General features: G+C 44.1%; 7 protein-coding genes across 15 annotated transcripts; 4 read left to right on the top strand and 3 right to left on the bottom strand.

Moving 5' to 3' along the window:
- Window positions 1–10967: 10967 nt before the first annotated feature.
- Window positions 10968–19017, top strand: LOC131937407 (uncharacterized). The gene is made up of 4 exons (XM_059294804.1): window positions 10968–11353; window positions 17205–17438; window positions 17670–17825; window positions 18648–19017. The coding sequence occupies exons 1-4, from the start codon at window positions 11260–11262 to the stop codon at window positions 18890–18892; spliced, it is 729 nt and encodes a 242-aa protein (XP_059150787.1). The 5' UTR covers window positions 10968–11259; the 3' UTR covers window positions 18893–19017.
- A 3468-nt stretch (window positions 19018–22485) lies between these two features.
- LOC131937406 (uncharacterized) lies at window positions 22486–31981 on the top strand. Its single transcript, XM_059294803.1, has 5 exons — window positions 22486–22666; window positions 26965–27077; window positions 28873–29109; window positions 30302–30457; window positions 31644–31981. The coding sequence occupies exons 1-5, from the start codon at window positions 22659–22661 to the stop codon at window positions 31880–31882; spliced, it is 753 nt and encodes a 250-aa protein (XP_059150786.1). The 5' UTR covers window positions 22486–22658; the 3' UTR covers window positions 31883–31981.
- Window positions 31982–32207: 226 nt separating this feature from the next.
- Window positions 32208–44000, top strand: LOC131937409 (uncharacterized). 2 transcript variants are annotated; one of them, XM_059294808.1, is made up of 5 exons: window positions 32208–33020; window positions 36591–36918; window positions 37866–38105; window positions 40646–40792; window positions 41635–44000. In XM_059294808.1, exons 2-5 carry the CDS (start codon window positions 36840–36842, stop codon window positions 41877–41879), a joined length of 711 nt encoding a protein of 236 aa, XP_059150791.1. In that variant the 5' UTR covers window positions 32208–33020; window positions 36591–36839; the 3' UTR covers window positions 41880–44000. The 2 variants fall into 2 exon arrangements, with proteins under 2 accessions (XP_059150791.1, XP_059150790.1); XM_059294807.1 differs by having other exon boundaries at window positions 40643–40792.
- A 2466-nt stretch (window positions 44001–46466) lies between these two features.
- On the top strand, window positions 46467–251137 carry LOC131937417 (histone deacetylase 6). 2 transcript variants are annotated; one of them, XM_059294820.1, is made up of 37 exons: window positions 46467–46612; window positions 49517–49623; window positions 51280–51504; window positions 52531–52565; window positions 52677–52818; window positions 53947–54084; window positions 55461–55558; window positions 55817–55918; window positions 58283–58351; window positions 59717–59843; window positions 67584–67649; window positions 68857–68916; window positions 72549–72638; window positions 73175–73281; window positions 75135–75260; window positions 75848–76000; window positions 77191–77244; window positions 77659–77746; window positions 78754–78794; window positions 78941–79043; window positions 79694–79765; window positions 79875–79900; window positions 80020–80124; window positions 80770–80838; window positions 83045–83171; window positions 83713–83778; window positions 85494–85553; window positions 86267–86356; window positions 86855–86958; window positions 158534–158601; window positions 167002–167065; window positions 217949–217989; window positions 218727–219209; window positions 219611–219786; window positions 247781–247936; window positions 249901–250029; window positions 250222–251137. In XM_059294820.1, exons 2-37 carry the CDS (start codon window positions 49579–49581, stop codon window positions 250288–250290), a joined length of 3774 nt encoding a protein of 1257 aa, XP_059150803.1. In that variant the 5' UTR covers window positions 46467–46612; window positions 49517–49578; the 3' UTR covers window positions 250291–251137. The 2 variants fall into 2 exon arrangements, with proteins under 2 accessions (XP_059150803.1, XP_059150802.1); XM_059294819.1 differs by having other exon boundaries at window positions 51277–51504.
- Window positions 168523–202945, bottom strand: LOC131937420 (protein trapped in endoderm-1). Of its 5 annotated transcripts, XM_059294828.1 has the most exons (4): window positions 202642–202945; window positions 175836–176376; window positions 170136–170806; window positions 168523–170033 (listed from the first exon to the last, which is right to left on the bottom strand). In XM_059294828.1, exons 2-3 carry the CDS (start codon window positions 176207–176209, stop codon window positions 170158–170160), a joined length of 1023 nt encoding a protein of 340 aa, XP_059150811.1. In that variant the 5' UTR covers window positions 176210–176376; window positions 202642–202945; the 3' UTR covers window positions 168523–170033; window positions 170136–170157. The 5 variants fall into 5 exon arrangements, with proteins under 5 accessions (XP_059150811.1, XP_059150806.1, XP_059150808.1 ...); XM_059294823.1 differs by having other exon boundaries at window positions 168523–170806; XM_059294825.1 differs by lacking the exon at window positions 202642–202945 and adding an exon at window positions 200314–200574 and having other exon boundaries at window positions 168523–170806.
- LOC131937419 (hatching enzyme 1.2) lies at window positions 229553–236951 on the bottom strand. Of its 2 annotated transcripts, none has more exons than XM_059294821.1 (4): window positions 236514–236951; window positions 236058–236217; window positions 235593–235786; window positions 229553–230618 (listed from the first exon to the last, which is right to left on the bottom strand). In XM_059294821.1, exons 1-4 carry the CDS (start codon window positions 236776–236778, stop codon window positions 229858–229860), a joined length of 1380 nt encoding a protein of 459 aa, XP_059150804.1. In that variant the 5' UTR covers window positions 236779–236951; the 3' UTR covers window positions 229553–229857. The 2 variants fall into 2 exon arrangements, with proteins under 2 accessions (XP_059150804.1, XP_059150805.1); XM_059294822.1 differs by lacking the exon at window positions 229553–230618 and adding an exon at window positions 233094–233821 and having other exon boundaries at window positions 236514–236901.
- Window positions 251138–257337: 6200 nt separating the features above from the next.
- Window positions 257338–271183, bottom strand: LOC131937399 (uncharacterized). Of its 2 annotated transcripts, none has more exons than XM_059294798.1 (10): window positions 270982–271183; window positions 265181–265352; window positions 264727–264875; window positions 263496–263613; window positions 263277–263335; window positions 262504–262620; window positions 261801–261887; window positions 261350–261416; window positions 260724–260810; window positions 257338–260629 (listed from the first exon to the last, which is right to left on the bottom strand). In XM_059294798.1, the coding sequence occupies exons 1-10, from the start codon at window positions 271105–271107 to the stop codon at window positions 260547–260549; spliced, it is 1065 nt and encodes a 354-aa protein (XP_059150781.1). In that variant the 5' UTR covers window positions 271108–271183; the 3' UTR covers window positions 257338–260546. The 2 variants fall into 2 exon arrangements, 1 of the variants encoding a protein (XP_059150781.1); XR_009386220.1 differs by having other exon boundaries at window positions 260579–260629; window positions 260724–260836.
- Window positions 271184–273535: the final 2352 nt, after the last annotated feature.

The raw sequence follows: 273535 nt of genomic DNA, 5'->3' as shown, positions 1-273535 counted from the left end.
TTAGAAGCATGGGACGAACAAAATGAACAACCCAAACGAGCTCATGGAAATGTATTGAGAGAACTAGATGATGTGATAGAAATAGTGTGTAATAAATCAAGAGGTATCACAGAAATGCAAGAAGAAAAAAAAATGTCAGATGGAGATAAAGTAGAGGAGACTGTACAACAAAAAGGGAAGAGAAAAAAAAGAAACAGAAAACAGAGAGCAGATAAAAGGGCTGAAACTTTGGAAAAACAAGTTGGCCTACATGAACTAGAATATAAACAAGAACTATTAGAAATGAAAGCTATAACAGACACAAATGAACCAAAATTAGAAAGTGAACAGACAGAATTTAAAGCAGAACTTGAAGAAGTAAATATTGGCAACCTTTGGAATGAAGAACAGAGTAACATAGTCCAGGAAGAATTGAAACCCAAGGATAAAACAGAGGTTGAACTTAATAATGATTTAAAGGTGACAGATACATTAGTATGTCTTAAGATTGACTCTTTTTTGAATGATACGCAGGTACACGAGAATATTATTGAAAGTTGTATCGTAAGTCCATCAGAGAATGGCAGTCAACAAGAAACAAGTCCATCAGAGAATGGCAGTCAACAAGAAACAAGTTCATCAGAGAATGGTAGTCAAAATGATTTAATAAGCCCATCAGTCAATGGCAGTGATGATTTAATAAGTCCATCGGAGAATGGCAGGAATCATGATAAACTAATGATGATTAATGAATCAGTGAACTTAATAAGCCACAATAAAGAGAACGTACCTATTGAGGAGTTACTTAGAAATCTGGAGTCAAACTTTAAAGAAGATATCCTAGAACTCAAGAATAAATTTAACAAAGAAATGGAGAAATTAACACAGAAATTTATGTGTGAATTAGAATCAATAAAGAAGCACAAGGAAGTTAAGAAAGATGAAACAGTAACTAGAAACTACAATGTCATTAATGCACAGAATGAAAGTAAAAGAAATTTAGCAAATTATGAATACAGTCAACATGTTAATAAGAATGTCATTAATGTCATTAATGCACAGAATGAAAGAAAAAGAAATTTAGCAAACTATGAATACAGTCACCATGTTTATAAGAAGCCAAAATCTAGATGTTTTTACTGCGGAAAAACAGGTCATTACCAAAATCAATGTTGGCATAGGTTGGCAAATCAGAGAAGAAACAATTATGTACACAGAAAGTCATGTGAGAAATACAGTAATTTAAGAAATGTATCAACTTCAAATCAGAATAACAAAAGTGTGAATAGGTATACTAATGGAAGTTACCGACGCAACACATATTATGAGAGGCCAAAGCAATGCCATAATATTTATATTGAGTTGGTTGATGAACCAAACCAACATACACAAAGCAAGATAACCACTGACGTTGTTCAGAAACCAGAGGAGAATATTAAAACAAATGAAGTAACACAAGTTACACGAAATCTAGGAAATGATTATGGTAGCACAGCTAAAAGCTACAATTTGAGGGAGAGATGGCATACAGGTCATCGTCAACTGCACGAGAACGATTACTCATGCTATAGAGGGTGCTAAGATTAAATTATCAATTTACAGTTTATTAATATTATACAGTCTGTAACTGTAATATATAAATATCAAACAATTTGTATCAGTAATATAAATTGTGTACTATTTCAAAAGATTGTAAACTGTATTATGTTAAACCTATTCTATACTATTAATTAACAGTGAATAAAGTAAATCAAGTAAAAGTTAGAGACTATTATTCCGCATAACAATAAGACGGAAGTCTCAATGATGAATTGTGTGTTAGCCATACCTGTGAAAGGCAATGTTGTTGTGTTGTGACCTAGATTTGTCTGAAATGGGTCAACTAGGGGAGACAACAAAGTATATTAATCATGCGTCGTAATAACATGCCTTGATGCTAAGGAAGTTTTTTACTACATAGGATATAATTATTTAATTCATGAGTTGAATTAAGTCTTTGATAATTTCAACTATGTATTATAGTTTGGTAATTCACTAAACTCATTTGTCTTGTTTATACAATTACTTGGTAATTGAAATGTTTTTCTTTCTCATATTTGAATACATTACACATAATGCTTGTGCATTAGTCTACAAAGAATGTATTTTTCCATGTTTTTTGAGATGTATAAAAATTTTGTTGTCTGGCACATGATCCTGCCCTACCAATATTGTATTTATAAATTTTGTTACACAAAATTTTAATTGAAGGGGGGACGTGTCACAGACTGTATAATTATGTATCCTTATTATATTGTGTTTTGCATGAATGAAGAGTACCTGGCTAGCGGAAGGACTGTCTGAGCGATCGTCATGTGTTGTTTCATGCTTTTGGGTGAGATCGCTCATGTACGTAAGGGGAGAGAAAGTGGTGAATAAAAGGGAGAGCAAAAAGGTGAACGGGTGTTGTGTGCTAGAACTTGAACCTGAGGACTGTGGCTGTGAATGTAGGATGTTACTACGACACTTTGTTTCTTGACTGTGATTGTACTTATACCAGTTGTGACCATGGATTTACTATGGGTCTATTAATTCTCTGTACAAAGTGTAAATAAAGTTATTGTTTCACAACTACTGTTGCTCGTATGAGTATATTGAAGAACCCACAATAACAACAAAGAATTCATGTTGTTACAAACGTCTTTAAATAAATTTGTGATTAACAGTCTGTCTTAAAACAAAAAAATTTCTCTACCTACATACTATTTTACAGCTTTCCACGATGAGTGCAACCATGAGCAATAGTCAATCAGGCAAACAAACAAACAAATAAATATTCAAACATGTAAACAAACTTGACTTTTAGTAGTATAATAGATATTCGTACTTTACATGTTTTATTTTCACAAGAGTTGCATGACTAAAATCAAAGACACAGTTGCATGAATTTTTCTTAAAACATCGATATTATTCCAAAATCTTGTCTGAACTCTATCGACATAGAGTATTTTAATCAATTCTAATACAATTTATTAAAACAATTTCCTAAAACGCGAATTAACGGCTAAAACTCGTTTCCTAACATTGCTTTTTTAATAATTCAAAAGTGTGATGTCACACCATCTGAACCCCCCCCCCCCCCCCCCTCCCACTTATCACATATCGTCAAAAAATTACGGACCCCCTCCCTCATATGGCCGGAAATAAAGACAAACTGACCTATACGGTGTGTAAAAAGCCCGAGTTACAGTGAAGGGTGACCTTACATGAAGATTCCATTATGAAAGACGTTTAGCAATCTTGTTAAATCTAGCACTGATCTAGATTCCAGACAAAGGTCGTTTCTAAGACGGCAGAAAATGTGTGAAGGAAATAACAAGTCAGCTGCTAAGTCATTTGGGTGTAAGGACAATGGTGTTAGGACAATGGCGTTAGGACAATGGATTTTAGGACAATGGGTGTTAGGACATTGGGTATTAGGACAATGGTGTCAGGACAATGGGTGAGGGGAAACAAAGTCACAGGAAAAGACACCGAAAAATGTCACCGTTTTTCTAGAAAAAAAGTCACCAATAAAAGTCACAAAGAAAAAAAAATTACAGAAATAAAGTCATAGAAAAAAAGTCCCACAAATCTTCTAAGAAATATTTTGATTAAATTGTTGAGAATTATAAAATTGTATTAACGTGGCAATTTTTTTAGTAACACGTCAGTAACTTTAACAATAACGTTAACAATAACTTTAACAATAACAATTATAAGTTAAAATAAACCGGGAGTGATCTCCCCTAAACTTTCTCGAATATTCTTATATAAAACAACAGGGAATGGGAACTCGGGCTATAGACATGATTTTTTAATCCATTTTAAATACTTAAAGTTTTAAAAATAGAATAAAATCTCGTAGACAAAAGAATTGCACACCAAGTGAACGCCAAATAAAAAGTGCATAATAGTGCGCAATATAATTATTACTTTAAAAATTTAAATTAGTTTATTGAGAAATGGGAAGTAGCGTAAATTACTACTTCCGGTCAACGGAAATTACTCAAAATTTAACAGAAGGTAGAGAATTAGATCTTATACTTACATGTGAAATTTCATTTTTCTATCTGAAATAGTACTCAAGTTATAGGCTTTTGAAAAATTCAAAGTAGAAAAAGTACCACTTCCGGTTATCGGAAATCGTTCAAAAGTTGATACGGATCTACGATTTTGATAAAATACTTATATATGAAATTTCATCAACCTAGCTGTAACGGTACTCAAGTTATCGTGTTTACACACGGAGAGACACACACACACACACACAGACACACAGACATACGGACTGAATTGCAAAGCCCAGTTTTTCAGACTGGATTACGCATAAAACCTCTTAATTTTGATAAATCTGGATTGATAATTTTTGCCCAATTAAAATAAGTCCTCTATACTTTGGATGTGATGAAGGACTGAGGTGTAATACGGTGAAAATCGTTAAAATTTCAAGTGATTTTTGTGCACGATTACAATACTTTCTCTATACTTCGTATATACGAGAAAGTAAAAATAGTTAATATTTTACACAGCAACCTCAACTTTTGTTCGGCATTTATTTAAATACACGGTAGAAAAAATAATTTAAAAGAAATTCAGGCACGTTTTTGTGTTTTCCTCCTTCTTTATTTCTTTATTTTTTATTTTTTTTTGCAGTAGGCCTTTCCTTGGTCGGATTCTTTTTACTTTCTCGTATATACGAAGTATAGAGAAAGTATTGTAATCGTGCACAAAAATCACTTGAAATTTTAACAATTTTCACCGTATTACACCTCAGTCTTTCTTCACATCCGAAGTATAGAGGACTTATTTTAATCGGGCAAAAATTATCAATCCAGATGTATTAAAATTAAAAGGTTTTATGCGTAATCCAATCTGAAAAACTGGGCTTTGCAGTTCTGTCCGTATGTCTGTGTGTCTGTGTGTGTGTGTGTCTGTGTGTGTGTCTGTGTGTAAACACGATTACTTGAGTACCGTTACAGCTAGGTTGATGAAATTTCATATATAAGTATTTTATCAAAATCGTAGATCCGTATCAACTTTTTAGCGATTTCCGATAACCGGAAGTGGTACTTTTTCTACTTTGAATTTTTCAAAAGCCTATAACTTGAGTACTATTTCAGATAGAAAAATGAAATTTCACATGTAGGTATAAGATCTAATTCTCTACCTTCTGTTAAATTTTGAGTAATTTCCGTTGACCGGAAGTAGTAATTTACGCTACTTCCGATTTCTCAAAAAACTAATGTAAATTTTTAAAGTACTAATAATATTGCGCACTAATATGCACTTTTTTATTTGGCGTTCACTTGGTGTGCAATTCTTTTGTCTACGAGATTTTATTCTATTTTTAAAACTTTAAGTATTTAAAATGCATAAAAATCATGTCTATAGCCCGAGTTCCCATTCCCTGTTGTTTTATATAAGAATATTCGAGAAAGTTTAGGGGAGATCACTCCCGGTTTATTTACTTTATTTTACATACAAAGAAGCCTACAGCCTCAATTACATATAAATATCAGCCTCATGTACATACAGATATGTGTAGAAGTAAGCACATATTTATCACGCGTGAGACCACTGTGTACAGGAAAACATTTGTTTAAAAACAACTTTATTTTTGAGAGTTTGAAGTTCAGTGAAAAATATTTTGAATTATGCTTGTCATGGCGGACTGAACTCTTGACAAAAACAAATAACATTGGTCTAGCCAGTTTTTACAGTGCTGGTAGACTCGTCCAACAAACTTTAGTGCTGGTAGACCCGTCCAACAAACTTTAGTGCTGGTAGACTCGTCCAACAAACTTTAGTGCTGGTAGACTCGTCCAACAAACTTTAGTGCTGGTAGACCCGTCCAACATACTTTAGTGCTGGTAGACCCGTCCAACAAACTTTAGTGCTGGTAGACCCGTCCAACAAACTTTAGTGCTGGTAGACCCGTCCAACAAACTTTAGTGCTGGTAGACCCGTCCAACAAACTTTATCTAATGCTGGTAGACCCGTCCAACAAACTTTAGTGCTGGTAGACCCGTCCAACAAACTTTAGTGCTGGTAGACCCGTCCAACAAACTTTAGTGCTGGTAGACCCGTCCAACAAACTTTATCTAGTGCTGGTAGACCCGTCCAACAAACTTTAGTGCTGGTAGACCCGTCCAACAAACTTTAGTGCTGGTAGACCCGTCCAACAAACTTTAGTGCTGGTAGATCCGTCCAACAAACTTTAGTGCTGGTAGACCCGTCCAACAAACTTTATCTAGTGCTGGTAGACCCGTCCAACAAACTTTATCTAGTGCTGGTAGACCCGTCCAACAAACTTTATCTAGTGCTGGTAGACCCGTCCAACAAACTTTAGTGCTGGTAGACCCGTCCAACAAACTTTAGTGCTGGTAGACCCGTCCAACAAACTTTAGTGCTGGTAGACCCGTCCAACAAAGTTTAGTGCTGGTAGACCCGTCCAACAAACTTTAGTGCTGGTAGACCCGTCCAACAAACTTTAGTGCTGGTAGACCCGTCCAACAAACTTTAGTGCTGGTAGACCCGTCCAACAAACTTTATCTAATGCTGGTAGACCCGTCCAACAAACTTTAGTGCTGGTAGACCCGTCCAACAAACTTTAGTGCTGGTAGACCCGTCCAACAAACTTTATCTAGTGCTGGTAGACCCGTCCAACAAACTTTAGTGCTGGTAGACCCGTCCAACAAACTTTAGTGCTGGTAGACCCGTCCAACAAACTTTATCTAATGCTGGTAGACCCGTCCAACAAACTTTAGTGCTGGTAGACCCGTCCAACAAACTTTATCTAGTGCTGGTAGACCCGTCCAACAAACTTTATCTAGTGCTGGTAGACCCGTCCAACAAACTTTAGTGCTGGTAGACCCGTCCAACAAACTTTATCTAGTGCTGGTAGACCCGTCCAACAAACTTTATCTAGTGCTGGTAGACCCGTCCAACAAACTTTATCTAGTGCTGGTAGACCGGTCCAACAAACTTTAGTGCTGGTAGACCCTTCCAACAAACTTTAGTGCTGGTAGACCCGTCCAACAAACTTTAGTGCTGGTAGACCCGTCCAACAAACTTTAGTGCTGGTAGACTCGTCCAACAAACTTTATCTAATGCTGGTAGACCCGTCCAACAAACTTTAGTGCTGGTAGACCCGTCCAACAAACTTTAGTGCTGGTAGACCCGTCCAACAAACTTTAGTGCTGGTAGACCCGTCCAACAAACTTTAGTGCTGGTAGACCCGTCCAACAAACTTTAGTGCTGGTAGACCCGTCCAACAAACTTTATCTAGTGCTGGTAGACCCGTCCAACAAACTTTAGTGCTGGTAGACCCGTCCAACAAACTTTAGTGCTGGTAGACCCGTCCAACAAACTTTAGTGCTGGTAGACCCGTCCAACAAACTTTAGTGCTGGTAGACCCGTCCAACAAACTTTAGTGCTGGTAGACCCGTCCAACAAACTTTATCTAGTGCTGGTAGACCCGTCCAACAAACTTTAGTGCTGGTAGACCCGTCCAACAAACTTTAGTGCTGGTAGACCCGTCCAACAAACTTTAGTGCTGGTAGACCCGTCCAACAAACTTTATCTAGTGCTGGTAGACCCGTCCAACAAACTTTAGTGCTGGTAGACCCGTCCAACAAACTTTAGTGCTGGTAGACCCGTCCAACAAACTTTATCTAATGCTGGTAGACCCGTCCAACAAACTTTAGTGCTGGTAGACCCGTCCAACAAACTTTAGTGCTGGTAGACCCGTCCAACAAACTTTAGTGCTGGTAGACCCGTCCAACAAACTTTAGTGCTGGTAGACCCGTCCAACAAACTTTATCTAATGCTGGTAGACCCGTCCAACAAACTTTAGTGCTGGTAGACCCGTCCAACAAACTTTAGTGCTGGTAGACCCGTCCAACAAACTTTATCTAGTGCTGGTAGACCCGTCCAACAAACTTTAGTGCTGGTAGACCCGTCCAACAAACTTTAGTGCTGGTAGACCCGTCCAACAAACTTTATCTAATACTGGTAGACCCGTCCAACAAACTTTAGTGCTGGTAGACCCGTCCAACAAACTTTATCTAATGCTGGTAGACCCGTCCAACAAACTTTAGTGCTGGTAGACCCGTCCAACAAACTTTAGTGCTGGTAGACCCGTCCAACAAACTTTAGTGCTGGTAGACCCGTCCAACAAACTTTAGTGCTGGTAGACCCGTCCAACAAACTTTATCTAGTGTTGGTAGACCCGTCCAACAAACTTTAGTGCTGGTAGACCCGTCCAACAAACTTTAGTGCTGGTAGACCCGTCCAACAAACTTTATCTAATGCTGGTAGACCCGTCCAACAAACTTTAGTGCTGGTAGACCCGTCCAACAAACTTTAGTGCTGGTAGACCCGTCCAACAAACTTTATCTAGTGTTGGTAGACCCGTCCAACAAACTTTAGTGCTGGTAGACCCGTCCAACAAACTTTATCTAGTGCTGGTAGACCCGTCCAACAAACTTTAGTGCTGGTAGACCCGTCCAACAAACTTTAGTGCTGGTAGACCCGTCCAACAAACTTTAGTGCTGGTAGACCCGTCCAACAAACTTTAGTGCTGGTAGACCCGTCCAACAAACTTTAGTGCTGGTAGACCCGTCCAACAAACTTTAGTGCTGGTAGACCCGTCCAACAAACTTTAGTGCTGGTAGACCCGTCCAACAAACTTTAGTGCTGGTAGACCCGTCCAACAAACTTTAGTGCTGGTAGACCCATCCAACAAACTTTAGTGCTGGTAGACCCGTCCAACAAACTTTAGTGCTGGTAGACCCGTCCAACAAACTTTAGTGCTGGTAGACCCGTCCAACAAACTTTAGTGCTGGTAGACCCGTCCAACAAACTTTAGTGCTGGTAGACCCATCCAACAAACTTTAGTGCTGGTAGACCCGTCCAACAAACTTTATCTAGTGCTGGTAGACCCGTCCAACAAACTTTAGTGCTGGTAGACCCATCCAACAAACTTTAGTGCTGGTAGACCCGTCCAACAAACTTTAGTGCTGGTAGACCCGTCCAACAAACTTTAGTGCTGGTAGACCCGTCCAACAAACTTTAGTGCTGGTAGACCCATCCAACAAACTTTAGTGCTGGTAGACCCGTCCAACCCCCCCCCCCCCCCTATCATTGTGTACCAACAGTTTCAAAAATAGTTATCTTTAGAGAGTCTCTCAACTGCAGAATTTCCTAAAATAACTTTTGATGACGTCTGGCCATGTACTTGTGGGTCGTAAAAAAACAGAGTCTGGCCACGCATGACTGACTCGACAGTGCTGAAACACTGACATACAGAAGTCAGGGTCGGGACTAACTCGATCAAGCGTGACGCAGGTTGTCACATGACGCGGCTAAATTATTCGGGACTTTCTGGCTGCACATTACATACCATACATCTTAGATACCGGCCACACAACTTCACTGCCGGCACAAAATCTAATTTTCCGGCCACACATCTAATTTTCCGGTTACACACAAAACAACCGACATGCTTACAAAGACCATCAGGCTGACTAAATACGACAACCACAGAAAACAAATAACCGGAGGAGAAAATCCTAGGCTGCGATTGACAAATGGAGAAACACACCTACGGTAGTTTTAAGTCCTTAGGGGTCATCCATAAATGACGTCACACTCGTAGGGGGGAGGGGGGGTCCGTAATTTTGTGATGAGTTGGAAGGGGGGGGGGGAGGGTTCAGATGTTGCGACATCACATTTTTGCATTATAAAAAAGCAATGTTAGAAAATGAATTTGAGACGTTATTTCGCGTTTTAGATAACTGTTTTAATAAATTGTAATAGTTTAGACAAGATTTTGGAAAAATATCGATGTTTAAAAAAAATTCAACTGCAATTTTGAGGGGGGTTGTAGGTTGAGGTGTGACGTCTGGGAGGGGGGGGGGGGTCTGGCTTTTTGTGACGACGTGTGACGGAGGGGAGGGGGGAGGTAAAAATCGTCAAAAAAGCGTGACATCATTTATGGATGACCCCTTACAGCCTTGGTGACGTACGGAGGCTTCGGACCTTACGGACCCTACTAAAGGGAAGTGTGGGTTTGGCTGTTACCTACAGATTTTGTTACCTACAGATTTTGTTACCTACAGATTTTGTTACCTACAGATTTTGTTACCTACAGATTTTGTTACCTACAGATTTTGTTACTTACAGATTTTGTTACCTACAGATTTTGTTACCTACAGATTTTGTTACCTACAGATTTTGTTACCTACAGATTTTGTTACCTACAGATTTTGTTACCTACAGATTTTGTTACCTACAGATTTTGTTACCTACAGATTTTGTTACCTACAATGTAACGTCAGTTGACTGAACTCACGAAAGGCCAGAACAATTTTTTGTTGTCGTACAGAGTCGCCCAGCTTCATCAACATACGGCACGGTCAAGGTCACTCTCCCACGTCCGTGAGTAACGGTGCGTGAAATAGACCTGCAGACAAACAACCTGAGTCTGTCTGTACCTGACACAAACAGGTGTGTCACTGACACAAACAGGTGTGCCACTGACACAAACAGGTGTGTCACTGACACAAACAGGTGTGTCACTGACACAAACAGGTGTGTCACTGACACAAACAGGTGTGTCACTGACACAAACAGGTGTGTCACTGACACAAACAGGTGTGTCACTGACACAAACATAATTTCTCTGCCTTCAAGAGTTTTCTGGTGTGGATAATTCAGGCTTAAAAACTTGACCTTGAATTTTGGAACAAATGATGTCTGCTAACTTATTCCATCTGGTGGGTGGGTTGCATGGCGTCCTAAAACGGGTTCAATGTCAGTCGAGCATGCGCAGTAGTCGCAACAGTAACGTCTGCTTGTTTGTGGGTCTGTCGGTTTCGGTTGACTGATTTTCACTTTTGGCACTCGTAGGGCTCCAGATATTTGCGTGAGATTCAAGGTCGCGGCACATTTTCTCAGCCCGCCTGCCGGGAGTCACGTGGGTCTAGTGACCGGATTACCGCGCCGCTGGTGTCTGGTATAAAGAGATTAGTCGGGGAGATACACGTTAATCAAGTGATAACAGGCTCGGCTGTCTGTCCGAAGGTTGTCTGACCAAAGCTTGTCTGTACGTCTGCTACACTTTTGTCTGTCCATCACTGGCGACCCGTGTTTGACCCATCACTGGCGACCCGTGTTTCTGAGCGCTGAAAGACCGGCCATAAGGACCAGATCTCTGACCCGTGCTTGTGTGACCCTTGTTAGTGCAACCCAGCGTCCATGCGTAAACTCACAAGGGCAACCTTGACCTTTATGTCAGCTGTTGCAGCGTACCTCACGTGCGTGTGTCATGGCACTAGTTACCCAAAGTTATGTGAGTACCTCATTCACTTTTTTTGTGAGTACCTCATTCACTTTTTTGTTATGTGAGTACTTCATTCACTTTTTTACTTTCTCGTATATACGAAGTATAGAGAAAGTCTTGTAATCGTGCAAAAAAAAAGAAGTTTTTTACAAATCTCGACGTTTTACACCTCACTGATACGAAAAAACATAATTTTGTAATCTTGTTTGTATGTCTGTGTGTCTGTGTGTCTGTGTGTAAACACGATAACTTGAGTACCGTTACAGCTAGGTTGATGAAATTTCATAAATAAGTATTTTATCAAAATCGTAGATCCTGATCAACTTTTGAGCGATTTCCGATAACCGTAAGTGGTATTTTTTACTTTGAATTTTTCAAAAGCCTATAACTTGAGTACTATTTCAGATAGATAAATGAAATTTCACATGTAAGTAAAATATCTAATTCTCTACCTTCTGTCAAATTTTGAGTAATTTCCGTTGACAATTTCTCAAAAAAACGCTTGTAAATTTATAAAGTACTAATAATATTCCGCACTATTATGCATATTTTGTTTTGGCGTTCGCTTGGTGCGCAATTCTTTTCTACGAGACTCTATTCTATTTTTAAAAGTTTAAGTAATTAAAAATCATGTCTATATTCCGAGTTGCCATCCCAGGTAGTGTTATATAAGAATATTTGAGAAAGTTTAGGGGAGATCACTCCCGGTTTATTTTGTTATGTGAGTACTTCATTCACTTTTATTGTTATGTGAGTACTTCATTCACTTATTTTTTTATGTGAGTACTTCATTCAATTTTTACAAGCTTTTATTTAACTTGCTTCCTGTGTCTGTCTTTCGTCATAGATCAAAACAGGGGAGAGAAATTTCGGGCACTTCAAACCGACCGATTTCTGTGAAATTTGGCACGTAGGTCAAAATTATAAAAAAAAAATTCAATAGGACATTAAATTTGATTTCATTGAAGGCCTTTTTTTATGATTAAGTTAACATTTTCCGAAATTAGTAGGCTGTCCTACTACTCTTTCCGCACCATTACACGCGAATTATTATGTTCATTTGGTGCGCACGCTTTTTACTTGCATCGCAGTGTCTTATTATAAGTAATAGAGCAGGGTTTGTTTATATAACGACTTACATTTATTTTATAGTTGCCACTGTTTTTACTCTTTTGCGTAAGGTAAAGAAAATATTAAATACACAAAAATTGCTAAAACATATGAACGGATCAATGTCAAATATCCTTTTCGTTTAGATTCCTAGAAAAAGTGGATACATTTTAATAATAATAGGTTTGAAAAAACTCATTAACTAAGCTGTTTTGTAATTTTGCGAAGGTAGGTAATTTTAAAAATAAATTCAACTCACGCTAATACAAAAATGTGAATGCAAAATCTCTAAGAGGGAATTATTGTTGGAATAATATAATTAGCAACACGTGAATGCAAATTCTGCAAACGTGTGAGAGGACTTTATTGTTGGACTATTATAATTAGCATGGATTGATAAAAGGCCATCTTTTATTTATTTTATTCACTGGACGTACTGTTTACTAATTATAATTTTTAATCAACTATTCTGCACTATTATACACACGTCATCAAGTTCATTAGGTGCGCAATGATTTTAGGCATGAAATTCTATTGTAAATAAATTTTTAAAATTTAAAGTACTGAAAAAAATGCACGAATTGATAAAGTGCAATATGGTAGGTAAAACAAGGATATTTTAAATACTGCCTTTTATTTATTTTATACACTGAACGTACTGTTTACTAACTATTATTCTATCTCTCCGTTTGCGGACAAGCTAGGGGTTTTATAGTCACTGAATCAGGCGCGTCCACCGGCGCTCGGACAGTGTGCGATTTGGCGCCACGGGCTAAACTGTGAACACTATGTGTTTATGTTTGCATTTAAGTTGTGTTTATGTAATGAGTGTTGTGTTTGTTTTTTCATTTGTGTTTTTTTGCGTTTGCATTTGTGTTTTTACTGTGTTTGTGTTTCCATTTGTGTTTTATTTGCGTTTGTTTTTTCTTTTGTGTTTGTGTTGCGTTTGTTTTTTCTTTTGTGTTTGTGTTGCGTTTGTTTTTTCTTTTGTGTTTGTGTTGTGATTGTGTTTTTTTTGTTTGTGTTTTTTGTGTGTTTGTGTTTTGTTTGTGTTGTGTTTGCGTTGTATTTGTATTGAGTTTTTTCTGTTCCCAAATAGGTACATTTAAAAAAAGCTTTACCTTGGTGGAGCACGGGTATGCAGCTAGTCAAATTTTAATGAAATAGTTCCTTTATTCATATTCTAAAATTGGAAGATGACGTCATTAGTTTCGAGTACTTTCCGCAGTTTAAACATGTGGCACGTGATGTCATTGTTTATTGCGTTCTTGTCACAACCATTGTGTTCCTACATTCAAATATGCTCTCTTTTGTTTTCCTTCTTAAAATAAAAATTTAGTTTATACATTTAAAACATCCAACATATTGTTTTCAACAAAGTCCGTATCATTAAGTTGTTATATATTTCACTAAACATACTGATCACATAACCTAAAAAAAAATGGTGCGGGCAGAGAGAGAGAGAGAGAGAGAGAGAATATATATATATATATATATATATATATATATATATATATATATATATATATATATATATATATATATATATATATATATATATATATATATATATATATATATAGTTACAAAATGACTAATTTAGCCAATTGTTGCAGGGGAAATTGAGATGAGGAAGAAAAAAATAAGTTCAGAATGTACACAAGGTTATAACTAGTTACAGATAGTAAGGCCTGAGAATTAACATGGTTATTTCAGCACATAGGTAAACCCTACAGTGAGACTGTGAACCCCCCAGTAAACCCTACAGTGAGAGTGTGAACCCCGCAGTAAACCTTACAGTGAGATTGTGAACCCTCTGGCTAATAGAGTGGGGCTGTTGTGTGGGCCTGTTGTGTGGGCCTGTTGTGTGGGGCTGTTGTGTGGGCCTGTTGTGTGGGTCTGTTGTGTGGGACTGTTGTGTGGGACTGTTGTGTGGGACTGTTGTGTGGGCCTGTTGTGTGGGTCTGTTGTGTGGGCCTGTTGTGTGGGACTGTTGTGTGGGACTGTTGTGTGGGCCTGTTGTGTGGGGCTGTTGTGTGGGACTGTTGTGTGGGACTGTTGTGTGGGCCTGTTGTGTGGGCCTGTTGTGTGGGTCTGTTGTGTGGGTCTGTTGTGTGGGCCTGTTGTGTGGGTCTGTTGTGTGGGTCTGTTGTGTGGGTCTGTTGTGTGGGTCTGTTGTGTGGGTCTGTTGTGTGGGTCTGTTGTGTGGGACTGTTGTGTGGGCCTGTTGTGTGGGCTCGCTGTGTGGGCCTGTTGTGTGGGCCTGTTGTGTGGGGCTGTTGTGTGGGCCTGTTGTGTGGGCTGTTGTGTGGGCTTGCTGTGTGGGCTCGCTGTGTGGGCTCGCTGTGTGGGCCTGTTGTGTGGGCCTGTTGTGTGGGGCTGTTGTGTGGGTCTGTTGTGTGGGCTGTTGTGTGGGCTTGCTGTGTGGGCTCGCTGTGTGGGCTCGCTGTGTGGGCCTGTTGTGTGGGGCTGTTGTGTGGGCCTGTTGTGTGGGGCTGTTGTGTGGGTCTGTTGTGTGGGCTGTTGTGTGGGCTTGCTGTGTGGGCTCGCTGTGTGGGCTCGCTGTGTGGGCCTGTTGTGTGGGGCTGTTGTGTGGGCCTGTTGTGTGGGGCTGTTGTGTGGGTCTGTTGTGTGGGCCTGTTGTGTGGGCCTGTTGTGTGGGGCTGTTGTGTGGGGCTGTTGTGTGGGGCTGTTGTGTGGGCCTGTTGTGTGGGTCTGTTGTGTGGGTCTGTTGTGTGGGCTTGCTGTGTGGGCTCGCTGTGTGGGCTTGCTGTGTGGGCCTGTTGTGTGGGTCTGTTGTGTGGGGCTGTTGTGTGGGGCTGTTGTGTGGGTCTATTGTGTGGGTCTGTTGTGTGGGCCTGTTGTGTGGGTCTGTTGTTGTGTGGGTCAGTGGTGTGGGTCAGTTGTGTGGGCCTGTTGTGAGGGCCTGTTGTGTGGGTCTGTTGTTGTGTGGGTCAGTGGTGTGGGTCTGTTGTGTGGGTCAGTTGTGTGGGTCTGTTGTGTGGGTCTGTTGTGTGGGTCTGTTGTGTGGGGCTGTTGTGTGGGTCTATTGTGTGGGTCTGTTGTGTGGGCCTGTTGTGTGGGTCTGTTGTTGTGTGGGTCAGTGGTGTGGGTCAGTGGTGTGGGTCTGTTGTGTGGGTCTGTTGTGAGGGTCTGTTGTGTGGGTCAGTTGTGTGGGTCTGTTGTGTGGGGCTGTTGTGTGGGTCTGTTGTGAGGGTCTGTTGTGTGGGTCTGTTGTTGTGTGGGGCTGTTGTTGTGTGGGCCTGTTGTGTGGGTCTGTTGTGTGGGTCTGTTGTGTGGGTCTGTTGTGTGGGCCTGTTGTGTGGGGCTGTTGTGTGGGGTTGTTGTGTGGGTCAGTTGTGTGGGTCTGTTGTGTGGGGTCTGTTGTGTGGGGCTGTTGTGTGGGGCTGTTGTGTGGGCTCGCTGTGTGGGGCTGTTGTGTGGGTCTGTTGTTGTGTGGGGCTGTTGTGTGGGTCTGTTGTGTGGGGCTGTTGTGTGGACTCGCTGTGTGGGCCTGTTGTGTGGGCTCGCGTGTGTGGGGCTGTTGTGTGGGGCTGTTGTGTGGGCCTGTTGTGTGGGCCTGTTGTGTGGGCCTGTTGTGTGGGCCTGTTGTGTGGGGCTGTTGTGTGGGTCTGTTGTGTGGGGCTGTTGTGTGGGCTCGCTGTGTGGGCTCGCTGTGTGGGCCTGTTGTGTGGGGCTGTTGTGTGGGCTTGCTGTGTGGGCTCGCTGTGTGGGCCTGTTGTGTGGGGCTGTTGTGTGGGGCTGTTGTGTGGGGCTGTTGTGTGGGCCTGTTGTGTGGGCCTGTTGTGTGGGTCTGTTGTGTGGGGCTGTTGTGTGGGTCTGTTGTGTGGGCTGTCTCGAGTGTTAAAAACAAGTCATCAAAGTCAAGGTCAAGGTAAACAAGCGCCCTTGTCACACGTGACAGTGAAGGGCGTCAATACCTCACTAACGCCATGGGGCGCCACAGTCCGCAGACACCTTGTGGCGCCTCAAGCGTTCATTAATGGCGACATCGATAGCTAATGGTGGTGGATCTCAGGTGACACCCCACACGACATCCCAGGCGGTACCCCAGGTGATACTCCATCCGATACCCCAACCGATACCCCAACCGATACAGCAACGGATACCCTATCCGATACCTTATCCGACACCCTATCCGATACCCCATCCGATACCCCATCCGATACCCCAACCGATACCCCATCCGATACCCCATCCGATACCCTGGCGACACCCCATACAAAGGGAAGATTTGAGCTGACATTACACTTGTATCCCAGCTAGACGCGGCATAAAGAAAAAACAAATTATCGTGTCCTTACCAAATGTGTCGGCTGGTGGTGAAGTGTCGGTATGTGTCCGCTCGTGCAGTTTTGTGAAACCCGAGACACTGTGATGTCATAAAAATCTGGTAGATCTGCTCGCGAGATAAAACAACCCTTGTGATCAAACACATTAACATTTCCACTTGAAAGATTATCTGAACACGTTTGGGTTGAATAAGATCTCAGTGGCTGCCATAAAAGTCTCAAGACTTGTTTGACGTACATTCAGCAATAAACTGTGGGCACATGCTCCTGTAACAATGGGCTTAATAGCTCGGCGTACGTACGAGAGGATGCTATAAAATGTGGGGACACAATGGACTTTATGAGAAACAAATGTTTCTGGTGCATGTCGATAACTTTGACATTCTGGGGGAGATTTCCTTTTGTCGGCTAAAACTTGTCTAACCTTGACCTTGCAGATACCCTTGACAACAGCTGCGGGTCCAGCATCCTGGTGGAGGGTGAGGCTCGGATCGTGTTGACCAACGACAGCCACCTGCACACCCAGGTGTGTGCCGTGTCACTGTGGCCCAGCCACGGCAGCCGTCTGATAGCCAGCGTCAGCAGCTACCACCTGAGTCACGCCTACACCACCCCGTCCTGTCTGCACACGTCCATCCAGCTGGGGTCCCAGCACGACCCCCAGCTCTGGGGTACGTCCGGCTAGTCACGTGTTGCATGGGGGTGGGGGGGGGGGGGTGATGTGCAATAAGGGGTGGGAGGGTGAAAGGTGGGACGTAGCACTTTTAACACGAATCACATACATGTCTTAAACATTATGCCCATACTAAACCATACACGAGTTAACACCCATGTTAAACCATAAAGAGTTTAACACCCATGTTGAACCCCTTACGATTCTAAACCTGTGTTTCCCCTACCAGGACCGTTCGGCTACTGTAAACACGACGGACCCTCGGGGAAATACAGCCTGGGTACCCGGGGCGCCTTCAGCTACAAGACCGACCCTAGTGAGGACATTGTCGTGGGGGACATTGAGCTGTTGGTAACGGAGGTCTTTGAGAGGGACCAAACGGGACGTAAGACGTGGTCTCATGGTCTCATGGTCTCATGTTATCGTCTCATGTCATGGTCTCATGTCATGGTCTCATGTCATGGTCTCATGTCATGGTCTCATGTCATGGTCTCATGTCATGGTCTCATGTCATGGTCTTATGTCATGTCATGGTCTCATGTCATGGTCTTATGTCATGTCATGGTCTCATGTCATAGTCTCATGTCATGGTCCCATGTCATAGTCTCATGTCATAGTCTCATGTCATGTTCTCATGTCATAGTCTCATGTCATGGTCCCATGTCATAGTCTCATGTCATAGTCTCATGTCATGTTCTCATGTCATGGTCTCATGTCATGGTCTCATGTCATGGTCTCATGTCATGTCATGGTCTCATGTCATGGTCTCATGTCATGTCATGGTCTCATGTCATGGTCTCATGTCATGGTCTCATGCCATGTCATGGTCTCATGTCATGGTCTCATCTCATGTCATGGTCTCATGTCATGGTCTCATGTCATGTCATGGTCTCATGTCATGGTCTCATGTCATGGTCTCATGTCATGATCTCATGTTATGGTCCCATGTCATAGTCTCATGTCATAGTCTCATGTCATGTTCTCATGTCATAGTCTCATGCCATGTCATGGTCTCATGCCATGTCATGGTCTCATGTCATGGTCTCATCTCATGTCATGTTCTCATGTCATGTTCTCATGTCATGTTTTCATGTCATAGTCTCATGCCATAGTCTCATGTCATGGTCCCATGTCATGGTCCCATGTCATCTTATGTAGTTGTCTAATGTCATCGTCACTCCCCCACCCCTCACCCACCCTCCCACAGACTGTCAGAGTCACCAATTTGACTGCCAGCGTGACTCCATCTGTATCGACGAGTCACTGACCTGTAACGGGTTCGATGACTGCGGTAACGAGCGGGACGAGCAGCTCAGCTGTAACAAGTCCCTGGCATTCATTGGTGGCATCGTCGTAGCTGCGGTGGTCGGCGTCGTGCTTGTGGTCGTGTTGGTGCTGGTCATCTGCAGGCAGAGGTTAAAAAACAGATACGTCCACCTGACGGAACTTTAACGGAACAATCTCGTGTTTATGACAGCCATTGATTGGCTGATATTTACAGTTGTACAGTGTATAGAAGTAATTGTGTGAATAAAATGTGATTCCAATTGAAAATATGTCGGCTAGATTTGTTTGAGTTTTGTCAGGCAATCAAAGAACCCAGTGTTTGTGTTCTTACCCTAGCTTGCTCGGTTAGAACTGTATATGTGGTGGGGGTGGGGATTGGGTTGTGGATGGCGGGTTGGGGTGGGCGCATCACAGACGTGTGGGATGTGGGGTGGTAGAAATAAGCGTGGGATTGTGTGAAGGGACATGTGTGGGAGTAAGATTGTGTGAAGGGGATGGAGGTTGATGGAGAATGATTGGGTAAGAGTGGGGTTGGTGGGGGAGGTTTCGGAGGTTGTGGATGGGGGTTGTCGGAGGATGGGTGTGGGGTTGTGGGAATGAGGTTGTTCGTATGGCTGGATGTTGAACCATTCTTCGTTTAATTTTGTGTCTACAGGACAAACAGTTCCATTAGCAATGCCACGGCTCTGCAAAGTAAGTCCTATAAACACTCAGCCCTCTCGCAGCTCCGCGAAGTAAACCCAACAAAACATTCAATCGGCCCTCATCAACAACAACTTATCACATCTTCCTATCACAGCTGATAACACCAACACAATGGCTTGATGACAATGGAAATCTTTTGTTACGGTATCTGATACATATCAGAACTGATAAATTAAACTTAGCAACCTACCAATGAGTCACGTGACTGAAGTGATTGACTTTGGGGCGTGGAGTGTGCGCCAGATTTTACAAACACCGTGTACAGAAAAAACATTTTGCACCTTAGAGGAATATTGTCAGCAAGGTTGATACAATTTCATATATAAGTTTTATATCAAATTTGTAGTTATGTAACAACTTTCCAGCGATTTCCGGTGACCGGAAGTGGAACTTATTTTACTTCCAATTTCTCAAAAGCCTATAACATGAGTACTGTTTCTGATAGATAAATGAAATTTCACATACAAGTAAAAGATCCAATTCTCTGAATGTGTATAAAAAAATATATACTTTTACCAGTGTCCGCCCCTAACCCCGGAAAATTGAGTCCGTCCCCACCGAAAATTTCAAGTGAACCCCCCCCCCCACACACACACCCGGAGAAAAAAGTCGGAAAGAAACACTGATTATTGCTTAACCAGTATCCTCGGGCGTAATCTCCCCACAAACATTTCGTATATTCGTAGGTAAATATAAGGGGGATGGGGGAGGGGTGGCACTTTGAGTGCAACCTGACTATAGAAATATTTGTATTCATATTTTTACTACTTACATTTTAATCGGGCAAACATTATAAATCCAGGTATATCAAAATTTTGGCGTTTTATGCGTAATGGAGTCGGAAAGACTGGATTATCCAATTCTATCCGTATGTCTGTGTGTGTGTGTGTGTAAACACGATAACTTGAGTACCGTTACAGCTAGATTGATGAAATTTCATATATAAGTATTATATCAAAATCGTAGATCCGTATCAACTTTAGATCGATTTCCGATAACCGGAAGTGGAATTTTTCTACTTTGAATTTTTCAAAATCCTATAACTTGAGCACTATTTCAGATGGATAAATGAAATTTCACATGTAAGTAAAAGATCTACTTTTCTGCCTTCTTTCAAATTTTGAGTTATTTCCATTGACCGGAAGTAATACTTTTTGCTATTTCCGATTTCTCAAAAAACGCATGTGAATTTATAAAGTACTAATAATATTCCGCACTATTTTGCACATTTTATATGACGTTCACTTGGTGTGCAATTCTTTTTTCTACGAGATTTTATTCTATTTTAAAAAGTTTAATTATTTAAAATGGATTAAAAGTCATGTCTATATCCCGAGTTCCCATTCCCTGTTGTTTCATATAAGAATATTCGAGAAAGTTTAGAGAGATCACTCCCGGTTTATTTAAATAGAGCAGAACAGATTAGAAAAAAGAATTGCGCACCAAATAAGAGTAAAAAAATGTGTGTATAATAGAGTGGAAAATGAGTACTTTATTACAAGCTGTTATTTAACTCGCTTCCTCTGTCGTCAGTCTCTCGTCAGTCTGTCTGTCTAGATCGAAACGCCGGAGTGAAAATTCGGACACTTCTACTTGACCGATAAGATTCACATTTGGCACGTGGGTCAAGGCATGAAGACAATGCAATCTGAAATTAAATTTGACTTAATTGGATGCCTAATTAATTTTGTATGGATTAATTAAAATTTGGGCCGAATTAGTAGGCATGTCTATCCAACCACACCACACGCGTCATCACGTTCAATAGCTGCGCCATCACGTTCCATGCCTGCGCCATCACGTTTAGTAGGTGCGCAATGGTTTTTAGTCATGTAACTCTATTGTAAATAAAACATGTAAAGTACTGAAAAAAATTCATAAAAAACGTTTTAATATCAAACTTTTATGTAATAATGCACTAAAAAGTAGAAAATAAATTATATACTACTATTTAAATAACTATAAAGAAAAGCGTGGGTGTCTTCCTTAACATTAGTAAAGGTATCCAATAGTGACCCACGCTTTTCTTTATAGTTATTTAAATAGTTATCTATAATTTATTTTCTACTTTTAAGTGCATTATTACATAAAAGCTTGTTATTAAAACGTTTTTTTATGAATTTTTTAAACGAAACATTGATTTATTTTATAAAAGGTAAATTATTCTGATAAAGTCATATTTTAGGTCACAGTGCATTGTCGTTTTGTCTTGACCTAATTGAAAACTTTGAAAGATATCGGTCCAGTGGAAGTGATACATTTTGAGAAATCGGATATACCGTAAAGTAGTACTACCGGCATTGGAAATCACATAAAATTTGAAAAAATAAAGATAACATGAACTTCTAACTACGTATAAAATTTCGACCACCTAAATAAAACGGTAGCTACGTTATCGGTATTTTAGAAACCGGAAATAGATTCAAGTAACATTTACGGATATTGGAGTTAATTCAAAATTTGTGAGCGAACCAACCATAACATTTAAAACTTATAAATGAATTTCGACTACCTAACTGAAACTCAAGCAATCGTGTTGACGCTGAAGTTGAGTAAAGTACCATTTCCGGTTACCGTAAATCGTTTAAAAGTTGACAGAAATCTTCGCATTTTATCCAAAACTTATGTTTTAAATCTCGCCCACTACAGCAACATCTAAGGTATGCTGGGAGTTTAATGGAGGGGCTGAGCTCATGGCAGAAGTCGTCATTTACATTGGCCAATTAGACTTGGTTAATTAGATAGGGCTAATTAGACGGGGCAAATTAGATGGGGGTTAATTAGGCGGGGCCAATTAGATGGGACCAATTAGACTGGGCTAATTAGATGGGGGACAATTAGGCGGGGCTAATTAGATGGGGGTTAATTAGGCGGGGCTAATTAGATGGGACCAATTAGACGGGGCTAATTAGATGGGGGACAATTAGGCGGGGCTAATTAGATGGAGGCCAATTAGACGGGGCCAAATAGAAGGAGCCAATTAGCTGGTGCCAATTAGATGGGTCCAATTAGACGTGACCAATTACTCAGGGCCCTGTAGATAGACTGGGCCCTTTATACGGGTCATTTTATTGCGGGCCGTTTTGTCACGGGTTGTTGACACAGATTCTTACTTTCAGACTAGAAAGACAAGCCGAGTTTTATCTATAAGGGCTTCGGTTCAAGGGGTTCAGATAAAAATAACTGATCATTCGAAAATTCGATCACTCACTACGTCGTTCCATTAATGTTAAGGTAGGTTGTAAGCTAATTGGTAATTAATAAAGTCATTCTTAGCCTGGCAAAACGGAGGTTTTTTTCAACATGACTGATGTGTTTGTAAAATTGATGTGCGATTATTACACCAGTGATGTGTTTGTAAAATTGATGTGCGATTATTACACGAATGATTTGTTTGTAAAATTGATGTGCGATTATTACACGAATGATATGTTTGTAAAATTGATGTGCGATTATTACACCAGTGATGTGTTTGTAAAATTGATGTGCGATTATTACACGAATGATGTGTTTGTAACATTAATGATGTATGTTTTACATGGTTGAAGTCATGGGATGTAGACAACGAAACATTCCTCAATGCTGGCTAATTGTAAAATAAACCGGGAGTGATCTCCCCTAAACTTTCTCGAATATTCTTATATAACATTACGTCGGATGGCAACTCGGAATATAGACATGATTTTTAATTACTTAAACTTTTAAAAATAGAATAGAATCTCGTAGAAAAAAGAATTGCGCACCAAGCGAACGCAAAAACAAAATGTGCATAATAGTGCGGGATATTATTAGTACTTTATACATTTACATGCGTTTTTTGAGAAATCGGAAATAGCGTAAATTACTACTTCCGGTCAACGGAAATTACTCAAAATTTGATAGAAGGTAGAGGATTAGATCTGTTACTTACGTGTGAAATTTCATTTATCTATCTGAAATAGTACTCAAGTTATAGACTATTGAAAAATTCAAAGTAGAAAAAGTACCACTTTCGTTTATCGGAAAACGCTCAAAAGTTAATACGAATCTACGATTTTGATAAAATACTTATATATGAAATTTCATCAACCTAGCTTTAACGGTACTCAAGTTATCGTGTTCACAGACACACATACACGTACACATACACACAGACATACGGACTAGATTGCAAAAATATGTTTGTACGACTCAGAAAGGTGTAAACCGTCGAGATTTGTAAAAATCTCCATTTTTTGTTTGTTTGCACGATTACAAGAGCTTCTCTATACCTTCGTATAAACCTGAAATAAAAGTATAGCTAAGTGGTCAAACTTGGACAAAGACTAGATCTAACTAGGACACAGACTAGATCAAACTAGGACACAGACTAAATCAAACTAGGACACAGACTAAATCAAACTAGGACAAAAGCTAGGACGAGCTAGGACACACATGTTTACAAACTAAGCAGGAAGTTTTGATATTTTTTGTCATGTTGGCCGTCGTCTGATCCTGGGATGTATGCTGTGCTGCTGGGTTGTGCAATGTTCGTCTAGCACATTTTCTGTGGAATGTGTTCCTAGGTTCATTGTTCTCTGTTATGTGCTCATAGACAAGTTGTTCTGTGGAAATATAAAAGGCGAATTGTCAACACATTTTTAACTAGAATCTGGTTAAAACCGTAAGACACACTTAAATTAAACTCACCTTTTAAAATTCTGTATCTGGGTCATCTAAAAGGGTTTATATTGGTCAACTATTGTGTAAAATATTGTATGTAGCCTATCTAACAACTATTGTCATAATGTTGTATGTGGCCCATCCAACAACTATTGTCATAATTTTGTATGTGGCCCATCCAACAACTATTGTCATAATGTTGTATGTGTATTGACGTGTTAGCCTGCTCACTAACAAGGTCAAGGCTGCAAACACATTGTCTGACACATGGGGTCAACACAGGTCTAAACTATAAGTAGATGTATGCCCACTTATGTGGACTATACGTGTATATATATATATATATATATATATATATATACATATATATATATATATATATATATATATATATATATATATATATATGTATATATATATATATAAATATATATATATATATATATATATATATATATATATATATATATATATATATGCCTATATATATATATATATGCCTATATATAAATATATATATATATATATATATATATATATATATATATATATATATATATATATATATATATATATATATATATATATATATATATATACGTCTGTGTGTGTTTGATGTATGTATATGTATGCAGGTTGGATATGTGTGTGTGTGTTGGATATGTGTGTGGGTTGGATATTGTGTAGGTTGGATATGTGTGTGTGGTTGGATATGTGTGTGTGTTGGATATGTGTGTGGGTTGGATATGTGTGTGGGTTGGATATGTGTGTGGGTTGGATATGTGTGTGGGTTGGATATGTGTGTGGGTTGGATATGTGTGTGTGTTGGATATGTGTGTGGGTTGGATATGTGTGTGGGTTGGATATGTGTGTGGGTTGGATATGTGTGTGGGTTGGATATGTGTGTGGGTTGGATATGTGTGTGTGTTGGATATGTGTGTGTGTTGGATATGTGTGTGTGTTGGGTATGTGTGTGGGTTGGATATGTGTGTGGGTTGGATATGTGTGTGGGTTGGATATGTGTGTGTGTTGGATGTGTGTGTGTGTTGGATATGTGTGTGTGTTGGGTATGTGTGTGGGTTGGATATGTGTGTGGGTTGGATATGTGTGTGGGTTGGATATGTGTGTGTGTTGGATATGTGTGTGTGTTGGGTATGTGTGTGGGTTGGATATGTGTGTGGGTTGGATATGTGTGTGGGTTGGATATGTGTGTGTGTTGGATGTGTGTGTTGGATATGTGTGTGGGTTGGATATGTGTGTGGGTTGGATATGTGTGTGTGTTGGATGTGTGGGTTGGATATGTGTGTGTGTGGTTGGATATGTGTGTGGGTTGGATATGTGTGTGTGTTGGATATGTGTGTGTGTTGGGTATGTGTGTGTGTTGGATATGTGTGTGGGTTGGATATGTGTGTGTGTTGGGTATGTGTGTGTGTTGGATATGTGTGTAGGTTGGATATGTGTGTGGGTTGGGTATGTGTGTGTGTTGGATATGTGTGTGGGTTGGATATTGTGTAGGTTGGATATGTGTGTGTGTTGGGTATGTGTGTGTGTTGGATATGTGTGTGGGTTGGATATTGTGTAGGTTGGATATGTGTGTGTGTGGTTGGATATGTGTGTGGGTTGGATATGTGTGTGGGTTGGATATGTGTGTGTGTTGGGTATGTGTGTGTGTTGGATATGTGTGTGGGTTGGATATTGTGTGGGTTGGATATTGTGTAGGTTGGATATGTGTGTGTGTGGTTGGATATGTGTGTGTGTTGGATATGTGTGGGTTGTATATGTGTGTGGGTTGGATATGTGTGTGTGTTGGATATGTGTGTGTGTTGGATATGTGTGTGGGTTGGATATGTGTGTGTGTTGGATGTGTGTGTTGGATATGTGTGTGGGTTGGATATGTGTGTGGGTTGGATATGTGTGTGTGTTGGATATGTGTGTGGGTTGGATATGTGTGTGTGTTGGATATGTGTGTGGGTTGGATATGTGTGTGTGTTGGATATGTGTGTGGGTTGGATATGTGTGTGGGTTGGATATGTGTGTGGGTTGGATATGTGTGTGTGTTGGATGTGTGTGTGGGTTGGATATGTGTGTGTGTGGTTGGATATGTGTGTGTGTTGGATATGTGTGTGTGTTGGATATGTGTGTGTGTTGGATATGTGTGGGTTGTATATGTGTGTGGGTTGGATATGTGTGTGTGTTGGATATGTGTGGGTTGTATATGTGTGTGGGTTGGATATGTGTGTGTGTTGGATATGTGTGTGTGTTGGATATGTGTGTGGGTTGGATATGTGTGTGTGTTGGATGTGTGTGTTGGATATGTGTGTGGGTTGGATATGTGTGTGGGTTGGATATGTGTGTGGATTGGATATGTGTGTGTGTGGTTGGATATGTGTGTGTGTTGGATATGTGTGGGGGTTGGATATGTGTGTGGGTTGGATATGTGTGGGTTGGATATGTGTGTGTGTGTGTTGGATATGTGTGTGTGTTGGATGTGTGTGTGTTGGGTATGTGTGTGGGTTGGATATGTGTGTGTGTGTGTTGGATATGTGTGTGTGTTGGATATGTGTGGGGGTTGGATATGTGTGTGGGTTGGATATGTGTGGGTTGGATATGTGTGTGTGTGTGTTGGATATGTGTGTGTGTTGGATGTGTGTGTGTTGGGTATGTGTGTGGGTTGGATATGTCTGGGTTGGATATGCGTGGATTGGATATGTGTGTTCGTTGGGTATGTGTGATGTTTTGAATATAGGGCTGGTAAGTAGGTCACCAACCAGTTCTACAGCTCAATAAAAACTGCATGAGCCATAGAACTGGTTGGTGACCTACTTACCAGCCCTATAGACTGGATTCGTGTGATGTTAAAAAAATAAATTTCAAGACAATTCTATTTTCAGTACATCAACGAAGACCCCCACAATGACCCCCACATTTGCAAGGACTGTCCTCCTCACAACCCTCACAGCCTGTATCTTGTGTGTGGGGCAAGCAACTCGTTACCCCTTAAGCTGTAAGTTACACCGCCCCCCCCCCCCCCCATTCCCATACACTAACCACCTCGATCAATGCACACACCCACCTAGTGCTACATGTGTTTTAGTCGAGTAGCGACAAAATCCGGCGCCTGAGGGGGGGGGGGTTCAATTTTTACCCCTTCCGTCTATTTCTATATATAGTTATTCCTGTGTGTGACCTTTGAACTCCTCTACCCCTGACGTCTGTTTCTATATATAGTTATTGTCATGACCGGCAACCCGTGCCATGTTTTTAAAACATTCAACTACAAAAATAGTTCGATTCTAAAGAAATACAAATTCATTGAAAGGCATACCTTAGTGGAAGGGTAGGTCACTTGGTATTAGCACAACTCTTATGTTGAGGTGGTTCTTCAAGAAACAAAAAAAAGGGGGGGGGTGATAACCCACGTGTTCTGAGGCTGGATAGGGAAGGTAATTGTTACGATCTAGGGAAGGTGATTGTTACGATCTAGGGAAGGTGATTGTTACGATCTAGGGAAGGTGATTGTTACGATCTAGGGAAGGTGATTGTTACGATCTAGGGAAGGTGATTGTTACGATCTAGGGAAGGTGATTGTTACGATCTAGGGAAGGTGATTGTTACGACCTACCTTTGGTTCAACTCCAAACACGATCCAGGGCACTGTTCAAATCTTTTTTAAATTTTTCTTTTCACCATTCCACCACAAGCCCCCGACCCTGGCCGCTACCTACAGTCCCCCTTACAATCGTTCACTCCAGCTTTTATATCCGCGCTAGACCTTGGAATAACAATACCTAAACACCCCGGGGTTAACTCACACACGCCTCTCCCCTAAGTTCTAGACTATCTAACCTATTAATGCGTGTCTAAATTGTCTCATTTGTAATACGTATCTAAAGTATGTCTACATTTTGTCTAATATTTGTGATTCGTGTCTAACGTTTGTCTAAAGTTTGTCTAAAGTTTGCCTAAAGTTTGCCTAAAGTTTGCCTAAAGTTTGTCTAAAATTTGCCTAAAGTTTGCCTAAAGTTTGTCTAAAGTTTGCCTAAAGTTTGTCTAAAATTTGCCTAAAGTTTGTCTAAAGTTTGCCTAAAGTTTGCCTAAAGTTTGTCTAAAGTTTGCCTAAAGTTTGCCTAAAGTTTGCCTTAAGTTTGTCTAAAGTTTGTCTAAAGTTTGCCTAAAGTTTGCCTAAAGTTTGTCTAAAATTTGTGATACGTGTCTAAAGTTTGTCTAAAGTTTGCCTAAAGTTTGCCTAAAGTTTGCCTAAAGTTTGTCTAAAGTTTGCCTAAAGTTTGCCTAAAGTTTGTCTAAAGTTTGCCTAAAGTTTGCCTAAAGTTTGTCTAAAGTTTGCCTAAAGTTTGTCTAAAGTTTGTCTAAAAGTTGTCTAAAGCTTGTCTAAAGTTTGTCTAAAGTTTGTCTAAAGTTTGTCTAAAGTTTGTCTAAAAGTTGTCTAAAGCTTGTCTAAAGTTTGTCTAAAGTTTGTCTAAAGCTTGTCTAAAGTTTGTCTAAAGTTTGCCTAAAGTTTGTCTAAAGTTTGTCTAAAGTTTGCCTAAAGTTTGTCTAAAGTTTCCCTAAAGTTTGCCTAAAGTTTGCCTAAAGTTTGCTTAAAGTTTGCCTAAAGTTTGCCTAAAGTTTGTCTAAAGTTTGCCTAAAGTTTGCCTAAAGTTTGCCTACAGTTTGCCTAAAGTTTGCCTAAAGTTTGCCTAAAGTTTGCCTAAAGTTTGCCTAAAGTTTGCCTAAAGTTTGCCTAAAGTTTGCCTAAAGTTTGCCTAAAGTTTGCCTAAAGCGTGTGAGTCTTGTCTCAGATACCCTAGACGCCTACTGTGGTACCACCATCCGAGTGTCGGGCGATGTCCTGATCCGGCTGTCCTACAGCACTTACCTGCCGGCCGACAGAACCTGCAGCATCACCCTGCTGCCGTCCAGCGGGGACGGGCTGGTGGCTAGCGTGGACACGTACTCACTCAACTACCTGTACTCGACCAGCCAGTGTCTGTACGAGGCCATCCAGCTGGGCTCAGCTGACGTACCACAGATCTGGGGTGAGTAGCTGGATGACGTCATACTGGGGGTGAGTAGCTGGATGACGTCATACTGGGGGGGGGATGGGTGAGTAGCTGGATGACGTCATACTGGGGGGGTGAGTAGCTGGATGACGTCATACTGGGGGTGAGTAGCTGGATGACGTCATACTGGGGGGGGGGGTGAGTAGCTGGATGACGTCATACTGGGGGGGGTGAGTAGCTGGATGACGTCATACTGGGGGGGTGAGTAGCTGGATGACGTCATACTGGGGGGGGTGAGTAGCTGGATGACGTCATACTGGGGGGTTGAGTAGCTTGATGACGTCATACTGGGGGGGGGGGGTGAGTAGCTGGATGACGTCATACTGGGGGGGGTTGAGTAGCTGGATGACGTCATACTGGGGGGTGAGTAGCTGGATGACGTCATACTGGGGGGTTGAGTAGCTGGATGACGTCATACTGGGGGGGGGGGGTGAGTAGCTGGATGACGTCATACTGGGGGGTTGAGTAGCTGGATGACGTCATACTGGGGGGGGGGGGTGAGTAGCTGGATGACGTCATACTGGGGGGTTGAGTAGCTGGATGACGTCATACTGGGGGGTGAGTAGCTGGATGACGTCATACTGGGGGGTGAGTAGCTGGATGACGTCATACTGGGGGTGAGTAGCTGGATGACGTCATACTGGGGGGTGAGTAGCTGGATGACGTCATACTGGGGGGTGAGTAGCTGGATGACGTCATACTGGGGGGTGAGTAGCTGGATGACGTCATACTGGGGGGTGAGTAGCTGGATGACGTCATACTGGGGTGAGTAGCTGGATGACGTCATACTGGGGGTGAGTATGTCTAGGGAAAATAAAATGTTTGACGAGGTAACTAAGGGAAAACACTTTGGCTACTCTAAATCTTATATCAACAGGTCCCTATGGCTACTGTAAATCTTCTATCACCAGGTCCTACTGTAAATCTTACATCACCAGGTCCTACTGTAAATCTTATATCACCAGGTCCCTATGGCTACTGTAAATCTTATATCAACAGGTCCCTATGGCTACTGTAAATCTTATATCACCAGGTCCTACTGTAAATCTTCTATCACCAGGTCCTACTGTAAATCTTATTTCACCAGGTCCTACTGTAAATCTTATTTCACCAGGTCCTACTGTAAATCTTATTTCACCAGGTCCTACTGTAAATCTTCTATCACCAGGTCCCTATGGCTACTGTAAATCCTATCGACCGACGGCCAAGTACAGTCTGGGCAGGTATGGGACCTACAGCTACAAGACGGGAAAGTATTCATTCATTGAGACGGGCGACATCAAGCTGTTGGTCACTGAAACATTTAGTCGTAACGCGACTGGTTGTAAGTCTTTGGTGGTTTGTCTAGTAGGTCTTTCGTGTATGTTTATGGTGTATATTACGTTCTTTGATTTGTGTGTTGTGTGTTGATGTGTATGTGGTGTGTGTGATGTGTGTGTGGGATGTGTAAGTGATGTGTGTGTGGTGTGTCGTTTACGTGCGATGTGTATGAGTTATGTGTGTATCTGATGTACGTGTGATATGTGTGTAATGTGAGTAATGTTTGTTGTGAGTAATGTTTGTGATGTGTGCGATTTGTTTGTGAGTGATTTGTGTTATGTGTGTGTGGTGTGTGATGTTTGTGTTGTGTGTGTTGTGTGTGGTATGTGATGTGTGTGTTGTGTGTGTTGTGTGCGTTGTGTGTGGTGTGTGATATGTGTGGTGTGTGTGTTGTGTGTGTTGTGTGATGTGTGTGTTCTGTGTGTTGTGTGCGTTGTGTGTGGTGTGTGATGTGTGTGTTGTGTGTGTTGTGTGCGTTGTGTGTGGTGTGTGATATGTGTGTTGTGTGTGTTGTGTGTGTTGTGTGATGTGTGTGTTCTGTGTGTTGTGTGCGTTGTGTGTGGTGTGTGATGTGTGTGTTGTGTGTGTTGTGTGCGTTGTGTGTGGTGTGTGATATGTGTGGTGTGTGTGTTGTGTGTGTTGTGTGATGTGTGTGTTCTGTGTGTTGTGTGCGTTGTGTGTGGTGTGTGATGTGTGTGTTGTGTGTGTGGTATGTGTGGTGTGTGTTGTGTGTGTGGTGTGTGTGGTATGTGTGGTGTGTGTTGTGTGTGATGTGTGATGTGTAGTGTGTGGTGTGTGATGTGTGTTGTGTGTGTGGTCTGTGTGGTGTGTGTGTTGTGTGTGGTGTGTGTGGTATGTGTGGTGTGTGTTGTGTGTGATGTGTGATGTGTAGTGTGTGGTCTGTGATGTGTGTTGTGTGTGTGGTCTGTGTGGTGTGTGTGTTGTGTGTGGTGTGTGTGGAGTGTGTGGTGTGTGTGGTGTGTAAGCACCTATCCATCTACCCTCCCATACCTCTACAGACTGTTCCAGCGGTCAGTTTGACTGTGGTGTGTGTTGTGTGTGTTGTGTATGTTGTGTGTGTGGTGTGTTGTGTGTGTGGTGTGTGATGTGTGATGTATGTGGTGTGTGTTGTGTGTGTTGTGTGTGTGGTGTGTAAGCACCTATCCATCTACCCTCCCATACCTCTACAGACTGTGCCAGCGGTCAGTTTGACTGTGAGCGACAAAACATCTGCATCAGCCGCTCACTCACGTGTAACGGATATGACGACTGCGGCAACGACCTGGACGAAACAGACGGCTGTAGCCTCCCCCCGGGCATCATAGGAGGCATCGCCGCTGGCATCTTCGTCTTCATCGTCCTCGTTATCGTCATCTCATTCTTCATCAGGAGGCAACGCTACCGGGCGGTCTATGTACAGTATCAGTAAACATGGGGGTGGTGGTCTATATCAGTAAACATGGGGTTGCTAGGGGTGGTGGTCTACATCAGTAAACATGGGTGTGGTGGGGGTGGTGGTCTATATCAGTAAACATGGGGGTGGTGGGGGTGGTGGTCTATATCAGTAAACATGGGGGTGGTGGGGGTGGTGGTCTACATCAGTAAACATGGGGGTGGTGGGGGTGGTGGTCTATATCAGTAAACATGGGGGTGGTGGGGGTGGTGGTCTATATCAGTAAACATGGGGGTGGTGGGGGTGGTGGAGGTGGTGGTCTATATCAGTAAACATGGGGGTGGTGGGGGTGGTGGTCTATATCAGTAAACATAGGGGTGTGGGGGTGGTGGTCTATATCAGTAAACATGGGGTTGATGGTTTATATCAGAAAACATTGGGGTGGTGGGGGTGGTGGTCTATGTACAATATAAGTAAACATGGAGGTGTTAGGGGTGGTGGTCTATATCAGTAAACACAAGGTGGGGGGTAGGGGAGTATCTATAATATCAGTGAACGGGGGTGGGGGGAGTCTATGTACAGTCAACATTGGGAGGTGGAGGGGGGTCTTTGTACACTATCAGAAAAAATTGTGTCGGGAGGCGGGGAGACACCAGCAACAGAAAAAAAATCACGTGACTTGTGATGTTGAGTACCTTACAATTTTAGGTGGTAAACTAAAGGGCAACACAACAGTCTAAAAACTTGCTTAATGTTTCTGTACAACAGTCTAAAACCTTGCTTAATATTTATGTACCTTGCATTTAGTAAAAGTGTTCAAACAAACTTTATTGGTGTTGCTAATTCATTTAGCTGGTGTATACACCCCCCCCCCCCCCACACACACACCCTAGGTTTGGCATAATAACCCGAAAATTAAAATAAATGCACACTGTTGTATTCTATTTATAGACATGTGAAAATAAGAACACTCTTGCACTAAATGGCACCACTGTTAAATTCTATTTATAGCAGAAAATGTCACTTTCGTAGCTGACACAACAAAATCATTTTTTCGTGATGGAAATCTTTCCTTGGCCCAATACATTTTTACCGAGTAAAGTCCGGTAATCGGGTGAAGATTTGAAATGCCACATTTTCACGGTTGTCTTCCTTCAAAGTTACGGCATTAGAGGTAGAATGTTACTAGTTTATCATTTCTGTGGACATAACATGGTCTCATGGTCACATGATGTGGTCTATGGCAGGTCTTATGGTCACATGATGTGGTGTATGGCAGGTCTGTTGGTCACATGATGTGGTCTATGGCAGGTCTGTTGGTCACATGATATAGTCTATGGCAGGTCTGTTGGATGGTCACATGATGTGGTCTATGGCAGGTCTGTTGGTCACATGGAGTGGTCTATGGCAGGTCTGTTGGTCACATGATGTGTTCTATGGCAGGTCTGTTAGATGGTCACATGATGTAGTCTATGGCAGGTCTGTTAGATGGTCACATGATGTGGTTTATGGCAGGTCTGTTGGTCACATGATTTGGTCTATGGCAGGTCTGTTAGATGGTCACATGATGTGGTCTATGGCAGGTCTGTTAGATAGTCACATGATGTGGTCTATGGCAGGTCTGTTGGTCACATGATGTGGTCTATGGCAGGTCTGTTGGTCACATGATGTGGTCTATGGCAGGTCTGTTGGTCACATGATATAGTCTATGGCAGGTCTGTTGGATGGTCACATGATGTGGTCTATGGCAGGTCTGTTGGTCACATGGAGTGGTCTATGGCAGGTCTGTTAGATGGTCACATGATGTAGTCTATGGCAGGTCTGTTGGTCACATGATGTAGTCTGTGGCAGGTCTGTTAGATGGTCACATGATTTGGTCAATAGAAGGTCTGTTGGTCACATGATGTGGACTTTTTCTGAAAAATGAATTTGATATTTGCTGACGATGCCGGATTTAGTGAAGGACTTGATTGAGAGAGGGAGATGGGGGAAGGCTGAAGTTTAAACAAACATTATGACGTCATGTGACCATATATGTGTTATCATGTACTAGCTGCATCCCGTGCTCCGCCACGGTAAATCTTTTTTAAATGTACCAACTTGGGAACAGGACAAAACTAAACACAACACAAACGAACGCAAAAAAAAAACACAAACGAAAAAACAAACACAACACTCATAACATAAACACAATTTAAATGCAATCATAAAGGCATATTGCTCACAGTCTAGCCCGTAGCGCCAAATCGCGCCCTTTCCGGTGATTTGCACCCCTTTCAAACTTTCGATTTGCACCCCTGTCCCCCCCCCCCCCCGCCCTAAAACTTTCGATTTCCACCACCCCCCCCCCCCTCGCAAATTTTTTTCCAACCCACTTTGGCGCCCCCTAAGGTTGGCACCCGGGGACATATGCCCCCCCCCCCCCGTCGCTACGCCTCTCCTATAAAACCCCTAGCTTGTCCGCAAACCGAAAGATAGAATAATAATTAGTAAACAGTATAAATAATAGGCAGTATTTAAAATATCCGTGTTTTACCTGCAATATTTCACTTTATCCATTCACGCATTTTTTCCCAGTACTTTAAATTTTAAAAATTTACAATAGAGTTTCATAACTAAAACCATTGCGCACCGAATGAACGTGATGACGCGTCTATAATAGTGCTTAATAGTTGATTAAAAATTATAAGTAGTAAACATTACATTCAGTGAATAAAATAAATAAAAAATAGCCTTTTATCAATCAATGCTAATTATAATATTCCAACAATAATGTACTTTTACACGTCTGCATAATTTGCATTCACATTTTGCTAATTATATTATTCCAACAATTATTCCGTCTTGCAGATTTTGTATTCACATTTTTAGCGTGAGTTCAATTTATTTTTAAAATACCTCCCTTGGCAAAATTACTAAACAGTTTAATTAGATTTTTCTAACCTACAGCTATTATGTTATTAAAATGTATCCACTTTCTCTAGGAATATTAACGAAAACGATATTTGACATTGATCCTTTTAATATGTTTTAGCAATGTGCATGTATTTAATATTCTCTTTACGTTATGCAAAATTGTACAAACAGTGGAAATTATAAAATAGCTCTATGCCGCTATATAAACAAACCCTACTCTAATACTTATAATAAGACACTGCGGTGCACTGAAAAGCACAGCATGGTGCGTAGTTTACTTTTATAGTCCCAAAATCTATAGCGATGACGGACAGACACAGCCCGCTTATATTATAGATATTATAGACTAGCTGCATCCCGTGCTCCGCCACGGTAAATCTTTTTTAAATGTACCAACTTTGGAACAGAACAAAACAAACAAAAACATAACACAAACACAAACAAAACACAACCACAACACAACACAACCACAACACAACACAACAAAACAAACAAAAACATAACACAAACAAAACACAATCACAACACAACACAACCACAACCACAACCACAACACAACCACAACCACAACGACAACACAACCACAACATAACCACAACACAACCACAAACACAACCACAACACAACCACAACACAACCACAACATAACCACAACCACAACACAACCACAACACAACACAACCACAACACAACCACAATACAAACACAACACAACCACAACACAACCACAACACAACCACAACCACAACACAACCACAACACAACCACAACACAACCACAACACAACCACAACAATAGAATCACCAACGAACAACACGCTTTTCTTAGGCATCCGCGCCCAGAGAGAGCCTTTCCAGCATTCTCTATACTATAATTCTAAATTTTCACCATCTGTTAACACCGAAAAACAAAAACAAAAAAATAGTGATTTTGAGAGATCATAGTCTAATTAGAAAATAATGTAAATAATCTTAACATTTTTTCTATTTTACTTAACATATAATAATCAATGTGGAAGTAATAAAAAAAATTAACTTAATTTATTGAGAGTGAGTTGAATATTTAAAAAAAAACATTTTCCCATACGTCCGCGCTCAGAGAGAGCCTTTCCATTATTCTCAAAAAGTCTAATTTCACCATCTGTTTTCATAACACCGAAAAACAAAAGCAAAAAGATAGTGATTTTAGAGAAATCATAGACTAATTAGAAAAAATAAATAAATAATATAAATAATCTTAACATTTTTCTCTTTTAATTATGAACATTAACATATACTAATCAATGCGGTAGTAATACAAAAAAGATTAACTTAAATTATTGTTGAGATAAATATATTTTCAAATTACCTCCCTTGAAAAAAATTACCACAAAAAAAAGTTGAATTAATTAGTTTTTTCGACCTACTTTTATGGAAATGTATCCACTTTTTCTAGGAATATAAACGAAAATGATATTTGACATTGATCCTTTTAATATGTTTTAGCAATGTGCGTGTATTTAATATTTTCTTGACGTTATGCGAAAGAGTAAAAACCGTGGCAATTATAAAATAGCTCTATGCCGCTATATAAACAAACCCTACTCTAATACTTATAATAAGACACTGCGGTGCACTGAAAAGCACTGCGTGGTGCGAATGTTTACTTTTATGGTTCCAAAATCTATAGCGATGACGGAAGGAAGGACTGACACACTACCAGCAGCGTTATATTATAGATTTCCGGCCTAACCAATCTGCGTGTTTTTAAAACACACACACACACAGACACACACACACAAACAGGCAGAGAGTGCTATCAGCCATGATACTGTGTACCTTTGCCACAGGTGTGACACAATACATCACCACGTCTGTGCTGACGTCCTGTCCCAACACACGTCAGACGTCACGTCAGACGTCTCCTGTTGGTGTGTAGACCAGGGAAGTTTCTAGTTAACTTTCGGACTCGTCAGCAACACATCAGTAGCACACCAGCAACACACCCCGTGTCCGTGCCAGTGTCAACCAGACAGGTGTGTGACCTAATGACCTCTATGACGTAATGTACGGCTAGCTGGTGTCAAGTCTCGTGCACTATGACGTCACACTGGCTACTTGTGACGCTGCTGGTAGCCGCAGGTAGCACGGTACAGGCTACTCACCACCCCGAGATCTGTGAGTACATTTGTCTTGCACGGCTGGGAGGGGGGAGGGGGAGACTGAGTTTGTGGGACTTACAGCTGCTTGTTTGTTAATCGATTGTTGCTGTGTTCTGTGTTTACATTGGTAGTTGGTGTGTTTACATCCATTGGTAGTTGTTGTGTTTACATCCATTGGTAGTTGGTGTGTTTACATCCATTGGTAGTTGTTGTGTTTACATCCATTGGTAGTTGGTGTGTTTACATCCATTGTTAGTTGGTGTGTTTACATCCATTGGTAGTTGGTGTGTTTACATCCATTGGTAGTTGGTATGTTTACATCCATTGGTAGTTGTGTTTACATCCATTGGTAGTTGGTGTGTTTACATCCATTGGTAGTTGGTGTGTTTACATCCATTGGTAGTTGGTGTGTTTACATCCATTGGTAGTTGGTGTGTTTACATCCATTGGTAGTTGGTGTGTTTACATCCATTGGTAGTTGGTGTGTTTACATCCATTGGTAGTTGTGTTTACATCCATTGGTAGTTGGTGTATTAATGTAAATTGATGTCAGGTGTGTTGATATACAATGTTAAATGGTGTGTTGATGTACATTGGTGGTTGGTGTGTTGATGTACATTGGTGGTTGGTGTGTTGATGTACATTGGTGGTTGGTGTGTTGACGTGAACTGGTGGTCACTCTCCCCACACAATCACCACTCTCCCCACACAATCACCACTCTCCCCACACAATCCCCACTCTCACCACACAATCCCCACTCTCCCCACACAATCCCCACTCTCCCCACACAATCCCCACTCTCACCACACAATCCACACTCTCCCTAAATAACCCCCACACAATCCCCACTCTCACCACACAATCCCCACTCCCACCACACAATCCCCACTCTCACCACACAATCCCCACTTTCCCTAAATAACCCCCACACAATCCCCACTCTCCCCACACAATCCCCACAGATCTACTGGACCAGCAATGCTCCCAGCTTATCGATGTCCACCTAGATGTCCGTATCCAGATGAGCCCAGACGCCATCTTGCCGGCCAACAGTTACTGCTCTCTCAGCTTGAGGCCGGCCTCGGGCACCGCCCTCATCGCCATCTTTAGAAGCTTTGACCTAGATCCTAAATATAGAAACACGACAGACAGCTGTCAGGTGGAATCTCTGCAACTCATGTGGCCCGGGGGTAACTACTTTGGTGAGAGACAAATCTTCTAGGAGCTAATCCTTCAAATCTTCTAGGAGCTAATCCTTCAAATCTTCTAGGAGCTAATCCTTCAAATCTTCTAGGAGCTAATCCTTCAAATCTTCTAGGAGCTAATCCTTCAAATCTTAATCCTTCAAATCTTCTAGGAGCTAATCCTTCAAATCTTCTAGGAGCTAATCCTTCAAATCTTCTAGGAGCTAATCCTTCAAATCTTCTAGGAGCTAATCCTTCAAATCTTAATCCTTCAAATCTTCTAGGAGCTAATCCTTCAAATCTTCTAGGAGCTAATCCTACAAATCTTCTAGGAGCTAATCCTTCAAATCTTCTAGGAGCTAACCCTACAAATCTTCTAGGAGCTAATCCTTCAAATCTTCTAGGAGCTAATCCTTCAAATATTCTAGGAGCTAATCCTTCAAATCTTCTAGGAGCTAATCCTGCAAATCTTCTAGGAGCTAATCCTACAAATCTTCTAGGAGCTAATCCTTCAAATCTTCTAGGAGCAAATCCTACAAATCTTCTATGAGCTAATCCTTCAAATCTTCTAGGAGCTAATCCTTCAAATCTTCTAGGAGCTAATCTTCAAATCTTCTAGGAGCTAATCCTGCAAATCTTCTAGGAGCTAATCCTTCAAATCTTCTAGGAGCTAATCCTTCAAATCTTCTAGGAGCTAATCCTTCAAATCTTCTAGGAGCTAATCCTTCAAATCTTCTAGGAGCTAATCCTTCAAATCTTCTAGGAGCTAATCCTTCAAATCTTCTAGGAGCTAATCCTTCAAATCTTCTAGGAGCTAATCCTTCAAATCTTCTAGGAGATAATCCTTCAAATCTTCTAGGAGCTAATCCTTCAAATCTTCTAGGAGATAATCCTTCAAATCTTCTAGGAGCTAATCCTTCAAATCTTCTAGGAGCTAATCCTTCAAATCTTCTAGGAGCTAATCCTTCAAATCTTCTAGGAGCTAATCCTTCAAATCTTCTAGGAGCTAATCCTTCAAATCTTCTAGGAGCTAATCCTTCAAATCTTCTAGGAGATAATCCTTCAAATCTTCTAGGAGCTAATCCTTCAAATATTCTAGGAGCTAATCCTTCAAATCTTCTTGGAGCTAATCCTTCAAATCTTCTAGGAGCTAATCCTTCAAATCTTCTAGGAGCTAATCCTTCAAATCTTCTAGGAGCTAATCCTTCAAATCTTCTAGGAGCTAATCCTTCAAATCTTCTATGAGCTAATCCTTCAAATCTTCTAGGAGCTAATCCTACAAATCTTCTAGGAGCTAATCCTACAAATCTTCTAGGAGCTAATCCTTCAAATCTTCTAGGAGCTAATCCTACAAATCTTCTAGGAGCTAATCCTTCAAATCTTCTAGGAGCTAACCTACAAATATTTTAGGAACTAATCCTACAAATCTTCTAGGAGCTAATCCTTCAAATCTTCTAGGAGCTAATCCTTCAAATCTTCTAGGAGCTAATCCTTCAAATCTTCTAGGAGCTAATCCTACAAATCTTCTAGGAGCTAATCCTTCAAATCTTCTAGGAGCTAACCCTACAAATCTTCTAGGAGCTAATCCTACAAATCTTCTAGGAGCTAATCCTTCAAATCTTCTAGGAGCTAATCCTTCAAATCTTCTAGGAGCTAATCCTTCAAATATTCTAGGAGCTAATCCTTCAAATCTTCTAGGAGCTAATCTTTCAAATCTTCTAGGAGCTAATCCTACAAATCTTCTAGGAGCTAACCCTACAAATCTTAATCCTGCAAATATTTTTGGTGTTAATCCTACAAATCTTCTAGGAGCTAATCCTACAAATCTTCTAGGAGCTAATCCTACAAATCTTCTTGGAGCTAATCCTTCAAATCTTCTAGGAGCTAATCCTACAAATCTTCTAGGAGCTAATCCTTCAAATCTTCTAGGAGCAAATCCTTCAAATCTTCTAGGAGCTAATCCTTCAAATCTTCTAGGAGCTAATCCTTCAAATCTTCTAGGAGCTAATCCTTCAAATCTTCTAGGAGCTAATCCTACAAATCTTCTAGGAGCTAATCCTTCAAATCTTCTAGGAGCTAATCCTACAAATCTTCTAGGAGCTAATCCTTCAAATCTTCTAGGAGCTAATCCTACAAATTCTCTAGGAGCTAATCCTACAAATCTTGTATAAATGTAGGTTCTAATCCTGCAAATATTTTTGGTGATAATCCTACAAATCTGTAGGAGCTAATCCTTCAAATCTTGTAGGAGCTAATCCTTGCAAATGTTTTCGAACAACAAGACCACGAGTGCACGGAGCTCTCATTTGCTTTTGGGCTACTCGAGGTCACTCTGAGGAGATAAAACACTGAAGGGGTCGTCTGTTATAGGGCGGGGGCAGATACAAAATTCTCTTTTGGGAGGGGGGGGGAGGTCGCTTTTGTTTGTTTACAGAAATGGGGTAAGTTAAGCCAAAACCACACGTCAGTTAATAATTTAACAGTCACTTACATTTTAGATAAGATATTGTATCCGAAACATTTGAACATTCTACACTCTTCGCCCCTCCCCTCAGAAGACAGAGGCTACTGTGGGTCAGGCCCGCCCCAAGGGCAGTATCTGCTGGGTAACTTGGGTACCGTGGGATACACCACCTGGAACTTTAGCGACATCGCAGCTCTACAGTTTGATCTACTGGTTACGGAGATCTTTTATAAATCTTCGAGTAAGTTACAGGGGTACTTCTATGTTAATTAGGTTAATTTAAAGGTTACACGGGTACTTCTATTTTAATTAGGTTAATTTAAAGGTTACAGGGGTACTTCTATTTTAATTAGGTTAAATTAAAGGTTACAGGGGTACTTCTATTTTAATTAGGTTAATTTAAAGGTTACACGGGTACTTCTATTTTAATTAGGTTAATTTAAAGGTTACAGGGGTACTTCTATTTTAATTAGGTTAAATTAAAGGTTACAGGGGTACTTCTATTTTAATTAGGTTAATTTAAAGGTTACAGGAGTACTTCTTATTGATTTTAATTAGATTAATTTGATGGTTACATCGGTTGAAGGTTGAAATCAAAGTAGAAGTGGTGGAGGTGGGGCGGGGGGGGGGGGGGCTTGTGGGGGGGGGGGGGTTCTGCTTAGTGTATTATGTGCTAAAGGATCATGATGTTGTTGGTGTACCACATACAACATGATGTTGGTGTGCTACATACAACATAATGTTGTTGTGCTACATACAACATAATGTTGGTGTGCTACATATAACTTAATGTTGGTGTGCTATGTGCTACATATACCATAATGTTGGTGTGCTACATACAACATAATGTTGGTGTGCTACATACAACTTAAAGTTCGTGTGCTACATACAACATAATGTTGGTGTGCTACATACAACATAGTGTTGGTGTGCTACATACAACATAATGTTGGTGTGCTACATACAACATAATGATGGTGTGCTACATACAACATAATGTTGGTGTGCTACATACAACATAATGTTGGTGTGCTACATACAACATAATGTTGGTGTGCTACTGACCATTGTTCCCTCCTGCAGCCTGCCCTAACCAGACATTTGACTGCAGACGACAGAACCTGTGTGTGGACCGTCAGCTGACGTGTAACGGCTTGAACGACTGCGGCAACAACCTAGACGAGGTGGACGGCTGCCAACACACGGCTGCCATTGTGACGGGAGCCGTGATAGGAGCTGTGGGCATCCTGCTCATCATCGCGTGCTTCCTCCTCCTGCTGCGGAGGAGGGGGCGCCTATCCGGTGTCTCCTATATTCGCTACCCATGATAGTTTTTCACTTTTATTCGGTGTCTCCTATATTCGCTACCCATGATAGTTTTTCACTTTTATTCGGTGTCTCCTATATTCGCTACCCATGATAGTTTTTCACTTTTATTCGGTGTCTCCTATATTCGCTACCCATGATAGTTTTTCACTTTTATCCGGTGTCTCCTATATTCGCTACCCATGATAGTTTTTCACTTTTATTCGGTGTCTCCTATATTCGCTACCCATGATAGTTTTTCACTTTTATCCGGTGTCTCCTATATTCGCTACCCATGATAGTTTTTCACTTTTATCCGGTGTCTCCTATATTCGCTACCCATGATAGTTTTTCACTTATATCCGGTGTCTCATATATTCGCTACCCATGATAGTTTTTTACTTTTATTCGGTGTCTCCTATATTCGCTACCCATGATAGTTTTTCACTTTAATTCGGTGTCTCCTATATTCGCTACCCATGATAGTTTTTCACTTTTATTCGGTGTCTCCTATATTCGCTACCCATGATAGTTTTTCACTTTTATTCGGTGTCTCCTATATTCGCTACCCATGATAGTTTTTCACTTTTATTCGGTGTCTCCTATATTCGCTACCCATGATAGTTTTTCACTTTTATCCGGTGTCTCCTATATTCGCTACCCATGATAGTTTTTCACTTTTATTCGGTGTCTCCTATATTCGCTACCCATGATAGTTTTTCACTTTTATCCGGTGTCTCCTATATTCGCTACCCATGATAGTTTTTCACTTTTATCCGGTGTCTCCTATATTCGCTACCCATGATAGTTTTTCACTTATATCCGGTGTCTCATATATTCGCTACCCATGATAGTTTTTTACTTTTATTCGGTGTCTCCTATATTCGCTACCCATGATAGTTTTTCACTTTTATTCGGTGTCTCCTATATTCGCTACCCATGATAGTTTTTCACTTTTATTCGGTGTCTCCTATATTCGCTACCCATGATAGTTTTTCACTTTTATTCGGTGTCTCCTATATTCGCTACCCATGATAGTTTTTCACTTTTATCCGGTGTCTCCTATATTCGCTACCCATGATAGTTTTTCAATTTTATCATGTGTCTACTATATTCGCTAGATAGATAGTTTTTCTTTATTATTCGGTGTCTCCAATATTCGCTACTGATAACAGTTTTCACTTTTATTCGGTGTCTCCAATATTCGCTACCCATGATAGCTTTTCACTTTTATTCGGTGTCTCCAATATTCGCTACCCATGATAGCTTTTCACTTTTATTCGGTGTCTCCAATATTCGCTACCCATGATAGCTTTTCACTTTTATTCGGTGTCTCCAATATTCGCTACCGATAACAGTTTTCACTTTTATTGTTTCTAGTCACTACCCGTGATAACGTACCTCAGATAAAATAAATCTGTAGTCTACAGGCTCACGAAGACGATTTTAAATTCAGATTTTCTGCTTCTTGCTGGCTGTGCAGGACTCACGAGTATTTGATTTACTTTGTCTTGTTCAGACTCAGCTGGGGACGACGTTGGTAGTTCCACCACATCACCCCCTCCCAACCTACCCTGTCGCCTAGTTTAAAAACAAACAAAAAAAACAAAGCTGACTTAAACTCCTGTAATCGTCACACACCGCCAGCCGTGCTATTCATGTGATTACGTTCTACACAGGTCAGACAAAGGGACAGTAAGACAACAATGGTCACTTTTTTTTTGTCGTTGGATTCAGACTCGATACTCTCCAAAGATTGAACGCCAATCTTTCTCTTACATGAGTTAGTGTCGTCCGCAACTTCTTGTTAATTAATGTGTGTGATTAATGACGTTATACAGACACGTGAATACCATGTGACGAGAGCTCACGTGTTGTAGTGACGTTTTGTCACATGTCCTTGTTGTTAAGTCAAATGGCGCAAATCAAAAGTGCCATTTGATGTCATTTACATGTCCATTTAGATATTATCTACGTGTCATTTGATGTCATCTATGTGCCCATTGATGTCATCTATGTGCCCATTGATGTCATCTATGTTCTCATTGCTTGGATTTACCTGTGTTCAGTTCATCACATCACCCATTGCTCTGTTCTACGTGACTCTGCGACATACGACACAAAATTATATAAATAAATGTATATTTCACTGCTCAGGTTTTTGTTCTTTACTATGGTTTCTATTAGTGTTCTATTCTTGAGGGCAGATGTTGTTCAAACTGTATATATGTGTATGTATGTATGTGTGTGTGTGTGTCTCCATGTATGTAACAGGTTTTTCTGCGCTAGAACAAGTTAGTGCAGGGATTACTCAAGGTAACATGACGCCCTTTTATTGACACCAATCCCCCCCCTCCATGTCCCGCCCTCTAAACGAAAGGTTTCTCTACACTAGCTGTCTTCAAACACTAATAGTGTATGTGGGGGGGGGGGGGGGCATCGAAGCACGTCCGCCTCATCCCCAACGAAATAGAAAACATTTTCTTTGGCGATATATGTGTCCTATTAATATTTAGATTTAGATTTATACCGTCTATGAGCTGATCAGGGGACATCCATAAATGACGTCACGCTTTTTTGACGATTTTGATCTCCGCCCCCCCCCTCCCCTCCGTCACACATTGTCTCAAAAAGCCAGACCCCCCCCCCCCCCCCCCCCCTTTGTCTCAGCTCTGTCAAAATAGAGTATTTTAATCAATTCCTATTACAATTTATTAAAACAGCTTTCTAAAACGCGAAATAACGTCTAAAATTCGTTTTCTAACATTTCTTTTTTATAATGCAAAAGAGTGACGTCGCACCATCTGACCCCCCCCCCTCCCCCTCATCACACACCGTCACAAAATTACGATCCCCCCTCCCCCTACGAGTGTGACGTCATTTATGGACGATCCCCTCACCAAAAATATGCGGATCCTGAATAGTTGAAGTTTCTTCAAATAGTGTTGCTCTTCTACGGGTGGCAGACTTTTAAAATAAACTGAAGACATTTTTACACCAGACAAGCACTAGGTAGGCCTACACCGTCATGGGGCGTTGGTGTTTGCAAGGGGTGAGGAGAATATATAGCTTACAGGCCTACTTAAACCAGTGTCCGGCCATCTCCCTCCCCCGGAGAAAAAATGTGTGAAAGAACAACTACCCTAAGCTAGTCGGCTGTTAGTGTGATAAAAAGTACCCAGGATGGGAATCTCGTGGTTACACCTTTACCCCCAAACATTGATCATAGACATAACGGGGTGTAGACCGGTGAAATTTTCAAAGAATTAAACAATAGCATGACAAACTATTTCATTTTCTTTTTACCAAAGAACTTAAACTTAATAAATGTATTGACTTATAGCCAGTGTTTCTTACAGACTTTTTTCTCGGGGGGGGGGGGGGGGGGGGGAGGGGAGCACTTAAAATTTTCGGGGGGGAGGGGTGGTAGACTTTCTATGGGGGGGGGGGGCGGACACTGTTAAAAGTATATATTTTCTATATAAATTATATACATTTCATTTCGTTCGGGGGGGGGGGGGGCGGGGGGGGGGAGGGGGCCCACGCCATTTAGGGCCCACAGACGACCATAATAAAAAATTTATATTAAAAAAAAATAATTTTCTTGCACTTTTAACTTGATGGTTGTTTTGTAAAAAGATTACCAAAGCTGCGGTCGGATTATCTTTATTCTATAGACTACACCCCACGCTCTTGTATATTCTTTTTCCCTTTGTTTTTAAACCACCGTGAAATCCGATTCCTCTTTCTCCTACAATCAAACTTATCAAAGATAAGTAAACGTTCAAACCACTTCCATGACTTATTTCCCTTTTTTTAAATAGCCTCATAAGCTTCTTTTAATAGATTTGCACTAAACAAATTAAAAAGTAATTACTCCTCTTAATTATTTTGTTTTATAAAGTACTTACTAAAAATGGCATTGTATAAAAAGGAAATGCATTTAAAATTAATAATATAAATACAAAAAAACTTAAAAATTAACATAACACGAGACAACATTACGTATACAAAGCTTTCATGTTTTATATTCTTTTGACTAATTTGGGATAGAGAGGTTCTATAGCAGAGATAAAAAAAAAAAATTTAAAAACAGACTAATGCGCTTACGCATATGACATGTCATTGTAATTTGTTTTAATTGAAAAAAAAAACATTTTTTTTTTCAAAACCAGAACAGGCCAGCATTGAGAATCCTATGTTCGTATTTTGTGTTTATATATATATATATATATATATATATATATATATATATATATATATATATATATATATATATATATATATATATATATATATATATATATATATACATAAGGGGGGGGGCTAAAAGAATTTTTTGCGGGGTGGCCCTCTTTTTCTAGAGTTCCGCCACTGCCAAGATAGATATTTTACAAGATAGATATTTTAAGTAAAATAAAACGAGTGAACGTAGATCTAGGTCTTAATTTTTAAATATTTTGTTAATTTTATGAAGTAAGAGAAACCATAAAAATTAAAAAAAAAAAAAAAAAAAAAAAAAAATTAGCTAACCACAAACACAAGACGTGGAAAACCAAAAATGCGAATTTTTAATTAAACTAGATAACGAAAGTAGCAAACGATAATAAATAATGCTCCATTATTTTCCATTGTGACCATATTTTTTGAACTTGTTTCTCGGTGTCAACAAAATTGATTTCACGCATTTACTTAGGTTCTAGAATCTAGATCTAGAATCTTATATATTATTTCCAGGCTAGATTTCCAGATCTAGGTTCATTTAGTTTTATTTTGCTATAACTTATTAATTAGGGTATTTTTAGGCCAACATTATTTTAAAATAAAATATTTTAAGCTAGATCTAGATCTAGATCTAGATCTAGATCTCTAGATCTAGATCTAGATTCTAGATCTAGATCTAGATCTAGATCTATAGACTCTAACTCTAGGAGTCTAGATCTAGACTTAGATCTCTAAATCTAGATCTAGATTATTCTAGATTCTAGACTAGATGTAGATCTAGATCTAGATCTGGATCTAGTGTACTGAGTAGTGTATTTATTTACGGCGTACGGTTTCACCAGAAATCTAGTCTAGATCTCCAGATTCTACAGATCTCACTAGGCACTAGACTCTAGACTACCTCTCTAGACTACTAGAGTGACTAGAGTCTAGATCTCTAGGACTGACTAGGTTTTTAATTAGTAGACTATTTTTTAAGTTAACTTTAGTAACTAGTGACTAGATTAGATGATGATGTCTAGATAGTAGATCTAAGATCTAGAATTCTAGATCTAGACTCTAGTCCTAGTCTAGATCTAGATCGGCCGCAGGGACCGAATGCGAATAGCCACGGCCCATTTTAGGGTAAAATCACGATATAGCGTCGGAAATTATTGGGTAATGTTCTTTGAGTTTCGGTAACATTCGTTACTGTAAACTGTAAACCATTGTTGATTTGATCGTTGAAAGAAAAATAAAGTCAAGTGCATTAAATTAATGTTTTAACTTAATTTAATGTTTAACTGACAAAAAATTAGCAACAATTAGTAAATCTAAATATTATTAATAAATTCGAGTGTAGTAATACTAATTAATGTTTTTTTTTAAGAAACAGAAAAAACCTGCAGAAGATTTGCGACAACCAGCTCTAGTTCTGTTACTAAATAAGACAATTAGATTTACTTAAGTTAAAAGTAGTAAGAATAACTAGAATAATGTTTAGTAGCAGCAATAATTAGCACATACACTTAAAATAATTAGAAATACAAAATAATTAGCAAAACAGTATTTAAAATGCAACTAAAATCAATCCTTGCACATTTTTAAACATTATGTATTAAAAATAATATGGGGGCAAATAAATGATGGTTTACAGTATTTCTGGTGGTTTCCGGAACGCCTCGACAGACTACGCCATGGTTTTACTGTTTTTTACTGCTGTACAGTTCCGGAATAATAACCGACGCTATATCGTGATTTTACCCATTTTAGGATCCAGGTCCTCAAAGCCTCAGCCGCTATTCGGACCAGCCAATAAAATTAAGATTTACTTAGGGCCTAAACAATTATTTTAAGATGCAGATCAATATAGGGATTAATATTATTATAATACCTTGTAAGTTGTTGTGATTTTTTTCTTGTAATTCTAAATGATGTCTTGAGAACTTGCTGTAAAAATACCTACCTGATATAAATTTGATGATAGGCCTAAATGTCATGGCGAAGGGGAGTCATTAGGTCTATTATATAATATTTATGGCTTATGGTATGTTGAAGCACTTGTAAAAATGTGCATTCTTTTTTTCTTCTGTTAAGCATAATTTGATTTTATAGGCATATCAGTCCAAATAAATAAAAAATAATGGTAGAAATTAACAGCTCAATATAGGCTACAGTCTACAGCTCCCATGCACATTTTCTTGAACACTTATATCCCGCATGCGTAGTAGTACGCTATAATAGCAATCTCAGATAGTAATGGTATTATTATGACGTATGCTTTACGCCTACACTATTCATATCTAAATCAATGTGAACCCACAGTGACCCTAACTAGACAGTGTCTGTATTTTTCTCCACCTGACAAGAAAACATTACTGGCTATCATAGGAGCAATGACGTTTAGAATTGGCGTATTTAAAGATCTAAATCTAGAAAAGACATAGAATATACAAAAAATAAATTAAAAACAACAACTATGCAATGCAATTATCGTGACAGAACTAGAAAATTAGTTGAATTATTTTCTTCTTGCACAAAACTGACTATTTTAGTTAACCAGGAACAAGCAAAGGGAAATCCTAGGTTAATCAGGTTCCGAACCGGTAACTGACAAGATTTGAGAGACATGATGTTCTACACTCGGCCACGACGTCTTACGTTAAATAATATTAAATATCCAATATTTAATGATTTTTGATAGAGCTAAATATAGGGTATTTAGAAATAGTAGGACCTAACACTAGCAAATCCACAAGAAAAATCAAATAAACATAAAAGGTATAATTTTGATAGAGGTTATACAAGTTTTTATCTATAGACCAAACTAAATGCCTGGTCCGAATAGCGGCCATGGCTATAGGGACCCAGGTCTATATAGCGGCAAAAAAAACAGCAAAAAATTGTACAGTTCTCAACAATTAAATCAAAATATTTCTTAGATTTTTGTTACTTTTCTGTGACTTTTTTTTCATTTTACCAGGCCTAGGCCTACATGTACATAATTGTACATAGTACATACTACTGCATAGTTAATTAAATTATTACTTTTGCCTACTTATTGAACTTTATTGTTTAGGTCCTAATTAATACCAGAAAATCTATAGGCCTACTCTAACTCTACTAGACGGATGGAATAACTAGATCTAGAGTGATTCTTGAGTCAATATCTATGTATACTGTCCAGGCCAGTAAATCTATAGTTTTTGTAACGTAATCAATTCAGCCTGCACTAGAGTAATGAGTATAGTGTAGTATAATTGAATTAATAGTGGCCTACTTAGTCTACTAGCAGTAAATCCCAGGCCATGATAACTCACACTCAGTTAATGATGCCTTACCTTTTCCCCCACAGATTTGATTAAACCTGAAGCCTGTAGATTGTGCTTGACTTCTAGATCCAGATCTTCATGATAACTCACACTCAGTTAATGATGCCTTACCTTTCCCCCCACAGATTAAACCTAAACCTGAAGCCTGTAGATTGTGCTTGACTTGTAGATCCAGATCTGAAATAAAATGTCTGATGTGTTGGCTTCATCTGCAGAGCTTGCTACTCTTCAGGTCAGCTATTACTGAGACTCATGTTTTAGAATTTAGAGTCATTTCATTTATAATATCAATATTAGATCTACACAAATTAGGCATACACAAATTAGGCGTACACAAATTAGGCGTACACAAATTAGACGTACACACAGATGAAACAGAAGGTAGACCTATCTACATGTGCACAAGAGATCTATCTTATAGGCCTATTCATATTATTATACAGCGCCTATAAATTATACGTTATATTATAGACAAGGCTATTGGCATTTAATTTTACTGCTCAGCAAGTAGGCCAATTCATCTTTAGTTTAGTAGTTTACCTTTACCATAGGTGTACTATTCTGCTTTTTTTTTCTGAAATTCTCTTTTTCCACTCGAGGAAACCTTTCTGCCATTAAAAAATATATTGACTTAAGCTAAAAATGATCATGCGGCCTTTGACGTAAGACCTCGTGATCACATTTATTGCAGACCGGACTACGCTGTTGCCGTCCGGTTGCTTAGTCGCCGGCGAATACGTTGTTGACACTGACTCGGGCACTAGCCAATGAGGCCGTCGTTGTCTAGGGGTATTTAATGATTCTACCCGAGTCAGCTACAGTGAAGTAATCAACGGTACAGGAGACCTTCTTAGTTTATGACGTTTATTAATTCACTGAATGCTTGTTCTGCGAGGCTTCCCCTAACCGCTAACGTCGGGAGAGAGAGAGAGAGAGACTAACTAACCTGCCTGTATTTATACCCCTGTCTTAACCCCCTAGCTATTCCCACGGGACAATGGGCTCAAAACTTGTGACCTAACAGATTATCCCCCCTGGTGCTAACAACCCTAGCTACTGGTCAGTATAAAGACTACTATTGTCCTGTCAGAGCAGTCAGTCTCTTTGAACGTGTCACCTACTGTCCATCCCTACGTGTACCCTGTAATTATCTAGTGAATGGATGTTTGTGGAATTCTGACCTAACAACATTCTACATAAGCTGTTGTTTACACATCTATTTTTAAGTTGGTTCTTACCCTACACCACCCTCCCCCCGCTTGTACAAGAAATTTCTGATTTTTTTCTTTCAAGGGCGGTTACATCTCTGCTTTACTTTCTGTTTTTAAATTATGGATTAGATTAATTTAATCAACACATTTGCAACAATTTTCTTGCTCAACAGTTAGGCCTGTTGCTTATGTGGATAAAATGAATAGCTGGGTAGAATTAATATACAATCGGCCTAACAATACATCAATTAATATATCGGAGCAATGTTTGCTACCTCGGTCTTTAGATGGATAAAGCTGAAACATAGTTTCAGTTAACATAGACAGTTCACACAAACTTGACTCACCACATACAAATGTTAGAGCCACATGAAGACAGTTAACACAAACTTGACTCACCACATACACATGTTAGAGCCACATGAAGACAGTTAACACAAACTTGACTCACCACATACACATGTTAGAGCCACATAAAGACAGTTAACACAAACTTGACTCACCACATACAAATGTTAGAGCCACATAAAGACAGTTAACACAAACTTGACTCACCACATACAAATGTTAGAGCCACATAAAGACAGTTAACACAAACTTGACTCACCACATACAAATGTTAGAGCCACATGAAGAAGAATAAAACATTTTTGTGTGCATGTTTCATCCACCAGCAGAATGTTGCGTCATCAGTGGAGTCAAGCCACCAGCAGAATGTTGCGTCATCAGTGGAGTCAAGCCACCAGCAGAATGTTGCGTCATCAGTGGAGTCAAGCCACCAGCAGAATGTTGCGTCATCAGTGGAGTCAAGCCACCAGCAGAATGTTGCGTCATCAGTGGAGTCAAGCAGCGCAGACAGTGAGGGGGGAGATGATACACTGTCCTCTAAGCTGGGGACTTTGGTGAGGGACCTAAACATTTGACTTAACTGGGGACTTTGGTGAGGGACCTAAACATTTGACTTAACTGGGGACTTTGGTGAGGGACCTAAACATTTGACTTAACTGTGGACTTTGGTGAGGGACCTAAACATTTGACTTAACTGGGGACTTTGGTGAGGGACCTAAATGTTTGACTTTGGTGAGGGACCTAAACGTTTGACTTTGGTGAGGGACCTAAACATTTGACTTAACTGGGGACTTTGGTGAGGGACCTAAATGTTTGACTTAACTGGGGACTTTGGTGAGGGACCTAAACATTTGACTTAACTGGGGACTTTGGTGAGGGACCTAAACATTTGACTTAACTAGGGACTTTGGTGAGGGACCTAAACATTTGACTTAACTGTGGACTTTGGTGAGGGACCTAAACATTTGACTTAACTGGGGACTTTGGTGAGGGACCTAAACGTTTGACGTTGGTGAGGGACCTAAACGTTTGACTTAACTGGGGACTTTGGTGAGGGACCTAAACATTTGACTTAACTGGGGACTTTGGTGAGGGACCTAAACATTTGACTTAACTGGGGACTTTGGTGAGGGACCTAAACATTTGACTTAACTAGGAACTTTGGTGAGGGACCTAAACATTTGACTTAACTGGGGACTTTAGTGAGGGACCTAAACATTTGACTTAACTGGGGACTTTGGTGAGGGACCTAAACATTTGACTTAACTGGGGACTTTGGTGAGGGACCTAAACATTTGACTTTGGTGAGGGACCTAAACGTTTGACTTTGGTGAGGGACCTAAACGTTTGACTTTGGTGAGGGACCTAAACATTTGACTTAACTAGGGACTTTGGTGAGGGACCTAAACGTTTGACTTTGGTGAGGGACCTAAACGTTTGACTTTGGTGAGGGACCTAAACGTTTGACTTAACCAATCACCTCTGACAACCCCCTGTTGTACCAGGGACTGACACAAATATTTTAACACCCCAGGTTCCAACAATTTTCTGCTCCTTTAAAATATTTTTAATCTTTGCAGGAGATAAGAGAGGAAGCCCCTCCTCGGTATTTAAGGTCAGTCTACATCTTATTTCCTCTAAACTCTTCAGTTTCCAAGGTTTATTTTTGTACTCTATTTTGTTTAGTTTAAACAATTCATTAGGCAACATGTGAAATATTTTTCAGCACTGGCCTAATCTATGACAAAGTTATGACCCTCCATAAGTGTGAGTGGGACCCAAACTTCCCTGAAAACCCCCTGAGGATAACTGAGCCTTACAAGCGCTGTTGTGAGCTGGGATTGATCCAGCGCTGCCAACAAATACAGGTAAAAAGGTCATTGACCTAACAGTGTGAGCTGGGTTTGATCCAGCGCTGCCAACAAATACAGGTAAAAAGGTCATTGACCTGACAGTGTGAGCTGGGTTTGATACAGTGCTGCCAACAAATACAGGTAAAACGGTCATTGACCTGACAGTGTGAGCTGGGTTTGATCCAGCGCTGCCAACAAATACAGGTAAAAAGGTCATTGACCTGACAGTGTGAGCTGGGTTTGATCCAGTGCTGCCAACAAATACAGGTAAAAAGGTCATTGACCTGACAGTGTGAGCTGGGTTTGATCCAGCGCTGCCAACAAATACAGGTAAAAAGGTCATTGACCTGACAGTGTGAGCTGGGTTTGATCCAGCGCTGCCAACAAATACAGGTAAAAAGGTCATTGACCTGACAGTGTGAGCTGGGTTTGATACAGTGCTGCCAACAAATACAGGTAAAACGGTCATTGACCTGACAGTGTGAGCTGGGTTTGATCCAGCGCTGCCAACAAATACAGGTAAAAAGGTCATTGACCTGACAGTGTGAGCTGGGTTTGATACAGTGCTGCCAACAAATACAGGTAAAACGGTTATTGACCTGACAGTGTGAGCTGGGTTTGATCCAGCGCTGCCAACAAATACAGGTAAAAAGGTCATTGACCTGACAGTGTGAGCTGGGTTTGATCCAGTGCTGCCAACAAATACAGGTAAAACGGTCATTGACCTGACAGTGTGTGCTGGGTTTGATCCAGCGCTGCCAACAAATACAGGTAAAAAGGTCATTGACCTGACAGTGTGAGCTGGGTTTGATACAGCGCTGCCAACAAATACAGGTAAAAAGGTCATTGACCTGACAGTGTGAGCTGGGTTTGATCCAGCGCTGCCAACAAATACAGGTAAAAAGGTCATTGACCTGACAGTGTGAGCTGGGTTTGATACAGCGCTGCCAACAAATACAGGTAAAAAGGTCATTGACCTGACAGTGTGAGCTGGGTTTGATCCAGCGCTGCCAACAAATACAGGTAAAAAGTTCATTGACCTGACATAACTTTTGTCATTGTCTATTAGTTTTACACATTGACTCCACTTTTTCCATTTGCTTGTTAATTATTTTAATTGGTTGAAACTTTGAAAATGTTTAGACAAGGCGAGCTAAAGAAGAAGAAATCTTAACGAAACATGCTAAGGAACTGGTGCAATTAGCAGAGACAACAGTCAGCTTGACGTATGAGGAGAGGATGGAACTTTGCAAGAACTACGACGCCTGGTATTGTAATGATGTGAGTATGGCTGATGTTGGCCACCTAGTATTGTAATGATGTGTGTATGGCTTATGTTGGCCACCTGGTATTGTAATGATGTGTGTATGGCTTATGTTGGCCACCTGGTATTGTAATGATGTGTGTATGGCTGATGTTGGCCACCTGGTACTGTAATGATGTATGGCTGATGTTGGCCACCTGGTACTGTAATGATGTGAGTATGGCTTATGTTGACCACCTGGTATTGTAATGATGTGTGTATGGCTGATGTTGGCCACCTGGTACTGTAATGATGTATGGCTGATGTTGGCCACCTGGTACTGTAATGATGTGAGTATGGCTGATGTTGGCCACCTGGTATTGTAATGATGTATGGCTGATGTTGGCCACCTGGTATTGTAATGATGTGTGTATGGCTGATGTTGGCCACCTAGTACTGTAATGATGTATGGCTGATGTTGGCCACCTGGTATTGTAATGATGTGTGTATGGCTTATGTTGGCCACCTGGTATTGTAATGATGTGTGTATGGCTGATGTTGGCCACCTGGTACTGTAATGATGTATGGCTGATGTTGGCCACCTGGTACTGTAATGATGTGAGTATGGCTTATGTTGACCACCTGGTATTGTAATGATGTGTGTATGGCTGATGTTGGCCACCTGGTACTGTAATGATGTATGGCTGATGTTGGCCACCTGGTACTGTAATGATGTGAGTATGGCTGATGTTGGCCACCTGGTATTGTAATGATGTATGGCTGATGTTGGCCACCTGGTATTGTAATGATGTGTGTATGGCTGATGTTGGCCACCTAGTACTGTAATGATGTATGGCTGATGTTGGCCACCTGGTACTGTAATGATGTGAGTAGTGCTGATGTTGGCCCCCTGGTACTGTAATGATGTGTGTATGGCTTATGTATATCCTAATGTAATTACCAGCACACCTTTATATCCTAATGTAATTACCAGCACACCTTTATATCCTAATGTAATTACCAGCACAACTTCATATCCTAATGTAATTACCAGCACACCTTTATATCCTAATGTAATTACCAGCACACCTTTATATCCTAATGTAATTACCAGCACAACTTCATATCCTAATGTAATTACCAGCACACCTTTATATCCTAATGTAATTACCAGCACAACTTCATATCCTAATGTAATTACCAGCACACCTTTATATCCTAATGTAATTACCAGCACAACTTCATATCCTAATGTAATTACCAGCACACCTTTATATCCTAATGTAATTACCAGCACAACTTCATATCCTAATGTAATTACCAGCACACCTTTATATCCTAATGTAATTACCAGCACAACTTCATATCCTAATGTAATTACCAGCACAACTTCATATCCTAATTTAATTACCAGCACACATACGATGCAGCCTTGATAGCAGCAGGGACTACCATCAAAATGGTGGATGATATTTTACAGAATAACTTAACCAATGGCTTCGCTATGGTCAGGTAAAAAAGTTTGAAACTTTATGCAACTCTTCCATTGGTTGGTTGGAAAATTGTTTCAAATCGGCTGTTTTCTCTACTATTTGTGGTTTGGTCTACTATTTGTTGTTTGATCTACTATTTGCTCTTAGATGTAAATGTACTGTTTAATTGAAAATGTACTTGTCTATGTGGAGTAATTATTTGCTAATGTTGATTTAACCTCATTATTTGAAAATGTGCTAATCTTTGAATGGCCTGGCCATTTGCTTTGTGTGACAGGCCACCTGGCCACCATGCCATGGAGAATGAGTTTAACGGCTACTGCACCTTCAACAACGTGGCCCTGGCGGCACAGAGCGCACTGGACAAAGGTGTGGAGAGGTAAGCACACATCAGCGTCATTCAGAGACTTTTTAAACATCAGCGTTATTCAGAGACTTTTTAAACATCAGCGTCATTCAGAGACTTTTTAAACATCAGCGTCATTCAGAGACTTTTTAAACATCAGTGTCATTCAGAGACTTTTTAAACATCAGTGTCATTCAGAGACTTTTTAAACATCAGTGTCATTCAGAGACTTTTTAAACATCAGTGTCATTCAGAGACTTTTTAAACATCAGTGTCATTCAGAGACCTTTTAAACATCAGTGTCATTCAGAGACTTTTTAAACATCAGTGTCATTCAGAGGCTTTTTAAACATCAGTGTCATTCAGAAAATTTAAAAAAATCAGTGTCATTCAAAAACCTTTTTAAACAAACATCAGCATCATTCAGAGACTTTTTTAAAACAGAAGCTTCATTCAGAGACTTTTAAAACGAACATCTGTTTATAAAAATGTTTTTACAGACTGTTATTTAAATTGCTTCCTGTGTCTGTCTTTCTGTCTCTCTGTCTAGATCAAAACAGGCGAGCAAAATTTTAAATGAACACAATGTTTTTGAAGTATTCAGAAATAAATATTTTTTTTAGGCCTTATAGATTTAAATTATGTTTTAAATAAAATGTATGGAGGAAAGTACCATAACATCGTGATTAACATGCTAATTTCTAGATCTAGAATGCTAGATTATCTAGCGTGGTAGGTCGTAACGCTAACTTGCGCTTCAGCAATTGTTGTTCATATGGTCTAGTAGGCCTACATAGCAAGGCTGAAAAATCTAAGATAGTCTAAGATAGCATCAACTACTGTTGAATCAAATCAATAATGTTATGTTTAAGTGTTAAGATTATGGTTGGAATGGGGAGGGGTCACGAGTTACTAAAGTGGTTAGCTTAGGTTTAAAAAAATGTAAGCTGACTTCAACCCTGAAAGCGCGCCAAGCAACGATCATGGCTTTGCTGTTACATAACTTATAACACGTAATGCCAGGTGGCGCGCGCTTTAAGGTTTAAGCAGTATTTAGATGTAGTAAAAGACCAGCTATACAAAACTATAGACCCACTATATGTAAACTGTATAATGTCATATAGACCTACTATATGTATACTGTGTATAATGTCATAAGACTTATTGCAATTATTTATTATGTCTTTGCAAATGAGTTTCCATGCGTATGTTCCTTTTTTGTGGCTTCGAATTCCACTTTTTTGGTATGTTCCTACTTTTGGTCGATAAGGGTAGGAATGCCTGCACTAAAAAGGAGGAAAAATAAACGATTTTTCTTTAAATATATAATAACACACTCCTATTATTAGTAAAGGTATCCAATAGATAATATAGTGATGCACTCTTTTCTTTATAGTTAATTAAATAGTAGAGAACTATTATATATTTAAAGAAAATCATTTATTTTCTCCTTCTTTGTGTATGATTACATAAAAGCTTTTTATTAAAATGTTTTTCCCCTCATAAGCTTAGTTCTAACTGAGAATTTTCAAATATTTATTTTTCTCATGTGGTTAGAGTTTCTGTCTTAAACAATGTAAAATTTCTCTTTCAAATGAGCAAAGTTTTTACAAGCTATTTTTAACTTGCTTCCTCTGTCTTGCTTTGTCATAGATCAAAACTTCGTTGCGAAATTTGGAGCACTTCTAATTGACCCGTTTGATTATAACTCAGCACGTGGGTCTTGACCTTACGACAATGCAATCTGACATCAAATTTGATTTAATTAGATTAACTAATTAATTTTTATGAATAAATCAAAATTTTCAAAATAAAGTAGAGGGTTCTATAAATATTTCATTGCTATTATACACACATTTTTATGTTCATTTGGTGGCAATAATAAAGGTATCCAATAGATAATATGGTGACCATGCTTTTCTTTATAGTTATTTAAATAGTGGTGTATTAATATATATTTAAGGAAAATCATTTATTTTCTCCATTTTAGTGCATTATTACATAATAGCTTGTTATTAAAGCGTTTTGTATGCAATTTTTTTTGGTCTCAATTTGTTTAGTTTGACACAAACATTACCCTAAAGCAGGGGTCTCCAAACTTTTCAGTCCGAGGGCCGCATTAACTATCAAATTTCTGTTCGGGGGCCAGTTTCTTCCAGGCATGTCTTTGATTTTTCTGGGCAAAGCTCCTCAGCCATAACCAACAAACGTTTTTTCCGTGGACAAAAAGATCTCCGCGGGCCGGATGAGAGGACCTCGCGGGCCGCATCCGGCCCGCGGGCCGTAGTTTGGAGACCCCTGCCCTAAAGTAAAAAGTTATTGTGAACTAACCAACCCAGTTACCTCCCTTGGAGTGACCATGTTTAGTTTACTCCAACTGCCCCTTTTGAATTTCAGAATTTTGATTGTTGACTGGGATGTACACCATGGGCAGGGCATCCAGAGAATGTTTTATGATGACCCCAGGTGAGTTTTATGATGACCCCAGGTGAGTTTTATGATGACCCCAGGTGAGTTTTATGATGACCCCAGGTGAGTTTTATGATGACCCCAGGTGAGTTTTATGATGACCCCAGGTGAGTTTTATGATGACCCCAGGTGAGTTTTATGATGACCCCAGGTGAGTTTTATGATGACCCCAGGTGAGTTTTATGATGACCCCAGGTGAGTTTTATGATGACCCCAGGTGAGTTTTATGATGACCCCAGGTGAGTTTTATGATGACCCCAGGTGAGTTTTATGATGACCCTAGGTGAGTTTTATGATGACCCCAGGTGAGTTTTATGATGACCCCAGGTGAGTTTTATGATGACCCCAGGTGAGTTTTATGATGACCCCAGGTGAGTTTTATGATGACCCAAGATGACCCCAGGTGAGTTTTATGATGACCCTAGGTGAGTTTTATGATGACCCTAGGTGAGTTTTATGATGACCCCAGGTGAGTTTTATGATGACCCTAGGTGAGTTTTATGATGACCCCAGGTGAGTTTTATGATGACCCCAGGTGAGTTTTATGATGACCCCAGGTGAGTTTTATGATGACCCCAGGTGAGTTTTATGTTGACCCAAGATGACCCCAGGTGAGTTTTATGTTGACCCCAGGTGAGTTTTATGTTGACCGCAGGTGAGTTTTATGTTGACCCCAGGTGAGTTTTATGTTGACCCCAGGTGAGTTTTATGTTGACCCCAGGTGAGTTTTATGATGACCCCAGGTGAGTTTTATGATGACCCCAGGTGAGTTTTATGATGACCCCAGGTGAGTTTTATGATGACCCCAGGTGAGTTTTATGATGACCCCAGGTGAGTTTTATGATGACCCTAGGTGAGTTTTATGATGACCCCAGGTGAGTTTTATGATGACCCCAGGTGAGTTTTATGATGACCCCAGGTGAGTTTTATGATGACCCCAGGTGAGTTTTATGTTGACCCAAGATGACCCCAGGTGAGTTTTATGTTGACCCCAGGTGAGTTTTATGTTGACCGCAGGTGAGTTTTATGTTGACCCCAGGTGAGTTTTATGTTGACCCCAGGTGAGTTTTATGTTGACCCCAGGTGTGTTTTATGTTGACCCCAGGTGAGTTTTATGTTGACCCCAGGTGTGTTTTATGTTGACCCCAGGTGTGTTTTATGTTGACCCTAGGTGAGTTTTATGATGACCCCAGGTGAGTTTTATGATGACCCCAGGTGAGTTTTATGATGACCCTAGATGACCCCAGGTGAGTTTTATGTTGACCCCAGGTGAGTTTTATGTTGACTCCAGGTGTTTTACGATGCACAAGGTATGTGTTATGAGGTGTGTTAACTGATCAGTGTCTACTTGCCTTCTGACAGAGTCATGTACTGCTCCATTCATCGCTTTGAGTATGGCAGATTTTGGCCACAGCTTCGGGAGTCTGACTACGACTTCATTGGTAGCGGTCAGGGAGCTGGCTTTAACATCAACGTCCCATTGAATCAGGTAGTTTGTTTTGTTTTTTTATTGGCGGGGGCAGGGGGGGGGGTGTCATTAATATCAACGTCCTATTGAATCAGGTAGTTTTTTTTTTTTAATTGGTGGGGGCAGGGGGGGGGGGGGAGGTGTCATTAATATCAACGTCCTATTGAATCAGGTAGTTTTTTTTTTTTTTTAACTGGCGGGGGCAGGGGGGGAGGTGTCATTAATATCAACGTCCTATTGAATCGGGTAGTTTTTTTTAATTTTCTATTGAGAGGGGGTGTCAATAACATTGACATCCTATTGAAATAGGTAGTTATACGTTTGTCATTGGTTGTGGCAGATGCTTAGGCTTATTTCTGTACCATGTAAATGAGTTCAGCTGGATTGCATGTGTGTGTGATTGTATATGGGTGGATGGTGTATGAAGGCTGCCTCTAGCTGTGACATTGACTGCCTCTAGCTATCTGTGACATTGACTGCCTCTAGTTGTGTAATTGGCTGCCTCTAGCTGTGACATTGGCTGCCTCTAGCTGTGACATTGACTGCCTCTAGCTGTGACATTGACTGCCTCTAGCTGTGACATTGGCTGCCTCTAGCTGTGACATTGACTGCCTCTAGTTGTGTAATTGGCTGCCTCTAGCTGTGACATTGGCTGCCTCTAGCTGTGACATTGGCTGCCTCTAGCTGTGACATTGACTGCCTCTAGCTATCTGTGACATTGACTGCCTCTAGCTGCGACATTGGCTGCCTCTAGCTGTGACATTGACTGCCTCTAGCTGTGACATTGGCTGCCTCTAGCTGTGACATTGACTGCCTCTAGCTGTGACATTGGCTGCCTCTAGCTGTGACATTGACTGCCTCTAGCTATCTGTGACATTGACTGCCTCTAGTTGTGTAATTGGCTGCCTCTAGCTGTGACATTGGCTGCCTCTAGCTGTGACATTGACTGTCTCTAGCTGTGACATTGACTGCCTCTAGCTGTGACATTGGCTGCCTCTAGCTGTGACATTGGCTGCCTCTAGCTGTGACATTGACTGCCTCTAGCTATCTGTGACATTGACTGCCTCTAGCTGTGACATTGGCTGCCTCTAGCTGTGACATTGACTGCCTCTAGCTGTGACATTGACTGCCTCTAGCTGTGACATTGGCTGCCTCTAGCTGTGACATTGGCTGCCTCTAGCTGTGACATCTAGCTGTGACATTGACTGCCTCTAGCTGTGACATTGGCTGCCTCTAGCTGTGACATTGACTGCCTCTAGCTGTGACATTGGCTGCCTCTAGCTGTGACATTGGCTGCCTCTAGCTGTGACATTGGCTGCCTCTAGCTGTGACATTGACTGCCTCTAGCTGTCTGTGTCATTGGCTGCCTCTAGCTGTGACATTGGCTGCCTCTAGCTGTGACATCTAGCTGTGACATTGACTGCCTCTAGCTGTGACATTGGCTGCCTCTAGCTGTGACATTGGCTGCCTCTAGCTGTGACATTGACTGCCTCTAGCTGTGACATTGGCTGCCTCTAGCTGTGACATTGACTGCCTCTAGCTGTGACATTGACTGCCTCTAGCTGTGACATTGACTGCCTCTAGCTGTGACATTGGCTGCCTCTAGCTGTGACATTGACTGCCTCTAGCTGTAACATTGGCTGCCTCTAGCTGTGTCATTGGCTGCCTCTAGCTGTGACATTGGCTGCCTCTAGCTGTGACATCTAGCTGTGACATTGACTGCCTCTAGCTGTGACATTGGCTGCCTCTAGCTGTGACATTGGCTGCCTCTAGCTGTGACATTGACTGCCTCTAGCTGTGACATTGGCTGCCTCTAGCTGTGACATTGACTGCCTCTAGCTGTGACATTGACTGCCTCTAGCTGTGACATTGACTGCCTCTAGCTGTGACATTGACTGCCTCTAGCTGTGACATTGGCTGCCTCTAGCTGTGACATCTAGCTGTGACATTGACTGCCTCTAGCTGTGACATTGGCTGCCTCTAGCTGTGACATTGGCTGCCTCTAGCTGTGACATTGACTGCCTCTAGCTGTGACATTGGCTGCCTCTAGCTGTGACATTGACTGCCTCTAGCTGTGACATTGACTGCCTCTAGCTGTGACATTGACTGCCTCTAGCTGTGACATTGGCTGCCTCTAGCTGTGACATTGACTGCCTCTAGCTGTGACATTGGCTGCCTCTAGCTGTGACATTAACTGCCTCTAGCTGTGACATTGGCTGCCTCTAGCTGTGTCATTGGCTGCCTCTAGCTGTGACATTGGCTGCCTCTAGCTGTGACATCTAGCTGTGACATTGACTGCCTCTAGCTGTGACATTGGCTGCCTCTAGCTGTGACATTGGCTGCCTCTAGCTGTGACATTGACTGCCTCTAGCTGTGACATTGGCTGCCTCTAGCTGTGACATTGACTGCCTCTAGCTGTGACATTGACTGCCTCTAGCTGTGACATTGACTGCCTCTAGCTGTGACATTGACTGCCTCTAGCTGTGACATTGGCTGCCTCTAGCTGTGACATCTAGCTGTGACATTGACTGCCTCTAGCTGTGACATTGGCTGCCTCTAGCTGTGACATTGGCTGCCTCTAGCTGTGACATTGACTGCCTCTAGCTGTGACATTGGCTGCCTCTAGCTGTGACATTGACTGCCTCTAGCTGTGACATTGACTGCCTCTAGCTGTGACATTGACTGCCTCTAGCTGTGACATTGGCTGCCTCTAGCTGTGACATTGACTGCCTCTAGCTGTGACATTGGCTGCCTCTAGCTGTGACATTGACTGCCTCTAGCTGTGTCATTGGCTGCCTCTAGCTGTGACATTGGCTGCCTCTAGCTGTGACATTGGCTGCCTCTAGCTGTGACATTGACTGCCTCTAGCTGTGACATTGACTGCCTCTAGCTGTGACATTGACTGCCTCTAGCTGTGACATTGGCTGCCTCTAGCTGTGACATTCACTGCCTCTAGCTGTGACATTGGCTGCCTCTAGCTGTGACATTGGCTGCCTCTAGCTGTGTCATTGGCTGCCTCTAGCTGTGACATTGGCTGCCTCTAGCAGTGACATTGGCTGCCTCTAGCTGTGACATTGGCTGCCTCTAGCTGTGACATTGGCTGCCTCTAGCTGTGACATTGACTGCCTCTAGCTGTGTCATTGGCTGCCTCTAGCTGTGACATTGGCTGCCTCTAGCTGTGACATTGGCTGCCTCTAGCATGACATTGACTGCCTCTAGCTGTGACATTGGCTGCCTCTAGCTGTGACATTGGCTGCCTCTAGCTGTGACATTGGCTGCCTCTAGCTGTGACATTGACTGCCTCTAGCTGTGACATTGACTGCCTCTAGCTTTGACATTGGCTGCCTCTAGCTGTGACATTGACTGCCTCTAGCTGTGACATTGACTGCCTCTAGCTGTGACATTGACTGCCTCTAGCTGTGACATTGGCTGCCTCTAGCTGTGACATTGGCTGCCTCTAGCTGTGACATCTAGCTGTGACATTGACTGCCTCTAGCTGTGACATTGGCTGCCTCTAGCTGTGACATTGGCTGCCTCTAGCTGTGACATTGACTGCCTCTAGCTGTGACATTGGCTGCCTCTAGCTGTGACATTGACTGCCTCTAGCTGTGACATTGACTGCCTCTAGCTGTGACATTGACTGCCTCTAGCTGTGACATTGGCTGCCTCTAGCTGTGACATTGACTGCCTCTAGCTGTGACATTGGCTGCCTCTAGCTGTGACATCTAGCTGTGACATTGGCTGCCTCTAGCTGTGACATTGGCTGCCTCTAGCTGTGACATTGACTGCCTCTAGCTGTGTCATTGGCTGCCTCTAGCTGTGACATTGGCTGCCTCTAGCTGTGACATTGGCTGCCTCTAGCTGTGACATTGACTGCCTCTAGCTGTGACATTGACTGCCTCTAGCTGTGACATTGACTGCCTCTAGCTGTGACATTGGCTGCCTCTAGCTGTGACATTGGCTGCCTCTAGCTGTGACATTGGCTGCCTCTAGCTGTGTCATTGGCTGCCTCTAGCTGTGACATTGGCTGCCTCTAGCTGTGACATTGGCTGCCTCTAGCTGTGACATTGGCTGCCTCTAGCTGTGACATTGACTGCCTCTAGCTGTGTCATTGGCTGCCTCTAGCTGTGACATTGGCTGCCTCTAGCTGTGACATTGGCTGCCTCTAGCATGACATTGACTGCCTCTAGCTGTGACATTGGCTGCCTCTAGCCTTGACATTGGCTGCCTCTAGCTGTGACATTGACTGCCTCTAGCTGTGACATTGACTGCCTCTAGCTGTGACATTGACTGCCTCTAGCTGTGACATTGACTGCCTCTAGCTGTGACATTGGCTGCCTCTAGCTGTGACATTGGCTGCCTCTAGCTGTGACATTGGCTGCCTCTAGCTGTGACATTGACTGCCTCTAGCTGTCTGTGTCATTGGCTGCCTCTAGCTGTGACATTGGCTGCCTCTAGCTGTGACATCTAGCTGTGACATTGACTGCCTCTAGCTGTGACATTGGCTGCCTCTAGCTGTGACATTGGCTGCCTCTAGCTGTGACATTGACTGCCTCTAGCTGTGACATTGGCTGCCTCTAGCTGTGACATTGACTGCCTCTAGCTGTGACATTGACTGCCTCTAGCTGTGACATTGACTGCCTCTAGCTGTGACATTGGCTGCCTCTAGCTGTGACATTGACTGCCTCTAGCTGTAACATTGGCTGCCTCTAGCTGTGTCATTGGCTGCCTCTAGCTGTGACATTGGCTGCCTCTAGCTGTGACATCTAGCTGTGACATTGACTGCCTCTAGCTGTGACATTGGCTGCCTCTAGCTGTGACATTGGCTGCCTCTAGCTGTGACATTGACTGCCTCTAGCTGTGACATTGGCTGCCTCTAGCTGTGACATTGACTGCCTCTAGCTGTGACATTGACTGCCTCTAGCTGTGACATTGACTGCCTCTAGCTGTGACATTGACTGCCTCTAGCTGTGACATTGGCTGCCTCTAGCTGTGACATCTAGCTGTGACATTGACTGCCTCTAGCTGTGACATTGGCTGCCTCTAGCTGTGACATTGGCTGCCTCTAGCTGTGACATTGACTGCCTCTAGCTGTGACATTGGCTGCCTCTAGCTGTGACATTGACTGCCTCTAGCTGTGACATTGACTGCCTCTAGCTGTGACATTGACTGCCTCTAGCTGTGACATTGGCTGCCTCTAGCTGTGACATTGACTGCCTCTAGCTGTGACATTGGCTGCCTCTAGCTGTGACATTGACTGCCTCTAGCTGTGACATTGGCTGCCTCTAGCTGTGTCATTGGCTGCCTCTAGCTGTGACATTGGCTGCCTCTAGCTGTGACATCTAGCTGTGACATTGACTGCCTCTAGCTGTGACATTGGCTGCCTCTAGCTGTGACATTGGCTGCCTCTAGCTGTGACATTGACTGCCTCTAGCTGTGACATTGGCTGCCTCTAGCTGTGACATTGACTGCCTCTAGCTGTGACATTGACTGCCTCTAGCTGTGACATTGACTGCCTCTAGCTGTGACATTGACTGCCTCTAGCTGTGACATTGGCTGCCTCTAGCTGTGACATCTAGCTGTGACATTGACTGCCTCTAGCTGTGACATTGGCTGCCTCTAGCTGTGACATTGGCTGCCTCTAGCTGTGACATTGACTGCCTCTAGCTGTGACATTGGCTGCCTCTAGCTGTGACATTGACTGCCTCTAGCTGTGACATTGACTGCCTCTAGCTGTGACATTGACTGCCTCTAGCTGTGACATTGGCTGCCTCTAGCTGTGACATTGACTGCCTCTAGCTGTGACATTGGCTGCCTCTAGCTGTGACATTGACTGCCTCTAGCTGTGTCATTGGCTGCCTCTAGCTGTGACATTGGCTGCCTCTAGCTGTGACATTGGCTGCCTCTAGCTGTGACATTGACTGCCTCTAGCTGTGACATTGACTGCCTCTAGCTGTGACATTGACTGCCTCTAGCTGTGACATTGGCTGCCTCTAGCTGTGACATTCACTGCCTCTAGCTGTGACATTGGCTGCCTCTAGCTGTGACATTGGCTGCCTCTAGCTGTGTCATTGGCTGCCTCTAGCTGTGACATTGGCTGCCTCTAGCAGTGACATTGGCTGCCTCTAGCTGTGACATTGGCTGCCTCTAGCTGTGACATTGGCTGCCTCTAGCTGTGACATTGACTGCCTCTAGCTGTGTCATTGGCTGCCTCTAGCTGTGACATTGGCTGCCTCTAGCTGTGACATTGGCTGCCTCTAGCATGACATTGACTGCCTCTAGCTGTGACATTGGCTGCCTCTAGCTGTGACATTGGCTGCCTCTAGCTGTGACATTGGCTGCCTCTAGCTGTGACATTGACTGCCTCTAGCTGTGACATTGACTGCCTCTAGCTTTGACATTGGCTGCCTCTAGCTGTGACATTGACTGCCTCTAGCTGTGACATTGACTGCCTCTAGCTGTGACATTGACTGCCTCTAGCTGTGACATTGGCTGCCTCTAGCTGTGACATTGGCTGCCTCTAGCTGTGACATCTAGCTGTGACATTGACTGCCTCTAGCTGTGACATTGGCTGCCTCTAGCTGTGACATTGGCTGCCTCTAGCTGTGACATTGACTGCCTCTAGCTGTGACATTGGCTGCCTCTAGCTGTGACATTGACTGCCTCTAGCTGTGACATTGACTGCCTCTAGCTGTGACATTGACTGCCTCTAGCTGTGACATTGGCTGCCTCTAGCTGTGACATTGACTGCCTCTAGCTGTGACATTGGCTGCCTCTAGCTGTGACATCTAGCTGTGACATTGGCTGCCTCTAGCTGTGACATTGGCTGCCTCTAGCTGTGACATTGACTGCCTCTAGCTGTGTCATTGGCTGCCTCTAGCTGTGACATTGGCTGCCTCTAGCTGTGACATTGGCTGCCTCTAGCTGTGACATTGACTGCCTCTAGCTGTGACATTGACTGCCTCTAGCTGTGACATTGACTGCCTCTAGCTGTGACATTGGCTGCCTCTAGCTGTGACATTGGCTGCCTCTAGCTGTGACATTGGCTGCCTCTAGCTGTGTCATTGGCTGCCTCTAGCTGTGACATTGGCTGCCTCTAGCTGTGACATTGGCTGCCTCTAGCTGTGACATTGGCTGCCTCTAGCTGTGACATTGACTGCCTCTAGCTGTGTCATTGGCTGCCTCTAGCTGTGACATTGGCTGCCTCTAGCTGTGACATTGGCTGCCTCTAGCATGACATTGACTGCCTCTAGCTGTGACATTGGCTGCCTCTAGCCTTGACATTGGCTGCCTCTAGCTGTGACATTGACTGCCTCTAGCTGTGACATTGACTGCCTCTAGCTGTGACATTGACTGCCTCTAGCTGTGACATTGACTGCCTCTAGCTGTGACATTGGCTGCCTCTAGCTGTGACATTGGCTGCCTCTAGCTGTGACATTGGCTGCCTCTAGCTGTGTCATTGGCTGCCTCTAGCTGTGACATTGGCTGCCTCTAGCTGTGACATTGGCTGCCTCTAGCTGTGACATTGGCTGCCTCTAGCTGTGACATTGACTGCCTCTAGCTGTGTCATTGGCTGCCTCTAGCTGTGACATTGGCTGCCTCTAGCTGTGACATTGGCTGCCTCTAGCATGACATTGACTGCCTCTAGCTGTGACATTGGCTGCCTCTAGCTGTGACATTGGCTGCCTCTAGCTGTGACATTGACTGCCTCTAGCTGTGACATTGGCTGCCTCTAGCTGTGCCCCACCTTACTTTCCCCAGATTGGAATGTCCAACACTGACTACATGGCCGTCTTGAACCAGATCATTCTACCCCTGGCCTACGAGGTAAGTTTGAAATGGTGTAAGTAGAAAATTTGATATCTTTAACCAGTTTACACTTACATAGCGGCTGTAATATAAGGCAGAAAACTTGATGTAAGTTGGTACAACATGGAATGTCATGGTCAGATGGTAGAGCTCAAGTTCAAATCCTGGGCTTGAGTCCGTAAGACATCCATGAGTCCACCCAGCTCTGATGAGTACATGGCTCACATTATGAAAACTAAGACGGCTGAGCATAGTCTGACCACATTATCCCACTGTAAGCCAAGTTTGTTGAAACGGATGAACTGAACTTCATTAACCCCTTGTATCTTTGGCACTAACAACTTTAATGCCAGATAATCAGTTTGATTAGTTCAGTTTAGGATCTCTTAGGAGACTTAAGGATCTTCCTGAGTCCACCCAGCTCTTAAGGGTACCTGTCCTGACTTTGGGAAAACAAAGGTGGCTTGGTGTAGCCACTGTCTCCTCACAAGATGAGTTTAGAAAAACATGAAATTATTGACGTCAGCCACATCTGGTCTGAAATGTTTGTTCTTTTGATTGTGTCAGTGATCTGGTTCATGTGTCAGTGATCTGGTTCATGTGTCAGTGACCTGGTTCATATGTCAGTGATCTGGTTCATGTGTCAGTGAACTGGGTCATGTGTCAGTGATCTGGTTCATATGTCAGTAAACTGGTTCATATGTCAGTGATCTGGTTCATGTGTCAGTGAACTGGGTCATGTGTCAGTGATCTGGTTCATATGTCAGTAAACTGGTTCATATGTCAGTGATCTGGTTCATGTGTCAGTGAACTGGGTCATGTGTCAGTGATCTGGTTCATATGTCAGTAAACTGGTTCATATGTCAGTGATCTGGTTCATGTGTCAGTGAACTGGGTCATGTGTCAGTGATCTGGTTCATGTGTCAGTGATCTGGTTCATATGTCAGTAAACTGGTTCATATGTCAGTGATCTGGTTCATGTGTCAGTGAACTGGGTCATGTGTCAGTGATCTGGTTCATGTGTCAGTGATCTGGTTCATGTGTCAGTGATCTGGTTCATGTGTCAGTGATCTGGTTCATGTGTTAGTGATCTGGTTCATGTGTCAGTGATCTGGTTCATGTGTCAGTGAACTGGGTCATGTGTCAGTGATCTGTCACTCAATGACCTACCTATCCAGTCCCCCAGAAGTTTTTGTTGAGAAATGTTGTGACAATTTTTTTCCAGTTTAGCCCACAGTTTGTGCTGGTCTCTTCAGGATATGACGCAGCGCTGGGCTGTCCTGAGGTATTGTTGCTGGCTGGCTGGCTGGCTGGCTGGCTGGCTGGTTGGTTGGTTGGCTCGCTGGCTGGCTGGTTGGTTGGTTGGTTGGCTGGCTGGCTGGCTGGCTGGCTGGCTGGTTGGGCTTGCTGCATCCCTTTTGTTATCTAGCTTGTGTATCTTGGTGTTGTACAACCATCTAACCCATGCATCTCTGGCATGAAACCATCAATGACTCCAGCAGCCACAGAAAAAAGCCTCTTGCTCTAACTACTTGTGATTTCACCTACCCAAAAAATTTTTCCAGACTAAAACAAATTTTTTACTGAAACATTTCTCAACCATTGGAAACACAAAGAGGCATTTTTCTATTTGTTTTGCTTTTGACCATTGTTTCTTTCTTTGAAGCTTGATTAACAAAATACTGGCCAACTTTTTTGTTTTCTTTGTTTGAAGTACACCCCACAATTGGTGCTAGTTGCTCATGGTCTAGACTCCGCCATTGGGGATGAAAAGGTACTTGGAAGGCATAAGGCAGGGGCTCTAAAGGGTTAGGGGCAGGTGGTGTAAAGGGCATATGTTATAGTGCAATGGGCAGGATACAGGGCAGATGGTGATAGAAAGTAAGTGGCAGATGGGGTTATATAACAAAAGTCAGATGGGGTTATATAACAAAAAGCCAATGGGGTTATATAACAAAAAGCCAATGGGGTTATATAACAAAAGGCTGATGGAGTTATATAACAAAAGGCAGATGGGGTTATATAACAAAAGGCAGATGGTTGTGCTTTATTATTTGAACTTACAGAGCAGCTAAACACAATGGGACTATATGAACTCTGGTGGACTTTGATCTAAAAGCCAGTTTTAAGGGGAAAGGATAGTTTAACATTTTTTACTCTTGCTTAGTAACTTATATTTGTGTTATGCTTATTTTAGATCTAGAAGCTATTCTTATGGGAGGGAATAAAGTCTTGTAATTTGTATGCTTGCTTAGTAAATTATGTTTTGGTTATGCTTGTTTTATCATACTTATAGCCTCAAACTAATTCTGTAATTCTAGCTGACACAATAACGTTTTGCTAGTTTAACATTATACATATTTTAACCTATATTTATGCTATTATAGATCTTATTTAAGATTTTCATGTAATAGTTAATTTATAAACATTTTTCAATAATGGTAACTATAAAAGTAAAAAAGTAGTGCTTGTAGTAAGTGTAGGTTGTATGTTGATGAAGTAAGTGTAGGTTGTATGTTGATGTAGCAAGTGTAGGTTGTACTGTATGTATCAAGTATAGCCCCCGTGTGTCCATCCCAGTTGTATGTTAATGTAGTGACTGTAGTAGGTGTAGGTTGTATGTTGATGTAGTGACTGTAGTAGGTGTAGGTTGTATGTTAATGTAGTGACTGTAGTAGGTGTAGGTTGTATGTTGATGTAGTGACTGTAGTAGGTGTAGGTTGTATGTTGATGTAGTGACTGTAGTAGGTGTAGGTTGTATGTTGATGTAGCAAGTGTTGGTTGTATGTTGATGTAGTGACTGTTGTAGGTGTAGGTTGTATGTTGATGTAGTGACTGTAGTAGGTGTAGGTTGTATGTTGATGTAGTGACTGTAGTAGGTGTAGGTTGTATGTTGATGTAGTGACTGTAGTAGGTGTAGGTTGTATGTTGATGTAGTGACTGTAGTAGGTGTAGGTTGTATGTTGATGTAGCAAGTGTTGGTTGTATGTTGATGTAGTGACTGTTGTAGGTGTAGGTTGTATATTGATGTAGTGACTGTAGTAGGTGTAGGTTGTATGTTGATGTAGTGACTGTAGTAGGTGTAGGTTGTATGTTGATGTAGTGACTGTAGTAGGTGTAGGTTGTATGTTGATGTAGTGACTGTAGTAGGTGTAGGTTGTATGTTGATGTAGTGACTGTAGTAGGTGTAGGTTGTATGTTGATGAAGTGACTGTAGTAGGTGTAGGTTGTATGTTGATGTAGTGACTGTAGTAGGTGTAGGTTGTATGTTGATGTAGTGACTGTAGTAGGTGTAGGTTGTATGTTGATGTAGTGACTGTAGTAGGTGTAGGTTGTATGTTGATGTAGCAAGTGTAGGTTTATGTTGATGTAGTGACTGTTGTAGGTGTAGGTTGTATGTTGATGTAGTGACTGTAGTAGGTGTAGGTTGTATGTTGATGTAGTGACTGTAGTAGGTGTATGTTGTATGTTGATGTAGTGACTGTAGTAGGTGTAGGTTGTATGTTGATGAAGTGACTGTAGTAGGTGTAGGTTGTATGTTGATGTAGTGACTGTAATAGGTGTAGGTTGTATGTTGATGTAGTGACTGTTGTAGGTGTAGGTTGTATGTTGATGTAGTGACTGTAGTAGGTGTAGGTTGTTTGTTGATGTAGTGACTGTTGTAGGTGTAGGTTGTATGTTGATGTAGTGACTGTAGTAGGTGTAGGTTGTATGTTGATGTAGTGACTGTAGTAGGTGTAGGTTGTATGTTGATGTAGTAACTGTTGTAGGTGTAGGTTGTATGTTGATGTAGTGACTGTAGTAGGTGTAGGTTGTATGTTGATGTAGTGACTGTAGTAGGTGTAGGTTGTATGTTAATGTAGTGACTGTAGTAGGTGTAGGTTGTATGTTGATGTAGTGACTGTAGTAGGTGTAGGTTGTATGTTGATGTAGTGACTGTAGTAGGTGTATGTTGTATGTTGATGTAGTGACTGTTGTAGGTGTAGGTTGTATGTTGATGTAGTGACTGTAGTAGGTGTAGGTTGTATGTTAATGTAGTGACTGTAGTAGGTGTAGGTTGTATGTTGATGTAGTGACTGTAGTAGGTGTAGGTTGTATGTTGATGTAGTGACTGTAGTAGGTGTAGGTTGTATGTTGATGTAGTGGCTGTAGTAGGTGTAGGTTGTATGTTGATGTAGGGACTGTAGTAGGTGTAGGTTGTATGTTGATGTAGCAAGTGTAGGTTGTATGTTGATGTAGGGACTGTAGTAGGTGTAGGTTGTATGTTGATGTAGTGACTGTAGTAGGTGTAGGTTGTATGTTGATGTAGTGACTGTAGTAGATGTAGGTTGTATGTTGATGTAGTGACTGTAGTCGGTGTAGGTTGTATGTTGATGTAGTGACTGTTGTAGGTGTAGGTTGTATGTTGATGTAGTAACTGTAGTAGGTGTAGGTTGTATGTTGATGTAGTGACTGTAGTAGGTGTAGGTTGTATGTTGATGTAGTGACTGTAGTAGGTGTAGGTTGTATGTTGATGTAGTGACTGTAGTAGGTGCAGGTTGTATGTTGATGTAGCAAGTGTAGGTTTATATTGATGTAGTGATGTAGTAGGTGTAGGTTGTATGTTGATGTAGTGATGTAGTAGGTGTAGGTTGTATGTTGATGTAGTGACTGTAGCCAGTGTAGGTTGTATGTTGATGTAGTGACTGTAGTAGGTGTAGGTTGTATGTTGATGTAATGACTGTAGTAGGTGTAGGTTGTATGTTGATGTAGTGACTGTAGCCAGTGTAGGTTGTATGTTGATGTAGTGACTGTAGCCAGTGTAGGTTGTATGATGATGTAGTGACTGTAGTAGGTGTAGGTTGTATGATGATGTAGTGACTGTAGTAGGTGTAGGTTGTACTGTATCAAGTATAGCCTCCTGTGTGTCCACCCCAGGGTCAGATGATGATAACCCCACCCATGTATGCTCACATGCTCCACCATCTGATGGCGCTGGCTAAAGGCAGGGTCTGTGTTGCTCTAGAGGTAAGTGTCATGTGTCATCTAGTATTTCATGTCATATGTCATCTCCAGTGTTCCTTGTCATATGTCATCATGTGTTCCATGTCATATGTCATCACAAGTGTTCCATGTCATATGTCATCTTGTGTTCCATGTCATATGTAATCTGCAGTGTTCCATGTCATATGTCATCTAGTATTTCATGTCATATGTCATTACCAGTGTTCCATGTCATATGTCATCTAGTATTTCATGTCATATGTCATTACCAGTGTTCCATGTCATATGTCATCTAGTATATCATGTCATATGTCATTACCAGTGTTCCATGTCATATGTCATCTAATATTTCATGTCATTACCAGTGTTCCATGTCATATGTTATCACCAGTGTTCCTTGTCATATGTCATCTCTAGTATTTCATGTCATATGTCATCTCTAGTGTTTCATGTCATATGTCAGTTGACATACAGATACTGAATACAAATTAAGAAAATGGCAAAAATAATTAACACACACTTAATTAATGAATGATTTCCTTGATTGTTGTTTTAACAAGGGAGGCTACTGTATCAAGTCACTGTCAGAGGGCTGTGCTCTCACACTGAGGAGTTTGTTGCAAGACCCCTGCCCCCAGCTGCCTGCATTGGCTGAACCCTCAGACAGGTAAACCCTCAGACAGGTAAACCCTCAGACAGGTAAACCCTCAGACAGGTAAACCTCAGACAGGTAAACCCTCAGACAGGTAAACCCTCAGACAGGTAAACCCTCAGACAGGTAAACCCTCAGGCAGGTAAATCCTCAGACAGGTAAACCATCAGACAGGTAAAACCTCAGACAGGTAAACCATCAGACAGGTAAACCCTCAGACAGGTAAACCCTCAGACAGGTAAACCCCAGACAGGTAAACCCCTGCCCCCAGCTGCCAGCATTGGCTGAACCCTCAGACAGGTAAACCCTCAGACAGGTAAACCCTCAGACAGGTAAACCCCTGCCCCCAGCTGCCAGCATTGGCTGAACCCTCAGACAGGTAAACCCTCAGTAAACCCTCAGACAGGTAAACCATCAGACAGGTAAACCCTCAGATAGGTAAACCCTCAGACAGGTAAACCCCTGCCCCCAGCTGCCAGCATTGGCTGAACCCTCAGACAGGTAAACCCTCAGACAGGTAAACCCTCAGTAAACCCTCAGACAGGTAAACCCTCAGTAAACCCTCAGACAGGTAAACCCTCAGACAGGTAAACCATCAGACAGGTAAACCCTCAGACAGGTAAACCCGCAGACAGGTAAACCCGCAGACAGGTAAACCCTCAGTAAACCCTCAGACAGGTAAACCCTCAGTAAACCCTCAGACAGGTAAACCATCAGACAGGTAAACCCTCAGTAAACCCTCAGACAGGTAAACCCATGCCTCCAGCTGCCAGCATTGGCTGAACCCTCAGACAGGTAAACCCTCAGTAAACCCTCAGACACGTAAACCCCTGCCCCCAGCTGCCAGCATTGGCTGAACCCTCAGACAGGTAAACCATCAGACAGGTAAACCCTCAGACAGGTAAACCCTCAGACAGGTAAACCCTCAGACAGGTAAACCCTCAGATAGGTAAACCCTCAGACAGGTAAACCCCTGCCCCAGCTCCTTGCATTGACTGGACCTGTCACTGTTTCAATGCTAACGATTTAAACAAATGGCTTTAATACTTAGGTTACTCCTTGCAATTTTCATTGAATTATTTCCCCAACATCACCACAACCATTTCACCCACAGCATCATCACAACCATTTCACTCACAGCATCACCACAACCATTTCACCCACAGCATCACCACAACCATTTCACCCACAGCATCACCACAACCATTTCACCCACAGCATCACCACAACCATTTCACCCACAGCATCACCACAATCATTTCACCCACAACATCACCACAACCATTTCACCCACAGCATCACCACAACCATTTCACCCACAGCATCACCACAACCATTTCACCCACAGCATCACCACAACCATTTCACCCACAGCATCACCACAACCATTTCACCCACAGCATCACCACAACCATTTCACCCACAGCATCACCACAACCATTTCACCCACAGCATCATCACAACCATTTCACCCACAGCATCACCACAACCATTTCACCCACAGCATCACCACAACCATTTCACCCACAGCATCACCACAACCATTTCACCCACATCATCACCACAACCATTTCACCCACATCATCACCACAACCATTTAACCCACAGCATCACCACAACCATTTCACCCACAGCATCACCACAACCATTTCTCCAACATCATCATCACAACCATTTCACCCACAGCATCACCACAACCATTCCACCCACAGCATCACCACAACCATTTCACCCACAGCATCATCACAACCATTTCACCCACAGCATCACCACAACCATTTCACCCACAGCATCACCACAACCATTTAACCCACAGCCTCACCACAACCATTTCACCCACAGCATCACCACAACCATTTCACCCACAGCATCACCACAACAATTTTGAACCTGGTGAAAGTGCTCCACCCGTACTGGAATTGTTTTAAGCACTTCAAGAAACTGGACAAGTTTGAAAAATGTGTTTACTCCGAGGTCAACAACACACCACCTGTGTAAGTCATGTGTTCAGCTCACACCTCTCAATCCTGATTGCTAATATTTAATCTTGTTACCTCCCCTTTTAGTCTTGAATTTACTAATTTTTAAATTAAATTTGAATGACTAATCTCATTGCTATTAAGATAAAAGATAGATTTTCTTATATTATCAATGGAGATTAACGTAGCTAAAAATTTTGAATGAAATTGAAAAATGAAGTGGGTTAAAATTGTGGGTTACAGGATTTGCCACAACCCACATACATTGTGAACAAAATAAAGTTACAGGTAAATATATCCAGAGTTTCTTTCATCCCCCCCCTGAAGAAAGTCTACCGCCCCCAGGATCGAAATGAAATTAATATAGAAAATATACTTTTACCAGTGTCCGCCCCCGGAAAATGTCAAAATGTCGCGCACCCCCCACCAAAAAAAAAAATCAAGTGTACCCCCCTGGAGAAAAAAGTCTGGAAGAAACACTGAATATATCTGTAGTTGTAAAAAGTACAGATCACTGAATTCATTTGCTTAATTTATTAGATCTAGAGTCTATTTTCTTTTCTCTAATGGTGTTTGAAACCCCCCCCCCCCCTCCTCCCCAGCCCAGGTGTGGTGTTTGTGACACCTGAGAACAAGCCCAAGACGTACGACCTGATGGGCTTCTACCCCGTACAAGATCTACAGACCAGGCAAAACTTTGCCAACCAGATTGATGATGTCATCAGGGAGACCAATCTTTCTGTGGCCGGAACCAGGTCAGGGGAATGGGTGGGGCAGGGGGATAGGCGGGGCAGGGGGATGGGCGGGGCAGGGGGATGGGCGGGGCAGGGGGATGGGTGGGGCAGGGGATGGGTGGGGCAGGGGATGGGTGGGGCAGGGGGATGGGTGGGGCAGGGGATGGGTGGGGCAGGGGATGGGTGGGGCAGGGGGATGGGTGGGGCAGGGGATGGGTGGGGCAGGGGGATGGGCGGGGCAGGGGGATGGGTGGGGCAGGGGATGGGTGGGGCAGGGGGATGGGTGGGGCAGGGGGATGGGTGGGGCAGGGGGATGGGTGGGGCAGCGGGATGGGTGAGATGGGGCAGGGGATGGGTGGGGCAGGGGGATGGGTGGGGCAGGGGGATGGGTGGGGCAGGGGATGGGTGGGGCAGGGGGATGGGTGGGGCAGGGGATGGGTGGGGCAGGGGGATGGGTGGGGCAGCGGGATGGGTGAGATGGGGCAGGGGATGGGTGGGGCAGGGGGATGGGTGGGGCAGGGGATGGTTGGGGCAGGGGGATGGGTGGGGCAGGGGATGGGTGGGGCAGGGGGATGGGTGGGGCAGGGGATGGGTGGGGCAGGGGGATGGGTGGGGCAGGGGATGGGTGGGGCAGGGGGGTGGGTGGGGCAGGGGATGGGCGGGGCAGGGGATGGGCGGGGCAGGGGGATGGGTGGGGCAGGGGATGGTTGGGGCAGGGGGATGGGTGGGCAGGGGATGGGTGGGCAGGGGATGGTTGGGCAGCGGGGTGGGGGGATGGTTGGGGCAGGTGATGGTTGGGGCAGGGGATGGGTGGGGCGGGGGATGGGTGGGGTGGGGGGATGGGTGAGTGGGGTGAGGCAGGGGATGGTTGGGCAGCGGGATGGGTGGGGCAGGGGGATGGGTGGGTGTGGCAGGGTGATGTGTGGGGCAGGGGATGGGTGGGGCAGGGAGATGGGTGGGGTGGGGGGATGGGTGGGTGAGATGGGGCAGGGGATGGTTGGGCAAGGGGATGGGTGGGGCGGGGGGATGGGTGGGGTGGGGGGATGGGTGGGGCAGGGGATGGGTGGGGCAGGGGGATGGGTCGGGCAGCGGGATGGGTGAGTGGGGTGGGGGGATGGGTGGGGCAGGGAATGGGTGGGTGGGACGGGGGGGATGGTGGGCGGGGATGTTTGGGCAGTCTATAACAGAAGCTTTCTTATGTCTTGCCACAGGTGCTGCTACACCTATGATTCCCAGATGAGAGACCACAAAAACATGTTCTCATCGTAAGTCAGCTTTTGTCAACATTACTTCATGACTCAGTAGCTTTGTTGACTTTATGGTTCTGTGACTCCCTAGTTGCTTGACTCCATGGTTCTGTGACTCCCTAGTTGCTTGACTCCATGGTTCTATGACTTCTAGTTGCTTGACTCCATGGTTCTGTGACTCTCTAGTTGCTTGACTCCATGGTTCTATGACTTCTAGTTGCTTGACTCCATGGTTCTGTGACTCTCTAGTTGCTTGACTCCATGGTTCTATGACTTCTAGTTGCTTGGCTCCATATTCTGTGACTCCCTAGTTGCTTGACTCCATGGTTCTATGACTCCCTAGTTGCTTGACTCCATGTTCTATGACTCCCTAGTTGCTTGACTCCATGGTTCTGTGACTCCTTGTTCCTAATTCCCTATTGTTCTGCGCAGATCACACCCAGAGCGTCCAGACCGGATCAGCAGTATCCACAAGAAGTTTGTCCAGTGGATGTTGACAGACAGATGTTTGATGGTGCCTGTGAGTTGAAACATTGTCTGACCATTGGTCAATTCTTAAGTTTAGATCAACATTACAAACATCAGTCTGACCATTGGTCAATTCTAAAGTTTAGATCAACATTACAAACATCAGTCTGACCATTGGTCAACTCTAAAGTTTAGATCAACATTACAAACATCAGTCTGACCATTGGTCAACTCTAAAGTTTAGATCAACATTACAATCATCAGTGTAATTGTCTGACCATTGGTCAACTCTAAAGTTTAGATCAACATTACAATCATCAGTGTAATTGTCTGACCATTGGTCAACTCTAAAGTTTAGATCAACATTACAATCATCAGTGTAATTGTCTGACCATTGGTCAACTCTAAAGTTTAGATCAACATTACAATCATCAGTCTGACCATTGGTCAACTCTAAAGTTTAGATCAACATTACAATCATCAGTGTAATCGTCTGACCATTGGTCAACTCTAAAGTTTAGATCAACATTACAATCATCAGTCTGACCATTGGTCAACTCTAAAGTTTAGATCAACATTACAATCATCAGTGTAATTGTCTGACCATTGGTCAACTCTAAAGTTTAGATCAACATTACAATCATCAGTGTAATTGTCTGACCATTGGTCAACTCTAAAGTTTAGATCAACATTACAATCATCAGTGTAATTGTCTGACCATTTGTCAACTCTAAAGTTTAGATCAACATTACAATCATCAGTGTAATTGTCTGACCATTTGTCAACTCTAAAGTTTAGATCAACATTACAATCATCAGTGTAATTGTCTGACCATTTGTCAACTCTAAAGTTTAGATCAACATTACAATCATCAGTGTAATTGTCTGACCATTTGTCAACTCTAAAGTTTAGATCAACATTACAAACATCAGTCTGACCATTGGTCAGATCTAAAGTTTAGATCAACATTACAAACATCAGTGTAATTGTCTGACCATTGTACAACTCATCAAATATTAGTCAACAGCTTTATCAAGGTCATTTGTTTGATTTTTTCAGTCTCGACTTGCAAAGAAATCTGAAATACTTTGGATACACACGTAAGTGCATTCAATTAACATAATTTAATGTCCTTAATCATGATGTATTTATTTCCTTTAAATTATTTTCCTTAAACAAGTTAACCAGATTAACCAAGTCATTTAACCAATTAAACCAGTTTAACCCAATAGCCTGTCTGTTTCAGGGAGAACTACCTTGAGGAGCTTCAGTCTACAGAGTCTCTGGGAGAAAATGAGCTGAGAGATTTCCCCAGTCGAAATGGTTATTCTTCCATCTACCTGCACCAGGTATGTCTTGCTAGACGGTTCACCTCACTGCCCTGACCACCCCAGCCCTCACCACCCCAGCCCTGACCACCCCAGCCCTGACCACCCCAGCCCTGACCACCCCAGTCCTGACCACCCCAGCCCTGACCACCCCAGCCCTGACTACCCCAGCCCTGACCACCCCACCCCAGCCCTGACCACCCCACCCCAGTCCTGACCACCCCAGCCCTGACCACCCCAGTCCTGACCACCCCACCCCAGTCCTGACCACCCCAGCCCAGCCCTGACCACCCCAGCCCTGACCACCCCACCCCAGTCCTGACCACCCCAGTCCTGACCACCCCAGCCCTGACCACCCCACCCCAGCCCTGACCACCCCAGCCCTGACCACCCCAGCCCTGACCACCCCAGCCCTGACTACCCCAGCCCTGACCACCCCAGTCCTGACCACCCCACCCCAGCCCTGACCACCCCACCCCAGCCCTGACCACCCCAGCCCTGACCACCCCAGTCCTGACCACCCCACCCCAGTCCTGACCACCCCAGCCCTGACCACCCCACCCCAGCCCTGACCACCCAACCCTGACCACCCCAGCCCTGACCACCCTCTACCATGTGTACTTGAACCAGCTGTATCAGAGCCTCAACACATTTTTTCTCTCCTCCTCCAGAAATCTTTGTACTGTGCCCTGTTGGCTTGTGGTAGTGTCCTCAATGTAGTGGAGGCAGTTCTCACTGGCCAGGTAAGATTCCAACTGACAGACTTTAGAGAACGTGTGTACATACAGACAGCAGATATCTTTACAATACAACCCAAAACTGAAATCCAAAATTGTCTTTTTCTTTTACCAGGCTCAAAGTGGAGTTGCAATAGTTAGGTAAGGTTTATCTGTTGAGTTTATTTGTTGCACATTTTTCATTGGTTAAGGCTGGATGTTTGTTGTATGTTGTTGCTACCTGTGGAGACAACCTGACACCAACAAACTTTATCCCACAGGCCACCTGGCCACCACGCAGAGTTCAACACGGCCATGGGATTTTGTTTCTTCAACAATGTGGCCGTCGCAGCCAAGTTGGCCCAGAAAAAATTCAATGTGAAAAAGTAAGTCTCGATTGGCTTAAGCACCCATCTGTTTCAGGGTTAGTGTGATGTTGACTAAAGCACCCATCTGTTTCAGGGTTCTGATCGTTGACTAAAGCACCCATCTGTTTCAGGGTTCTCATCATTGACTAAAGCACCCATCTGTTTCAGGGTTAGTGTAATGTTGACTAAAGCACCCATCTGTTTCAGGGTTCTGATCGTTGACTAAAGCACCCATCTGTTTCAGGGTTAGTGTGATGTTGACTAAAGCACCCATCTGTTTCAGGGTTATTGTGATGTTGACTAAAGCACCCATCTGTTTCAGGGTTAGTGTAATGTTGACTAAAGCACCCATCTGTTTCAGGGTTCTGATCGTTGACTAAAGCACCCATCTGTTTCAGGGTTAGTGTGATGTTGACTAAAGCACCCATCTGTTTTAGGGTTAGTGTGATGTTGACTAAAGCACCCATCTGTTTCAGGGTTCTGATCATTGACTAAAGCACCCATCTGTTTCAGGGTTCTGATCGTTGACTAAAGCACCCATTTGTTTCAGGGTTAGTGTGATGTTGACTAAAGCAGCCATCTGTTTCAGGGTTCTGATCATTGACTAAAGCACCCATCTGTTTCAGGGTTCTGATTGTTGACTAAAGCACCCATTTGTTTCAGGGTTCTGATAGTTGACTGGGATGTTCACCATGGTAACGCCACACAACACCAGTTCTACAGGGACCCCAGGTAACTGATTGTAGTCTCCGACACAGGGTTGTGTGATGATTGTCTCATTCATTAAGGGTTGTGTGATGATTGTCTCAATCATTAAGGGTTGTGTGATGATTGTCTCAATCATTAAGGGTTGTGTGATGATTGTCTCAATCATTAAAGGTTGTGTGATGATTGTCTCAATATTAAGGGTTGTGTGATGATTGTCTCAATTATTAAGGTTTGTGTAATGATTGTCTCAATCATAAAGGATTGTATGATGATTGTCTCAATCACTCACTTCCCTGCTACATCAGGAACCCATGGTGTGTCTTGTCCCCAACTTACACAAATATGTCCTGGTCCCCACCTGACACAAATATGTCCTGGTCCCCACCAAATATGTCCTGGTCCCAACCAAATATGTCCTGGTCCCCACCCTCACACAAATATGTCCTGGTCCCAACCAAATATGTCCTGGTCCCCACCTGACACAAATATGTCCTGGTCCCAACCAAATATGTCCTGGTCCCCACCTGACACAAATATGTCCTGGTCCCAACCAAATATGTCCTGGTCCCAACCAAATATGTCCTGGTCCCAACCAAATCTGTCCTGGTCCCCACCTGACACAAATATGTCCTGGTCCCCACCTGACACAAATATGTCCTGGTCCCCACCAAATATGTCCTGGTCCCAACCAAATATGTCCTGGTCCCCACCCTCACACAAATATGTCCTGGTCCCAACCAAATATGTCCTGGTCCCAACCAAATATGTCCTGGTCCCCACCAAATATGTCCTGGTCCCAACCAAATATGTCCTGGTCCCCACCAAATATGTCCTGGTCCCCCACCTGACACAAATATGTCCTGGTCCCAACCAAATATGTCCTGGTCCCAACCAAATATGTCCTGGTCCCAACCAAATATGTCCTGGTCCCAACCAAATATGTCCTGGTCCCCACCTGACACAAATATGTCCTGGTCCCCACCAAATATGTCCTGGTCCCCACCTGACACAAATATGTCCTGGTCCCCACCAAATATGTCCTGGTCCCCACCTGACACAAATATGTCCTGGTCCCAACCAAATATGTCCTGGTCCCAACCAAATATGTCCTGGTCCCCACCTGACACAAATATGTCCTAGTCCCAACCAAATATGTCCTGGTCCCAACCAAATATGTCCTGGTCCCAACCAAAAATGTCCTGGTCCCCACCTGACACAAATATGTCCTAGTCCCAACCAAATATGTCCTGGTCCCCACCTGACACAAATATGTTCTGGTCCCAACCAAATATGTCCTGGTCCCAACCAAATATGTCCTGGTCCCAACCAAATCTGTCCTGGTCCCAACCAAATATGTCCTGGTCCCAACCAAATATGTCCTGGTCCCAACCTGACACAAATATGTCCTGGTCCCCACCTGACACAAATATGTCCTGGTCCCCACCTGACACAAATATGTCCTGGTCCCCACCTGACACAAATATGTCCTGGTCCCAACCAAATATGTCCTGGTCCCAACCAAATATGTCCTGGTCCCCACCTGACACAAATATGTCCTGGTCCCCACCTGACACAAATATGTCCTGGTCCCAACCAAATATGTCCTGGTCCCAACCAAATATGTCCTGGTCCCAACCAAATATGTCCTGGTCCCCACCTGACACAAATATGTCCTGGTCCCCACCTGACACAAATATGTCCTGGTCCCCTGCCCTGACAGACAACTGGTGTTCTGATACAAGTTGTGTCATAACTGGGACAAATAGTGTGATGAGTATGTTCTGGAACATGTCACTGCTATATGTTCTGGAACTAGTTTCTGCAATATGTTCTGGAACAAGTTGCTGCAGTATGTTCTGGAACAAGTTGCTGCAATATATTCTGGAACAAGTTTCTGCAATATGTTCTGGAACAAGTTGCTGCAGTATGTTCTGGAACAAGTTGCTGCAATATGTTCTGGAACAAGTTTCTGCAATATGTTCTGGAACCAATTAGCTGCAGTATGTTCTGGAACAAGTTGCTGCAGTGTGTTCTGGAACAAGTTGCTGCAGTGTGTTCTGGAACAAGTTGCTGCAATATGCTCTGGAAAAAGTTGCTGAAATATGTTCTGGAGCAAGTTGCTGCACTGTGTTATGGAACAAGTTGCTGCAGAATGTTCTGGAACAAGTTTCTGAGATATGTTCTGGAACAAGTAGCTGCTATATGTTTTAACAGTGTTCCTGTTCCCCAGTGTCCTGTACATCTCCCTCCATCGCTATGACAACGGCTCATTCTTCCCCTGCCAGTCCGATGCTGATATGTACCATACAGGAGCCGGGGCCGGGGAAGGCTTCAATGTCAACATTCCCTGGAGTGGGGTAGGCTTTATGTTTCTTGTAGATTGTTTACTTGGGAAAATGTTATATTATATGCGTCAATTAACTGTAAAAAGATATATTTGAAAATTTTTGTGAGATGATTTTAAACTGATTAGAAAATGTTTTTATTATTAAAATAATTCTTTCTAAGAAATAAAAAATTATAATTTCATTAACAAACCTAAAAATGTTTTCATTTTCATTTACTATTCAAAAATAATATTACCGAAAAAAAGTTCCATCTACCAACTAAATAATACCTATATCTACATAAAAAAGATATTTCTATCTACCAACTAAATAATGCCCATATCTACATAAAAAAGATATTTCCATTTACCAATTAAATAATACCTATATCTACATAAAAAAGATATTTCCATCTATCAACTAAATAATACCTATATCTACATAAAAAAGATATTTCCATCTATCAACTAAATAATACCTATATCTACATAAATATTAAAAAAGATATTTCCATTTACCAATTAAATAATACCTATATCTACATAAAAAGATATTTCCATCTACCTTTCAGTCAAAGATGGGAGATGCTGAGTACCTAATGGCCTTCACACAGATCATTATGCCCATTGCCTACCAGGTAAGTTGTACTGCCACAGGTAAGTTATACTGCCCCAGGTAAGTTGTACTGCCCCAGGTAAGTTGTACTGCCACAGGTAAGTTGTACTGCCCCAGGTAAGTTGTACTGCCCCAGGTAAAAAAATTGTTTAAATCCACCAAGATGTAAGATGCATCTGTATAGAAATGTTTGTTGATGATTTGTTTTGTTTCCCCAGTTTGCTCCAGATCTAGTGTTGGTCAGTTCTGGCTTTGATTCAGCTGTATAGAAATGTTTGTTGATGATTTGTTTTGTTTCCCCAGTTTGCTCCAGATCTAGTGTTGGTCAGTGCTTTGATTCAGCTGTATAGAAATGTTTGTTTATGATGGTTTGTTTTGTTTCCCCAGTTTGCTCCAGATCTAGTGTTGGTCAGTGCTTTGATTCAGCTGTATAGAAATGTTTGTTGATGGTTTGTTTTGTTTCCCCAGTTTGCTCCAGATCTAGTGTTGGTCAGTGCTTTGATTCAGCTGTATAGAAATGTTTGCTGATGATTTGTTTTGTTTCCCCAGTTTGCTCCAGATCAGCTGTATAGAAATGTTTGCTGATGATTTGTTTTGTTTCCCCAGTTTGCTCCAGATCTAGTGTTGGTCAGTGCTTTGATTCAGCTGTATAGAAATGTTTGCTGATGATTTGTTTTGTTTCCCCAGTTTGCTCCAGATCTAGTGTTGGTCAGTGCTTTGATTCAGCTGTATAGAAATGTTTGCTGATGATTTGTTTTGTTTCCCCAGTTTGCTCCAGATCAGCTGTATAGAAATGTTTGCTGATGATTTGTTTTGTTTCCCCAGTTTGCTCCAGATCTAGTGTTGGTCAGTGCTTTGATTCAGCTGTATAGAAATGTTTGCTGATGATTTGTTTTGTTTCCCCAGTTTGCTCCAGATCAGCTGTATAGAAATGTTTGCTGATGATTTGTTTTGTTTCCCCAGTTTGCTCCAGATCTAGTGTTGGTCAGTGCTGTCTTTGATTCAGCTGTATAGAAATGTTTGTTGATGATTTGTTTTGTTTCCCCAGTTTGCTCCAGATCTAGTGTTGGTCAGTGCTTTGATTCAGCTGTATAGAAATGTTTGTTGATGATTTGTTTTGTTTCCCCAGTTTGCTCCAGATCTAGTGTTGGTCAGTGCTTTGATTCAGCTGTATAGAAATGTTTGTTGATGATTTGTTTTGTTTCCCCAGTTTGCTCCAGATCTAGTGTTGGTCAGTGCTGTCTTTGATTCAGCTGTATAGAAATGTTTGTTGATGATTTGTTTTGTTTCCCCAGTTTGCTCCAGATCTAGTGTTGGTCAGTGCTTTGATTCAGCTGTATAGAAATGTTTGCTGATGATTTGTTTTGTTTCCCCAGTTTGCTCCAGATCAGCTGTATAGAAATGTTTGCTGATGATTTGTTTTGTTTCCCCAGTTTGCTCCAGATCAGCTGTATAGAAATGTTTGTTGATGATTTGTTTTGTTTCCCCAGTTTGCTCCAGATCTAGTGTTGGTCAGTGCTGTCTTTGATTCAGCTGTCTAGAAATGTTTGTTGATGATTTGTTTTGTTTCCCCAGTTTGCTCCAGATCTAGTGTTGGTCAGTGCTTTGATTCAGCTGTATAGAAATGTTTGTTGATGATTTGTTTTGTTTCCCCAGTTTGCTCCAGATCTAGTGTTGGTCAGTGCTTTGATTCAGCTGTATAGAAATGTTTGTTGATGATTTGTTTTGTTTCCCCAGTTTGCTCCAGATCTAGTGTTGGTCAGTTCTGGCTTTGATTCAGCTGTTGGGGATCCTCTGGTCAGTTGCCTTCTTCTTACAGTGTCACTTGTATGACTGTCATGGTATGACAGTCCACCTATCATTGTATGACAGTCCACCTATCATTGTATGACAGTCCTATCATTGTATGACAGTCCACCTATCATTGTATGACAGTCTTATCATTGTATGACAGTCTTATCATTGTATGACAGTCCTATCATTGTATGACAGTCCTATCATTGTATGACAGTCCTATCATTGTATGACAGTCCTATCATTGTATGACAGTCTTATCATAATATGACAGTCTTATCATTGTATGACAGTCCTATCATTGTATGACAGTCCTATCATTGTATGACAGTCCTATCATTGTATGACAGTCTTATCATTGTATGACAGTCCTATCATTGTATGACAGTCCTATCATTGTATGACAGTCTTATCATTGTATGACAGTCTTATCATTGTATGACAGTCCACCTATCATTGTATGACAGTCCACCTATCATTGTATGACAGTCCACCTATCATTGTATGACAGTCCACCTATCATTGTATGACAGTCCTATCATTGTATGACAGTCCTATCATTGTATGACAGTCCACCTATCATTGTATGACAGTCCACCTATCATTGTATGACAGCCCGCCTATCATTGTATGACAGCCCGCCTATCAGGGCTGTAATTATCAGCCTACAAAAACAAACTGCCACATATCTAACCCACCCATGTCTATATCTACAGGGTGGCTACAAGGTGACCCCTGCGGGTTATGCACACATGACCCACATGCTCATGGGTCTAGCCAATGGGAGAGTTGTCCTAGCTTTGGAGGTGAGTCTCTCTAACTTAGCTCTCTAGCTCTATGTAATAGATCTGTCATAACCTTAAGCTCTTTAGCTCTCTACCATCTGACAGCAATAGTTTGACCTAACCTTGACCTAACCCCTGTAACTGAAGCAGTTTGACATAACCTTGACCTAACACCTGTGACCATAGCAGTTTGACTTAACCTTGACCTATGACACAGGAGCAGTTTGACCTAACCTTGACCTAACCCCTGTGACAGGAGCAGTTTGACCTTACCTTGATCTAACTCCTTTTACTGGAGCAGTTTGACCTAACCTTGACCTAATCCCTGTGACTAGAGCATTGACCTCACCTTGACTTAACCCCAGTGACTGGAGCAATTCAATTTGACCTAACCTTGACCTAACCCTGTGACTGGAGCAGTTTGACTTAACCTTCACCTATGTGACAGGATCAGTTTGACCTAACCTTGACCTAACCTTGACCTAACCCCTGTGACTGGAGCAGTTTCTGATCCCACAGGGTGGTTACAACCTCTACTCCATCTCCGAGTGTATGGCTGCCTGCACCTCTGTCCTGCTGGGTGACCCCTGTCCTGCCCTGACCAAGCTTGACCCCTGTGACAGGTAAGTTGACCATCAGAGCTCTACTTCCCCTACTCTCAACACCTAAAAACTGGCCATCAGGTCTGAGACTTTAGTCATAAACATCTGAGTACCAACTTTGGGTACCAACCTAATGCTATCATATTTAGCATTTAGTTGTAACTCAGAGAGTTAAGCCTTAACATTAACAAAATGGCCAACAATTCCTGCTGTTGCTATGGTGAGTAGTGGCATCTTAGATTTTATCTATGAGGTGGAAGACTACAATCATAAACATTTGATTAGATGACTACAATCATGCACATTTGATTAGATGACTACAATCATGAACATTTGATTAGATGACTACAATCATGCACATTTGATTAGATTACTACAATCATGCACATTTGATTAGATGACTACAATCATGAATATTTGATTAGATAGAAGATTACAATCATGAACATTTTATTAGATTACTACAATCATGAACATTTGATTAGATAGGAGACTACAATCATGAACATTTGATTAGATGACTACTATCATGAACATTTCATTAGATAGAAGACTACAATCATGAACATTTGATTAGATGACTACAATCATGAACATTTGATTAGATAGAAGATTACAATCATGAACATTTTATTAGATTACTACAATCATGAACATTTGATTAGATGACTACAATCATGAATATTTGATTAGATAGAAGATTACTATCATGAACATTTGATTAGATTACTACAATCATGAACATTTGATTAGATAGGAGACTACAATCATGAACATTTGATTAGATTACTACAATCATGAACATTTGATTAGATAAGAGACTACAATCATGAACATTTGATTAGATGACTACTATCATGAAAATTTCATTAGATAGAAGACTACAATCATGCACATTTGATTAGATAGGAGCCTAAAATCAAGAAGAAATGTTCTGAAAATGGTCGTAGTGGTTTTATATTTTTTTTGGTGTAAAACTGAGATTTTCCAAAAAAGGAAATTGCTACTTGTCAAGTCCAAGATTGAGCTACTAAGTTATCTCTCTTATTCAATTTGTTTAGTGAAAGGGGACATAACCGTAGAAATCCTGACACAAGGAGATGTAATCAATTTCATGGTTTCGTTTAGTTGCACTCAAATGGAATGAAATCTGACACATTAGCTTCCCCTGAGTTGGGTGGTGTCTGTTGGCTGAGATTCGCTTGTCTGTTTGTAAGGGAAGGTTTGTTAGACATTACTGAGGCACATTTGTCCTGATGTAACATCACATTTGTCCTGATGTAACATCACATTTGTCCTGATGTAACATCACATTTGTCCTGATGTAACATCACATTTGTCCTGACTGTAACATCACATTTGTCCTGACTGTAACATCACATTTGTCCTGATGTAACATCACATTTGTCCTGGCAATATAAGACTAGTTTTCTTTTTTTGGCTGTGTTAAATTTGTCTAGTTTTCTTTTGTTGGCCGTGTTAAATGTGTCTAGTTTTCTTTTGTTGACAGTGTTAAATGTGTCTAGTTTTCTTTTGTTGGCCGTGTTAAATGTGTCTAGTTTTCTTTTGTTGGCCGTGTTAAATGTGTCTAGTTTTCTTTTGTTGGCCGTGTTAAATGTGTCTAGTTTTCTTTTGTTGACCGTGTTAAATGTGTCTAGTCTTCTTTTGTTGGCCGTGTTAAATGTGTCTAGTTTTCTTTTGTTGACCGTGTTAAATTTGTCTAGTTTTCTTTTGTTGGCCGTGTTAAATGTGTCTAGTTTTCTTTTGTTGGCCGTGTTAAATGTGTCTAGTTTTCTTTTGTTGACCGTGTTAAATGTGTCTAGTTTTCTTTTGTTGGCCGTGTTAAATGTGTCTAGTTTTCTTTTGTTGGCCGTGTTAAATGTGTCTAGTTTTCTTTTGTTGGCCGTGTTAAATGTGTCTAGTTTTCTTTTGTTGGCCGTGTTAAATGTGTCTAGTTTTCTTTTGTTGACCGTGTTAAATGTGTCTAGTTTTCTTTTGTTGACCGTGTTAAATGTGTCTAGTTTTCTTTTGTTGGCCGTGTTAAATGTGTCTAGTTTTCTTTTGTTGGCCGTGTTAAATGTGTCTAGTTTTCTTTTGTTGGCCGTGTTAAATGTGTCTAGTTTTCTTTTGTTGGCCGTGTTAAATGTGTCTAGTTTTCTTTTGTTGACCGTGTTAAATGTGTCTAGTTTTCTTTTGTTGACCGTGTTAAATGTGTCTAGTTTTCTTTTGTTGGCCGTGTTAAATGTGTCTAGTTTTCTTTTGTTGGCCGTGTTAAATGTGTCTAGTTTTCTTTTGTTGACCGTGTTAAATGTGTCTAGTTTTCTTTTGTTGGCCGTGTTAAATGTGTCTAGTCTTCTTTTGTTGGCCGTGTTAAATGTGTCTAGTTTTCTTTTGTTGACCGTGTTAAATGTGTCTAGTTTTCTTTTGTTGGCCGTGTTAAATGTGTCTAGTTTTCTTTTGTTGGCCGTGTTAAATGTGTCTAGTTTTCTTTTGTTGACCGTGTTAAATGTGTCTAGTTTTCTTTTGTTGGCCGTGTTAAATGTGTCTAGTTTTCTTTTGTTGGCCGTGTTAAATGTGTCTAGTTTTCTTTTGTTGATCGTGTTAAATGTGTCTAGTTTTCTTTTGTTGGCCGTGTTAAATGTGTCTAGTTTTCTTTTGTTGACCGTGTTAAATGTGTCTAGTTTTCTTTTGTTGACCGTGTTAAATGTGTCTAGTTTTCTTTTGTTGGCCGTGTTAAATTTGTCTAGTTTTCTTTTGTTGACCGTGTTAAATGTGTCTAGTTTTCTTTTGTTGGCCGTGTTAAATGTGTCTAGTTTTCTTTTGTTGGCCGTGTTAAATGTGTCTGGTTTTCTTTTGTTGACCGTGTTAAATGTGTCTAGTTTTCTTTTGTTGACCGTGTTAAATGTGTCTAGTTTTCTTTTGTTGGCCGTGTTAAATTTGTCTAGTTTTCTTTTGTTGACCGTGTTAAATGTGTCTAGTTTTCTTTTGTTGACCGTGTTAAATGTGTCTAGTTTTCTTTTGTTGACCGTGTTAAATGTGTCTAGTTTTCTTTTGTTGGCCGTGTTAAATGTGTCTAGTTTTCTTTTGTTGGCCGTGTTAAATGTGTCTAGTTTTCTTTTGTTGGCCGTGTTAAATGTGTCTAGTTTTCTTTTGTTGACCGTGTTAAATGTGTCTAGTTTTCTTTTGTTGACCGTGTTAAATGTGTCTAGTTTTCTTTTGTTGGCCGTGTTAAATGTGTCTAGTTTTCTTTTGTTGACCGTGTTAAATGTGTCTAGTTTTCTTTTGTTGACCGTGTTAAATGTGTCTAGTTTTCTTTTGTTGACCGTGTTAAATGTGTCTAGTTTTCTTTTGTTGACCGTGTTACATGTGTCTAGTTTTCTTTTGTTGGCCGTGTTAAATGTGTCTAGTTTTCTTTTGTTGGCCGTGTTAAATGTGTCTAGTTTTCTTTTGTTGGCCGTGTTAAATGTGTCTAGTTTTCTTTTGTTGGCCGTGTTAAATGTGTCTAGTTTTCTTTTGTTGGCCGTGTTAAATGTGTCTAGTTTTCTTTTGTTGACCGTGTTAAATGTGTCTAGTTTTCTTTTGTTGGCCGTGTTAAATTTGTCTAGTTTTCTTTTGTTGACCGTGTTAAATGTGTCTAGTTTTCTTTTGTTGACCGTGTTAAATGTGTCTAGTTTTCTTTTGTTGGCCGTGTTAAATGTGTCTAGTTTTCTTTTGTTGACCGTGTTAAATGTGTCTAGTTTTCTTTTGTTGACCGTGTTAAATGTGTCTAGTTTTCTTTTGTTGACCGTGTTAAATGTGTCTAGTTTTCTTTTGTTGGCCGTGTTAAATGTGTCTAGTTTTCTTTTGTTGGCCGTGTTAAATGTGTCTAGTTTTCTTTTGTTGGCCGTGTTAAATGTGTCTAGTTTTCTTTTGTTGGCCGTGTTAAATGTGTCTAGTTTTCTTTTGTTGGCCGTGTTAAATGTGTCTAGTTTTCTTTTGTTGGCCGTGTTAAATGTGTCTAGTTTTCTTTTGTTGGCCGTGTTAAATTTGTCTAGTTTTCTTTTGTTGGCCGTATTAAATTTGTCTAGTTTTCTTTTGTTGGCCGTGTTAAATTTGTCTAGTTTTGTTTTGTTGGCCGTGTTAAATGTGTCTAGTTTTCTTTTGTTGGCCGTGTTAAATTTGTCTAGTTTTCTTTTGTTGGCTGTGTTAAATGTGTCTAGTTTTCTTTTGTTGACCGTGTTAAATTTGTCTAGTTTCACTTAAAAACTGCTTTAGATTAATTGCTGCAAGATGGCTGCTTCCCCCCCCCCCCCCTTCTGAAGCAGTAGTTAAAGTAGGCAAGTAGCTGCAGGCACCAGTCTACCTTCATCTGCTAACACAGGGCAGGGACTGCTACTTCTCTGTCTACATATTGATGGGGGGGGGGGGGCAATGTTGGTCGTGGGGAGCCCTTTTATGTGGGGCCAGGGTGACAGCCCTTTAATGTGGGGCCCTTTAATGTGGGGCCCTTTAATGTGGGGCCCTTTAATGTGGGGCTATGGTGACAGCCCTTTAATGTGGGGCCAGAGTGACAGCCCTTTAATGTGGGGCCAGGGTGACAGCCCTTTATTGTGGGGCCCTTTAATGTGGGGCCAGAGTGACCGCCCTTTAATGTGGGGCCATGGTGACAGCCCTTTAATGTGGGGCCATGGTGACAGCCCTTTAATGTGGGGCCCTTTAATGTGGGGCCCTTTAATGTGGTGCCATGGTGACAGCCCTTTAATATGGGGCCCTTTAATGTGGGGCCAGAGTGACCGCCCTTTAATGTGGGGCCCTTTAATGTGGGGCCAGAGTGACCGCCCTTTAATGTGGGGCCAGGGTGACAGCCCTTTAATATGGGGCCCTTTAATGTGGGGCCAGAGTGACCGCCCTTTAATGTGGGGCCCTTTAATGTGGGGCCAGAGTGACCGCCCTTTAATGTGGGGCCATGGTGACAGCCCTTTAATGTGGGGCCAGAGTGACAGCCCTTTAATGTGGGGCCAGGGTGACAGCCCTTTAATGTGGGGCCCTTTAATGTGGGGCCCTTTAATGTGGGGCCAGGGTGACAGCCCTTTATTGTGGGATTTACAGCCCTTGTGAAGCCTAGGTTGATAGATTTTATTTAATTTATGGATTTTATAGCCAGGCTAAATGACATATTTTAATCAAGACATCAAACGGCTTTTTACGGTGACCTTACTTTGATCTCTGTTTCTTTCATCATATCTGGTGTGAAGTGGTCTAGTGGTCTAGTTGGTGGTGGTCTAGTTGGTGGTGGTCTAGTGGTCTAGTTGGTGGTGGTCTAGTGGTCTAGTTGGTGGTGGTCTAGTTGGTGGTGGTCTAGTGGTCTAGTTGCTGGTGGTCTAGTTGCTGGTGGTCTAGTTGCTGGTGGTCTAGTGGGCTAGTTGGTGGTGGTCTAGCTGCTGGTGGTCTAGTGGTCTAGTTGGTGGTGGTCCATGACGCCCATTTTTAGACAACACTAAATACTCCACAATTGACCACGCCCTCTCTAAACAATACACCTACACGGACCCGTAGGTCGGCAGTCAAAGCGTCAGACAGACTGAAGCGTCAGACAGACTGAAGCGTCTGACAGACTGAAGCGTCAGACAGACTGAAGCGTCAGACAGACTGAAGCGTCAGACAGACTGAAACGTCAGACAGACTGAAGCGTCAAACAGACTGAAGCGTCAGACAGACTGAAGCGTCAGACAGACTGAAGCGTCAGACAGACTGAAGCGTCCGACTGAAGCGTCAGACAGACTGAAGCGTCAGACAGACTGAAGCGTCAGACAGACTGAAGCGTCAGACAGACTGAAGCGTCAGACAGACTGGGTTGAAATATTCATATCTGTTTCTCTAACTAGAATGTTTTCATCTTACCCTTACCTGGGGTGGGGGGGGGGTGAATTAATTGGATATGATCAGAAGTAAAGTGTCTTGTTTGTATTCAAGGCTCTAGCGTAGTGGTTTTGTATGAATAATTTCCCAGGCAGGATTCCCTGGCCTATTAATTCGTCATCCGGTTTTGTGTCAGCCCGGGTCCATAACAAACATCTCAGGAATGTGAGGTGTTTGGTGGCATGGTGTTTAGACGTCATACGCCATGACACCAGTACAAAATCTCAAGAATGTGAGGTGTTTGGTGGCATGGTGTTTAGACGTCATACGCCATGACACCAGTACAACATCTCAGGAATGTGAGGTGTTTGGTGGCATGGTGTTTAGACGTTCTACGCCATGACACCAGTACAAACATCTCAGGAATGTGAGGTGTTTGGTGGCATGGTGTTTAGATGTCATACGCCATGACACCAGTACGAACATCTCAGGAATGTGAGGTGTTTGGTGGCATGGTGTTTAGACGTCATACGCCATGACACCAGTACAAAATCTCAGGAATGTGAGGTGTTTGGTGGCATGGTGTTTAGACGTCATATTCCATGACACCAGTACAAACACCAGTACAAACACCTCAGGAATGTGAGGGTGTGTCTCATTAGGGTGTGTCGTGAGGGTGTGTCGTGAGGGTGTGTCTAATGAGGGTGTGTCTCGTGAGTGTGTCTCGTGAGTGTGTCTCGTGAGGGTGTGTCGTGAGGGTGTGTCGTGAGGGTGTGTCGTGAGGGTGTCTCGTGAGGGTGTGTCGTGAGTGTGTCTCGTGAGGGTGTGTCGTGAGGGTGTGTCGTGAGGGTGTGTCGTGAGGGTGTGTCGTGAGGGTATGTCTCGTGAGGGTGTGTCTCGTGAGTGTGTCTCGTGAGGGTGTGTCGTGAGGGTGTGTCGTGAGGGTGTGTCGTGAGGGTGTGTCGTGAGGGTATGTCTCGTGAGGGTGTGTCTCGTGAGTGTGTCTCGTGAGGGTGTGTCGTGAGGGTGTGTCGTGAGGGTGTGTCGTGAGGGTGTGTCGTGAGGGTGTGTCTAATGAGGGTGTGTCTCGTGAGGGTGTGTCGTGAGGGTGTGTCTCGTGAGGGTGTGTCTCGTGAGTGTGTGTCGTGAGGGTGTGTCGTGAGGGTGTGTCTCGTGAGGGTGTGTCTCGTGAGTGTGTGTCGTGAGGGTGTGTCGTGAGGGTGTGTCTCGTGAGAGTGTGTCTCGTGAGGGGGTGTCTCGTGAGGGTGTGTCTCGTGAGTGTGTGTCGTGAGGGTGTGTCGTGAGGGTGTGTCTCGTGAGGGTGTGTCGTGAGGGTGTGTCTCGTGAGGGTGTGTCTCGTGAGGGTGTGTCGTGAGGGTGTGTCGTGAGGGTGTGTCGTGAGGGTGTGTCTCGTGAGGGGGTGTCTCGTGAGGGGGTGTCTCGTGAGGGTGTGTCTCGTGAGTGTGTGTCGTGAGGGTGTGTCGTGAGGGTGTGTCTCGTGAGGGTGTGTCTCGTGAGTGTGTGTCGTGAGGGTGTGTCGTGAGGGTGTGTCGTGAGGGTGTGTCTCATGAGGGTGTGTCTCGTGAGTGTGTGTCGTGAGCGTGTGTCTCGTGAGGGTGTGTCTCGTGAGTGTGTGTCGTGAGGGTGTGTCGTGAGGGTGTGTCTCGTGAGAGTGTGTCTCGTGAGGGGGTGTCGTGAGGGTGTGTCGTGAGGGTGTGTCTCATGAGGGTGTGTCGTGAGGGTGTGTCATGAGGGTGTGTCTCATGAGGGTGTGTCTCGTGAGGGTGTGTCTCGTGAGTGTGTGTCGTGAGGGTGTGTCGTGAGGGTGTGTCTCATGAGGGTGTGTCTCGTGAGTGTGTGTCGTGAGGGTGTGTCGTGAGGGTGTGTCTCGTGAGAGTGTGTCTCGTGAGGGTGTGTCGTGAGGGTGTGTCGTGAGGGTGTGTCTCATGAGGGTGTGTCTCGTGAGGGTGTGTCTCGTGAGGGTGTGTCGTGAGGGTGTGTCGTGAGGGTGTGTCTCGTGAGGGTGTGTCTCGTGAGTGTGTGTCGTGAGGGTGTGTCGTGAGGGTGTGTCTCGTGAGAGTGTGTCTCGTGAGGGGGTGTCGTGAGGGTGTGTCGTGAGGGTGTGTCTCATGAGGGTGTGTCTCGTGAGGGTGTGTCGTGAGGGTGTGTCGTGAGGGTGTGTCGTGAGGGTGTGTCTCGTGAGGGTGTGTCTCGTGAGTGTGTGTCGTGAGGGTGTGTCGTGAGGGTGTGTCTCATGAGGGTGTGTCTCGTGAGGGTGTGTCTCGTGAGGGTGTGTCTCGTGAGGGTGTGTCGTGAGGGTGTGTCGTGAGGGTGTGTCTCATGAGGGTGTGTCGTGAGGGTGTGTCTCATGAGGGTGTGTCGTGAGGGTGTGTCTCATGAGGGTGTCTCGTGAGGGTGTGTCGTGAGGGTGTGTCTCATGAGGGTGTGTCTCGTGAGGGTGTGTCTCGTGAGGGTGTGTCTCGTGAGGGTGTGTCGTGAGGGTGTGTCTCGTGAGGGTGTGTCTCGTGAGGGTGTGTCGTGAGGGTGTGTCTCGTGAGGGTGTGTCTCGTGAGGGTGTGTCGTGAGTGTGTGTCGTGAGGGTGTGTCGTGAGGGTGTGTCTCGTGAGGGTGTGTCTCGTGAGTGTGTGTCGTGAGGGTGTGTCGTGAGGGTGTGTCTCGTGAGAGTGTGTCTCGTGAGGGGGTGTCTCGTGAGGGTGTGTCTCGTGAGTGTGTGTCGTGAGGGTGTGTCGTGAGGGTGTGTCTCGTGAGGGTGTGTCGTGAGGGTGTGTCGTGAGGGTGTGTCTCGTGAGGGGGTGTCTCGTGAGGGGGTGTCTCGTGAGGGTGTGTCTCGTGAGTGTGTGTCGTGAGGGTGTGTCGTGAGGGTGTGTCTCGTGAGGGTGTGTCTCGTGAGTGTGTGTCGTGAGGGTGTGTCGTGAGGGTGTGTCGTGAGGGTGTGTCTCGTGAGGGTGTGTCTCATGAGGGTGTCTCGTGAGGGTGTGTCGTGAGGGTGTGTCTCGTGAGGGTGTGTCTCGTGAGGGTGTGTCGTGAGGGTGTGTCTCATGAGGGTGTGTCTCGTGAGTGTGTGTCGTGAGGGTGTGTCGTGAGGGTGTGTCTCATGAGGGTGTGTCTCGTGAGTGTGTGTCGTGAGGGTGTGTCGTGAGGGTGTGTCTCGTGAGGGTGTGTCGTGAGGGTGTGTCGTGAGGGTGTGTCGTGAGGGTGTGTCTCATGAGGGTGTGTCTCGTGAGGGTGTGTCTCATGAGGGTGTGTCGTGAGGGTGTGTCTCATGAGAGTGGGTCTCGTGAGTGTGGGTCTCGTGAGCGCTTCTGCCAACTTCAGTCTCCAGCATTTAATCTTGTCACCCCAGAGAAAAACATTTCTGTCGGTAAAGAAATACATTGTGTTGTTAGCGCACAGGGATGCCAAATACGGAGTAGATGCAGAATCCTCAGGGGAGTACACGATTCATCTCTTTGTTTGTCGAGTGTGTGGAGTAAGGTTCTTCACGTCGGTCTGAGTCTTACTGTCTGTGAAAGTCTTGATGTCTGAAAGTCTTGATGTCTGTGAAAGTCTTGATGTCTGTGAAAGTCTTGATGTCTGTGAAAGTCTTGATGTCTGTGAAAGTCTTGATGTCTGTGAAAGTCTTGATGTCTGTGAAAGTCTTGATGTCTGTGAAAGTCTTGATGTCTGTGAAAGTCTTGATGTCTGAAAGTCTTGATGTCTGAAAGTCTTGATGTCTGAAAGTCTTGATGTCCGTGAAAGTCTTGATGTCTGAAAGTCTTGACGGCTGAAAGTCTTGACGGCTGAAAGTCTTGACGTCTGAAAGTCTTGACGTCTGTTAAAGTCTTGATGTCTGTTAAAGTCTTGATGTCTGCCATTTGCTGTGTGCCGATCTGTCAAGCCCAACCTTCAATGATGAATCCAATTATCAGCACATGTCGTTATGTAGAGCCTGCCCTCGTGATGATGTAAGACACACGTTATCTCACCACAATACTGACCTTCTGTGACCTTGTCTAACCACTCGGCTGACCTTCTGTGACCTTATCTGACCACTCGTCTGTGTTACAAACTGGTCAAACGTCTGTCAAATTGGCATCAACCTGCTCAGGGTCTGCTGGTCAGTGGAACCAGCTCTGTGTGGCAGGCAACAGATTCAACGTCTGCTGGTCAGTGGAACCAGCTCTGTGTGGCAGGCAACAGATTCAACGTCTGCTGGTCAGTGGAACCAGCTCTGTGTGGCAGGCAACAGATTCAACGTCTGCTGGTCAGTGGAACCAGCTCTGTGTGGCAGGCAACAGATTCAACGTCTGCTGGTCAGTGGAACCAGCTCTGTGTGGCAGGCAACAGATTCAACGTCTGCTGGTCAGTGGAACCAGCTCTGTGTGGCAGGCAACAGATTCAACGTCTGCTGGTCAGTGGAACCAGCTCTGTGTGGCAGGCAACAGATTCAACGTCTGCTGGTCAGTGGAACCAGCTCTGTGTGGCAGGCAACAGATTCAACGTCTGCTGGTCAGTGGAACCAGCTCTGTGTGGCAGGCAACAGATTCAACGTCTGCTGGTCAGTGGAACCAGCTCTGTGTGGCAGGCAACAGATTCAACGTCTGCTGGTCAGTGGAACCAGCTCTGTGTGGCAGGCTACAGATTCAACGTCTGCTGGTCAGTGGAACCAGCTCTGTGTGGCAGGCAACAGATTCAACGTCTGCTGGTCAGTGGAACCAGCTCTGTGTGGCAGGCAACAGATTCAACGTCTGCTGGTCAGTGGAACCAGCTCTGTGTGGCAGGCAACAGATTCAACGTCTGCTGGTCAGTGGAACCAGCTCTGTGTGGCAGGCTACAGATTCAACGTCTGCTGGTCAGTGGAACCAGCTCTGTGTGGCAGGCAACAGATTCAACGTCTGCTGGTCAGTGGAACCAGCTCTGTGTGGCAGGCAACAGATTCAACGTCTGCTGGTCAGTGGAACCAGCTCTGTGTGGCAGGCAACAGATTCAACGTCTGCTGGTCAGTGGAACCAGCTCTGTGTGGCAGACAACAGATTCAACGTCTGCTGGTCAATGGAACCAGCTCTATGTGGCAGGCAACAGATTCAACGTCTGCTGGTCAGTGGAACCAGCTCTATGTGGCAGGCAACAGATTCAACGTCTGCTGGTCAGTGGAACCAGCTCTGTGTGGCAGGCAACAGATTCAACGTCTGCTGGTCAGTGGAACCAGCTCTGTGTGGCAGGCAACAGATTCAACGTCTGCTGGTCAGTGGAACCAGCTCTGTGTGGCAGGCAACAGATTCAACGTCTGCTGGTCAGTGGAACCAGCTCTGTGTGGCAGGCAACAGATTCAACGTCTGCTGGTCAGTGGAACCAGCTCTGTGTGGCAGGCAACAGATTCAACGTCTGCTGGTCAGTGGAACCAGCTCTGTGTGGCAGACAACAGATTCAACGTCTGCTGGTCAATGGAACCAGCTCTGTGTGGCAGGCAACAGATTCAACGTCTGCTGGTCAATGGAACCAGCTCTGTGTGGCAGGCAACAGATTCAACGTCTGCTGGTCAGTGGAACCAGCTCTGTGTGGCAGGCAACAGATTCAACGTCTGCTGGTCAGTGGAACCAGCTCTGTGTGGCAGACAACAGATTCAACGTCTGTTGGTCAATGGAACCAGCTCTGTGTGGCAGGCAACAGATTCAACGTCTGCTGGTCAGTGGAACCAGCTCTGTGTGGCAGGCAACAGATTCAACGTCTGCTGGTCAGTGGAACCAGCTCTGTGTGGCAGGCAACAGATTCAACGTCTGCTGGTCAGTGGAACCAGCTCTGTGTGGCAGGCAACAGATTCAACGTCTGCTGGTCAGTGGAACCAGCTCTGTGTGGCAGGCAACAGATTCAACGTCTGCTGGTCAGTGGAACCAGCTCTGTGTGGCAGGCAACAGATTCAACGTCTGCTGGTCAGTGGAACCAGCTCTGTGTGGCAGGCAACAGATTCAACGTCTGCTGGTCAGTGGAACCAGCTCTGTGTGGCAGGCAACAGATTCAACGTCTGCTGGTCAGGGGAACCAGCTCTGTGTGGCAGGCAACAGATTCAACGTCTGCTGACGTACCTAGTGACCTGAGTTAGTCACACGACCTTGACCTTAGGGTCGGGCAAACGGTTAAAACATCTCTTATCTAGGGGCGGGCAAACGGTTAAAACATCGCTTACCTAGGGGCGGGCAAACGGTTAAAACATCGCCCACTTAGGGTCGGGCAAACGGTTAAAACATCGCCCACTTAGGGGCGGGCAAACGGTTAAAACATCGCTTACCTAGGGGCGGGCAAACGGTTAAAACATCGCCCACTTAGGGTTTGGCAAACGGTTAAAACATCGCCCACTTAGGGTCGGGCAAACGGTTAAAACATCTCCCACTTAGGGTCGGGCGAACGGTTAAAACATCGCCCACTTAGGGTCGGGCAAACGGTTAAAACATCGCCCACTTAGGGGCGGGCAAACGGTCAAAACATCGCCCACTTAGGGTCGCGCAAACGGTTAAAACATCGCTTACCTAGGGGCGGGCAAACGGTTAAAACATCGCCCACTTAGGGTCGGGCAAACGGTTAAAACATCGCCCACTTAGGGTCGGGCAAACGGTTAAAACATCGATTACCTAGGGTCGTTCAAACGGTTAAAACATCGCCCACTTAGGGTCGGGCAAGCAGCTGGAAATAAAAACGAACGCACGATTTCAATAGCTGATGCTACAAGGAAGAAAAATGGTGCCAACAGGACACAGAGATTTTGTTTTTAAATATATATCCTGTGTATCGTTCACGTATTCTTGTTTTTTCCCATTATCTTAAAATGATGCTTCCTGTCATAACGCTACCCCCCTCACCGCTCCCAGCACTGCCGCATTCAGCCGTCTGCTAAATTGTTGGGATCAACGGGTAAAGCTTCCCCACTCTCCTTCCCTCCCTCCTTCCCTCCCCTCCCGGATACCCTTGTCCTTTAGGATAAACGTTATCCACCTTTTAAAGAAACATTTTATGGACAGGATATTCACCGTCATTTGCCTTGATGCTTTTTCAAATTGGATTCGCTAGATAAGAGTAGTGTGTGAACCTGTTGGGATGTTTTATCAAGCCCTGAACATCTAGCTAGCCAGTTGAACCAGTCAGTTGAACATGGCCTAAACAAGTTGAACATGGCCTAAACAAGTTGAACATGGCCTAAACAAGTTGAACATGGCCTAAACAAGTTGAACCAGTCAGTTGAACATGGCCTAAACAAGTTGAACATGGCCTAAACAAGTTGAACATGGCCTAAACAAGTTGAACATGGCCTAAACAAGTTGAACATGGCCTAAACAAGTTGAACATGGCCTAAACAAGTTGAACCAGTCAGTTGAACATGGCCTAAACAAGTTAAACATGGCCTAAACAAGTTGAACCAGTCAGTTGAACATGGCCTAAACAAGTTGAACCAGTCAGTTGAACATGGCCTAAACAAGTTGAACATGGCCTAAACAAGTTGAACATGGCCTAAACAAGTTGAACCAGTCAGTTGAACATGGCCTAAACAAGTTAAACATGGCCTAAACAAGTTAAACATGGCCTAAACAAGTTGAACCAGTCAGTTGAACATGGCCTAAACAAGTTGAACATGGCCTAAACAAGTTGAACATGGCCTAAACAAGTTGAACATGGCCTAAACAAGTTGAACATGGCCTAAACAAGTTGAAAATGGCCTAAACAAGTTGAACCAGTCAGTTCAACATGGCCTAAACAAGTTGAACATGGCCTAAACAAGTTGAACCAGTCAGTTGAATATGGCCTAAACAAGTTGAACCAGTCAGTTGAATATGGCCTAAACAAGTTGAACATGGCCTAAACAAGTTGAACCAGTCAGTTGAATTTGGCCTAAACAAGTTGAACATGGCCTAAACAAGTTGAACCAGTCAGTTGAACATGGCCTAAACAAGTTGAACATGGCCTAAACAAGTTAAACATGGCCTAAACAAGTTGAACATGGCCTAAACAAGTTGAACATGGCCTAAACAAGTTGAACCAGTCAGTTGAACATAGCCTAAGCAAGTTGAACATGGCCTAAACAAGTTGAACATGGCCTAAACAAGTTGAACATGGCCTAAACAAGTTGAACATGGCCTAAACAAGTTGAACATGGCCTAAACAAGTTGAACCAGTCAGTTGAACATAGCCTAAACAAGTTGAACATGGCCTAAACAAGTTGAACATGGCCTAAACAAGTTGAACATGGCCTAAACAAGTTGAACATGGCCTAAACAAGTTGAACCAGTCAGTTGAACATAGCCTAAACAAGTTGAACATGGCCTAAACAAGTTGAACATGGCCTAAACAAGTTGAACATGGCCTAAACAAGTTGAACATGGCCTAAACAAGTTGAACATGGCCTAAACAAGTTGAACATGGCCTAAACAAGTTGAACCAGTCAGTTGAACATAGCCTAAGCAAGTTGAACATGGCCTAAACAAGTTGAACATGGCCTAAACAAGTTGAACATGGCCTAAACAAGTTGAACATGGCCTAAACAAGTTGAACATGGCCTAAACAAGTTGAACATGGCCTAAACAAGTTGAACATGGCCTAAACAAGTTGAACATGGCCTAAACAAGTTGAACCAGTCAGTTGAATATGGCCTAAACAAGTTGAACATGGCCTAAACAAGTTGAACCAGTCAGTTGAATTTGGCCTAAACAAGTTGAACATGGCCTAAACAAGTTGAACCAGTCAGTTGAATATGGCCTAAACAAGTTGAACCAGTCAGTTGAATATGGCCTAAACAAGTTGAACATGGCCTAAACAAGTTGAACCAGTTGAATATGGCCTAAACAAGTTGAATATGGCCTAAACAAGTTGAACCAGTCAGTTGAATATGGCCTAAACAAGTTGAACATGGCCTAAACAAGTTGAACATGACCTAAACAAGTTGAACATGGCCTAAACAAGTTGAACATGCCCTAAACAAGTTGAACATGGCCTAAACAAGTTGAACATGGCCTAAACAAGTTGAACATGGCCTAAACAAGTTGAACATGGCCTAAACAAGTTGAACATGGCCTAAACATGTTGAACATGGCCTAAACAAGTTGAACATGGCCTAAACAAGTTGAACATGGCCTAAACAAGTTGAACCAGTCAGTTGAACATGGCCTAAACAAGTTGAACATGGCCTAAACAAGTTGAACATGGCCTAAACAAGTTGAACATGGCCTAAACATGTTGAACATGGCCTAAACAAGTTGAACATGGCCTAAACAAGTTGAACATGGCCTAAACAAGTTGAACATGGCCTAAACAAGTTGAACATGGCCTAAACAAGTTGAACATGGCCTAAACAAGTTGAACATGGCCTAAACAAGTTGAACCAGTCAGTTGAATATGGCCTAAACAAGTTGAACATGGCCTAAACAAGTTGAACCAGTCAGTTGAATTTGGCCTAAATAAGTTGAACATGGCCTAAACAAGTTGAACCAGTCAGTTGAATATGGCCTAAACAAGTTGAACCAGTCAGTTGAATATGGCCTAAACAAGTTGAACATGGCCTAAACAAGTTGAACCAGTCAGTTGAATATGGCCTAAACAAGTTGAATATGGCCTAAACAAGTTGAACCAGTCAGTTGAATATGGCCTAAACAAGTTGAACATGGCCTAAACAAGTTGAACATGACCTAAACAAGTTGAACATGGCCTAAACAAGTTGAACCAGTCAGTTCAACATGGCCTAAACAAGTTGAACATGGCCTAAACAAGTTGAACCAGTCAGTTGAATATGGCCTAAACAAGTTGAACCAGTCAGTTGAATATGGCCTAAACAAGTTGAACATGGCCTAAACAAGTTGAACATGGCCTAAACAAGTTGAACATGGCCTAAACATGTTGAACATGGCCTAAACAAGTTGAACATGGCCTAAACAAGTTGAACATGGCCTAAACAAGTTGAACCAGTCAGTTGAACATGGCCTAAACAAGTTGAACACGGCCTAAACAAGTTGAACATGGCCTAAACAAGTTGAACATGGCCTAAACATGTTGAACATGGCCTAAACAAGTTGAACATGGCCTAAACAAGTTGAACATGGCCTAAACAAGTTGAACATGGCCTAAACAAGTTGAACATGGCCTAAACAAGTTGAACATGGCCTAAACAAGTTGAACATGGCCTAAACAAGTTGAACATGGCCTAAACAAGTTGAACCAGTCAGTTGAATATGGCCTAAACAAGTTGAACATGGCCTAAACAAGTTGAACCAGTCAGTTGAATTTGGCCTAAACAAGTTGAACATGGCCTAAACAAGTTGAACCAGTCAGTTGAATATGGCCTAAACAAGTTGAACCAGTCAGTTGAATATGGCCTAAACAAGTTGAACATGGCCTAAACAAGTTGAACCAGTCAGTTGAATATGGCCTAAACAAGTTGAATATGGCCTAAACAAGTTGAACCAGTCAGTTGAATATGGCCTAAACAAGTTGAACATGGCCTAAACAAGTTGAACATGACCTAAACAAGTTGAACATGGCCTAAACAAGTTGAACATGGCCTAAACAAGTTGAACATGGCCTAAACAAGTTGAACATGGCCTAAACAAGTTGAACATGGCCTAAACAAGTTGAACATGGCCTAAACAAGTTGAACATGGCCTAAACAAGTTGAACATGGCCTAAACAAGTTGAACCTGTCCTAAACAAGTTGAACATGGCCTAAACAAGTTGAACATGGCCTAAACAAGTTGAACCATTCAGTTGAACATGGCCTAAACAAGTTGAACATGGCCTAAACAAGTTGAACCAGTCAGTTGAACATGGCCTAAAGAAGTTGAACATGGCCTAAACAAGTTGAACCAGTCAGTTGAACATGGCCTAAACAAGTTGAACATGGCCTAAACAAGTTGAACATGGCCTAAACAAGTTGAACATGGCCTAGACAAGTTGAACCAGTCAGTTGAACATGGCCTAAAGAAGTTGAACATGGCCTAAACAATGAAATATTTGATGAACATATTGTTCATTCAGACCCGTGTGATAATATATGTCAGAGACGGATGAAATATTTGATGAACATATGACCAGTTAAAACACATTGCCCCAATACGTAGGCCTGCAAATCTTATTGGCGGATTCTTCGACCCGACGTGCGGCTACACATTTTTTGTGCGGCTACACATTTTTTGTGCGGCTACACATTTTTTGTGCGGCTACACAATTTTTGTGCGGCTACACATTTTTTGTGCGGCTACACATTTTTTGTGCGGCTACACATTTTTTGTGTAAAAAAATTATTCCCGTCTTTGTGCCAAGTGTTGGGCCGGTCAATTTCTTTACTAACCGAGCAAGTTATCTTTTCTCGTGATTGTTCCCCTTATGAAATATGCACGGGTCCATTAAGCTTGACAGCCCTACAATCTTTCCCACGATACCATCTAAATATATAAATTATACCATCTAAAGTTTATCATCTGAATAGTGGGCCCCATATTTTATACCATCTAAAGTTTATCATCTGAATAGTGGGCCACATATTTTATACCATCTAAAGTTTATCATCCGAATAGTGGGCCACATATTTTATACCATCTGAATAGTGGGCCACATATTTTATACCATTTTGATGACTGGACAGAATTTGTCGTGTTGTACAGACGCAATGTTGTGTTAAAACATTTTTTGATACCCCATTTCTTTATCAACCAAAGACTTGGGGCTTGTATTGGGTACATCTCACCAATGACTATGGACTTGTATTGGGTACATCTACCAATGACTTGGGACTTGTATTGGGTACATCTACCAATGACTGAGGACTTGTATTGGGTACATCTCACCAATGACTATGGACTTGTATTGGGTACATCTCACCAATGACTTGGGACTTGTATTGGGGACATCTACCAATGACTATGGACTTGTATTGGGTACATCTCACCAATGACTTGGGACTTGTATTGGGGACATCTCACCAATGACTATGGACTTGTATTGGGTACATCTCACCAATGACTTGGGACTTGTATTGGGTACATCTCACCAATGACTATGGACTTGTATTGGGTACATCTCACCAATGACTATGGACTTGTATTGGGTACATCTCACCAATGACTTGGGACTTGTATTGGGTACGTCTCACCAATGACTATGGACTTGTATTGGGTACATCTCACCAATGACTATGGACTTGTATTGGGTACATCTCACCAATGACTATGGACTTGTATTGGGTACATCTCACCAATGACTATGGACTTGTATTGGGTACATCTCACCAATGACTATGGACTTGTATTGGGTACATCTCACCAATGACTATGGACTTGTATTGGGTACATCTCACCAATGACTATGGGCTTGTATTGGGTACATCTCACCAATGACTATGGACTTGTATTGGGTACATCTCACCAATGACTTGGGACTTGTATTGGGTACATCTCACCAATGACTATGGACTTGTATTGGGTACATCTCACCAATGACTATGGACTTGTATTGGGTACATCTCACCAATGACTATGGACTTGTATTGGGTACATCTCACCAATGACTATGGACTTGTATTGGGTACATCTCACCAATGACTATGGACTTGTATTGGGTACATCTCACCAATGACTATGGACTTGTATTGGGTACATCTCACCAATGACTATGGACTTGTATTGGGTACATCTCACCAATGACTATGGACTTGTATTGGGTACATCTCACCAATGACTATGGACTTGTATTGGGTACTTCTCACCAATGACTATGGACTTGTATTGGGTACATCTCACCAATGACTATGGACTTGTATTGGGTACTTCTCACCAATGACTATGGACTTGTATTGGGTACATCTCACCAATGACTATGGACTTGTATTGACGTGTCTAAGTATGTACACTGTTGTCTCCGTCTGAATCCAACCACTACATCCCACTGATCCCAGCTTTCCCTCCGTCAAGATGATACAGTTCCCGCCCCTTTATCTCAGGTCCCCGACGTTTTCATGAAAGCCTACTTGATCCCACACTAGTGGGCATCGAACGACGTCCGTCTGGTCCCACACTAAGTGAGGGCGGTAGGTTTGTCTGGGTAGGGTGGTGGGGATGGGGAACGGTGAAAAAGTCACCGAAAAAAAGTCACAACAATCTTTTAAGAAATATTTTGATTTAATTGCTGAGAATTGTAAAATTTCGGGTGTTTATTTTTGTGGGTTGTGTATTTTGGTATGTTATCTATAGAAGTTAAAATCAATATGGTTTATAACAATTATAATTAAAAAATACTATAAGATAATCTAACACGGTGACCTCAACTTGCTACGTATTTAGTTAAATACGCGGTAGAAAATTTAATTATAAAGGAAATTTTAGGCAATCATTGTGTTTGCATATGTTTTAGGCAATTATTGTGTTTGCATATGTTTTAGGCAATCATTGTGTTTGCATATGTTTTAGGCAATCATTGTGTTTGCATATGTTTTAGGCAATCATTGTGTTTGCATATGTTTTAGGCAATCATTGTGTTTGCATATGTTTTTTAGTTGGTCAGCTTCTCCTCAGTCGATCACATTGTGTGTTGTTGACTTTTTGCGTCAACGACAGCCATTGTACCGCGTCGGCTTTCTCTTTTGATCCTAGGCTGTGTCATGTAATGAGCGTGATAAATGTGGTCAGTAAAGGTGGTTGAATTATTGTTGCAATGTGTTGAGGGCAGCAAGTCACATTAACTTTGTCTTTATGACATTTCACGCTAATTTAAAATCAGTATAAAAAACACGATGAAAACTGACGTTGGAACATTCTATTAAATTGTATAAAATATTATATGTTTAACGGAATTAAAACTTTTATACCTCATACTAAATATTTTTACGCGTGATATAAATATTACTATACCTTTAAAACCTACACACCCGACATTACATTTAATTAATCGTAGGGGACCTTTAGGTGTTGGTGGTCTCTAGTCCGTGGTCCGACACAAGTTGGTGGGCCATTAGGTGTTGGTGGCCTCCGTAGGGTGGTGGGCCATTAGGTGTTGTGGTCTCCGTAGGGTGGTGGGCCATTAGGTGTTGGTGGTCTCCGTAGGGTGGTGGGCCATTAGGTGTGTCAAGTGGTCTCCGTAGGGTGGTGGGCCATTAAGTGTTGGTGGTCTCCGTAGGGTGGTGGGCCATTAGGTGTTGGTGGTCTCCGTAGGGTGGTGGGCCATTAGGTGTGTCATGTGGTCTCCGTAGGGTGGTGGGCCATTAGGTGTTGGTGGTCTCCGTAGGGTGGTGGGCCATTAGGTGTGTCATGTGGTCTCCGTAGGGTCGTGGGTCATTAGGTGTTGGTGGTCTCCGTAGGGTGGTGGGCCATTAGGTGTTGGTGGTCTCCGTAGGGTGGTGGGCCATTAGGTGTTGGTGGTCTCCGTAGGGTGGTGGGCCATTAGGTGTTGGTGGTCTCCGTAGGGTGGTGGGCCATTAGGTGTTGGTGGTCTCCGTAGGGTGGTGGGCCATTAGGTGTTGGTGGTCTCCGTAGGGTGGTGGGCCATTAGGTGTTGGTGGTCTCCGTAGGGTGGTGGGCCATTAGGTGTTGGTGGTCTCCGTAGGGTGGTGGGCCATTAGGTGTTGGTGGTCTCCGTAGGGTGGTGGGCCATTAGGTGTTGGTGGTCTCCGTAGGGTGGTGGGCCATTAGGTGTTGGTGGTCTCCGTAGGGTGGTGGGCCATTAGGTGTGTCAGTTGTCTCCTGTCTCTCTCTCTTACGAACATGTAACCTAGAGACCTGGCCCATAGCCCCAGCTAGCCTGTGTTGCCCCAACAATTACCTCTCTCTGTTGATGCAATTAGTTTCATGTTCACCGACCAACCCTCGCAGCCATCTTCATTATTGGCCCAACGTTTAATTAGCCTTTAGGCTTGCGATCAACGATTAGCATGAATAGGTTTAGATGTACACCTGCAGTACATATAGGTTTAGCTGTACATGTAGGTTTAGCTATACGCCTGTTGTACATGTAGGTTTAGCTGTACATCTGCTGTGTGTTTTAATGTTGTCCCATATCTAACCATGTTTTTCTACAAGACTACATCTAGTTGTGAGTGATGTTGTGTGTATTGAGATGTGAGGATGGCTGTGTGTTCGGTGTTTTGTGAGTGATGTTGTGTCTTATTGTCTGAGCGTTGTTGTGTGTTGAAGCGTTAGTTTACGTCTAGATTTCTGGCAAATGAATGACATTAAATAACCGAAACAGAGTTTCTTCCAGGCATCTCTTCGCCCTACCCCCCCCCCCCCCGAACGAAATGAAATTTATATAATTTATATAGAAAATATATACTTTTAACAGTGCCCCCCCCCCCCCCCCGAAGAAAGTCTACCGCCTCTCCCCGAAAATTTCAAGTGCCCCCCCCCCCCCCGGAGAAAAAAGTCTGGAAGAAACACTGAACGAAATGAGCGACCTCTGTAATCACGGAACTTGGACTGACAACATCCCACAATGTCTGTAACAGCGACCTTGGTCAATTGAAATCATTTAGTGAGCGCTGTTCTCACGTGCAACCAAGGCATGAAAGCCGGAGCTATTGATCATATTTTAATGATATGCCATCGATTTCTTACTGTCGCATAATGAATTGAAAATGATACGGGCTGGTATAGCAGCTGTACATCAAATGTTTTCATATCCAGCTGATGTGTGTCCATGTGATGTCTATGCCGTGTGTCTAGTGTGTCCATGTGATGTCTATGCCGTGTGTCTATGTGATGTCTATGCCGTGTGTCTAGTGTGTCCATGTGATGTCTATGCCGTGTGTCTATGTGATGTCTATGCCGTGTGTCCATGTGATGTCTATGCCGTGTGTCCATGTGATGTCTATGCCGTGTGTCTAGTGTGTCCATGTGATGTCTATGCCGTGTGTCCATGTGATGTCTATGCCGTGTGTCTAGTGTGTCCATGTGATGTCTATGCCGTGTGTCTATGTGATGTCTATGCCGTGTGTCTAGTGTGTCCATGTGATGTCTATGCCGTGTGTCTAGTGTGTCCATGTGATGTCTATGCCGTGTGTCCATGTGATGTCTATGCCGTGTGTCCATGTGATGTCTATGCCGTGTGTCCATGTGATGTCTATGTCGTGTGTCTAGTGTGTCCATGTGATGTCTATGCCGTGTGTCCATGTGATGTCTATGCCGTGTGTCTATGTGATGTCTATGCCGTGTGTCTAGTGTGTCCATGTGATGTTTATGCCGTGTGTCTATGTGATGTCTATGCCGTGTGTCTAGTGTGTCCATGTGATGTCTATGCCGTGTGTCTAGTGTGTCCATGTGATGTCTATGCCGTGTGTCCATGTGATGTCTATGCCGTGTGTCTAGTGTGTCCATGTGATGTCTATGCCGTGTGTCCATGTGATGTCTATGCCGTGTGTCCGTGTGATGTCTATGCCGTGTGTCTATGTGATGTCTATGTCGTGTGTCTAGTGTGTCCATGTGATGTCTATGCCGTGTGTCTAGTGTGTCCATGTGATGTCTATGCCGTGTGTCTATGTGATGTCTATGCCGTGTGTCTATGTGATGTCTATGCCGTGTGTCCATGTGATGTCTATGCCGTGTGTCCATGTGATGTCTATGTCGTGTGTCTAGTGTGTCCATGTGATGTCTATGTCGTGTGGCCGTGTGATGTCTATGCCGTGTGTCTATGTGATGTCTATGCCGTGTGTCTAGTGTGTCCATGTGATGTCTATGCCGTGTGTCCATGTGATGTCTATGCCGTGTGTCTAGTGTGTCCATGTGATGTCTATGCCGTGTGTCTATGTGATGTCTATGCCGTGTGTCCATGTGATGTCTATGCCGTGTGTCTAGTGTGTCCATGTGATGTCTATGCCGTGTGTCCATGTGATGACTATGCCGTGTGTCCATGTGATGTCTATGCCGTGTGTCTAGTGTGTCCATGTGATGTCTATGCCGTGTGTCCATGTGATGTCTATGCCGTGTGTCTATGTGATGTCTATGCCGTGTGTCTAGTGTGTCCATGTGATGTCTATGCCGTGTGTCTAGTGTGTCCATGTGATGTCTATGCCGTGTGTCTATGTGATGTCTATGCCGTGTGTCTAGTGTGTCCATGTGATGTCTATGCCGTGTGTCCATGTGATGTCTATGCCGTGTGTCCATGTGATGTCTATGCCGTGTGTCCGGTGTGTCCATGTGATGTCTATGCCGTGTGTCCGGTGTGTCCATGTGATGTCTATGCCGTGTGTCTAGTGTGTCCATGTGATGTCTATGCCGTGTGTCTAGTGTGTCCATGTGATGTCTATGCCGTGTGTCCATGTGATGTCTATGCCGTGTGTCTATGTGATGTCTATGCCGTGTGTCTAGTGTGTCCATGTGATGTCTATGCCGTGTGTCTAGTGTGTCCATGTGATGTCTATGCCGTGTGTCCATGTGATGTCTATGCCGTGTGTCCATGTGATGTCTATGCCGTGTGTCTAGTGTGTCCATGTGATGTCTATGCCGTGTGTCTAGTGTGTCCATGTGATGTCTATGCCGTGTGTCTATGTGATGTCTATGCCGTGTGTCTATGTGATGTCTATGCCGTGTGTCCATGTGATGTCTATGCCGTGTATCTAGTGTGTCCATGTGATGTCTATGCCATGTGTCCATGTGATGTCTATGCCGTGTGTCCATGTGATGTCTATGCCGTGTGTCTATGTGATGTCTATGCCGTGTGTCCATGTGATGTCTATGCCGTGTGTCTAGTGTGTCCATGTGATGTCTATGCCGTGTGTCTAGTGTGTCCATGTGATGTCTATGCCGTGTGTCTAGTGTGTCCATGTGATGTCTATGCCGTGTGTCCATGTGATGTCTATGCCGTGTGTCTAGTGTGTCCATGTGATGTCTATGCCGTGTGTCTAGTGTGTCCATGTGATGTCTATGCCGTGTGTCTAGTGTGTCCATGTGATGTCTATGCCGTGTGTCTAGTGTGTCCGTGTGATGTCTATGCCGTGTGTCCATGTGATGTCTATGCCGTGTGTCTAGTGTGTCCATGTGATGTCTATGCCGTGTGTCTAGTGTGTCCATGTGATGTCTATGCCGTGTGTCTAGTGTGTCCATGTGATGTCTATGCCGTGTGTCTAGTGTGTCCATGTGATGTCTATGTCGTGTGTCCGGTGTGTCCATGTGATGTCTATGCCGTGTGTCTAGTGTGTCCATGTGATGTCTATGCCGTGTGTCCGGTGTGTCCATGTGATGTCTATGCCGTGTGTCTAGTGTGTCCATGTGATGTCTATGCCGTGTGTCTAGTGTGTCCATGTTATGTCTATGCCGTGTGTCCATGTGATGTCTATGCCGTGTGTCTAGTGTGTCCATGTGATGTCTATGCCGTGTGTCTAGTGTGTCCATGTTATGTCTATGCCGTGTGTCCATGTGATGTCTATGTCGTGTGTCCGGTGTGTCCATCAACCCAACCAGACCGTGACCTTGACCTAGTCCGTCTAACTGTCCAGGTATGAAAAAATCCCCGCCATATTTTGGTCTCACCTGTAGGGTGTAAAGAACGCGGCAATAATCCGACAAGAATTTGAACAACGCCAATTACCAGACCACTGGCATCACCCACCGTAAACTGATAGCTTTCTTCTGTGTGTATGTATGTATATGTGTGGCGGGATGGTGTGTGTGTGTGTGGGGCGGGAGGATGTGTGTGGGGGGCGGGATGGTGTGTGTGTGGGGCGGGATGGTGTGTGTGTGGGGCGGGATGGTGTGTGTGTGGGGCGGGATGGTGTGTGTGTGGGGCGGGATGGTGTGTGTGTGGGGCGGGATGGTGTGTGTGTGGCGGGAGGATGTGTGCGTGTGTGGGGCGGGAGGGTGTGTGTGTGGGGGGTGGGAGGGTGTGTGTGTGACTGTAGGATGTGTGTGGGGCGGGAGGGTGTGTGGGGGGGGGGCGGCATGCTGTGTGTGTCGGGTGTTTTGTCCCCCCCCCCCCACCCCTGTATGACGGTATCTGTAACCAGATTCATACTACCGCATGCTAGTCCAATCAGTCCATCAAATTGCTGAACGCCGTGCTATCACGTGACTGGTCTCTCACGGACATCAGCACCATCTTCTAGCCACCATCTTCTTGGGTCTGTAGGTTCTCACATGGGTCATGTGGGTCTGTATGGGTGGTCCATTATCTCCAGCGTTTGTCAGGTAAAAGCGCGAATGTTCCCTTGATTACGTGTGCTTGAGTTGAACTGCTAGAGCCAGATTCCTGTTTTATGTTGGATGATAGTGTGGTACAAGACACGCCCCGTGCAGGCAGGCTGTGATAAAAGTCGATTAAAGGATAGTTCGTGGTGATATCTCTAACAACAACATTGATGGCGTTACTCCCCTGATCTGCTGGAGTGTTGTAGCGATTCTTAATGGACCATTCAAGATTTACGTCGCTCATGTAAAATATACAGGGGGGGGGGGGGGGGGGGGAAGGGGGGGGGGTGGACGAAACCTATGAGTATGAGGGGTTGGGGGTACACGGACGAAAACTATGAGGGGTGGTGTAGGAGGGTGGGTTGGAGATGATCTAGCTGACATAAGGATACACTGCGTATGTTTTAATTTGTTCTCAGTCCGTCAACATATAATGGAGAAGTTGATAGAAGCTCTGTTGTCATGGACTCCTGTCCATCCTTGTTTAACACCGTCGTCCGTTGACTGGCTCAACTCTGGCCGAGTCAAACAACGAACACACGCAATATTTTTAACCAGTTATCTACAGTTGTGGGAAATAATTGGAGACTATCGGTCTAAATCGTTGGGGACTAGCAGTCTAATTAGTGACTAGCGGTCTAAATCGTTGGGGACTAGCAGTCTAAGCGGTTTCAAATGTTAGCCACACACTGATTGAAATGTTTGGAAAAACCATGCGATTGTAAGGAGTGAGGCGTAGAACTTGTGCTGTTCCTCCCCTCTCCCTGTTCCTCCCCTCTCCCTGCTCGCGTCTGTAAGCCCGGAGCTTTATCCTGGTTCTATGTCTGACGGCATGACTGTTCCGATGTGTCAGTAATGACGTCATGAAGGTACCGATGTGTCAGTAATGACGTCGTGACTACCGATGTGTCGGTACTGACGTCATAACTGTACCGATGTGTCAGTAATGACGTCATGACTGTACCGATGTGTCAGTAATGACGTCAGTACTGTACGAATGTGTCAGTAATGACGTCATGACTGTACCGATGTGTCACTAATGACGTCATGACTGGACCTAGGCGTCTGCCCGCTAAGTTGACGGAGTACTATGTCGTTACATTTTCTAAACTAACCTGCCTTAGAGCGGGTTTACCCGTTTCTAATTTAGCCCAGCAGCTGATCTTATAAGGGCTGACAATTCTGAGATTATTTTCTTCAGGGAGATAACTCGGCTTGTTTTTCTTCTTGTAGAGATAGTAGGGGCGGTAACTAAGTTACATTTTAGGTTTGTTATATTTAACGGGATTTTCAAACGACATCCGGGATACAAAAAGTATTTTAAGCTTGATCCAAACTGTGTCCGTGAATGATGATCCTGCCTTGTACAGCATAGACCGGCTGTTTCTACAAGGTCTAGGTTCAAGTCCCAGCTAGCCTTGAGTCCAGACTTTATAGAATTTATTGCTGTGGTCTTTTAAAAACTGGCCAGGGGGGGGGGGGGGCATCACATAATGATACCACATGATATGACATCATGACTCCACATCACATGACATCATGACACCACATCACTTGACATCATGACACCACCAGACATGACATGACACCACAGGACATGATATGATGTCAAACCAGCTAGTTTCTATGTCCTGAATTTGTAACATTAGCCAGAATGTTTAAGTTACCGATAGTACAAAATGACGAGGTAGAAAAGTCACCTCATTTGCTCACGTGGACACATCTGTTTGCACTCACTTGAACTTAATACATCGATTGCTTCCAACCGATAGAGTTTCCATGTAGGCAGCACTTGAGTGCTCGGAGGTCGTCTACCAGCAATCGCTTGGTGCTAAACAAATCAGTTTTCTATGTGACATGTCGCTTGGTGCTAAACAAATCAGTTTTCTATGTGACATGTCAGTAGGTGCTAAACAAATCAGTTTTCTATGTGACATGTCTGTAGGTGCTAAACAAATCAGTTTTCTATGTGACGTGTCGCTTGGTGCTAAACAAATCAGTTTTCTATGTGACATGTTGGTAGGTGCTAAACAAATCAGTTTTCTATGTGACATGTCGCTTGGTGCTAAACAAATCAGTTTTCTATGTGACATGTTGGTAGGTGCTAAACAAATCACTGCACTCAGTCACCCCGAGCTGCACTCCTGTTGAGGTATTGGTGTCATGTTGTGGTGTTGGCGTCATGTTGTGGTATTGGTGTCATGTTGTGGTGTTGGTGTCATGTTGTGGTGTTGGTGTCATGTTGTGGTGTTGGCGTCATGTTGTGGTATTGGTGTCATGTTGTGGTGTTGGTGTCATGTTGTGGTGTTGGTGTCATGTTGAGGTGTTGGCGTCATGTTGTGGTATTGGTGTCATGTTGTGGTGTTGGTGTCATGTTGTGGTGTTGGTGTCATGTTGTGGTGTTGGTGTCATGTTGTGGTGTTGGTGTCATGTTGTGGTGTTGGTGTCATGTTGTGGTATTGGTGTCATGTTGTGGTGTTGGTGTCATGTTGTGGTGTTGGTGTCATGTTGTGGTGTTGGTGTCATGTTGTGGTGTTGGTGTCATGTTGTGGTGTTGGTGTTGGTGTCATGTTGTGGTGTTGGTGTCATGTTGTGGTATTGGTGTCATGATGTGGTGTTGGTGTCATGATGTGGTGTTGGTGTCATGTTGTGGTGTTGGTGTCATGTTGTGGTGTTGGTGTCATGTTGTGGTGTTGGTGTTGGTGTCATGTTGTGGTGTTGGTGTCATGTTGTGGTGTTGGTGTCATGTTGTGGTGTTGGTGTCATGTTGTGGTGTTGGTGTCATGTTGTGGTATTGGTGTCATGTTGTGGTGTTGGTGTCATGTTGTGGTGTTGGTGTCATGTTGTGGTGTTGGTGTCATGTTGTGGTGTTGGTGTCATGTTGTGGTGTTGGTGTTGGTGTCATGTTGTGGTGTTGGTGTCATGTTGTGGTGTTGGCGTCATGTTGTGGTGTTGGTGTCATGTTGTGGTGTTGGTGTCGTGTTTTGGTGTTGGTGTCATGTTGTGGTGTTGGTGTCATGTTTTGGTGTTGGTGTCATGTTGTGGTGTTGGTGTCATGTTGAGGTGTTGGTGTCATGTTGTGGTGTTGGTGTCATGTTGAGGTGTTGGTGTCATGTTGTGGTGTTGGTGTCATGTTGTGGTGTTGGTGTTGGTGTCATGTTGAGGTATTGGTGTCGTGTTGTGGTGTTGGTGTCATGTTGTGGTGTTGGTGTCATGTTGTGGTGTTGGTGTCATGTTGTGGTGTCGGTGTCATGCTGTGGTGTTGGTGTCATGTTGTGGTGTTGGTGTCGGTGTCATGCTGTGGTGTTGGTGTCATGTTGTGGTGTCCATGTGTAAGACAAGACAAAGACTTGATGAATCCGCCAGATGATCTCGGCTCATGGCGCCGATAGGGTTTGTCATCTCGCCGTGTGGCTAATCTGTCCGTGCGGCTAATCTGTCCGTGCGGCTAATCTGTCCGGCTAATCTGTCCGTGCGGCTAATCTGTCCGTGCGGCTAATCTGTCCGTGCGGCTAATCTGTCCGTGCGGCTAATCTGGCATGAAACTTGAGCAGCGCTGTAATCTCAAACATTTATCTCTGCCGACCGTCGTCTGGTTTGTCTGATGTTTCTCTCTGTGATCAAACATTTATCTCTGCCGACCGTCGTCTGGTTTGTCTGATGTTTCTCTCTGTGATCAAACATTTATCTCTGCCGACCGTCGTCTGGTTTGTCTGATGTTTCTCTCTGTGATCAAACATTTATCTCTGCCGACCGTCGTCTGGTTTGTCTGATGTTTCTCTCTGTGATCAAACATTTATCTCTGCCGACCGTCGTCTGGTTTGTCTGATGTTTCTCTCTGTGATCAAACATTTATCTCTGCCGACCGTCGTCTGGTTTGTCTGATGTTTCTCTCTGTGATCAAACATTTATCTCTGCCGACCGTCGTCTGGTTTGTCTGATGTTTCTCTCTGTGATCAAACATTTATCTCTGCCGACCGTCGTCTGGTTTGTCTGATGTTTCTCTCTGTGATCAAACATTTATCTCTGCCGACCGTCGTCTGGTTTGTCTGATGTTTCTCTCTGTGATCAAACATTTATCTCTGCCGACCGTCGTCTGGTTTGTCTGATGTTTCTCTCTGTGATCAAACATTTATCTCTGCCGACCGTCGTCTGGTTTGTCTGATGTTTCTCTCTGTGATCAAACATTTATCTCTGCCGACCGTCGTCTGGTTTGTCTGATGTTTCTCTCTGTGATCAAACATTTATCTCTGCCGACCGTCGTCTGGTTTGTCTGATGTTTCTCTCTGTGATTAAACATTTATCTCTGCCGACCGTCGCCTGGTTTGTCTGATGTTTCTCTCTGTGATTAAACATTTATCTCTGCCGACCGTCGTCTGGTTTGTCTGATGTTTCTCTCTGTGATCAAACATTTATCTCTGCCGACCGTCGTCTGGTTTGTCTGATGTTTCTCTCTGTGATTAAACATTTATCTCTGCCGACGGTCGCCTGGTTAGTCTGATGTTTCTCTCTGTGATCAAACATTTATCTCTGCCGACCGTCGTCTGGTTTGTCTGATGTTTCTCTCTGTGATCAAACATTTATCTCTGCCGACCGTCGTCTGGTTTGTCTGATGTTTCTCTCTGTGATTAAACATTTATCTCTGCCGACGGTCGCCTGGTTTGTCTGATGTTTCTCTCTGTGATTAAACATTTATCTCTGCCGACCGTCGTCTGGTTTGTCTGATGTTTCTCTCTGTGATCAAACATTTATCTCTGCCGACCGTCGTCTGGTTTGTCTGATGTTTCTCTCTGTGATCAAACATTTATCTCTGCCGACTGTCGTCTGGTTTGTCTGATGTTTCTCTCTGTGATCAAACATTTATCTCTGCCGACCGTCGTCTGGTTTGTCTGATGTTTCTCTCTGTGATCAAACATTTATCTCTGCCGACCGTCGTCTGGTTTGTCTGATGTTTCTCTCTGTGATCAAACATTTATCTCTGCCGACCGTCGTCTGGTTTGTCTGATGTTTCTCTCTGTGATCAAACATTTATCTCTGCCGACCGTCGTCTGGTTTGTCTGGTGTTTCTCTCTGTGATCAAACATTTATCTCTGCCGACCGTCGTCTGGTTTGTCTGATGTTTCTCTCTGTGATCAAACATTTATCTCTGCCGACCGTCGTCTGGTTTGTCTGATGTTTCTCTCTGTGATCAAACATTTATCTCTGCCGACCGTCGTCTGGTTTGTCTGATGTTTCTCTCTGTGATCAAACATTTATCTCTGCCGACCGTCGTCTGGTTTGTCTGATGTTTCTCTCTGTGATCAAACATTTATCTCTGCCGACCGTCGCCTGGTTTGTCTGATGTTTCTCTCTGTGATCAAACATTTATCTCAGCCGACCGTCGTCTGGTTTGTCTGATGTTTCTCTCTGTGATCAAACATTTATCTCTGCCGACCGTCGCCTGGTTTGTCTGATGTTTCTCTCTGTGATCAAACATTTATCTCTGCCGACCGTCGTCTGGTTTGTCTGATGTTTCTCTCTGTGATTAAACATTTATCTCTGCCGACCGTCGTCTGGTTTGTCTGATGTTTCTCTCTGTGATCAAACATTTATCTCTGCCGACCGTCGTCTGGTTTGTCTGATGTTTCTCTCTGTGATCAAACATTTATCTCTGCCGACCGTCGTCTGGTTTGTCTGATGTTTCTCTCTGTGATCAAACATTTATCTCTGCCGACCGTCGTCTGGTTTGTCTGATGTTTCTCTCTGTGATCAAACATTTATCTCTGCCGACCGTCGTCTGGTTTGTCTGATGTTTCTCTCTGTGATCAAACATTTATCTCTGCCGACCGTCGTCTGGTTTGTCTGATGTTTCTCTCTGTGATCAAACATTTATCTCTGCCGACCGTCGTCTGGTTTGTCTGATGTTTCTCTCTGTGATCAAACATTTATCTCTGCCGACCGTCGTCTGGTTTGTCTGATGTTTCTCTCTGTGATCAAACATTTATCTCTGCCGACCGTCGTCTGGTTTGTCTGATGTTTCTCTCTGTGATCAAACATTTATCTCTGCCGACCGTCGTCTGGTTTGTCTGATGTTTCTCTCTGTGATCAAACATTTATCTCTGCCGACCGTCGTCTGGTTTGTCTGATGTTTCTCTCTGTGATTAAACATTTATCTCTGCCGACGGTCGCCTGGTTTGTCTGATGTTTCTCTCTGTGATTAAACATTTATCTCTGCCGACCGTCGTCTGGTTTGTCTGATGTTTCTCTCTGTGATCAAACATTTATCTCTGCCGACCGTCGTCTGGTTTGTCTGATGTTTCTCTCTGTGATTAAACATTTATCTCTGCCGACGGTCGCCTGGTTTGTCTGATGTTTCTCTCTGTGATCAAACATTTATCTCTGCCGACCGTCGTCTGGTTTGTCTGATGTTTCTCTCTGTGATCAAACATTTATCTCTGCCGACCGTCGTCTGGTTTGTCTGATGTTTCTCTCTGTGATTAAACATTTATCTCTGCCGACGGTCGCCTGGTTTGTCTGATGTTTCTCTCTGTGATTAAACATTTATCTCTGCCGACCGTCGTCTGGTTTGTCTGATGTTTCTCTCTGTGATCAAACATTTATCTCTGCCGACCGTCGTCTGGTTTGTCTGATGTTTCTCTCTGTGATCAAACATTTATCTCTGCCGACCGTCGTCTGGTTTGTCTGATGTTTCTCTCTGTGATCAAACATTTATCTCTGCCGACCGTCGTCTGGTTTGTCTGATGTTTCTCTCTGTGATCAAACATTTATCTCTGCCGACCGTCGTCTGGTTTGTCTGATGTTTCTCTCTGTGATCAAACATTTATCTCTGCCGACCGTCGTCTGGTTTGTCTGATGTTTCTCTCTGTGATCAAACATTTATCTCTGCCGACCGTCGTCTGGTTTGTCTGATGTTTCTCTCTGTGATCAAACATTTATCTCTGCCGACCGTCGTCTGGTTTGTCTGATGTTTCTCTCTGTGATCAAACATTTATCTCTGCCGACCGTCGTCTGGTTTGTCTGATGTTTCTCTCTGTGATCAAACATTTATCTCTGCCGACCGTCGTCTGGTTTGTCTGATGTTTCTCTCTGTGATCAAACATTTATCTCTGCCGACCGTCGTCTGGTTTGTCTGATGTTTCTCTCTGTGATCAAACATTTATCTCTGCCGACCGTCGTCTGGTTTGTCTGATGTTTCTCTCTGTGATTAAACATTTATCTCTGCCGACGGTCGCCTGGTTTGTCTGATGTTTCTCTCTGTGATTAAACATTTATCTCTGCCGACCGTCGTCTGGTTTGTCTGATGTTTCTCTCTGTGATCAAACATTTATCTCTGCCGACCGTCGTCTGGTTTGTCTGATGTTTCTCTCTGTGATCAAACATTTATCTCTGCCGACCGTCGTCTGGTTTGTCTGATGTTTCTCTCTGTGATCAAACATTTATCTCTGCCGACCGTCGTCTGGTTTGTCTGATGTTTCTCTCTGTGATCAAACATTTATCTCTGCCGACCGTCGTCTGGTTTGTCTGATGTTTCTCTCTGTGATCAAACATTTATCTCTGCCGACCGTCGTCTGGTTTGTCTGATGTTTCTCTCTGTGATCAAACATTTATATCTGCCGACCGTCGTCTGGTTTGTCTGATGTTTCTCTCTGTGATCAAACATTTATCTCTGCCGACCGTCGCCTGGTTTGTCTGATGTTTCTCTCTGTGATTAAACATTTATCTCTGCCGACCGTCGTCTGGTTTGTCTGATGTTTCTCTCTGTGATCAAACATTTATCTCTGCCGACCGTCGTCTGGTTTGTCTGATGTTTCTCTCTGTGATCAAACATTTATCTCTGCCGACCGTCGTCTGGTTTGTCTGATGTTTCTCTCTGTGATCAAACATTTATCTCTGCCGACCGTCGTCTGGTTTGTCTGATGTTTCTCTCTGTGATCAAACATTTATCTCTGCCGACCGTCGTCTGGTTTGTCTGATGTTTCTCTCTGTGATCAAACATTTATCTCTGCCGACCGTCGTCTGGTTTGTCTGATGTTTCTCTCTGTGATCAAACATTTATCTCTGCCGACCGTCGTCTGGTTTGTCTGATGTTTCTCTCTGTGATCAAACATTTATCTCTGCCGACCGTCGTCTGGTTTGTCTGATGTTTCTCTCTGTGATCAAACATTTATCTCTGCCGACCGTCGTCTGGTTTGTCTGATGTTTCTCTCTGTGATCAAACATTTATCTCTGCCGAACGTCGTCTGGTTTGTCTGATGTTTCTCTCTGTGATCAAACATTTATCTCTGCCGACCGTCGTCTGGTTTGTCTGATGTTTCTCTCTGTGATCAAACATTTATCTCTGCCGACCGTCGTCTGGTTTGTCTGATGTTTCTCTCTGTGATCAAACATTTATCTCTGCCGACCGTCGTCTGGTTTGTCTGATGTTTCTCTCTGTGATCAAACATTTATCTCTGCCGACCGTCGTCTGGTTTGTCTGATGTTTCTCTCTGTGATCAAACATTTATCTCTGCCGACCGTCGTCTGGTTTGTCTGATGTTTCTCTCTGTGATCAAACATTTATCTCTGCCGACCGTCGTCTGGTTTGTCTGATGTTTCTCTCTGTGATCAAACATTTATCTCTGCCGACCGTCGTCTGGTTTGTCTGATGTTTCTCTCTGTGATCAAACATTTATCTCTGCCGACCGTCGTCTGGTTTGTCTGATGTTTCTCTCTGTGATCAAACATTTATCTCTGCCGACCGTCGTCTGGTTTGTCTGATGTTTCTCTCTGTGATCAAACATTTATCTCTGCCGACCGTCGTCTGGTTTGTCTGATGTTTCTCTCTGTGATCAAACATTTATCTCTGCCGACCGTCGTCTGGTTCGTCTGATGTTTCTCTCTGTGATCAAACATTTATCTCTGCCGACCGTCGTCTGGTTTGTCTGATGTTTCTCTCTGTGATCAAACATTTATCTCTGCCGACCGTCGCCTGGTTTGTCTGATGTTTCTCTCTGTGATCAAACATTTATCTCTGCCGACCGTCGCCTGGTTTGTCTGATGTTTCTCTCTGTGATCAAACATTTATCTCTGCCGACCGTCGTCTGGTTTGTCTGATGTTTCTCTCTGTGATCAAACATTTATCTCTGCCGACCGTCGTCTGGTTTGTCTGATGTTTCTCTCTGTGATCAAACATTTATCTCTGCCGACCGTCGTCTGGTTTGTCTGATGTTTCTCTCTGTGATCAAACATTTATCTCTGCCGACCGTCGTCTGGTTTGTCTGATGTTTCTCTCTGTGATCAAACATTTATCTCTGCCGACCGTCGTCTGGTTTGTCTGATGTTTCTCTCTGTGGTCAAACATTTATCTCTGCCGACCGTCGTCTGGTTTGTCTGATGTTTCTCTCTGTGATCAAACATTTATCTCTGCCGACCGTCGTCTGGTTTGTCTGATGTTTCTCTCTGTGATCAAACATTTATCTCTGCCGACCGTCGTCTGGTTTGTCTGATGTTTCTCTCTGTGATCAAACATTTATCTCTGCCGACCGTCGTCTGGTTTGTCTGATGTTTCTCTATGTGATCAAACATTTATCTCTGCCGACCGTCGTCTGGTTTGTCTGATGTTTCTCTCTGTGATCAAACATTTATCTCTGCCGACCGTCGTCTGGTTTGTCTGATGTTTCTCTCTGTGATCAAACATTTATCTCTGCCGACCGTCGTCTGGTTTGTCTGATGTTTCTCTCTGTGATCAAACATTTATCTCTGCCGACCGTCGTCTGGTTTGTCTGATGTTTCTCTCTGTGATCAAACATTTATCTCTGCCGACCGTCGTCTGGTTTGTCTGATGTTTCTCTCTGTGATTAAACATTTATCTCTGCCGACCGTCGTCTGGTTTGTCTGATGTTTCTCTCTGTGATTAAACATTTATCTCTGCCGACCGTCGCCTGGTTTGTCTGATGTTTCTCTCTGTGATTAAACATTTATCTCTGCCGACCGTCGCCTGGTTTGTCTGATGTTTCTCTCTGTGATTAAACATTTATCTCTGCCGACCGTCGTCTTGTTTGTCTGATGTTTCTCTCTGTGATTAAACATTTATCTCTGCCGACCGTCGTCTGGTTTGTCTGATGTTTCTGTCTGTGATCAAACATTTATCTCTGCCGACCGTCGTCTGGTTTGTCTGATGTTTCTCTCTGTGATCAAACATTTATCTCTGCCGACCGTCGTCTGGTTTGTCTGATGTTTCTCTCTGTGATTAAACATTTATCTCTGCCGACGGTCGTCTGGTTTGTCTGATGTTTCTCTCTGTGATCAAACATTTATCTCTGCCGACCGTCGTCTGGTTTGTCTGATGTTTCTCTCTGTGTTCAAACATTTATCTCTGCCGACCGTCGTCTGGTTTGTCTGATGTTTCTCTCTGTGATCAAACATTTATCTCTGCCGACCGTCGTCTGGTTTGTCTGATGTTTCTCTCTGTGATTAAACATTTATCTCTGCCGACCGTCGTCTGGTTTGTCTGATGTTTCTCTCTGTGATTAAAAATCATTCAAGCTCTTGTCATCGGCTTAACATACAGTTGACGCCAAATCCGTGAGCTCATGGTTATTTCTTCTCACCATTTGCCCTGACTTTTTCTTTTCCATAACTGCTCCTGTATAACTAGATAAATGACCCGTTGAGGGAGAAATGCAACGGGCGCTAGGTTGATAGTGTTTTCTGTCTCTCTAAACCAAAGCCCCCCCCCCCCCCTGAAGAACATTTACCGCTCCCTAAAACGAAATAGAATTTAAATAGAAAATATACTTTTACCAGTGTCCACCTCCCTTCCCGGAAAACGGAAAATTTAGTCCACCCCGAAAATTCAAGCCCCACCCCCACCCCCCTCCTGGGAGAAAAACGTCTAAAAGAAACATGGTCCCATTTGTGTATCATACAAACTAAAGGCAGACCCTACTTCTATAATCTACACTTTTTTTATCGTGCAGATTGTGTTTTTTTTTTCAGACTTATTTCACGGGGGTGGAGGGGCACTTAAAAGTTTTATTTGTGGGGGGGGGGGGGGGGGTGACACTCTTAAAAGTATATAATGTGTATATATATTGTATTTCGTTCGGGGTGGGGGGGTGGGGCGTAACACTATATGCAAAATACCAATTGTGGATGTACCACTATATGCCACCAACCTATTGTGGATGTACCACTATATGCCACCAACCTATTGTGGATGTACCACTATCCGCCACCAACCTATTGTGGATGTACCACTATCCGCCACCAACCTATTGTGGATGTACCACTATATGCCACCAACCTATTGTGGATGTACCACTTTCCGCCACCAACCTATTGTGGATGTACCACTATCCGCCACCAACCTATTGTGGATGCACCACTATACGCCACCAACCTATTGTGGATGTACCACTATCCGCCACCAACCTATTGTGGATGCACCACTTTCCGCCACCAACCTATTGTGGATGTACCACTATCCGCCACCAACCTATTGTGGATGCACCACTATATGCCACCAACCTATTGTGGATGTACCACTATCCGCCACCAACCTATTGTGGATGCACCACTTTCCGCCACCAACCTATTGTGGATGTACCACTTTCCGCCACCAACCTATTGTGGATGTACCACTATCCGCCACCAACCTATTGTGGATGCACCACTATACGCCACCAACCTATTGTGGATGTACCACTATCCGCCACCAACCTATTGTGGATGCACCACTTTCCGCCACCAACCTATTGTGGATGTACCACTATCCGCCACCAACCTATTGTGGATGCACCACTATATGCCACCAACCTATTGTGGATGTACCACTATCCGCCACCAACCTATTGTGGATGCACCACTTTCCGCCACCAACCTATTGTGGATGTACCACTATCCGCCACCAACCTATTGTGGATGTACTACTATATGCCACCAACCTATTGTGGATGTACCACTATCCGCCACCAACCTATTGTGGATGCACCACTTTCCGCCACCAACCTATTGTGGATGTACCACTATCCGCCACCAACCTATTGTGGATGCACCACTATATGCCACCAACCTATTGTCGATGTACCACAATCCGCCACCAACCTTTACATATACGCACGTAGCTTAGCCTGTGATGATGACAGTTGCCATATTCCACACGTAGCTCAACATGTGCTCACCAGATAGGGCCCAATTATCTTCTAACGTAAACGTTTTTACTTCTGGTGGCAACCTGCGTGGGCAGGTTGGCAACAACCCTCGCAGGCACGTCGGCAACAACCCTCGCAGGTCGGCAACAACCCTCGCAGGCAGGTCGGCAACAAGCATTGCCGCCCTTTCCCCTACAGTGTCAAGCCTACTTTGCTTTGAGGTTTGATCCGGCCACCAATTGCAGCCAACACATGCGCCCTAACACCACGCCATGTCTGCTCGCTTGTTGCCTCCTCCACACCTTGTCGCACTTCCTATCCTCCGCCCACCCCACCTGTCGGCGGTTACATACCCACACCCAAGCGTCAAGGATGGCTTTGATTCTAATCTAGGCCATATGCTCTCACCACATACGCCAATGTATGGAAGGGAGGGGTGGGGGTTCACCTGTTTTGGCATTTGTTGGAATAAAAACTCTGGCACTAAACATTTCAACTGGCCCTCTATAAACTCTAGCTCTAAACATTTCAACTGGCCCTCTATAAACTCTGGGACTAAACATTTCAACTGGTCTCTATAAACACCTCACTAAACATTTCAACTGGCCTTCTATAAACACCTCACTAAACATTTCAACTGTCCCTCTATAAACTCTAGCACTAAACATTTCAACTGTCCCTCTATAAAGTCTAGCACTAAACATTTCAACTGTCCCTCTATAAACTCTAGCACTAAACATTTCAACTGTCCCTCTATAAACACCTCACTAAACATTTCAACTGGCCCACTATAAACTCTGGCACTAAACATTTCAACTGTTCCTCTATAAACACCTCACTAAACATTTCATCTGTCTCTCTATAAACTCTAGCACTAAACATTTCAACTGGCCCTCTATAAACTCTAGCACTAAACATTTCAACTGGCCCTCTATAAACTCTAGCACTAAACATTTCAACTGGCCCTCTATAAACTCTAGCACTAAACATTTTAACTGGCCCTCTATAAACTCTAGCACTAAACATTTCAACTGGCCCTCTATAAACTCTAGCACTAAACATTTCAACTGGCCCTCTATAAACTCTAGCACTAAACATTTCAACTGGCCCTCTATAAACTCTAGCACTAAACATTTTAACTGGCCCTCTATAAACTCTAGCACTAAACATTTCAACTGGCCCTCTATAAACTCTAGCACTAAACATTTCAACTGGCCCTCTATAAACTCTAGCACTAAACATTTCAACTGTCCCTCTATAAACTCTAGCACTAAACATTTCAACTGGCCCTCTATAAACTCTAGCACTAAACATTTCAACTGGCTCTCTATAAACTCTAGCACTAAACATTTCAACTGGCCCTCTATAAACTCTAGCACTAAACATTTCAACTGGCCCTCTATAAACTCTAGCGCTAAACATTTCAAATGGCCCTCTATAAACTCTAGCACTAAACATTTCAACTGTCCCTCTATAAACTCTAGCACTAAACATTTCAACTGTCCCTCTATAAACTCTAGCACTAAACATTTCAACTAGCCCTCTATAAACTCTAGCACTAAAGATTTCAACTGGCTCTCTATAAACTCTAGCGCTAAACATTTCAACTGGCCCTCTATAAACTCTAGCGCTAAACATTTCAAATGGCCCTCTATAAACTCTAGCGCTAAACATTTCAACTGGCCCTCTATAAACTCTGGGACTAAACATTTCAACTGTCCCTCTATAAACACCTCACTAAACATTTCAACTGTCCCTCTATAAACACCTCACTAAACATTTCATCTGTCCCTCTATAAACTCTGGGACTAAACATTTCAACTGGCCCTCTATAAACACCTCACTAAACATTTCAACTGTCCCTCTATAAACACCTCACTAAACATTTCAACTGGCCCTCTATAAACTCTAGCACTAAACATTTCAACTGTCCCTCTATAAACTCTAGCACTAAACATTTCAACTGTCCCTCTATAAACTCTAGCACTAAACATTTCAACTGGCCCTCTATAAACTCTAGCACTAAACATTTCAACTGGCTCTCTATAAACTCTAGCGCTAAACATTTCAACTGGCCCTCTATAAACTCTAGCGCTAAACATTTCAAATGGCCCTCTATAAACTCTAGCACTAAACATTTCAACTGGCCCTCTATAAACTCTGGGACTAAACATTTCAACTGTCCCTCTATAAACACCTCACTAAACATTTCAACTGTCCCTCTATAAACACCTCACTAAACATTTCATCTGTCCCTCTATAAACTCTGGGACTAAACATTTCAACTGGCCCTCTATAAACACCTCACTAAACATTTCAACTGTCCCTCTATAAACACCTCACTAAACATTTCAACTGGCCCTCTATAAACTCTGGGACTAAACATTTCAACTGGCCCTCTATAAACACCTCACTAAACATTTCAACTGTCCCTCTATAAACACCTCACTAAACATTTCAACTGGCCCTCTATAAACTCTGGGACTAAACATTTCAACTGTCCCTCTATAAACACCTCACTAAACATTTCAACTGGCCCTCTATAAACTCTAGCACTAAACATTTCAACTGTCCCTCTATAAACTCTAGCACTAAACATTTCAACTGGCCCTCTATAAACTCTAGCACTAAACATTTCAACTGGCTCTCTATAAACTCTAGCACTAAACATTTCAACTGGCCCTCTATAAACTCTAGCACTAAACATTTCAACTGTCCCTCTATAAACTCTAGCACTAAACATTTCAACTGTCCCTCTATAAACACCTCACTAAACATTTCAACTGGCCCTCTATAAACTCTAGCACTAAACATTTCAACTGTCCCTCTATAAACTCTAGCACTAAACATTTCAACTGTCCCTCTATAAACTCTAGCACTAAACATTTCAACTGGCCCTCTATAAACTCTTCACTAAACATTTCAACTGTCCCTCTATAAACTCTTCACTAAACATTTCAACTGTCCCTCTATAGGTCCACTAGCCTGAATGAACGTATAGCCTGGATGCCGCCCTAGTGATGTTCATAGCTTGCGTTTTGTTGTCAGACCTGTTCGGGGATCTGGTTGTGGTCAGCCATCAGACAGGGTTGATGTTTGGCCAACCTTGAACCAACCCGATTTACTCAGTTGTTCTAACCCCTGTATTTGGCCAACCTTGAACCAACCCGATGTACTCAATTGTTCTAACCCCTGTATTTGGCCAACCTTGAACCAACCCGATGTACTCATTTGTTCTAACCCCTGTATTTGGCCAACCTTGAACCAACCCGATGTACTCATTTGTTCTAACCCCTGTAATTGGCCAACCTTGAACCAACCCGATGTACTCAGTTGTTCTAACCCCTGTATTTGGCCAACCTTGAACCAACCCGATGTACTCAGTTGTTCTAACCCCTGTATTTGGCCAACCTTGAACCAACCCGATGTACTCAGTTGTTCTAACCCCTGTATTTGGCCAACCTTGAACCAACCCGATGTACTCATTTGTTCTAACCCCTGTATTTGGCCAACCTTGAACCAACCCGATGTACTCAGTTGTTCTAACCCCTGTATTTGGCCAACCTTGAACCAACCCGATGTACTCAGTTGTTCTAACCCCTGTATTTGGCCAACCTTGAACCAACCCGATGTACTCAGTTGTTCTAACCCCTGTATTTGGCCAACCTTGAACCAACCCGATGTACTCAGTTCTTCTAACCCCTGTATTTGGCCAACCTTGAACCAACCCGATGTACTCAGTTTTTCTAACCCTGTGCATGTGACGACCAAATAATCCCCCCCCCCCCCCCCCCCCCCGTAAATCAATAACTGTGGGCAGTTGATAGCTGAATGTCGTGACAAGGTTACACCTAGAACATACGGCCTGTTTGCAAGGTTTGGTTCATGTTCTAATGGAGCTGGTCATCTTGACCCACACTATATCATGACCCACACTATATCATGACCCACACTATATCATGACCCACACTATATCATGACCCACACTATATCATGACCCACACTATATCATGACCCACACTATATCATGACCCACACTATATCATGACCCACACAACATCATGACCCACACTATATCATGACCCACACTATATCATGACCCACACTATATAATGACCCATACTATATCATGACCCACACTATATCATGACCCACACTATATCATGACCCACACTATATAATGACCCATACTATATCATGACCCACACTATATCATGACCCACACTATATCATGACCCACACTATATCATGACCCACACTATATCATGACCCACACAACATCATGACCCACACTATATCATAACCCACACAATATCATGACCCACACAATATCATGACCCACACAGCATCATGACCCACACTATATCATGACCCACATTATATCATGACCCACAATATATCATGACCCACACTATATCATGACCCACACTATATCATGACCCACACTATATCATGACCCACACAACATCATGACCCACATTATATCATGACCCACACTATATCATGACCCACACAACATCTTGACCCACATTATATCATGACCCACATTATATCATGACCCACACTATATCATGACCCACACTATATCATGACCCACACTATATCATGACCCACACTATATCATGACCCACACTATATCATGACCCACACTATATCATGACCCACACTATATCATGACCCACACAACATCACGACCCACACTATATCACGACCCACACTATATCATGACCCACACAACATCATGACCCACACTATATCATGACCCACACTATATCATGACCCACACTATATCATGACCCACACTATATCATGACCCACACTATATCATGACCCACACTATATCATGACCCACACTATATCATGACCCACATTATATCATGACCCACACAACATCACGACCCACACTATATCATGACCCACACTATATCATGACCCACACAACATCATGACCCACACTATATCATGACCCACACTATATCATGACCCACACTATATCATGACCCACACTATATCATGACCCACATTATATCATGACCCACACTATATCATGACCCACACTATGTCATGACCCACACTATGTCATGACCCACACTATATCATGACCCACACTATATCATGACCCACACTATATCATGACCCACACTATATCATGACCTACACTATATCATGACCCACACTATATCATGACCCACACTATATCATGACCCACACTACGTCATGACCCACACTATATCATGACCCACACAACATCATGACCCACACTATATCATAACCCACACTATATCATGACCCACACAACATCATAACCCACATTATATCATGACCCACACTATATCATGACCCACACTACATCATGACCCACACTATATCATGACCCACACTATATCATGACCCACACTATATCATGACCCACACTATATCATGACCCATACTATATCATGACCCACACTATATCATGACCCACACTATATCATGACCCACACTATATCATGACCCACACAACATCATGACCCACACTATATCATGACCCACACTATATCATGACCCACACTATATCATGACCCACACTACATCATGACCCACACTATATCATGACCCACACAACATCATGACCCACACTATATCATGATCCACACTATATCATGACCCACACTATATCATGACCCACACTATATCATGACCCATACTATATCATGACCCACACTATATCATGACCCACACTATATCATGACCCACACTATATCACGACCCACACTATATCATGACCCACACAACATCATGACCCACACTATATCATGACCCACACAATATCATGACCCACACTATATCATGACCCACACTATATCATGACCCACACTATATCATGACCCACACTATATCATGTCTATCACTGACTGGACATCATGACCCACACTATATCATGACCCACACATCTTGACCCACACATCTTGACCCACACAACATCATGACCCACATTATATCATGACCCACACTATATCATGTCCCATACTATATCATGACCCACACAACATCTTGACCCACACAACATCTTGACCCACACTATATCATGACCCACACTATATCATGACCCACACTATATCATGACCCACACTATATCATGACCCACACTATATCATGACCCACACAACATCATGACCCACACTATATCATGACCCACACTATATCATGACCCACACAACATCATGACCCACACTATATCATGATCCACACTATATCATGACCCACACTATATCATGACCCACACTACATCATGACCCACACTATATCATGACCCACACAACATCATGACCCACACTATATCATGACCCACACTATATCATGACCCACACTATATCATGACCCACACTATATCATGACCCATACTATATCATGACCCACACTATATCATGACCCACACTATATCATGACCCACACTATATCATGACCCACACAACATCATGACCCACACTATATCATGACCCACACAATATCATGACCCACACTATATCATGACCCACACTATATCATGACCCACACTATATCATGACCCACACTATATCATGACCCACACAACATCATGACCCACACTATATCATGACCCACACTATATCATGACCCACACAACATCATGACCCACACTATATCATGACCCACACTATATCATGACCCACACTATATCATGACCCACACTACATCATGACCCACACTATATCATGACCCACACAACATCATGACCCACACTATATCATGACCCACACTATATCATGACCCACACTATATCATGACCCACACTATATCATGACCCACACTATATCATGACCCACACTATATCATGACCCACACTATATCATGACCCACACTATATCATGACCCACACAACATCATGACCCACACTATATCATGACCCACACAATATCATGACCCACACTATATCATGACCCACACTATATCATGACCCACACTATATCATGACCCACACTATATCATGTCTATCACTGACTGGACATCATGACCCACACTATATCATGACCCACACATCTTGACCCACACATCTTGACCCACACAATATCATGACCCACATTATATCATGACCCACACTATATCATGTCCCATACTATATCATGACCCACACAACATCTTGACCCACACAACATCTTGACCCACACTATATCATGACCCACACTATATCATGACCCACACTATATCATGACCCACACTATATCATGACCCACACTATATCATGACCCACACAACATCATGACCCACACTATATCATGACCCACACTATATCATGACCCACACAACATCATGACCCACACTATATCATGACCCACACTATATCATGACCCACACTATATCATGACCCACACTATATCATGACCCACACTATATCATGACCCATACTATATCATGACCCACACTATATCATGACCCACACTATATCATGACCCACACTATATCATGACCCACACTATATCATGACCCACACAACATCATGACCCACACTATATCATGACCCACACTATATCATGACCCACACTATATCATGACCCACACTATATCATGACCCACACTATATCATGACCCACACAACATCATGACCCACACTATATCATGACCCACACTATATCATGACCCACACTATATCATGACCCACACTATATCATGACCCACACTATATCATGACCCACACTATATCATGACCCACACTATATCATGACCCACACAACATCATGACCCACACTATATCATGACCCACACTATATCATGACCCACACTATATCATGACCCACACTATATCATGACCCACACTATATCATGACCCACACTATATCATGACCCACACTATATCATGACCCACACTATATCATGACCCACACTATATCATGACCCACACAACATCATGACCCACACTATATCATGACCCACACTATATCATGACCCACACTATATCATGACCCACACTATATCATGACCCACACAATATGACCCACACTATATCATGACCCACACTATATTATGACCCACACTATATCATGACCCACACTATATCATGACCCACACTATATCATGACCCACACTATATCATGACCCACACTATATCATGACCCACACTATATCATGACCCACACTATATCATGACCCACACTATATCATGACCCACACTATATCATGACCCACACTATATCATGTCTATCACTGACTGGACATCATGACCCACACTATATCATGACCCACACATCTTGACCCACACATCTTGACCCACACAACATCATGACCCACATTATATCATGACCCACACTATATCATGTCCCATACTATATCATGACCCACACTGCTAAACAAATCACTGCACTCAGTCACCCCGAGCTGCACTCCTGTTGAGGTATTGGTGTCATGTTGTGGTGTTGGCGTCATGTTGTGGTATTGGTGTCATGTTGTGGTGTTGGTGTCATGTTGTGGTGTTGGCGTCATGTTGTGGTATTGGTGTCATGTTGTGGTGTTGGTGTCATGTTGTGGTGTTGGTGTCATGTTGAGGTGTTGGCGTCATGTTGTGGTATTGGTGTCATGTTGTGGTGTTGGTGTCATGTTGTGGTGTTGGTGTCATGTTGTGGTGTTGGTGTCATGTTGTGGTGTTGGTGTCATGTTGTGGTGTTGGTGTCATGTTGTGGTATTGGTGTCATGTTGTGGTGTTGGTGTCATGTTGTGGTGTTGGTGTCATGTTGTGGTGTTGGTGTCATGTTGTGGTGTTGGTGTCATGTTGTGGTGTTGGTGTTGGTGTCATGTTGTGGTGTTGGTGTCATGTTGTGGTGTTGGCGTCATGTTGTGGTGTTGGTGTCATGTTGTGGTGTTGGTGTCGTGTTTTGGTGTTGGTGTCATGTTGTGGTGTTGGTGTCATGTTTTGGTGTTGGTGTCATGTTGTGGTGTTGGTGTCATGTTGAGGTGTTGGTGTCATGTTGTGGTGTTGGTGTCATGTTGAGGTGTTGGTGTCATGTTGTGGTGTTGGTGTCATGTTGTGGTGTTGGTGTTGGTGTCATGTTGAGGTATTGGTGTCGTGTTGTGGTGTTGGTGTCATGTTGTGGTGTTGGTGTCATGTTGTGGTGTTGGTGTCATGTTGTGGTGTCGGTGTCATGCTGTGGTGTTGGTGTCATGTTGTGGTGTTGGTGTCGGTGTCATGCTGTGGTGTTGGTGTCATGTTGTGGTGTCCATGTGTAAGACAAGACAAAGACTTGATGAATCCGCCAGATGATCTCGGCTCATGGCGCCGATAGGGTTTGTCATCTCGCCGTGTGGCTAATCTGTCCGTGCGGCTAATCTGTCCGTGCGGCTAATCTGTCCGGCTAATCTGTCCGTGCGGCTAATCTGTCCGTGCGGCTAATCTGTCCGTGCGGCTAATCTGGCATGAAACTTGAGCAGCGCTGTAATCTCAAACATTTATCTCTGCCGACCGTCGTCTGGTTTGTCTGATGTTTCTCTCTGTGATCAAACATTTATCTCTGCCGACCGTCGTCTGGTTTGTCTGATGTTTCTCTCTGTGATCAAACATTTATCTCTGCCGACCGTCGTCTGGTTTGTCTGATGTTTCTCTCTGTGATCAAACATTTATCTCTGCCGACCGTCGTCTGGTTTGTCTGATGTTTCTCTCTGTGATCAAACATTTATCTCTGCCGACCGTCGTCTGGTTTGTCTGATGTTTCTCTCTGTGATCAAACATTTATCTCTGCCGACCGTCGTCTGGTTTGTCTGATGTTTCTCTCTGTGATCAAACATTTATCTCTGCCGACCGTCGTCTGGTTTGTCTGATGTTTCTCTCTGTGATCAAACATTTATCTCTGCCGACCGTCGTCTGGTTTGTCTGATGTTTCTCTCTGTGATTAAACATTTATCTCTGCCGACGGTCGCCTGGTTTGTCTGATTTTTCTCTCTGTGATTAAACATTTATCTCTGCCGACCGTCGTCTGGTTTGTCTGATGTTTCTCTCTGTGATCAAACATTTATCTCTGCCGACCGTCGTCTGGTTTGTCTGATGTTTCTCTCTGTGATTAAACATTTATCTCTGCCGACGGTCGCCTGGTTAGTCTGATGTTTCTCTCTGTGATCAAACATTTATCTCTGCCGACCGTCGTCTGGTTTGTCTGATGTTTCTCTCTGTGATCAAACATTTATCTCTGCCGACCGTCGTCTGGTTTGTCTGATGTTTCTCTCTGTGATTAAACATTTATCTCTGCCGACGGTCGCCTGGTTTGTCTGATGTTTCTCTCTGTGATTAAACATTTATCTCTGCCGACCGTCGTCTGGTTTGTCTGATGTTTCTCTCTGTGATCAAACATTTATCTCTGCCGACCGTCGTCTGGTTTGTCTGATGTTTCTCTCTGTGATCAAACATTTATCTCTGCCGACCGTCGTCTGGTTTGTCTGATGTTTCTCTCTGTGATCAAACATTTATCTCTGCCGACCGTCGTCTGGTTTGTCTGATGTTTCTCTCTGTGATCAAACATTTATCTCTGCCGACCGTCGTCTGGTTTGTCTGATGTTTCTCTCTGTGATCAAACATTTATCTCTGCCGACCGTCGTCTGGTTTGTCTGATGTTTCTCTCTGTGATCAAACATTTATCTCTGCCGACCGTCGTCTGGTTTGTCTGATGTTTCTCTCTGTGATCAAACATTTATCTCTGCCGACCGTCGTCTGGTTTGTCTGATGTTTCTCTCTGTGATCAAACATTTATCTCTGCCGACCGTCGTCTGGTTTGTCTGATGTTTCTCTCTGTGATCAAACATTTATCTCTGCCGACCGTCGTCTGGTTTGTCTGATGTTTCTCTCTGTGATCAAACATTTATCTCTGCCGACCGTCGTCTGGTTTGTCTGATGTTTCTCTCTGTGATCAAACATTTATCTCTGCCGACCGTCGCCTGGTTTGTCTGATGTTTCTCTCTGTGATCAAACATTTATCTCAGCCGACCGTCGTCTGGTTTGTCTGATGTTTCTCTCTGTGATCAAACATTTATCTCTGCCGACCGTCGTCTGGTTTGTCTGATGTTTCTCTCTGTGATCAAACATTTATCTCTGCCGACCGTCGTCTGGTTTGTCTGATGTTTCTCTCTGTGATCAAACATTTATCTCTGCCGACCGTCGTCTGGTTTGTCTGATGTTTCTCTCTGTGATCAAACATTTATCTCTGCCGACCGTCGTCTGGTTTGTCTGATGTTTCTCTCTGTGATCAAACATTTATCTCTGCCGACCGTCGCCTGGTTTGTCTGATGTTTCTCTCTGTGATCAAACATTTATCTCAGCCGACCGTCGTCTGGTTTGTCTGATGTTTCTCTCTGTGATCAAACATTTATCTCTGCCGACCGTCGTCTGGTTTGTCTGATGTTTCTCTCTGTGATCAAACATTTATCTCTGCCGACCGTCGTCTGGTTTGTCTGATGTTTCTCTCTGTGATTAAACATTTATCTCTGCCGACCGTCGTCTGGTTTGTCTGATGTTTCTCTCTGTGATCAAACATTTATCTCTGCCGACCGTCGTCTGGTTTGTCTGATGTTTCTCTCTGTGATCAAACATTTATCTCTGCCGACCGTCGTCTGGTTTGTCTGATGTTTCTCTCTGTGATCAAACATTTATCTCTGCCGACCGTCGTCTGGTTTGTCTGATGTTTCTCTCTGTGATCAAACATTTATCTCTGCCGACCGTCGTCTGGTTTGTCTGATGTTTCTCTCTGTGATCAAACATTTATCTCTGCCGACCGTCGTCTGGTTTGTCTGATGTTTCTCTCTGTGATCAAACATTTATCTCTGCCGACCGTCGTCTGGTTTGTCTGATGTTTCTCTCTGTGATCAAACATTTATCTCTGCCGACCGTCGTCTGGTTTGTCTGATGTTTCTCTCTGTGATCAAACATTTATCTCTGCCGACCGTCGTCTGGTTTGTCTGATGTTTCTCTCTGTGATCAAACATTTATCTCTGCCGACCGTCGTCTGGTTTGTCTGATGTTTCTCTCTGTGATCAAACATTTATCTCTGCCGACCGTCGTCTGGTTTGTCTGATGTTTCTCTCTGTGATCAAACATTTATCTCTGCCGACCGTCGTCTGGTTTGTCTGATGTTTCTCTCTGTGATCAAACATTTATCTCTGCCGACCGTCGTCTGGTTTGTCTGATGTTTCTCTCTGTGATCAAACATTTATCTCTGCCGACCGTCGTCTGGTTTGTCTGATGTTTCTCTCTGTGATCAAACATTTATCTCTGCCGACCGTCGTCTGGTTTGTCTGATGTTTCTCTCTGTGATCAAACATTTATCTCTGCCGACCGTCGTCTGGTTTGTCTGATGTTTCTCTCTGTGATCAAACATTTATCTCTGCCGACCGTCGTCTGGTTTGTCTGATGTTTCTCTCTGTGATTAAACATTTATCTCTGCCGACCGTCGCCTGGTTTGTCTGATGTTTCTCTCTGTGATTAAACATTTATCTCTGCCGACCGTCGTCTGGTTTGTCTGATGTTTCTCTCTGTGATCAAACATTTATCTCTGCCGACCGTCGTCTGGTTTGTCTGATGTTTCTCTCTGTGATTAAACATTTATCTCTGCCGACGGTCGCCTGGTTAGTCTGATGTTTCTCTCTGTGATCAAACATTTATCTCTGCCGACCGTCGTCTGGTTTGTCTGATGTTTCTCTCTGTGATCAAACATTTATCTCTGCCGACCGTCGTCTGGTTTGTCTGATGTTTCTCTCTGTGATTAAACATTTATCTCTGCCGACGGTCGCCTGGTTTGTCTGATGTTTCTCTCTGTGATTAAACATTTATCTCTGCCGACCGTCGTCTGGTTTGTCTGATGTTTCTCTCTGTGATTAAACATTTATCTCTGCCAACGGTCGCCTGGTTTGTCTGATGTTTCTCTCTGTGATTAAACATTTATCTCTGCCGACCGTCGTCTGGTTTGTCTGATGTTTCTCTCTGTGATCAAACATTTATCTCTGCCGACCGTCGTCTGGTTTGTCTGATGTTTCTCTCTGTGATCAAACATTTATCTCTGCCGACCGTCGTCTGGTTTGTCTGATGTTTCTCTCTGTGATCAAACATTTATCTCTGCCGACCGTCGTCTGGTTTGTCTGATGTTTCTCTCTGTGATCAAACATTTATCTCTGCCGACCGTCGTCTGGTTTGTCTGATGTTTCTCTCTGTGATCAAACATTTATCTCTGCCGACCGTCGTCTGGTTTGTCTGATGTTTCTCTCTGTGATCAAACATTTATCTCTGCCGACCGTCGTCTGGTTTGTCTGATGTTTCTCTCTGTGATCAAACATTTATCTCTGCCGACCGTCGTCTGGTTTGTCTGATGTTTCTCTCTGTGATCAAACATTTATCTCTGCCGACCGTCGTCTGGTTTGTCTGATGTTTCTCTCTGTGATCAAACATTTATCTCTGCCGACCGTCGTCTGGTTTGTCTGATGTTTCTCTCTGTGATCAAACATTTATCTCTGCCGACCGTCGTCTGGTTTGTCTGATGTTTCTCTCTGTGATCAAACATTTATCTCTGCCGACCGTCGTCTGGTTTGTCTGATGTTTCTCTCTGTGATTAAACATTTATCTCTGCCGACGGTCGCCTGGTTTGTCTGATGTTTCTCTCTGTGATTAAACATTTATCTCTGCCGACCGTCGTCTGGTTTGTCTGATGTTTCTCTCTGTGATCAAACATTTATCTCTGCCGACCGTCGTCTGGTTTGTCTGATGTTTCTCTCTGTGATTAAACATTTATCTCTGCCGACGGTCGCCTGGTTTGTCTGATGTTTCTCTCTGTGATCAAACATTTATCTCTGCCGACCGTCGTCTGGTTTGTCTGATGTTTCTCTCTGTGATCAAACATTTATCTCTGCCGACCGTCGTCTGGTTTGTCTGATGTTTCTCTCTGTGATCAAACATTTATCTCTGCCGACCGTCGTCTGGTTTGTCTGATGTTTCTCTCTGTGATCAAACATTTATCTCTGCCGACCGTCGTCTGGTTTGTCTGATGTTTCTCTCTGTGATCAAACATTTATCTCTGCCGACCGTCGTCTGGTTTGTCTGATGTTTCTCTCTGTGATCAAACATTTATCTCTGCCGACCGTCGTCTGGTTTGTCTGATGTTTCTCTCTGTGATCAAACATTTATCTCTGCCGACCGTCGTCTGGTTTGTCTGATGTTTCTCTCTGTGATCAAACATTTATCTCTGCCGACCGTCGTCTGGTTTGTCTGATGTTTCTCTCTGTGATTAAACATTTATCTCTGCCGACGGTCGCCTGGTTTGTCTGATGTTTCTCTCTGTGATTAAACATTTATCTCTGCCGACCGTCGTCTGGTTTGTCTGATGTTTCTCTCTGTGATCAAACATTTATCTCTGCCGACCGTCGTCTGGTTTGTCTGATGTTTCTCTCTGTGATTAAACATTTATCTCTGCCGACGGTCGCCTGGTTAGTCTGATGTTTCTCTCTGTGATCAAACATTTATCTCTGCCGACCGTCGTCTGGTTTGTCTGATGTTTCTCTCTGTGATCAAACATTTATCTCTGCCGACCGTCGTCTGGTTTGTCTGATGTTTCTCTCTGTGATTAAACATTTATCTCTGCCGACGGTCGCCTGGTTTGTCTGATGTTTCTCTCTGTGATTAAACATTTATCTCTGCCGACCGTCGTCTGGTTTGTCTGATGTTTCTCTCTGTGATCAAACATTTATCTCTGCCGACCGTCGTCTGGTTTGTCTGATGTTTCTCTCTGTGATCAAACATTTATCTCTGCCGACCGTCGTCTGGTTTGTCTGATGTTTCTCTCTGTGATCAAACATTTATCTCTGCCGACCGTCGTCTGGTTTGTCTGATGTTTCTCTCTGTGATCAAACATTTATCTCTGCCGACCGTCGTCTGGTTTGTCTGATGTTTCTCTCTGTGATCAAACATTTATCTCTGCCGACCGTCGTCTGGTTTGTCTGATGTTTCTCTCTGTGATCAAACATTTATCTCTGCCGACCGTCGTCTGGTTTGTCTGATGTTTCTCTCTGTGATCAAACATTTATCTCTGCCGACCGTCGTCTGGTTTGTCTGATGTTTCTCTCTGTGATCAAACATTTATCTCTGCCGACCGTCGTCTGGTTTGTCTGATGTTTCTCTCTGTGATCAAACATTTATCTCTGCCGACCGTCGTCTGGTTTGTCTGATGTTTCTCTCTGTGATCAAACATTTATCTCTGCCGACCGTCGTCTGGTTTGTCTGATGTTTCTCTCTGTGATCAAACATTTATCTCTGCCGACCGTCGCCTGGTTTGTCTGATGTTTCTCTCTGTGATCAAACATTTATCTCAGCCGACCGTCGTCTGGTTTGTCTGATGTTTCTCTCTGTGATCAAACATTTATCTCTGCCGACCGTCGCCTGGTTTGTCTGATGTTTCTCTCTGTGATCAAACATTTATCTCTGCCGACCGTCGTCTGGTTTGTCTGATGTTTCTCTCTGTGATTAAACATTTATCTCTGCCGACCGTCGTCTGGTTTGTCTGATGTTTCTCTCTGTGATCAAACATTTATCTCTGCCGACCGTCGTCTGGTTTGTCTGATGTTTCTCTCTGTGATCAAACATTTATCTCTGCCGACCGTCGTCTGGTTTGTCTGATGTTTCTCTCTGTGATCAAACATTTATCTCTGCCGACCGTCGTCTGGTTTGTCTGATGTTTCTCTCTGTGATCAAACATTTATCTCTGTCGACCGTCGTCTGGTTTGTCTGATGTTTCTCTCTGTGATCAAACATTTATCTCTGCCGACCGTCGTCTGGTTTGTCTGATGTTTTTCTCTGTGATCAAACATTTATCTCTGCCGACCGTCGTCTGGTTTGTCTGATGTTTCTCTCTGTGATCAAACATTTATCTCTGCCGACCGTCGTCTGGTTTGTCTGATGTTTCTCTCTGTGATCAAACATTTATCTCTGCCGACCGTCGTCTGGTTTGTCTGATGTTTCTCTCTGTGATCAAACATTTATCTCTGCCGACCGTCGTCTGGTTTGTCTGATGTTTCTCTCTGTGATCAAACATTTATCTCTGCCGACCGTCGTCTGGTTTGTCTGATGTTTCTCTCTGTGATTAAACATTTATCTCTGCCGACGGTCGCCTGGTTTGTCTGATGTTTCTCTCTGTGATTAAACATTTATCTCTGCCGACCGTCGTCTGGTTTGTCTGATGTTTCTCTCTGTGATCAAACATTTATCTCTGCCGACCGTCGTCTGGTTTGTCTGATGTTTCTCTCTGTGATTAAACATTTATCTCTGCCGACCGTCGTCTGGTTTGTCTGATGTTTCTCTCTGTGATTAAACATTTATCTCTGCCGACCGTCGTCTGGTTTGTCTGATGTTTCTCTCTGTGATCAAACATTTATCTCTGCCGACCGTCGTCTGGTTTGTCTGATGTTTCTCTCTGTGATCAAACATTTATCTCTGCCGACCGTCGTCTGGTTTGTCTGATGTTTCTCTCTGTGATCAAACATTTATCTCTGCCGACCGTCGTCTGGTTTGTCTGATGTTTCTCTCTGTGATCAAACATTTATCTCTGCCGACCGTCGTCTGGTTTGTCTGATGTTTCTCTCTGTGATCAAACATTTATCTCTGCCGACCGTCGTCTGGTTTGTCTGATGTTTTTCTCTGTGATCAAACATTTATCTCTGCCGACCGTCGTCTGGTTTGTCTGATGTTTCTCTCTGTGATCAAACATTTATCTCTGCCGACCGTCGTCTGGTTTGTCTGATGTTTCTCTCTGTGATCAAACATTTATCTCTGCCGACCGTCGTCTGGTTTGTCTGATGTTTCTCTCTGTGATCAAACATTTATCTCTGCCGACCGTCGTCTGGTTTGTCTGATGTTTCTCTCTGTGATCAAACATTTATCTCTGCCGACCGTCGTCTGGTTTGTCTGATGTTTCTCTCTGTGATCAAACATTTATCTCTGCCGACCGTCGCCTGGTTTGTCTGATGTTTCTCTCTGTGATCAAACATTTATCTCTGCCGACCGTCGTCTGGTTTGTCTGATGTTTCTCTCTGTGATCAAACATTTATCTCTGCCGACCGTCGTCTGGTTTGTCTGATGTTTCTCTCTGTGATCAAACATTTATCTCTGCCGACCGTCGTCTGGTTTGTCTGATGTTTCTCTCTGTGATCAAACATTTATCTCTGCCGACCGTCGTCTGGTTTGTCTGATGTTTCTCTCTGTGATCAAACATTTATCTCTGCCGACCGTCGTCTGGTTTGTCTGATGTTTCTCTCTGTGATCAAACATTTATCTCTGCCGACCGTCGTCTGGTTTGTCTGATGTTTCTCTCTGTGATCAAACATTTATCTCTGCCGACCGTCGTCTGGTTTGTCTGATGTTTCTCTCTGTGATCAAACATTTATCTCTGCCGACCGTCGTCTGGTTTGTCTGATGTTTCTCTCTGTGATCAAACATTTATCTCTGCCGACCGTCGTCTGGTTTGTCTGATGTTTCTCTCTGTGATCAAACATTTATCTCTGCCGACCGTCGTCTGGTTTGTCTGATGTTTCACTCTGTGATCAAACATTTATCTCTGCCGACCGTCGCCTGGTTTGTCTGATGTTTCTCTCTGTGATCAAACATTTATCTCTGCCGACCGTCGTCTGGTTTGTCTGATGTTTCTCTCTGTGATCAAACATTTATCTCTGCCGACCGTCGTCTGGTTTGTCTGATGTTTCTCTCTGTGATCAAACATTTATCTCTGCCGACCGTCGTCTGGTTTGTCTGATGTTTCTCTCTGTGATCAAACATTTATCTCTGCCGACGGTCGTCTGGTTTGTCTGATGTTTCTCTCTGTGATCAAACATTTATCTCTGCCGACCGTCGCCTGGTTTGTCTGATGTTTCTCTCTGTGATCAAACATTTATCTCAGCCGACCGTCGTCTGGTTTGTCTGATGTTTCTCTCTGTGATCAAACATTTATCTCTGCCGACCGTCGTCTGGTTTGTCTGATGTTTCTCTCTGTGATCAAACATTTATCTCTGCCGACCGTCGTCTGGTTTGTCTGATGTTTCTCTCTGTGATTAAACATTTATCTCTGCCGACGGTCGCCTGGTTTGTCTGATGTTTCTCTCTGTGATTAAACATTTATCTCTGCCGACCGTCGTCTGGTTTGTCTGATGTTTCTCTCTGTGATCAAACATTTATCTCTGCCGACCGTCGTCTGGTTTGTCTGATGTTTCTCTCTGTGATCAAACATTTATCTCTGCCGACCGTCGTCTGGTTTGTCTGATGTTTCTCTCTGTGATCAAACATTTATCTCTGCCGACCGTCGTCTGGTTTGTCTGATGTTTCTCTCTGTGATCAAACATTTATCTCTGCCGACCGTCGTCTGGTTTGTCTGATGTTTCTCTCTGTGATCAAACATTTATCTCTGCCGACCGTCGTCTGGTTTGTCTGATGTTTCTCTCTGTGATCAAACATTTATCTCTGCCGACCGTCGTCTGGTTTGTCTGATGTTTCTCTCTGTGATCAAACATTTATCTCTGCCGACCGTCGTCTGGTTTGTCTGATGTTTCTCTCTGTGATCAAACATTTATCTCTGCCGACCGTCGTCTGGTTTGTCTGATGTTTCTCTCTGTGATCAAACATTTATCTCTGCCGACCGTCGTCTGGTTTGTCTGATGTTTCTCTCTGTGATCAAACATTTATCTCTGCCGACCGTCGTCTGGTTTGTCTGATGTTTCTCTCTGTGATCAAACATTTATCTCTGCCGACCGTCGTCTGGTTTGTCTGATGTTTCTCTCTGTGATTAAACATTTATCTCTGCCGACGGTCGCCTGGTTTGTCTGATGTTTCTCTCTGTGATTAAACATTTATCTCTGCCGACCGTCGTCTGGTTTGTCTGATGTTTCTCTCTGTGATCAAACATTTATCTCTGCCGACCGTCGTCTGGTTTGTCTGATGTTTCTCTCTGTGATTAAACATTTATCTCTGCCGACGGTCGCCTGGTTTGTCTGATGTTTCTCTCTGTGATCAAACATTTATCTCTGCCGACCGTCGTCTGGTTTGTCTGATGTTTCTCTCTGTGATCAAACATTTATCTCTGCCGACCGTCGTCTGGTTTGTCTGATGTTTCTCTCTGTGATCAAACATTTATCTCTGCCGACCGTCGTCTGGTTTGTCTGATGTTTCTCTCTGTGATCAAACATTTATCTCTGCCGACCGTCGTCTGGTTTGTCTGATGTTTCTCTCTGTGATCAAACATTTATCTCTGCCGACCGTCGTCTGGTTTGTCTGATGTTTCTCTCTGTGATCAAACATTTATCTCTGCCGACCGTCGTCTGGTTTGTCTGATGTTTCTCTCTGTGATCAAACATTTATCTCTGCCGACCGTCGCCTGGTTTGTCTGATGTTTCTCTCTGTGATCAAACATTTATCTCTGCCGACCGTCGTCTGGTTTGTCTGATGTTTCTCTCTGTGATCAAACATTTATCTCTGCCGACCGTCGTCTGGTTTGTCTGATGTTTCTCTCTGTGATCAAACATTTATCTCTGCCGACCGTCGTCTGGTTTGTCTGATGTTTCTCTCTGTGATCAAACATTTATCTCTGCCGACCGTCGTCTGGTTTGTCTGATGTTTCTCTCTGTGATCAAACATTTATCTCTGCCGACCGTCGTCTGGTTTGTCTGATGTTTCTCTCTGTGATCAAACATTTATATCTGCCGACCGTCGTCTGGTTTGTCTGATGTTTCTCTCTGTGATCAAACATTTATCTCTGCCGACCGTCGCCTGGTTTGTCTGATGTTTCTCTCTGTGATTAAACATTTATCTCTGCCGACCGTCGTCTGGTTTGTCTGATGTTTCTCTCTGTGATCAAACATTTATCTCTGCCGACCGTCGTCTGGTTTGTCTGATGTTTCTCTCTGTGATCAAACATTTATCTCTGCCGACCGTCGTCTGGTTTGTCTGATGTTTCTCTCTGTGATCAAACATTTATCTCTGCCGACCGTCGTCTGGTTTGTCTGATGTTTCTCTCTGTGATCAAACATTTATCTCTGCCGACCGTCGTCTGGTTTGTCTGATGTTTCTCTCTGTGATCAAACATTTATCTCTGCCGACCGTCGTCTGGTTTGTCTGATGTTTCACTCTGTGATCAAACATTTATCTCTGCCGACCGTCGTCTGGTTTGTCTGATGTTTCTCTCTGTGATCAAACATTTATCTCTGCCGACCGTCGTCTGGTTTGTCTGATGTTTCTCTCTGTGATTAAACATTTATCTCTGCCGACCGTCGTCTGGTTTGTCTGATGTTTCTCTCTGTGATTAAACATTTATCTCTGCCGACCGTCGCCTGGTTTGTCTGATGTTTCTCTCTGTGATTAAACATTTATCTCTGCCGACCGTCGCCTGGTTTGTCTGATGTTTCTCTCTGTGATTAAACATTTATCTCTGCCGACCGTCGTCTTGTTTGTCTGATGTTTCTCTCTGTGATTAAACATTTATCTCTGCCGACCGTCGTCTGGTTTGTCTGATGTTTCTCTCTGTGATCAAACATTTATCTCTGCCGACCGTCGTCTGGTTTGTCTGATGTTTCTCTCTGTGATCAAACATTTATCTCTGCCGACCGTCGTCTGGTTTGTCTGATGTTTCTCTCTGTGATTAAACATTTATCTCTGCCGACGGTCGTCTGGTTTGTCTGATGTTTCTCTCTGTGATCAAACATTTATCTCTGCCGACCGTCGTCTGGTTTGTCTGATGTTTCTCTCTGTGATCAAACATTTATCTCTGCCGACCGTCGTCTGGTTTGTCTGATGTTTCTCTCTGTGATCAAACATTTATCTCTGCCGACCGTCGTCTGGTTTGTCTGATGTTTCTCTCTGTGATTAAACATTTATCTCTGCCGACCGTCGTCTGGTTTGTCTGATGTTTCTCTCTGTGATTAAAAATCATTCAAGCTCTTGTCATCGGCTTAACATACAGTTGACGCCAAATCCGTGAGCTCATGGTTATTTCTTCTCACCATTTGCCCTGACTTTTTCTTTTCCATAACTGCTCCTGTATAACTAGATAAATGACCCGTTGAGGGAGAAATGCAACGGGCGCTAGGTTGATAGTGTTTTCTGTCTCTCTAAACCAAAGCCCCCCCCCCCCTGAAGAACATTTACCGCTCCCTAAAACGAAATAGAATTTAAATAGAAAATATACTTTTACCAGTGTCCACCTCCCTTCCCGGAAAACGGAAAATTTAGTCCACCCCGAAAATTCAAGCCCCACCCCCACCCCCCTCCTGGGAGAAAAACGTCTAAAAGAAACATGGTCCCATTTGTGTATCATACAAACTAAAGGCAGACCCTACTTCTATAATCTACACTTTTTTTATCGTGCAGATTGTGTTTTTTTTTTCAGACTTATTTCACGGGGGTGGAGGGGCACTTAAAAGTTTTATTTGTGGGGGGGGGGGGGGGGGGTGACACTCTTAAAAGTATATAATGTGTATATATATTGTATTTCGTTCGGGGTGGGGGGGTGGGGCGTAACACTATATGCAAAATACCAATTATGGATGTACCACTATATGCCACCAACCTATTGTGGATGTACCACTATATGCCACCAACCTATTGTGGATGTACCACTATCCGCCACCAACCTATTGTGGATGTACCACTATCCGCCACCAACCTATTGTGGATGTACCACTATATGCCACCAACCTATTGTGGATGTACCACTTTCCGCCACCAACCTATTGTGGATGTACCACTATCCGCCACCAACCTATTGTGGATGCACCACTATACGCCACCAACCTATTGTGGATGTACCACTATCCGCCACCAACCTATTGTGAATGCACCACTTTCCGCCACCAACCTATTGTGGATGTACCACTATCCGCCACCAACCTATTGTGGATGCACCACTATATGCCACCAACCTATTGTGGATGTACCACTATCCGCCACCAACCTATTGTGGATGCACCACTTTCCGCCACCAACCTATTGTGGATGTACCACTATCCGCCACCAACCTATTGTGGATGTACTACTATATGCCACCAACCTATTGTGGATGTACCACTATCCGCCACCAACCTATTGTGGATGTACTACTATATGCCACCAACCTATTGTGGATGTACCACTATCCGCCACCAACCTATTGTGGATGCACCACTTTCCGCCACCAACCTATTGTGGATGTACCACTATCCGCCACCAACCTATTGTGGATGCACCACTATATGCCACCAACCTATTGTCGATGTACCACAATCCGCCACCAACCTTTACATATACGCACGTAGCTTAGCCTGTGATGATGACAGTTGCCATATTCCACACGTAGCTCAACATGTGCTCACCAGATAGGGCCCAATTATCTTCTAACGTAAACGTTTTTACTTCTGGTGGCAACCTGCGTGGGCAGGTTGGCAACAACCCTCGCAGGCACGTCGGCAACAACCCTCGCAGGTCGGCAACAACCCTCGCAGGCAGGTCGGCAACAAGCATTGCCGCCCTTTTCCCTACAGTGTCAAGCCTACTTTGCTTTGAGGTTTGATCCGGCCACCAATTGCAGCCAACACATGCGCCCTAACACCACGCCATGTCTGCTCGCTTGTTGCCTCCTCCACACCTTGTCGCACTTCCTATCCTCCGCCCACCCCACCTGTCGGCGGTTACATACCCACACCCAAGCGTCAAGGATGGCTTTGATTCTAATCTAGGCCATATGCTCTCACCACATACGCCAATGTATGGAAGGGAGGGGTGGGGGTTCACCTGTTTTGGCATTTGTTGGAATAAAAACTCTGGCACTAAACATTTCAACTGGCCCTCTATAAACTCTAGCTCTAAACATTTCAACTGGCCCTCTATAAACTCTGGGACTAAACATTTCAACTGGTCTCTATAAACACCTCACTAAACATTTCAACTGGCCTTCTATAAACACCTCACTAAACATTTCAACTGTCCCTCTATAAACTCTAGCACTAAACATTTCAACTGTCCCTCTATAAAGTCTAGCACTAAACATTTCAACTGTCCCTCTATAAACTCTAGCACTAAACATTTCAACTGTCCCTCTATAAACACCTCACTAAACATTTCAACTGGCCCACTATAAACTCTGGCACTAAACATTTCAACTGTTCCTCTATAAACACCTCACTAAACATTTCATCTGTCTCTCTATAAACTCTAGCACTAAACATTTCAACTGGCCCTCTATAAACTCTAGCACTAAACATTTCAACTGGCCCTCTATAAACTCTAGCACTAAACATTTCAACTGGCCCTCTATAAACTCTAGCACTAAACATTTTAACTGGCCCTCTATAAACTCTAGCACTAAACATTTCAACTGGCCCTCTATAAACTCTAGCACTAAACATTTCAACTGGCCCTCTATAAACTCTAGCACTAAACATTTCAACTGTCCCTCTATAAACTCTAGCACTAAACATTTCAACTGGCCCTCTATAAACTCTAGCACTAAACATTTCAACTGGCTCTCTATAAACTCTAGCACTAAACATTTCAACTGGCCCTCTATAAACTCTAGCACTAAACATTTCAACTGGCCCTCTATAAACTCTAGCGCTAAACATTTCAAATGGCCCTCTATAAACTCTAGCACTAAACATTTCAACTGTCCCTCTATAAACTCTAGCACTAAACATTTCAACTGTCCCTCTATAAACTCTAGCACTAAACATTTCAACTAGCCCTCTATAAACTCTAGCACTAAAGATTTCAACTGGCTCTCTATAAACTCTAGCGCTAAACATTTCAACTGGCCCTCTATAAACTCTAGCGCTAAACATTTCAAATGGCCCTCTATAAACTCTAGCACTAAACATTTCAACTGGCCCTCTATAAACTCTGGGACTAAACATTTCAACTGTCCCTCTATAAACACCTCACTAAACATTTCAACTGTCCCTCTATAAACACCTCACTAAACATTTCAACTGGCCCTCTATAAACTCTAGCACTAAACATTTCAACTGTCCCTCTATAAACTCTAGCACTAAACATTTCAACTGTCCCTCTATAAACTCTAGCACCAAACATTTCAACTGGCCCTCTATAAACTCTAGCACTAAACATTTCAACTGGCTCTCTATAAACTCTAGCGCTAAACATTTCAACTGGCCCTCTATAAACTCTAGCGCTAAACATTTCAAATGGCCCTCTATAAACTCTAGCACTAAACATTTCAACTGGCCCTCTATAAACTCTGGGACTAAACATTTCAACTGTCCCTCTATAAACACCTCACTAAACATTTCAACTGTCCCTCTATAAACACCTCACTAAACATTTCATCTGTCCCTCTATAAACTCTGGGACTAAACATTTCAACTGGCCCTCTATAAACACCTCACTAAACATTTCAACTGTCCCTCTATAAACACCTCACTAAACATTTCAACTGGCCCTCTATAAACTCTGGGACTAAACATTTCAACTGTCCCTCTATAAACACCTCACTAAACATTTCAACTGGCCCTCTATAAACTCTAGCACTAAACATTTCAACTGTCCCTCTATAAACTCTAGCACTAAACATTTCAACTGGCCCTCTATAAACTCTAGCACTAAACATTTCAACTGGCTCTCTATAAACTCTAGCACTAAACATTTCAACTGGCCCTCTATAAACTCTAGCACTAAACATTTCAACTGTCCCTCTATAAACTCTAGCACTAAACATTTCAACTGTCCCTCTATAAACTCTAGCACTAAACATTTCAACTGGCCCTCTATAAACTCTAGCACTAAACATTTCAACTGTCCCTCTATAAACTCTAGCACTAAACATTTCAACTGTCCCTCTATAAACTCTAGCACTAAACATTTCAACTGGCCCTCTATAAACTCTTCACTAAACATTTCAACTGTCCCTCTATAAACTCTTCACTAAACATTTCAACTGTCCCTCTATAGGTCCACTAGCCTGAATGAACGTATAGCCTGGATGCCGCCCTAGTGATGTTCATAGCTTGCGTTTTGTTGTCAGACCTGTTCGGGGATCTGGTTGTGGTCAGCCATCAGACAGGGTTGATGTTTGGCCAACCTTGAACCAACCCGATGTACTCAGTTGTTCTAACCCCTGTATTTGGCCAACCTTGAACCAACCCGATGTACTCAATTGTTCTAACCCCTGTATTTGGCCAACCTTGAACCAACCCGATGTACTCATTTGTTCTAACCCCTGTATTTGGCCAACCTTGAACCAACCCGATGTACTCATTTGTTCTAACCCCTGTATTTGGCCAACCTTGAACCAACCCGATGTACTCAGTTGTTCTAACCCCTGTATTTGGCCAACCTTGAACCAACCCGATGTACTCAGTTGTTCTAACCCCTGTATTTGGCCAACCTTGAACCAACCCGATGTACTCAGTTGTTCTAACCCCTGTATTTGGCCAACCTTGAACCAACCCGATGTACTCATTTGTTCTAACCCCTGTATTTGGCCAACCTTGAACCAACCCGATGTACTCAGTTGTTCTAACCCCTGTATTTGGCCAACCTTGAACCAACCCGATGTACTCAGTTGTTCTAACCCCTGTATTTGGCCAACCTTGAACCAACCCGATGTACTCAGTTGTTCTAACCCCTGTATTTGGCCAACCTTGAACCAACCCGATGTACTCAGTTCTTCTAACCCCTGTATTTGGCCAACCTTGAACCAACCCGATGTACTCAGTTTTTCTAACCCTGTGCATGTGACGACCAAATAATCCCCCCCCCCCCCCCCCCGTAAATCAATAACTGTGGGCAGTTGATAGCTGAATGTCGTGACAAGGTTACACCTAGAACATACGGCCTGTTTGCAAGGTTTGGTTCATGTTCTAATGGAGCTGGTCATCTTGACCCACACTATATCATGACCCACACTATATCATGACCCACACTATATCATGACCCACACTATATCATGACCCACACTATATCATGACCCACACTATATCATGACCCACACTATATCATGACCCACACTATATCATGACCCACACAACATCATGACCCACACTATATCATGACCCACACTATATCATGACCCACACTATATAATGACCCATACTATATCATGACCCACACTATATCATGACCCACACTATATCATGACCCACACTATATAATGACCCATACTATATCATGACCCACACTATATCATGACCCACACTATATCATGACCCACACTATATCATGACCCACACTATATCATGACCCACACAACATCATGACCCACACTATATCATAACCCACACAATATCATGACCCACACAATATCATGACCCACACAGCATCATGACCCACACTATATCATGACCCACATTATATCATGACCCACAATATATCATGACCCACACTATATCTTGACCCACACTATATCATGACCCACACTATATCATGACCCACACAACATCATGACCCACATTATATCATGACCCACACTATATCATGACCCACACAACATCTTGACCCACATTATATCATGACCCACATTATATCATGACCCACACTATATCATGACCCACACTATATCATGACCCACACTATATCATGACCCACACTATATCATGACCCACACTATATCATGACCCACACTATATCATGACCCACACTATATCATGACCCACATTATATCATGACCCACACAACATCACGACCCACACTATATCATGACCCACACTATATCATGACCCACACAACATCATGACCCACACTATATCATGACCCACACTATATCATGACCCACACTATATCATGACCCACACTATATCATGACCCACACTATATCATGACCCACACTATATCATGACCCACACTATATCATGACCCACATTATATCATGACCCACACAACATCACGACCCACACTATATCATGACCCACACTATATCATGACCCACACAACATCATGACCCACACTATATCATGACCCACACTATATCATGACCCACACTATATCATGACCCACACTATATCATGACCCACATTATATCATGACCCACACTATATCATGACCCACACTATGTCATGACCCACACTATATCATGACCCACACTATATCATGACCCACACTATATCATGACCCACACTATATCATGACCTACACTATATCATGACCCACACTATATCATGACCCACACTATATCATGACCCACACTACGTCATGACCCACACTATATCATGACCCACACAACATCATAACCCACACTATATCATAACCCACACTATATCATGACCCACACAACATCATAACCCACATTATATCATGACCCACACTATATCATGACCCACACTACATCATGACCCACACTATATCATGACCCACACTATATCATGACCCACACTATATCATGACCCACACTATATCATGACCCATACTATATCATGACCCACACTATATCATGACCCACACTATATCATGACCCACACTATATCATGACCCACACAACATCATGACCCACACTATATCATGACCCACACTATATCATGACCCACACTATATCATGACCCACACTACATCATGACCCACACTATATCATGACCCACACAACATCATGACCCACACTATATCATGATCCACACTATATCATGACCCACACTATATCATGACCCACACTATATCATGACCCATACTATATCATGACCCACACTATATCATGACCCACACTATATCATGACCCACACTATATCATGACCCACACTATATCATGACCCACACTATATCATGACCCACACAACATCATGACCCACACTATATCATGACCCACACAATATCATGACCCACACTATATCATGACCCACACTATATCATGACCCACACTATATCATGACCCACACTATATCATGTCTATCACTGACTGGACATCATGACCCACACTATATCATGACCCACACATCTTGACCCACACATCTTGACCCACACAACATCATGACCCACATTATATCATGACCCACACTATATCATGTCCCATACTATATCATGACCCACACAACATCTTGACCCACACAACATCTTGACCCACACTATATCATGACCCACACTATATCATGACCCACACTATATCATGACCCACACTATATCATGACCCACACTATATCATGACCCACACAACATCATGACCCACACTATATCATGACCCACACTATATCATGACCCACACAACATCATGACCCACACTATATCATGACCCACACTATATCATGACCCACACTATATCATGACCCACACTACATCATGACCCACACTATATCATGACCCACACAACATCATGACCCACACTATATCATGACCCACACTATATCATGACCCACACTATATCATGACCCACACTATATCATGACCCATACTATATCATGACCCACACTATATCATGACCCACACTATATCATGACCCACACTATATCATGACCCACACTATATCATGACCCACACAACATCATGACCCACACTATATCATGACCCACACAATATCATGACCCACACTATATCATGACCCACACTATATCATGACCCACACTATATCATGACCCACACTATATCATGACCCACACAACATCATGACCCACACTATATCATGACCCACACTATATCATGACCCACACAACATCATGACCCACACTATATCATGACCCACACTATATCATGACCCACACTATATCATGACCCACACTACATCATGACCCACACTATATCATGACCCACACAACATCATGACCCACACTATATCATGACCCACACTATATCATGACCCACACTATATCATGACCCACACTATATCATGACCCATACTATATCATGACCCACACTATATCATGACCCACACTATATCATGACCCACACTATATCATGACCCACACTATATCATGACCCACACAACATCATGACCCACACTATATCATGACCCACACAATATCATGACCCACACTATATCATGACCCACACTATATCATGACCCACACTATATCATGACCCACACTATATCATGTCTATCACTGACTGGACATCATGACCCACACTATATCATGACCCACACATCTTGACCCACACATCTTGACCCACACAATATCATGACCCACATTATATCATGACCCACACTATATCATGTCCCATACTATATCATGACCCACACAACATCTTGACCCACACAACATCTTGACCCACACTATATCATGACCCACACTATATCATGACCCACACTATATCATGACCCACACTATATCATGACCCACACTATATCATGACCCACACAACATCATGACCCACACTATATCATGACCCACACTATATCATGACCCACACAACATCATGACCCACACTATATCATGACCCACACTATATCATGACCCACACTATATCATGACCCACACTATATCATAACCCACACTATATCATGACCCATACTATATCATGACCCACACTATATCATACCCACACTATATCATGACCCACACTATATCATGACCCACACTATATCATGACCCACACAACATCATGACCCACACTATATCATGACCCACACTATATCATGACCCACACTATATCATGACCCACACTATATCATGACCCACACTATATCATGACCCACACAACATCATGACCCACACTATATCATGACCCACACTATATCATGACCCACACTATATCATGACCCACACTATATCATGACCCACACTATATCATGACCCACACTATATCATGACCCACACTATATCATGACCCACACAACATCATGACCCACACTATATCATGACCCACACTATATCATGACCCACACTATATCATGACCCACACTATATCATGACCCACACTATATCATGACCCACACTATATCATGACCCACACTATATCATGACCCACACTATATCATGACCCACACAACATCATGACCCACACTATATCATGACCCACACTATATAATGACCCACACTATATCATGACCCACACAATATGACCCACACTATATCATGACCCACACTATATTATGACCCACACTATATCATGACCCACACTATATCATGACCCACACTATATCATGACCCACACTATATCATGACCCACACTATATCATGACCCACACTATATCATGTCTATCACTGACTGGACATCATGACCCACACTATATCATGACCCACACATCTTGACCCACACATCTTGACCCACACAACATCATGACCCACATTATATCATGACCCACACTATATCATGTCCCATACTATATCATGACCCACACTATATCATGACCCACACAACATCATGACCCACACTATATCATGACCCACACTATATCATGACCCACACTATATCATGACCCACACTATATCATGACCCACACTATATCATGACCCACACTATATCATGACCCACACTATATTATGACCCACACTATATCATGACCCACACTATATCATGACCCACACTATATCATGACCCACACTATATCATGACCCACACTATATTATGACCCACACTATATCATGACCCACACTATATCATGACCCACACTATATTATGACCCACACTATATCATGACCCACACTATATCATGACCCACACTATATCATGACCCACACTATATCATGACCCACACTATATTATGACCCACACTATATCATGACCCACACTATATCATGACCCACACTATATCATGACCCACACTATATCATGACCCACACTATATCATGACCCACACTATATCATGACCCACACTATATCATGACCCACACTATATCATGACCCACACTATATCATGACCCACACTATATTATGACCCACACTATATCATGACCCACACTATATCATGACCCACACTATATCATGACCCACACTATATCATGACCCACACTATATCATGACCCACACTATATCATGACCCACACAACATCATGACCCACACAACATCATGACCCACACTATATCATGACCCACACTATATCATGACCCACACTATATCATGACCCACACTATATTATGACCCACACTATATCATGACCCACACTATATCATGACCCACACTATATCATGACCCACACTATATCATGACCCACACTATATCATGACCCACACTATATTATGACCCACACTATATCATGACCCACACTATATCATGACCCACACTATATCATGACCCACACTATATCATGACCCACACTATATCATGACCCACACTATATCATGACCCACACTATATCATGACCCACACTATATCATGACCCACACTATATCATGACCCACACTATATCATGACCCACACAACATCATGACCCACACTATATCATGACCCACACTATATCATGACCCACACTATATTATGACCCACACTATATCATGACCCACACTATATCTTGACCCACACAACATCATGACCCACACTATATCATGACCCACACTATATCATGACCCACACTTTATCATGACCCACACAACATCATGACCCACACTATATCATGACCCACACTATATCATGACCCACACTATATCATGACCCACACTATATCATGACCCACACTATATCATGACCCACACTATATCATGACCCACACTATATTATGACCCACACTATATCATGACCCACACTATATCATGACCCACACTATATCATGACCCACACTATATCATGACCCACACTACATCATGACCCACACTACATCATGACCCACACTATATCATGACCCACACTATATCATGACCCACACTATATCATGACCCACACTATATCATGACCCACACTATATCATGACCCACACTACATCATGACCCACACTATATCATGACCCACACTATATCATGACCCACACTATATCACTGACTGGACATCATGACCCCCACGATATCATTAGAAACCTTCATCCTGCCTGTCACAAGTTGAATGCCATCAGATCTTTTGAACGTTTGATGAAACAACCCGACGCTTGTTGATTTTAATACACTGGAAACAGGAATAAGAAATCTTAACGCTGCAACTATCTTCAATCCCCAAAACATGAGGCTTATAATTTTAATCTACCCGGGCTTTGCTTTTTTATCCCATGAAGTCGATGAATATTTGTGATGCGACTTCCTGTCGGCCTGACTGAAAGACCTGATCAATTGATTTGATCATTTGTTAGCCGAGGGAATCATATATTGACAGTCGTCTTTCAAATCCTGGTTTCATGGCCGCACTTTTACCTCGTCATCCGGGCATTCGTCTCAAGGTCTTTGTTTAGTGACCTCCTGATCCGGGCAACTGTCACAAGGTCATTGTTTAGATCTCGGGGAGAAATTCTCCGGTGTCCTTGTACATCGCCAAAACATCATTCAGACTAGGGGGGGGGGGCGAACTGTAGAGGCTGTAGAGAGAGAGAGAGAGAGAGAGAGAGAGAGTATTCTGCCGTTTTGATTACAATTACTTTCAGTTAGAAATAAATTTCAGTACAATATCTTTTAATTTTTTACAATTACTTTCAGTTAGAAATAAATTTCAGTACAATATCTTTTAATTTTTTACAATTACTTTCAGGTAGAAATAAATTTCAGTACAATATCTTTTAATTTTTTACAATTACTTTCAGGTAGAAATAAATTTCAGTACAATATCTTTTAATTTTTTACAATTACTTTCAGGTAGAAATAAATTTCAGTACAATATCTTTTAATTTTTTACAATTACTTTCAGTTAGAAATAAATTTCAGTACAATATCTTTTAATTTTTTACAATTACTTTCAGTTAGAAATAAATTTCAGTACAATATCTTTTAATTTTCCATCAGGAGAAAGCGTGGTCTACAGTATAGACCCGTTTTTAAAAAGATTTTTATTTTATTCTTCTGGTTTTTCTTGGGTCTAAAGTCATAACTAAGATCTAACACACCTGGCCTGTATGACGTCACTGACACACCTGGCCTGTATGACGTCACTGACACACCTGGCCGGTATGACGTCACTGACACATCTAGCATGTATGACGTCACTGACACATCTAGCCTGTAAGACGTCACTGACACACCTGGCCTGTATGACGTCACTGACACACCTGACCTGTATGACGTCACTGACACACCTGGCCAAGAGAGAGAATTGTGTTACTTTAAATAGCGTGTATCGTCCAGTGACGGTACCAAGTTGCAGCCATCCTAAGTTGAATCTACTCTAAAGATGGCCGCAGTAAAAACATAAGTCGCACCAAGTGAGCTGACCTCTTGGCTCCATGTGGGGATATTTCCATTGGTTCATTGGCTTTTTATTTAACTTGCTTCCTCTGTTTTAATCATGTCTGTCTAGACCGAAACGGGAGAGCAAAATTTCGGGCACTTCTAACGGATCAATTTCTCTGAAATTCGGCACGTGGGCCAAGACCCCATGACAATGCAATATGACATTAAATATGACTACTTTGGATGACATGTTAATTTTTTTATGGATTTATTAACATTTTCTGAAATTAGTTTGCAGTCTTATGCAACTATTCCGTACTATTATACGGGCGTTATGATGTGTAACGGTGACAGGACAAATGATCTCAAGACAAATGATCTCAGGACAAATGATCTCAAGGACAAATGATCTCACGGACAAAAGATACCAGGACAAAATATATCAAGACAAATGCTACCACGGACAATTGATCTCAGACAAAATATCTCAGACAAAATATCTCACACCTAAATTTTAATAGTGTATTGGATGATTTTAATTGATCTGAACATTTTTATTGACTGTCATATGGTTTTGTTATGTGTAACACATACCATGGGTTAGCAGTCAGGGAGATAATTTACACCTTATTTGGTTGCGGCCCCTGTGGGACCGCATCTGTTGATGTTATTTTTTATGCTCTTTGGTGAGCCATGTGACCCGTGTTTCCCATGTCATGTGACCTTTGGGCAGTTGCGACTGTGTCAGCTGGTAAAAACCCCAGTTAGAACATGTTAAAGCAGTCCATTACTAAGATGTTAAACCAAACAGTTGTATGTTAAACCAGTCCATTACTAAGATGTTAAACCACACAGTTGTATGTTAAACCAGTCCATTAGTAAGATGTTAAACCACACAGTTGTCTGTTATACCAGTCCATTACTAAGATGTTAAACCACACAGTTGTATGTTAAACCAGTCTATTAGTTAGATGTTAAACCACACAGTTGTATGTTAAACCAGTCCATTAGTAAGATGTTAAACCACACAGTTGTCTGTTATACCAGTCCATTACTAAGATGTTAAACCACACACTTGTATGTTAAACCAGTCCATTAGTAAGATGTTAAACCACACAGTTGTCTGTTATACCAGTCCATTACTAAGATGTTAAACCACACAGTTGTATGTTAAACCAGTCTATTAGTTAGATGTTAAACCACACAGTTGTATGTTAAACCAGTCCATTAGTAAGATGTTAAACCAAACAGTTGTATGTTAAACCAGTCCATTAGTAAGATGTTAAACTACACACTTGTATGTTAAACCAGTCCATTAGTAAGATGTTAAACTAAACCCTTGTGTCTTCCTACAGCGCGGCTAACATTGTCAACAATGTGCTGCTGGTACAGAAGAGATACTGGCCCTGCCTCAAGTTCAAAGGTCAGTCTCCGGAATTTTTCTTTACTCTACCAAAGATTTTACCTTATAGGCCTGTATAAACTTTAGATGGCCTGTTTTACCCTTTACTGTACACCCCAGTCCTTGAGGCGCCCACACCCCAGTCCTTGAGGCGCCAACACCCCAGTCCTTGAGGCGCCCACACCCCAGTCCTTGAGGCGCCCACACCCCAGTCCTTGAGGCGCCCACACCCCAGTCCTTGAGGCGCCCACACCCCAGTCCTTGAGGCGCCCACACCCCAGTCCTTGAGGCGCCCACACCCCAGTCCTTGAGGCGCCCACACCCCAGTCCTTGAGGCGCCCACACCCCAGTCCTTGAGGCGCCCACACCCCAGTCCTTGAGGCGTCCACACCCCAGTCCTTGAGGCGCCCACACCCCAGTCCTTGAGGCGCCCACATCCCAGTCCTTGAGGCACGCACACCTCAGACGTGACAGAAATATCTGCTTGCATGACGTCCAAACGGACCAGTTAGTTCAGCTACCGTGAGATATGAATGTCCCCTGCCACGGGAGTCTAGTAACATGTATTTGTAGCAGCGTTCGTTAAACTATTGTCTGCAACAATCATGTACAGGTATTCCAATAGTCTAGTAACATGTATTTGTAGCAGCGTTCGTTAAACTATTGTCTGCAACAATCATGTACAGGTATTCCACTAGTCTAGTAACATGTATTTGTAGCAGCGTTCGTTAAACTATTGTCTGCAACAATCATGTACAGGTATTCCACTAGTCTAGTAACATGTATTTATAGCAGCGTTCGTTAAACTATTGTCTGCAACAATCATGTACAGGTATTCCACTAGTCTAGTAACATGTATTTATAGCAGCGTTCGTTAAACTATTGTCTGCAACAATCATGTACAGGTATTCCACTAGTCTAGTAACATGTATTTGTAGCAGCGTTCGTTAAACTATTGTCTGCAACAATCATGTACAGGTATTCCACTAGTCTAGTAACATGTATTTGTAGCAGCGTTCGTTAAACTATTGTCTGCAACAATCATGTACAGGTATTCCACTAGTCTAGTAACATGTATTTGTAGCAGCGTTCGTTAAACTATTGTCTGCAACAATCATGTACAGGTATTCCACTAGTCTAGTAACATGTATTTGTAGCAGCGTTCGTTAAACTATTGTCTGCAACAATCATGTACAGGTATTCCACTAGTCTAGTAACATGTATTTGTAGCAGCGTTCGTTAAACTATTGTCTGCAACAATCATGTACAGGTATTCCAATAGTCTAGTAACATGTATTTGTAGCAGCGTTCGTTAAACTATTGTCTGCAACAATCATGTACAGGTATTCCAATAGTCTAGTAACATGTATTTGTAGCAGCGTTCGTTAAACTATTGTCTGCAACAATCATGTACAGGTATTCCACTAGTCTAGTAACATGTATTTGTAGCAGAGTTCGTTAAACTATTGTCTGCAACAATCATGTACAGGTATTCCACTAGTCTAGTAACATGTATTTATAGCAGCGTTCGTTAAACTATTGTCTGCAACAATCATGTACAAGTATTCCACTAGTCTAGTAACATGTATTTGTAGCAGCGTTCGTTAAACTATTGTCTGCAACAATCATGTACAGGTATTCCACTAGTCTAGTAACATGTATTTGTAGCAGCGTTCGTTAAACTATTGTCTGCAACAATCATGTACAGGTATTCCACTAGTCTAGTAACATGTATTTGTAGCAGCGTTCGTTAAACTATTGTCTGCAACAATCATGTACAGGTATTCCACTGTTTGTGTGTATTCGTGTGTTGACTTGTGTTTACACATGTTTTGTCTGTACGTATGGCCTATGTGTATGATGTAATTGGCTTAATGTTGTTCCCCTACTAACACCACTGGACGTTTTGTTTTGTCTCGGTGCCCTATCTGGCTGTGTTGACATTCACGTGATTTGATAATGGTTCCCCCAGCCATTCTGGTGCCGGGTCTTGCTACCATTTCCCACCCCACAATGTACGCTACCCTCCCTCACCCCGACCCACCCTAATGTGCCATCTAGTCAGCCACCGTCAGGTAGATGGCCCTGGCCACCGCCAGGTAGATGGCCCCGGCCACCAGCCGGTAGATGGCCCTGGCCACCGCCAGGTAGATGGCCCCGGCCACCAGCCGGTAGATGGCCCTGGCCACCAGCCGGTAGATGGCCCTGGCCACCAGCCGGTAGATGGCCCTGGCCACCAGCCGGTAGATGGCCCTGGCCACCGCCAGGTAGATGGCCCCGGCCACCAGCCGGTAGATGGCCCTGGCCACCAGCCGGTAGATGGCCCTGGCCACCAGCCGGTAGATGGCCCTGGCCACCAGCCGGTAGATGGCCCTGGCCACCGCCAGGTAGATGGCCCCGGCCACCAGCAGGTAGATGGCCCTGGCCATCGGCAGGTAGATGGCCCCGGCCACCGTCAGGTACATGGCCCTGGCCACCGTCAGGTACATGGCCCTGGCCACCAGCCGGTAGATGGCCCTGGCCACCGTCAGGTAGATGGCCCTGGCCACCGCCAGGTAGATGGCCCCGGCCACCAGCAGGTAGATGGCCCTGGCCATCGGCAGGTAGATGGCCCTGGCCACCGTCAGGTAGATGGCCCTGGCCACCGCCAGGTAGATGGCCCTGGCCACCAGCCGGTAGATGGCCCTGGCCACCGCCAGGTAGATGGCCCCGGCCACCAGCAGGTAGATGGCCCTGGCCATCGGCAGGTAGATGGCCCTGGCCACCGTCAGGTAGATGGCCCTGGCCACCGCCAGGTAGATGGCCCCGGCCACCAGCCGGTAGATGGCCCTGGCCATCGGCAGGTAGATGGCCCTGGCCATCGGCAGGTAGATGGCACTGGCCACCAGCAGGTAGATGGCCCTGGCCACCAGCCGGTAGATGGCCCTTGCCTAGACCAACACCTTGGTATCTGCCTCTGGGAAACAGATCTGTAAAACATTTTTTTTAAAAACATCTTGAGACACGATGACTTGTCTCAAACCATCTTGAGACACGATGACTTGTCTCAAACCATCTTGAGACAGGATGGTACCACTCGAGAACATGCACATGTTGACTGTTTGAACGTCTCCAAACTTCCAACGAGAAAACACGCACTTGTGGGTTTTTCACTGTGGCCGTAGGCGCATCAATTATTGACCGTGAACTGATGAAATGAACTGGAATAATTAGCAATTAGAGGTGCACACAGTTCGTCCACCCACCCAACTTGTCTTGGCACACAGTTCGTCCACCCACCCAACTTGTCTTGGCACACAGTTCGTCCACCCACCCAACTTGTCTTGGCACACAGTTCGTCCACCCACCCAACTTGTGTTGGACCATCATGTCGGGGGTTCCCAGAAAGAAACGGAAAAAAAGAACAAAACAGAAAAAAGCGCAAACAGAAAAATGCGCAACAGGGAAAAAGCGCAAACAGAAATTTGCGCAAAGAGAACATTTTAGCTTAAAGACCTGTATGGACTAGATGACACATTTCTACATGATATTTAGGGCTGCTGTGAGAGAATAGTGACAAAGACCTGTATGGACTAGATGACACATGTACACATGATAGTTAAGGCTGCTGTGAGAGGATCGTGATTGAGCTGACGCGTACCATAACAACCCGTTCCTATCGCAAAACTTCACTCTCTTTCATCCGCGTCATCAAACATGCATTCATTATATCTCTCGCACCAACATTCATTCGCACCAAAATACCCTGATAAAACACACATCATAACAATGGCAGGAAAAAGTCACAGGAAACAGCCGTAAGAAAAACTTGCAGTCAAAAAAGGCAAAAGCATTAAATTCGCAAACTTTTTACTTTCAGAGAATTTGCTATGTAATTTTTATTTATTAAGTATTTTAAAAGTACATATCAATATAAATATATTTTTTTTAAAGATATAACACGTAAAACAAATTAGTATCAGTCATCAAGATATTAATATGATTGTATGAAAGTTCCACGCGACTCAGTTCATAATCCTGGTATTTTTAATGCTGGAACTGATAGCTAGAGGTAGTTGACGTGTAGCAAAATTTTAACAATACACAATGTCAACAATACACAATGTCAACAACAAAATGTCAACAATACACAATGTCAACAACAAAATGTCAACAATACCCAATGTCAACAACAAAATGTCAACAATACACAGTGTCAACAACAAAATGTCAACAATACACAATGTCAACAACAAAATGTCAACAATACACAATGTAACCGGACAAGGCCGAAAGACCAGAGGCAAAAGCAGTTAGAAATGAAATGATTGAAAAGGTCTCAAGTGAATGCTCACATTATTGACTAACTTTAAACAATCCTTTTAGGACCTGGTATTGAAAGAAATATTTGCCTAGACTCCAGGTTGCTGTATTTCTACTGATCGGGGAGACCAAGTTTACTTGACCATCGCAATTCGTAATGACGATATGACACGCTTTACAGTCAACTTTTTTTATTAACCCCCCCCCCCCCCCCCTGGCAGCCGCTAAATGACCAACTGTTGACAATTAGAATTCTTCTCACTCCAATTTTCCTTAAAAGACATCTATAAATAGACCCGCTACCCTTTGTAGTAAGCCTTTTCAGCACGTACCTGCCTACCTTGAACTCACGTGCACATGTTACTGCACACCTTGATATCAGTTGTCTACTCACATTTAGTTATTGCTGGTTTACCCAGCTCCTAAAGGCACATTCATGCAACAAACCCTATCATTACACCAAACGTGACACAAACCCTACCATTACACAAAACGTGACACAAACCCTACCATTACACCAAACGTGACACAAACCCTACCATTACACCAAACGTGACACAAACCCTATCATTACACCAAACGTGACACAAACCCTACCATTACACAAAACGTGACACAAACCCTACCATTACACCAAACGTGACACAACCCCTACCATTACACAAAACGTGGCACAAATCTACTATTACACCAAACGTGACACAAAACCTACCATTACACAAAACGTGACACAAATCTACCCTTACACCAAGCGTGACACAACCCTACCATTACACAAAACGTGACACAAACCCTACCATTACACAAAACGTGACACAACCCTACCATTACACAAAACGTGACACAAACCCTACCATTACACCAAACGTGACACAAACCCTACCATTACACCAAACGTGACACAACCCTACCATTACACCAAACGTGAAACAACCCTACCATTACACCAAACGTGACACAAACCCTATCATTACACCAAACGTGACACAAACCCTACCATTACACAAAACGTGACACAAACCCTACCATTACACCAAACGTGACACAACCCTACCATTACACCAAACGTGACACAAACCCTACCATTACACAAAACGTGGCACAAATCTACTATTACACCAAACGTGACACAAAACCTACCATTACACAAAACGTGACACAAATGTACCATTACACCAAGCGTGACACAACCCTACCATTACACCAAACGTGACACAAACCCTACCATTACACCAAACGTGACACGAACCCTACCATTACACCAAACGTGACACAAACCCTACCATTACACCAAAGGTGACACAACTCTACTATTACACCAAACGTGACACAAAACCTACCATTACACAATACGTGACACAAATCTACCATTACACCAAGCGTGACACAACCCTACCATTACACAAAACGTGACACAAACCCTACCATTACACAAAACGTGACACAACCCTACCATTACATCAAACGTGACACAACCCTACCATTACACCAAACGTGACACAAACCCTACCATTACACCAAACGTGACACAACCCTACCATTACACCAAACGTGAAACAACCCTACCATTACACCAAACGTGACACAAACCCTACCATTACACCAAACGTGACACAAACCCTACCATTACACCAAACGTGAAACAACCCTACCATTACACCAAACGTGACACAACCCTACCATTACACCAAACGTGACACCATCACAACCCTACCATTACACCAAACGTGACACAAACCCTACCATTACACCAAACGTGACACAACGCTACCATTACACCAAACGTGACACAACCCTACCATTACACCAAACGTGACACAACCCTACCATTACACAAAACGTGACACAATCCTACCATTAGACCAAACGTGACACAGCCCTACCATTACACCAAACGTGACACAGCCCTACCATTACACCAAACGTGACACAACCCTACCATTACACAAAACGTGACACAATCCTACCATTAGACCAAACGTGACACAGCCCTACCATTACACCAAACGTGACACAACCCTACCGTTACACCAAACGTGACACAAACCTTACCATTACACCAAACGTGACACAAACCTTACCATTACACCAAACGTGACACAAACCTTACCATTACACCAAACGTGACACATTACTGGACATATGTTCTTGCTCCTGATGGCCAAAAAGTAGTGGACAATCTCTGTTCATTTCAGCGGGTCTCTACGTCTGATGAAAGAACCTTATTGATTGATCTTAATTAGTTTTCTTAACACGAGATAACATGATCAATAATGATAAAAGATTTTCACATGAACTTTTTTATCTGTTGTTTTAATTTTCCTCTTGTTTTCTGACACCTTTTTGTCTGAATTTTTTTGTCACACCCCACACAGTTCTAGATCCGACACCTTCATTAGTGCGGGTGTCTGTAACACCCCACACCGTTCTAGATCCGACACCTTCATTAGTGCGGGTGTCTGTAACACCCCACACAGTTCCAGATCATTGTTGTTGTGTGTTTACTTGTGGTTGCTGTTAGGTAGCATTAAATTATTTGCTGTTAATTTTCTATTATCCATGCCTAGCGCCTCCTACTGTCTATTGCCTGCTGTTCACATTGGCTGTATATTGCCTGCTGTTCACATTAGCTGTGTATTGAATGTTGGTAACATTGGCTGTATATTGCCTGCTGTTCACATTAGCTGTGTATTGAATGTTGTTAACATTGGCTGTGTATTGATTGTTGTTAACATTGGCTGTGTATTGATTGTTGTTAACATTGGCTGTGTATTGAATGTTGTTAACATTGGCTGTCTATTGCCTGCTGTTAACATTAGCTGTGTATTGAATGTTGTTAACATTGGCTGTGTATTGAATGTTGTTAACATTAGCTGTGTATTGAATGTTGTTAACATTGGCTGTCTATTGCCTGCTGTTAACATTAGCTGTGTATTGAATGTTGTTAACATTGGCTGTGTATTGAATGTTGTTAACATTAGCTGTGTATTGAATGTTGTTAACATTGGCTGTCTATTGCCTGCTGTTAACATTAGCTGTGTATTGAATGTTGTTAACATTGGCTGTGTATTGAATGTTGTTAACATTAGCTGTGTATTGAATGTTGTTAACATTGGCTGTCTATTGCCTGCTGTCAATATTAGCTGTCTATTGCATGCTGTTAACATTTCACATGGCTATACGATCTCTGGACCCCCCCCCCCCCTCGATTGATAAAGGGAGACAGTACTTTACTGTTTGGTATTTCTGTAACAAGATATTATAGCCGAGACGAATCGATGTTTAAAACCGCCTTAATCAACCTGACATTTGCGTAGTTGGCCAGGAGCTGTCCAAGATTTTACTAATCTGTTCGTTTCTTCATTCACACTTCACCTTCCAACTGAACACTCTTTACATTCACACTTCACCTTCCAACTGAACACTCTATACATTCAAACTTCACCTTCCAAATTAACACTCTTTACATTCAAACTTCACCTTCCAACTGAACACTCTTTACATTCAAACTTCACCTTCCAACTGAACACTCTTTACATTCACACTTCACCTTCCAACTGAAGACTCTTTACATTCAAACTTCACCTTCCAACTGAACACTCTTTACATTCACACTTCACCTTCCAACTGAACACTCTTTACATTCACACTTCACCTTCCAATCTAACACTCTTTACATTCACACTTCACCTTTCCAAATGAACACTCTTACATTCACACTTCACCTTTCCAAATGAACACTCTTTACATTCACTTCACCTTCCAACTGAACACTCTTTACATTCACACTTCACTTTCCAACTGAAGACTCTTTACATTCAAACTTCACTTTCCAAATGAACACTCTTACATTCACACTTGACCTTCCAACTGAACACTTTTTACATTCACACTTCACCTTTCAAATGAACACTCTTTACATTCAAACGTCACTTTCCAACTGAACACTCTTTACATCCAACTTGACGCTAGTTAAGTTTGATTTCTGTTCAACATACCCAAGCTGTCCCTGTGTGTACATGTAGGCAGTGGCCGATTGGCTGTTCTAATCAAACTTTTGCGTCCAAGAGAATTGTCTAGCAACTTCACAACTTTTTCAAAACTTTTTTTTTGTTTCAGTGAAAATCCCGCCTGGGCCAGAGGTCGTCTGCCGTCAGGAAAAGAAAACCCCGGCCAGTCCAAGGTAAGTTTACACACATACACACATATATATATATATATATATATATATATATATATATATATATATATATATATATATATATATATATATATATATATATATATATATATATATATATATATATATATATATATATATATATATGTATGTTCCACCTACACCTCGTAGCACAGTCAACACCACATGCCCATCACTGCCCTGGCCAAAACCCTGTTAGCCAGGTCCACAACTCTGATATCCCGGCCCACATCCCAGATATCCCGGGCCACACCCCAGATATCCCGGCCCACACCCCAGATATCCCGGGCCACACCCCAGATATTCCGGCCCACACCCCAGATATCCCGGGCCACACCCCAGATATCCCGGCCCACACCCCAGATATTCCGGGCCACACCCCAGATATCCCGGCCCACACCCCAGATATCCCGGGCCACACCCCAGATATCCCGGCCCACACCCCAGATATCCCGGCCCACACCCCAGATATCCCGGCCCACACCCCAGATATCCCGGCCCACACCCCAGATATCCCGGCCCACATCCCAGATATCCCGGGCCACATCCCAGATATCCCGGCCCACACCCCAGATATCCCGGCCCACACCCCAGATATCCCGGGCCACACCCCAGATATCCCGGCCCACACCCCAGATATCCCGGCCCACACCCCAGATATCCCGGCCCACACCCCAGATATTTCGGGCCACATCCCAGATATCCCGGCCCACATCCCAGATATCCCGGCCCACATCCCAGATATCCCGGGCCACATCCCAGATATCCCGGCCCACACCCCAGATATCCCGGCCCACATCCCAGATATCCCGGGCCACATCCCAGATATCCCGGGCCACATCCCAGATATCCCGGGCCACACCCCAGATATCCCGGCCCACATCCCAGATATCCCGGGCCACATCCCAGATATCCCGGGCCATATCCCAGATATCCCGGCCCACATCCCAGATATCCCGGGCCACACCCCAGATATCCCGGGCCACATCCCAGATATCCCGGCCCACACCCCAGATATCCCGGGCCACACCCCAGATATCCCGGGCCACACCCCAGATATCCCGGGCCACAACCCAGATATCCCGGCCCACACCCCAGATATCCCGGCCCACACCCCAGATATCCGGGGCCACACCCCTACTACAGGTATGAGATGATTTCGAAAGTTTTAATTCAAGCTCTGTTGTTTGATTTTTAAATTCCGTGGCCACAAAATGTGGGTTCAAAATGTTTTAGTTTGAATACAAATCTCATCTAATTGTTGTGTTAAACCCTGGCATCACTCGTGTCTAGCAGCTGAATTTTGAGATGGATCATAATCGTTCCATTGATACAATCACAATCATTTGATGGATCATTTCTCAATCATTCTTGGATTTTATCACAATCATTCAATAGAACTAACTCAAAATCATTTCCTGATTGTTAACACAATTACATCATTGTTTGTATCAGTTTATTGATAAAGCGAGAACATCATAGCTATACACATCATAGCTATACACATCATGATGTTTATATACAGAAATGTACAAATCTTGAAACACAGGTTTAAGGCTAAAAGATGCAACAATACAAATATGACTTAACTTAATAGATACAAAGCTTCAACGGTACAACACACCGTCGTATATTTTCAATCAGGATCCCCAATGTATGGACTAATGCGCCCCATCAATCAAATAGATTAGCAACTTTATAGATATATCACAGTCTGCCCCTCAAATGTTCATATCACAGTCTGCCCCTCAAATGCTCATATCACAGTCTAGCCCCCAACTGTCATTCATACCCTGCCAGTCCAATGGTTTATAAAATAAAAGTAATGCGCCGCTCTACACCAGTGAGGTTCCCTACAGTTAAAGCACATCGTAACGCCCATAGGAAGAGGAGAGCACAGTGTCGCTAGTTTCAAATTTCGTTTCACTTGTTTATTTGGAGAACTACGTCAAGTAATCATGTAGCACAATAACTGAAGGTTAATATCGACCGAGAGATGAAGTTGATCAGCTCAAAACCAAATCTAAAAGCGCAGATATTGAGTTGACTGACGATAAATGTCTACACATCACAAACCCGCTGTGTCCGATACAAATGTTTACTAAACACAAAACTTGATGACTTCAGTAGTCCAGCACTCAGCCTAGTCTGTTCATGTCAGCCGTCTGTCCATTTGTCTTCTAATGTCCAGCATTGTCCATTTGTCTGCGTTAAATGATGGTCTACCCTACAAACTACACATCAATGGTAGCGGCTAACGAAATGCGAAGGTTCCCACCTCCTAATGATGCCGTCAACTTGAGCCCTTTCTCCCTTTAGCGGCACGTCCTAATGGTGGGCGATTTTAACGGCTCGTAGTAGTAGGTCTATTGATTATCCTTCTAGTAGGTCTATTGATTATCCTTCTAGTAGGTTTATTGCCCTTCTAGTAGGTATGTTGATTGTCCTTTTGGTAGGTCTACTAATTGTCCATATCCTGCTAGTAGGTCTATGGATTGCCCTTCTAGCAGGTCTACTGATTGCCCTTCTAGCAGGTCTGCTGATTGCCCTTCTAGCAGGTCTACTGATAGCCCTTCTAGTAGGTCTATTGCCCTTCTAGTAGGTCTACTAATTGTCCATATCCTGCTAGTAGGTCTATTGATTGCCCTTCTAGTAGGTTTACTGATTGCCCTTCTAGTAGGTCTATTGATTGTCCTTCTAGTAGGTTTACTGATTGCCCTTCTAGCAGGTCTACTGATTGCCCTTCTAGCAGGTCTACTGATTGGCCTTCTAGCAGGTCTACTGATTGCCCTTCTAGCAGGTCTACTGATAGCCCTTCTAGTAGGTCTACTAATTGTCCATATCCTGCTAGTAGGTCTATTGATTGCCCTTCTAGTAGGTTTACTGATTGGCCTTCTAGCAGGTCTATTGATTGCCCTTCTAGTAGGTCTACTGATTGCCCTTCTAGTAGGTCTATGGATTGTCCTTTTGGTAGGTCTATGCAGGTTTACTGATTGCCCTTCTAGTAGGTCTACTGATTGCCCTTATAGTAGGTCTATTGCCCTTATAGTAGGTCTATTGCCCTTCTAGCAGGTTTACTGATTGGCGTTTTCATTTTTCCCGGCTAGTAACGTGCTTTGCCTGTCTACAACACTGGTCTCGGCCACGTTGTCGGGCTTGAAGATCAAGCAGAGCAGGAGGCGGTGGTAGGCGCGCTGGAAGTTGGCGTCCATGATGGTGTAGATGAGGGGGTTGAGGCTGTACATGACCCAGGCCAGGAAGGGCGACCAGATGTGCGGCATCGGGTACCGCAGCTTGTTGTCGATGGTGTTGATGGCGAAGAAGGGCGTGGTCCCCAGCAGGAAGCCGACGAAGATGAGGATCATCATGCCGGTCAGGCGGAACGACTCCCGCTTGGCGCGCTGCTTGCGGTACTGACTGCCCCGGGAGGCGCGTCGCCGTGTCGTGCACACGACCCAGCCGATGCGGGCGTAGCAGACACAGATGAAGACGCAGGGCACGACGTAGCCGGCCGTGATGGTGGCGATCTTGTGCGACTTACTGCTGGAGGCGCTAAACGTGCACTGGAGGATACGCTCCTGGAAGCAGAAGGAGCCCCACCAGTCCACCAGGGGCGTCAACACGAAGATGAAGGGCAGGGCCCAGCACAGGCTGCAGGCGCCGACAAACCACGAGGTCTGGGTGTAGCGGGTGTGGCTCTGTGGGTGGACCACGTGCAGGAACCTGGGGGTGGAGTCACAAGAGTTGGTTGTCATGGGGACATGGTGAGACATGAATACGTGTAGCTGGGGGTGGAGTCACAAGAGTTGGTTGTCATGGGGACATGGTGAGACATGAATACGTGTAGCTGGGGGTGGAGTCACAAGAGTTGGTTGTCATGGGGACATGGTGAGACATGAATACGTGTAGCTGGGGGTGGAGTCACAAGAGTTGGTTGTCATGGGGACATGGTGAGACATGTTGGTTGTCATGGGGACAGAGACATGAATACGTGTAGAAAGTGTAGAGCATGCATGGAATCACCTACAGAGACGATGTTACAGGAAGTAGTGACGTCACTCACCTGTATAGATTTATGGGAGTTAGGAGGATGAGCTATGGTACTAGATGATGACGTGACTCAACTGTATAGATTTATGGGAGTAAGGATGATGAGCTATGGTACTAGATGATGACGTGACTCAACTGTATAGATTTATGGGAGTTGGGAGGATGAGCTATGGTACTAGATGATGACGTCACTCACCTGTATAGATTTATGGGAGTTGGGAGGATGAGCTATGGTACTAGATGACGTGACTCAACTGTATAGATTTATGGGAGTTGGGAGGATGAGCTATGGTACTAGATGATGACGTCACTCACCTGTATAGATTTATGGGAGTTGGGAGGATGAGCTATGGTACTAGATGACGTGACTCAACTGTATAGATTTATGGGAGTTGGGAGGATGAGCTATGGTACTAGATGATGACGTCACTCACCTGTATAGATTTATGGGAGTTAGGAGGATGAGCTATGGTACTAGATGATGACGTCACTCACCTGTATAGATTTATGGGAGTTGGGATGATGAGCTATGGTACTAGATGACGTGACTCAACTGTATAGATTTATGGGAGTTAGGATGATGAGCTATGGTACTAGATGATGACGTCACTCACCTGTATAGATTTATGGGAGTTGGGAGGATGAGCTATGGTACTTGATGATGTGACTCAACTGTATAGATTTATGGGAGTTAGGATGATGAGCTATGGTACTAGATGATGACGTCACTCACCTGTATAGATTTATGGGAGTTGGGATGATGAGCTATGGTACTAGATGACGTGACTCAACTGTATAGATTTATGGGAGTTGGGAGGATGAGCTATGGTACTAGATGATGACGTCACTCACCTGTATAGATTTATGGGAGTTAGGATGATGAGCTATGGTACTAGATGACGTGACTCAACTGTATAGATTTATGGGAGTTGGGAGGATGAGCTATGGTACTAGATGATGACGTCACTCACCTGTATAGATTTATGGGAGTAAGGATGATGAGCTATGGTACTAGATGATGACGTGACTCACCTGTATAGATTTATGGGAGTTGGGAGGGTGAGCTATGGTACTAGATGATGACGTCACTCACCTGTATAGATTTATGGGAGTAAGGATGATGAGCTATGGTACTAGATGATGACGTCACTCACCTGTATAGATTTATGGGAGTTAGGATGATGAGCTATGGTACTAGATGACGTGACTCAACTGTATAGATTTATGGGAGTTGGGAGGATGAGCTATGGTACTAGATGATGACGTCACTCACCTGTATAGATTTATGGGAGTAAGGATGATGAGCTATGGTACTAGATGATGACGTGACTCACCTGTATAGATTTATGGGAGTTAGGATGATGAGCTATGGTACTAGATGATGACGTCACTCACCTGTATAGATTTATGGGAGTTGGGAGGATGAGCTATGGTACTAGATGATGACGTCACTCACCTGTATAGATTTATGGGAGTTGGGAGGATGAGCTATGGTACTAGATGATGACGTCACTCACCTGTATAGATTTATGGGAGTTAGGATGATGAGCTATGGTACTAGATGATGACGTCACTCACCTGTATAGATTTATGGGAGTTAGGAGGATGAGCTATGGTACTAGATGATGACGTCACTCACCTGTATAGATTTATGGGAGTAAGGATGATGAGCTATGGTACTAGATGATGACGTCACTCACCTGTATAGATTTATGGGAGTTAGGATGATGAGCTATGGTACTAGATGACGTGACTCAACTGTATAGATTTATGGGAGTTAGGATGATGAGCTATGGTACTAGATGATGTGACTCACCTGTATAGATTTATGGGAGTTAGGATGATGAGCTATGGTACTAGATGATGACGTCACTCACCTGTATAGATTTATGGGAGTTGGGAGGATGAGCTATGGTACTAGATGATGACGTCACTCACCTGTATAGATTTATGGGAGTTAGGATGATGAGCTATGGTACTAGATGATGACGTCACTCACCTGTATAGATTTATGGGAGTTAGGATGATGAGCTATGGTACTAGATGATGTGACTCACCTGTATAGATTTATGGGAGTTAGGATGATGAGCTATGGTACTAGATGATGTGACTCACCTGTATAGATTTATGGGAGTTGGGAGGATGAGCTATGGTACTAGATGATGTGACTCACCTGTATAGATTTATGGGAGTTGGGAGGATGAGCTATGGTACTAGATGATGACGTCACTCACCTGTATAGATTTATGGGAGTTAGGATGATGAGCTATGGTACTAGATGATGACGTCACTCACCTGTATAGATTTATGGGAGTAAGGATGATGAGCTATGGTACTAGATGACGTGACTCAACTGTATAGATTTATGGGAGTTGGGAGGATGAGCTATGGTACTAGATGATGACGTCACTCACCTGTATAGATTTATGGGAGTTGGGAGGGTGAGCTATGGTACTAGATGATGACGTCACTCACCTGTATAGATTTATGGGAGTTAGGATGATGAGCTATGGTACTAGATGACGTGACTCAACTGTATAGATTTATGGGAGTTAGGATGATGAGCTATGGTACTAGATGATGTGACTCACCTGTATAGATTTATGGGAGTTAGGATGATGAGCTATGGTACTAGATGATGTGACTCACCTGTATAGATTTATGGGAGTTGGGAGGATGAGCTATGGTACTAGATGATGACGTCACTCACCTGTATAGATTTATGGGAGTTAGGATGATGAGCTATGGTACTAGATGATGACGTCACTCACCTGTATAGATTTATGGGAGTTAGGATGATGAGCTATGGTACTAGATGATGACGTCACTCACCTGTATAGATTTATGGGAGTTAGGAGGATGAGCTATGGTACTAGATGATGACGTCACTCACCTGTATAGATTTATGGGAGTTAGGATGATGAGCTATGGTACTAGATGATGACGTCACTCACCTGTATAGATTTATGGGAGTTAGGAGGATGAGCTATGGTACTAGATGATGACGTCACTCACCTGTATAGATTTATGGGAGTTAGGATGATGAGCTATGGTACTAGATGATGACGTCACTCACCTGTATAGATTTATGGGAGTTGGGAGGATGAGCTATGGTACTAGATGATGACGTCACTCACCTGTATAGATTTATGGGAGTTAGGATGATGAGCTATGGTACTAGATGACGTGACTCAACTGTATAGATTTATGGGAGTTAGGATGATGAGCTATGGTACTAGATGATGACGTCACTCACCTGTATAGATTTATGGGAGTTGGGAGGATGAGCTATGGTACTAGATGATGACGTCACTCACCTGTATAGATTTATGGGAGTTAGGAGGATGAGCTATGGTACTAGATGATGACGTCACTCACCTGTATAGATTTATGGGAGTTAGGATGATGAGCTATGGTACTAGATGACGTGACTCAACTGTATAGATTTATGGGAGTTGGGAGGATGAGCTATGGTACTAGATGATGACGTCACTCACCTGTATAGATTTATGGGAGTTAGGATGATGAGCTATGGTACTAGATGACGTGACTCAACTGTATAGATTTATGGGAGTTAGGATGATGAGCTATGGTACTAGATGATGACGTCACTCACCTGTATAGATTTATGGGAGTTGGGATGATGAGCTATGGTACTAGATGATGACGTCACTCACCTGTATAGATTTATGGGAGTTAGGATGATGAGCTATGGTACTAGATGACGTGACTCAACTGTATAGATTTATGGGAGTTGGGAGGATGAGCTATGGTACTAGATGATGACGTCACTCACCTGTATAGATTTATGGGAGTTAGGATGATGAGCTATGGTACTAGATGACGTGACTCAACTGTATAGATTTATGGGAGTTGGGAGGATGAGCTATGGTACTAGATGATGACGTGACTCAACTGCATAGATTTATGGGAGTTAGGATGATGAGCTATGGTACTAGATGATGACGTCACTCACCTGTATAGATTTATGGGAGTTGGGAGGATGAGCTATGGTACTAGATGATGACGTCACTCACCTGTATAGATTTATGGGAGTTAGGATGCTGAGCTATGGTACTAGATGATGACGTCACTCACCTGTATAGATTTATGGGAGTTGGGAGAATGAGCTATGGTACTAGATGATGACGTCACTCACCTGTATAGATTTATGGGAGTTAGGAGGATGAGCTATGGTACTAGATGATGACGTCACTCACCTGTATAGATTTATGGGAGTTGGGATGATGAGCTATGGTACTAGATGACGTGACTCAACTGTATAGATTTATGGGAGTTAGGATGATGAGCTATGGTACTAGATGATGACGTCACTCACCTGTATAGATTTATGGGAGTTGGGAGGATGAGCTATGGTACTAGATGATGACGTCACTCACCTGTATAGATTTATGGGAGTTGGGAGGATGAGCTATGGTACTAGATGACGTGACTCAACTGTATAGATTTATGGGAGTTAGGAGGATGAGCTATGGTACTAGATGATGACGTCACTCACCTGTATAGATTTATGGGAGTTGGGAGGATGAGCTATGGTACTAGATGATGACGTGACTCACCTGTATAGATTTATGGGAGTTAGGATGATGAGCTATGGTACTAGATGATGACGTCACTCACCTGTATAGATTTATGGGAGTTAGGATGATGAGCTATGGTACTAGATGATGACGTCACTCACCTGTAGAGAGCGATGGTACTGAGCAGCATCATGTTGACGCCAATCATCCAGATCCTGAGGGCCGCATGCAGTTGACACAGGATGGGCGAGAGTGGCCAGGACTTGCTGTAGAAAGTCAGGGCCTGTAGGGGCAGCACCACCGAGCAGTAGGCCAGGTCCGACACGCTGAGGTTGCAGATGAGGATACTGTTGATGTTGTTCCTGAGCCGACTGGTCAGGATAGCTAGCACGGTCAGGATGTTGCCGAACGCCCCGAACACGGCCAGCACGACGGTCAACACCGTGGCCATCTCAAAGACGATGTCCGGGTAGCAGTCGATGCCGTCACAGGTGGCGTTGCTGCTGGACTCGTCCACCAGCGCCGAGCTGTTCATGGTCCTCTACTGACCACCGTCCAGCACAAGCTGTATGGCCAGTCAAATGTATCCAATCTTTGATTGAAAGAACCAGTCACGTGACGCCAGACGATGACCTCAACACGCCCGACTTGAGCCTGTCTTGTCAGTTGTCATCCCAGTTGTTTCTGTTCGCTGGTCGCCACCTAGGATAAAGAAATATGATTTAGTTCTGCCGTCTGACGCTTGTCTGATTGCTATAGCGGGTAACATGACATCTAGTCCAGGTGTTGCTGGTCATCTGATAGAAACTGTTGACTGGTCACAGGGTAGGGAGTGGCTCTCATGATTGGTCAGCGGTTTTTTTCTGGGTCGAGTACGGGTCAAGGGTCGATTACGGGTCAAGGGTCGAGTACGGGTCAGGGGTCGAGCAGGGGCCTTGTATTTAATATTTTTTTCTTTGGTACTGGTTCACTGACAGACGGAGGTGTTTTTGGACGAAACGTGGAAGGTGTTTTCTCTGTCCCCACCCAAGGGATGCACCAAACTCACGCCTCCCCCGACACTTCCTAAGTGAGCTCCCCCCAGGAACACCCCCAACCCCCCTGTGTGAACTCCCCCCCCCCCTGGAACACCCCAACCCCCCTGTGTGAGCTCCCCTGAGCTATGTGAGTACATTCCTAACCTTCAGCGCGTGTTTACAGTCGTCACATGGCAGGCGCAGGTAAGGCGGGCTCAGCTTACAGCTGGGCCTATATGAGTAGTCCCACACGACACGTTACTTGTCTACGGCTTTGTGGCTGTAGTAACTTGTCTTGCATGTTTGACCGCTGTCTTTCATTGTCTTATCTGTCTTAAAGATCCTATCCACCCCCACCCCCCCCCCCTAACTTGACACGACCTGACCAGATGACAAATCAATAAGTGGACACACTGGGTACACACCTCAGCTGCCCGTATTGCCTTCATATTTCAGCAGTAAACCAATGGCCACCCAAACCATTCGAAAGCTGACCCCTCAATCAACAGCTGACCCCTCAATCAACAGCTGACCCCTCAATCAAAAGCTGAACCCTCAAACAAAACCTACTGCCGGTTTACACAAGCAAACACTTCTATACCCCCCATTACATCCTACTCCACCCCCATTACACCCCAACCCACCCCCATTACATCACACCCCCATTACATCACACTCACCCCCACCCCCATTACATCCCACTCACCCCCACCCCCATTAGATCACACCCCACCCCCATTACATCACACCCCCACCCCCATTACATCACACCCCCATTACATCACACTCACCCCCACCCCATTACATCCCACTCACCCCCACCCCCATTAGATCACACCCCACCCCCATTACATCACACCCCCACCCCCATTACATCACACCCCACCCCCATTACATCACACCCCCACCCCCATTACATCACACCCCCATTACATCTCACCCCATCCCCATTACATCCCACCCCATCCCCATTACATCACACCCCCATTACATCTCACCCCATCCCCATTACATCACACTCACCCCCACCCCCATTATATCCCACCCCACCCCCCAATTACGCCCTCCCCCCACCCCCATTACATCACACCAGAAAGCCGTCGCTTAGTTTCAGGCAAGCAAAGCTATCGGCTCAACCAACCGGAAGTTCTTGATTAGGCTTTGTAAAATGGCTTCCACTTCCTGTATTGTTAGCTTTTGCATGCGCGCTTGTATAAACATATCGACTTGTATGTTGGTGATAGAGTAAGTAGCGGGTGGTAGTGGCTGGTGGTAGTGGTTGGTGGTAGTGGTTGGTGTTGGTGGTAGTGATAGTGGCTGGTGGTAGTGGCTGGTGGTAGTGGTTGGTGCTGGTGGTAGTGGTAGTGGCTGGTGGTAGTGGCTGGTCGCAGTGGCTGGTGGTAGTGGCTGGTGGTAGTGGCTGGTGGTAGTGGTTGGTGCTGGTGGTAGTGGTAGTGGCTGGTGGTAGTGGCTGGTGGTAGTGGTTGGTGCTGGTGGTAGTGGCTAGTGCTGGTGGTAGTGGCTGGTGCTGGTGGTAGTGGCTAGTGCTGGTGGTAGTGGCTGGTGGTAGTGGCTGGTGCTGGTGGTAGTGGCTGGTGGTAGTGGCTGGTGCTGGTGGTAGTGGTTGGTGGTAGTGGCTGGTGCTGGTGGTAGTGGTTGGTGCTGGTGGTAGTGGTTGGTGCTGGTGGTAGTGGTTGGTGCTGGTGGTAGTGGCCGGTGCTGGTGGTAGTGGCTGGTGGTAGTGGCTGGTGGTAGTGGTTGGTGCTGGTGGTAGTGGCTGGTGCTGGTGGTAGTGGCTGGTGGTAGTGGCTGGTGGTAGTGGTTGGTGCTGGTGGTAGTGGTTGGTGGTGGTGGTTGGTGCTGGTGGTAGTGGCTGGTGGTAGTGGCTGGTGCTGGTGGTAGTGGCTGGTGGTAGTGGCTGGTGCTGATGGTAGTGGCTGGTGGTAGTGGCTGGTGCTGGTGGTAGTGGCTGGTGCTGGTGGTAGTGGTTGGTGGTAGTGGCTGGTGGTAGTGGCTGGTGCTGGTGGTAGTGGTTGGTGCTGGTGGTAGTGATTTGTGGTAGTGGTTGGTGCTGGTGGTAGTGGCTGGTGGTAGTGGCTGGTGCTGGTGGTAGTGGCTGGTGCTGGTGGTAGTGGCTGGTGGTAGTGGCTGGTGGTAGTGGCTGGTGCTGGTGGTAGTGGCTGGTGCTGGTGGTAGTGGCTGGTGCTGGTGGTAGTGGCTGTGGTAGTGGTTGGTGGTAGTGGCTGGTGCTGGTGGTAGTGGTTGGTGCTGGTGGTAGTGGTTGGTGCTGGTGGTAGTGGTTGGTGGTAGTGGTTGGTGCTGGTGGTAGTGGTAGTGGTTGGTGCTTATGGTAGTATTTGATCTAGTCCAGCTGTTTCCCTGTGTTGCATGAATTCTGTTAGCACACGCTGATAGCGTGTGGCTTTTATCGTTCGATAGTCGTTAGGTTTTGGGATCCTGCCAGACAGGGGTCAGCCTGTGATTGAAGAACTGCTGGCCGCGACGTGCTGGCCACGACTTGCTCAGTCAGCTGTTTTCTTGTGTCGTCAAATCAGCCAACCCCTACACTCCAGCAATCACAACCCGGTCAAAGTCAACCTAGCCTCGGCCATTGCCTGACCTCCCACCCCCATCCCCCCACCCCCAGCACGGCCACTGTCACCTTACCCCCGGGTTACTTGTTGTGACCGCGTCATCCATTATTGACCGCGGTCTTTCTACAGCGGAGCCCACTTGATTGACTTGTGTGGGGGTGGTAGGCCGGTGTGGTGTGGGGGTGGATGGCCGGTGTGGTGTGGGGGTGGATGGCCGGTGTGGTGTGGGGGGTGGATGGCCGGTGTGGGGGTGGATGGCTGGTGTGGGGTGGGGGTGGATGGCCGGTGTGGTGTGGGTGTGGATGGCCGGTGTGGTGTGGGGGTGGATGGCCGGTGTGGGGTGGATGGCTGGTGTGGGGTGGGGGTGGATGGCCGGTGTGGTGTGGGGGTGGATGGCCGGTGTGGTGTGGGGTGGATGGCCGGTGTGGTGAGGGGGTGGATGGCCGGTGTGGTGTGGGGGTGGATGGCCGGTGTGGTGTGGATGGCCGGTGTGGTGTGGGGGTGGATGGCCGGTGTGGTGTGGATGACCGGTGTGGTGTGGATGGCCGGTGTGGTGTGGATGGCCGGTGTGGTGTGGGGGTGGATGGCCGGTGTGGTGTGGTGTGGATGGCCGGTGTGGTGTGGGGGTGGATGGCCGGTGTGGTGTGGTGTGGTGTGGATGGCCGGTGTGGTGTGGGGGTGGATGGCTGGTGTGGTGTGGATGGCCGGTGTGGTGTGGATGGCCGGTGTGGTGTGGGGGTGGATGCTGGTGTGGTGTGGATGGCCGGTGTGGTGTGGGGGTGGATGGCTGGTGTGGTGTGGATGGCCGGTGTGGTGTGGATGGCCGGTGTAGTGTGGGGGTGGATGGCCGGTGTGGTGTGGATGGCCGGTGTGGTTTGGATGGCCGGTGTGGTGTGGGGGTGGATGGCCGGTGTGGTGTGGGGGTGGATGGCCCGTGTGGTGTGGATGGCCGGTGTGGTGTGGGGGTGGATGGCCGGTGTGGTGTGGGGTACATGGCCGGTGTGGTGTGGGGGTGGATGGCCGGTGTGGTGTGGTGTGGATGGCCGGTGTGGTGTGGGGGTGGATGGCCGGTGTGGTGTGGTGTGGTGTGGATGGCCGGTGTGGTGTGGGGGTGGATGGCTGGTGTGGTGTGGATGGCCGGTGTGGTGTGGATGGCCGGTGTGGTGTGGGGGTGGATGCTGGTGTGGTGTGGATGGCCGGTGTGGTGTGGGGGTGGATGGCTGGTGTGGTGTGGATGGCCGGTGTGGTTTGGATGGCCGGTGTGGTGTGGGGGTGGATGGCCGGTGTGGTGTGGGGGTGGATGGCCCGTGTGGTGTGGATGGCCGGTGTGGTGTGGGGGTGGATGGCCGGTGTGGTGTGGGGTACATGGCCGGTGTGGTGTGGGGGTGGATGGCCGGTGTGATGTGGGGGTGGATGGCCGGTGTGGTGTGGGGGTGGATGGCCGGTGTGGTGTGGGGGTGGATGGCCGGTGTGGTGTGGGGGTGGATGGCCGGTGTGGTGTGGGGGTGGATGGCCGGTGTGGTGTGGGGGTGGATGGCCGGTGTGGTGTGGATGGCCGGTGTGGTGTGGATGGCCGGTGTGGTGTGGGGGTGGATGGCCGGTGTGGTGTGGGGGAGGATGGCCGGTGTGGTGTGGGGGTGGATGGCCTGTGTAGTGTGGGGGTGGATGGCCGGTGTGGTGTGGAGGGCCGGTGTGGGGGTGGATGGCCGGTGTGGTGTGGATGGCCGTTGTGGTGTGGGGGTGGATGGCCGGTGTGGTGTGGGGGTGGATGGCCGGTGTGGTGTGGGGGTGGATGGCCGGTGTGGTGTGGATGGCCGGTGTGGTGTGGGGGTGGATGGCTGGTGTGGTGTGGGGGTGGATGGCCGGTGTGGTGTGGGGTGGATGGCCGGTGTGGTGTGGGGGTGGATGGCCGTTGTGGTGTGGATGGCCGGTGTGGTGTAGGGGTGGATGGCCGGTGTGGTGTAGGGGTGGATGGCCGGTGTGGTGTAGGGGTGGATGGCCTGTGTGGTGTGGGGGTGGATGGCCGGTGTGGTGTGGGGGTGGATGGCCGGTGTGGTGTGGGGGTGGATGGCTGGTGTGGTGTGGGGGTGGATGGCCGGTGTGGTGTGGAGGTGGATGGCCGTTGTGGTGTGGGGGTGGATGGCCGTTGTGGTGTGGGGGTGGATGGCCGGTGTGGTGTGGGGTGGATGGCCGGTGTGGTGTGGGGGTGGATGGCCGGTGTGGTGTGGGGGTGGATGGCCGGTGTGGTGTGGATGGCCTGTGTGGTGTGGGGGTGGATGGCCGGTGTGGTGTGGGGTGGATGGCCGGTGTAGTGTGGGGGTGGATGGCCGGTGTGGTGTGGGGGTGGATGGCCGGTGTGGTGTGGGGGTGGATGGCCGGTGTGGTGTGGGGGTGGATGGCCGGTGTGGTGTGGGGGTGGATGGCCGGTGTGGTGTGGATGGCCGGTGTGGTGTGGGGGTGGATGGCCGGTGTGGTGTGGGGGTGGATGGCCGGTGTGGTGTGGATGGCCGGTGTGGTGTGGATGGCCGGTGTGGTGTGGATGGCCGGTGTGGTGTGGGGGTGGATGGCCGGTGTGGTGTGGGGGTGGATCACCAGTGTTTGGATCACAGCCGGGTTGGCACGGCTCACTCCTGTCCCATCCTAAAAGGTTCGATCGATGCCAGAATGGCCACCACGTGCTGTTTGTTTACAACTGAGACGTCAAGTTTTAATTATAAACATCAGAGTATGGGGGATTATAGGCACCGGATTTGTGGGGATTATAGGCACCGGATTTGGGGGGATTATAGGCACCGGATTTGTGGGGATTATAGGCACCGGATTTGGGGGGATTATAGGCACCAGATTTGGGGGGATTATAGGCACCAGATTTGGGGGGGGGGGATTATATGCACGAATTTGTGGAAATTAAAAACACCGGAATTGCGAGGAATTATAGGCATTGGATTTGTTGGTGATAATTTTTCAGATCATAGCTAGATCAGGAAATATAGTTTGTGAAGTCAAGTCCTATCTACATGCTGAGGAAATGTACAGGTACATCGGTATGACATAAGAAGGCGTCACACAACCACAGATGCAGCACACCTGTCCGGCTTGTATTTGTAAACTTTTAATTAACACCTGCTCAAGTTTTTCAGGTGTTAGTTACAGTGGGCCGGAATAGAGGAAAGACGTCTAGACTTTAGACTCGTCTAGACATTAGACTAGTCTAGACATTAGATTAGTCTAGACATTAGACTAGTCTAGACATTAGACTAGTCTAGACATTAGACTAGTCTAGACATTAGACTAGTCTAGACATTAGACTAGTCTAGACATTAGACTAGACTAGACATTAGACTAGTCTAGACATTAGACTAGTCTAGACATTAGACTAGTCTAGACATTAGACTAGACATTAGACTAGACTAGACATTAGACTAGACTAGCCATTAGATAGACTTTAGACTAGTCTAGACATTAGACTAGATTTTAGACTAGTCTAGACATTAGACTAGACATTAGACTAGTCTAGACATTAGACTAGTCTAGACATTAGACTAGTCTAGACATTAGACTAGTCTAGACATTGGACTTGTCTAGACATTAGACTAGACATTAGACTAGTCTAGACATTAGACTAGTCTAGACATTAGACTAGACTAGCCATTATACTAGTCTAGACATTAGACTAGTCTGGACATTAGACTAGACATTAGTCTAGTCTAGACATTAGACTAGACTAGCCATTAGACTAGACATTAGACTAGTCTAGCCATTAGACTAGTCTAGACATTAGACTAGACATTAGACTAGTCTAGACATTAGACTAGTCTGGACATTAGACTAGTCTAGACATTAGACTAGACATTAGACTAGTCTAGACATGAGACTAGACTAGACATTAGACTAGTCTAGACATTGGACTAATACTAAACAGTGGACTGGTCTAGACAGTGGACTGGTCTAGTCTAGACAGTAGACTGGTCTAGTCTAGACAGTGGACTGGTCTAGTCTAGACAGTGGACTGGTCTAGAAATTGGACTATTCTGGTCCAAGGGGGCTGAGATGACGGTGAGCGGAAAAAAAGTCACAGGAGAAAAAAAAACAGAAAAAAAGTCACAAAAATCTTTTTAGAAATATTTTGATTTATTTGTTAAGAATTGTAAAATTTTGTATATTTATTGTTGTGGGTTGTATTTTTTTTATAGCATAAATTATTTATAGACGTTAAAAGCATTATGGTTTATAACAATTGTAAGTAAAAATACTCTAAGAGAATTTACATAATCTCAACGTTTGTTACGTATTTAGTTAAATTCGCGGTAGAGAAGTTAATTATAAAAGAAATTTAGGCACATTATTGTGTTTTGCATATGTTTTGCCGTAGGCTATTCTATGGTCGGCCTCTCCTCAGTAGGCATTGTCCGAACATATTGTGTGTTTTTGACGTCTTGTGTCAATGACAGCCTTTGAACCGTGTCGGCTTTCTCTTTTGATCACGTGCTTTGTTATGTAATAAGCGCGATAAATGTGGGCAGGAAAGGTGAATGAACTAAGCATAATTATTGTTGCGATCAGTTGAGGGCAGTAAGTCAGATGTTGGTATTTAAAAAAAAAAAAACACGATGAAAACCGCCGACTTTGGAGCATTCTATTAAATGCTATTAATATTATGTTTAACATAAGTACAATCACACACTTCATACTAAAAATTTTTAGATGAATTATAAAAATGATTATGCGTATACAACCTACACACATTACATTACATTTAATTAATCTTAAGTTTATTTGCACTCTCTGAATATTTTTAATACATAAAAGTATTAACAAATTTCATGTAAATATATATTGGTGACTTTTTTTCCTGTGACTTTTTTTCCTACAATCGAGATGACTGCAGTCAAGGGCCCCCGATTTTAGGGGCCCCTAAATTCACTACTTAACTGTTGGTTTTCACTATAAAAACCAGTTTCAATGTTTGCATCACAAGCTTCATATATATATATATATATATATATATATATATATATATATATATATATATATATATGTATATATATATATCAATAAATTTCAGTCTAGGGCCCTGCTCAAGCTTAATTGGCCCCCGCGTGTAGACCTAACGTCTCATGTTAAACCGTGTAGACCTAACGTCTCATGTTAAACCGTGTAGACCTAACGTCTCATGTTAAACCGTGTAGACCTAACGTCTCATGTTAAACCGTGTAGCCCTAACGTCTTATGTTAAACCGTGTAGCCCTAACATGTTAAACCGTGTAGCCCTAACGTCTCATGTTAAACCGTGTAGACCTAACGTCTCATGTTAAACCGTGTAGACCTAACGTCTCATGTTAAACCGTGTAGCCCTAACGTCTCATGTTAAACCGTGTAGCCCTAACGTCTCATGTTAAACCGTGTAGCCCTAACATGTTAAACCGTGTAGCCCTAACGTCTCATGTTAAACCGTGTAGCCCTAACGTCTCATGTTAAACCGTGTAGCCCTAACATGTTAAACCGTGTAGCCCTAACGTCTCATGTTAAACCGTGTAGCCCTAACATGTTAAACCGTGTAGCCCTAACGTCTCATGTTAAACCGTGTAGCCCTAACGTCTCATGTTAAACCGTGTAGCCCTAACGTCTCATGTTAAACCGTGTAGCCCTAACGTCTCATGTTAAACCGTGTAGCCCTAACGTCTCATGTTAAACCGTGTAGCCCTAACGTCTCATGTTAAACCGTGTAGCCCTAACGTCTCATGTTAAACCGTGTAGCCCTAACGTCTCATGTTAAACCGTGTAGCCCTAACGTCTCATGTTAAACCGTGTAGCCCTAACGTCTCATGCTAAACCGTGTAGACCTAACGTCTCATGTTAAACCGTGTAGACCTAACATGTTAAACCGTGTAGCCCTAACGTCTCATGTTAAACCGTGTAGCCCTAACGTCTCATGTTAAACCGTGTAGCCCTAACGTCTCATGTTAAACCGTGTAGCCCTAACGTCTCATGTTAAACCGTGTAGCCCTAACGTCTCATGTTAAACCGTGTAACCCTAACATGTTAAACCGTGTAGACCTAACATGTTCAGGGGTGCCACTTTTCCGGGATATCCCGGATTTCCGGATTCGAGAATCATATTTTTTTCCCTTTCCGGATTCGCAAGATTTGAGTTTGAAAATTTCCGGGTTTGCATTTTAAAAAAAAAATTTAGGTCGTTTTAAGCTTGAAAATTTTTGCATTGTAAAAATCGTTTTTATCGTCAACACTCCCGCTAATGGCCTTTTCCGAAAAAAATGAATAGTAAATGACGTCAGCAACAATCTCACGCGTGCGCCAAGGACCAAATAATAATCAGCTGTATCAGATGGGTGAGGCTGTAAACAAAACTTTTTGATGTCATTCGTGGTGTGGTTGTCTGGCTATTTATGACGATATGGGTTGGGGGTAAAACTCGCATTATTTACGTGATGTCATCAATGGGATACCGCTAGGCTGTGTAATAAAAACAACTAAAGCCTACAAGTACTAGATCAAGCTCACTAGCATCGCCGATGGTCTTTTTTTTTTTTTGTATTTGGTATTACCAAAAGAAAAGAAAAAAACTATTTGAAGGACTATTTTATGTATTTTTACCACCTCTTACCCGCTTCTTCAAGGTCGCGCTGACCGTAAGACCTACGTCACGAGACCACGCAAACACAGTCTGAGTCGTGTCTCTCGGTCAAGGCAGTTCTACAAGTACAAGCGCTGTTTAATTTTAACGTGGTTATTTTAAATAAGGGCCTATTTCTAGATTTAAAAAAAAAAAAAAAAAAACTAGAACTGCATCGTTTTATATCATTAAACAAAATATGTAGGCCTGCTATAATTTAGTTACACATTCTAGCAGGGTCTACATCTAGTTGTTTTTTTTACTTTGGTAAAACGTCATTGAAATGTTTAAAAAACCTTGAAGTACCGTGTCTGAGAAAATAGCCGCTATTACTGCCCCCCCCCCCCCCAACCGCTTGTAAAAAAAATCAGCTTTTCACTTAGTCGGGCGGCTACATCTCTGACATGAGTATTACTAGCGTAGTTACTTCAAAAATTATTTTTAAAATTAACTTAATTCTGTTATTCCGCGATATGAACTTAAAACTTCCACGATATTTCTTCACGTCATCATGTATATCAATGGTGGGGGCGTTGGGGTCGTTCTTAAATGACGTCACACTCGTAAGGGGAGGGGGGTTCGTAATTTTGTCATGAGGGGGAGGGGTTCAGATGGTGTGACATCACACTTTTGCATTATCCAAAAGCTATGTTAGAAAACGAATTTTAGCCGTTATTTCGCGTTTTAGAATATTGTTTCAATAAAGTGTAATAGGAATTGATTAAAATACTCTATGTTGACAGAGGTCAGACAAGATTTTTGGAAAATATCGTATTTTAAGAAAAATTCGACTGCAATTTTTAGGGGTGGGGGGGGGGGGTGTAGGCTGAGGTGTGCCGTCATTTTAGAGGGCGGGGTCTGGCTTTTTGTGACAGATATGTGACCGAGGGGAGGTGGGAGGTAAAAATCTTCAAAAAAGCGTGACATCATTTATGGATGACCCCATTGGTGGTTGATTGGGAAAACAGGGTTTTAGGTTTTTGTTGTGGCTGTTAATAATTAAAGCCTTGAATAGCTACAGTAAGTCAACCCTGTATTTTAATACAGTGACAATCTTATTAGGGGTCTGCCTATAGTGCGCTTATTATTCAATAACAAGACATAGAGGTTAGCAATTGGCTGACTACACACTTTAAATCAAGCTAGGAAGTTCTCAAAAATTAAATACAGTAATGTTATAAAAGCTGGCTGGGAGGGGGGGGGAGTTCTACAATAGCACATTATGGGGTAGGCCTAGAGATGGGTGGGACTAACATTGTAAACTAATTTTGTTGTAAGCACAATCTTTTAAAGATTAATTTTTATTTCAAGCTTGTTACAAAGAAAATAAATCCATTTTAAAGGAATGTAAATTGAACATAATATGAATCAAATGTCTCAAAAAATAATGAAATAATAGTCCATTTTATTTTGAAATTCCGCGCGAAATTAAGTTTCAGGGTTTCAAAAATTTCAAATTTTAGTTTCAGGATTGGTAAAATTTTGGGATTCATTTTCAGGATTCACTTAGAAAATGAGTGGCACCCCTGCATGTTAAACCGTGTAAAGTTCTCCTCCCCGCCCTACAATGTAAACTACACAGTGCAAGTATTTTAAGCCCCCACCACTGGAGACTTGCTTGACGGGCCTTGTGAACCAATACACTTAAGTCAGGTGTGACTGAGACAATATGACTTAGTCGGGCCGTCTACAATAATGTTTGAACAGTCAGTCCAATGTTGACCCAGTCATGTGTTACATTCACGTAACCCCTCCCCCCCCCCCCCCCCCATCCCTTCTTGTCATTGTAGATCGCTAAACAAAAAACTCTTACTTCATGTAGCAAGCCTGCGACCTTACATCATATGGTAGCACATCATAGGACCTAACTTTGATTACGTAGAACTTACCGGAGCGTGAAACACAGAAACACTTTATCCTCCTGAAAAATTCTTTGTTCTTAATTAGTCGCGGCAAGTCTGTGATTTTCTCACCGTTGATTGCCGTGTCCAGGTAAAGACTAGCTGGCGTCCCACCTGCACAACGACGCCACGGGGCGAGGTGCACACTGTGTACCCTACCGACATTTGATCAACTGTCCTTCCCAAAATACACCAAACTTGTCAACGACGTGTTTTAAATAATTAATTACTTTTAAGTAGCTGAAGGTGTGTTGAATAATGAATGAGTTGTAAGTGGCCGAACGTGCAGAAACCCAACCCTGAGTTAATGAACCCTGGTGTTGTCGGGCTGGTCCCATCAGCCAACCCTGCTGCTGTCGTCTACACACTAGTTGTGGGAATAGTGGGATGTGGGACTAACGGCTCGTTTACAATCTGTGGGGTAGCTCACTAGGTGTGTGGGTCGGTAGGTGTGTGGGTCGGTAGGTGTGTGGGTCAATGTGTGGGTCGGTAGGTGTGTGGGTCAATGTGTGGGTCGGTAGGTGTGTGGGTCAATGTGTGGGTCGGTAGGTGTGTGGGTCAATGTGTGGGTCGGTAGGTGTGTGGGTCAATGTGTGGGTCGGTAGGTGTGTGGGTCAATGTGTGGGTCGGTAGGTGTGTGGGTCAATGTGTGGGTCGGTAGGTGTGTGGGTCAACGTGCGGGTCGGTAGGTGTGCAGGTCGGTAGGTGTGTGGGTCAATGTGTGGGTCGGTAGGTGTGTGGGTCAATGTGTGGGTCGGTAGGTGTGTGGGTCAATGTGTGGGTCGGTAGGTGTGTGGGTCAATGTGTGGGTCGGTAGGTGTGTGGGTCGGTAGGTGTGTGGGTCGGTAGGTGTGTGGGTCGGTAGGTGTGTGGGTCAATGTGTGGGTCGGTAGGTGTGTGGGTCAATGTGTGGGTCGGTAGGTGTGTGGGTCGGTAGGTGTGTGGGTCAATGTGTGGGTCGGTAGGTGTGTGGGTCAATGTGTGGGTCGGTAGGTGTGTGGGTCGGTAGGTGTGTGGGTCGGTAGGTGTGTGGGTCGGTAGGTGTGTGGGACAATGTGTGGGTCGGTAGGTGTGTGGGTCGGTAGGTGTGTGGGTCAATGTGTGGGTCGGTAGGTGTGTGGGTCGGTAGGTGTGTGGGTCGGTAGATGTGTGGGTCGGTAGGTGTGTGGGTCGGTAGGTGTGTGGGTCGGTAGGTGTGCGGGTCGGTAGGTGTGTGGGTCGGTAGGTGTGTGGGTCAATGTGTGGGTCGGTAGGTGTGTGGGTCAATGTGTGGGTCGGTAGGTGTGTGGGTCAACGTGCGGGTCGGTAGGTGAGCGGGTCGGGGTCGGTAGGTGTGTGGGTCGGTAGGTGTGTGGGTCGGTAGGTGTGTGGGACAATGTGTGGGTCGGTAGGTGTGTGGGTCAATGTGTGGGTCGGTAGGTGAGCGGGTCGGTAGGTGTGTGGGTCAATGTGTGGGTCGGTAGGTGTGTGGGTCAATGTGTGGGTCGGTAGGTGTGTGGGACAATGTGTGGGTCGGTAGGTGTGTGGGTCAATGTGTGGGTCGGTAGGTGTGTGGGTCAATGTGTGGGTCGGTAGGTGTGTGGGTCAATGTGTGGGTCGGTAGGTGTGTGGGTCGGTAGGTGTGTGGGACAATGTGTGGGTCGGTAGGTGTGTGGGTCAATGTGTGGGTCGGTAGGTGTGTGGGTCAATGTGTGGGTCGGTAGGTGTGTGGGTCGGTAGGTGTGTGGGTCAATGTGTGGGTCGGTAGGTGTGTGGGTCGGTAGGTGTGTGGGTCGGTAGGTGTGTGGGTCGGTAGGTGTGTGGGACAATGTGTGGGTCGGTAGGTGTGTGGGTCGGTAGGTGTGTGGGTCAATGTGTGGGTCGGTAGGTGTGTGGGTCGGTAGGTGTGTGGGTCAATGTGTGGGTCGGTAGGTGTGTGGGTCAATGTGTGGGTCGGTAGGTGTGTGGGACAATGTGTGGGTCGGTAGGTGTGTGGGTCAATGTGTGGGTCGGTAGGTGTGTGGGTCAATGTGTGGGTCGGTAGGTGTGTGGGTCGGTAGGTGTGTGGGTCAATGTGTGGGTCGGTAGGTGTGTGGGTCGGTAGGTGTGTGGGTCGGTAGGTGTGTGGGTCGGTAGGTGTGTGGGACAATGTGTGGGTCGGTAGGTGTGTGGGTCGGTAGGTGTGTGGGTCAATGTGTGGGTCGGTAGGTGTGTGGGTCGGTAGGTGTGTGGGTCGGTAGGTGTGTGGGTCGGTAGGTGTGTGGGTCAATGTGTGGGTCGGTAGGTGTGTGGGTCGGTAGGTGTGTGGGTCGGTAGGTGTGTGGGTCGGTAGGTGTGTGGGTCGGTAGGTGTGTGGGTCAATGTGTGGGTCGGTAGGTGTGTGGGTCGGTAGGTGTGTGGGTCGGTAGGTGTGTGGGTCGGTAGGTGTGTGGGTCGGTAGGTGTGTGGGTCAATGTGTGGGTCGGTAGGTGTGTGGGTCGGTATGTGTGTGGGTTGGTAGGTGTGTGGGTCAATGTGTGGGTCGGTAGGTGTGTGGGTCGGTAGGTGTGTGGGTCGGTAGGTGTGTGGGTCAATGTGTGGGTCGGTAGGTGTGTGGGTCGGTAGGTGTGTGGGTCGGTAGGTGTGTGGTTCAATGTGTGGGTGGGTAAAAGGATTCAGAGATAAAGTTACACAATGAGCCGTGAGAAAATAGTTTCAGTCAAAACTTAAGTGGTAGCTCCACATTCAAAGAAAATGATTGTACTCCGGCGAGACAGTAGTTAAACTACGCCTCGTCGTTAAGACTGTAGCTAACAGTACTCGTGAAATTTGGACGAATGTAATGGACAGCCAAGCTAGCGACTTTCTAGTGTTTGTGTGTGTGATGTTACACTGCAGTATAGTCAAACTTTGCATTGAGTTCTCTACTTCATACCAGTAGATTCGTCAGTCTCTCACAGTTTACATATTGTAACATGATCTCAGTAGTTAAATGTTCGTGTGTTAGGGTCCAACACACACACACAACTCACGTAAGAGGATGGTGTAGCATTGGCTCTATATGAACACAAATCTACGGATGGTGTAGCATTGGCTCTATATGAACACAAATCTACGGATGATGTAGCATTGGCTCTATATGAACACAAATCTACGGATGGTGTAGCATTGGCTCTATATGTGAATCACATTTTATGAGGTAAACTTTAAGACCTATGTGGATGACTAATCGTTCAAATTAATTGTCCTACCGTCGTTAGTCAGCCTCGGGCTGTCTTGCTGCACCATTCGTTGGCTCTAAAGTGTGTCACTACTGTGTCACCATTCGTTGGCTCTAAAGTGTGTCACTACTGTGTCACCAGTCGTTGGCTCTAAAGTGTGTCACTACTATGTCACCATTCGTTGGCTCTAAAGTGTGTCACTACTGTGTCACCATTCGTTGGCTCTAAAGTGTGTCACTACTGTGTCACCATTCGTTGGCTCTAAAGTGTGTCACTACTGTGTCACCATTCGTTGGCTCTAAAGTGTGTCACTACTATGTCACCATTCGTGGGCTCTAAAGTGTGTCACTACTGTGTCACCATTCGTTGGCTCTAAAGTGTGTCACTACTGTGTCACCAGTCGTTGGCTCTAAAGTGTGTCACTACTGTGTCACCAGTCGTTGGCTCTAAAGTGTGTCACTACTGTGTCACCATTCGTTGGCTCTAAAGTGTGTCACTACTGTGTCACCATTCGTTGGCTCTAAAGTGTGTCACTACTGTGTCACCAGTCGTTGGCTCTAAAGTGTGTCACTACTGTGTCACCATTCGTTGGCTCTAAAGTGTGTCACTACTGTGTCAAATTCGTTGGCTCTAAAGTGTGTCACTACTGTGTCTCCAGTCGTTGGCTCTAAAGTGTGTCACTACTGTGTCACCAGTCGTTGGCTCTAAAGTGTTTCACTACTGTGTCACCATTCGTTGGCTCTAAAGTGTGTCACTACTATGTCACCATTCGTTGGCTCTAAAGTGTGTCACTACTGTGTCACCATTCGTTGGCTCTAAAGTGTGTCACTACTGTGTCACCATTCGTTGGCTCTAAAGTGTGTCACTACTGTGTCACCATTCGTTGGCTCTAAAGTGTGTCACTACTATGTCACCATTCGTGGGCTCTAAAGTGTGTCACTACTGTGTCACCATTCGTTGGCTCTAAAGTGTGTCACTACTGTGTCACCAGTCGTTGGCTCTAAAGTGTGTCACTACTGTGTCACCAGTCGTTGGCTCTAAAGTGTGTCACTACTGTGTCACCAGTCGGTAGCTATAAAACTAACGTTAGCCCAATAAAACTAACGTTAGCCCAATAAAACTAACGTTAGCCCAATAAAGCTAACGTTAGCCCAATAAAGCTAACGTTAGCCCAATAAAACTGACTTTAGCCCAATAAAACTAACATTAGCCCAATAAAACTAACGTTAGCCCAATAAAACTAACGTTAGCCCAATAAAACTAACGTGAGCCCAATAAAACTAACGTTAGCCCGATAAAACTAACGTTAGCCCAATAAAACTAACGTTAGCCCAATAAAACCGACGTTAGCCCGATAAAACTAACGTTAGCCCAATAAAACTGACGTTAGCCCAATAAAACTGACGTTAGCCCGATAAAACTAACGTTAGCCCAATAAAACTAACGTTAGCCCAATAAAACTATCGTTAGCCAAAAAAAAAAAACGTTAGCCCAATAAAACTGACGTTAGCCCGACAAAACTAACGTTTGTCCAATAAAACTGACGTTAGCCCAATAAAACTATCGTTAGCCCGATAAAACTAACGTTTGCCCAATAAAACTGACGTTAGCCCAATAAAACTATCGTTAGCCCAATAAAACTAACGTTAGCCCAATAAAACTAACGTTAGCTCAATTAAACTAACTTTAGCCCACTAAAACTAACGTTAGCCCAATAACACTAACGTTAGCTAATTAAACTAACGTTAGCCGAATAAAACTGACGTTAGCCCAATAAAACTAACGTTAGCCCAATAAAACTGACGTTAGCCCGATAAAACTAACGTTAGCTCAATAAAACTAACGTTAGCCCAATAAAACTGACGTTAGCCCGATAAAACTAACGTTAGCCCAATAAAACTGACGTTAGCCCAATAAAACTGACGTTAGCCCGATAAAACTAACGTTAGCCCAATAAAACTAACGTTAGCCCAATAAAACTGACGTTAGCCCGATAAAACTAACGTTAGCCCAATAAAACTGACGTTGGCCCAATAAAACTAACGTTAGCCCAATTAAACTAACGTTAGCCCAATAAAACTATCGTTAGCCCAATAAAACTAACGTTAGCCCAATGAAACTAACGTTAGACCAATAAAACTGACGTTAGCCCAATAAAACTGACGTTAGCCCGATAAAACTATCGTTAGCCCAATAAAACTAACGTTAGCCCAATTAAACTAACGTTAGCCCAATAAAGCTCCAACCAGATAAACCTGGACAACACACACAACAATCTGTCCTGCCCCCCCCCCTCTTCTCCCCCATCTCGGCCCCCACACCAAGGCCCACACACCAAGGCCAACTGTGGGGGAGAACCTTCTGGTGACCGGTCACCCCCTAGAGACGTGTGGGCAGGAAAAGACAAATGGTTGGCTACATTAGGCTACATGTCTGGCTACATTAGGCTACATGGCTGGCTACATTAGGCTTGCTACATTAGGCTGGCTACATTAGGCTACATGGCTGGCTACATTAGGCTACATAGCTGGCTACATTAGGCTACATGGCTGGCTACATTAGGCTACATGGCTGGCTACATTAGGCTACATGGCTGGCTACATTAGGCTACATGGCTGGCTACATTAGGCTACATGGCTGGCTACATTAGGCTACATGGTTGGCTACATGAGGCTACATGGTTGGCTACATTAGGCTTGCTACATTAGCCTACATGTCTGGCTACATTAGGCTACATGGCTGGCTACATTAGGCTACATGGCTGGCTACATTAGGCTACATGTCTGGCTACATTAGGCTACATGGCTGGCTACATTAGGCTACATGGCTGGCTACATTAGGCTACATGGCTGGCTACATTAGGCTACATGGCTGGCTACATGGCTGGCTACATTAGGCTGGCTACATTAGGCTACATTAGGCTGGCTACATTAGGCTACATGGCTGGCTACATTAGGCTACATGGCTGGCTACATTAGGCTGTCTACATTAGGCTGGCTACATTAGGCTACATGGCTGGCTACATTAGGCTGGCTACATTAGGCTACATGGCTGGCTACATTAGGCTACATGGCTGGCTACATTAGGCTACATGGCTGGCTACATTAGGCTACATGGCTGGCTACATTAGGCTACATTAGGTTGGCTAAATTAGGCTACATGGCTGGCTACATTAGGCTACATGGTTGGCTACATTAGGCTACATGGCTGGCTACATGGCTGGCTACATTAGGCTACATTAGGTTGGCTAAATTAGGCTGGCTACATTAGGCTACATGGCTGGCTACATTAGGCTACATGGCTGGCCACATTAGGCTACATGGTTGGCTACATTAGGCTACATGGCTGGCTACATTAGGCTGTCTACATTAGGCTACATGGCTGGCTACATTAGGCTACATGGCTGGCTACATTAGGCTACATGGCTGGCTACATTAGGCTACATTAGGTTGGCTAAATTAGGCTGGCTACATTAGGCTACATGGCTGGCCACATTAGGCTACGTGGTTGGCTACATTAGGCTACATGGCTGGCTACATTAGGCTGGCTACATTAGGCTGGCTACATTAGGCTACATGGCTGGCTACATTAGGCTACATGTCTGGCTACATTAGGCTACATGGCTGGCTACATTAGGCTACATGGCTGGCTACATGGCTGGCTACATGGCTGGCTACATTAGGCTACATGGCTGGCTACATTAGGCTACATGTCTGGCTACATTAGGCTACATGTCTGGCTACATTAGGCTACATGGCTGGCTACATTAGGCTACATGGCTGGCTACATTAGGCTACATGGCTGGCTACATTAGGCTACATGGCTGGCTACATTAGGCTACATGGCTGGCTACATTAGGCTATATGGCTGGCTACATTAGGCTACATGGCTGGCTACATTAGGCTACATGGCTGGCTACATGGCTGGCTACATTAGGCTACATGGCTGGCTACATTAGGCTATATGGCTGGCTACATTAGGCTACATGGCTGGCTACATTAGGCTACATGGTTGGCTACATGAGGCTACATGGTTGGCTACATTAGGCTACATGGCTGGCTACAATAGGCTGGCTACATTAGGCTACATGGCTGGCTACATTGCTGGCTACAGTAGGCTACATGGTTGGCTACATTAGGCTACATGGCTGGCCACATTAGGCTACATGGTTTTCTACATTAGGCTACATGGCTAGCTACATTAGGCTACATGGCTGGCTACATGGCTGGCTACATTAGGCTGTCTACATTAGGCTGGCTACATTAGGCTACATGTCTGGCTACATTAGGCTACATGGCTGGCTACATTAGGCTACATGGCTGGCTACATTAGGCTACATGGCTGGCTACATTAGGCTGTCTACATTAGGCTGGCTACATTAGGCTACATGTCTGGCTACATTAGGCTACATGTCTGGCTACATTAGGCTACATGTCTGGCTACATTAGGCTACATGTCTGGCTACATTAGGCTACATGTCTGGCTACATTAGGCTACATGGCTGGCTACATTAGGCTACATGGCTGGCTACATTAGGCTGGCTACATTAGGCTGGCTACATTAGGCTATATGGCTGGCTACATTAGGCTACATGGTTGGCTACATTAGGCTACATGGCTGGCTACATTAGGCTGGCTACATTAGGCTACATGGCTGGCTACATTAGGCTACATGGCTGGCTACATTAGGCTGGCTACATTAGGCTGGCTACATTAGGCTACATGGCTGGCTACATTAGGCTGGCTACATTAGGCTGGCTACATTAGGCTACATGGCTGGCTACATTAGGCTACATTAGGCTGGCTACATTAGGCTACATGGCTGGCTACATTAGGCTACATGGCTGGCTACATTAGGCTGGCTACATTAGGCTACATGTTTGGCTACATGGTTGGCTACATTAGGCTACATGGTTGGCTACATTAGGCTACATGGTTGGCTACATGAGGCTACATGGCTGGCTACATTAGGCTACATGGCTGGCTACATTAGGCTACATGTTTGGCTACATGGTTGGCTACATTAGGCTACATGGTTGGCTACATTAGGCTACATTAGGTTAGCTAAATTAGGCTGGCTACATTAGGCTACATGGCTGGCTACATTAGGCTGGCTACATTAGGCTACATGGCTGGCTACATTAGGCTACATGGCTGGCTACATTAGGCTACATGGCTGGCTACATTAGGCTACATGGCTGGCTACATTAGGCTACATGGCTGGCTACATTAGGCTACATGGCTGGCTACATTAGGCTACATGGCTGGCTACATTAGCCTACATGGCTGGCTACATTAGGCTACATGGTTGGCTACATTAGGCTACATGGTTGGCTACATTAGGCTACATGGCTGGCTACATTAGGCTGGCTACATTAGGCTACATGGCTGGCTACATTAGGCTACATGGTTGGCTACATTAGGCTACATGGCTGGCTACATTGCTGGCTACAGTAGGCTGGCTACATTAGGCTACATGGCTGGCTACATGGCTGGCTACATGGCTGGCCACATTAGGCTACATGGCTGGCTACATTAGGCTGGCTACATTAGGCTGGCTACATTAGGCTACATGGCTGGCTACATTAGGCTACATGGCTGGCTACATTAGGCTACATGGCTGGCTACATTAGGCTTGCTACATTAGGTTGGCTAAATTAGGCTGGCTACATTAGGCTACATGGCTGGCTACATTAGGCTACATGGCTGGCCACATTAGGCTACATGGTTGGCTACATTAGGCTACATGGCTGGCCACATTAGGCTACATTAGGCTGGCTACATTAGGCTACATGGCTGGCTACATTAGGCTACATGGCTGGCTACATTAGGCTACATGGCTGGCTACATTAGGCTACATGGCTGGCCACATTAGGCTACATGGTTGGCTACATTAGGCTACATGGCTGGCCACATTAGGCTACATGAGGCTGGCTACATTAGGCTACATGGCTGGCTACATTAGGCTGGCTACATTAGGCCACATTAGGCTACATTAGGCTACATTAGGCTACATGGCTGGCTACATTAGGCTTGCTACATTAGGCTACATGGCTGGCTACATTAGGCTACATGGCTGGCTACATTAGGCTACATGGTTGGCTACATGAGGCTACATGGCTGGCTACATTAGGCTGGCTACATTAGGCTACATGGCTGGCTACATTGCTGGCTACAGTAGGCTACATTAGGCTACATGGCTGGCTACATTAGGCTTGCTACATTAGGCTACATGGCTGGCTACATTAGGCTACATGGCTGGCCACATTAGGCTACATGGCTGGCCACATTAGCCTACATGGTTTTCTACATTAGGCTGGCTACATTAGGCTACATGGCTGGCTACATTAGGCTACATGGTTGGCTACATGAGGCTACATGGTTGGCTACATTAGGCTACATAGCTGGCTACATTAGGCTGGCTACATTAGGCTACATGGCTGGCTACATTGCTGGCTACAGTAGGCTACATGGTTGGCTACATTAGGCTACATGGCTGGCTACATTAGGCTACATGGCTGGCTACATTAGGCTACATGGCTGGCTACATTAGGCTACATGGTTGGCTACATGAGGCTACATGGTTGGCTACATTAGGCTACATGGCTGGCTACATTAGGCTGGCTACATTAGGCTACATGGCTGGCTACATTGCTGGCTACAGTAGGCTACATGGTTGGCTACATTAGGCTACATGGCTGGCCACATTAGGCTACATGGTTTTCTACATTAGGCTACATGGCTGGCTACATTAGGCTACATGGCTGGCTACATGGCTGGCTACATTAGGCTGTCTACATTAGGCTGGCTACATTAGGCTACATGGCTGGCTACATTAGGCTACATGTCTGCCTACATTAGGCTACATGTCTGGCTACATTAGGCTACATGGCTGGCTACATTAGGCTACATGGCTGGCTACATTAGGCTACATGGCTGGCTACATTAGGCTACATGGCTGGCTACATGGCTGGCTACATGGCTGGCTACATTAGGCTACATGGCTGGCTACATTAGGCTATATGGCTGGCTACATTAGGCTACATGGCTGGCTACATTAGGCTACATGGTTGGCTACATGAGGCTACATGGTTGGCTACATTAGGCTACATGGCTGGCTACATTAGGCTGGCTACATTAGGCTACAGTAGGCTACATGGTTGGCTACATTAGGCTACATGGCTGGCCACATTAGGCTACATGGTTTTCTACATTAGGCTACATGGCTGGCTACATTAGGCTACATGGCTGGCTACATGGCTGGCTACATTAGGCTGTCTACATTAGGCTGGCTACATTAGGCTACATGTCTGGCTACATTAGGCTACATGGCTGGCTACATTAGGCTACATGGCTGGCTACATTAGGCTACATGGCTGGCTACATTAGGCTGTCTACATTAGGCTGGCTACATTAGGCTACATGTCTGGCTACATTAGGCTACATGTCTGGCTACATTAGGCTACATGTCTGGCTACAGTAGGCTACATGGTTGGCTACATTAGGCTACATGGCTGGCTACATTAGGCTACATGGCTGGCTACATTAGGCTACATGGCTGGCTACATTAGGCTACATGGCTGGCTACATTAGGCTACATGGCTGGCTACATTAGGCTACATGGCTGGCTACATTAGGCTACATTAGGTTGGCTAAATTAGGCTGGCTACATTAGGCTACATGGCTGGCTACATTAGGCTACATGGCTGGCCACATTAGGCTACATGGTTGGCTACATTAGGCTACATGGCTGGCTACATTAGGCTGTCTACATTAGGCTGGCTACATTAGGCTACATGGCTGGCTACATTAGGCTACATGGCTGGCTACATTAGGCTACATGGCTGGCTACATTAGGCTACATGGCTGGCTACATTAGGCTACATGGCTGGCTACATTAGGCTACATGGCTGGCTACATTAGGCTACATGGCTGGCTACATTAGGCTGGCTACATTAGGCCACATTAGGCTACATTAGGCTACATGGCTGGCTACATTAGGCTTGCTACATTAGGCTACATGGCTGGCTACATTAGGCTACATGGCTGGCTACATTAGGCTACATGTTTGGCTACATGAGGCTACATGGTTGGCTACATTAGGCTACATGGTTGGCTACATTAGGCTGGCTACATTAGGCTACATGGCTGGCTACATTAGGCTACATGGTTGGCTACATTAGGCTGGCTACATTAGGCCACATTAGGCTGGCTACATTAGGCTACATGGCTGGCTACATTAGGCTACATTGCTGGCTACAGTAGGCTACATGGCTGGCTACATTAGGCTACATGGTTGGCTACATTAGGCTGGCTACATTAGGCTACATGGTTGGCTACATTAGGCTGGCTACATTAGGCTACATGGCTGGCTACATTAGGCTACATGGCTGGCTACATGGCTGGCTACATTAGGCTACATGGCTGGCTACATTAGGCTGGCTACATTAGGCTACATGGTTGGCTACATTAGGCTGGCTACATTAGGCTACATGGTTGGCTACATTAGGCTGGCTACATTAGGCTACATGGTTGGCTACATTAGGCTGGCTACATTAGGCTACATGGCTGGCTACATTAGGCTACATGGCTGGCTACATTAGGCTACATGGTTGGCTACATTAGGCTACATGGCTGGCTACATTAGGCTGTCTACATTAGGCTACATGGTTGGCTACATTAGGCTGGCTACATTAGGCTACATGGCTGGCTAAATTAGGCTACATGGCTGGCTACATTAGGCTACATGGCTGGCTACATTAGGCTGGCCACATTAGGCTACATTAGGCTACATGGCTGGCTACATTAGGCTACATTAGGCTGGCTACATTAGGCTGGCTACATTAGGCTGGCTACATTAGGCTACATGGTTGGCTACATTAGGCTGGCCACATTAGGCTACATTAGGCTGGCTACATTAGGCTACATGGCTGGCTACATTAGGCTACATGGCTGGCCACATTAGGCTACATGGCTGGCTACATTAGGCTGGCTACATTAGGCTGGCTACATTAGGCTACATGGCTGGCTACATTAGGCTACATGGCTGGCCACATTAGGCTACATGGCTGGCTACATTAGGCTGGCTACATTAGGCTGGCTACATTAGGCTACATGGCTGGCTACATTATGTTACATGACCGTCCATTTGAACGTAAATGTGCAGCGCTATTATATTTGTTCCTTCTCTTCTTGATATTTAAATTGCCCCATCCAATTAACTGAACCTGATGAGGCAACAATCTGACCCGAACATCATTAGACACAATTAATTAATGATTGACTTAAATAACGAGCTATTGATCCGTCGGCTTACCTTTAATCGCGTCAACCTAAATCCCAGATGTGGGTTGTAAAGTAGAATTAAAGCCAATGAAATCACCATGAGCTAATACAGGTCCACTAGAGCCGTGATGTCACTTAACTCACACTCACGAGTAGGACACTCGACACCATGGGAGATCATCCCCTGATGTTTTTTCCTTCCTTTTTGTCAATTTGTTCAACTAGGATGTAGTTGGACTTGTTAGTTGTGCCTAGTGTTTACACAATACTTGTGGCCAGAGCCGGCGTTAGGGGGTGGCAAACGGGGCGGTCGCCCCAGGCTCCGCGCTTGAAGGGGCCCCGCGCTTCAGCACTGTCATTGTTATCTGAATTACTTCGTAAACTTAAAAAAATTGTTGCTGAATTCAATTGGGAAAAACTAAATGGTCGAATGCCGACGTTGTTGATTGTTATAACTGAGGCCACGGTTGATGTTAGTGAGTTATCACCCACCTGAGCTGGGAAAGGCCGTAATTCGATACAAAAACAGTGTCACACCTCCCCTTTGTGTAGGGTACGGTCGCCTGGCATTTGACCTGAGCTGACTGGAGATGGCGGTCGAGAATTAGCCCACGACCTGACATAGGATGTAAATTTGGGAAACGTAAAGAGATACCCTATTGTATGCGGACCCATGAAGACGTCCTTTTAGTGAGCAGACGGGATGTCTGTAGTAGACAGTCAGTGACCTGATGAACTCTAGTCCTGACTTTCTTGTTGTAGATATCGTATATGTAGGCCTACTTGTCTTGGTATAACAAAATTAAAATTCAGTTTCGTGCAGAGGGGTGAGAGGAAGGTGACAGGGGGGGGGTGGGGGGGGGGGGCTTAGGATCTATATCAGGGGGCATTAAACAGAGTGATTTATTATTATTATTTGGAAGAAAGTTAAAACTGTCATGTTGTGTCATCTTAAGGATTCATCCGTTCCAAGACAGAATGATTAATTTAGCGAATTCATCCAAATTGTTTTATTCAATCGTCTTCCAGTGGTGCTGACATGATATAGTCAGCGTATTGTCCTCGTCGCACAACTTTGATTGACAAAGGGGCATCATTGAGGCAATGGAGAGTTGTGATTTAGTAGTCATTGATATTCTCCCAATAAACGCGGTATTTCAATTTATATCTGATACTTTGGTGAACTTAACGGCATTTGTTGAGTGATTAAGCACATTTTTAATTGTAGGGAAATCCTTTACAATAGTTAAGACAATAATGAGTTTGGTTTTGGAATATTTTATGGATTCTAAACAAATTTTGAAGTCTATACTGTTTTGATACATCAGGCCGAGTTCGCTGTATTGTAAACTTGTCCTGATATCTCACACACCTAAAGCACTTACATTCACGGCAGCCTTAGCATGCCGTCGCGAAACTCATTAATAAGGTGTAGCTGGCTGTCACTTCCTAATTATAGTCACGAACCTTCTCTTGTGAGATGGCGATCATGGCCGGTAATGTAATACCCAGTGATACGTGGACGCTCTATAAACACAAACCTTGTTTTGAATTACTCCAGTCAGATATCCATTAACGGGGTACTTGAACTTGGTCAGTAGCGTAGCGAGGGGGGGTGGACGACATATGTCCCCGGCGCCGCCGACCTTAAGGGGCGCCAAAATGGGTTGGAAAAATAAATTAAAAGGTTGAGGGGGGTGCAAATTGAAAGTTTGAGGGGGGGGGGGGGTGCAAATCGAAATCTTGAGGGGAGGTGCAAATTGAAATCTTGAGGAGGGGGTGCAAATCCAAAGTTTGAGGGGGGGGGGGTGCAAATCGAAAAGTTTGTCCCCGGGCGCCGGGAAGGGTCGCTACGCCTGTGAACTTGGTGACCCTTTTTTTTTAAAGATATGGCATCCCATAGCCATAGATTTAAATGCATATTTATCCTTTACCTCCCTCCCCCCACCAACTGCCACCCACCCCAAAGCTCTACCCCACTGAGCGTCTGAGATTAAATTTGAGAATAATTTCTTTTGGATATCCATAAACCTAGAACATTGGGTTAAAACATGGGAGAGATAAACATCTGTTATTAAAGTGGAAAGATTGGCATTAGCTTATAAACTCGAAAACATTTATGTGTTATTATATAGGCCTATATATATATATATATATATATATATATATATATATATATATATATATATATATATATATATATATATATATATATATATATATATATATATATATATATATTAGGAAAAAAGCAGGCCCCGCGCGGATGGTTGGCCCTAGGCCCCGCGTATTCCTAACGCCGGTTCTGCTTGTGGCTCAGTGGACACCGTGACCACTGGATTCTATACGGGTCACTTACATTGTGTGTTGTATCCTCTAGATGCCTGTTTCAGAAACCCCAGCAAACAATCCTCAGCAAACAATCCTCAGCAAACAATCCTCAGCAAACAATCCTCAGCAAACAATCCTCAGCAAACAATCCTCCGCAAACAATCCTCAGCAAACAATCCTCAGCAAACAATCCTCAGCAAACAATCCCCACACTGTAAGAAACACATGTCTATTGTATCCTGTTGCTTTAGTCCACATGAACAAACATCTGTAGCCCAGCGTTTGTCCTCCTCTCAACTCTCTCCCTACAACAGTCCAACCCTTGTTTTATACGCTGCTGCCTCTGAGAACAATGGGCCGACCCATCCTTTTTCTTGCATCCAATCCACGTTTTTACCAGCCTCCTCGCAGGTCCGCGAGTCGTCGCTGGTGCCATCAGCAGGCGCTACAAGCAGCGCCGCTCTCGTGGTTTCACGTCATTTAGTCTAGACGGGAGCGGTACTTGCCTGACATTGTCAGCAGTACTTGCCTGACATTGTCAGCAGTACTTGCCTGACAATGTCAGGAGTACTTGCCTGACAATGTCAGCGGTACTTGCCTGACAATGTCAGGGGTACTTGCCTGACAATGTCAGCGGTACTTGCCTGACAATGTCAGCGGCACTTGCCTGACAATGTCAGCGGTACTTGCCTGACATTGTCAGCGGTACTTGCCTGACAATGTCAGCAGTACTTGCCTGACAATGTCAGCATCCTGACAATGTCAATAGTTCACCTTTTGTGTATTGTGTGACCTGCCTAATATAATCACCTACTGTGTATTGTTTAACCTACCTAATATAATCACCTACTGTGTATTGTTTAACCTGCCTAATATAATCACCTTCTGTATTGTTTAACCTGCCTAATATAATCACCTTCTGTATTGTTTAACCTGCCTAATATACTCACCTTCTGTATTGTTTAACCTGCCTAATATAACCACCTTCTGTGTATTGTTTAACCTGCCTAATATAATCACCTTCTGTATTGTTTAACCTGCCTAATATAATCACCTTCTGTATTGTTTAACCTGCCTAATATAATCACCTTCTGTGTATTGTTTAACCTGCCTAATATAATCACCTTCTGTATTGTTTAACCTGCCTACTATAATCACCTTCTGTATTGTTTAACCTGCCTAATATAATCACCTTCTGTATTGTTTAACCTGCCTACTATAATCACCTTCTGTGTATTGTTTAACCTGCCTACTATTGTGTCTCAGTCATCATGAGCTTTACTTAGATTTGGTCTCCAGCCAACATTGGCCGGGGTGTACTAGGTGCAACTACCTGCAACTACCTGCAACTACCTGTACATCACACGGTCCCCATAATTGCCCTAATGACTCGGTCACGTGACATACCTGACGTGTGAGTACATTGTGGCATGCCGTACAGGCCAACAGGTACAGCTAGTCACATAACGTCTGCACCCATGTCTTACATAACGTCTGGTGTCATGTATTGACGTCTTGTCCCACCACTTAACGAAGCACCGTCTGAACCCCAGTAAAAACCCTGTCAAACTGTCTGAACCCCAGTAAAAACCCTGTCAAACTGTCTCTACCCCAGTAAAACCCTGTCGAACTGTCTGAACCCCAGTAAAAACCATGTCAAACTGTCTGAACCCCAGTAAAACCCATGTCAAACTGTCTGAACCCCAGTAAAAACCCTGTCAAACTGTCTGAACCCCAGTAAAAACCCTGTCAAACTGTCTCTACCCCAGTAAAACCCTGTCGAACTGTCTGAACCCCAGTAAAAACCATGTCAAACTGTCTGAACCCCAGTAAAACCCATGTCAAACTGTCTGAACCCCAGTAAAAACCCTGTCAAACTGTCTGAACTCCAGTAAAAACCCTGTCAAAGTGTCTCTACCCCAGTAAAACCCTGTCGAACTGTCTGAACCCCAGTAAAACCCATGTCAAACTGTCTGAACCCCAGTAAAACCCATGTCAAACTGTCTGAACCCCAGTAAAAACCCTGTCAAACTGTCTGAACCCCAGTAAAACCTATGTCAAACTGTCTGAACCCCAGTAAAACCCTGTCAAACTGTCTGAACCCCAGTAAAACCCTGTCAAACTGTCTGAACCCCAGTAAAAACCCTGTCAAAATGTCTGAACCCCAGTAAAAACCCTGTCAAACTGTCTGAACCCCAGTAAAAACCCTGTCAAACTGTCTGAACCCCAGTAAAAACCATGTCAAACTGTCTGAACCCCAGTAAAAACTATGTCAAACTGTCTGAACCCCAGTAAAAACCATGTCAAACTGTCTGAACCCCAGTAAAACCCATGTCGAACTGTCTTTTAACCCTTGCCAAGAACCTGCCCTGGTCCCCTAACATCTGGAGAAAATAACGACACTCCCGTCGATAAAAATTTATTGATTGAGATATTTCTTCAGTCCCTCAAGAGTCGAGCCATTTGCACAGCAGAACTTTGCTACATGTATGTAGTTAGTTTAATGCTACATTTACTTTAAACTGTGCTACAGTTACTTTAAACTGTGCTACAGTTACTTTAAACTGTGCTACAGTTACTTTAAACTGTGCTACAGTTACTTTAAACTGTGCTACAGTTACTTTAAACTCTGCTACAGTTACTTTAAACTCTGCTACAGTTACTTTAAACTGTGCTACAGTTACTTTAAACTGTGCTACAGTTACTTTAGACTGTGCTACAGTTACTTTAAACTGTGCTACATTTACTTTAAACTGTGCTACAGTTACTTTAATACTACATTTACTTTAAACTGTGCTACAGTTACTTTAAACTCTGCTACAGTTACTTTAAACTCTGCTACAGTTACTTTAAACTCTGCTACAGTTACTTTAAACTGTGCTACAGTTACTTTAAACTGTGCTACAGTTACTTTAAACTGTGCTACATTTACTTTAAACTCTGCTACAGTTACTTTAAACTGTGCTACAGTTACTTTAAACTGTGCTACAGTTACTTTAAACTCTGCTACATTTACTTTAAACTCTGCTACAGTTACTTTAAACTGTGCTACAGTTACTTTAAACTGATTCGATCGCATGTGGGCTCACATTGACTACTGGCTAGTTTGTTGTGGACTGTTGGGTTTGATGTGGGTCTGAGTTGATGGAACTAATGGATTAGGGTCTGAGTTGATGGAACTAATGGATTAGGGTCTGATGGAACTAATGGATTAGGGTCTGAGTTGATGGAACTAATGGATTAGGGTCTGAGTTGATGGAACTAATGGATTAGGGTCTGAGTTGATGGAACTAATGGATTAGGGTCTGAGTTGATGGAACTAATGGATTAGGGTCTGAGTTGATGGAACTAATGGATTAGGGTCTGAGTTGATGGAACTAATGGATTAGGGTCTGAGTTGATGGAACTAATGGATTAGGGTCTGAGTTGATGGAACTAATGGATTAGGGTCTGAGTTGATGGAACTAATGGATTAGGGTCTGAGTTGATGGAACTAATGGATTAGGGTCTGAGTTGATGGAACTAATGGATTAGGGTCTGATGGAACTAATGGATTAGGGTCTGAGTTGATGGAACTAATGGATTAGGGTCTGATGGAACTAATGGATTAGGGTCTGAGTTGATGGAACTAATGGATTAGGGTCTGAGTTGATGGAACTAATGGATTAGGGTCTGAGTTGATGGAACTAATGGATTAGGGTCTGAGTTGATGGAACTAATGGATAAGGGTCTGAGTTGATGGAACTAATGGATAAGGGTCTGAGTTGATGGAACTAATGGATTAGGGTCTGAGTTGATGGAACTAATGGATTAGGGTCTGAGTTGATGGAACTAATGGATTAGGGTCTGAGTTGATGGAACTAATGGATTAGTGTCTGATGGAACTAATGGATTAGGGTCTGAGTTGATGGAACTAATGGATTAGGGTCTGAGTTGATGGAACTAATGGATTAGGGTCTGAGTTGATGGAACTAATGGATTAGGGTCTGAGTTGATGGAACTAATGGATTAGGGTCTGAGTTGATGGAACTAATGGATTAGGGTCTGATGGAACTAATGGATTAGGGTCTGAGTTGATGGAACTAATGGATTAGGGTCTGATTTGATGGAACTAATGGATTAGGGTCTGATGGAACTAATGGATAAGGGTCTGAGTTGATGGAACTAATGGATAAGGGTCTGAGTTGATGGAACTAATGGATAAGGGTCTGAGTTGATGGAACTAATGGATAAGGGTCTGAGTTGATGGAACTAATGGATAAGGGTCTGAGTTGATGGAACTAATGGATAAGGGTCTGAGTTGATGGAACTAATGGATTAGGGTCTGAGTTGATGGAACTAATGGATTAGGGTCTGAGTTGATGGAACTAATGGATAAGGGTCTGAGTTGATGGAACTAATGGATAAGGGTCTGAGTTGATGGAACTAATGGATAAGGGTCTGAGTTGATGGAACTAATGGATAAGGGTCTGAGTTGATGGAACTAATGGATAAGGGTCTGAGTTGATGGAACTAATGGATAAGGGTCTGAGTTGATGGAACTAATGGATAAGGGTCTGAGTTGATGGAACTAATGGATAAGGGTCTGAGTTGAGGGAACTAATGGATTAGGGTCTGAGTTGATGGAACTAATGGATTAGGGTCTGAGTTGATGGAACTAATGGATTAGGGTCTGAGTTGATGGAACTAATGGATTAGGGTCTGATGGAACTAATGGATTAGGGTCTGATGGAACTAATGGATTAGGGTCTGATGGAACTAATGGATTAGGGTCTGAGTTGATGGAACTAATGGATTAGGGTCTGATGGAACTAATGGATTAGGGTCTGATGGAACTAATGGATTAGGGTCTGATGGAACTAATGGATTAGGGTCTGAGTTGATGGAACTAATGGATAAGGGTCTGAGTTGATGGAACTAATGGATTAGGGTCTGAGTTGATGGAACTAATGGATTATGGTCTGATGGAACTAATGGATTAGGGTCTGAGTTGATGGAACTAATGGCTTAGGGTCTGATGGAACTAATGGATTAGGGTCTGATGGAACTAATGGATTAGGGTCTGAGTTGATGGAACTAATGGATTAGGGTCTGAGTTGATGGAACTAATGGATTAGGGTCTGATGGAACTAATGGATTAGGGTCTGATGGAACTAATGGATTAGGGTCTGATGGAACTAATGGATTAGGGTCTGAGTTGATGGAACTAATGGATTAGGGTCTGATGGAACTAATGGATTAGGGTCTGATGGAACTAATGGATTAGGGTCTGATGGAACTAATGGATTAGGGTCTGAGTTGATGGAACTAATGGATTAGGGTCTGATGGAACTAATGGATTAGGGTCTGATGGAACTAATGGATTAGGGTCTGAGTTGATGGAACTAATGGATTAGGGTCTGATGGAACTAATGGATTAGGGTCTGAGTTGATGGAACTAATGGATTAGGGTCTGATGGAACTAATGGATTAGGGTCTGAGTTGATGGAACTAATGGATTAGGGTCTGAGTTGATGGAACTAATGGATTAGGGTCTGAGTTGATGGAACTAATGGATTAGGGTCTGAGTTGATGGAACTAATGGATAAGGGTCTGAGTTGATGGAACTAATGGATAAGGGTCTGAGTTGATGGAACTAATGGATTAGGGTCTGAGTTGATGGAACTAATGGATTAGGGTCTGAGTTGATGGAACTAATGGATAAGGGTCTGAGTTGATGGAACTAATGGATTAGGGTCTGATGGAACTAATGGATTAGGGTCTGAGTTGATGGAACTAATGGATTAGGGTCTGAGTTGATGGAACTAATGGATTAGGGTCTGAGTTGATGGAACTAATGGATTAGGGTCTGAGTTGATGGAACTAATGGATTAGGGTCTGAGTTGATGGAACTAATGGATTAGGGTCTGATGGAACTAATGGATTAGGGTCTGAGTTGATGGAACTAATGGATTAGGGTCTGAGTTGATGGAACTAATGGATTAGGGTCTGATGGAACTAATGGATAAGGGTCTGAGTTGATGGAACTAATGGATAAGGGTCTGAGTTGATGGAACTAATGGATAAGGGTCTGAGTTGATGGAACTAATGGATAAGGGTCTGAGTTGATGGAACTAATGGATAAGGGTCTGAGTTGATGGAACTAATGGATAAGGGTCTGAGTTGATGGAACTAATGGATAAGGGTCTGAGTTGATGGAACTAATGGATAAGGGTCTGAGTTGATGGAACTAATGGATTAGGGTCTGAGTTGATGGAACTAATGGATTAGGGTCTGAGTTGATGGAACTAATGGATAAGGGTCTGAGTTGATGGAACTAATGGATAAGGGTCTGAGTTGATGGAACTAATGGATAAGGGTCTGAGTTGATGGAACTAATGGATAAGGGTCTGAGTTGATGGAACTAATGGATAAGGGTCTGAGTTGATGGAACTAATGGATAAGGGTCTGAGTTGATGGAACTAATGGATAAGGGTCTGAGTTGATGGAACTAATGGATTAGGGTCTGAGTTGATGGAACTAATGGATTAGGGTCTGATGGAACTAATGGATTAGGGTCTGAGTTGATGGAACTAATGGATTAGGGTCTGATGGAACTAATGGATTAGGGTCTGATGGAACTAATGGATTAGGGTCTGATGGAACTAATGGATTAGGGTCTGAGTTGATGGAACTAATGGATTAGGGTCTGATGGAACTAATGGATTAGGGTCTGATGGAACTAATGGATTAGGGTCTGATGGAACTAATGGATTAGGGTCTGATGGAACTAATGGATTAGGGTCTGAGTTGATGGAACTAATGGATTAGGGTCTGAGTTGATGGAACTAATGGATTAGGGTCTGAGTTGATGGAACTAATGGATTAGGGTCTGATGGAACTAATGGATTAGGGTCTGAGTTGATGGAACTAATGGATTAGGGTCTGATGGAACTAATGGATTAGGGTCTGAGTTGATGGAACTAATGGATTAGGGTCTGAGTTGATGGAACTAATGGATTAGGGTCTGAGTTGATGGAACTAATGGATTAGGGTCTGATGGAACTAATGGATTAGGGTCTGATGGAACTAATGGATTAGGGTCTGATGGAACTAATGGATTAGGGTCTGATGGAACTAATGGATTAGGGTCTGATGGAACTAATGGATTAGGGTCTGAGTTGATGGAACTAATGGATTAGGGTCTGAGTTGATGGAACTAATGGATTAGGGTCTGATGGAACTAATGGATTAGGGTCTGATGGAACTAATGGATTAGGGTCTGAGTTGATGGAACTAATGGATTAGGGTCTGATGGAACTAATGGATTAGGGTCTGATGGAACTAATGGATTAGGGTCTGATGGAACTAATGGATTAGGGTCTGAGTTGATGGAACTAATGGATTAGGGTCTGATGGAACTAATGGATTAGGGTCTGATGGAACTAATGGATTAGGGTCTGAGTTGATGGAACTAATGGATTAGGGTCTGATGGAACTAATGGATTAGGGTCTGAGTTGATGGAACTAATGGATTAGGGTCTGATGGAACTAATGGATTAGGGTCTGATGGAACTAATGGATTAGGGTCTGATGGAACTAATGGATTAGGGTCTGATGGAACTAATGGATTAGGGTCTGATGGAACTAATGGATTAGGGTCTGGTGGAACTAATGGATTAGGGTGTGATGGAACTAATGGATTAGGGTCTGATGGAACTAATGGATTAGGGTCTGGTGGAACTAATGGATTAGGGTGTGATGGAACTAATGGATTAGGGTCTGATGGAACTAATGGATTAGGGTCTGATGGAACCAATGGATTAGGGTCTGATGGAACTAATGGATTAGGGTCCGATGGAACTAATGGATTAGGGTCTGATGGAACTAATGGATAAGGATATGATCGAACCAATTTATTGAGATGGACGCCTCAAGGCTACAGGCGAGTTCTCGTTTCAATACAGGATGAATACTACAGGACACAAGATCAATCATTGGCCTCCGTGATCACTGCCAGTGGTTACTGGAATAAACACAACAATTGGTGCCATCACTGAAGCCGGTGACCACTGCCAGTGGTTACTGGAATAAACACAACAATTGGTGCCATCACTAAAGCCGCGGCGGGCTGTCACACCTTCCTGGCTGCTTCCCTTGGGTGTAGTTTGTGGCTGTCCTTCAGAATTTAGTCATCGGTTGTCTCGATGGTATTTGTTGTGGACATTCGTCATAGAAAACATTTTGTCCCAGTCATAAGTCATAGGGCGCCATCTGTCATATTGTCCCAGTCATAAGTCATAGGGCGCCATCTGTCATATTGTCCCAGTCATAAGTCATAGGGCGCCATCTGTCATATTGTCCCAGTCATAAGTCATAGGGCGCCATCTGTCATATTGTCCCAGTCAATATTCAGAGGGCGCCATCTGTCAGGTCAAAGGTCAGAGGGCGCCATCTGTCAGGTCAAAGGTCAGAGGGCGCCATCTGTCAGGTCAAAGGTCAGAGGGCGCCATCTGTCAGATTGTTCCAGTCGAGTCAAAGAGTAACATACGTCAAGCGAGGAATAGGGGGTGTTGTTGCTGAAGGAATGTGGGAGGGGGGTGTTGTTGCTGAAGGAATGTGGGAGGGGGGTGGTGTTGTTGCTGAAGGAATGTGGGGTGTTGTTGCTGAAGGAATGTGGGAGGGGGGTGGTGTTGTTGCTGAAGGAATGTGGGGTGTTGTTGCTGAAGGAATGTGGGAGGGGGGTGTTGTTGCTGAAGGAATGTGGGAGGGGGGTGTTGTTGCTGAAGGAATGTGGGAGGGGGGTGGTGTTGTTGCTGAAGGAATGTGGGGTGTTGTTGCTGAAGGAATGTGGGAGGGGGGTGGTGTTGTTGCTGAAGGAATGTGGGGTGTTGTTGCTGAAGGAATGTGGGAGGGGGGTGTTGTTGCTGAAGGAATGTGGGGTGTTGTTGCTGAAGGAATGTGGGAGGGGGGTGGTGTTGTTGCTGAAGGAATGTGGGAGGGGGGTGGTGTTGTTGCTGAAGGAATGTGGGAGGGGGGTGGTGTTGTTGCTGAAGGAATGTGGGGTGTTGTTGCTGAAGGAATGTGGGAGGGGGGTGTTGTTGCTGAAGGAATGTGGGAGGGGGGTGTTGTTGCTGAAGGAATGTGGGAGGGGGGTGGTGTTGTTGCTGAAGGAATGTGGGGTGTTGTTGCTGAAGGAATGTGGGAGGGGGGTGGTGTTGTTGCTGAAGGAATGTGGGGTGTTGTTGCTGAAGGAATGTGGGAGGGTGGTGTTGCTGAAGGAATGTGGGAGGGTGGTGTGGGAGGGGGGTGTTGTTGCTGAAGGAATGTGGGAGGGGGGTGGTGTTGTTGCTGAAGGAATGTGGGGTGTTGTTGCTGAAGGAATGTGGGAGGGGGGTGATGTTGCTGAAGGAATGGGGGAGGGGGGTGTTGTTGCTGAAGGAATGTGGGGTGTTGTTGCTGAAGGAATGGAGGGTGTTGTTGCTGAAGGAATGGAGGGTGTTGTTGCTGAAGGAATGGAGGGTGTTGTTGCTGAAGGAATGGAGGGTGTTGTTGCTGAAGGAATGTGGGAGGGGGGTGTTGTTGCTGAAGGAATGGAGGGTGTTGTTGCTGAAGGAATGGGGGAGGGGGGTGTTGTTGCTGAAGGAATGTGGGGTGTTGTTGCTGAAGGAATGGAGGGTGTTGTTGCTGAAGGAATGGAGGGTGTTGTTGCTGAAGGAATGTGGGAGGGGGGTATTGTTGCTGAAGGAATGGAGGGTGTTGTTGCTGAAGGAATGGAGGGTGTTGTTGCTGAAGGAATGTGGGAGGGGGGTGTTGTTGCTGAAGGAATGGAGGGTGTTGTTGCTGAAGGAATGGAGGGTGTTGTTGCTGAAGGAATGTGGGGTGTTGTTGCTGAAGGAATGGAGGGTGTTGTTGCTGAAGGAATGGAGGGTGTTGTTGCTGAAGGAATGGAGGGTGTTGTTGCTGAAGGAATGGAGGGTGTTGTTGCTGAAGGAATGTGGGAGGGGGGTGTTGTTGCTGAAGGAATGGAGGGTGTTGTTGCTGAAGGAATGGAGGGTGTTGTTGCTGAAGGAATGGGGGAGGGGGGTGTTGTTGCTGAAGGAATGTGGGGTGTTGTTGCTGAAGGAATGTGGGAGGGGGCTGTTGTTGCTGAAGGTGCGTCCTGTCCTCGTCATGTTGTCGCCCTTTGAGGTGCAGGATGTGCGCGTGAGTCGTTGTTTGAACTGACGAGACAATACACGTGCAGACAACAGCTCACGTTTGGTGGGGAGATAGCGGGCTACGATTTCACAGGAAATAGGTCACACTCCTACCTGCAGTTGGGCGCACGTGTGTGTGTGTGTGTGTGTGTGTGTGTGTGTGTGTGTGTGTGTGTGTGATGGTAAACACGTCTTGTCACAGTCTGTTTTTTTTTCGTGTTGAATCGGTCACGTGACCGTATCACCCATCTTTGATTGCATCTGGTTTCTCCAATCTTTGATTACATCTGGTTTCTACAATCTTTGATTACATCTGGTTTCTACAATCTTTGATTACATCTGGTTTCTACAATCTTTGATTGCATCTGGTTTCTCCAATCTTTGATTACATCTGGTTTCTACAATCTTTGATTACATCTGGTTTCTACAATCTTTGATTACATCTGGTTTCTACAATCTTTGATTACATCTGGCTTCTACAATCTTTGATTACATCTGGTTTCTACAATCTTTGATTACATCTGGTTTCTACAATCTTTGATTACATCTGGTTTCTACAATCTTTAATTACATCTGGTTTCTACAAGCTTTGATTACATCTGGTTTCTATAATCTTTGATTACATCTGGTTTCTATAATCTTTGATTACATCTGGTTTCTACAATCTTTGATTGCATCTGGTTTCTCCAATCTTTGATTACATCTGGTTTCTACAAGCTTTGATTACATCTGGTTTCTACAAGCTTTGATTACATCTGGTTTCTACAAGCTTTGATTACATCTGTTTTCTACAATCTTTGATTACATCTGGTTTCTACAAGCTTTGATTACATCTGTTTTCTACAATCTTTGATTACATCTGGTTTCTGCAATCTTTGATTACATCTGTTTTCTACAATCTTTGATTACATCTGGTTTCTACAAGCTTTGATTACATCTGTTTTCTACAATCTTTGATTACATCTGGTTTCTGCAATCTTTGATTACATCTGGTTTCTACAATCTTTGATTACATCTGTTTTCTACAATCTTTGATTACATCTGGTTTCTGCAATCTTTGATTACATCTGGTTTCTACAATCTTTGATTACATCTGTTTTCTACAATCTTTGATTACATCTGGTTTCTACAAGCTTTGATTACATCTGGTTTCTACAAGCTTTGATTACATCTGGTTTCTACAATCTTTGATTACATCTGGTTTCTACAATCTTTGAATACATCTGGTTTCTACAAGCTTTGATTACATCTGGTTTCTACAAGCTTTGATTACATCTGGTTTCTGCAATCTTTGATTACATCTGGTTTCTACAATCTTTGATTACATCTGGTTTCTACAATCTTTGATTGCATCTGGTTTCTCCAATCTTTGATTACATCTGGTTTCTACAATCTTTGATTACATCTGGTTTCTACAATCTTTGATTACATCTGGTTTCTACAATCTTTGATTACATCTGGCTTCTACAATCTTTGATTACATCTGGTTTCTACAATCTTTGATTACATCTGGTTTCTACAATCTTTGATTACATCTGGTTTCTACAATCTTTAATTACATCTGGTTTCTACAAGCTTTGATTACATCTGGTTTCTATAATCTTTGATTACATCTGGTTTCTATAATCTTTGATTACATCTGGTTTCTACAATCTTTGATTGCATCTGGTTTCTCCAATCTTTGATTACATCTGGTTTCTACAAGCTTTGATTACATCTGGTTTCTACAAGCTTTGATTACATCTGGTTTCTACAAGCTTTGATTACATCTGTTTTCTACAATCTTTGATTACATCTGGTTTCTACAAGCTTTGATTACATCTGTTTTCTACAATCTTTGATTACATCTGGTTTCTGCAATCTTTGATTACATCTGTTTTCTACAATCTTTGATTACATCTGGTTTCTACAAGCTTTGATTACATCTGTTTTCTACAATCTTTGATTACATCTGGTTTCTGCAATCTTTGATTACATCTGGTTTCTACAATCTTTGATTACATCTGTTTTCTACAATCTTTGATTACATCTGGTTTCTGCAATCTTTGATTACATCTGGTTTCTACAATCTTTGATTACATCTGTTTTCTACAATCTTTGATTACATCTGGTTTCTACAAGCTTTGATTACATCTGGTTTCTACAAGCTTTGATTACATCTGGTTTCTACAATCTTTGATTACATCTGGTTTCTACAATCTTTGAATACATCTGGTTTCTACAAGCTTTGATTACATCTGGTTTCTACAAGCTTTGATTACATCTGGTTTCTGCAATCTTTGATTACATCTGGTTTCTGCAATCTTTGATTACATCTGGTTTCTACAATCTTTGATTACATCTGGTTTCTACAATCTTTGATTACATCTGGTTTCTACAATCTTTGATTACATCTGGTTTCTACAATCTTTGATTACATCTGGTTTCTACAATCTTTGATTACATCTGGTTTCTACAATCTTTGATTACATCTGGTTTCTACAATCTTTGATTACATCTGGTTTCTACAATCTTTGATTACATCTGGTTTCTACAAGCTTTGATTACATCTGGTTTCTACAATCTTTGATTACATCTGGTTTCTGCAAGCTTTGATTACATCTGGTTTCTACAATCTTTGATTACATCTGGCTTCTACAATCTTTGATTACATCTGGTTTCTACAATCTTTGATTACATCTGGCTTCTACAATCTTTGATTACATCTGGCTTCTACAAGCTTTGATTACATCTGGTTTCTACAAGCTTTGATTACATCTGGTTTCTCTACAATCCCTTGAGACGATTCTAAATGTCCTACGAAAAAAAAACCCATCCAGCTAGAGTCATTGAATATCTGACCTGTTGTGACACATTAACTGTAAGGTATCCTATCCCTGCTACCCTACTGTAGCCAGGTACTGTAGTCGGGTACTGTAGTCAGGTTCTGTAGCACCAAGTACTGTAGCACCAGGTACTGTAGCACCAGGTACTGTAGCACCAGGTACTGTAGCACCAGGTACTGTAGCACCAGGTACTGTAGTCAGATACTGTAGCACCAGGTACTGTAGCCAAGTACTGTAGCACCAGGTACTGTAGCCAAGTACTGTAGCCAGGTACTGTAGCACTAGGTACTGTAGCACTAGGTACTGTAGCCAGGTACTGTAGCGCCAGGTACTGTAGCCAAGTACTGTAGTCAAGTACTGTAGCACCAGGTACTGTAGCACCAGGTACTGTAGCACCAAGTACTGTAGTCAGGTACTGTAGCACCAGGTACTGTAGCACCAGGTACTGTAGCACCAGGTACTGTAGCAGCAGGTACTGTAGCACCAAGTACTGTAGCCAGGTACTGTAGCACCAGGTACTGTAGCACCAGGTACTGTAGCACCAGGTACTGTAGCACCAGGTACTGTAGTACCAGGTACTGTAGTCAGGTACTGTAGCACCAGGTACTGTAGCACCAGGTACTGTAGCACCAGGTACTGTAGCACCAGGTACTGTAGCACCAGGTACTGTAGCACCAGGTACTGTAGCACCAGGTACTGTAGCACCAGGTACTGTAGCACCAGGTACTGTAGCACCAGGTACTGTAGCACCAAGTACTGTAGCTAGGTACTGTAGTCAGGTACTGTAGCACCAGGTACTGTAGCACCAGGTACTGTAGCACCAGGTACTGTAGCACCAGGTACTGTAGCACCAGGTACTGTAGCCAGGTACTGTAGCACCAGGTACTGTAGTCAGGTACTGTAGCCAGGTACTGTAGCCAGGTACTGTAGCACCAGGTACTGTAGTCAGGTACTGTAGCACCAGGTACTGTAGCCAGGTACTGTAGCCAGGTACTGTAGCACCAGGTACTGTAGTCAGGTACTGTAGCCAGGTACCGCGTGCTGTCAAACACCGCGATCTGTCTTACCTGCCCTCATACACTTGAATGTTTTCACCCCCCCCCCCCCCCCCCCCACCTCGCATAATCAAACTTGAATGAGCTTTGACCTAACCACATTCATTTGACCGATCTTTGTTGCCGACTCACAGCAACCGTACAATAATTCTGACAACCACCTTGCAACCCATCAGACGATTTTATGGACAACCCCCAACTCCAATGCAGGTGTAAACAAGCCCCCCCCCCCCCACCAGCCTACGTAGTTCTGGAACCAACAGACCGGATGTTTAAAGTAGCGGTCACGTGGTATGAACTAAACCCTCCATCAGTGAGCGCCTAGTTAGAACATTAGTTCTGTACATTGTTTTGTTTACCTCAGACAAACGTGGCTGAGACAGGGCTGGGATGGTTGAACATTTGATCTGCTGGTTGGATGGTTAGATGTGGCTTAAGACCTAAGCTAAACTTTACACACTCACACGCACACACATTCACACACATTACAAGTTTGATAGGGCTAAAGACCTAAGCTAAACTTTACACACACACACATATTGCAAGTTTGATAGAGACTAAAGACCTAAGCTAAACTTTACACACACACACACACAGTACAAGTTTGATAGAGACTAAAGACCTAAGCTAAACTTTACACACAAACACACACACACACATTACAAGTTTGATGGAGACTAAAGACCTAAGCTAAACTTTACACACACACACACACACACACACACACGAGCAAAGAGTGGATACTATTCAACTAACTTATAGATCAAATAACACATTCCCTTGTATTCCCTCATATTCACTTGTATTCCCACACATTCTCTTGTATTCCCTCACATTCCCTCACATGTCCCCACTTTTCCCCACAAGCAAGAGTTCCACTCACACCACGTGTCACCAGTTGAGTGAGAGACCACTCACACCACGTGTCACCAGTTGAGTGTGAGACCACTCACTCAACCATCAGGATGTTGTTTCACTCATAGCACATCTGACGTCACACCATTCAAAAATTAGCCCTGGTGGATTCCCACACAAAAAGAGCGGGCTATTAAAACATAGTTTTCTTCTGTGTGACATGATCCACCTAGTGACGCCGTAGATTTCTACAAATACCTTCATGCTTTTCTCAATCAGTCCGATATTACCCCACTTTCACCTCAATACTTCACCACACACCTCACCTCACCCCTCACCACACCTCACCCCTCACACCACACAACACCTCACTACACCACTCACCAAACCACACCTAATGAATTATTCTTTTCTATCCTCAGTACACCTGCCAGTCATCGTGTGTTCGATAGTGGAGACACTAGTAAGTCATGTTGTCTTAAGTCATATTGTCTTAAGTCACGTTGTCTTAAGTCATGGTGTCTTCAGTCATGTTGTCTTAAGTCATGTTGTCTTAAGTCATGCTGTCTTAAGTCAGGGTGTCTTAAGTCACGTTGTCTTAAGTCGTGGTGTCTTAAGTCATGTTGTCTTAAGTCATGTTGTCTAAAGTCATGTTGTCTTAAGTCATGTTGTCTTAAGTCGTGGTGTCTTAAGTCATGTTGTCTTAAGTCATGTTGTCATAAGTCATATTGTCTTAAGTCAGAGTGTCCTAAGTCATGTTGTCTTAAGTCATGGTGTAAGTCATGTTGTCTTAAGTTATATTGTCTTAAGTCATGTTGTCTTATGCCATCAATGTGAATCAATGTGTCTTAAGTCCGTGTGTTACGACAATGTTTATATGTCTCGTTTTCACAAGTTGTCATCAAAATAAAATGACAAGTTTCTGTGGGATGAAGATTGGGGGGGGGGGGGTCTATGCTAATTGAAATGTGTAAACGAATCTAAATGACGTGTGAACCAATCTATCACAAAGTGACGTGTGAACCAATCTATCACAAAGTGACGTGTGAACCAATCTATCACAAAGTGACGTGTCAACCAATCTATCACAAAGTGACGTGTGAACCATTCTATCACAAAGTGACATGTGAACCAATCTATCACAAAGTGACCTGTCAATTAATCTATCACAAAGTGACATGTGAACCATTCTATCCCCAGCCTCGTATGAAACGACCGGGGCAGCCAGCGAGACGACCAACGTGTCTGGCAGCGACACCAACATCACCACCATCACCAGCACATCCCACACCTCCTCCAGCACCTCCCTCAACTACAACGACTCCAACACGCACGGTAAAGAAGGTCAAGGTCAGTCGGACGATGAGGTGCTGACCTCAGGCTTGCAGGAGCTGACGCTACAACCTACTTCTGGTGCCAGACTGGCCGGTACCAGCGCCTCATGGAGGGACCCCGCCGGCGCCTACGATCGGGTAGACGGTCCCGGCGCCCCACCAGCCGCCCCACCAGCCGCCCCACCAGCCTCCCCGCCAGCTGTGGGGGTGTTTGTCCCTGTCAGTGAGAGGGAGGCCTCTCCCCCCGTCACCAGGTTCGACTCTAGCTCGCCCCGACAAACACGTGAGCAGGCCAGGACTCAGGAGAAACCCGTACCCAGCACTAGCAGTGACCGGGAGGAAACCATTGGTAGGTCATCTGTTTGTGGTCGGTTTGTAGGTCACTTGTCTGTTTGTGGTCAGTTGGTAGGTCACTTGTCTCTGGTCAGTTGGTAGGTCACTTGTCTCTGGTCAGTTGGTAGGTCACTTGTCTTATTGTGGTCAGTTCGTCTGTCACTTGTCTATTTGTGGTCAGTTCGTCTGTCACTTGTCTGTTTGTGGTCAGTTGGTCTGTCACTTGTCTGTCTATGCTAGCTCCTATGTTTGTGGTCACTACTTAGGTAGTTTCCTGAGCCTCTGACGATTTGTCTTTATATCCCATCACTTGACAAATCTAAATCATTGTGGCAAAACTTGTCTGTTTAAAAGATGTCCACGAATCTTGTCATTTTTAAACTTGTCGTTTTTAAACTTGTCATTTTTCTCTCCCAGATTTCCCTGAGCCAGAATCTTTACAAGAAATGATGCAAGACGTCCGTGCCGGTGAAACTAGGCCAAGCGGAAGTCGAGATCCCGGGGGTGTGGTGGCAGGGGGAGGGGACGAGATGCTGGGGGCGTGTGGGGGCTCAAGCCGCCCCAACACTGTGGCTGAGTTTCTCAATATGCCGGTAAGTTCCCACTTGCATCATCTCGTCTGGCAGTCAAACAGCCTGTAGCTCTCCCCCACAAGTCACGTGTTCTTACCCCCTGAGTCATACCTCCCCCTATCTACTAACGTAGTTTTAAGGGTAAACGGAAAAAAAGTCACAGGAAAAATAAACCGGTAGTGATCTCCCCTAAACTTTCTCGAATATTCTTATATAAAACAACAGGGGATGGTAACTGGGGATATAGTTATGATTTTTAATCCATTTTAAATACTTAAACTTTTAAAAATAGAATAGAATATCATAAAAAAAAACATTGCGCACCAAGCAAACGCCGAATAAAAACGCGTATAATAGTGCGCAATATTATTAGTACTTTAAAAATTTACATTAGTTTTTTGAGAAATCGGAAGTAGCGTAAATTACTACTTCCAGTCAACGGAAATTACTCAAAATTTAACAGAAGGTAGAGAATTAGATCTTTTACTTACATGTGAAATTTCATTTATCTATCTGAAATAGTACTCAAGTTATATGCTTTTAAAAAATTCAAAGTAGGAAAAGTACCACTTCCGGTTATCGGAAATCGCTCAAAAGTTGATACGGATCTACGATTTTGATAAAATACTTATATATGAAATTTCATCAACCTAGCTGTAACGGTACTCAAGTTATCGTGTTTACACACAGACACACACACGGACAGACACACACACACACAGACATACGGACAAGATTGCAAAATTATGTTTTTCCGTATCAGTGAGGTGTAAAACGTCGAGATTTGTAAAAATCTCGATTTTTTTTTTTTTGCACGATTACAATACTTTCTCTATACTACGTATATACGAGAAAGTAAAAAACACAGAAAAAAAGTCACACTTTTTGCTAGGAAAAAAGTCACAGAAAAAAAGTCACAGTGGAAAAATTTTATCGGAAAAAAAGTCACAGAAATAAAGTCACAGAAAAAAAAGTCACAAAAATCTTTTTAGAAATATTTTTGTTAATTTGTTAAGAATTGTAAAAATTTGTTTGTTTATTGTTGTGGGTTGTATTTTTTATAGCATAAATTATTTATAGACGTTTAAAGCATTATGATTTATAACAATTGTAAGTAAAAATACTCTAAGATAATTAACGCAACAATCTCAACTTGTGTTACGTAGTTAGTTAAATACGCAGTAGAAAAGTTAATTATAAAAGAAATTTAGGGAAATTTTGCCGTAGGCTATTCTCTGGTCGGCCTCTCCCCAGTAGGCTTTGTCCGAACATATTTTGTGTTGTTGACGTTATGCGTCAATGACAGCCTTTGAACCTTGTCGGCTTTCTGTTTTGATCCTAAGTTTTGTTATGTAATGAGCGTGATAAATGTGGGTAGTAAAGGTGGTTGAACTAAACATAACTATTGTTGCCATGAGTTGCAAGTCAGAACTTACCATTTCACAATAATTTAATATTGCTATTTTAAAAAAAAAACACGATGAAAAACGTAGACTTTGGAGCATTCTATTAAATGCTACTAATCTTAAGTTTAAAATAAAACACTCTACATACTTCATAATAAATATTTTTAGATGAATTATAAAAATTCCAATGCGTATACAGCCTACACACATTACATTTTATTTAATTAATCCTAAGTTAATTTGCACTCTCTGAATATTTAATCCATAAAAGTATTATCAAATATCATGCAAATATATATTTGTGACTTTTTTTCCTGTGACTTTTTTTCCTGTGACTTTTTTTCCTGTGACTTTTTTTCTGTGTTTTTTTTTCCTGTGATTTTTTTTCCTGTGACTTTTTTTCCTACAATCGTTTTAAGACCCCCCCCCCCCCCCCCCCGCCGTACCAGAACAATACCAAGTTGAGAACCTCGCATTTCAGCTTTCGTAGCCTTTATTAATCACTAGACTTTAGCATGAGTAAGACTTCATTAAGCATTAGAGGTCTAGTATCAGTCGTCTCACTTTAGCGTATGTAAGACGTCATTAAGCATTAGAGGTCTAGTATCAGTCGTCTCACTTTAGCGTGAGTAAGACGTCATTAAGCATTAGAGGTCTAGTATCAGTCGTCTCACTTTAGCGTGAGTAAGACGTCATTAAGCATTAGAGGTCTAGTATCAGTCGTCTCACTTTAGCGTATGTAAGACGTCATTAAGCATTAGAGGTCTAGTCTGACTTATGCCATTGACGGCTGTCAAGTGGGAGATAGTTCGACCAGTGAGGGCCGCAGGTCTTATCTGCTAGTGGATGATTGGGATTGATCAGATTGAAGCCGATGGTCTGTTATGATTGTGACTGATGAGATTGAAGCCGATGGTCTGTTATGATTGTGACTGATGAGATTGAAGCCGATGATTCTCCTGGGATTCTCCTGAAATGGATGAGATATTGACCTCAGACAAGCACGTGCTGGGGTCTGTGGCTCGACCTGTGACGCACATCCGGTCTGTGAATGGCTGCAGCATCAGACGCGGGTTGAAGCTCCTGACGAATGTCCACTGGACAGACTTGACTTAGGCCCCAGACGCGGGTCGAAGCTCCTGACGAATGTCCACTGGACAGACTTGACTTAGGCCCCAGACGCGGGTCGAAGCTCCTGACGAATGTCCACTGGACAGACTTGACTTAGGCCCCAGACGCGGGTCGAAGCTCCTGACGAATGTCCACTGGACAGACTTGACTTAGGCCCCAGACGCGGGTTGAAGCTCCTGACGAATGTCCACTGGACAGACTTGACTTAGGCCCCAGACGCGGGTCGAAGCTCCTGACGAATGTCCACTGGACAGACTTGACTTAGGCCCCAGACGCGGGTTGAAGCTCCTGACGAATGTCCACTGGACAGACTTGACTTAGGCCCCAGACGCGGGTTGAAGCTCCTGACGAATGTCCACTGGACAGACTTGACTTAGGCCCCAGACGCGGGTTGAAGCTCCTGACGAATGTCCACTGGACAGACTTGACTTAGGCCCCAGACGCAGGTTGAAGCTCCTGACGAATGTCCACTGGACAGACTTGACTTAGGCCCCAGACGCGGGTCGAAGCTCCTGACGAATGTCCACTGGACAGACTTGACTTTGGCCCCAGACGCGGGTTGAAGCTCCTGACGAATGTCCACTGGACAGACTTGACTTAGGCCCCAGACGCAGGTTGAAGCTCCTGACGAATGTCCACTGGACAGACTTGACTTTGGCCCCAGACGCGGGTCGAAGCTCCTGACGAATGTCCACTGGACAGACTTGACTTAGGCCCCAGACGCGGGTCGAAGCTCCTGACGAATGTCCACTGGACAGACTTGACTTTGGCCCCAGACGCGGGTCGAAGCTCCTGACGAATGTCCACTGGACAGACTTGACTTAGGCCCCAGACGCGGGTCGAAGCTCCTGACGAATGTCCACTGGACAGACTTGACTTTGGCCCCAGACGCGGGTTGAAGCTCCTGACGAATGTCCACTGGACAGACTTGACTTTGGCCCCAGACGCGGGTCGAAGCTCCTGACGAATGTCCACTGGACAGACTTGACTTAGGCCCCAGACGCGGGTTGAAGCTCCTGACGAATGTCCACTGGACAGACTTGACTTAGGCCCCAGACGCGGGTCGAAGCTCCTGACGAATGTCCACTGGACAGACTTGACTTTGGCCCCAGACGCGGGTCGAAGCTCCTGACGAATGTCCACTGGACAGACTTGACTTAGGCCCCAGACGCGGGTCGAAGCTCCTGACGAATGTCCACTGGACAGACTTGACTTTGGCCCCAGACGCGGGTTGAAGCTCCTGACGAATGTCCACTGGACAGACTTGACTTTGGCCCCAGACGCGGGTCGAAGCTCCTGACGAATGTCCACTGGACAGACTTGACTTAGGCCCCAGACGCGGGTTGAAGCTCCTGACGAATGTCCACTGGACAGACTTGACTTTGGCCCCAGACGCGGGTCGAAGCTCCTGACGAATGTCCACTGGACAGACTTGACTTTGGCCCCAGACGCGGGTTGAAGCTCCTGACGAATGTCCACTGGACAGACTTGACTTTGGCCCCAGACGCGGGTTGAAGCTCCTGACGAATGTCCACTGGACAGACTTGACTTTGGCCCCAGACGCGGGTCGAAGCTCCTGACGAATGTCCACTGGACAGACTTGACTTTGGCCCCAGACGCGAGTCGAAGCTCCTGACGAATGTCCACTGGACAGACTTGACTTTGGCCCCAGACGCGGGTCGAAGCTCCTGACGAATGTCCACTGGACAGACTTGACTTAGGCCCCAGACGCAGGTTGAAGCTCCTGACGAATGTCCACTGGACAGACTTGACTTAGGCCCCAGACGCGGGTTGAAGCTCCTGACGAATGTCCACTGGACAGACTTGACTTAGGCCCCAGACGCGGGTTGAAGCTCCTGACGAATGTCCACTGGACAGACTTGACTTTGGCCCCAGACGCGGGTCGAAGCTCCTGACGAATGTCCACTGGACAGACTTGACTTAGGCCCCAGACGCGGGTCGAAGCTCCTGACGAATGTCCACTGGACAGACTTGACTTTGGCCCCAGACGCGGGTCGAAGCTCCTGACGAATGTCCACTGGACAGACTTGACTTTGGCCCCAGACGCGGGTCGAAGCTCCTGACGAATGTCCACTGGACAGACTTGACTTTGGCCCCAGACGCGGGTCGAAGCTCCTGACGAATGTCCACTGGACAGACTTGACTTTGGCCCCAGACGCGGGTCGAAGCTCCTGACGAATGTCCACTGGACAGACTTGACTTTGGCCCCAACTAAATCGGCGTCTGTCTGAAATCTCCGTGAAGATTTGATGCGAGTTTAAACACAGACTTGCGAGCTCCGTGAACCAAGGCCTAGATCAACAAACTTTTTGACTGGATGAAATTGGCTTTTGAAACTCGAGCGTCTGATAGCAAGCATTGAGTGGGACGTGACTATAGGGCGTCTGATGCGGCCGGTAGAAATCTCAATTGCCCCCCCCCCCCTGTTGATCTAGGGAACAAAAACAACACCCTGAGATGGCGTCCCAAAAACCTACCAAGTCTGAATCTTTTCAACTTGGATGTTCCAGAACTGGCTTTAAAAAAAAAATGTATCTTTGATAAAGTAAATAAGTTGTGTCTATTCTTTAAAAATATTTTTTTTATATTTGATAAAGTAAATAAGTTGTGTCTATTCTTCAAAATATTTTTTTTAATCTTTTATATAAATCATTTGGTCACACTATTAAAATTGCCTATTTTAATTATTATACCGAAATCTGTAATGTAGACGCAGACCTTCATTACCTTCTGAACTCTCACTAATTTTCTCGGGGCGGTTTTGAATATACCTGATGTCTTGCCCAATTGCTGTTTCTATACATTGCACTTAAAATAAACACGGATATAAGGTTTGGCTTGTCTGGCCATTGGTCAAGCTTGTCTGTCCATTGGTCAAGCTTGTCTGTCCATTGGTCAAGCCTGTCTGGCTATTGGTCAAGCCTGTCTGGCCATTTGTCAAGCTTCTCTGGCCATTGGTCAAGCTTGTCTGGCCATTTGTCAAGCTTCTCTGGCCATTGGTCAAGCTTGTCTGTCCATTGGTCAAGCCTGTCTGGCTATTGGTCAAGCCTGTCTGGCCATTGGTCAAGCTTGTCTGTCCATTGGTCAAGCTTGTCTGTCCATTGGTCAAGCCTGTCTTGCCATTGGTCAAGCTTGTCTGTCCATTGGTCAAGCCTGTCTTGCCATTGGTCAAGCTTGTCTGGTCATTGGTCAAGCTTGTCTGTCCATTGGTCAAGCCTGTCTGGCCATTGGTCAAGCCTGTCTGGCCATTGGTCAAGCCTGTCTTGCCATTGGTCAAGCCTGTCTTGCCATTGGTCAAGCTTGTCTGGCCATTTGTCAAGCTTCTCTGGCCATTGGTTAAGCTTGTCTGTCCATTGGTCAAGCCTGTCTGGCCATTGGTCAAGCCTGTCTTGCCATTGGTCAAGCCTGTCTTGCCATTGGTCAAGCTTGTCTGGCCATTGGTCAAGCTGCCCTGGTCAACTGCTCCACACACCCTGAGGGTCGTGTAGCCGTGTAAACCCTGATGGACGCCGATGGATGTCAGCCGATGAATGCACCTAACTAAATTAAGACTAAAGCCGTCCATTGCCAGATTAAATTAGCCGTCCATTGCCAGATGGAATTAGCCGTCCATTAACTTGCACTGGACGTGCTGTATGTGTCAGCAGGTTAAAAAGCTTTTCTTTCTCTACGAGAGAAATGGCCCGTTGAGGGAGAAATACAACGGGCGCTAGGTTGATAGTGTTGTCTTTTTAACAAAACCAAAATCACCACCTCAACTTCAATTGTTTATCCAGAATCGGCATTTGTACCAGATTTAAGTTCGATCTACACGTAGTAACTGCACATTGATACTAAACACAGTCCAAGTCATATCCCTTAACCTTGCACCTAAGATCAAACATTACAAAATTCACATTTAGAGTTTCTTTCAGGCGATTCTAGGGGTGGGGGTGGCTGAGCCTCTCCCCCACCCACCCCGAAGTACTTCTACCGTACCCTTCAACGAAATCTAATTTATATAGAAAATATACTTTTCCCCATATATACTTTAAACCACCCTCTCCCTCCGAAAATTTCAAGTACCCTCCCCCCCCCCCCATGAAAGAAACACTGGAGGCATTTTTAGATCATACAGACTATAAGGTAGACCCTACTACTATAATATAGACACGTTTTTTGGCCGCTAAACCTCAATCATGAAAATAGTGTTTCTTTTAGACTGTTTTTCTCCGGGGGGGGGGGGGGGGCATTATACATTTTGGGAGGGGGCCTTAGGCTTATACCAGGGGGAGGGGGGCTTCGCCCCTACCCGAAGAGATGCATGAAAGAATTTCCGCTCACAAACCACTTTTAAGATTAGACAAAATGGGCTTTTAAATTACATGTTTACTCGAGAATCAATGACGTTACTCTACTTTGTGTACTTTTCCGGCTTTAGAATATTTCCTTCTATATGTTCCATGTGACGTCACGTTTTATGTTTCCCCTCTTGATCACCCTCTCCTAATGAGACCCTGTCATTGCCCGCCCCCTCCTATTAGATACACGGCAAGCAACCAATCAACGAATTCGGCTAATGGTTCCATTGTTTGTCGTGTAGAGATCGACTCCATTAACTGGTTAGGTGTTTTCTAAAGAAATGTAAACATTTGCTCTTTGTTTTCTTTTCAACCTTTACCTACATCTGATATGTCATGTGAGGCTAATGATGTAGGGTAATCTACTGTTGTAGTGTCTATGTTGTAGCGTGATCTACTGTTGTAGCGTGATCTAGTGTTGTAGCGTGATCTACTGTTGTAGCGTGATCTACTGTTGTAGCGTCTATGTTGTAGCGTGATCTACTGTTGTAGTGTCTATGTTGTAGCGTGATCTAATGTTGTACCGTGATCTACTGTTGTAGCGTGATCTAGTGTTGTAGCGTGATCTAATGTTGTAGCGTGATCTAATGTTGTAGGGTGATCTACTGTTGTAGCGTAATCTACTGATGTAGCGTGATCTAATGTTGTAACGTGATCTAATGTTGTAGCGTGATCTACTGTTGTAGCGTGATCTAGTGTTGTAGGGTGATCTACTGTTGTAGTGTCTATGTTGTAGCGTGATCTACTGTTGTAGTGTCTATGTTGTAGCGTGATCTAATGTTGTAGCGTGATCTACTGTTGTAGTGTCTATGTTGTAGCGTGATCTACTGTTGTAGTGTCTATGTTGTAGCGTGATCTACTGTTGTAGCGTGATCTACTGTTGTAGTGTCTATGTTGTAGCGTGATCTAATGTTGTACCGTGATCTACTGTTGTAGCGTGATCTACTGTTGTAGCGTGATCTACTGTTGTAGCGTGATCTAGTGTTGTAGCGTGGTCTACTATTGTAGCGTGATCTACTTATGTAGCGTTATCTACTGTTCAAGCGTGATCTACTGTTGTATCGTGATCTAATGTTGTAGCGTGAACTACCGTTGATTTTTTACTTTCTCGTATATACGAAGTATAGAGAAAGTATTGTAATCGTGCACAAAAATCACTTGAAATTTTAACAATTTTCACCGTATTACACCTCAGTCCTTCAACACATCCGAAGTATAGAGGACTTATTTTAATCGGGCAATAATTATCAATCCAATTTTTTCAAAATTAAGAGGTTTTATGCGTAATCCAGTCTGAAAAATTGGGCTTTGCAATTCTGTCCGTGTGTCTGTGTGTGTCTGTGTGTGTGTCCGTGTGTAAACACGATTACTTGAGTACCGTTACAGCTAGGTTGATGAAATTTCATATATAAGTATTTTATCAAAATCGTAGATCCGTATCAACTTTTGGGCGATTTCCGATAACCGGAAGTGGTACTTTTTCTACTTTGAATTTTTCAAAAGCCTATAACTTGAGTACTATTTCAGATAGATAAAAGAAATTTCACATGTAAGTAAAAGATCTAATTCTCTACCTTCTGTTAAATTTTGAGGGCGTGTAGCACTGCCGCTGGGTGGGGCGTGTAGCACTGGGGATAGGACGGATGACGTCATCGGCTGGCTCGTGTTTGGCGCGGGCACGTATAAAAACTCGTCCAGTCCGTTGGTGAAGCCTGCGTTAGGTCCACCTTCTACAGGACCTGTGGTGACCTTCTACAGGACCTGTGGTGACCTTCTACAGGACCTGTGGTGACCTTCTACAGGACCTGTGGTGACCTTCTACAGGACCTGTGGTGACCTTCTACAGGACCTGTGGTGACCTTGGGCCCAGTCGTCAGCTGGCACATGCCCTCGCTAAAGTCGCACGAGGTCAGCAGGTTGAGGTCAAGGTCAGACAGCACGTGACTCGTGTCCTCGACACACTGGTACAGCCTCTGGAGCTTGAGCACGTCCAGCTGGCTGAGGCCGTAGTCCGAGTCTCAGACCCTGGGCCAGGTGGGGCTTGGGGTGGTGGCTGGGTAGGCTTGGGGTGGTGGCTGGGTAGGCTTGGGGGTGGTGGCTGGGTAGGCTTGGGGGTGGTGGCTGGGTAGGCTTGGGGGTGGTGGCTGGGTAGGCTTGGGGGTGGTGGCTGGGTAGGCTTGGGGGTGGTGGCTGGGTAGGCTTGGGGGTGGTGGCTGGGTAGGCTTGGGGTGGTGGCTGGGTAGGCTTGGGGGTGGTGGCTGGGTAGGCTTGGGGGTGGTGGCTGGGTAGGCTCGGGGGTGGGGGCTGGGTAGGCTCTGATCTTGGCCATAGAGTAGGTGCCGTAGTGCATGATGGACCCAAAGTCGTAGGGTAGCCCTGGTCATCTTAACATTCACCGCTCCACCTTAGTCTAATTACGGCTCTAATTAACTACCTGACCATAGGCTAATGACATGGCTAATTAACTACCTGATCATAGGCTAATGACATGTCTAATTAACTACCTGACCATAGGCTAATGACATGTCTAATTAACTTCCTGACCATAGGCTAATTACGGCTCTAATTAACTACCTGATCATAGGCTAATGACATGTCTAATTAATTACTTGATCATAGTGTAATGATATGTCTAATTAAACACCTGAAAATTGGCAAATGACATGTCTAATTAAACAGCTGAAAATTAGCTAATGACATGTCTAATTAACCACCTGAAAATTAGCTAATGACATGTCTAATTAACCACCTGAAAATTGGCTAAGGACATGTCTAATTAAACAGCTGAAAATTAGCTAATGACATGTCTAATTAACCACCTGAAAATTAGCTAATGACATGTCTAATTAACCACCAGAAAATTAGCTAATGAGTCACACGGACCACGCAGATTGCAAGCACATATTTATTTACGTTTAAAAGATATCAGAACTGATCAGTGCATTCACACATTCTGCTTTCTGTATAAAAAAAAATAAGGTTATATAGTGTACAAGTATATCTATAGCAAGTACATTCAAAACTAAAGCGGACGATTTGTTCCAATAGTTTTTCTTAGAGTCTGAAAGTCATGTCAAAATACACTCACACGTGGGGGTTTGACAAAGCAAACTATAACGTCACGTCCAGATACCATTGACCATGACGTCCCGCCTAGACATGGCGTGACGTCATGTCTAGGCGTGACGTCATGTCTAGGCGTACAAACATTTGGACTTGAGCACGTAGAAATCGTCTATGGCGAGCGGCTCCTGCGCCAGGTTGGCGACTATCTCCAGCTGGAAGTTGAGGCCGGGGGGCAGCTCGGTGGTCAGCACCGCCCTACTCCAGCGGTTGGCGTCCCCTCCCCTGATCATCAGCAGGGTCCTGGGGAGCGTCTCAAACACCAGGTACATGGAGATGAAGCTGGCGGGCCCGCGCTGGTACATCTGGAAGGTGATGCACAGTTTGCCGTCGTCTGGTGAGCGTATGACCGGCGTCAGCACGGATGTCGTGGTCAGCACGGATGGCGTGGCCAGCGGCGTGCTGTCGTTGGCGGCCGTCGTCCTAGAGGCGTACAAGAACGAGTCCACCCCGTTGGTCATCCCTCCCTTGGGCCCGCCCGATATAGATGCTGACGTCACAGTCCATCGGGCCAGGCTGGACGGGTCGCTACCATCTGCTGTCTGGGCGGGGCCGGCCGTCGTGCGGACGTACGAGAAGTTGCACATGTCCTGACCAAAGTCGCAGAAGGTGAGCACGTGCTGCTGGAGGTCAGAGAAGACGTGAGTATCGTCCTGCACACAGCCGTACAGCCGCTGGAGCTTGATGACGTCAATCTTGCTGAGGGCGATACGCTGGCCCATCTTGAGGCCCGCGGCAAAGCTCGGCTTGGGGGTGATGGTGGGGTAGGTCGGGTCTATGGGGAAGGCGAAGGCTGGGTAGTGCATGATAGAGCCAAAGTCATAGGGCGCCTCTGGTAGACAAATACGGGGTCAACATCATTAGGTCAACATCATTAGGTCAACAGCATTAGGTCAACATCATTAGGTCAACATCATTAGGTCAACAGCATTAGGTCAACAGCATTAGGTCAACAGCATTAGGTCAACAGCATTAGGTCAACAATCGTTAGGTCAACAGCATTAGGTCAACAGCATTAGGTCAACAATCATTAGGTCAACAGCATTTGGTCAACGATCATAAGGACAACAGCATTAGGTCACGTTTAGTGGTACAGCCTTAATGTCACGTTGACTTTGGAACATAGAGCCATAATGTCACGTCAACTCTTCATGCACCCACTGTAAACATGTGAATAGACGGGGCCTCCATCACAACAAAAAACTGTTTACATTTTCCCTGACAAAAAACTGTTTACATTTTCCCTGACAAAAAACTGTTTACATTTTCCCTGACAAAAACTAATTTTCCCTGACAAAAAACTGTTTACATTTTCCCTGACAAAAAACTGTTTACATTTTCCCTGACAAAAAACTGTTTACATTTTCCCTGACAAAAAACTGTTCACATTTTCCCTGACAAAAAAACTGTTCACATTTTCCCTGACCCCAAAATTCAGCCTTTGACATAACACGCTTATGGCGAAAACGAATTGAATTATCCGTTTTATTTTGTCTAAACGGTTGAATGACTTCAGCGATAATTGGAACATAGCGTGTCACGTGACTAATTTCAACCAATAGGAAGACGCCTGTGTTTCTTAAATCTTTTGGTTACTGTTTTAAATAGTTTTCTTGACTGGACAGCTAGCCCTTAAGACTTCGATCTCATGCTAGCAGGTTTTACTGTGGGTAGCCTGTGTGTTGTGTGGTAGCCTGTGTGTCGTGTGGTAGCCTGTGTGTCGTGTGGTAGCCTGTGTGTCGTGTGGTAGCCCATGTGTCGTGTGGTAGCCTGTGTCGTGTGGTAGCCTGTGTGTCGTGTGGTAGCCCGTGTGTCGTGTGGTAGCCTGTGTGTCGTGTGGTAGCCTGTGTCGTGTGGTAGCCTGTGTGTCGTGTGGTAGCCTGTGTGTCGTGTGGTAGCCTGTGTGTCGTGTGGTAGCCTGTGTCGTGTGGTAGCCCGTGTGTCGTGTGGTAGCCTGTGTGTCGTGTGGTAGCCCATGTGTCGTGTGGTAGCCTGTGTGGTAGCCTGTGTGTCGTGTGGTAGCCCATGTCGTGTGGTAGCCTGTGTGTCGTGTGGTAGCCCATGTCGTGTGGTAGCCTGTGTGTCGTGTGGTAGCCCATGTCGTGTGGTAGCCTGTGTGTCGTGTGGTAGCCTGTGTGTCGTGTGGTAGCCTGTGTAGTAGCCTGTGTGTCGTGTGGTAGCCCATGTCGTGTGGTAGCCTGTGTGTCGTGTGGTAGCCTGTGTGTCGTGTGGTAGCCCATGTCGTGTGGTAGCCTGTGTGTCGTGTGGTAGCCCATGTCGTGTGGTAGCCTGTGTGGTAGCCCGTGTGTCGTGTGGTAGCCCATGTCGTGTGGTAGCCTGTGTGGTAGCCTGTGTGTCGTGTGGTAGCCTGTGTCGTGTGGTAGCCCATGTGTCGTGTGGTAGCCTGTGTGTCGTGTGGTAGCCCATGTGTCGTGTGGTAGCCTGTGTGTCGTGTGGTAGCCCATGTGTCGTGTGGTAGCCTGTGTGTCGTGTGGTAGCCCATGTGTCGTGTGGTAGCCTGTGTCGTGTGGTAGTGCATGTGTCGTGTGGTAGCCTGTGTGTCGTGTGGTAGCCTTGTGGTACCCCGTGTGTCGTGTGGTAGTGCATGTGTCGTGTGGAAACCTGTGTGTCGTGTGGTAGCCTTGTGGTACCCCGTGTGTCGTGTGGTAGCCCATGTGTCGTGTGGTAGCATGTGTGTTGTGTGGTAGCCTGTGTGTCGTGTGGTAGACTTTGTGTCGTGTGGTAGCCTGTGTGTCGTGTGGTAGCCTGTGTGGTAGCCTGTGTGTCGTGTGGTAGACTTTGTGTCGTGTGGTAGCCTGTGTGTCGTGTGGTAGCCCATGTGTCGTGTGGTAGCCTGTGTGTCGTGTGGTAGCCCATGTGTCGTGTGGTAGCCTGTGTGTCGTGTGGTAGCCCATGTGTCGTGTGGTAGCCTGTGTCGTGTGGTAGTGCATGTGTCGTGTGGTAGCCTGTGTGTCGTGTGGTAGCCTTGTGGTACCCCGTGTGTCGTGTGGTAGTGCATGTGTCGTGTGGAAACCTGTGTGTCGTGTGGTAGCCTTGTGGTACCCCGTGTGTCGTGTGGTAGCCCATGTGTCGTGTGGTAGCATGTGTGTTGTGTGGTAGCCTGTGTGTCGTGTGGTAGACTTTGTGTCGTGTGGTAGCCTGTGTGTCGTGTGGTAGCCTGTGTGGTAGCCTGTGTGTCGTGTGGTAGACTTTGTGTCGTGTGGTAGCCTGTGTGTCGTGTGGTAGCCTGTGTGGTAGCCTGTGTGCCGTGTGGTAGCCTGTGTGTCGTGTGGTAGCCTGTGTGTCGTGTGTCTACCCGCCCCTAAGAAATGTAAAGACATCTGCTGTGTAGGAGGAAAAAGTCATCCACGGAAACAGATCCCTGCTGGAGCGTGGCCTTGAACTCCAGCTGGAAGTCAAGCGCGGGCGGGATGCTGATGTCAAGGTCAGCCCTGGCCCAGTGGTCACCGAACTTGTCCTTGAGGCTGACCACCAAGGTTCTGGGCAGGCCGGGCCCGTGTATGTAGAGGGCGAGATAGCTCGGGCCCTTCTGGTAGACCTGCAGAGACACGCATATCTGGCCACTGTCCGGGGTACGGCTCAGGGAGGTGTGTACCGAGGCCGTGCAGTTGCTGCTGGCACACGACACGCTCGGCGACACGGTTAGATAGGGGTCAAGGCCATTGGTAAAGCCAGCTTTCGGGCCGTCTTCTACTTGACCTGAGCGTACGACCCAGGTGGGCTGGGACGGGTCAAACGGCTGGGACGGGTGGCTGAAGAAGTCACACAGTCCGTCACCAAAGTCACAGGACTGGATGACTGCGCCCTGCAGGTCGGAGTGGATGTGACTCGTGTCCTCGACACACTCGTACAGTCTCTGGAGCTTGATGACGTCCAGCTCGGTCAAGGCCACACGCTGACCTAGCCTGACCCCATGGGCGAACTGTGGCTTGGGCGTCAACACCGGGTAGGCGTGGTCCTTGCTGGCTGTATAGGGGTTGTAGTGCATGATGGAGGCAAAGTCGTAGGGGGTACCTGGGTCAAGAGAGAGGGTATCTGGGTCAAGAGAGAGGGTATCTGGGTCAAGAGAGAGGGTATCTGGGTCAAGAGAGAGAAAGGGTAACTGGGTCAAGAGAGAGAAAGGGTAACTGGGTCAAGAGAGAGAGAGGGTATCTGGATCAAGAGAGGGGGTATCTAGGTCAAGAGAGGGGGTATCTGGGTCAAGAGAGAGGGTATCTGGGTCAAGAGAGAGAGAGAGGGTATCTGGGTCAAGAGAGAGAGAGGGTATCTGGGTCAAGAGAGAGAGGGTATCTGGGTCAAGAGAGAGAGAGGGTATCTGGGTCAAGAGAGAGAGAGAGAGGGTATCTGGGTCAAGAGAGAGGGTATCTGGGTCAAGAGAGAGAGAGGGTATCTGGGTCAAGAGAGAGAGAGAGGGTATCTGGGTCAAGAGAGAGAGAGGGTATCTGGGTCAAGAGAGAGAGAGGGTATCTGGGTCAAGAGAGAGAGAGAGAGGGTATCTGGGTCAAGAGAGAGAGAGGGTATCTGGGTCAAGAGAGAGAGAGGGTATCTGGGTCAAGAGAGAGAGAGGGTATCTGGGTCAAGAGAGAGCGGTTTCTGGGTCAAGAGAGAGGGTATCTGGGTCAAGAGAGAGAGAGAGGCTATCTGGGTCAAGAGAGAGAGAGAGGGTATCTGGGTCAAGAGAGAGGGTACCTGGGTCAAGAGAGAGGGTACCTGGGTCAAGAGAGAGGGTATCTGGGTCAAGAGAGATGGTATCTGGGTCAAGAGAGAGGGTATCTGGGTCAAGAGAGAGGGTATCTGGGTCAAGAGAGAGGGTATCTGGGTCAAGAGAGAGGGTATCTGGGTCAAAAGAGGGGGTATCTTGGTCAAGAGAGGGGTATCTGGGTCAAGAGAGGGGTATCTTGGTCAAGAGAGTGGTATCTTGGTCAAGAGAGAGGGTATAAACATCGTGTGTGTTTAGCTGATCAGTTAGAAAACATCGTGTGTTTAGCTGGTCAGTTAGGAAACATCGTGTGTTTAGCTGATCAGTAAGAAAATATCGTGTGTTTAGCTGATCAGTTAGGAAACATCGTGTGTTTAGCTGATCAGTTAGGAAACATCGTGTGTTTAGCTGATCAGTTAGGAAACATCGTGTGTTTAGCCTGTCCCTCTCCAGCTATCGCTTCGTCAAGCAAGACAGTCTACGAGAGCGGTGTGTGTGACAGTTGTCTGTGGAAGACGTGTGTGTGGGAGGCCGGTGTGTTGGAGACGTGTGGGTGGGAGACGTGTGTGGGATGCCGGTGTGTGGGAGACATGTGTGTGTGTGTGTAAACCTACCCAGCGTGTCAATGACCGAACTGTTCCTAATGTGGGAGACATGTGTGTGTGTGTGTAAACCTACCCAGCGTGTCAATGACCGAACTGTTCCTAATGTGGGAGACGTGTGTGTGGGAGACGTGTGTGTGAGACGTGTGTAAACCTACCCAGCGTGTAAACCTACCCAGCGTGTAAACCTACCCAGCGTGTCGATGACCGAACTGTTCCTAATGTGGGAGACGTGTGTGTAAACCTACCCAGCGTGTAAACCTACCCAGCTTGTAAACCTACCCAGCTTGTAAACCTACCCAGCGTGTAAACCTACCAACGTGTAAACCTACCCAGCGTGTAAACCTACCCAGCGTGTAAACCTACCCAGCGTGTAAACCTACCCAGCGTGTAAACCTACCCAGCGTGTAAACCTACCTAGCGTGTAAACCTACCAACGTGTAAACCTACCCGGCGTGTAAACCTACCCAGAGTGTAAACCTACCCAGCGTGTCGATGACCGAACTGTTCCTAATGTAAAAGTCCCGGATGAGAGCCACGTTGGTCTCGTTGATGTTGACATAAAGGTCACGGTCAGGCCGATTCTGCTCGTGGTAGAAGCCGAGCACGTGCAGCAGCTCGTGCATGATGATGCCCTTCTGCTCACATCCTGCCCCCAGGGTGGAGGACAGCTCCTCGCTGGGGAGGGGACGTAATGGACAGTTGATGACACGTAGATGACAGGTGATATGTAGGTTATGGTTAAATGTCATTTCGGTGACTATGGGCTAAAATAAATTATTGGAAAAGCATAACCCACGTGACATGGCCGCCCCCCCCCACCCCCAGCCCACGTGACATGGCCACCACCCCCCCCCCCAGCCCACATGACATGGCCACCCCCCCCCCCCCCCAGCCCACATGACATGGCCACCCCCCCCCCCATGGCCCACGTGACCCGGGTACTCACGTCTCGTCATAGCCGATGGTCGAGTGACAGCCAGAGCCCGTGTTGATCTGCAGGTAGCGCGGCTCTGTGGAGCGGGGGACAAACTGGACACACTTGGTGGAACCGTTGGCCGCGTCAGCCTCGATCTCGTCCATAGCCTCTCGTATGGTCAGCTGGATGGCTGATAGGACATGGGACGTGTTAGGACATAGGACATGTTAGGACATAGGACACGTTAGGACATAGTTCATGTTAGGACATAGGACATGTTAGGACATAGGTCATGTTAGGACATAGTTCATGTTAGGACATAGGTCATGTTAGGACATAGTTCATGTTAGGACATAGGTCATGTTAGGACATAGTGCATGTTAGGACATAGGACATGTTAGGACATAGTTCAACATGTTAGGACATAGTTCATGTTAGGACATAGGTCATGTTAGGACATAGGTCATGTTAGGACATAGCACCTACCTGTGGGGAACTCTCTGCTGATGGTGTACGGCACGATGCCATTCGCCCAGCGCCTGGTTTTGTTGCTGACGGCGTTCCTGTGAACTTTTTCCAAAACATCGTCTGACGTCAGCTGCTCCCGCTGACCTTCAGGTGGGGTCAGATATTGTACCACGATGGGTGGGTTCAAGGTCCCGTCCTCACCCGTCGCGATGGGGATGCTAGAGACTGACGTCATTAGCACCAGCACAATCAGAGCACCCAGACATGTTGCCATGGTAACCATACAATTCCAGTTGACCACTGACTGACGTTGACCGCTGATTGAAACTCCCCTGTAACTGGAGCGGTACCTGCGAGCTGCCTGTGGTCCTCTTGTGTCGGGTAAAATTTGTGACGTCCTGTTATGTCGGGTCTGGTGTGATCTAAAGGCCCGTCATCCAGCCAGCGATAACATACTTTGTTATCACCCTCACTTGTACACACTTGATGCCACTCGTAAGACGTTTGTTATCGGCCCACTCCGAGGTTTTTGTGAGAATTGGCCCGGGGACTGAGACTATTGAGGTGAAGGTTGGACATGGTCACAGTGTCTACCTATATATCCGCGACCTGGTAACTCAAAAAATCCGATCTAAATCAGTTATCTTCCCCATCTTAAATATTAGTCCGTGGTGGGCTTTCTTCGGGCTTGACCGTGGCCGGCTTTCAGGTGTGACACCCCCCCCCCATCTCCCAAAATATGCCACTACGTACAGATAAAAAATGAGATCGGAGTTTGATGTGTAATTAATCAGCCAGTGATAACTGAACACGAACTTTTGGGTTCGTCGCCTCCAGTGGCGTAGCGAGGTCGGGTGTTTCCCGTTGCGGCACTTAATGGTGTCACCCCCCCCAGAGGCGTAGCGACTCTTCCCGGGAACAACCTTTGAATTTTCGATTTGCACCCCCCCCCCCTCAAACTTTCGATTTGCACCCCCCTCTCAAACTTTCGATTTGCACCCCCCCCCCTTTCAAAACATTTTCTCTACATATTTTTACAATTTTTTGCTTTGGTGTCACCCCCCTAAATGGTGTCACCCGGTGCGGTCCGCCGCCCCCCTCGCTACGCCTCTCGTCGCCTCCACTAAAACTTTTGGATTTGTCGCCTCCACTAAAACTTTTGGATTTGTCGCGTCCACTAAAGCTCCAGAAATGTCTAAAATAATGCTGACACCAACAAACGATCGGAAAAAGTCCCCACAGAATTTCCTTCACACGTAGATCTAGAGAATAGATCCGGGCTGATTTTGTTTGACTTTTGTTTTTGTTGCTGTTATTTTATTGAATTTTTTATGTTTGAATCTAATATATAAAGCTCAATTCTGTATGTTTGTATGTTTGTAATCGAGGATTACAAAGGAATATAAGAAAAAAAAAAGAAAAAAAACGAAACCTCGATGGATTCAAGAGTTAGATTATTTAAGTGCTCATGGTCTAAATTTATGAATTAAAAAATTACTATTGAAAGTCTTTCAAAACAATTTTCATTTTATATACTTAGAACAGTAATTTTCAATTACGAACTTTATATACAATTTTAAAAAGTGTATCAACGTTTATAAAATTTCTAAAATTGTGTCTGAAATGTTTTTGCATTTTGTCCTATAGTTCTCTTAACGTCCCTTGATTTGAAGAACACAGTTACTTCTCTTTAAAAAAACATTAAATCGGGGAAGAAAGAATTTACTTTTTATTACTTTGTTTTGGTGTTAGGAAAAAAAATAATTACATAATTAGCTGGGATTGATTAAGTGCAATGTCGTTGGTATTTTTAAAACTGCCTTTTATTTATTCTATACACTGAACATACTGTTTACTAATTATTTTTTTAAATCAATAACATTTAATAAGCCAGTTCCCACAAATCCTATATGTTTATTTCTTTCCATTTGCGGATAAGCTTAGAGTATTATAATTTTGTTCACTAAATTGAAACAGGCGCGTCCGCCGTCGCACCTGCACGGTTCGATTTGGCGCCCTGGGCTATCATGTGAGCGCTATGCTGCATAATTTCGTTTTAAACAGTGCGATAGACTATGGATAAGAAAGGTTACTATAGTCTTTAAGTTAATCAAATCCGGGCGTCCTCCGGCACCCCGACAGGGTGCTATTTGGCGCCCCGGGCTTTCCCGTTTTCGCTATGGTACCTACGTTCGCGAAAGTGAGTTCAAAAGACTTTGAATAAGTTGGTTACTATAGTCGTTTACTAAGTTGAGTCAGGCGGTTACGCCGCACGTCGTCATGGTGCGATTTGGCGCCCCGGGCTAGACTGTGGACACTTTGAGTTTATCTTTGCGTTTGTGTTTTCTTTGTGTTTGAGTTTGCGTTTGTGGTTGTGTTTGCATTTTAATTTGGGTTTGGGTTTGTTTTGGTTTGCTTTTTTTCTTTGCGTTTGTGTTTTCGTTTGCTTTTTTGCGTTTGTGTTTTCTTTGTGTTTGTGGTTGTGTTTGTTTTTGTGTTTGTGTTATGTTTGCGATGTTTTTTTGGTGTTTTGGTTTTGTTTGGTCGTGGTTGGGTTTGTGTTTGCGTTTGGATTTGTTTTCGTTTGCTTTTTTGTTTGCGTTAGTGTTCGTGTTTTCTTTGCGTTTGTTTTTGTGTTTTCGTTTGTGTTTGTTTTGTGTTAGTGTTATGTTTGCGATTTTTGTGTTTTGTCGCCGGGTAAATGCTGATTACTAAACACACACGTTAGGGTCCTTTACAGATACGTTTTTCAGAGATGCCAGTGCAGGGCCGGGACGGCTAGTAATGTTATAGAGTTTATAATGTTATAGAGTTTATGTTATAGAGTTTCTCTATTTCTGTTAAGTTGTATATGTTTGAATAATGTTATCGAGTTTTTCTAATTCTGTTAAGTTTTATATAAAAGTATGATGTAATATTTTAAGAGTGTTTCATCATTGCGTACGGACCCTTGGCTCGGTTTAATCATCGAATGCTGTGTGCCTTCTTGTCAATATTTTAAGGTGCTACTTAAAACTAACGTAGGCGCCATAGTGCTCACGTGATAGCGCATGGCGCCAAATCGAACCCTGCTGCGGTGCCGGCGAACGCGCCTGATTCCATTTAGTGAACGACTGTAACAAATCGAACCTTGCAGGGGCGCCGGGGGACGCGTCTGATTCGATATAGTCAAAGATTATTATTGTCCATCGTGTCTTTAGTGTATAGCCTTTAAAAAACGAACGTACGCGCCAAAGTGCTTACAGGGGAGTCCGGGGCGTTTCAGGTCACACAATAGCCGGAGCCTGTTGAAGTTTTAATACTGAATATAGTAGTACCCCTTACCCGCTATGCAGGACGCCCGATTAACAGATACCAAGTGTTTGGCACCCGCTCCGGAACTGTGGGCGCCAAACCGTGTATTGACAAAATACGCACCCTCCCTGGGCGCGGCCCTTGCGAAATTTAAAATTATTATTTTGCAGAAACTCCCCAAAGTTTGATGGCGATCGGATGAAATTTGTCAAACCGCAATCGACTTTTATTTTTATATACCGTATATAGAGAAGAATCGAATCTCGCCCTACCGGGGCGCCCCCCCCCCCCCCTGCAAAGTTTCATGGCGATCGGATAAAAGGTGTAGTAATGCATAAAAGACAAACAAACAGACATACATTGCTTGGATATATATATATATATATATATATATATATATATATATATATATATATATATATATATATATATATATATATGTGACCTAGTGTATTTGCATATCCTGCCCGCAGCGCCAAATGTAACGAGACTATTTGCCTGTAGTGCCAAATGTTAACGAGTTCTGCTCGACAACGCCAAATGTTACCGAGTCTAACCACTCATTCTACACAACATCGACCACAGTATAGATACTCGAAGATGCAGGTTCGCTATTGATCCTTTTATTACATGAATCAAAGAAATGCTTCACAATAATATAATGAATCAAAAGGAATGCTTCACAATAATAGTTTGAATCAACTGACTCCCAACAGTCCTCACTAGTCTTCATATAACTGAATACACATGTCTATCGTCCTTCTTAACACAATATAACCAACTTGATACTGCCACACAGACTGACTGATCGAGATAGAGAGAGAGAGACTGAGAGCTCAGCCGTCGCCTTCCTTATATCCCCTTCGTATCCGTAGTCGTATTCGGTTCTATCATAATCGTAATCGTAATCGATTCTAATCGTTGCATCAGAATGTTAATTACGCCGCTTCTGTCGTACAGTCCGATTTAATATAACATCTGCACTGTTTCGTCAGCCAAGTCGTGTCAAAGTTGACAGCGCTTGTCGTATCCTTCCAAACTACGCCGTGGCTTTATGATCGTTATCAGTTGGCTTATCAGTCCAACACCTGCACTATCGCGTTCTCAACAATAGTGACTAGTAACTAGGCCCACCCTAGTTACATCCACCGCCGCCTTTTTTTGTGTGTTTTCAACCACAAACAACGCTTGGTAGGTGCACTTCCTAAATATCCATCGCACCATCGTAAAAAAAATTTATTGTTCCATTCACTGTCAATGTCGTCCCATTCGTAAAAGATTGACAGTTATCCCTATTTCACATATCAAATGTGTCTACATCATCTTCCTCAGACACAAAACAGTTCTAGAATTCACATCCACCTTTTTTTTTCGTTTGGTGCTTTCACCAGTTCACTTTTATAGCTTTTTGAACAGTCTGTTCTCATACCAGCGCGACCATGAAAGAATTGATGGTTGCTGACGAAAAATTTCGTATTCTTTCTGTTTCTCAAACTTCTCCGCGGACCACTTATCTGATGGTCTACTGTCTCTCTGCTTCTGGAAGGACCGGGATCCTCTTCGTTGCCGTTATCCTCCCCTTGTGTATCGCTGTTGCGCTGTTGATGGTGACATGGTTCCGGGATGGGTATGTGAATTTCCGTTATAGTTTCCGGTTCTCTAATTGTCTTAGGTTTCCTTGTGTGTAACTGCTCTTCTTGACTATGACAATATTTCTTTAATTGAGCAATATTCGCCCACCGATCCGGTTTGGCGTGATCGATGGGTCTTATCTTAAAGGGGCCACCTGCTACTTTAGGCATCTCCACGACTTGCCATATCTCCTGTCCCCAGAGATCGTGGATTTTGTTTCTGCCTAACGGGTGGCTACGCAGTAATACCCTGTCGTTCAGTTTGAGTGGCGGGTCCTTTGTCTGTACCGGCGGTTCCCTTCGCCGTGCTTCATGTTCTAGTCTTTCCTGTACTACCCTGTACATTTCTCTAATTCGTCTCATATGTTCATTCACATATTCCAGTGCAGTGTATGAGCCAGTCATACTCTCCTTTTTTCCTAGGAACAAGTCAAGAGGGAGTCGAGCCTCCCGTCCGAACAGCAACATGTGTGGCGAAAAGCCGGTTGTGGCATGGGGGGTGCAGTTGTATAGATATACCAACTCTGGGAGAAAATCAGGCCAACGTTTTTTCTGTTCAGGTTCTAGCGTACGCAGCAAATCATGCATGCTGCGGTTGAACCGCTCGCACTGTCCGTTTCCTTTCGGATTAAATGTGGTTGTTCTAGATTTGTTGATCCCGTAGTGGCTGCACAGTTGGTTAATTACTTCTGACTCGAAGGCCCTTCCTTGGTCAGAGTGTAATTGTCTTGGTATGCCATATTTGATGAACCAATGTTCTATTAAGACCTTTGCCACTGTTTTGGCAGTCTGATCTCGTGTGGGCACCGCCACAGTCCATTTGGTGAATACATCAGTCATTACCAACACATGTTCCGTCCCATCCGATGATTGCTCCAACGACGTAAAGTCCATAGCCACAATCTCTAGTGGTTTTGTCGCTAGTAGGTGTCCTGATGGCTGTCTCATTTTGACAACTGGCATTTTCGCATGCTGACACCTCACACAAGCCTCACAATGGCGTTTGACCTCCATTTCCATATTGGGCCAGTAACACCTCTGTCGTAATATTTTGTGCGTCCTGTCCTGACCCTGGTGTCCTGCCCTGTCATGTGCCAACTTTAGCACTTCTTCTCGTAATTGTCCAGGCACCACCACCTGGTGTATTGTCCCGTCTATTTGGTCATGAATTCTCCGCATGAGAACACCATCCTTTATACCGAGACGGTCCCACTGCCTCAGTATTTTCTTCGTTTCTCGACCAAATTGTTCTCTTTCCCTTCTTCCTGGGAATTTTTGTTCCTGGACGTGTTTCAACAGCGGCTGTAAGCCACTATCCGTTCTCTGGGCATCTCTTATCTCTTTGTGATTAAGGCAATTAAAATCACCAATGTCCATATGTCCGGGCTCTGTGGATATGTGCTCCACCCCGGTCTGCCCGTTTTGCATCACTTGCACCCCGTGAGGGATATCTGTTGACGCTCTGACCTCACATATTCCTGTCAGCGTTTCTTCCTCATCGCCCGGTCTCTCGTAAGGATTCCTTGATAAGGCGTCCGCATTGCCATTGGACCGCCCCGGGCGATATTTTATCTCCAGGTCAAAGAGTGCCAATTCTGCTGCCCATCGCTGTTCGATGGATCCCAACTTTGCTGTCTTTAGGTGACTCAAGGGGTTATTGTCAGTGTATACCACACATTTAGCACCTAATAGATAGTCCCTGAATTTTTCAGTCACAGCCCATTTTAATGTCAAACGTTCTAGTTTCATGGCGCTGTAATTTGTCATGTTCTTCTCTGATTCCTTCAGAGCTCGACTGGCATACGCAATAACCCTGAAACCTTGCTCTTGTTGTTGTGATAGCACAGCTCCCAGACCTTTCGAGCTGGCGTCAATTTCTAGCCGAAATGGTTTGTCACATTCTGCGTATCCTAATATCGGCGTCTCTGTCAAAGCCTTTTTCAGTAGCTTAAACGAGTTCAGGCATTCATCAGTCCATAATTCACCTATCAGTTGTGTTTTGCCTTTCTTTTTCTCCTTACTGTGTTTCTTTGTCATTTTGTTTACCAAGTCATGCAATGGTGCGGCAATTTTTGCAAAACCAGGTACAAATTTTCTATAATAGGAAGCAAAGCCCAAGAATGATCTGACCTCTACTGTAGTTGTTGGCTGTTTCCATTCTTTAACAGCTGCAATTTTATCTGGGTCAGTGGCGATGCCATCCGCCGAAATCACATAACCCAAAAAATGTACCGATTTCAAACCGAAGCAGCATTTGTCTGGGTTCAGCTTTACTCCTATCTCCCTAAGACGGAGAAACACTTGTTCTAATCTTTTTAGATGGTCCTCCCAAGTTTTTGAGTAAACTAGTATATCATCCAAGTACACCAACATTATTTGAAATAGAAAGTCACTCATAGCACTCTGCATAACTCGCTGGAATGTAGCAGGCGCATTAGTTAGACCAAACGGCATACGGGTCCACTCGTACAGTCCCAGTGGAGAAATAAATGCAGTCTTATGTTGATCGTTGGGGTGCATGGCCACTTGGTGGTAGCCGCTAGCCAAATCCAAGGTAGAAAAAAATCTTGCTCCCCCCAACGCATCAAGACATTCATCAATACGAGGCAAGGGGAATGCATCCCTTCTTGTGATATTGTTCAATTTCCGGTAATCACAACACAGTCTTATCTCCCCTGACTTCTTTTTTACCACTACTATCGGTGCCGCATACGGGCTAGTGCTGGTTGTAATAATTCCCTTTTTTAGTAGATCGTTCAGGTGTGCTTTCACTTGGTGGTAATCTTCGATAAGGTTGCGCCACAGGCCTGTCCTGTAGTAAGGGTATCTGGTGTTTTATTACTTCCGTGTAACCCAAATCACCCTCGTACGAGGCAAATATATCCCTGTACTTATTCAGCAATTCATTTAGTTTTGGGTCCTCAGTTTCCGGGAATGTATATGATCGGCCATCCTCTTTCTTCACCTCGGCCGTCACATTGACCGACCTAATTGTTACTTCATTACTGCTGGTATTGCTCAGTTCGATGCACTGTGCCGACCTTAGTACCTCGACGTTCTGTGGTACTCCTACCAGAGTATTAGGCGGTATAAAAATTTCCTCATCCAAAACATTTGCCACTAATCCTTGAACTAGTCCCTTCTCCGCTGATGTGTATGTCCGCAGTAACACGACGCCTGCCCTCAGTGCGGCGCCACATGGTTCTATCATCACATCACCATTCACGCTTCTATCACCAATTTGTAATGTGATTGCCTTGACCGTGTTTGCCGGGACTGATATCCTTCCTCTGGTCTTGGCAAACCTGGCCAACTTGGATCCCCGACCTGGTGTGGTCGATCCGACAATATTTGTAAGAAATTCTGGCAACTGGCCAAGAATATTCATGCCCAACAGGCAAGGTATATTTGACACATTTGTCTCTAGGTTGTGTTTCGTAACGAACACCCCAACCTGCTTCAACCTATGTCCCGCCACCACGACATCCGCCAGAAAATAACCACAGTATGGAATGGTTAGTCCATTAGCTGCCGTCAGGCGCATGCATGTGTCAGACCTCAACCTATGGTCTTTTCCTTTCATCCATTTGGTGTAAAAATTTTCTGTAATTGTCGTCACCTGGGAGCCTGTATCCACAATTGCCTTCACCGCGATGTCCCCAATCGTAATCACCATTTCGGGACAGACTCCCATCATTTTGTTTCTTGGGCCATAACCTCGCCCCTCTGTAGCCTGACCCTGCCTTACAGAGGACGACCGTTTCCCTGGCAGTACCGTGCCATGTGTCCGGGTTGTGAACAGGACAAGCAAATTGGTCGACCGTCGGCCGTCCACCGGAGCGATGGACCGGCGGGTCGCGGCCGTCCAACCTGTCTCTGTTTTGGCCCGTTCTTTTCCTGATTCTCAGCTGTTGACCTGCTCTCTAACCTCTCCAATCGTTGGTCAACCTTATCCAGGTGAGCCAACAGTTGAGCCATCATGGTTTCCACCGTGCCGGTCCCTGTGGGTGGGGATTGTTTCTGTTCCGGCACAGAGACTTTGTCCACCGAACAGTTCGATTGGTCCTCATCCTCGGACCTGCGGATCGCTGAGTTCCTGACCTGAAGGAAGGTCAACTGCGGGTCTTTGTGGACCTCCTCTTTCAACTCTCTCCTTAAGATCGGGGTTGCTAGCCCCTCGATGAAATGGTCCCTCAGTAGGCGTACATCAATGTCGGGTGTTCTGCCCTTTACCGAATCAAAGGCCCTGTTCATTCGGTGTGAATACTCCATCACACTCTCCGCCATTCTCTGCTTCAAGCCTACTAACACCGTTAGCAGTTGCGATCCCGACCGTCTCTCCCCAAAGGTCTCCATAATTAGATCCAGCACCTTATCTGGATCTGATTGGATGGTTTTATCGTGGCATTTGACCTCTGCCCTAACCGTCTCTCCTATACTGCCCATCAGCAGTCTTAATCTTTCCTCTGGTGACATGCATCTCGAGGCCCAGGCCGCTTTGACCTCTTCACTGAACCTGTTGGTTAAAGCCGGATCACCGTCCCCGTAAAATTTGTTAATGTGGGACTCTCTGGGCAGGACCACAATATGGGTCTGCTTCTCGTCCAGAGTAGACATTTTATTCCTTGAGTAAAAAAAAAGAGTTCTTTCTTACCGTGTGTGTATGAAAAATTTTCCTCGTTCCTCAATTTTCACTGTTCCTGAATGTTCGAATTCACACACACACTAAACACAGTTATGAACAAGGTTGACTATGGGTGCCTAAAGCGGCAAGTCTAGTTGAATTCATCCTGTCCGACGACGCCAAATGTGACCTAGTGTATTTGCATATCCTGCCCGCAGCGCCAAATGTAACGAGACTATTTGCCTGTAGTGCCAAATGTTAACGAGTTCTGCTCGACAACGCCAAATGTTACCGAGTCTAACCACTCATTCTACACAACATCGACCACAGTATAGATACTCGAAGATGCAGGTTCGCTATTGATCCTTTTATTACATGAATCAAAGAAATGCTTCACAATAATATAATGAATCAAAAGGAATGCTTCACAATAATAGTTTGAATCAACTGACTCCCAACAGTCCTCACTAGTCTTCATATAACTGAATACACATGTCTATCGTCCTTCTTAACACAATATAACCAACTTGATACTGCCACACAGACTGACTGATCGAGATAGAGAGAGAGAGACTGAGAGCTCAGCCGTCGCCTTCCTTATATCCCCTTCGTATCCGTAGTCGTATTCGGTTCTATCATAATCGTAATCGTAATCGATTCTAATCGTTGCATCAGAATGTTAATTACGCCGCTTCTGTCGTACAGTCCGATTTAATATAACATCTGCACTGTTTCGTCAGCCAAGTCGTGTCAAAGTTGACAGCGCTTGTCGTATCCTTCCAAACTACGCCGTGGCTTTATGATCGTTATCAGTTGGCTTATCAGTCCAACACCTGCACTATCGCGTTCTCAACAATAGTGACTAGTAACTAGGCCCACCCTAGTTACATATATATATATATATATATATATATATATATATATATATATATATATATATATATATATATATATATATATATATATATATATATATATATATATATATATATATATATATATACACATACATATAGATAGATGGATGGATGGATGGATGGATGGGTGGGTGGGTGGATGGATGGGTGGGTGGGTGGACGGACGGATGGACTGCGACAGAGTGTACATATAGACTAATGCCTTATGCCAGTTTATTCAAGTCTGTTGACCAATGCCTTATGCCAGTTTATTCAAGTCTGTTGACCAATGCCTTATGCCAGTTTATTCAAGTCTGTATTTTCTACTCAGCCAACACTAAGTGACGTCACCCATACATATTTTGTCTGGATCCGTTTACCCTTGGGTCAAGATAAGCCCCGCCCATCACTTCCTGCCCTCCCCTGTCTCGCGAGACCTGCGGGTACCACGAGCCAGTCAAAATGGCGACAATGACTTTGTGTTGCAGAACATTTTTTACTCAATGACTTTGTGTTGCACAACATTTTTTTCTCAATGACTTTGTGTTGCAGAACATTTTTTACTCAATAACTTTGTGTTGCAGAACATTTTTTACTCAATGACTTTGTGTTGCACAACATTTTTTTCTCAATGACTTTGTGTTGCAGAACATTTTTTACTCAATAACTTTGTGTTGCAGAACATTTTTCACTCAATGACTTTGTGTTGCAGAACATTTTTTACTCAATGACTTTGTGTTGCAGAACATTTTTTACTCAATGACTTCGTGTTGCAGAACATTTTTTACTCAATAACTTTGTGTTGCAGAACATTTTTTACTCAATAACTTTGTGTTGCAGAACGCCCCTCAGCAGATGTTTGCCGTGTCGCCGCTGCCGTGGTGCCCACATCTGTCTGAAGTGACGCCCCTGAAATCTGACGTCATTGACGCCCATGAACCCTGCAACACGTGCGGCGACCCCACAGAAAACTGGCTGTGTCTGACCTGCCACCGTGTAAGTACCAGGCTGGACAAATCACAGACTGATGGACAAATCACAGACTGATGGACAAATCACAGACTGATGGACAAATCACAGGCTGATGGACAAATCACAGGCTGGACAAATCACAGACTGGACAAATCACAGACTGATGGACAAATCACAAACTAATGGACAAATCACAGACTGATGGACAAATCACAGGCTGGACAAAACACAGGCTGATGGACAAATCACAGACTGGACAAATCACAGACTGATGGACAAATCACAAACTAATGAACAAATCACAGACTGATGGACAAATCACAGGCTGGACAAAACACAGGCTGATGGACAAATCACAGACTGGACAAATCACAGGCTGATGGACAAATCACAGACTGATGGACAAATCACAGGCTGGACAAATCACAGGCTGATGGACAAATCACAGACAGGACAAATCACAGGCTGATGGACAAATCACAGACTGGACAAATCACAGGCTGATGGACAAATCACAGACAGGACAAATCACAGACTGGACAAATCACAGGCTGGACAAATCACAGACTGATGGACAAATCACAGACTGATGGACAAATCACAGGCTGATGGACAAATCACAGGCTGGACAAATCACAGACTGGACAAATCACAGACTGATGGACAAATCACAAACTAATGGACAAATCACAGACTGATGGACAAATCACAGGCTGGACAAAACACAGGCTGATGGACAAATCACAGACTGGACAAATCACAGACTGATGGACAAATCACAAACTAATGAACAAATCACAGACTGATGGACAAATCACAGGCTGGACAAAACACAGGCTGATGGACAAATCACAGACTGGACAAATCACAGGCTGATGGACAAATCACAGACTGATGGACAAATCACAGGCTGGACAAATCACAGGCTGATGGACAAATCACAGACAGGACAAATCACAGGCTGATGGACAAATCACAGACTGGACAAATCACAGGCTGATGGACAAATCACAGACAGGACAAATCACAGACTGGACAAATCACAGGCTGGACAAATCACAGACTGGACAAATCACAGACTGGACAAATCACAGGCTGGACAAATCACAGACTGATGGACAAATCATAGACTGATGGACAAATCACAGGCTGGACAAATTACAGACTGGACAAATCACAGACTGGACAAATCACATATTGGACAAATCACAGACTGGACAAATCACAGACTGATGGACAAATCACAGACTGATGGACAAATCACAGACTGATGGACAAATCACAGACTGGACAAATCACAGGCTGGACAAATCACAGACTGGACAAATCACAGACAAAACAACCAGACGAGAAAGACTTCCTCATTTATTTTAGCACATAACCTCTCCCAATGGATTTAGTTAAGTGATCAATAACTGTTTCTCTAGTGTGTGTGTCTGTTGTCTAGTGTGTGTGTCTGTGCTAAATTGACTGAAGTAAACAGCTTCATTTATTATTAGTGTACTTGTGTTTTCTAGACAAGTCGTTTGGCTTTAGAATATTTCATTGAATTTTACTAAAGTTTGTGTCTAGGTTAAGTGTAGCAGGTTTGTTTATGTCTAGGTTGAGTGTAGCAGGTTTGTTTATGTCTAGGTTGAGTGTAGTAGGTTTGTTTATGTCTAGGTTGAGTGTAATAGGTTTGTTTATGTCTAGGTTGAGTGTAGTAGGTTTGTTTATGTCTAGGTTGAGTGCAGCAGGTTTGTTTATGTCTAGGTTGAGTGTAGCAGGTTTGTTTATGTCTAGGTTGAGTGTAGTAGGTTTGTTTATGTCTAGGTTGAGTGTAGTAGGTTTGTTTATGTCTAGGTTGAGTGCAGCAGGTTTGTTTATGTCTAGGTTGAGTGTAGCAGGTTTGTTTATGTCTAGGTTGAATGTAGTAGGTTTGTTTATGTCTAGGTTGAATGTAGTAGGTTTGTTTATGTCTAGGTTGAGTGTAGTAGGTTTATGTCTAGGTTGAGTGCAGCAGGTTTGTCAATGAACACATGATGCTGCATAAGATGGCGACTGACCACAACATGGCCTTGAGCTTCACTGACCTCAGCGTCTGGTGTTACACATGTGACCAGTATGTGGACAATGAGGTGAGTCCAGGTCACTTTATGGACAATATGTCCAGGTCATTTTATGGACAATATGTCCAGGTCATTTTATGGACAATATGTCCTATGTGACCCACCCCATGTTCTATGTGACCCACCTCATGTTCTATGTGACCCACCCCATGTCCTATGTGACCCAACCCATGTTCTATGTGACCCACTTCATGTTTTCAGGTTTTGTTTCCCGTCAAGAACGCAGCTCACCTCAGCAAATTTGGAGAATCACTTCCTAGCATCCTGTAACCTTGACCAGCATCCTGTAACCTTGACCAGCATCCTGTAACCTTGACCAGCATCCTGTAACCTTGACCAGTACCAGCTGATATGCACTAACATTAATTAAGTTTTAAAGTCTAATTAAAAAATTATTTTGTCTGCTAAAATTGTCTGTACCTAGTCTGGGTCTGTCTTGTGATTTGACTCCCTAGGCTTTGATGAAATGGGTTGCTGCAACTTTCAGGGTTCTTCAATAATTGTCCAATCAGGTCTGGTCTATTGTAATCAGGTCTGGTCTGATGTAATCAGGTCTGGTCTGATGTAATCAGGTCTATTGTAATTAGGTCTATTGTAATTAATCAGATAAAAATGTTTACAATCACATTTTATTTTTGAATTGTTTGTATTCTGTAATTGTATTAGAAATACATGAATCACTGTACCAGTATAATTGATTGTTTTTTTGTGTGTACCATGATGTACAAGTTGTATTTGATATGTACAAGACTAAGTTGATCACACCCGCCTGACTTTGGCCTTAAGAGGGCTGGCAGCAAATGGTATCATTTTATTGCCAGTAGAAACTGATGAACTTAATGGTATCATTTTATTGCCAGTAGAAACTGATGAACTTAATGTTCTCTTATGTTTTTATCCAATTTACAAATTATTGATGACCTGTTCAAAAGAATTTTTCAATTTTTTTTTTTCAATTTTTAAAAGATTGGTCACAAATATTTTTGTGATTCCATCCTGTGTTTCAGCTAGTATTGTGGAAGTAGTTTTACACTAAATTGCTTATATTTGAAGATGATGAAAAAGGCTAGAATATATATTTTCTTGTATGTCAACTTGCACAATTAAGTGAAACAGATCTAACCTGTGTTTCTTTTATTTATTTTGTCTGACCAAAAAAAAACAACACATTGAAAGACACAAGAAGATTAAAGATAAACAGTGTACCAAAATAAAAAATCCAATAAAAAATATTAAATTCCCATTTCCCCCCCCCCCCCCCCACCCCCTTAAAAAAGTGTGTATTAGCAAAGGTTTCTAAATTTATTTTTTTTGCTGCTTTTATTTTCTCGTTTTAACTGTAAAGATATTTTTATATCCAGTATGGGACAATAGCAACAACTCAAGACATTCCTGGTGATTTTATTTTAGAAAATTATTTCAGTCTTCATGCAAGGTAGGCAACAAAACTAGAATAAATATTTTGGTTACAAAAAATAATTGTATACATTTTAATTAAAGAATAGAATTTTAAAATTGTAAATATTTATGATGAAAGAGATTTGGGGCAGGAAAAAGTTGAGTGAACACAATCTTTAACTTATACAAGGGATGTAAGCGTTTTCATCATTAGCAAGCACATTAATCAGCATGTTTAATTAAGCCAATTGGTGTAAACAAAATTAACAAGTTGAATAAAATTTTAAAAAACCAAATACTTCAGCTAGTACCACAGATAAAAAAGATTTGGTCGAAGAATTTAAAGTTTAGAGCTATAGTTGCAGGTCCCACCAAAAGGTGAAAGATGATTAAATGGGGGAGATTTGAAAAATAGTTTTACAGTGTCTTGTTACCAGAATATGGCCACAACTGATGTACCCCTTAAGTTTACTGAACCAGACAGTCTAGTCTACTGACCCCACCAGTCTACTGACCCCACCAGTCTACTGACCCCACCAGTCTACTGACCCCACCAGTCTACTGACCCCACCAGTCTACTGACCCCACCAGTCTACTGACCCCACCAGTCTAGTGACCCCACCAGTCTACTGACCCCACCAGTCTAGTGACCCCACCAGTCTACTGACCCCACCAGTCTACTGACCCCACCAGTCTACTGACCCCACCAGTCTACTGACCCCACCAGTCTACTGACCCCACCAGTCTAGTGACCCCACCAGTCTACTGACCCCACCAGTCTACTGACCCCACCAGTCTACTGACCCCACCAGTCTACTGACCCCACCAGTCTACTGACCCCACCAGTCTAGTCTACTGACCCCACCAGTCTAGTGACCCCACCAGTCTACTGACCCCACCAGTCTAGTGACCCCACCAGTCTAGTGACCCCACCAGTCTACTGACCCCACCAGTCTACTGACCCCACCAGTCTACTGACCCCATTAATTTACTGACCCCACCAGTCTACTGACCCCACCAGTCTACTGACCCCACCAGTCTACTGACCCCACCAGTGACCCCACCAGTCTACTGACCCCACCAGTCGAGTGACCCCACCAGTCTACTGACCCCACCAGTCTACTGACCCCACCAGTCTACTGACCCCACCAGTCTACTGACCCCACCAGTCTACTGACCCCACCAGTCTACTGACCCCACCAGTCTACTGACCCCACCAGTCTACTGACCCCACCAGTCTACTGACCCCACCAGTCTACTGACCCCATTAATTTACTGACCCCACCAGTCTACTGACCCCACCAGTCTACTGACCCCACCAGTCTACTGACCCCACCAGTGACCCCACCAGTCTACTGACCCCACCAGTCGAGTGACCCCACCAGTCTACTGACCCCACCAGTCTAGTGACCCCACCAGTCTACTGACCCCACCAGTCTAGTGACCCCACCAGTCTAGTGACCCCACCAGTCTACTGACCCCACCAGTCTACTGACCCCACCAGTCTACTGACCCCACCAGTCTACTGACCCCACCAGTCTAGTGACCCCACCAGTCTACTGACCCCACCAGTCTACTGACCCCACCAGTCTACTGACCCCACCAGTCTACTGACCCCACCAGTCTACTGACCCCACCAGTCTACTGACCCCACCAGTCTACTGACCCCACCAGTCTACTGACCCCACCAGTCTACTGACCCCACCAGTCTAGTCTACTGACCCCACCAGTCTAGTGACCCCACCAGTCTACTGACCCCACCAGTCTAGTGACCCCACCAGTCTACTGACCCCACCAGTCTACTGACCCCACCAGTCTAGTGACCCCACCAGTCTACTGACCCCACCAGTCTAGTGACCCCACCAGTCTACTGACCCCACCAGTCTACTGACCCCACCAGTCTACTGACCCCATTAATTTACTGACCCCACCAGTCTACTGACCCCACCAGTCTACTGACCCCACCAGTCTACTGACCCCACCAGTCTACTGACCCCACCAGTCTACTGACCCCACCAGTCTACTGACCCCACCAGTCTACTGACCCCACCAGTCTACTGACCCCACCAGTCTACTGACCCCACCAGTCTACTGACCCCACCAGTCTAGTCTACTGACCCCACCAGTCTAGTCTACTGACCCCACCAGTCTAGTCTACTGACCCCACCAGTCTAGTGACCCCACCAGTCTAGTGACCCCACCAGTCTACTGACCCCACCAGTCTACTGACCCCACCAGTCTACTGACCCCACCAGTCTACTGACCCCACCAGTCTACTGACCCCACCAGTCTACTGACCCCATTAATTTACTGACCCCACCAGTCTACTGACCCCACCAGTCTACCACCCCACCAGTCTACTGACCCCACCAGTCTACTGACCCCATTAATTTACTGACCCCACCAGTCTACTGACCCCACCAGTCTACTGACCCCATTAATTTACTGACCCCACCAGTCTACTGACCCCACCAGTCTACTGACCCCATTAATTTACTGACCCCACCAGTCTACTGACCCCACCAGTCTACTGACCCCACCAGTCTACTGACCCCACCAGTCTACTGACCCCACCAGTCTACTGACCCCATTAATTTACTGACCCCACCAGTCTACTGACCCCACCAGTCTACTGACCCCACCAGTCTACTGACCCCATTAATTTACTGACCCCACCAGTCTACTGACCCCACCAGTCTACTGACCCCACCAGTCTAGTGACCCCACCAGTCTAGTGACCCCACCAGTCTACTGACCCCACCAGTCTACTGACCCCACCAGTCTAGTGACCCCACCAGTCTAGTGACCCCACCAGTCTACTGACCCCACCAGTCTACTGACCCCACCAGTCTACTGACCCCACCAGTCTACTGACCCCACCAGTCTAGTGACCCCACCAGTCTACTGACCCCACCAGTCTACTGACCCCACCAGTCTACTGACCCCACCAGTCTACTGACCCCACCAGTCTACTGACCCCACCAGTCTACTGACCCCACCAGTCTACTGACCCCACCAGTCTAGTGACCCCACCAGTCTACTGACCCCACCAGTCTACTGACCCCACCAGTCTACTGACCCCACCAGTCTACTGACCCCACCAGTCTACTGACCCCACCAGTCTAGTCTAGTGACCCCACCAGTCTAGTCTACTGACCCCACCAGTCTACTGACCCCACCAGTCTAGTGACCCCACCAGTCTAGTGACCCCACCAGTCTAGTGACCCCACCAGTCTACTGACCCCATTAATTTACTGACCCCATTAATTTACTGACCCCACCAGTCTACTGACCCCACCAGTCTACTGACCCCACCAGTCTACTGACCCCACCAGTCTACTGACCCCACCAGTCTAGTGACCCCACCAGTCTACTGACCCCACCAGTCTACTGACCCCACCAGTCTACTGACCCCACCAGTCTACTGACCCCACCAGTCTACTGACCCCACCAGTCTACTGACCCCACCAGTCTACTGACCCCACCAGTCTACTGACCCCACCAGTCTACTGACCCCACCAGTCTAGTCTACTGACCCCACCAGTCTACTGACCCCACCAGTCTACTGACCCCACCAGTCTAGTGACCCCACCAGTCTAGTGACCCCACCAGTCTACTGACCCCACCAGTCTACTGACCCCACCAGTCTACTGACCCCATTAATTTACTGACCCCACCAGTCTACTGACCCCACCAGTCTAGTCTACTGACCCCACCAGTCTAGTGACCCCACCAGTCTACTGACCCCACCAGTCTAGTGACCCCACCAGTCTAGTGACCCCACCAGTCTACTGACCCCACCAGTCTACTGACCCCACCAGTCTACTGACCCCACCAGTCTACTGACCCCACCAGTCTACTGACCCCACCAGTCTACTGACCCCACCAGTCTAGTGACCCCACCAGTCTAGTCTACTGACCCCACCAGTCTACTGACCCCACCAGTCTACTGACCCCACCAGTCTACTGACCCCACCAGTCTAGTGACCCCACCAGTCAACTGACCCCACCAGTCTACTGACCCCACCAGTCTACTGACCCCATTAATTTACTGACCCCACCAGTCTAGTGACCCCACCAGTCTACTGACCCCACCAGTCTACTGACCCCACCAGTCTACTGACCCCACCAGTCTAGTGACCCCACCAGTCTACTGACCCCACCAGTCTACTGACCCCACCAGTCTAGTGACCCCACCAGTCTACTGACCCCACCAGTCTACTGACCCCACCAGTCTACTGACCCCACCAGTCTACTGACCCCATTAATTTACTGACCCCACCAGTCTACTGACCCCACCAGTCTAGTGACCCCACCAGTCTACTGACCCCACCAGTCTACTGACCCCACCAGTCTACTGACCCCACCAGTCTACTGACCCCACCAGTCTAGTGACCCCACCAGTCTACTGACCCCACCAGTCTACTGACCCCACCAGTCTACTGACCCCACCAGTCTACTGACCCCACCAGTCTACTGACCCCACCAGTCTACTGACCCCACCAGTCTAGTCTACTGACCCCACCAGTCTACTGACCTCACCAGTCTAGTGACCCCACCAGTCTACTGACCCCATTAATTTACTGACCCCACCAGTCTACTGACCCCACCAGTCTACTGACCCCACCAGTCTACTGACCCCACCAGTCTACTGACCCCACCAGTCTACTGACCCCACCAGTCTAGTGACCCCACCAGTCTACTGACCCCACCAGTCTACTGACCCCACCAGTCTAGTGACCCCACCAGTCTACTGACCCCACCAGTCTAGTGACCCCACCAGTCTACTGACCCCACCAGTCTACTGACCCCACCAGTCTACTGACCCCACCAGTCTACTGACCCCACCAGTCTACTGACCCCATTAATTTACTGACCCCACCAGTCTACTGACCCCACCAGTCTACTGACCCCACCAGTCTAGTGACCCCACCAGTCTACTGACCCCACCAGTCTACTGACCCCACCAGTCTAGTGACCCCACCAGTCTACTGACCCCACCAATCTACTGACCCCACCAGTCTACTGACCCCACCAGTCTAGTGACCCCACCAGTCTACTGACCCCATTAATTTACTGACCCCACCAGTCTACTGACCCCACCAGTCTACTGACCCCACCAGTCTACTGACCCCATTAATTTACTGACCCCACCAGTCTACTGACCCCACCAGTCTACTGACCCCACCAGTCTACTGACCCCACCAGTCTAGTGACCCCACCAGTCTACTGACCCCACCAGTCTACTGACCCCACCAGTCTAGTGACCCCACCAGTCTACTGACCCCACCAGTCTACTGACCCCATTAATATACTGACCCCACCAGTCTACTGACCCCACCAGTCTACTGACCCCACCAGTCTACTGACCCCACCAGTCTAGTGACCCCACCAGTCTACTGACCCCACCAGTCTAGTGACCCCACCAGTCTACTGACCCCACCAGTCTACTGACCCCACCAGTCTACTGACCCCACCAGTCTAGTGACCCCACCAGTCTACTGACCCCACCAGTCTACTGACCCCACCAGTCTACTGACCCCACCAGTCTACTGACCTCACCAGTCTAGTGACCCCACCAGTCTACTGACCCCATTAATTTACTGACCCCACCAGTCTACTGACCCCACCAGTCTACTGACCCCACCAGTCTACTGACCCCACCAGTCTAGTGACCCCACCAGTCTACTGACCCCACCAGTCTACTGACCCCACCAGTCTAGTGACCCCACCAGTCTACTGACCCCACCAGTCTACTGACCCCACCAGTTTACTGACCCCACCAGTCTACTGACCCCACCAGTCTACTGACCCCACCAGTCTACTGACCCCACCAGTCTACTGACCCCACCAGTCTACTGACCCCACCAGTCTACTGACCCCACCAGTCTACTGACCCCACCAGTCTACTGACCCCACCAGTCTACTGACCCCACCAGTCTACTGACCCCACCAGTCTACTGACCCCATTAATTTACTGACCCCACAGAACATAACCACTGGCCATGAACTAAAGTTAAGAGCCCAAACCAAACAGATTCTAACATTGATGACTAGAGTACATGCACCATTTGGTTTCAAGCTCAATTTTTGACGAGCCATCCATTGAAATAAACACGCTTTAATCAATTGTTACGACATTTTTTAAACACAGTTATCCTCAGTAGCTGCGGGGAGCTACGTTGGCAAAACTGCTGCCCCATTTTTAGCTGAGATGGATTAAATCTTTACCCATTTTAATTAAATTTCTACCCATTTAAATCAAATCTTTACCCAATTTAACTATAAAATCTTCATTGATTTAGATACGATAGCTAAATCTTTATTCTTTTGAATAAGATAAAATCTTTACAAATAAAACTTAGCAAAAAACAAGTTAAAAATAAATGCGTGAATTGACAATAATCATGTAAAGCACTGAATTAAATTGAACTCTGAACAGCAAATTGCTGATTTGTTCTATAGCAATATTAACAGCAAATTGCTAATTTTTTCTATGCAAAAAATATTGTAAAGCAGAACTCAACAAGGTATAGTGGATGACGTCACGATATGTCCATTTTAGAACCTCACACTGGGTCCATAAGATTTAAATATTGAGCGGTTCCCTTCCGTAAGGGGATATAATCGAAATAATTTATCTTCCTAAAAATATAACTTGAGTTGTTTCCCTTAACATAAACCTAGTTAATTGCACAAATATCTCTTTAAAGCTGAAAAGTTTAGTATCTTGAGCAATAAACACATTTTCATTAGAATTTACTAAATTTGGCAAAAAGACCTACCCTGTAAAAAACAGAAAATTTTTATGGACCACTGCTTTTTATGGAACAATCGTAAAAAAAGAACAAAAGTATATAGTACAATACTATATAAAACACTACTGTATAAAAAATAAAACAACTGTATATAAGCTACATATAACAACTGTACACAGAGCATGGAAACATTAACCCAATGTGTATACCAGCAGTTAAATTACCCTCCTGAGGTGCTGAGAAATATCTTTCTAGTACGTAGACGTTTTACCATCATGAGAAATATCTTTCTAGCACGTAGACGTTTTACCATCATGAGAAATATCTTTCTAGTACGTAGACGTTTTACCATGAATAAAATGAGTCCATCAACATATTGACTCACATACTAGCAAGTCTCAAACATAAAGACTGGATCATCTCATTCAACACCCAGAACAGCTTGAGCCATGGGCCAGATCAAACCAATCACAAAGTCAACCAAATTACAGGCTGGCCGTTGTTGAGCCATGGGCCAGATCAAACCAATCACAAAGTCAACCAAATTACAGGCTGGCCGTTGTTGAGCCATGGGCCAGATCAAACCAATCACAAAGTCAACCAAACCAAATTACAGGCTGGCCATTGTTGAGCCATGGGCCAGATCAAACCAATCACTAAGTCAACCAAATTACAGACTTGCCGTTGTTGAGCCATGGGCCAGATCAAACCAATCACTAAGTCAACCAAATTACAGACTGGCCGTTGTTGAGCCATGGGCCAGATCAAACCAATCACTAAGTCAACCAAATTACAGACTGGCCGTTGTTGAGCCATGGGCCAGATCAAACCAATCACAAAGTCAACCAAATTACAGACTTGCCGTTGTTGAGCCATGGGCCAGATCAAACCAATCACAAAGTCAACCAAATTACAGACTGGCCGTTGTTGAGCCATGGGCCAGATCAAACCAATCACAAAGTCAACCAAATTACAGACTTGCCGTTGTTGAGCCATGGGCCAGATCAAACCAATCACAAAGTCAACCAAATTACAGACTGGCCGTTGTTGAGCCATGGGCCAGATCAAACCAATCACAAAGTCAACCAAATTACAGACTTGCCGTTGTTGAGCCATGGGCCAGATCAAACCAATCACAAAGTCAACCAAATTACAGACTGGCCGTTGTTGAGCCATGGGCCAGATCAAACCAATCACAAAGTCAACCAAATTACAGACTTGCCGTTGTTGAGCCATGGGCCAGATCAAACCAATCACAAAGTCAACCAAACCAAATTACAGACTTGCCATTGTTGAGCCATGGGCCAGATCAAACCAATCACAAAGTCAAACAAATTACAGGCTGGCCGTTGTTGAGCCATGGGCCAGATCAAACCAATCACAAAGTCAACCAAATTACAGACTGGCCGTTGTTGAGCCATGGGCCAGATCAAACCAATCACAAAGTCAACCAAATTACAGACTGGCCGTTGTTGAGCCATGGGCCAGATCAAACCAATCACAAAGTCAACCAAATTACAGACTGGCCGTTGTTGAGCCATGGGCCAGATCAAACCAATCACAAAGTCAACCAAACCAAATTACAGACTTGCCGTTGTTGAGCCATGGGCCAGATCAAACCAATCACAAAGTCAACCAAATTACAGGCTGGCCGTTGTTGAGCCATGGGCCAGATCAAACCAATCACAAAGTCAACCAAATTACAGGCTGGCCGTTGTTGAGCCATGGGCCAGATCAAACCAATCACAAAGTCAACCAAATTACAGACTGGCCGTTGTTGAGCCATGGGCCAGATCAAACCAATCACAAAGTCAACCAAATTACAGACTGGCCGTTGTTGAGCCATGGGCCAGATCAAACCAATCACAAAGTCAACCAAATTACAGACTGGCCGTTGTTGAGCCATGGGCCAGATCAAACCAATCACAAAGTCAACCAAACCAAATTACAGACTTGCCGTTGTTGAGCCATGGGCCAGATCAAACCAATCACTAAGTCAACCAAATTACAGACTGGCCGTTGTTGAGCCATGGGCCAGATCAAACCAATCACAAAGTCAACCAAATTACAGACTGGCCGTTGTTGAGCCATGGGCCAGATCAAACCAATCACAAAGTCAACCAAATTACAGGCTGGCCGTTGTTGAGCCATGGGCCAGATCAAACCAATCACAAAGTCAACCAAACCAAATTACAGACTTGCCGTTGTTGAGCCATGGGCCAGATCAAACCAATCACAAAGTCAACCAAATTACAGGCTGGCCGTTGTTGAGCCATGGGCCAGATCAAACCAATCACAAAGTCAACCAAATTACAGGCTGGCCGTTGTTGAGCCATGGGCCAGATCAAACCAATCACAAAGTCAACCAAATTACAGACTTGCCGTTGTTGAGCTGGGGAAGTTGGTCCTTGAGCCCAACAGTCCAGTTCTTTCATTGTTCACAGGTTTGGCTGCTAGAGAAGTCAGATGAAAACAAAAGTCATATTAGGCAAAAGTCAGGTCAGGACAAAAGTCAGATCAGACAACAAAAGTCATTGGATGACTTACCATCAGTCCTGAGTCCCTGACCAAAGTTCTGACAGACAAAGACAAGTTCTACCATCAGCACGAACCAGACCAGCAGACCCAGCGCCACTTGCAGGAGAGATTAAGTCACATGACTGATCAAGTTTAAGTCAAGTCACATGAAGCAGTCAGTTCATCAAAAGTTTTTATACAGGGTAACAGCACAAAGATGATTAACCAGCTTACACACATCATTTAATAAAATATATTATCCACCAAACCATCAACCAACAGATATAATCCACTAACCAACAGATATAATCCACTAACCAACAGATATAATCCACTAACCAACAGATATAATCCACTAACCAACAGATATAATCCACTAACATAGATATAGAGCCATCAACTAATATATGATCCACCAACACAGATTATATTTATAAGCTTCCAACCACAAATAACATCCACAAAAAGATATAATCCACCAACTTCATTAAATATAATCCACCAACCATCCATTATAATCCACCAACTACATTAACTATAATCCACCAACTCCATTAAATATAATCCACCAACTACATTGAATATAATCCACCAACTCCATTAAATATAATCCACCACCATAGAATCCATGGATACAGCTCACTCCACTGACTAACCTGCAGCAATCAGAGAGTAGACAATGCTTTCTGTGCCTTGTGTGTGCTCATCCAGCTCAATGTATTCCTGTGGCAGATGGTAAACCACATGTTTCATGTGTCTATTGGCACACTAGGTGTATGTGTCTATTGGCACACTAGGTGTATGTGTCTATTGGCACACTAGGTGTATGTGTCTATTGGCACACTAGGTGTATGTGTCTATTGGCACACTAGGTGTATATGTCTATTGGCACACTAGGTGTATGTGTCTATTGGCACACTAGGTGTATGTGTCTATTGGCACACTAGGTGTATGTGTCTATTGGCACACTAGTTGTGTCTATTAACACACTTAGTGTGTATGTGTCTATTAACACACTAGGTGTATGTGTTTATTGGCACACTCGTTGTATGTGTCTATTAACACACTAGTTGTATGTGTCTATTAACACACTAGTTATGCACATACCTGAACAATCTTGTAGATGTAGTAGCATGGCTTGACTAGCCCAAACACGGCAAAAACTACAGCAGCGGACTTGAGCTCTCTCTTCATCTTCAGCAGATTACATGCATTACAGATTACACACATGTAAGACATTACAGATTACATACATGTAAGACATTACAGACTACATGCATGTAAGACATTACAAACTACATGCATGTAAGACAATTCAGATTACATACATGTAAGACAATACAGATTACATACATATAAGGCAGTACACATTACATACAGGTAAGGCAGTACAGATTACACACAGATTTCTTAGAAGTAAGATTGTAAGATTGTGAATTTTTTGTAAAATCAGCTTTCTCATCATGCCCATCAGCACTTGATTGTTTGAGGGAAGCCATTGTATGCTTGTTGTCATGGTAACAGATCAACAGTGCTGGATACACAGATCAACATTCAGAGCTTCTTTCCCCCCCCCCCCCCCCCCCAAAAAAATATTAAGTGCCCCCTGGAGTTAAAAGTCTGTAAGAAACATTGTCAACAGTGGCAGATACACAGATCAACAGTGGCAGATACACAGATCAACAGTGGCAGATACACAGATCAACAGTGGCAGATACACAGATCTACAGTGGCAGATACACAGATCTACAGTGGCAGATACACAGATCTACAGTGGCAGATACACAGATCAACAGTAGCAGATACTCACACTAATCCAGCCCAACAGACACCACAACAACGAGTATGGGATGCCAACAGCCAGTGACGCCGTCTCTAAGATTGACACCTTGGTGCCAGACTCCAGGGCCAGGACCACGATGCTACACTGGTGTGGGGAGATTTTGTGTGAGATGTGGGGAAATTTATGTGAGATGTGGGGAAATTTGTGTGAGATGTGGGGACATTTGTGTGAGATGTGGGGACATTTTGTGTGAGATGTGGGGAAATGTGTGAGATGTGGGGAAATTTGTGTGAGATGTGGGGAAATTTGTGTGAGATGTGGGGAAATGTGTGAGATGTGGGGAAATTTGTGTGAGATGTGGGGACATTTTGTGTGAGATGTGGGGAAATGTGTGAGATGTGGGGAAATGTGTGAGATGTGGGGACATTTTGTGTGAGATGTGGGGAAATGTGTGAGATGTGGGGACATTTTGTGTGAGATGTGGGGAAATTTTGTGTGAGATGTGGGGACATTTTGTGTGAGATGTGGGGAAATGTGTGAGATGTGGGGAAATGTGTGAGATGTGGGGACATTTTGTGTGAGATGTGGGGAAATGTGTGAGATGTGGGGACATTTTGTGTGAGATGTGGGGACATTTTGTGTGAGATGTGGGGAAATTTGTGTGAGATGTGGGGAAATTTGTGTGAGATGTGGGGAAATTTGTGTGAGATGTGGGGAAATTTGTGTGAGATGTGGGGAGATTTAAATGGGGTAAGGTGGGGGAGATTTATGCAAGGTAAACTTATTTTTTCTGTACTCACAGCAGCTTGTAAGTCAAATTTGAGAAGACAGGAGAAAATTCCAGCTTGCTTGTACAGTTCTGTGGGTCGAACAATTTCTTTTTTACATTTGTCAATTTTCTAATCATTACATCTAAAAATAAACTTTCTGTAACTAACAATGTCAATGAAAAATGTTTGTCTGAACTTTGAGAGATGATCTTGTGGCAAGTCAAATGACAAGTTAAAAGTTTTTTATACTTTGCAAGTGTCCTGATGCACCAACGCTGCGGAACTGGAGGTATCCGAAGTTTCTGGAGACAATGTAGGCCAGATAAATATTTGGTGGCGCCAGAATGCAGGCAAGAATCAAACGAACCTGGAGGTAACAGTTTTAATTATAAACTTTTTATAAACATTTTTAATTATAAACTTTTTATAAAAAATTTTAATTATTTCTTGTTTCAATCTGGTTACTAGTTCATTTCCAAACTACATCTACATTTAAATACATGAGTAAGGATACGGTACTTAGAGGGTGAAAGATGAAGGTAAGGACTGCACACAAACAATGAAGGTAAGGACTGCACACAAACAGTGAAGGTAAGGACTGCACACAAACAGTGAAGGTAAGGACTGCACACAAACAGTGAAGGTAAGGACTGCACACAAACAGTGAAGGTAAGGACTGCACACAAACAATGAAGGTAAGGACTGCACACAAACAGTGAAGGTAAGGACTGCACACAAACAGTGAAGGTAAGGACTGCACACAAACAGTGAAGGTAAGGACTGCACACAAACAGTGAAGGTAAGGACTGCACACAAACAGTGAAGGTAAGGACTGCACACAAACAGTGAAGGTAAGGACTGCACACAAACAGTGAAGGTAAGGACTGCACACAAACAGTGAAGGTAAGGACTGCACACAAACAGTGAAGGTAAGGACTGCACACAAACAATGAAGGTAAGGACTGCACACAAACAGTGAAGGTAAGGACTGCACACAAACAGTGAAGGTAAGGACTGCACACAAACAGTGAAGGTAAGGACTGCACACAAACAGTGAAGGTAAGGACTGCACACAAACAGTGAAGGTAAGGACTGCACACAAACAGTGAAGGTAAGGACTGCACACAAACAGTGAAGGTAAGGACTGCACACAAACAATGAAGGTAAGGACTGCACACAAACAGTGAAGGTAAGGACTGCACACAAACAGTGAAGGTAAGGACTGCACACAAACAGTGAAGGTAAGGACTGCACACAAACAGTGAAGGTAAGGACTGCACACAAACAATGAAGGTAAGGACTGCACACAAACAGTGAAGGTAAGGACTGCACACAAACAGTGAAGGTAAGGACTACACACAAACAGTGAAGGTAAGGACTGCACACAAACAGTACTTGGATGGTTTGAGTTCTTTAAGTATAGAGTAAAGGAAATGTCCTACTAATTTGACTGTAGATTGTCTTAAAGGAAATGGCCTACTAATTTGACTGTAGATTGTCTTGTTGTGTTGAAGACAAAATATTCCAGCAAACAGTAGACAGCCACAACAACAACAGCCCCCATGAAGGCAAACACTTCAAAAACTCTTTCTCTAAACACTCCATGCAGCACATAGTACACGCAGAAACCTGCAAGAAGGCATCAGTCAACATCAGTCAACTGCTCAAGTCACTTCAGTCAACCGAAGATTTCAGTCAACTGCTCAAGTCACTTCAGTCAACCAAAGATTTCAGTCAACTACTCAAGTCACTTCAGTCAACGAAAGATTTCAGTCAACTGCTCAAGTCACTTCAGTCAACCAAAGATTTCAGTCAACTACTCAAGTCACTTCAGTCAACCAAAGATTTCAGTCAACTGCTCAAGTCACCACTACCTAATAATAAAGCCCTAATAAACTAGGATCCATCACTGTCACACCACTACTCTACTGCACCTGCGTTGATCAGCAGAAGTAACGTGAATGTGAAGTCTGGGTTTTGTGAGTCGTCGTCCTTGATGACAGAGATCATCCGATACAAGGTCAAGGCTATTGCGGTCAGGATGTTGGCGGATGATACGAGCAGAAAAATCCATTCATTCCTCGACAGCCCGGAGCAAGTTTTAGTCTGGGGAAGTTTGAACAGTCAATTGTTTGACTAGTTGACAACAGTCAATTGTTTGACTAGTTGACAACAGTCAATTGTTTCACTAGTTGACAACAGTCAATTGTTTCACTAGTTGACAACAGTCAATTGTTTCACTAGTTGACAACAGTCAATTGTTTCACTAGTTTACAACAGTCAATTGTTTCACTAGTTGACAACAGTCAATTGTTTCACTAGTTGACAACAGTCAATTGTTTCACTAGTTGACCAATTGTTTCACTAGTTGACAACAGTCAATTGTTTCACTAGTTGACAACAGTCAATTGTTTCACTAGTTGACAACAGTCAATTGTTTCACTAGTTGACAACAGTCAATTGTTTCACAAGTTTACAAAAGTCAATTGTTTCACAAGTTGACAACAGTCAATTGTTTCACTAGTTGACAACAGTCAATTGTTTCACAAGTTGACAACAGTCAATTGTTTGACTAGTTTACAACAGTCAATTGTTTCACAAGTTGACAAAAGTCAATTGTTTCACTAGTTGACAACAGTCAATTGTTTCACTAGTTGACAACAGTCAATTGTTTCACTAGTTGACAACAGTCAATTGTTTCACTAGTTGACAACAGTCAATTGTTTGACTAGTTGACAACAGTCAATTGTTTCACTAGTTGACCAATTGTGTGACTAGTTGACAACAGTCAATTGTTTGACTAGTTGACAACAGTCAATTGTTTCACTAGTTGACAACAGTCAATTGTTTGACTAGTTGACAACAGTCAATTGTTTCACTAGTTGACAACAGTCAATTGTTTGACTAGTTGACAACAGTCAATTGTTTGACTAGTTGACAACAGTCAATTGTTTCACTAGTTGACCAATCGTTTGACTAGTTGACAACAGTCAATTGTTTGACTAGTTGACCAATTGTTTCACTAGTTGACCAATTGTTTGACTAGTTGACCAATTGTTTCACTAGTTGACCAATTGTTTCACTAGTTGACAACAGTCAATTGTTTCACTAGTTGACAACAGTCAATTGTTTCACTAGTTGACAACAGTCAATTGTTTCACTAGTTGACAACAGTCAATTGTTTCACTAGTTGACCAATTGTTTCACTAAATGACAACAGTCAATTGTGTGACTAGTTGACAACAGTCAATTGTTTGACTAGTTGACAACAGTCAATTGTTTCACTAGTTGACAACAGTCAATTGTTTCACTAGTTAACAACAGTCAATTGTTTCACTAGTTGACAACAGTCAATTGTTTCACTAGTTGACAACAGTCAATTGTTTCACTAGTTTACAAAAGTATTCAATTCTCTTCACCCGCTATTATCCCAATTTTGTTCTGCTAAAAATGCTAATTAAACATATTTTTAACCCTCTACCCTCTATTGTTACCTTTCCTAGAATGATCTCTCAAGGAGCAACCACCCTTAACTAATTCAACAAGAAGTAATGTAATCATGACAAACATTTATGATTTAAATCTCCCTCAGACCTAAAAACATAGTATTGCAATTTTGTCTGTGTATGTGTGTGTCTGTCAGCATGATAATTTGAGTGCCTATCAACTTTTGAATGATTTCCAGTAATCTGAAATGGTACTAACTATATTTCTATAGGAAAATGATAATTTGAGTACTGATTCATTTAGGTCGATAAAATTTCATTTTCAAGTAAAAGGTCTTATGTTTGGGTCACTTTCAATATTTGGGTAACCTCCGATATCCAGAAGTGGTACTTTAATCTATTTGTGGTTTCTAAAATACTGATCACTTTAATACCATTTCAGTTAGGTGGATAAAATTTCCTCCAAGATATCTTTTTCACTAGTTTCTGTCAAAATTAGAGTGATTTCCAGTGACCCGACATATTACTTTACATTGTTTCCAATTTCTCAAAACCGCAAAACTTTTTTAACCTTGATTCCTTAATCTATCATCTGTAATGGGCGGAAACTTGTGAGCAAAATTTTGACCACTTCCACCTTACTGATTTCTTAAAAACGTTTCATGTAGATCAAGACTCGATGACAATGCATCATTTATTATTCGACTATATACAATAGTTAAACAAACATAACTTAAACTTTAAAGTTAAAACAGGTTTATTATGATTAAATAAGAATGATTATTGATTGAATTAGTAATTGGGCCTATTTAGTATTATTACTAACTTGTTAAAAAGTTTATTATATTAAAAATTTAAAATTGTCATCCTAGCCCCACCCCCCCCCCCCTCCCTCCACAGGCTGGCCTGGGCCTAAGGTAATCATTCAAAGTCATACATTACTTGGGCTGATCAGAGCCTAGGCCTATAACTAAACAAGTAAGCCTATTATTTTGTATTCTTATTTTATAGGCTAATATTTTTAACTTATTAATTATGTTATTAGCAGGCTTTTAGTCAGTATTAGTTATTAGGGTGTGGGGAAATTGCGAGACGCGAAAAGCGAAATGGCGAGACGGGAAAATGCGAGAAGGGCGCGAAAACGGTCGTTCACGTGACTTTTTTGTCTCGCATTTTACCACAAGCCGATACTTACGCTGGGTGGTGTTGAAATGCGAAGATTTCTGCGAAAAATTTACCGCACCCGATTTTCAGTGGTATTTGGTCCAGACTTCAAAGACGTTTCATTTACATTGTTAAAACTTCCGATTTTTCCGTCGCTAGACATACTGATGATTTGTCAACTCCCCCCATCTTTTGTGTCGACTTAGAATACCACCTTGTTCGAAACCGACGGAAATACCGCCGACGATAGATCAACTTCTGTCTTTTGTGTGGAACGCCGAGGCCGCCTGATTTACCGTCTTTGAAGATCACCGTGCCCGGATCCGCTGCCGCCGCAAACATATTTTCTATTGTTGCATAGAAATTTTTTTATAGCCGCCGCCTACGATTTTTTCCCAGCTTTTTTTACCATATAAATCTAAGCACAAGGAAATGCCTACATCATTTGGATACAACAAAATAAAGTGACGTCACCGATATTATCAGTTGCTCGTGCTATATCGCAAGCTATGGGCCTACTTCAAATATTTTTAAAACCAAGTTGAACTTATCTGAATTTTTTGGTTTTGGTGGTGGTGTTATTTGGGGTCTTCCATAAATGACGTCACACTTGTAGGGGGGGGGGTCTGTAATTTTATGACGATGTGTGATGAGGGGGAGGGGGGGGGGGGGGGTAAATGTGAAGTCACACTATAAAAAAGCAATGTTAGAAAAATAATTTTAGACGTTTTTTTCGCGTTTTAGAAAACTGTTTTAATACATTGTAATAGGAATTGATTAAAATACTCTATTTTGACCAAAATTAGACAAGATTTTGGGAAAATATTGACGTTTTAAAAAAACTCAACTGCTGGTGACAACAATGAGCAAGACATTGCCAAAATTACAGAAATGATAAAAAATACAAATTATAAAAAACGGAAAACAGATGTTGAGCGTGCGGATGATGATGATGAGAACATGGGTGCCAGTGTTGTTTGTGGGATGAACGAGGAGGTCAACTGTGATGAGAATGTGAAATGTTGTGAATGTGGATTGGAAGAAGTAGCAAAAGAAAAATGTATAAATGGGAGTCTAATGAACTGGGTTGGGTGTACTATGTGTGAAAGATGGTGTCACGAGGTGTGTTTGAGGACTGTTTCAGAAGATTTTGTTTGTAAATTTTGTTTGTAATTAAAATTACTTAATAAAAAAATAAATAGCACGTTTTAGAATTGTTTATACTTTTACACTTTTTGCAAGTACAAAAATCCATAAATAGATGTTGCAAAATATCTCTCCTGCTGACAAGATTATACCAATTCACAATGACACAGCTCACGTTTGTATCAATATGAGCGGGCTAGATTTTTAAATTAATGCCGACTGAGACGGGATTTTCCTCTCGCTAACAAGTGCAGGCGATGACAGTAGCACAGCAATGATGTTAGGATTTTTAAATAGATAGATCTAGATATAGATCTATCTATCTTCTTAGTATCTAGATAAAAAATAACATACAACACTCGTGTTAAAGGGTATGGCTAAATGCTTGTTTATTTTAAAACAAAAAAAAATAATTTAAATAAATAAAGATGGAAAAAAAAAGGAAAAAACTTTTTTCGCAAAAAGTGTCGCTATTTACCCTTAATTTCGCAGGTATGTCTCGCATTACCTTCTCGCATTTTCCCGCCTCGCCATTTCGCTTTTCGCGTCTCGCAATTTCCCCACACCCTAGTTATTACTAGATCTAGTTAACTGGTTATTATTTAATCGGTCTAGTATAAATTTAATAAGTAGGGGGTATAGTCTAATTAATGTAATCTATTGTTTTAGGTACATAAAATTGCCAGCGACTAACAATGTGAAAAACAGGTGACTCCTTAAATTTTAATAATTATTTCACATTTTGAGGAGGATTTATGTTTTGAAAAATACAAAAATGTTTCCTTGTTTCATTTATATACCTGTTTTTAAACAACTGAATTAAAACTTTTCAGTAATAAATGAAGACTAGCGATGTTTTCAACAGATGCAACCATGCTCATTTACTAAAGCAGCCATCTTGTTTATTTTTTTTTATTGTAAACTTATAGCGCAAGATTCAGGGGAAGCCACTCTAACTTACAGATTGCCGCTTTTTATATAGCAAATCCTGCTCGCAAACTCTGCTGTTTAAAGTTAATTTCTTGATTGATATATTTAATATTATTTAGGCCTATTATTTAGCCATTGATTTAGGTTTATTATTCATGTATCTATAATATTTGACACAAATATATCAAAATATACTTAACTCTTTAAGACCGTAACGACGCTCCCAGCGGTCGGTCCGCCGGCCTGCCATGCCGTAACGACGCTCCCAGCGTCTGATAAATATTTCTCTATTTAATTCGTTGTTTTTCGGAATCCAAGTTTTTAATCGTAAATCTAGGTCATGATAACGCTAGAGCGGCCATTTTTCGTTGTATTTACTTCTTGTAGTTTTCTCGTTAGATCGATTTTGTATTTTATAGAATTGTTTTTGTAAAACAACTCGAAAAACGGCATTTTTTAACACTGCGGAACGCCGTTCAGCGGCCGCGTCTAAACGTTTACGTCGCCGCATTATAAAATTAACGAAAATTAAAGTATTTATACTAAGACTAATCCGATCCATGATTTTTGTAGATAAATGGACGTACTTTCGTTTTCTATGAATAAGAACTCATGAAAAGTTATTCTTATTATTAATTTTCCCGACAGAAGCGTAATTTTTGCACGAAAAAATCAACTCTTTATTTTTTCTTCTTTAAAACTAAGTAATTATCTTTCTTCAGTAAATAAATAATTCCTAAAAGTTTATATCAGTGTGTAGTGTATTCAATTACGATTATTTTTTATCAATCATGTGTGGGGTTTAAATTAACGGGTAAAAAGATATGGGTCATTTAGCCGCACGGGTACTGAAAAAAAAATGAGTGAAAAAAATAATTCCGGTAAAACGTGAAAATAATTACGGGCTTAAAGAGTTAAAGCCTTGACAATGAGGTAACTTTTTCGCGGGCGATTTTACGTACCTAAAACGATAGATTACCCTAGTAATTGCTAATTACTAGTAATTAATTATAATTAGTTAGAATCTAGAACTAGATTCTAGAAAATACCTTGCCTAGCGCTGTTGTTTTTGTGGACTTTGGAGCATCCGTGATGCCGTATTTTGAATAGTCATTTGAAGCAGAATTGGTCATCACATCAGTTTGTAAATTCTCAGCCGACTCAACATGTTCCATGACATTTATTTTATCCTTTGTTTGTGGTACATCATTGTTTACATTGCTAGTAAAACAAGCCAGCCGCCATCTTAAACAGTCACATGACAAAAGATATTTTTAGAAGATATTTTTTTCTACGAAATAAAATGGAGTGAACTCCCTTTAGCCTAGTTTGATTTTCATGGCACATTGCTCAATATCATACAAGAAATTCCAGGATATTAATTATGATAACGTTCAATTGTTATCAATAATTAATTTTAGACGCATGACCTAATGTTCTGTCTACTCATATCGCTACCGTTAGAATAACATATGCATATTGCATTTTAAAAAAAGGACCTTCAATTTACCTTGACCGCACAGGTCCAGTGTTTCTTTCAGACTTTTTGTGGCTCAATTTTATGGGGGGGACGGGGGGGGGACGGGACTGGTAATAGTAAATATTTTCTTTTCTATATAAATCTATTTCGTCACAGTTTCTTCCAGGCATCTCTTCTGGGGGGCGAAGCCCCCCCCCCCCCCGAAAAAATTCTCCCCCCCCCCCCCCGAACGAAATGAAATTTTAACAGTGTCCGCCCCCTCCCCCCCCCAAGAAAGTCTACCGCCCCCCCCCCCCGAAAATTTCAAGTGCCCCCCCCCCCCCCCCCGGAGAAAAAAGTCTGGAAGAAACACTGCTGGTCTGTCTATCTGTCCCTAAAGCATTACCACAGCTTTCATTCGATCGCCATAAAACTTTGGGAAGTTGTTGAGGACACTCCTGGGGAGGTTTCTGCAAACAAAAAAGTTTTATTTTAGTCACACATAGTCATAAATGTCCTGACCCCCCCCCCCCTTCCCTCAAAGAGTTATGTCAGTTAAGAATACCCCCATTAGATCGTAGCGAATTTACGAAAATTATTTTACCACCCACCCCCTCCCCCAAGTATATTTTACCGGCCTGTACTTTGATATGGATATTTAATTCTCATTAGCTCCTGGGTTGTTTTTTTAAATACGGGAATTGCCGTTTCTATGTATATAACGCTATATAACGGTATATAACGCTATATAACGGTAAATCGTTTGAAATCAGACGACTGGGGTTGCACCGGGTGATTCACTGCCAGCAACCAGGGCCAACCCCCGTGTTGATCCGATAACACCGTGTAACTAGGGGGGTAGCGCCGTCTGCTGTAAGTGGGTCTGTAGGTAGGGAGTCACGTGTCTGCCGTCACAAACATTATCTAATGGGCGACAGACAACTGAGCGTAGACCTAGTGGGTGAGGTCGAACTGGGCGTAATGTCATACCTATATTAAGCTTTTTATTCCAAATTTTTAAATACTTTTATGTACATTTTTATATTTTATATTTTAAAATGAAAATAAGTGTATCCGTTTTACATGAAGTCGATATTTGGTTAGACCAGTAGCCAAGTTTCTACCAGAAAGTAAAGATAATACAGTTCCACATGAAATGTTTTCTAAGACCTTTCGAGTTTATATTGATAGATTTGTTATTTTATTATGAATGGTTTCTGATTTGTGTAGTGCTTATTTCAGTAAACGGTAAACGAAATAAACAACGCGCTTATCTCTAAATGCACGCAGTGTTTCTTCCAGACTTTTTTCTCCGGGAGGGGGGGGGGGGGCACTTGAAATTTTCGGGGGGGGGGGGGGCGGTAGACTCTCTTCGGGGGGCGGACACTGTTAAAAGTATATATTTTGTATATAAATTATATAAATTTCATTTCGTTCGGGGGGGGGGGGGGGAAGGGGGCGGTAGAATTTTTTCGGGGGGGGGGAGGGCTTTGCCCCCGCACCCCCCCCCCCCCCCCCCCCCCCCCCGAAGAGATGCCTGGAAGAAACTCTAAATGCACGTTTAATAAGTAATTCTGTTAAAATTCTTCATCTTTGCTCTGATAAAAATAAATTATTATTTTCTTAGACCATCTCTTGCCCTAACCCTAGCCCTAACTCAAATATAGATTTAATACGTTAAAAATGCGTTAAAACTGTACAATTATTGCTGTTGCAGTATAAACATTTAAAAACCAGCTCCTTATATTTTATTATTTCTTTCGAGCGTGTTAGGGTGCCATGGATTGGTCATCTCAATAGATTCAATAGAACAACTCCAAAATCTAACAACTGCTGCCTTGTAGTTTGTTCTTGGTTGGACAAAGGCTATGGAAGCAAATCCAAAAAGAAAAGCAGGCCGAAATCGGAGTCAATGGCCTTAATTGCGTTGGAAAAGGGTCGGCGTGGTCGAGTCGGTAAAAGCTCATGGTTGCTAAACGGAAAAGTCTCGAGTTCGACCCCTTCCAACACTAAAAATTAAGAACGAAGTAGAAGAAAAATAGAACAAACGCGTCATTTTTCATGGGTTTAAAAAGTATTTCAACAAGCTACAATTTCTTGAAGTTAATGATGTAAACAAATATAAAAGTTCAGAAACTACAAGC

Source organism: Physella acuta, unplaced genomic scaffold, assembly GCF_028476545.2.
Source record: "Physella acuta isolate Inbredline_101_S28 unplaced genomic scaffold, ASM2847654v3 ptg000209l, whole genome shotgun sequence".
Taxonomy (NCBI): Eukaryota; Metazoa; Mollusca; class Gastropoda; family Physidae; genus Physella; species Physella acuta.
Note: the sequence above shows the minus strand (reverse complement) of the source record. Positions and strands in the feature narration are given on the sequence as shown.

What these genes read in the sequence shown, in the direction of transcription:
- LOC131937399 (XM_059294798.1), bottom strand. Translation starts at nt 271,107, where the DNA reads ATGGAACATGTTGAGTCGGCTGAGAATTTACAAACTGATGTGATGACC. An exon ending in GTCTGTTGGGCTGGATTAGT is followed by an intron (nt 261,888 to 262,503) that starts GTGAGTATCTGC and finishes AATCTGCTGAAG; the next exon opens with ATGAAGAGAGAGCTCAAGTC. An exon ending in TCAGGGACTCAGGACTGATG is followed by an intron (nt 260,630 to 260,723) that starts GTAAGTCATCCA and finishes TGACTTCTCTAG; the next exon opens with CAGCCAAACCTGTGAACAAT.
- LOC131937420 (XM_059294823.1), bottom strand. Translation starts at nt 176,209, where the DNA reads ATGAACAGCTCGGCGCTGGTGGACGAGTCCAGCAGCAACGCCACCTGT. An exon ending in AGTACCATCGCTCTCTACAG is followed by an intron (nt 170,807 to 175,835) that starts GTGAGTGACGTC and finishes CTCCACCCCCAG; the next exon opens with GTTCCTGCACGTGGTCCACC.
- LOC131937407 (XM_059294804.1), top strand. Translation starts at nt 11,260, where the DNA reads ATGCGTAAACTCACAAGGGCAACCTTGACCTTTATGTCAGCTGTTGCA. An exon ending in GCACGACCCCCAGCTCTGGG is followed by an intron (nt 17,439 to 17,669) that starts GTACGTCCGGCT and finishes TTCCCCTACCAG; the next exon opens with GACCGTTCGGCTACTGTAAA. An exon ending in TGAGAGGGACCAAACGGGAC is followed by an intron (nt 17,826 to 18,647) that starts GTAAGACGTGGT and finishes ACCCTCCCACAG; the next exon opens with ACTGTCAGAGTCACCAATTT.
- LOC131937406 (XM_059294803.1), top strand. An exon ending in AACTCGTTACCCCTTAAGCT is followed by an intron (nt 27,078 to 28,872) that starts GTAAGTTACACC and finishes GTCTTGTCTCAG; the next exon opens with ATACCCTAGACGCCTACTGT. An exon ending in TGACGTACCACAGATCTGGG is followed by an intron (nt 29,110 to 30,301) that starts GTGAGTAGCTGG and finishes TTCTATCACCAG; the next exon opens with GTCCCTATGGCTACTGTAAA.
- LOC131937419 (XM_059294821.1), bottom strand. Translation starts at nt 236,778, where the DNA reads ATGGTTACCATGGCAACATGTCTGGGTGCTCTGATTGTGCTGGTGCTA. An exon ending in CAGCAGAGAGTTCCCCACAG is followed by an intron (nt 236,218 to 236,513) that starts GTAGGTGCTATG and finishes ATGTCCTATCAG; the next exon opens with CCATCCAGCTGACCATACGA. An exon ending in ACCATCGGCTATGACGAGAC is followed by an intron (nt 235,787 to 236,057) that starts GTGAGTACCCGG and finishes TCCCCTCCCCAG; the next exon opens with CGAGGAGCTGTCCTCCACCC.
- LOC131937417 (XM_059294819.1), top strand. Translation starts at nt 49,579, where the DNA reads ATGTCTGATGTGTTGGCTTCATCTGCAGAGCTTGCTACTCTTCAG. An exon ending in TTCTACCCCTGGCCTACGAG is followed by an intron (nt 67,650 to 68,856) that starts GTAAGTTTGAAA and finishes ATTTTTTTCCAG; the next exon opens with TTTAGCCCACAGTTTGTGCT. An exon ending in CACAAAAACATGTTCTCATC is followed by an intron (nt 77,245 to 77,658) that starts GTAAGTCAGCTT and finishes TGTTCTGCGCAG; the next exon opens with ATCACACCCAGAGCGTCCAG.
- LOC131937409 (XM_059294807.1), top strand. Translation starts at nt 36,840, where the DNA reads ATGACGTCACACTGGCTACTTGTGACGCTGCTGGTAGCCGCAGGTAGC. An exon ending in TACTCACCACCCCGAGATCT is followed by an intron (nt 36,919 to 37,865) that starts GTGAGTACATTT and finishes CAATCCCCACAG; the next exon opens with ATCTACTGGACCAGCAATGC. An exon ending in GATCTTTTATAAATCTTCGA is followed by an intron (nt 40,793 to 41,634) that starts GTAAGTTACAGG and finishes TCCCTCCTGCAG; the next exon opens with CCTGCCCTAACCAGACATTT.